Consider the following 288,358-nt stretch of genomic DNA (forward strand, 5'->3'; position numbering starts at 1 on the left):
TCATGGAATATATAAATATAAATTTCATCATCTAAGGATTAATAATATTATCTTAATCTGCAGTACAAAAAATATAAAAATAATAATAATAAAAAATGTGTTAAAATATTTTTCTGTTATGTGTTAATAAGAATATAGTTAATGTTTTGTCTCCACTTAATTATCACTTACATATACACATACATACATACATAAATATAAATACACATAATTTGAAATTTAAGCAATTCAAACAATTTTAACCGAGTTATTTCTCGTATTATGCAGCTTCATATATTCTAAGAGGAAGTGAAGGAATATTAAAGAATTATTAAAATAAATATTTGAAAATTTTATTAGAGGAAAATTTCGCTAAAGTAAAGATTCTTATATATTTTAAATGCTAGAAAGATAACAAGCATTTAGTATTGGAAACATGAAATTCCAACAGGCTGAAAAAATGTTAGCAATGTGAGGCGGCACACTTTAAAATTGAAGTAAAATGATCAAATGTTTTGTCTAATAATCTAAATTTTTTTTAAATTAAATTATCAATTTCAATCGGGCTGAAGAAGAAATTTAGATAACGTAAAAATTAAACAATTTTTCGTTCATAATTTCAGAATGAAAATTCAAGACTGCCGTGCAATCTTGGAATCTATAATTGTTTTGAATACAAATTGAGATAATTTTGAGGACGACATTTGTTCAAATTATAAAATTCTCTTATGTTTGTTTTTAAGCGACTTAAGTATTTGGAATAAACGCACACCCAGCTGTCTTTGTCGCGTAATAGAAATAGAATTTCAATTATGGCAATTGCAAGTTGTTCATTTTTTCAAATATAAATTTTCCATGTACTATTCCGACCAATATTCTTCTATAATATTTATTTTTAGATTTTTTTTAGATTAAAATTCTAAATTTACATAATATACTCGTATACAAACATAAATCTAATTTACATTTTCATTTTATCCCAAACCTATATTACTTTTATATTGTATATGCACTCAATTTACAAAATTATATAATAAATTACACCTAATTTACAAGGCATAATTTTTACAACAATTACAATATTACTTGAGATTAACTTGTGAAATATAAAATTTGGGGTAAATAAAATTTTAATGAAGTTGGTTTAAGTGGTTGAATTTAATGTGTTTTAACTTTTGTGGTTTATTGCTCTGTACAATTTTAAATGTATAGGTACAGATATTGTAAAGGCTTTATGTAGAGAATAGAATATTGTAAACATATTATCTATTTTGATTTAATTTTCCATATATTATAAGGATTTTAAATTTTATTTAAATTTCAATTACCTACATTATGTGTAGTGTATTTTATTTTTAATTATAACTTCATTTTCCATATAGAATTTAGATTTAATTTTGTGGTTGGTTTATATTTTTGGAAATTATTAATTTTGTAAGTTTCATTAGATATGAATTGATTTGAATAAGGACAAAAATAAACACAATACAGAGTAATTTTTAGAATTTTGATAGATTTGTCAGAAAGTCATTAAGTTTTTAAAAACACAGTTTCACTTGAAATTGTAATTTATTAAAATTTTTGAAGCTCAATTAAAACAATAAATACACTATGTCATAGTGAAATTCTAGACATCTCATAAGCAAAAATATTCACCCATCAGCTTCAAAAGAATTATCCGTTCTCACACATCTGCTCTTAAAGATTTCAGTTGCTGGCTATTAAATTTAGCAAACGTAGAAAACACGCAGATCTTAAAGACGCAAAGCCTTTAAAAAGTATGTGTTGTATTAAGAGAAAGACCTTGAACTTCGTTGAACAAATTCGTTTGAGAAATTTGCTAAAATACTAGAATAAATAAATTTAAAGAACGCTACCTTTTTTGCATGAAATTGCAGCAAATTTAAATCGTAAAAAATATTATGTATGTAAGAAACTTAAAAATAATTGTTTCTTTTGCTTTAAAACTCCTTTTTTTAAATTTATCCAAGGAGAGCCATTTAGAAAATGCATTTGTAAAATTTTCAGTTCATGAAATGGCGGCTAGCAAGAGTTCCTGTGTAATATATAAAAATTAATCAAGGAATTTAGTTTTCAAAGCTAAATGATTTTGAAAAATCATTTAATGTGGCTAAAATACAAGCAATTTTAAAATTCCTTTATTTTAAATATTCATCCTTTAATATAATTTTCATATTTTTCTAATATGGTTTTTTTTTTCTCGTCTTTTTAAAATTTATTGATTTTTTCTTTTCGTTTATATTTTTCCAGTTGAATAATTTTCGATATTATTTTTCAAGTTTATATTGATCGCTAAACAAAGCCAAAAAAAAAAGAAAACATAGAGGCGTTCAATAAGAAATCTTATCTTTAATCCTTAATATAAAAATCTCAATCAAAAACATTTCCTTTTTTCTTTCTCTAAAATTTCAATTCATATTTTTCTCTTTTTCGGTTTAGAAAAAGGACTCATGTTAAAGATCCTGTTTAAAAGCTATATACGCATCTTTTATAGAAAGCTATTAGGATTTTTATTTAAGCATTTATGTTAAAAATTTTCAACAATCAAAAAAATTACATAAAGTTAAGAAGAAAATGTTGAAATTATTCCTTAAGAAGTAAAAAAAAATCCTTTTTACTCCTTCAAATTTTTATTTCTTTTTATTTGTAAACTAAAAAAATCTTTAATAATACATTTTATTTTTTTTTTCTTTCTTAAAATAGAATTATCAAAATTATTGATTGAAAAAGGTTGAACTGAGATCCTTGGATTGAAACACCTCCTATTCTGTTTTTGTTCTTTTTTTTTATTATTAAATAAGGTTTTATTGAAATTTATACAACTAAGTGAAACCTAAATAAAAATCATTCGAAATCCTTTTTCGAAAAGGATTCATTAATAAAAACGACGTTATTCCATTTTATTTTTTTTTTGTATATTTTTGTATAAGGCTTGTATATTAAACTAATTTTATCCCGTTCTATTTCATTCGTCCTAAAAATTTCAATTTATGAATTGATATAAGAAAAACAGACATAAAATCAATATAGGGAAAAAAAAGAAATACAAGAAAACGTAAAATTTAATAATTGTAAGCGACTCTACTGACCTGTAGCCTTAATAAGTTTGAAAGGCTTAAAACATTCAATTAGCAGCAATTTGTCAATTAAAACAAAATGTATAAAACTAAAATATTGTTTAATACATAAATTTTTCTTGATTCTTATTAAAAATTTCAACTTATTTTGGTCATTTAATTCATTTGAACAATTGCTTAGTCCTGTCGTATTCAGGCACTTAAAAAAAATCTGATGTGATCAGCACCTAACTGACTGAAATGTATGCTGTGTATTCTATTAAATATTCTAGAAAATTATGAAAGGGCCATTTAAACACATTCTTCAAATTTTAAGGATGTTATTAAGTTTTAAGTTAACATACCTAGAAAAATGTGAATTTGGTTCTTAGTCGAGTTTCACTTCCGAGTTTCAAACATTAAATTTCAAGTAATAACAACTATTACTTCCGTACATATGGTACCAAATATAAAATCATATTTCAAGACCCCAACCCAGTTTCCGAACCTTGATATTCTCAAAAAACAAGCTCTTAATTGTTTTAACACCTTGTATAAATTAAATTTCATTCCAAATGACGCAAAATAAAAAACCGCCTCGGATAAAAGTCCAGTTCCTGAGCTCTAACATCTCTCAAAAGTTGTCCGTGATACAACCAAAATAAACTCATATAAACTTTTCACCAAAATCGGTTTAGCCGAATTTAAGATACACGCATGCATGCGCAAAACGACAGACCGACATCTTGCTAAAAATAGTTTATCTACTTTATCTTAATGGAAATTTCTTCATGCAACTGCAGAACAGATGGATGGCGTAATCAAAGGAACGAGTTAAAGGCAGAAAAATTATTCATTAAAAAAATTTTTCTCCTCGAACTGGACTCGAACCAGTGTGATCTACCGCTTTCTAGGCGGACGCTCTACCAACTGAGCTACAAAGACATGAAGAAATTGCCGACGAAATGTTCTCTACATTGCTTTATACTGTAATTTACATGATTTTATTATGTATTTGTTTTTTTTTATTTACATTGATTGCTACATACAATCCATTGAAACACATTCTTATTGATTCCGCAACTATGATGTTGTATTAGTAAAATTCATAATATAAATAGTTTATCTACGTTTTTCAACTATGAAGAAGTACGTTTCCACCAAAAACTTAATATGCGGAAATTTGATGTGATCACATAACCTCCCTTATTGTATACAATGCGTTCGGTAGTTATAGTAATTCTTATTCAATATAATTTCAATAAAATTTCCACATTTCAACTCATATATAGTATTTTTCATAGATTTCACATAAATTTTCAATTTCAAAAAACTGACATATTAATACTTAGGAAAATTCACGCATCAAGTTATACAAAATGCTCGTGTTTTTTGAAAATATTTAACGCATTAACTAACATGCTGATCATATACACAACATAAATATAAAATAAAATAATGTGTTAAATTGAAGTCTGATAACTTATGTTGTGCAAATTGAAAAAGGATGCTTTTATTATTTTATCCAAGGATAGTTATTTAGAAAATGCATTAACAAATATCAACATATAATTAACACATTCTTGTTATTATCATTAAAATGTTATGGTCAATTGCAGCTTTATTACATGCTTAACTTGCTTATTTATCCTGATATCACTTTTATATTTGTAGAAGTGCTAAATGTAATGTTTAAATTCCTGTAAGAACGCATATTGTATTGGACATTTGAAATGTGAAAGTGTAATGCGTACGACTCAATTATTTAATGCTAAATTTTTAGTAAATTATACTGGATATACAAAAATATAAGTATGTTATTATCTAAAAAATAGAGCATACATGTATATACTGCCTAGAACAATATCCAACAAACTTTGATTTGAGAAAAAGTACATTTTCCTTCCAAAATTAAAATAATTAAAAGCTATTTTTTTAGCAAAAGTATCGGTTTTGTCTGACATTAAAAAATTTTCCTTGTATCAATTAATTTTGCATACCACTAGGAGTAGATTTAAAAACCAAAAGGAAATATTAATATGGTGCTGCACTTGTGTGACTAAGTCAGTTAAAACTTTTTCTTATAAAATTCGATAGGAATTATAATTTCAATGTAACAAATTTCGAAAATTGGGATTTTTAGAATTTTAAGAGAAGAGAACTGAATAGCAAGAAAGAATTCGATACAGTATTTGTCAAAAATTTGAAGAATCAGGACCTGAGTGTGGACTAAAAGATGACCAAAGACAAGCTTTGGAAAACGTTTTTAAAACCATCACCAAACTTATCAACTAAATTCTTCCTCTCACAACTGTGAACTACGACTACACACACCACAAATTTAATATGAACAAACTTCCAGTATACATGGTGTCCGAGACTCAATGGAGTTACCGAAGCAAGATGATAGAATGACTTCTGACGAATAAAAAAAACCTAATGATGTTTTTTCTTTTTGGACTTTCCTTCTCAGGTTATGGGGCCTTAAAGTTGGAATATATGAAAACCGTCCAATTTTTACATTTTTATTGATAACACAGGAAGTATGACAGGCAAAGCCAACTTTGTATAATTATTTTAAAACTAAAAAATTTTAATATATATAATATTCAAGGGTATAAATCTTTATATTTCTAATTTCATGTGAATAAAAAATTGTACCCAATTCAAAATCAAAATATTATAAGTCAAAAATTTTTTTTTAATTCAATCAAAGTAACATTATGAATGTTCAAAGATTGAAATACATAATTAGAATTAAAATGAAATATTCAAAAATAACAAAATAATTAATATTATTTTTGTGGGAATTTTCAAGGAAAAGAATTCTAGAATAACCTAATAATTGTGCAGACCTATGAAAGTAGTTGAAAATTATAAGTGGATTCCGAATTCTTTCAATGAATTTGATTGTTAAATGAAATGTACACAAATTTCCAAAGCAATTTGTAATTATTTTAGGTCCATACAGAGGATTTTGGAGAACATCAATTCATAAGTGTTCAAAAACAAGTATATTATACTAAGAAGCAGAAAATAACTCAAACACATATCAAAAATTAGAACTATTTGAAAGCTTATACATCAAATACCGAAATCCACATTAGAATGTAATACCGAAGTTAACAAAACTAGTATAGTTTAGTACAGAACATAAAATGTTAGTATGCATGGCTTTTGGTGTCTTTGCATTATCTTCTTGAACAAGCACTCTTAGCAGATAAAACAAGAGCAAGCTGTATGTGATTCTCCTAAATCTAAATTCTATAATCGCAGGTATTTAAAATTGCTTTTTTTAACTCTGTTAATGATTTATTAATTTTAGAAATTATATGATCTAATATTGCTATCTAGCGTCATATTTACATATTAATACTTTAATATTATTCTAATTCTTGTGGAAATTTGAAAATTTCTACAAGATACCATTTGTGAGATAATAATTCAAAAAATCTCTTAAAAACCAAGATAATTTGTAATTTTTTTGATTTCTTACTGATGTTATACTTGTCCTGCTTCAATTTAAAAGGGCTAAAGCCAAATAAAAACTTCGCTAAAGGAAAGCTGGTTTCTAACTAAAAATTAATTGTGACTAAAATTTTTACTATTGAAAAGTGTAGGTATTTTATAAGTAGACCTCCTAATACTTAGATGTATAAAGTGAAACTATATTTAGCCACATTTAAAAAAAAAAAGTTTTTGGAAAAGATAAAGCTAAAAGATAACCAAAAATATCCTCTATGGCGTTTCTAACTATTCCTATTGGAACTACAATAAATTCCATTATATTTCTCGCATCTGTTCCTTCACAAATGCTATGAAAGGAATATTAAGAGCAAAGAATCAAAGAAAAAAAACAAAACTTCGGTGAAATTTCATTTTCTCTTCGTTTCCAATTCTGTGGTTTTCATAAAATTATTTTTGGAATTTCCTATATGTTGCTTGTCTTGTCGCATAAGATTGCAATTTTATAAAAATACTTGCATATTATCTCCACTTTATATAGAATCGCAAAATGCTTATTGCGTGGTTTTTGCAGAAAAGGAAAATTCATTTTAAAGGAATAAAAAAACAGAAAAAATAATTGAAGATGAAAATTGTGATTGGAATAAATGTGGTTAACATGGGATTTTTTTCATTAGTCAATTTTGATTGTCGTTTGTAGGACAATAAAACATTAATAAAATACGCAGAACATATGCATTTGCTGCTTAAAAATTTTCCAAAAAAATGTCTATGCTTTTATTTGTATAATTTATTGTTTTTGTTCCCAATTAAGATTATGATAACTAGATTTTGAATGCTAGCTATTCAATATTAAAATTTATATTAAAATTTTTTATAAAACTTGCATATGCGAAGGTGCCAGAGGTACCCGTCCTCGGTTTTTCCAATCGAGAAACGAATTTTTTTTTTTCTGATTAATCATTTTAAAAAGTTAGCGAATCAAAAAAAATTACCACCTCAGGTGAAATCCTTAAATTTACAGAAACTAGATTTTTTCTTCTTCGAAAAAATTTAACTTATCTTCCTAGTTACTTCAAGAAAATTTTTATGTTTTAAAATTGTTCAAGAAACGGCAAAATTCACTTGTTCAGTATTTTGCATACTAAACCGCGCAAACATTTAACAGATGTTGTCAAAAAAGAAATGCCAGCGATGAATTAAAATTTTAGGCTATTTTAACACCTAAATCCTGGGGGTAATTTCGCTTCATTCTGGGCAGTTCCATTTATATATGTACATTCGATATGCATATTGACATATCGCTGCGAAAAACCGCTGTTCCTCTCTCTTTTAAATTTTTCACTCTCCCTTCTTTTAGATTTTTCTATTTTGCTGACCTTGTCCTCAGGACATATTTCAGGTGACATACCTGCTCTTCACTTTTTGCTTTTTCTCTTGAGAATCCAATCGATTTCCCGAGCCAGACCCTCCTTTTCTGGGCAGTATTCCACTTTGTTTGTCACAGCTTTTTCAGAATTTATTTCTTTTATTGTATTTACATTGCTTGATTCCAATTTCAGCTTATTACTTTCCTCTCTAAGATATTGGATTATTTTTTTTAATTCTTTACAAACCGCTTATTCCTACATTTAAGTGACAGTTATCAGTTTTCTGATCTTTTATTTCATTAATTCCACCCATGTTCGTATTTTGCCGAACATCCGTGGTGGTGTCCGAATGACCCAAGGTGTTCTTTTAAAAGCTGAATTACCATCTGTTGTAAAAAATCCTTTTGTTTTGTTCATTGGATTTGCTTTTGTTTTATTTCGGAGTTGACTTCTCCTAGCCTCTGGCAATAAATACCTCGTGCAAGGCAGCACGCCCAATTTCTGCCGTTCCTCAGTGATCAGTCGAAGACCAGACAATCGTCCATTCTGGATCAGGCGCTTCTGGATTTGTACTGGATTTTAGTGGACTCTTACCACAAGCATTCTTACTGCGGGTATATCGCACCCTCATCCCGCCGGGATTCCACTTATTGCGACAACATTTTTTTAACATACTTATAGAATAATTTTATAACATTTTTAACTACCTTTCATATTAATTGTAATGCTTGTCATAAATAAATTCTTTATACATTTTAATACTTTAACGTCGTATGCCAATCAAAATGTCCAAACTATGCTTTGTTAAAGTAATATGTTTTAAATGTTTACACAAAGGAATAAAAACTGTTGAAAATCAACTGTTGTTGTTACGATGTCCTTTTTTAAATAATGGTAAAATATACAAACATCTTGCTTAATTTATCTTATCATTGATAATGTCCACTTGATATAATCACTTATATAGTCATTATTTGAATCCTTAAAATTAAAAATATTTTCTTTTTTTTTTTGTTTCCTTGTTTTTGGAATATCCTTTTGTTTTTTATTGTTGTTATCCTTTTTATTTTTTTATTTTTGTACTTGCTTTTTTTTTCTTTTGTTTTATTTGTTTATCGTGTTTATTTTTTACACTTTCTCAGCTGGTATTTTAAATAACTTAATTGAAAGAAATAAATCCTTATTTGTAAAGCACTCAAGCCACATAATTTGATTATTTGATACGACCTTACCGCTAATCAAAAAGGTAAACATTGGAATATATTTTTATGTTGTTTATATTAAGGGTATTCTTCGGAAGGATGAGACGAATAAAAAAAAAAATAACAAAAATAAAACCAAAACAGGACAAATACCAAAATATTTTTATTTTATTTTAAATATTTTGTTTGTCTAATGTACGTCCGTCTTTTTTATATGCGATTGTTTGCGAACTATGTATATTACCATAAACTGCAATTATTGTTTACCGTCCTCGCTAAGTATTTCCTCCCTAATGTCGCAACTCTTGATATCGATCGGAGAAACTCTCTCTGAAAGGAAATGTTTCTTATAGTTTCTCTATTTCTCGCCAGTAGCCAGCAGTTTTTACAAATTTTGAGATATTATTTAGGAATAATGAAATTTTCTTTTATCGTAATACTCAAAAAAACTTACTCGATTCTCAATATTATAAGTGCATTAAAAACTACAGTTATGTGAGAAACAAGACATTGCTGCCTAGTAAAACTTGAAAAAATTATTAGGTTGTTTTATTTTCAGCTTTTTTTCTACCTCTCAGTCTCACAACAATTTTGTATAAGTTCAGAGCTGTCTATATTTTTTTTTACAACAAAACAATACGATGCTTAACATTTCAAATGTTTTTTTTTTATAATACTGACACTTGTAATCTTATAAGACTCTTAATAAAATGTTTTCGTTATGGATTAAGCTTTAGAACAAAAAGGTAAAGGCATGTTAAGGCATATTAAAAATGGTTGGTTTACAGTTAAAAAAAAAGAAAGCGAAAAGTAATAAAAAATAATTAAAACACTTTTTTTTTCAAAATAAATTTAAATTAAATTCTCCTTCAGTTCAAAACAGCTCTCTATAAAACACAGAAAATAAAAGGATTTAATTTTGAATAAGAAAATAACATAGAAACGAAAAATTTTAATTATCATTCAGTTCGTGTATTTTTGAAAAGTTTTTGTTTTGCGGATGCTGTTGCGTATTTGTGGGTGTGTGGTAATCTAACATCTTTATAAAAATTAAATTGAAAATTAATTTTGAAATGATTGTGAATATTGTCAGGAGCTAAATTTAAAAAAAGATTTTTTTTTCATTGTTCCTTCTATCTAGAATCTATAAATTGAATAATTAAATATTTTTATTACTTGTCGGATTTGATTTAGGAATGTGTAAAGCTCAGAACTGTCTGAAAAGTATTTGTTTTAATTTTTGTTTGTGTGATAAAAAAAAGAGTTAAAAATTCTACATTGAATGGAATTTATATTAAAATAATGATATTTACAGTTTTATAAGAAATTGGTCAGATTTGCGAGGACCTTTATATGAAATTGGTCAGTCAGAGTTTCGAGAACCTTAAAACCTTCTTCAAAATTTCGAATTTCAGTTTTTTCCAAATGAAACCTTACTAATATCTAATCTATTAAATAACAAGTTACATAAAGCATTACCGTGTACACAAATAATGTATATTCAACATACATATATTTTTCTGAAGCAGTTCCGGGACCTGGTGGCTCACAGAGCTGATTTCCAATAACATCCCAGAACAAAAATTGTAAATCTCCCGAGATACTTTCAACAAAATAATGTTCATTCGGCTTCATTTATAATATTTTTTAATATTTCGTAGTTTTTGCATTCGGGTTCTGGAGTTATTACAACCATAAAAGTAAAAACTGACTGTTATTATAGTCATAAAGTATAAAGTGAGCTTAATGTTATTTTAATCTTATCTTAATCTTTATCTTTATCTTAATCTTATTCTCAACATAAGTGAGTGCTTAGTCATAAACCCAACCTTTGTGGCATATCGTAAAAACAAGATTCTGAAAAATTTCAAATAAAAAATTTAAACTCTTAAATTTTTTTTTGTTTCTTTGAAGATTTTACTTTAAGCACACTACTATCAATAACATGAAAATAAATTTTAATCTTTCCCAAAATTCCCACTTCTCTTTATAACTGTTTTGTTTTTTTAAACAGAAAAGATGCACTAACAAGTACTATCTTAAGCTTTATATAAAAAAACTAAATTTGAATAGTTGACAATGTCAATGCTAAAAAAATTGTTTTCTTCCATTATTCATGCATATACGCTACCTCTATATTACTCATTCCGACATGCATACATCAAAATAAAGATATTACAAAAATGTTGACTACGTTTGGTTTTTTATACCCGTACGAACGTATGTTCGAAGGGTATATTAAATTTGCCTTACCGTTTGTAACGCTAAGAAATAACGGTCTTAGATATAGACTCAAGTGTATGTTTTTGATCAGCGTCAAATTCTGAGTTGATTTAGCTTTGTCTGTCCGTCCGTCCGTCCGTCCGTCCCAACGATAACTCAAAAACTAATTGAGCTAAGTTCACCAAATTTTCACAAATGATTTATTGTAGTAAGTGCCAGAACCCTATTTAAATTGGACATTATCGCGGTACCGGTTCGGGTAGCTGCCATACAACTTCAAAATTTATTTGGCTATATCTCAGAAACTATAGCAGTTGTGGTATTAAAATTTCACACAAACGAATATATTAGTAGGGCCAATGTGTCTCACAAAAGCCGTTGAAATTACTTGGCTCCTTCTGGTACCTGCCATACAACTCCAAAAGTTATTTGGCTATATCTCAGAAACTATATAAGCTATGGTATTGAAATTTCACACAAACGAATATATTAGTAGGGCCAATATGTCCCATAAAAGTCGATGAAATTACTTGGCTCCTTCTGGTACCTGCCATACAACTTCAAAAGTTATTTGGCTATACTTCAGAAACTATAAAAGTTATGGTATTGAAATTTCATACAAACGAATATATTAGTAGGGCCAATGTGTATGATAAAATTCGTTAAAATTTCTTTGCTCGTTCTGGTAACTGCCGTACAACTTAAATAGTAGCTTGGCACTACCAGTATTTTGAAAAACCCACAGTACTGAAATTTTGCATAAATTAATATGGTAATACGGCAACTTAAAGTCATAGTCTGTCCCATAGTCAGTTATGGCATCTTTATTCGCACATAGGATAACAAATTCGTACGGGTATCACAGAGTTGACAAGGTCAACTCTATTTTTTTTCTCGTTTTATTTTAGTGTATAACTATGTATGCCAAATTTGAAGTTGCGAACAACAAATACTAGTAGAATATTCTTTTTTAAAGAAACCCAATAAAAATGAAGGCGATTAACACCTTGTATTTAGTATAATACGTTTACATGCGGAAATAATAATGACATTATTTTTATTTCATCCTAGCTTTTGAATAACATTATTTAACATAAGTTATTGAATTTGCTTATTAATCTTATATTCTATTAAATAACCAAGCGATTTTGTAGATTTTTATAGATTTTAAAGGAAAAGAAGTGGGGCAAGAGCATCTCTCCCAAGCCACCAAAATCATTTTCAACTTATTGTAACGTCACCACACTCCCGCCTATAATTTTATTAGAGCCTATTTATAAACTTGTTAATGTTTGGCCTTCATTTGGCTTTTACCATCCTTTATCTGAACTTTCAAAACAAAAAAAAAGGCCCATCATTTGTGGTCCTTCATTACAACTTGGTCATATTTCTTCGTAAGATTTTTACTTTTAAGTCGTTTAACACTACCTTTAACGATGGGTATACGTGTAAATATGAATACTATATGTACCTATGCAATATGTAAAAATCTTTTTACCATTATAAAAATTTTAAAGAAATAACAGAGCAGTCCTACAAACTCAAAATAAACTTAAAATTGCAATTTAAAATTCTTTTTTTATGGTACACCAGTTTAGATTTCATATGAATCTTTTAGGAATTTTTGAATGTCGTCATTTTAAGAAAATGTGGAAAAAAATTTTTGTTATTTTTCAGTTTTTTTTTTTGTTTTTGTTGTATTTTTTACAATTCATTGAAGAATATTTTGAAAATTTTCGTTTTCTTTCAGGTTAATTTGTTATACAGTATAAAGTACAAACAAAGAGAATATCAAAAGGAAAAATGTGTGTACATGGAATGTTGAGGCAGACGTATAAAATTTGATATCAAAAGGTTTTCTTGTTTTTTTTTTTTTTTTTTGGTAAAATATTAAGGTCGAATTTATTTTGAGGCTGTGGGTGTAGGTGTTTTCTTTATGCATTTCATATAATATAAATTTTAAATTTTAATATACAAGAAAAAAAAATTTAAAATTTCAAGGATCATCGGTTTTTTTGCTCGGCGTTATTGTTCTAAAGACTATAAACGACAATAATGTGTAATTTATTGGTCTACAAAATGTTTTCGTAAAACACACAATTGGAAATTGCATGTAGTTTGTATGTATGTAAAATAAAAATTTTAGAAAATTGTCACCAATATTGCAAAAAACAAAAATTTAATCAAAAATATAATTTACGAATTATTGAAATAAATCGAAATAAAATTCGAAATTTTTAAAGAATTTTATTTTCTGAAAAATTTTTGTCTTCATTTCGCAAAAAAATTCCAAATATTTGAAATAATGGCTGAAAAAGTATTAATCTTTCTCCATTTACTCGTATATTAAGTGGTTAATCATTCAATTAATAATGCCATTACCATCTTGTTCGATTCTCAAGCTTTCAAATTATCTACCCATCTAAATAAATCGGTTAAAAAGTTAATCATTGAAATTCCCTAACTGTATGCAAAGGAATGAATTTTTCAAATCTTTAAAATTTTACCCCATAAATCCTTTTAAATTGCACTTACAATTAATCGAAAATTTAAAATTTTTTGTCTGTTTCCAACCATTTTACTTTCTAAAATCTACTTTGGAGAATTTCTTTAACAATATCAAAATTTTGGTATTTCATGCTAAATATTTTAGTATGCACACAGAAAATTAAAAATCCAAGCTGATTCATGATATTTTTTTGATATCGCAAAGGTGAATTATTTTCGGTATACCTATGTGAATATGAGTTACGAGTATCCTTAAAGTTTTTGAATTTATAGAAAAACACGCAAAAACACTTTCAAATTTGCCTATTATCATTTTTACAGATCGAAAACATATCAACCATTTCCGCAAAGTTTTTAAACAAAGTTTCATGAATTGTAAAATTTTGGCTTTAACAAACGTTTTAAATGGTCCATTCAAAGGTTTCCATTTTAACCACATTTTTTCGCAAATTACGAGAATAATATTGCTACTTACACGTTACAATGCCGCGACCAGACTTGGATTCGGCAAATCTCATGATTGCGGAAGTCTGATTTTGTTAATTAAAGATCTTTCAAGCTTTAAGATTTATTTCACGTTCGAAGTTTCAAAAATAAAATTACGAAAACACTAAAAATTAAAAAAAACCGCTCATTCGAAAAATATTGTATGTGTGTACATGCACATAGAAAATTTACAATACCTTGAAGTCATAAAATTTTTATAAATTTTTTATAAGCTCTGCACACAACCAGTATTCGAATAGAAATTCGAATAGAAATTTATCCTACTTTTTGTGTAAATATTTTAAAGTTATTAAATGCAAAGAATATACGTGGCATTTTATTTCGATGTTCATTTTTGATAAAAAATACTAGATAGAAAATACTCAAACACTTGCAATGTACATAAAATAAATGTAGAATCCTTAAAAAGGAATGACAACAAAAATTTTGCATTACAAAAATTTAAATAAAAAAAAAAGAAATGTTTGAACTTGAAAATAAAATATTCAAAATATTTTTTTTTTATATTTCATAAAAAAATTTCTATATGTTTTCTTTTTTTTTTTTAGAAAATTTACACCTTGAATTTCATCACAAGAATATAAAATTTAGGAAAATATATCTACGAATTCATGATTATAAATACCTGAATATCAACATGAACTCACACAAATTGACAACACACATACAATTACAATATTGATATATACAGAAAATAAAAAATCAAGTAAATAAAAATTAACCCTTGGGCTTTGTTGTAAGCTTATGAACATATAAATACTACCCCGCAAGTATATCCTTATAATCCACTTATTGATTGTAGAAATAGAATTTTCAATAGAATATTCGATTTTAACGCGTACACGAACATTGCTAATTCAACTAATCATATATATATATTGTACAAAATAATAATGTTCAATATAGAAGCGAATGTGTACTGATGCAAATACTTGAAATAACTATTATACAGTCGCACATTTGAAGGATATTGTGCTTAGATTGAGGAAGCAAATTTGCATTTCATTTTTTTTTTTTTTGAGAAATATTGGAAAAAAATTTCTATTTACAATTTCCTGTTTTTCTATTTTATTATTCGTATATGGAAAAGCCATTTTGTCATGAAATAGAAAATAGAGAGATTTGTGTTTCATTTTCTATTTTTTATGTTTTCGGTATACCTATGTGAATATGAGCAACGAGTATTCTTAATATCATTCATTCATCAATTCGAGTAAGATTTAAAATTATTGATCAAATATTTTATATTCAAAATGGCTTTTTTTTTTAGTATAGAAGAATATGTGAAAAATATTGTAATAATATGTAAATATTTTTTTCTTTTTTAAAAATGTCACCTAGATCAAGGTGAATAAAATGCATTTTATTTTAAAGAATTTCTTCAAATTCTGAATATATGAGGAATTTTAATGTTCCGTTCTAGTAAACTTTATTTTATATTTAAATCTTAGTCTCATTAACAGTTCTATATACTATTATCTACTTAAAAAATTGTAAGATACCAAATGAAAAATCCTGGAATTAAAGAAAGGAAAATAATGAAAATTCATAGAAAAATTTTAGTAAAATTTTTAAGCCCAAACACTTAAAGAGTATAGCTAAAGGGTTACTAATTAACTTACCGGCATGTTAATAGCAACATATACTGATTACTTTTATATAATGTTGAAGGTGTCCTTCTTCTGTTAAATGTTAATGAAAATATTTGTATTTTCTTTGATATTATTTTTTTAATTTAGTCTTTCTCCTTACAAAAGATAATATCTCTGCATCTTTATTCTCTTTAAATTACATTATCGAGTTTTGTATAATATATAATTTTGCATAATGGTTCGAGTTTTAAAATTACATATTTCAGAGTTATCTGCGTATTCAAGTGATCTGAGGTACTTTATTTAATAAATTTAATTTATGGCACAATATGTCAAACAATATTTCTTTTGTAATATATTCTTGCATAGTTATAGGCGCACGAATTAGTTATATTATTATCTCCATCCTACATAATAGTATTTATAGTTATGATAATTTCCGCATTTATCAATTCTCTATTTAAACTAAAATTAAATTTTCTTGAGAGAATTGTAATACTTTTGTAGAACAGCAGAGCATATGATTGCCGTGTTATTCTTAAATGAAATTATTTTCAACTTTTTTCAATATTTGTTTTGTTTCAATTTAAACTTTTCTAATACTGCTATCACAATTATTGTTACGAATTCTATAATAATAAGAAATTCATTATTGTTTTATTTGTACAAGTTTTTCAATACAATTTTCTATATATTTATTTTTAAAAATTTTCCTTTATAGCAATTCTATTATCCTTGAAATGTACGGATTATATTGCATATTGTAGAACAAGTCATTTAGTTATTTTCATTGGAATTTGCTTTAAATTTAACAATTATCACTATTATAATACTTAACAATAATTCTTCCATTTAAACATTTTTTTTTTAAATATAGAATTGAGTTGAGGGAACAAATGCATTTACAGAGGAAAAATCTAAATATAAATTTTTCATTAAAAATTTCTAAATAGATTTAAATGTATGGTCGTAAACCCGAAATGACTGACTTATTTCTTTATTGTTCCTTTCGCCGTTTCCGCACTTTTATTATAAAATTATTTTTGTTGAAAAAAAAAATTGGGAAAACGCAATTATTTAATAAAAACCATTTTTAAATTACTCAAAACTCAAACTGTTTGAATTTAATATTAACAATTTAGAGGCTAAAATGCAATTAATTCTTTATTGCTGTAATTATGTCCTAATTAAAAGACAACAACACTATGACTGTCTGTCGTTTCTAACAAATTTTGTATGGAAAACTATAGTTAGAATACTTAAAAATTCGCTATAATAGAATGGAATATTAAAATTAATGTTAAGACATTTAAATGAAAAAAAATATCATAAAAAATATTTTGTAACCAAAAACATTTTAATTTATTAGGTCAATGAGCTTCGTGACGGAAATTGCATATAATAACGCTAATGTACAATATAAATGTGTAATTGTTATTATAGGTCCATTTATATTTTGAATTTTTCACGTATAAGAGAAAAGAAAAATGAAGTCTTAATGTGTTGTTCAAATTCAGTGATTTACAAGCTAATAAAGCTAATCTGTTCTCATATTAACCACATTTTTACTATACTACATAATAGTATGTTCAGTTTAATATGCCGGAAAACAAAATCTGATTCTTTTTATTTTGTATAATATTCTTTTACAAAATCACATAATCACATTATGTTCATAAACAACATTGTCTGTCCATACACAATGTTTCTCTTTTGCGAAAATGACAAAATAAAAGACTCATAAAATATAAAATACGAAAAAAAAATAAGAGAAAAATACCAACATTTTCCTTTACAACTTTTCTCCTTTCATTTTTTTTTTTGTTGTTTTTCTTATTCATAACAGCTGAAATTTATGCCAAAAACGAGTATAAAAAAAAAGGAGGAAAAAAAATATTAGAAACAAAACTAACAATAATGACATTTAAGAGAAAATCACACATTGAATAAATTCAAGGTCCTTTCTTATTCGCCTTTATTTTGTATTCCTTTTGAAACATGAACTGCGAAAATTTTTTTTCTTATAAAGAAAATATTGTAAACTTTTTATTTTAATTTTTTCTTTTTTCTTAAATTCTGAGAAACACTTTAATTTTATTTTAGTACAATTTAAAATTACTTTTTTATATATTTTTCTTGTATATCGAACAAAATAACAAAAGGACATCAAATAAATTCATATATGTATATATAATCGTAATTTTTTCTTCAACAGCTTATATACATATGTATATATATATTATAAATTTTTGTCTCATAATAACTAATAAATAATCAGATTTATCATATTTTGTTCGTCCTTCTCCAAAAGACCAACAAATATCAAAAAAGAAAAGTAAAAGAACAATGTAAAATAAAAAAGAATGAAATTCAATATTTGGAGTTAATATTTTGTGTCCTTTTGAATAATTTATTTATTGTTGACCTTCTTTAATTTTTTATCCCAATAATATTTTTGTTATAGGTTCTAAGATTTTTCTGAATAATTTATATACCCTACACTATGATTTATACCCTATATTCTATATTAATTAAAATTTCATATAAATTATTTAGGTATGCATAATTTTATTAATTTTTAATCGCTATTTAATCGTCAATTATGGAAATTCTTTTATAATTTTAAGATCACACTTTCCATTAGATCAGATGATCAAATATCCAAAATAAATATTGAATACTGGATTTAAGAGATTTGAGTATTTTCATTCATCATTTAATATTAAGAATAATTTCGCCAATCACATAATTTTGATTTTTATTAATAATTATTAATGTAGTTTGAATTTTTACCATCTACTGGGACTGGTGGGAATTCTTTTACTTTATTTTAGGGTTCGGTATAAAATTTCTTTCTATTATTTGTTGCAGATATATTTACATATAAACATATATACATACACTCGTGTAAGTGGAATTTTATAAAAAATTTCTACCACCAAATTTTTGTTTTCCAGTTCATTTTCCTTGAACTAGAACAGGCGTTTGGGCGCCATAATATGTAGGAGAGAAAAAAAAAATTTTTTCTTTTTTTTTTTGGGGTTTTTGTGTGCTTTGACACATATTGCACAATTTTCTTTTTTTTATTCTGTTTTCTCTTTTTTTTTTGTGATTTGCGATTTTCTTATTGTCTATTTGCTGTTGTTGACTTTATTTATAAGGAAACACATAAAAAAATCATATTTATTTTTGTACTTCATATAAATTTTTTTTTTTCTGCTGAAAATCATAAATAAGTACATATGCATGTATGTAAGTATGTATATAAATATTTATTCGAAAAAAAAAAGTTATACCAGCCGATATTTTTAGAGGATAAGAGAGACTTAATAGTCAAGGATAGTTGATATATAATTCAATTTATAATATATACATATATAATAATATAATTTGAAGGAATATATTGTAATATTAATATGAATTTGTAAGGGTATGTAAAAATACACATGTAGAGTTTCTATTCTTTCCTTATTTTATTTCTTGAGAATTTTTGAGAATTTTGTTTGAATTTCGATAAATATCGGAATATTTTATTTTGCTAAATAAAAAATTTTAGGGAAGGAAAAGTCAATGATATTTTGCGTTTGCCTAAGACCAAGTACAGTGTTGTTCATAAAATAAAAGTTCAGATCGTTTGTAAAAGAGTATTTATTTATAGATCGAAAATCTATATGAACCTATTAGTTTTTTGGGAATTAAAGTTCATATACAATTCAAAATTTTAATTAAAATTTTTTGATTATTTTTTAAGTTTACTTTTCAAATTACCAGTTTCTTATCCAGCCAATTTTTTTTCAAGCATGAAAGCAAATTTTATTTAATATATTATTAAAATATGATCTTGAAGAGCACAATTGAAGAGGTAAGTGGAGAAAGGGGCTGCGACATAGTTTTTTGTTAACAAATTGTAAAATTATTAATTTTTTTGTTACTTATGTCCTATGTGCACTGCCAATCCCGTCTTCTATTAAGTTTCTAGCTATAAGAGTAATTACAGTTGAAAATATATGAAATTTAATGATGTTCTATCTGAAAAGCTCGATTTTCGTCAAAATGTTAGTTAACCCCTTTGTCCATTTACTTCTTCGATTCTAACATATTAATTGAGTCAACGTTGATTTAATTCTCTCTATTATTCTAAAAATATTTAAAAAATTGAGAATCTCTTTATTTCTTTTCTATATAAATTCACCTTTTTACTTTATTTTCAAATTTCTTTTCGACGAGAAATAAAAGAGAATTATTATTGAAAAATTTTTATTCTGCGAGAAATTTAGAGACAAAAACTCTTATGTATATACAATATATAAATTATTCTTATATGTATATAAATCATATTATGTACCTCCTATCTATTTCTATATTTATTTATATTTAATTTTTGAATTGATAAAGAATTTACTGTATTTTTTTTTATACACAATATCGTATAAATGTCTATGTCATACCTATACAATGTATGTATTATGTATATACTTATATTATATCTTATTGGGGTACAGTTGAACCTGAATAACATGTGCGTTTAGATGAAATAAAAAATTTTTGTTTGTAAAGCTAACTGCTAGACTTAGTACATATATTTTAAATCACAAAAGCGCGTCATTTTGAAAATTTTCTGTTTATCCATAGAATCAGACGCATCAGACGGCACTGGTTGGTTAAGATAAGTAGAACAAATATTTCGAACCCTTCAAACTATTTCTTTTTTCAGGTTCAACTGTATTATGTAGATTATTGTTCATTTTTCTACAACAAAAAAAGGACAAAAACAAGAAACAAGAAAAATTTCAAGAATAATCGAGAATAAGAATGGAATCTCACTTGATTTAAATCGAAGAATATTTTTTTTTTATTATTATTTATCTCTGAAATTTATGAATTCGTAATAATACTGAGTTCATTATTATTATAATAAGTATATAGATATTTATAACAGTATAATGTATATATATATATATATATATATATATTTGAATTCCAAATATGTTTGGATGTCAGAAATGAATGTTAATTTTATTATATAAAAATTTTCTTTTTTCATTTTTGATTGGATTTTTAGTTTTTTCTTTTCGTTTTGTGATTATATTATGACAAATATATTGTTATAATAAAGTTTATAATTTAAGAGTGTGATTTCGTTTTTATTGTTGTGGTGGCTGAATTTGATTGATGATCTTTGATTTGATTAATTTCTGTTTTTAATTATTTATTATTCTGTCAGATTTTATGGTTTCTGCGCTCATTTTGGTTTTTGTTTTTTCTTTTGTTAACTCTTTTAAATTTAGCATTTAATTTTTACAATTAATTTAATATTTTACAATTTTCATAATTTATGAAAAATCTCAGTTAATATGTGCCAATTGTAATTGTGGTGTATTATTAAACAAGTAAATTCTTAATTTTTTTTTATTACCCCCAAAAATATGCAAAAATCGTAATAAAAACTATGATATTGCTGTGTTTCTGTTATTCTTCTATTTTGATTTATTTATTTTCTTAATAATTTAAATTTAAATTTTAGCATTTTCTTCATATATTATTCTTAGCTTTTTGCTACATTTTTGCTCAGAGCAATTCCTTTTATATCTCGTGAAAAACATATAATGCAAATAAGTAAATCTAACTAAGCAATTAACCTAATTCTGAGTAAATAACCGCTACAGAAAAAGCTATTAATTTTTTTTTCAAGCAAAGCCTCTTTAATATATCGTAAAATGAAATAGCCCTAAATTTCAGTTTTATGTAACTATACACAGCCTTCACTTCAAAATGTGTCGATTTTCGGAATTTCAAGGAAAAACCATGTAAAATTTTCCATTAAGTCTTTTCCAATTGAATTTTTAATAATTATTTTTTAAACCAATAGTATGTGAACACTTAATAATACTTATCATTTATGAGCCTCATAAGAGCCAAACATTATTTTACAAATACACATGTAATGTGAATTTATTTTTTCAGCCTTTAAAAAATTCTGTCAAAAATAACATTTTTATTTTAATTTTTTTTTTGTATAATTTCTATAAAAAAAATTTAATAAAGAAAAAGTGCATATCACTATGTCAAAGATTTAATATCAAATTGTATGATTTTGCACTTCTATTGAAATATTTATTATTCAAGAATACTTTAGAAGGATTGAAAATTAATTTTTCTCATCTTCAGTTTTCTTTCAATAATAGTAATATTCTTATATGTGTGCAGCATTGGATGTGCTACGCTTTTTAATGTTCAATTTTTAATGCATTGTACTTGAAATGTTATTAGAGATATTTTATTGTAGAATAAGATGTAAGATAGTAATTTTTTGATTTTAAAAGAAGGAATGAACTAAAATTTTAAAGTACTTTTCTTCATTGAATTATTTTTTTTTGATAATTTCATACAAAAAATGTAAAATATTTGGTTTCTGTTTCTTTAGTTGACATATTCTTGCCACTCGATTAATTAAATAGAAATTATAAATTTCAAAAATTCAATTCACATAAAGTTTAAAATTCTGTTGATTTTTCAAATTACTTTAATGCTGAAGGATCAAATGAATAGAAAAATATTAAATTGTTTAATAAATAAAATAATAGAACGGCGAGAAAGACTCCATACTTTAATACAAGATTTATCTGAAAAACCAATACGAAAACATGGAATTCTGAACATGAAATTAATATCATTTTTTTGAACTGCACTTCTTGTATCCTTTAAGAGAAAAACATCTATAATGAGAATAAAATGATCATGCTTTCGTGAGAAGACGATAGGAATTTTGTTGAGAAAGTGTATTGAAATATGAAAAATCCGACTGAAAGATTCATAAATCTAATTAATAAAATAAAAAATCTGAGTCCTTGGTGAGTAAATAATTTTAATTAACAGAGTGAATATATTAATGCTACCCAATTCATTTAATTTAAAGTTAAATAATTTTTAGTTATATGAAGATTTTTCTTTTGTTAATACAGGTATTTTTTTAATACATTTTAAAAATCATCGAAAGACGAAGATAGGCGGACCATAAATGCCATCAGACCTATCAATAATGAGGCATCTGGATGATCATAAACTCTTGAAACTAGTCAAACAAACTAACCATTAGTTTTCCTCTTTCATGTTTTTGTCTCCATATTGGTTATACGAAGATGATTACCTCAAGAATCATCTCTTAATTTTCTGTCATTTAATTGTAATGCTCTAATTTTTAATTGTTAACTCTTTCTCTTAAAAACTTTAAAATTCTCAAAATATAGTAAAAGAGCTGTTAAAAAATCCCTATTTTTATTTTTATTTTACAAGTAGAGTAAATATTGTGAGTTATAATCGTATAATAGACAATATTTTAAATCAAGTTTATAAGTCTTTAGATATCGAGATTTTGTTTTTTATTTTTCATTATTGTTTTTTTATAGAAACCGTATAAGAATTGTTATGAATTGAGATTTTGTCGATGACTGAGAAAGAAAAAGTAAAAAAAAAAAAGAAAGAAAAGGAAAAAATTCTTTTATTTGTTGCAGAGAAAGGAAGAAAATAAAAAAAGATGGCAAATGTAATTGAAATTTTCTTTATTGTGAATTGAACGTGAATTGAAAAGACATGTATAAATGTTTTTTACGAAAATAAATTATATTTAATTTTAAGTTTTTTGTTAGGTTGATTGGTTAGTTATTTTTTTTTCCTTTTCTTAAATAAAAAGCAGTTGAAGAATAAAGAAAAATTAAAAAAAAAATTAAGTTCGGTTGCGTAATTTTCTCGGCAATAGTTCAGTAAATAGTTTGTAACAATCAGGTTGTAAGTATTTAGTTATTTAATTTTGAAAAATAAGGTATCTGAGCCCATTTTCATATAAAAATGGACAAAGTAATTGCTGATAATTTATAATTTGTTCATATTTTCATTTTCCTTTTAGACCGAAATTTAATGCTTTTAAATCCTTAAAAATATGAACTTCATTTGTTCAAAATAAAATCTCCTTTAGCTATCTCTTATATCCATTTTACCTTATTCATAATATTTTCAAATTTATTGCTCGATATATATGCATATAAACTGTTCTACCAGACAGAGACGAATATCAATATAGTAGAGTTGCTAGTCAATTTAATGAATACCGAATATAATAAAATGTTAGTGGGTTTAACATTAGAAAGACTTAAATTTTGCATATGGCTATGTTGCCCAAAAGCAGTTAAAATAAATACATTGTGTAAGAATAACTAATGTATAAAAAAAATTTCTTCAAAATTCATTTTTAATATTTTTTATATTATTTATATTATTTAACTATAAATAATATAAAAAATATTAAAAATTTATTAGTTATTAATAAAAAGTTATTAGTAAATATTTATGGCGCAAATGATATAAAATAAACAACTTGTTAAAACAAAATATCACTGCATAAAGATACGAAAAACAATTCTTGAGACACTGCAAGCTATCTAGTTAGAGCACGTTCAAGTCGATAATTTATCATATACTTGCATGCCATTATGTAACGGTCATCGATTATTTCAATACTGAAATATTCAAAGCCGAAATGGTCATATAAGAAATTTATTCAGTTCAATAATAAGTTATTGGATTATATTAAATTTTACTGGAAGCCAAAATGACTACTTTTGGGTTATATAGGTATAACACATATATATATACCGAAAATGAGGAAAGGGTGAGATAACTGATCAATTATCATTGAATGCATTTTTTTGTTGCACAAAAAGTCATAAAATTTTATGAATTTATATCAATTATCCTTTGGTAATTTAGTGTTAAATAAAAAAATTCTCCCGATTCTTTCCACTAACTTTCAATATCGGGAAACTAACAACATACACGTGTATAGACCGTATACATTCAACATATATTCACTTGAAAGTGAACAAAAAACACGATATGTGAATGAGTTTTTCTCAATTTTTATTTTCTTTTGTTTGATAAAGTATTATTTTATAAAGTGGTTATATAAAATCCTTTTTCTTCCACTGAACAATTTAAAATAAGAAATGAAAATACATAAATATTTTATATGTATAATAAATGCAATGTAAAATGCTTTAAGGAAAAAAACTTTTAATTGTTTAGGTTCTCCTTTACAGTTTAATTGTGTGTTTTTTTTTTCTTGCTTTCTTTTGCCTTTAGATTAAAGTTTTTCAATTGGGGAACCCTTTAACGAAACCATTTATGTTTGTTTTATATTATATAGAAAATAATATGGTAGAAATTTTTTTTTTTAAATGCAGTTATAAAATAAATTTTTTTTATAAAATAAACACATTTTTAGTTGTGCACTACATAAAAAAAATTTTGATTGTGATAACAAAATTTATTTAAAAAGTAATAAAGAAAAAATTAACTTTGAGTACTTTTATATGAATGAGTATAGATTAAATTTACATTACAAGTAAATCGTTTGAATTTTGTATGATTTACAGTTTGGGTTTGGAAGCAATAAACGTATACAAGAAAAATTATTTATTAATTTTTTACAATAATATAGGGCCACTTATTGGTACAATCTTTTACAATAAATTCAGTTGTTAAGCATTAATATATATGTGTTCTTACCAGTAAGATTACACGCAACTTACTTATTTATTAGAAATTATTTGTATCACGTGTATTGATAAAGAGTTTTTGAGAATAAAGGACCTCTGATGAACTAAGTTTGTTGCCACTATTTTAAAATATAAAAAAAAATATTTTTCTCATACTGATTCATGAAATTTTACGACTAGCACTGTGTAAGAAAACGATTAACTAACTTTCTAACGTAATTAAATTTGAAAATTATTAAAGTGAATTGTATATTATGAAATATTTCGTTAATGGGTTCTTATGAGAGAAGGTTCTACAATAAGTTTAAGTTTTAAATCTAAAGTAAAATTTCAAAATTAGAGTTTTCACTGTAAACCTTGCAATTGATATTTCAAAATAAAAGTTTTTTAATTAGAAAAAAAAAATGGTTTTTATTCTTTCAGAGTTAAAGTTCGTGATCACATATAAAGATATACTGATATTGTGCCAGTATCAGTATTTCCTTTCTCATATGGGCAAGAGGATCACACTCAACCAGAAGATGTCTGAGATCCTCCCATTCTACTCACGGAATCTGCAAGTATCTCCACATTCTAGGCAGCTGTGTTTGCAGTGAATAATTGTGGTAAGAAACAAAATTAATTTCTATTAAAAAAAAAAAAGTTGTTAAAATTAAACTACAACTGATGTTTTTTCATATACAGATGCTTCATTACAGACGATCATAATATTTTCAATAACCTTAGACATTTGCATAAATATAACGATATAAAGTGAAAACTGAGCTATATTTATATTTATAAATAAAATATTGCTAACTTAGTTTGTTAATAAACATTTTGCAAAAGTTTTTTAATATAAAGAATTTTGTATGAGTATCACTTTTAAGTCTAATAAATTATTTTGAAAGGTAACACATACATATAACGTTTTCCTCTAAATCTCACAATTTTACCAGTAAAACGTGTTAAATGTATATTAAAAATATGTGAAAAATGTATACCCATAAAATTTTTTACTGGAAATTGAGCAAATAATCATCCCTGACATGATATGCCATCTTATGGGAAACACCATGTATATTGCATAGCCATTAATTTAGTGTTTTGCAGTATTAATCTTTCAAAATCTATATTTACAAGAGATTATTAAATAACGCAGTTTGCTGTATATAAAATTTCGAAATTTCTTGTCTCCAATATACGGCTCTTTAGACTTTCCGGTCTAGTTTATTAACAGTGAAGTTTATTTTTTTTTTTTTGGAAAATTTTAACTTTATGTACTTTACAAAGCCCTATGAAACTCAGTTATTTTAAAATAATTTATGTCCATTATCACTACCATTTTACCTCAAGAGTAAGGTACAAGGTATTCCGTCGATAAAGAAAATAGAGTTTTAGTAAAATACGATTTCAATTTAATTTTTGTTTTATTTTCAACTAACGAATTTATTATTAATTCTATTGGAATTTTTCTTTTATATGTTTGTTTGTTTTCTTTTTTTTTTCTTTCTTTTTTTTTATTAAATTAAATTTTTAGCCTTAATTTACAATATTTTTAATATAACAGTTTAAATTTCATTTTTTTTTGCATTTTTTTTTAATTTTTATATTATAATTTCTTTTTATAATAATAATCTTCAATAAATTACCGAAACTAAAATTTACATTTTATTTTTATAAATACGAGTTTTTTTTTTAAATATAATATGTTTGTATATATAATTGTAATAATAATTGAACGAACATACAATTTATATGACTAAATTGAAATTCTTTTTGTTTTTTTTTTATAATTCGAGATTTTTCCTTATTTTTTACATTTATAATATTTAATATAATATGTATGTGTGTCTGTATAGGTTTTCTTTTCATAATTATGAAAATTATAATAATTTATTAATTATACAATTAATTTTATTTTGTTTTGGAAATTATATAATAAATTTATGATATTAAATTTTAGAGCTATATAATTGTGTTTTTTTTGTTTTTTTTTTATTTAATTTTCATATTTAATATTAATTCTTACAAGTATATTAGAAATACTAGTATAGTATTAAGTATATAGTACAATTTTTTGATGGGATATTTTGAATTTTTAATTTTAATAATATAGATTAAATTATATATTATATATAATGTATATAGATATAATATATTTTGAATATTTGATTAAAAAACTAGATTATATAAATTTTTTAAAAATATTTTCTTTTAATTATTTATTCATTAATAGTATTATTTGTATATATATATATATTTAACTATAGATTTTTTTAAGAGTTTTTTTATTTTCAATTTTTTTTCCTCCCATTCTATAAATTCATAATTAATAATGCAGCTGTTTGTTTGTGTTTTTTTCTTAATTAAATTTAACATTTTTTTTTCATATACACATTTTGTTTTTACATTTACAATTACTTATATACTATACTATAATTTTAAAACAAAATAAAAATAAATATTTAATTACTTATCTATATAGCTTATGTTCTCTATTTTCAAAGAATATTATTAGATCTGTATAAAGAATAGTTTTATAAAATTTTCACTGATTTCATTTCTGTTACTAGAAAACATGAAATAATTTAGAAAATATATAAAAATATAGCTATGTATGTGTTTATAGAATAATATTTCGTTAAAAAATAGTTAATTTTCTGAATATTTATAATTGACAATTAAAATTTTTTAAATATTTTTAATTATTTTCGTTTAATATGCAGTTATTTGTAGTATAACGTAAGAGTTAAGAAGACACAATAATAATTTTAATTATTTAGTAAACACAATTTAATTACCTATGGGAATATCAGAGAATACTTTAAGAGAAAAGCGATTAATTTTTTTTCTCTTACCGAAGTAATTGAATTTCTTGAAAAATTCACCATCCTTCTTGTATGTAAATTCACGTTTTCTCTTAAAATTTAACAAATATGATATTTGAAATAAATTTCTCTTTGATACAAACAAATTATAATAAAATTCAAGTTAACACGAATTTATAAGTTATTTTAATGATAATAAATACATTGAAGTTTTTCAGTAACTTATTAATTGACTCAAGTCTAAAAATTTTATAGCTACTACTTAATTATTTAATACCTTATTTAACTATAAGAAACTGTTTACAAGTTCATAAAGAAAAACTTATAATTTTTTGCTTTGTTTATACTGTATAAATTAAGAGTTCGATTTTGTATCTCACCTTGTTAATTATATAGTGAAATGAAAGTATGTGATTATTATGATTTTATTTTTTTGAAAATTGCATGTAATAAATATAATTTTGCTTAATTTTAGAGCAATTATTCCTACAATGGAATTATTTGCTCATACAATTTAATTTTTAATTGACCATTCATTCAATTTGTGTTTAAGGGACTGCTTTTGTCACCAAACTCAAAGTGAATGGATGTTCAATGGAAAATTAAATTGCTTTGTCGGTATATTTACAAAAAAAATTAGAAAATACAATTAAAAAAATTTCTTTGGAAAAATGACATTACCTAATGTCATTGTCTATTTAAAAGTTACTGAAGAAGCTGGATACATAAATCAGGCTGTACTTATACAGTAGATTAATGAAGAACTATTTAATTTTAGTTAAAAATTATTTAATATTTAGTTTTAATTAATGAAATCATATCTTTTGTATATAAAGAAATATGACAGATTTAAAGAAACAGAATAGAAATAGATTTAAGAAATACAGTTAATTAATATAACATTTTATAAATTATAGCTAATTTTCTTATTATATTAAGTAATCCGAAATTAATAAATTTTTGAGGCAGTATCAAATGAATTATATCTATACATAAAAAAATTCTTTAACCAGGTAACTTCACTAAAATTTCGCGATTATTTGTGGAAATAGGGTTCTTTTTTGAAGCATTTTATTCGGAAAAACTAATTTGAATTACATGATTACATCATAGTATATAATTTATATACTATACGACATAATATGGACCTTAGGCAATGAAAATTTTTAATTGGAAATTTTTTCTTTCACTATTTAACTTTTAAATTGCCAAACCTAATAAAAATTTTAAGTCAGTAAGGTTTAAAGAATGTAATTCCTTAGGAACATATAGTTCATATACATAATTAAAAAAATTGTGTTATATTGTAAATGATTTAAAATACTCAAATATTTTAGAAAGTACATACGTATTTTTATAAATTTGGGAAGGGGCAAAGTACATATTTATTGTGAGAGTCTCAAATTTTCACCGCTTTAAATGGAATATATGACTTAAACAGAATAATAAAAATTTAATATGTAGAAGCTAAATTATTCAACTAATTATAAAAATAAGAATTTAAAGTAATTAATGTATAACACAAAAGTAAAAATACTGTGAAATTACTTAATTTTTTATTCTTCTATAGTTTCTTTAGTATTTTTATTTTATTATAACGTACCTATAATTACATTATTTATAAGAATTTATCTGAGTTATATAAGTAATTTTAATTCCTATAATTAAGTATATAAATAATTTTAATATTACATAATAAATGTATGTACATAAATGTTAACGTGCTTTTGGTGCAATCACTACTTGGTTTTCCTTATTTTTTTATTATTTTTATTACCATTAAACTTATACCATATGTAATTGATTTTTCCTTGTTTATTATATTATTGTTATTATTATTATATGCTATTAAATATTGTTATCATTATTATTACTATTATTGTTAATTATAATATTAAATGAGTAATTTTAAAAACAAAAAAAAAAATTTAATTGATTTGTGAATTAACATTGAGTATGTTTTTCAGGTAATTAATTTTTTTTTTTTTTTATAATTCTATATAATTTTTATTTTTTATTTAATTTTTATTATTAAATTATTTTTTTAATTTTTATTTTTATTTATATATAGATTAATTGTTTTATTTTAATTAAAATTTAATTATAGAATTGATTTTTGTTAAAATATTTTTTTTTTATTTGTTAATTTGTTAATTTGTAGTATTTGGTCCGCTATTATACCATCGTTATTTTAACTCCATACTTGTTTCTATATTTCTCAAATTAATTTAATTAATTAATAATATTAAATATTATTGAAGTTAAATAGTTTTTAAGTAAAAGTACAAATAAATGAAAATTTGAAATAATTTAGATAGGTTGAATGGGCAGTGATAAATAAATGGGCAGTAACAAAAAATAATTTAGAAAAATAATTTATTTTGCAATATCATGTACGAATTTGAATAATTTGAGTTTACAAAATATTTAATTAAAAATATATAACAATTTTAATGATATTTTTAGCACTACAATTAATAAGATTTTTGTTTTTGAATTTTTCAATCCAGTAAATTTTCTTCCAATTATTGAAGTTTTTGTTGTCTTATGCTTTTTTTCTTTTAATTCAGATAATTTTTGACCATTTTCCTCACAAATTTATTGTGGTACATTAAATTCAATACATTTTAACAAAATATAAATTAAAATTATGGAAAATCCGACATTACAATCAGAAACTAAAATTGTTGTTATTGTTTTTGTTTTCAAATGTATCGCAAACTTAAAAAAAGAAAATTCCTAAAGTCCTTTTAAATAACAAAAAATTTCTAATAGTTTAATATAAAAATAATTTTTTAAAATAATTTTTTACTAAATTCCTAGTATAAATGAAAATATCCTTAATGGACCCTAAAATATTTTTACTTTTAAGGTCCTAAAATAACTTTGTTTTTTTTTTTTTGATTTAATTATATCGAACCCATCATCTTAATTATTGAAAAGAGAGAAACAGAAAAAAATAAAACTTTTTTTTTTGTGGCTTTATTTAATGATCTTTGTTGTCTAATGATTTTTCATTGAGAAAATTCCCTAAATTAGAGAGTATTTAAGCTTCCCCTTCTGTTATGGTACAGGGAGAGAAATGGAATGAGTAAAATACTTTGATATTTTTGTAATAGGTGTGGTAAAATTTTTATTTGATGTGCTTTGATTTTATTTTCTTTTTATTAAATTTTAAATATGGTTTTATTTTTTGTTATGAATAATATTAATGAGCATCCATTTTTGTTTTTCGCTCTCATTTATATTTTTAACATAACTTTTAATTTAAAAATTATAAATTTTTTTATTTTAAATAAATTACTGCATTAAATTAAATGTTAACTCAATTAAAGTTTTTTTTTTTAAATATTATATTTGTAAATATGAAATTAATCTGAGAAATAAACTTCCAGTCCAATAGGTTTTTACTTACATACATTGTAATTTATATTTTCATCTTTTAATTAAATTATCTAATTGATTTTATTATAATAATGTAATTTAATTATAAATTTCCTGTTATTTTTTTTTTTTTGCAATTATTAACTATTATGCTAATTATTATAATTGGAACTTATAATTAATTTAGTGTTCTTTTGTTTTTGTTTTAGTTTTTTTACTTTAATCACGATTTTTTTATTTATTTATTTTTTTGTAATTTTATATTATTTTCATTTATTAATTATATATATGCATACATACATACATATATGTAATTACCTAATATACGTAATTTTTAATATTTCCCTACACTTATGTAATTTAAAATCTATTACACTTACAGTAATAAATAATATGTTTATGAGCACACTGTTATTTTTTAATTGAGAATTTTATTGTTTTGAAAAATTAAAGGAAGAAATTTTTACTTTGAAAATTTATAATAGAGAATCTGTTAAGCAGTTTAAATTTAACAGAACAAAATTTTGTAGGTATCATGCAGTTTCCATAGAAAAAAAAAATACTTGCAATTAAATTACATATAAGGAATAAGAAATAATAAAATTTAAGCAGCTAGAGAACATTGACAGACAGTTCAATATTTATCTAAAAAATCTAATATTCTTAAAAAGAATTCATTAAATTTTAATAAAACTGCAAGTATTTCTGCACAATTAAGAAATTTTTTCTTTCACATCAAGAAATAAGTGTAATAAAATTTTATAAATTAATTTTCGTTTTATATAAAATTTATAGTTATTGAAAAAATTTATTAAAATTGAGCTGATTATATTTAACCAATAACAATTTGATCTTGTTACATTGGGTAAAATTAAAATTTAAAAAATTAAATTAAATAATAAAATTATTAATTTTTTTTTTTTGATTTCAAATATAATTTCAAATATCCAATTAAAAAATTAAAATTTTAAATTTTTTTCTTTTCTCTAAAATTTATTGAATAAATTTTAATTAAATTTTAGTTTTAATTTAAATTTAAAAATTAAAATATTGCTTTAGCTTTCATTCCTTAAGAACCAAGAAAACAAAAAAATAATTTTTACAGTTTACGCATTTTTATTTTAAACTCACTTATGTTTTAAACTATTCTTCATGTATATATATATATATATATATTTATATATATAATATATATAATATATATATATAGATACATTATATAATTTTCATTTTATATATAATCTTTTATTTAAATTAATAATCTTTTTGTATTTTATAATTAAATTTATTGTTCTTTTTAATTGAAATTAGGTTTTCTTTTTTATAGCTAGTTGACATTTTGTTTGTTTGACAAAGAAATTGTAGGTACTTTCATTTTTTTTTTGTATTTTTTAGTGCGTTTGTTTTGGTTGTATATAAAATATTGAAAAAATAAAAAATTGTTAAATTCTTTTTTTTTTGTTTGATTTTAAGTTGTGCAGAATTTCTGTTTTGCATTTGCAATAATTGCAATTTTCTCTAATTTATATTTTAAATTTTTTAAGTTGAGACTTTTTAGAAATTGACCTTGAAAATATATAGCTATATATATATATAAATAATTATATATTAACTACAATTTAAATTAAATAATATTTACATATTTGTAATTATACACAGAGAAAAAATCAAAATAAATTTTGAGTTTGATTGGATTCTATTGAATTTATAATATTATTTTTTCATAAAATTAAAAAATTAAATGAAATTTTTGTATTATAAAAATTTACGAGAAATTGAAAAAATTTAATAAAGAATTTATGGTATTTTCACTGCTCCGGTTAGTATAAGGCCACCGCATTAAAATAAATTTTTGAACTACTTTAATCAGGTCAACTTTGACATAATTCGCATGTTTTTTCTCAATCTATTTTCTAATAAAATTAGTTTTTTGTTTTAGAAAAAACTATTGAAGATCTAGGTTCTTTTTTTATTTGATTAATATTTTTGTTATTTTTATTTTCGTGTTTTACAAGAGAATTGCTCCTTTTGTATGTTCTTCAAACTGAAAAGTTGAAAATATTTTTTTTATAGTTATTAATCTTTCAAAATAGTTATTTTTACAGATTTAGTAATTAAATTATATTGGTTACATAGCAAGTTATCATTTCTATGCTATGAAATTTTTCAAACTTGAAAAATTTTCGGTAGAATATAAACAAAATTTTAAGAATTCTTTAAAACTTTAGACGATTTTCGAAAGTATTTTCTTTTATTAAATTTTATTTTTGCAGATTTCACAGTTTTCATTTTTCAAAGATATTTTGTATAAATTCTAAATGTTAGCAGTGATTGTTTAAAATATTCAGGCTAAGATTTTGGTAAATTTAACTTATGAAAATTTTTTAATTTAAATTTTATTTTGAATTTTATTTTTTCGTAATTTTACTCAGCACTTCTTTAAATTGCAATAAAGGTGATCTGTATCGATTAATTTTTTATAAATTTTTGGAAATATATTTTCAATAAAATTTATTTTGTATGAAAACTTCTAAAAATTTTGAGGACTTAAAACATAAGGACGATAAAAATTTCTTCCTTCGTATAAACTCTAGACATTTTTTTAGAAACTATAAAAGAAAATTAGAGTTGCTCTCTCTATGAGTATGTGGTAGCCTTATATTTACAAGGACAGTGGTATATCTAATAATAATATTAGAGAAGGTTTTACATTGTTAGCACATAAAATTTGTATTATAATTAATAATTACTAAAAACATTTTGAATTTAATTTAAAAATAAAAGAAGAAAATTTAATTTTGAACATTATTGCAAATATGTGAATATTTTTTTTTAATTTATTTATTTTAATTTTTTAATTTTATATACAAAACATAATTGAGAATTTGTTATTTTCTTTTAAAATTCATTGACTTTTAGGATTTATTGACTTTTTTCTTTTTTTGAAAATTATATTTTAAATTTATTTTAGATTTACTTACACAATATTTGTCATAATTATTATTAAATTACATTTTCTTAAGTAATAATTATTTTTTTATTTATAATTTTTTATACATTAAATAATTGTTTAATTTTATTTTATTTTGATTTCATTTTAAAGATAATTTGGTCGCGATACACAACAAAATAAACCCATATTTTTATATAATGAATTACGCCTTCTTTTCGCTGGCCATAAGCCATTCTGATCGTCTATAAGTGCTGTATTACGTTCTGGAAAAAAAAGTAATATATTCTAAATTTATTATTCGTTAATAATTTGTAATGTTCGAAATTTGAAACAAATTTTGGAATATTGAGAAAAGAAAAAAACTGTGTATATTAATTCAAAATTGCTTATTCCTCCGACCGTATCACTCACTCTCCTAAAATTTTTAATATATTTCTGTAAACTAACATTTGTAGTATGAAGAATTTCAATTTCCTAAAGGTACAGTAACTAATACATCATTAGATTTTCCAATTGTTGAAGAAAACAGCTCTTTCGGAACTATTATGTGTTCGAAATTTTAAAAGCGTGTAGGCTTTGTATATGTTAAGGTAATTTTTGCCTTTAAGAATTTTTTTATAACACAATTTGAGTCTTTGTAAGCCTATAATTTTTTTATCCAAGCCCCACAGATAACGTTCCCTATTCCCTGTTATCTTGTAAATATATTTGTTTTTATTTTAGTTTTCCTAACATTATGCCTAGACTATAATATTAGGATTTTTTTGAAATTATTTTATTCTGCCCCAACAAGTATGCAAAAATGAAATAATAAAGAAAATAATTTAGACAAAAAAACCGTTTTCAGCAGAACTGCTAAATTTTAATTAAATTGTCAATTGAAAATGTGCTTCCTTGCAAATCATTCGTTTAATGTCAGTTTATTTTGAATAAAGTTTCTATTTGAATATTGGCTATTCTTTAGCAAAACAAAAAATTTAAATAATTTATATAATATTGTATATAGGAAAATTAATTTCCTATTCCATACCTAATAATTTTATTCATTAATCTAATAAATTATATAAAAACTTTTATTTTGTCAATCAAGTTTCATTCGACCGTTTAACACAATTAATCAATAACCAATATCCTTATAAAGAAAGGACAAAAGGCAAACTTGTTCAGATACTTTGAGAAGAAAAAAATCGTATAGAATAAATATACATAATTATCAATTTATCAGTTAATTAAGTAAAATACTTTTAATAAGAAGAGAAGAAAAACGAGAATAATCGAACCATAACTAACGTTTACTGAATTAAATATAAGGAAATATCAGCCAACAATATACAAAATATAAAATATGTACTGTAGAGTGTGGGCTATATTCTTATTATACTCTGTCTCTTGCTGAAAATTTATATTGTATACATCAGTAAGGTCTATTCAGTCGGTATATAGAACAGATTTGGAATATTAAAAAAATATGATTGAAAATGGGGCAGATAGGATCCTGAATAAATTAGTAGGAATTTATTGCACGAAATATAAAATAATTGAATTATTCTTTTGAAAAGAAATATTTTTTTTTATGAATTTCATATATGCTCGGAAATTTTAAAACGATTTGGCTCTTTGTACCTGATATATTTTTTTTTATTTTTCATAAATTAAAATAAACTGATTGGTTTGTAAGGCAGCACATTTCCATTTTAACAATTTAAATATTCAAAATTTTTCTCAATATTACAATATTGTGCATCTTTAGGATGATTTTATTCTATTTCTCAGCTTTATAGCAGCGGTGAAAAAAAAGTTAAATTTTGCTTATTTTATGAGGAAATAACTGCAGGAATTAATAAAAAATTTCAAGCTTCCAAACTCACCATTTAAGAAAAACAGTTTATGAAAAAATAGAGAAACAAAGAACAGAGAATGGAGAGATACGTAAAGCTGTTTTTCCAGAAAAATATAATTCATATGATGACGTGTTCGTGCATTAAATTTCATCTCAAAAGATATATGAAATTTTTATTTGGAAACAGAAGCACAAGCAAGTGAACGGACGGAGCTTATAAACAATTAAAATTTGTGAATTTGTTTTTAAATCAATTAATATCAGAATGAGATTTTTAAAAGTATATGTAATTCTTTTAATGACATGTTACTATTCAGTTCGTTACTATTACTAGTTCTATAATACTGTTACTGTTTTCAACTTACCTAGATATGTTTCATGTTTAGGCATAAAATCTTGCATATCACCCAAAATTTTTGCTATTTCTTGTGAATCTTTTGTTATACTACATAATTCTTCTTGATTAAAATCTGGTGTTATTTGCTTACACAATAATATTTGACTAATAACATTTCCTAAATTTGATGGACCTGCCCTGTTATCTGCAATTAAAATAAAATTAAATATTTTTATTTTAATATAAAATCTTAAAATTAAAATTTATAAGAATTAAAATTAATATTTTTATTACGAATTCAATTAAACTTACCATAATAACCTGACATATCCATTGGTATTACTTGAACTAAACGATAACTTTTGATTAATTCTCGTAAAAATAATTGTGATAAATAAAATAAAAGTACTAAATGTGGGTTATCTATTACCATACCATCTGATGAAGCACTAGAATAAAAAACAAAAAAATAAATATTATTTAATTTTTCAATCAAGGGAAGAATTTAAAAAAATTTTTATGTCAAAACAGACATTTTACATAATTTTTAATAGATTCCTTTTTCATTTCGGTTACTAAAAGTGAATTGCAACAAAGAAGCTTTGTAAGTCTCAAAAAAAAATTAAATTCATAATTGTTTTAAAACTAAACGCATAGAAGAAAGAAATTGTATTAAATAAAAAGTTTTGCTAATTCAAAGGAAAATTATTTTGTATAACAAACTGCGAAGAAAAGAAATTATTCTAGAAGTAATTTTAATAAATTGAAGGGTAATTGAAAGGATTCTGTGAAAACAAACTTTATTATTACTTTTTGAATGCAAAGGAAAATGTTGTCCATGTCATGCAAAACAATTTAACTCGCAAATATTTCAGTAGTTTTAATAAAAAGCAGAATATAGTCCTAGGAGCAGTACATTTTACTTGCATATCAAAGGTAAATATTTAGATAAATTAATATAGATCAACAGGTTTAACGTTTGAATGCTTTACTGAACTTTTGTAGAACACTTCGCATTTTATTTTTGACTTGCAACAGGCCACTCAATTACACAACTTGTTTACTAAAATATTGAAATAAAAACTACTGTACTTCCAAGAATTAAAATTTTCAATGCGAGACCTATAAATTTAATTACTACATCAAAATCATACACCTACATAATTAACACATACACTTATCTAATTCGGACGTTATTTGTAAATTAACAGCAAAAAAAGACAGAATATTTTTCAACAATTCATTTTGGTATAATTTTCAAAATAAAGATTGTCTTTGGAATATTAACTCGAATGTAGGTTTTACTATTTTATTACAATTAACTATCACTCGAAACTCAACCTTCAAAACATAATAGTCAACTTTATTTTAAGAATTTTTAGCAAAGTTAAAATGGCATAAGTCGATTAAGGCAAAACAAGCGTTAAGTCAAATAGCATTTGACGCAATAAGGCAAAACATCACAAGTAGATTTTACACAAAAACGAATTACATTGAAAAATGTAATTTAATTAATCTTAATCTTGACAGGAATCTATAATTGGATAATGAATTGATTCAATATCAACTACATTGTGAGAATTCCTCAAAATAAAATGAAGAAAATACTTTTAGAAAAATTTTTAACAAATTATTTTTTTTAGGACATCTGTCTAAATTCAAATAATAACTTTGCTTCATTTTCACCGACATTCAAAATATTGCCGTTCAAGTATAAAAGAATCTACTTTAATTGCCAGTTTTACTATTTTCGTTGATCCAGATATTCAACAAAAGTATAAATTGTAAGTTTCATCTACAAAATGGAAACTTATAAATTCTAAATATTTAAATAATTTTTAAGTCTTTCTACATTGTAGTGTTTCCCATCCTATTGTTGTGTAAATTACCGGTGTTCTTATTACAATAAAAAAATAGAAAAGTAAACATTTTATGACTGGAATACAAAATTCCCTCTTGAAAATTGAAATGAATTGAATGTAATGGCAATTTTTCAAGTTGACTTTTCTTTGAATATTTTCAAAATAACAAACAAACAAAATCTCAGTCTCATAAAAATTATTCAAATTTTTTCCCTTTTAAGGTAATCTAATATTATTTTTGTTGATACTCAGACCTAAAATTGATCATTGTTGTGTATTTTGTTAAAACCTCTTCTGAATCATAAATTATTTTTCATTATTCCTTAAAAGAAAAGTCAATTTTCTTTTTTTTTAAATTTACAGGTGTACTATGTATAAAATTTCCCTTTCGAAAATTTTCTGTGTTTTTATTTGAAGAATAAATTACTTTTCAAAAGTATAGTAAAAGATCTTTAAACAAGAGCACACTTAAATTTATACCTATAAAAATATTTTGCCCCTATAGTAAAGTACAACATTCACTTGTCATGAATATTACTCTAGAATCTAGATTTTGTAAGATATAGGTATTTAGAGACGTCTGTAATAATCTTGAGGCATGTTAAATCAAAAGTAAAAAAAAAAAAATGATTTTCTCTACCTCAAAAGAAAACCGGATACATTTTAAATTTTTTGTATATTAAAGGAAATGTAAGGGAGAAGAACAAAATAATTTTTTTTTCCTAAACAAGTCTAAATAATTTATTTAAAATTTAATTGTGCCTGTTTACTTTAGGATATAATTACGGTTTTTTATAATTATCGAATTCGTGATTTTAATACGAATTGTGCTTATCTCCTAATACAACTTCAAAATTATTATTGCAATAACACAATTAAAAATCAAAAATATTAGCATTAATTGAAGGGATTTTTTACGAAATTCTCATTACTTGAATTCTCGTTACACTAAACGAAGATTATACATAAAATTCGAAATTGATGGTTTGAATAGTTTCTTAAAAATAATCAAAAATATGGAATCTGTCGTTAAAAAAGTCCAGTTCCCGGGGCGTAGCATATCCTAAAAGTTGATCGAAACGTCTCATTCTCAAAGTAAACTTATATATGAAATTTAATTAAAATTGATTCAACCGAACATGAGATACTGATCTGCACAGACAAACTGACAAACAAACCGACAGACATACAGGCAAACAGACAGACAAATAGACATTTCTCTGAAATTGTATTATCAAATTGTAGTAACATTTTATAAAATCATGACTGATTTTAAATTTTACTATGAAATTGATTTGTAATTTTCGCCTGACGTTTCGCCTGAACCTTCACATAAAATAATATAATTTTTAATTAATATTATTTTAATAAAGTAATATTGCAATTAAACTCGGCTCAAAATACTTGAACGTAATCCATTTAAATTTGACTATTTGTGTTGTAGTCGGTGAGTCATGAGTTTTAAAAATTGAAACGATTCAGGTGATTAAAAAAGATTTTGATAAAATGTTATTCACATTGCTTACGTATACTTGATAAGTGTAAACAACGCCAATAAATTGCAAATTTTTGCTAAAATTGTTTTCCATGAAATTTTCGCATTCATTTTGAAATTCTTTAAAAGTTTTTCTAAAAAATCAAATTCGTAAAACAAATTGGAATTGAAAACGATATAAAAAAATTTTTATACTTGTGATCGAATCAAAAGAATAAAACAAATATTATCAAACAATTTTAATGTAGGTATTTATCTAGGGTCCTTAAAGAAGAATGCTTAGACGAAATAAAAAAAATTTGACACATGTACACTACAAAACAAGTGAACCTTTTACTCTACAAACCTAACCAAAACTAGAAATAGGTGCCTTTAATACAAACAAAAAAATTGTGTAGAAAAATTCACAATTTTTTTTTGCTTTTTGTTGCTTTTACGAGAGATTGATTTAAGGATTTTTCTATTTTGAGGTTATAAATCTAAACAAGGACATTTAATAACCAAAAGAACCTTTTGTCACTTTTACCTATTTTTTTTTTCTTTTTTGTTTTGGTTTTTCTTCTCCGTTCGTACTTTTTTTGTTTTCAGCACTTTTCCAAAAAATTTTTGAAAAAAAAAGTGCTTATTAGTTTCACTCTGTCCGTCCGTCTGTCCGTGTGACTGTTTACAAAACTTCTACACCCTTGAAGATAGAAACCTAAAATTTTAAATGTACATAAATCTTTAATAGCAATCAATTTTTGTAGAACATAATTTTTACCTATCTCCTCCCCTCTAAAAATTATACCCGTTCAAAACCCTAAAAATGCCATTTTTCAACTGTTTACTGTAGTTGAACCACATGCATTTTTCAAATTTTACAAACGCAGAAAAACAGTGAGATTCTTATTCTATCACGACATAATCATACTTAACCTTTAAAAAACAAAATGGCCGTTATAATTTACCGTTACATAAAATCCGTTTTTGATGTTGTTTTTCTTATAGACATCAGGTTGTGGGATCCTGAAATTTTACCAGCTTTTAGACACTAATAAATAATTCATTTCGTTAGAAGAAAATTTTTTTCCATCTCCACCCCCTCTCAAGTTATCGCCTCTTGAAATTTGTAAAATTTGAATTTTTGAGCATTATGTCAACCCCTCTTTATATTAATTTTTGCTTTATTTCAAAGACTGCATAAATGGTTCATCCTAAATATATGCAATCCTAGAAATAGTTTCGTTTATAAATGAAAATAATTTTAATAGTGTGGTGGATATACATAGACTGTATTTAAAACCAGAATTTTCACTTGTTGAAGGGAAAAGTGCTACAATACAAACCATTGGTTTGACCCAACTTTATTTTTTTTTTCTTCAATATTTTCTGATAAAAATGTTAAAAAATTTGTGAAACAACATCACGTAGGATTGTCATAATTTTGTACACTGAGAAAAATTTTTTTTATTTTCTGTTCTTCTATTTTTTGACATGAAATGTTGTTGAAATGAAACGTTTAGTAATGTAATTTATTATTGATGTAAATTAGGGTTTTTCGGGATTTCCAGTTAAAAGACAAGAATAGGAAAGAGAAATAACAATTATTTGCTGTTAAAATATTCAAAAGTATTTAATGTTATTTTATAATGTTGTGCCCAATCTGATTTAGATTAAGTTAGTTTAAATGGAGTAAAATGAAATTTGTATACATTTTTTTTTTATAAATTTCTGTAGAAACTAATTTAAGAAGTTGCAATTTAAATAGATTTAAAATTATTATAATTTTGTTAATATTGAATAATCAATAATAGTAATTTTGTAGAAGTGTTTACTTTATATACATAAACCAAACCATATGCAATTAAACATTTCGAAAAATAATGCTTACTAATATTAAAATATCATTGTTAAAATTGTTTCGAAAAGATTTTAATATCACAAAATTCCTATAAAAATTTCGTTTTTTAATTAAGTACTTCACCTGTAAACACTTTCCTCGATAACGTTTTCACATAAATCATGTTATCAAACATAAACCATACGAACATTTGCACATTGAGCTTTAATTAAATCAAACAAAATGTTTGATGTGAGTACAATTTGATATTAATATATGTATATAAAGAAATGAAGAAATTACACAAAAAATTGAGCAGATTAGTATTGCACTGGCACAAACGTGTGGCATAACAGTAATTGAAATTATGAATATTTCTTTGTTTCTCCTTCTTCTCACAAATTCAATTCACAATAACGATGAAACACATGTAAATTATATAAATGTTAACAGTTCAGAAAATTAATTTGAATTAACCAAAGGAATATTCTTTGAATCGAAGTTAATAAAAGTAAATCTTAGTATCAATTAAGATTTCTTAGATTTTGTTAAATAATCGGAAATTTTTTTACAATTACTCTCAAAAAGCATTGTTTAGTATTTTGCCGTTGCCAATCTTTTGTTCAAAATTATGTTGACTTCTTGTTAATTATGTAGATTTTTCTGTTATTTTACAAAAACAGAAAATTTATTTATTGCCTTTATAAATTTGCCTTACCGTTTGTAATGCTAAGAAATAACGGTCTTAGATATAGACTCAAGTGTATGTTTTTATTCAGCGTCAAATTCTGAGTTGATTTAGCTGTGTCTGTCCGTCCGTCCCAACGATAACTCAAAAACTAATTGAGATATGTTAACCAAATTTTCACAAATGATTTATTGAAGTAAGTGCCAGAACCCTATTTAAATTGTACATGATCGGGTTACTGGTGCGGGTGGCTGCCATACAACTTCAAAAGTAATTTGGCTATATCTTAGAAACTATAAAAATTTTGATATTAAATTTCACACAAACGAATATATTAGTAGGGCCGATAATAGGAAAACAAATTCGTAAGGGTATCACAGAGTTGACACGGTCAACTATATTTTTTTTCGTTTTTAAATAAAACTCGTACTAAGTGAGTATTATGTACCTCTAAAATATTACAAAATTATAATTATGTTATGTAATTTAATTTTCAAACCCAATTAAAATTTAAAAAATTTAATTTTCTTAATAATTTCTTTATTATAATACGACGTGTTTGTGTGTATGTATAGGAAAATTCAATAATAAAATGTTAATTTTCTTTTTTATTAAAAAATGAACATTAACTTTATACTTTTAATATTACAAAATGTTTTTCCTTTTCCATATTATTATCCTTTTACTTATAATATATAAAAATATAATGTTATTATATGTGTAAGCTTATGTATATATATATCGCTATATACACATACAAAGTTGACATCGATTTAATGAAAATTAAAAATCGAATGAAAGGATATTTGAAGTTAACAGACCATAAAACTCTACTTCTTCTATATATGTACATTTATTTTTATATATTAAGATCTCTGTTTAATGCACTTTACACATTTTACTATATAAATATTAAATACATATAGCTATACTATAAATTCATTATATAAATGAGCACTTTATAGAAAATTAAGTTGACCTCGACTACTATTCCTACTGCTTATATTATATTAATTGAATCGCTTATAAAAAGAATAGTGAAACCCATGTATAGAATATGAAGTATCTATATGAGATATTCAGGGAAAATAAATAAAATGAAGGTAAATATTCATGTATGCATACACATCTATATAATAAAACTAAATAATTATATAAGTATAAATTAACACAATTCTATATTTATACGTTACAATTCCATAGTATTTACGGGATATAAAAATGTATTTGGAGGAAAAATACTACATATAAGCATCTAGACATTTAGTTTGAACTATACAACATACTATGTAAAAAAAGAATGCTATTAAAAAGTCTCTTTTAAATGACATTAGTTAAGTTTTTATGTGTGCTCATAGTACATGCATAAATATAGTTGATACACACATCATAATTGTCAATGTTTTCATTTACAACATAAAAACAAGAAAAAACATTTTCTTTTATATAGGAATTTAAAAAATGTTTATACAAAAATAAGGTGTCTGACTCTATATAAAGGATCAAAATCATTATTTGATCGGAAATGAATTTGAAATTTTTGGTAAGCAAATTAATTGAGTATATAGATGATGAGGTGTTACTTAATTCTTTTTTCTTTTTATTTTACTATATTGAATTGATTAATATTGTTTGATTAGATAAGCTCCAAATGAATTTTTAAAAATGCCCTTACGATTAGCTGTACGAAATTCAACTATGACATGTGTAAAAAATAGGTCACGTTCAGCAATATGTCGCACAGGAAAGTAACAAACTTGGTGTGATTTTATAATAATGATTTTGGAAAAACCGATACATTCATTTTGCTTACTCATTTTGAAATCACTTTGTTCTGTATAACGCCATTGTAAATTTTCATATTTTTGAAAATAGTTTTTAAGCTGAAGTCACTGGTTCCTACAATTTTTGGCGCAAAGTTTCATTTTCCATTGAAATCGATAATTTATAAACTATTCTTTCCATACTTTAAAAAAAGGATTTAGTCTCGCCTTTACTCCGCAAGCTTTTTAAATGTCTGAACTTTAACTTGATAGTAAACTTTTGTATTTCAATAAATAGATTAAAATTTTTTAAATATTTCCTTCAATATAATGCTATGGTGGATTTGAACCTTTAGACTCAAAAGTTATGCAATCTAAATAATATCAAGTGAGTTCAGTGGCCTGTTGAACATATGTACGAAGCCGAAAAGTAATCATTAGAAATTTCCTTTTCAAAATGCTCCAGATAATTACAGCTCTTTATAAATTTTCATATATTCCAGACATTTTTAATTCTTTTTTCGGAAAATTGCATAAGCATATTCTTTTCCTTATATTTTATTTGTGATATTTTCTTATTATTTCTAAATTGTTTCATATCTACAAGCTTTTCAGCTATTTATTTTTATAATCATCCGAAATTTTCTTGGCCACCTTGTCTACTATATTTATAAACAAACATACAAGAGAATAATATAAACATCAAAGATCTTTAATATCCTTGATGTTATACATACTTGCATAGGTACACATAATATAATTCATTATATAACAAGCTACTTTGAGAGTTACTTTAAATAGTTGTTGTATAGAGTCAACCTTATTATACAATTTTCTATGCAAAAAAAAAAAACAGAATAATACAACAAAATAAAAAAAAAGACTAATATATTTGAAGAGGAACGTTCATGAGATTTTTACAGGTGGAAAAGGACAGGTACATACTCACATGTGTGTGTTACGATTTATATGACTAAATATAATATGTACGAGTATATACATACATGTGTAGCTATTCACTTGTGTATTTCTGCGAAGGTTCTTGTTTTTTTCTCTTTTAGTTTTATGTTTTAGAGGTTAAAAGTAAATTGAAAATTTTATTTATGCTCAAATTTTTAGAGTTCATTGCAAGAGTTTCGTTTCCATTGTAAAATTATACTGAACGTATGGGTGAAAGTTTTTTTGGATTAATTTAAATTATTAAAGTAGTTGGTAAAGTAGTTTTTTAAGCTTTAATATTACTTTTTAATAATTTTTCATATTTTAAAGATGATCAGATGAATGTAGTGAAAAAATGATAGTAAAAAAGCGGAAAAAGTGATATGAGCATCTCATGGTTTTAATAATTAATTTAAATTTGTTTCTAAAATTACTGTAATGTTAAACATAAGGTATTTAGTTTGAAAGTCAAATATTTTATAATTTGTGAAAGGTTGTATATTAAATATTTTAACTTCCTAATTCATTTGAAATTCTACACCCAATGAGAAATGTTCAATGCCACCACAGCTTAAAATTTAATAGAAAAAATTAAAACATATTACTATTTACGGAGCAAAAATACTGATATGGTGGAGCTTCAATATTGCTAGCGCAATTTACTGATACTAAGCAATTTACTGATACGAGAGACCAATATTGAATATTGTTTATTTATATTCTCCAATTTTACCATGCTGACTTTTGCTATATGTATTGCTATATTATTAGCGTTAATCGTGCGAGTGCTATACAATTTTTTCGTAACAGAATTGTACAAAATTTAAATTAGCATATTATTGCCAATTTCAATTACTGTCTCATGTACGCTGTACAGAATGAGAAATAGCATGTAATAATTTAACAAATTTATTTAATAATATTTTAATTTTGCAATTAGTATGCTAAGTTGATTCTCATAGCATCTAGTAATAAGAATACATTGTGTATAGTAGTTTTATGTTAATTCTTATAAATATACACAGAAAAAAATGAATTAGATTTTTCAACTAATCGTAATTAGCTGGTTTCAAATTAGGTGTTTTATATAAACAATTAGAAGTATTGACAACTTCTTTAGCTGTTTTAAAATTCACTATTAGCTGGCTCAACTATTTGGAATTAGTTGAATGCAATATTAAAAAGATTAGGTGATTTGTCTACTCATTTAGATGTATTATCTAAAATAAATAGTTGAAAAAGTTCAACTAATTTAATTAGATATTTCATCTAAACATTTAGTTATTTTAGAAAAGAAAACAAAAAAATAAGTTTACAGTGTTTATGTAAATTCCTAATCAATGACTACATTTTTAAATATTTTGACTACAACTTTAGTTGATTCAGCTATTTCATTTTATATCAAAAGATTGACTAAAACATTAGCTGAACTACCGAAAACATTAGTTGAGTTATGAAAAGATCAAAATGTTTTATTTAGAAAAAAAAAACCAAAGTACCGCTACTTTTCTTCTTCAATGACTACTTTTCTAGATATTTTAGCTATAACTTCAGTTAATTCGGCCACATTATTTTACTTAAAGAGGAATTAACTAAAACATTAGTTGAAATATCGGAAACATTAGCTGAATTTAGAAAAAAACACTTGTTTTATCAAGAAAAAAATTCAAAATACCGCTACTTTTTTTGTATTCTAATTTTTAAAGTATTTAGAAAGAAGCTAGTATATGGTGAATATTGGTATAGTAAACAAGTATAGTTTACATTTTCAAGATTTTAAACAGTCAAGAAATAAAAACAGTGAAAATCGTATTAAAAGTAATTCCAACAACTTTTTATGAAGAAAACACAGTAGGATATTCGAATGAAATTTTTAATTAATGGCTTATTCTATAAAACAAAATTTTGGAGCTTCTTTGGTAAGTTTTTATATAATCAAGTTATTTTGTTTAACTAACCAAAAATATTCAAATGTATTTTAGATTGGATTTGACTTCGAGAAAACATTTTCAGTGAAAAATTTGTTACTCTTTCGAAATGGGAATCTTTAAAACTTAAAATTATAAAAAGGAAGAATCAGAAAAACATTAAACTTTTATCAATTTTATAACAAGATACTCAAAGGTAATTTGAAAAATAAATTTTGACTAATTTTTAAAAGTTCTATAACAATTATTATTTTTGATTTATAGATTGTAAAAATTATACTACCACTATTCTATTAAATGCTATTTTGAAACCACAAATGGTAAAATTTTACATACGTGGCCGAACCAAAAAAGCAATGGAAAACTTCAATTTATTGTAGATGGACAGAAATCTTTTGTTTTTACATTAAAAATAATGTAAAATAACTAAAAAAATATTAAACAAAATAAAATTACTCGTAAATGAAGCAAAACTTAATTTTTAATTTATAGCATTCTTTTATTTTCAGGATTAAACCTAAATAAATTTAGAAAAGAGCCTAATTTGTTTAGATACTTTTTCTAATATAATAGGTAAAAACCCTATTATAATTAACTAAAAAATAGTTATATTTTCTATTCTCTAACTAAATAATTAGGTATATTATCTATTGTTGAGAACATTTTTTAACTATTTATTTAGGTGAAATTCCTATTTCTTTAGTTAAATTTCAAAAAGGTTTTAATATAAATCAACTAAATGATTAGGTGAACCGACTATTTGCTTAGTTGAAATCCACCTAAATTTTTAGGTATTTCAGCTAGTATTGTAGATAAATCAGCTAATTTATTTGGTTAATTTTCCTAATTATTAAAAAGTAAATTCAGCTAATTTAAATTAGGCAATGTAGCTAAATAGTTTAGGAGGCTGAAAATCAAGCATTTCATTAGGTGATTTATACTATTGTTTTAGCTAAATGTTCTACTCTTTTTTTTCTGTGTAAATCAGTATTTAGTATATTGAGGAATTAACTTATAAAATTTGCATTTTTCTTAAAAAATATAACAGAAAATTTATTATAAAATTAAATTAGTAATTCAATATCTAATTTCATCTAAATTGAAAAATTTTCAAAATTATTTTTACTGTATTAACACAAAACTAATAAAATTAATAGTCTAAAGTCTCGGTTCAATCTATTTCAAAGTTTCCAGAATTTTTTCCACAACTTCTGATTTATGTGAAAATTTTAATCATCATTCAAATCTGTAGCGATTTATAGAGGAAAGCGCTAAATTTTCTGCATAATTGCCATAATCTAAAAATATTGTCGGAATTTTTCCAAAGTCTTACTTTTGCCCTATTGTTCTATTCTTCCTTTTCTATGATTTCCAACAATTTGTTACAATTCATACAAAATTACATTTAATCTCCACTTTTTTTTGCCTAAACTTAAATGTTTTATTTGTTTTGTGTACCAACAATATAAGATATAAACAAACAAAAATAGTCCCGATTGAATCCTAAAGAAGAGATTGTAGTTATGTATATACGTTACATACGTGCCCAATATTATGTGTGTGGTTTAACCTTACTAATCCTTATAATATGAGTAGTTCTTTTTATACACATTGTACACATTTCAATATAATATTCTCTTAGAACAATATCCATTAAATTAAAATTCCGGATGTTTAACAAAAAAAGAACAGGTAAAATATATAAAATTAGAGTATATTATTTATGTATGCCCATACCGTATATGCATACTTAAATGGAAATAATATATATTTATAGATTTTGTACACATATACATCTCAGTATCCCATAGCATTTTTCCTAAATGAAATTATTTGGTTTCACTTTGAATACGCAATACGGATTACTCGTACATGAATAAATATATAATATGTATGTATATGTAACACCAATAGAAGGGAATGCAGAGAAATTAACCTACATTTCTGGTTTCATAAAATATGTTTATACTGAGATTGTTGCGGTTAAACAATGAACATTAAAAAATTACTTTAAAAAACGCTAAATTTGTTTTTAAGATTTTTTTATTAAAAAAAATCCACTTGGCTTTTGGCACATCTGTTCTAAAAATAATATGTATAAATAGAAAGTATTACATAGAGGAATAATTCAAGGCACAATATGTAAAAATTTTGTTAAGAACATGAATTTTAATTTTTTTCCCGTAAACTAACGCTTTTATTTACGATAAAAATAAAACATGTTCATTTTAATATGAAAAAATTATTATTAGTCTTAACATTCCAAAAAAAAAATAGATAACTGTGTATGTAAAAAGATTCTGAATGGGACATAGCATCATAGTGGTATTTTGTATATAACGGTTCTCACCAATTCGTTTAATTTAAAATCACGAACACGGAAATACACATTAAATATACACGAAATATTTTTGTACATGACGCTCATTTGGTGTTACAGTGACATAACTCGAAAAATATGATTTCTCAATTATTTATACAGAAATTGACAGAATATTCTCTAGCTTGAATATTGCCGCTTACTCGTACAGTATATTAGAAAATAATGCTATAAAGAGAAAAGCATATTTACTCAAAAACTTTAAAATTTCATTTTTCACAAGTGTACAAATTTTGTGTTATAGTAGTGTTGCAAGAAACAAGCTATGTAATATTTAACGAAAATTATGGTTTTGTTAAATTTAGTTGTAAACTAAAATAGAATAATTTCATAATAGTTACAGTGTTGAATAGTTATATGAATGTAATTCTGTGGTGAGAAAAAATTGAGATTTTTATATACAATACAGTCTTATTTAAAATACATGATCTTGGAATATTTTATTTCTCTTTAATATAGTTTGTATAAATTTAAAAATATTAGCGTGGTGCGATTTTATATTTACTATATATGAAAAAAGAGAAACATAGAAAATGTTACAAATTGGAAACCAGAGAATTATATGTATTACTCTCTTATTTAAATATACTCGTATTTCTATATATTGTTACGTATTATGCAACAATTACGAGTCAAGGGAAAGTAACTATATGTAACTATGTATACAGCATATATGCAAAAAATGTTTTTAATTTTTTCAATTGTCTAAAAACTTTTTTTTGATATCACCTTAAGGTATTTTTTTTGTTGAAATTCCAAAAACAAAATTTTCTTTACTATGAAAATGACCTTTCCGAGAAAAAAACCCAAAAAAATCAAAAAAAAAAAAAAGCAACAAAATCAAAAACCAAAATCGCTTTTGGGCAATTTTAAAAAATTATGGAAAATTTTAAATGTAGAAGAATAGTATAATAAAACTTTTAATTGTTAAATGAAAATAATATGTATGCCTTAATCTACATATAGTCTACATATTGTACATAGTATTTAGATGAGATTATTCACAGGGTGTTTTAAAAATATAATCGATGTGCTTGTGAGCAAACGTAGAACTATATTTTCACACTTATATTCAAAGAACCATGATTTTGTTTTGTTGAAAATTTATTGAATTAAGGATACCAACTTAGTTCAATTTTCCTAAAGAATATTGTACTGAAAATATAAAAATATTTTACAAGTGTACAAAAATTATTCAAAACCAACGATTTCTTAAATATTGTGTAAAAGATTTTATTAAAGCTAATCGCTTTGTTCTTCGATTTTCTAAACAAATAAACGCTATACCATCCAGCAAAATTTTTAATCACTAATTTGATATTGAGTTTTATAGGAATAGGCTATAACAAGCCTTTTGGACGCTCAAATATTCAACAATTTATAAATATTAAGAACAATAAGTAATTTGCAGCAGGTCAAATGTTTATTCGATGATATTTTTAACTTAAAGTGAATTAAATCCCTTTAAAATAAATCGAAGTGGAATCATTGGATGAATATGAAATTAATATTGCCACCTCAATCCTTAAATTATTTCTTATACAAAGAATAATCTTCTAATATTTAAATGAGTTCAATGTTCATATTACACAATTCTAATTTTATAATTTACTACAAAAAAATTCCAATATAAAATTTCAAGGACGTCGTTCCTTTTTCAAATTCCATTGACTAATTAATTCTATACTCCAAAGTATTTGAATGTTTTATTGTAATTATTCATAATGGCATCAAGTTTATTAATATCGTCACTTAAATAATTGTGTGTGTGATATGGGTACCATTAAAAATATAGTAAATAAAATTTTTGAATTTTTTTTTATATTCTAATTCATAATGCTTAATAAATACATTAACCCTGAATATTTTTCCAACTAAATAAATTCATTTGACCTTATTTTCAATTCGTTTTACTATATGTACTAGTTTTATACTCCCATCTTACAAATAAAACTTATTAATTAAATGAAATTTACACTAAAAGTGTTCTCCAAATCTATAACCTACTTTTCATATATTCAATAATAATTATGTAATTATTTCTATATTACCACAAAATTACTTAAAACTTATATTAATTTAAAATCAATTAAATTAATTAGACAGAAGAGTTTTTATGCTTTACCACCAACTTATACAAAAATAATAATCAGAAATTTGTCGTCGTTTTAATTTATTAATCAATAAGTTGATTTAATTATGCTTTCAATTTATTGAATTTGTTTTTCCTTTCAATTTAATATTTCATTAAATTTCTATATATTATATTTAAAATATGAGTTAACATTTTCTAGTCAGTAAGTTCTTTTTGATGACATTTTACGCATTCAAGTGTAAATTTAATTAAATAAGTTGTAAAATTTATGAATTATATAGAATTTAAGAAGAGGTTTTAAATGTCTTCAAAAATTTAATATTAATTAAGTAAATCTGGTGAGTAAAATTTTTAATCAATTCATAAAATATTTAATTTAAGCTTGAGTAAAATCAGAAAAACTACATTAAAGTAAGTATTCAATTCATTCAATTACATTCGAGAACTACTTTAAGAGCTACTAAGTTAACCACACTCTCTGTTTAAATGTGTAACTACATTCTCAACGAAAAACCACCACTCTACTAAGATTCAATGACATATTATTGTCATTTGCTCAGAATTGAGAGACTTAAATTTTATTATTTCATTTAGATTTTCTCACATAAATTTAGGGAGCAATTTTACGAAGTTAATATCGAATATATTAGAAAATTCAATTTACTATTGAAGCATACAAAATGAATAATTCAATTTTGTCGCAAAAATCATAACTATTGTTGAAAGAAACAAAAAGTTATTTTTAATTTTCCGCAATTATAAAATTTGGTTTCACTCTGCCTAATCAACCGTACATATTTTAAACATAACAAGATTCTCATTGTAATAATCCAAATTTATTTTTCACCATACTCCTATGAATGCCATATTATAATGTGACCATTTTCACTTACAAATTTATTTTGTATTATGCAAAGATTAATTTTGTCTGTGAACTGACGCAATTTTATAAATATAAATGTCTAAGATCTTAGGAGAGAATGTACACAATATAGTGAAAGTGTAATATCACTTGCAAACAAACATAACAAATTCTTGAACCAAGATTAAAGACAAATGTCTTTGTGTGGGTATACTTATGTGTATATATAATTTATTAACAGAATGAATATAGAGCAGCATATACATATATTTTTAAAAGGACATAACTTTAACCAATTCTTTAAAAGATAAAGATGGAAAAACGAAAAAACTTCAAGTATGGTCTTTTATATGAATAATTTTATTTAGCACTTTTCCAAAAAATTTTTTGGAAAAAGTGCTTATTAGTTTCACTCTGTCCGTCCGTCCGTCCGTCCGTCCGTCCGTCCGTCCGTCCGTCCGTCCGTCCGTGGACACTTTTTTTGTTTACAAAACTTCTACAGCCTTTAAGATAGAAAGCTGAAATTTCATACGTACATAGATCTTCACTAGAAAATTATTTCCGTAGAGCAAAATTTTTACCTATCTCCCCCCCTCTAGAAGTTATACCCCCCCTTCTATAAGTTTAGAAAAACAAAATGGCCGTTCAAATTTACCGTTATCTAAAGTCCTTTTTTCCAAATTTTTGATGTCATTTTTCTTCTAGACCCCAGCCTGTAGAAGCTTAAAATTTTAAGAGCTTTTAGACATTAACAAATAGTTCATTTCGTTAGAAGAAAATTTTTTTCCATCTCCACCCCCTCTCAAGTTATCACCTCTTGAAATTCGTAAAATTTGAATTTTTGACTCCTTATATTTCCGAAACCGCAAGCTTTTCCAAATTTTTATAAACGCAAAAAGTTAACGGTAAATTCCATGAAATTAAAAAATATAATTATTTTTCTTAACTCACACAATTAACCCTTAAAATCGAGCATTATGTTAACCCCATTTTATATTAATTTTTGCTTTATTTCAAACATTTCATATATGCGTCATCCTAAATATATGCAATTCTAGAAATAGTTTTGTATATGAATGAAAATAATTTGATAGGTATGAAATAGTTTGATAGGTATACATAGACTGTATATAAAAGCAGAATTTTCAGTTGTTGAAGGGAAAAGTGCTACAATACAAACCATTGGTTTGACCCAACTTTATTAAATTATTTACTTAAAACTTCATAGGGAAATTTTTTTTACATTTAGAACGTAAAAAATTGCGATAAAACCTACAAGTTGGTTCATTAACGAACTTTACTGGCTAAGGTACTCTCGCAGCAACAAAAATGGTTAGAATAAAAATTAATTTTTAAATTTGAAATACAATTCACTAGTGTTTACATTAACGTATGGTTTACATTAACGTATTTACATTATCGTATACTCAGCACGTTGGTTCTCTCAATTTTACTTCAGTGAATTATATTACGCCTTAATACTGACCACAGAAAATATGTGAGATAGTGTTTTATATGAAATTTTACAAAATTTTCAAAATCGACATTGACATGTGTTAAAATTATAAAATAAAGATAGTAACAGCAAAAAATTACAATTATAGTTTTTCTGCTCTTCATTTTCCGAAATTTCAAGCTAAAACAAATTTCTATAGAACAAAAATCTAACTAAATTTTATTATTTATTTTTATTATTCATCTAATATTCTAATTGGACATCGAATTGCAGAATTAGGATACTATGGTAATGCTCTTTTTTGCAAATTTTTTTTTTGTCTCATCCTGAAAGTATGCAATATTTTCATAATTGCATAATAAGTATTTTGGGGTAGCAAAATTTTTTGCTTTTTCAAAAGAAAAATGCTACTTTGCGTAAAATAGAAAAGGTAGCAAAGTCAGTATAGGTAGCAAAACTTCTTCCTATAGACAAGAATTTTATGTTAAAAATTATTTTGTTGTTTGTTTCCATTCCATAACTTCAAACAACCTCTAAATTCTATCAATACTTGATAGAATCAGATTCCGTCCATCAAAAGTCATTTTGCTTTTTCAAAATTTTAAAAGTAAAAAAAAGTTTAATTAATGCCTGAGAGAAAATTTAAAATTTAATACAAATTTGTAGTAAAAGTGAAAATTACAACTTGTAAGGAATTTGTAATAGTAAAAATCAGATAAAAGTAGAAAACCAGTCAAAGAATGAGTGAAGATTTGTCGAAAAAAGATTAATATATTGTTTCAGTATTCTAATTATACAATCTTTTATGTTTTTAAATCAATGCCTAACGTAGCTTACAACAGGATTGCTACATAACTTGAATCGAATACATCACTTATCGAACAACGTCACATAGCTTAAGTAATATACAAAGGGAGGTTTTTTAAATTATCCTACAATTTCAAATGAGGAAGTTTCATAATTCTCTTATAAAATATTTTTTAATTTATTAAAGCGTTACATTGTGGCGATATTGTATATCATAGCCATAATTTAAGCCACAAAAACCCGGAAATACATTATACTAAGTTCAAAACTAAAAATCAAATTTCCTTTCTCATTTTATTTATTCGTCTAATATGTATTTTAATCCCTTAAAACTATATCCCTTTAAATTATATAAAAAATTTCCCAAAATAACTTTCTTAACTACTTTACCATACTATATTTGTCGTAATATTTGATATTAACTCTGAAAAATTGAATTCATATTAAATTCGTCTTAAAAATTTTTATTTACTTTCAACATTTACAATATGCTTCTTTTTTTTATCTAACTAATAAACTAGCATACTATGCATTTCATACTAACTATTACTACAAAAAAATTTTAATATTCTTATTTATAGTTTGAAAATTTCGAATTTAAACTATAATCCCTTAAATATATAATCTTAAGAGGATTTAATTTCTGAATTGTATCTGCAGATTAAAGGGTAGTACACAAATGGAATACAAAAACGCACATATATACATGAGATACACCATATAATTGTATGTATGAACACAAAATGGATTATGGATGCAAAATTTCTTTATTATTTATTATTTTTATAAATTTCCAAAAAAAAATGTTTCATACTTAGAATGTTCTATACTTCTAGGCTATTCTGATAATTTTCTGTAAAAAATCTTTTAATAAATTTGAATTTATTTTGAAAGGCTACATTATATTGTTTGTCTTATAAGTGCCAAGCTTCTTCTTACTAAATATTTTAAATTTAAAAATTATCTACCATACTGTACGAATTATTTTGATTAGAATATTGTACAATTCTGAATCAGAATTGAGAGAATGGTGTTCATCATAAAAATACAAAAAAAAAAGATTATTCAAATTTACAGGCAAACAAAGAATCCTTTTTTGTAAAGAAAGACCAAAAACTTCCTTGTGTTTAGCACTAGATAAGAAATTCTTTGTTTGTCTACTTATTTTTTTTTTTGAATTAATTTTGTCCTTTATTTTTTCTTCTTTTAAAATTTCGTATTTTTTTTCTTACTTCCATTTGAATTTATTTTACCGCATATATTTTTGAAGGCAAGAATGGTAAATAAAAATAGTTTTAAAGTCCTTTTTTGTTTCGCAGAAAAGAAATCAATTCGATTTTTTAAAAGTCAATAAGATATTTTTTCTCCTTCCTCATTATCCTTTATTCTCTATAGAGAATAAATAAATAAATTCAAAATACGTGGCTGTTATTATTGAAGATTTGTGTGCCAAAGATAGTTTTTCTTCTTCTTTTTTCTTTTCTTTTTTGTTATATCCTGTGGTATTTTTCTTTTGACTAAAATTGAATGATTGTCTTGGTTTTTTTTAAAGGAAGTTAGAAGAAAAAAAGGAAATACTGTAATTCTAGTAAAAATTTGTTTTACTAGTGTAAATTTTTTTTTTGTAGGAAAAAAGGAAAATTTTTGCTTCAGATGTTAAAATTATAGGCTCTTATTGGTTGAAAGAAATCAAAACATATCAAACCAAAAAATTTAAAAGCTGATCTCATTGAATATTCATTCTGTCCTTAACTGTTTTATAATTTCAAACACAGGGTCAAATCATCTAGCTTACGGCTTTTAAACTTAATGAATATAAAAAATATGATTTTAAATTAAAATAACCATGGTGCTGCCGCAGATTAAATATAATAAACTTCAATGTACTAAGTTGAAATTCAAGACTCCACGCATTTGATTTCACATATAACAGAGAACTAAATTTGGATTTTACTCTTAAAATTAATATTCTAATGAATAGTACTTAGAGATTTATATTATTTATTGACAGTTTCAGAATTCGAAATTTTGTTGCAATTTTAATTGCTCTTTCATTCAAAACCAATTTCTACTCAATATTTCTGTTCTTAGCACAAAAAAAATATCTGATTGTAAAGGCTTGTTTCGAATACAATAATTTCAAAGATTGAATTTAACTTTAAAAAAACAGATTTGACTTTTTACACTCTTGATCACAATATAAAAACTAGATCACAATAAATTAGGAACGATATACCAACGGGTAGATTCTCGAAAATAAGTAAAATTTTTGTTCGGAATCAAAAATAGTGATAATGTTTTCGTTTTATATAAGTTTATGATAAGCAACCCTTATCTTTTTTGTAATGAAAATTATAAGCAAATAGACTTAGATATTAACTTTGCTCCCAAACGATTCTAATTTAACACTGTATTCCAAACAAAAATTTTACTTATTTCTGACTCTCTACCCATGGTTTATGGCTTCCAAGTTGTTATTGAGCCACCCCATAGATAGCCTAAGCTATAAGAAGAATTTTGAGTGTGAACAAAATAAGAATTTATATGTTAAACAAGATTTCGGTTTTTATTTGATATGAAAATATTGATTTGATCAAAATTTCGTTAAATCAAGTTGAAAATTAAATTTACTATTGGTAAAAAATAGTCAATAGGTTTCAAAGCTGGAAAATTTGGAATAGAAAATTAAATTTTTAAATTTGCAATATTTTTATAAGAATTTTGAAAAATATAGGATTAATAAAAGCATAGAGATTTTCTTTCGGCACAAGTATATAATCAAATTATTTATAATAATATTGGCAAAAAAATATTAAACAACAATTCAGAGAAAAAAAAAATTAATTTTTAATCCTTATTTCGAAATTCTACTAAAATTGAATTGAAAACTCTCTTCAAATACTCTAGAGAATTATGTAAACAAAATCTTTGATTTGTTATGCAAACAACTACATACACATTATACACACATTTTCAAACATAGCATTATGTATGTGCGTTTGTAATAATTTCAATATGTGATGTAAATATTAAGAATTATTTAAAAAGGATCCGATATAGAAAAAACATCAAGATCCTATGAATTTAATTTCTGTAATTTTATGAATTTTCAAATTTTAAATTTTAAATAGCTCTGTGGAAATTCGAGCATGCTATGAGTGGAATAATGAAAATTTGTAAACAGATTGTATATATGTACATATGTACATAACATACTCATATATAAATTTATATAATAAAGAATTTTAACAATTCAAACCAATATTGAAAAAACATTCCGTGGCTATAAAATAATGTTGTAAAATAGTATAAAAAAAAAGTTCGAAAAATAAAAATTTTTATCGTTATATTAATGTTGTAAAAGAAAAGGAAAAAAAGAAAAACATTAAAATTATCAAAGTTATTACCATAATTTGCACATACTGGTAATTTAAAAGCAATAAAAATTTTTTTTTTTCTTTTATTTCGAACCGAAATTCTATCAAAATTAAGAAAAATTGCGTACATTTTGAACAACTTCCTATAATATTTACAAAATTCAATAGGAAATAAAAAATGTGTATTCTACCAGTTTTATAGTGACTCATGTTATAAATTAACATATGGGTTTGGATATAAAAAAGAAAAAGAAAATGTTGAGAAATGTGAACACCGAAGAATTTAAAATTCCGTGGCAACAAGATTTACACGAGAGGTAAATTTTGCTGCCATGGTAAATCTTGTTGCTTTTGACATGGGGTTATGTTTTGAATGCCTGACTTGCAAATGAAAATGCACAAAAAAGAAATAGGAACTATTTCAAATATTTGTTTCCAGTTAGGTTTTCAATTATATTTCATTGTCCTTTCAAGGAATGAATTCTGAGTAAATTTATCGCATATTTTGTCTTGAATGTCAAAATGCTGTCACACGTTCAATATAGTTGTTCAGAGTTATATTGGTGTTAAATGATCAATGTAAAAATAAGTGATCGAATGTGGCATTTAAAAAAAAAATGATAATATTAAACAAAGATTTTAATCCAAGTGGTAATTTTACAGGATCAAAATTTTAAATATATTGATTGATCAATTCTAATTGATTAGAAATTGATTAATGTAAATTTAAAATATTTTATTGAATCAAATTGCATTGTTCAATTAAATGTATGAGAAAGTAATGGCACAGATCATTTACGAAATTTATTCGAAGTGGTCAAGTTGTGTTCAGTTTTGGCAATTTGATAGTTGGAACACGTAAATGGAACGCAAATGATATCAACATTTTGGGGCAACTTTCTTAGCCTTTAATTTTACTTTAAATTTAAAAAAAGAAAATGTTTAATTTTACAAAAATTCCTAGTATACCTATTTTCTTATTAATGTGATGTGAAAAAATTATTAGTGTTAAGCCATAAAGTAACTTATATGATTGGTTATTGAAGAAAAGAAAAAGTAATAACCTTAAAATTAATATACTTTGCAGACCAATGAAAGTCATAACATTAGCGTACATACTAAAAATATCAAGAAAACAAAATTTATATTCCATAAAATTCATGTACATTAATTTAATGCATATATGACATATATTTGTTAGTGTGTAGGTGTTTAATTACAATTCTCACAATATATTATATTATATTGATATTCCCTATATATTCAAGGACATAACAATTTTTTATAGAGTCGATATTTTCATATTTTTACTATATGAAAAAGGCAAAAATATAATAAGAGTGCCATTCATAAAAGTACTTTTAGTTCTTATGAAATAAAAATGTATTTATTAAACGATATAGGACACTCTTAATATATATATGCATATATTACAATCATGTAAGTTAGATAGTATCACACGGTTATAAAATGAGTTTGGTGTCTCATTTTTATTACAAATAATTTCACACTTTTATATTGCATAAGTTTAATAATATTTAAAAAGTAATTTTCAGAATTTTTATATACACACAAATATTTGATGATAAAATATTTATTTTATCAGACATTAAAATATGAATATATTATATAGATTAGAAATGTCTCGAGACATTTATTTTTAATTTAAAAATTCTATTAAATACCTTTGTATATATTATGTATTAAAAGGACATTTTGATATATTTTTAGATATGACCTTAAACAGTATATTCAAAATTCTTTTGAATTGATATCCGAAGAGTATATTATAGAAAATTCGATAACAATTAATTTTGAGGAATTTTATTTAAGAATTTCATTCAACACCTTTATTAAGAAATCATGTTTCCAATACTATATACTGCTTGTTGAATTTTTTTTGTATAAATTCAATAATTTATTTATGATAATATTTGATCCTGTTAAAGTAATAAAGACTCTAGTGATAATCAAAATTGCGTAGTAATGTTTGTCTATAAAAAGTTTAGGTAAATCTAATTTATTATATTTAATGATTATTGAATTCATTTTATGAAATTGGGTGATAATTTGAGCAATTTTGTTATTCAATTGAAAGCAAATTATTTGGATTTGAATTTGGTTTCCTAATTTTTTGTATATTTTATTTTTTATATTAGTAAATTAGTTTTTAAACGTTCAAAATATATTTAACAAAAACAAAGACTTTTAACAGGGCCCTAATTCACTAGCCACTTAAGAAATAAATCGAAAATCAAATATAGGAATTAATTTAAGAGCATTTTATAAATTTACTCTTCTTCGTTTTGCATCAATTAAGAGAAAAATTTTAATTATTCTAAATGAATACAAACAAAAATCATAAGTACGTACCTACCCTCTATAATTTATTTTACTGTTTATAATAGTAGAATAATGCAAAACAGCAATAATTCTATATATACCATTTTAAACCACACTATTATGACTACTCATCATAGACTATTAATTGCTTTGTAGTTTCTTTCTTAATGATTCAATTCTACTGAATACTTTTCATATTAAATAAGCTACTCATTTCTTTAATGAGAATTTTACTTACTTCTCTATACTCTCATTATATTGTGTAGTACAATAACAAAAAACAAATATCAAAATATCAAAATTTTCCCCTATTGTTTATTCAAAGATTCATTAATGCAAGAATTTCAACAAAAAAATAAAAAAAAAAAATAAAATTTTTTCCTTTATACTTAAACAGAAAGAGAAAAAGAATTATTAAAAAAGAAATGAGCAAAACAAAAATATCGTAATCAAAGTTAGTATACCGTAACTATTCTATTATTTTTGTTATGTTGATTATTATACGAGTTCTATGGAGAAAGAAACTTGAAAGGAAAAATTTTAATTGTAATTTTCTTTAAAAAAAAAAAAAAAAACTTTTCATTTTATGCACATTTCTTTATACATATATAAAAATTTTTATGTAAAATTATGCAAATATAGGAAAAATTACAAAAAGGAAAATACAAAATTTTTAAGAAATAAAATTTGAATAGAAGAAACTTTAAAACACTACTTATATCAAGATATTTTAGAAAAAAAAATCAAAAATCAAAAAAAAACTTTTTCATTTTAAAATTTTGAGTTTTCGAAAAGGTCATTGTAAAAATTTTTCTATTGAAAACAAAAGGAAACCTCTTTCTTTTTAGAAATTTTAAATTTTCCCAATTCAAAAAGTTTAAATTTACTTTTTTTGCTTTTGTATGTAAAATGTTTGCATTGAATTGTTATAGAAAAAAACTATTGATTTGCATATATGGCATTCTTTTAGTTCATAGTCATGAAGTGCAATTGAAGAAAAGTTGAAGTGAAATGGTAAATTAAATATAGAATTAATACAGAAAATTTTTTTATACTTTTTAAATAAAGATTGCAATTTTGATTGGCAATATTTTACTATCATGAGAAATTTATGTATATAAGTATTTTATGAGGTTTTCAAATTAAAATTTATTTAAATTTATTTTCTTTCATTTTAAATACCCAAGAACGTTTCATGCGTATGCGTTAGCAATAAGAATTTTAATGCATTGTTTTAAATGAAGCTAATAATTTAAGCTCTATTTTGAGTTACATTAATTTATTGAACGTACTCTTCCAAAATAATTTCTGTTCATAAGATTAGATGGCCTTTAAGGTAGTAACTTGAGCATAAAATAATGCAACTTCTACAGCCTTGTGAAATTACGGCTTTTCTCCTCCTTGCTCATATTAAGTGGAACGAAAATTCTTCTTTCTTTCTAAGATATATTGATACAATTTGGAAATGAGGCATAATATTTAAGCATAATATGTAGGTTGAAATTAAATTATAATATTATTTTTAATAAATGAAAATTCATGATTTAACTACGGTTCCTGAGAAAAAGTACTCAAGTCATTTTTAGTATCCTTTCAGTAAGCAGATTTTCTTTATAGTTTTTATACAGGGTGATTCAGTAACCAATGACCAAAATTAGTAAAAGTTTTGTTCAGAATTATGTAGTGTTCATGTCAAATCTCGACGGTTTTCGAGGTACAGCGATTTTAAAGAATTTTCACGAAATTTCTACTGATGCCCTAAATTGAGGTATATACTATGTCACTAAATACTGAATCATCCTATATTATGGATTATACACGGATAATTTCTTTTAGGATGTTGTTTTAAATATTACTTCAGTGTATTAAATAAAAGAAAACTGTCATGTCATAAATTATGATTTCAAGTCGAAATTAAGTCGGTTTGGTTTTTCTTTTGAACATTAAAAAAAAAGTCAAATAAGTTGCTTTTTCCCAAGCTCAACCATGTAAATTTTATGAAGCTTATATCCTTCACTTCAATTTACAATGACTTTTTCATAGAAACTGACTAAAGTGATAATTTAGATCGATAGAGAATTGAATATCAATGGCATTGTAAAATACAAAAAATTTTTTTTGTATTTTTCACTTAAGCACTTTATCCCTGAAGCCGTACTGTTTCTTAAGTCAACAATAAAACTTTAAAACGTAAAATTTTTTTAAAGTTTTATAATTTAATTGAAATATTCAATAAATTGTACATAATTGAAATTGTATCTAAGCAAATCATAAATATTAACAATGAAATTTTGGCATTATCAAAATTTTAAATTTGTAGCCCGACAACCGCTCAATTTTTTTTTAAATTAAATTATTTACGTTCTAAAACGCAACATTTTATTATTATTTTGCAGAAATCTTGCATTTTCCGAAACTAATATTTTTGATTTATGCTCTTTATTACGTCCACTATAAAATTTTATCTAAAAACAAATCTTTTTTATAAAATTTTTAAATCAAATATTTATTTACTTTGATTGAATGCTTAACAAATATTTTGTTTTTTTTTTGTTTTGAATGAATGATGAAAATATTGTGATCTATACGATTGAAATGTGTTTTATTTAAGTGAGTTATTTTTCATAGTTTTGTTTTGATTACAACTGAAATTTTTACAAAAAAGAAAATAGTCATACAAAATAATAATTAGAAATACAAATATTTAAAAACTGTTGGTACTTGGAATTGTTTTGGTAATTTTTTTTTGTAAAAAAATCCTTTTAAATGAAAATTTTCAAGAGAAAATTTGAAATATTCTCTACATATTCATACATAGGGTGTTCCAATCTCAATTATACTCCTAAAGCAGTAAAATACTTAGACAATGGGTTCAAGCCTGTAAAATAATAATATATTAGGAGGCATTTTTATTTTCCGCCCTTTTTCTTAAAACATTTCTAAAATATTGCCATAAAAACCATTTTTGCGGTCATGTAACACGATAGTAAGAGTGAAAAGAGAAAAATATCTTAAAAAATTTCATATACTTATTTAAATTAACAAGAATGTCCTCTATTTTTATATATTATTTTTCGAAACCACTCTAATACCTACTAATTCATTGTTAATCGTTGAGTCTAGGACATTCTGTACACTCAAATATATTAGGTATATCTCAAATTATTTTGTAAATTTAAATTTAAATAACAATGCAAAATTGTTAACATTTGACATTAGATAGTTAACATTTTTAACAAATTTATATTGTACCTATACATATTATATGTATGTATATATATATAAATAATATTCTATGTACATATAAAATTTTTGTGTACAAAATGCATTGAATTATTTTAAATTGAGAGAAAACTAAAATCAATTAAAATTTCCATACAAAATTAATTTGAAATTGTATTTTCAGTTTTGTTTTTAAAAAAAAAGCCAATTTTTTTTTTAATTCAATTCTAAATTGGTACAAAATAATTAAAAATTTTACAAGAATTAAATTTGAAAAAAAATAACAATTTTTGTATTGATTATTAATTGTTAATTACCAAAATAATGGATTTTGAATAACAATAAAACAAATGCGAGAATTTAAGGTTGGATATAAAGTGTTGCCCGATTGGAATTTATATTCGAATACATTATGTTTTCATAACAAACTAAGTCCTCGAGACAAAACATTGTTGGGAGCAAAAATTGGTCGAATTGTCGGAAGAAAAGGAAAACTAAACGTATGTATTACAATTTACATTTGTGTACATAACTAGGTACATATCCAATAATAAATTAAATTCTTTGCATTTCTCCAGAATCTTTTGTTCTCTCCATTTTGAATGAGCTATACAAAACCATAACTTGTTTTTAAAAATTTACTTAAAAATTATTAATTAACAATAATTTTTCGATAAAAATAATTTCGAAAATAATATTATGCATGTAGAAATATAACAATTTTAACATGACATTTGATATTGTTATCTTTTTACATTTGGAATACTTATTTTAGAGTTACCGTTTAATAGTTTTTTCATATAGATCAAAAATCTCCAAGTCAATAAAAAGTAAAAATATTGTCGTAAATATTACAAAATTTTTTAATGTTATAATAAATTTATACCGTAAGTCGGAAAAGAATAATTGAAATTATATTGGGTCGTAACTAGAATTGTCGTATTAGGATAAATCGTATCTCGACGAATATGTCCATGATTTAATTTCTTCTGTACTCAATTTGGCCAGACACTATTTTAAGTTCAAGTTTTAAGAGTCGGTTTTTTATAAAATATGTACAATTAATTCAAAGATATTGAATTTTATTATAAATAATATTTTAATAAAAAAATTCTATTCTCTGAAATTAAAATTAAACAATGAAAAATATATAAATAAAATAATTCAATTTAGAATTTTTAATTCAGTAAGAAAAGATGAAAGAAAATGAACAAAATAGACACAATAAGTATAAAAAGATCAAGAATCGAATGGACATGAATAGCATATTAATAGCCAAAGATTCATTCTTTCTTTTTATTCAATTTTTCTTTAACCTTTTATTATAAAAATGAATACGAATCCTTTTTCATAAAATTCTTTTTTTTTTTGATTTCAAATTGAAAACTGAATTAAATTTTTTTTCTCAAAAATAATTTTATTATTTTTTCTTTTCAGAATTTCAACTTTTCACATTTCTTCTTTATCATATGTGTTATTTTTGACTCCTGTTCCTGTTATTCCTGTTTTCTGTTTTGTTTTTAACCCCAAATTCATTTTAGTAAAAAATATTTTGATTAAAAGGTTAAAAAGTTTATAAAGGTATCAAAGATAATGTAAAAGAATATTTAAAGATTTTCAAGAATAATATTATAATTTTATTGACCTGTTAGAAAACAAAAGATATTTTAAATAATATTTGCATATTATTAACATAATGCAGGTATTTACATTTTGATTACAAGAGCTTAAAGAAAAATAATTTTACATAGCAGGTATGAGATGGAATAATCTGTTATGATCTGTTATGATCTATTATCTGAAACCATTTAAATATGACATTTAATAAAATTTGAAATAATATAAATTATTTTAAGGTCTAGAGACCTTATTTATATTCACCATTCCTTCAAAATTTTATTTTATAATAAGTTCTAAAATTAGTAAATTTGGTTCAATTGAATTTGGTCAATTTTTGTTCCAGTTTTTGTGGGGTAAATCATAGTTCATTATTGAAATAATTTCATTAACCAGTTACAAAAATAAATGACGAACAAACTAATTTATTTTTTCACCTATTTTCCATGATAGGAACAATAAAACTTAATTCGTTTACCCCGTAAAGTATGCAATTTTTTGTTTTATTGTGCAATAAAAACTTTTTAAGAGAAAAATCTATTTAGATAATTATTCGATTAATAAAAAAAAATAATTTTAATTTTTTTTTTAATAATTAGAATTTGTAATTTTTGTAATTGGTTTATAGTTAGAACATTTATTTAAAGTTAAAATTCGATTGGGATGAATGTTGATTTGTACAGCACAGATTTAATTTGGTCATTCACCTATAATAGTGTAAGAGACTTTTGTTCTGATATTTACTGTTGATTAAGACTCGGCGAGGACAAAATAAAATTTCAGTAGATCTAATAAAATGAAAATGATTATTTAAAGGAAAATTTTTAAAATTTCTTTTAAATGAAAAAGGATAATTCAAAAGTGAAATTAAAAATTGAATGCTTAATTTCCAAACGAGGTATTCGCTAGAATGTGGTAACCGAATTGTTCGAATTTTTCTATAACAAATTTAAAGCAATAATTTGTAAAATTTTTGAAATAATATTTATATGACAGCATTTTTTTTAATTTATAGGAGCAGCCCTATATTTTATTTTTTACCCCCAAATTTTATATTACACTATAAACGCTTATACATCATATGATTTGGGTAGCGGAAATATATTTCTGTTCTCGTAGAATGCTCATTCATAAATATTTCTCGTTTATAATAGTTTCTCTTCCCATATTACAAACTAAAACATACATTTATAAATAAACTAATACAAAAATATTAAATTATAAATAGGTTTGTGAGGAGAACCTTTTCTGCTACAACCACTAAACAATTTGATGAATGCTGAATTAATTTTAAATTAAATGTTATATAAGAATAAAACAACCCCAATCTAATTTTGTACTTAAATATATTTTATAATTTTGTTTTTTTTGCTTTCATTTTTCTTAATTTGTTTCCTTTCGTTGGCATCCTAAAATAGGTGTGCCTATTTACATTGTATATACTTAAAATATAAATTTCAGAAACAAATGATAATAAATTATCATATTTTTATTAATAAGAAAAAAAGGAAAAACGAGAGGCACTAAAATGTAACAAAAATCAAACATGAAAAACAATTTCTTCAACAATTTCTCATTTTAATACTTGAACTGATAATAGGCGCTGGCATATTTCAATATACATATATTTAGGGCGTACTTTATTATACGTTCGTATGTTTATAAAAAGCATATTATCTTGCCATGACATAGTCAATTTTGAACATTCTATGTTATGTTCTTTGATAGTTTTCAATTTTTTTTGCATTTATTTTTATTTTTTTTGGTATATGAATTTAATATTCCGTCTAATTTGAATATTTTTCCTATATAAGCGCACATATGTACCTAAATGAGTTTTTCAATATGAAATCTATTTTAAAATATTCAATGATCTTTAATAATAAACTCGACAGCAAATAGCTTTTATAGAACTGCAAACAATTGAGCGTTTATACTCTTTAAATCACCCCTTCAATAATATTGCAGAAAACTGTTGGTTAGATTAGGTCGACGCGACAACCGTAAGATAGACGTGGACTAGTAAACCCCGTTGTGAGAAGAATGTAAAATAGTAAAGCAATTGATTTAATTTTACTTTACTGCCATAAAGATTTAATCAGATTAAACAACTAAATGAATCAGTTTGAGACTTTATGTTGAAATTTTTGCATTAATCAATCAAAATCCTTTATTCACTTCCTCAAATCTTGCTTTTGATTGTCCCTCATCTAGTAATATATCAATACACTGTTAAAAATTTAGGTCTAATGTCCTGTAATATAGTATTCAAGATTATCTTATGTTATCTTGAACAAGATAAGAATGTTATCTTGTGAATTAAGCTTACAGATCAATGGGATAGCAACAATATACCTAATTAGATACTTTCCCAGAATATTAGCAATCTGACGATAATGACAATAACACAATTTCCTATGACTATCATTTGTTCGCAAGTGACAGTCATATGCAAATAAAACAGCTTTTGTCAACTGATATTTTAGTATTTTGTGATCGTCATCTCTTTTTTCTTAACTGTTTTTCCTTTTCTACATCAAAATCAATAATTTTTAACAAAAAATTTTTATAAATGCACTAACACATGAATAAATACAAAAAAAAATAAAAAAAACACAATAATTATTTGCGTTAGCAACAAAAATTCGAATTCATGACGTTAGTGTCAGAAAAAATTAGAATTCACTATCTTTGCAAATTGTGTTTGAAGATTGATACATGACTGCTGACACGGTTACATACGTAATATATGTAATTACATATTTTAATAGTAATTTGTTTAAGGCCCATGACTGGAGTGGAAATTTTACTAAAAATAATATGAAAATAATCAAAATAAAAAAGGACATGGATATAACGTTAAAATGCCTAAAAAATGCTCTTGATTATTAAATTGTATAAGATGCAGCAATGATTATAAATTCTTTAAAAATTTCTTTACCAATTTGCTATTGACTCGTCATAACCATTTTTTATGTCTTAATAAACGCCTTTGGTTTAGAAATTATTAATAAATAATTAATTTATTTCAATGAATTTCATTTAATGAGCAAAAGATTCATTCATTACACTCCTCATTTCAAAAAAAATATTTAATTAATTATTATTAATCACAAAAACCTTCACCAATTTTCATGAACACGGAACAATAACCGATAACAGTAATTTTCCACCTAAATTTTTAACAGTGTGAGCTTAAAAAAAAATTTTCTTTAATAAAATATTTTGATTTACTTTGCTTGTAAAAATGTTTTCAATTTTCGCATAATTTAAAAATTTATTTAAATCCAGAATTTCTGTTGAATCACTCCATACATCCTTTTATTTTATTTCTTTTAAATATAATTTTCATTTTCATTTTTGTTTTTCTTATAAAATGTTGCCTTAATACCTTCACAAGAAAGATTTATTTTTATTAAAATATTTTTAAGTAAAGGTTAATGTGATCAAATTTAATCTCATTATGCGACAAACCTTTTAGATGTTATACGAAACTAATGCTTATGTTAAAGTTAAAAAATAAAAAAAGCAACTAAAACAAAGAAAGAGAAACAAGAAGAAAAAGAGAAAAGATCAATGTTTTCTCTCGTTTTTTTTTCTGTTTGTCGTTCCTTTTTGTTTGATTTTTTATGTTCTTCTCTTTTCAAGGATTTCGATTAATATTCGTGGTTAGATTTTGACTCACCAATATTTTTAGAGAGGCTGTTATATAGCAAACAAAACAAGAACGTAAAAAAAAGAGAAAACAAAAATAATGTTAAGTGATTGTAGGAGCAGCAGTAAAGTAAGAAGAAAATGTTACAACCATATGCCAGGATAAATATTGAAATTTTCACAAGTTAAATTATTCATGAACAACACCGTATATACAAAGAATGAAACTGAAGTGTATGATAAAAAAGGAACAAAAACCAACATGGTATAAAGTAGTTTTGTTATAAAAGGACTTTAAGATTATTTAAACAATTATGTAAATATAGTTCAAGGGATGACAATTTTTTTGTTTTTATGTTCTTGTTTTTTTCCAATTTTTAAGTTCAGTAACAGAAATGAGTTTTTGAAAAATGAAAATTTAGAAGTAATTGTTCTATTTTATTTTGACAGTTTTCTAATAACTCGAGAAAATTAAATATATTACAAAAGTACCCATCAACAACCGAAATAATTTTCACAGAAGATTGCGCTGAAAATCGGATAGAATTTCTTATTGTTGTAATATTTAAAACCTATTAAGAAACTATATAGTAAAAGCTTAAAAAATCCGATTAAAAATTAAAGAATTCGATAATTACTAAGAAAATTTGAAACCTTATGAGGAAATGATCAAAAATATTGGATTTTTAATTCGGCCTCTAGCTTGGTTTCTGAGCCATGATATTACCGAAAAATTTACAAGTTTATTATTGTAATACTAAGATAATTTAAATACTAAGTTTCAAGGAATTTTTGATGACATCGGATTTATCGGAAATTATTATATACCGGAAAATTTATTATTATATCGGAAAAGTGGATTTATCAATCGTTCTTAAGGTACAATTCGGATTTTAGTGTAATAAATCATTAAAGCCATTAAACTCATTTATTTGAGAATTCAAATTTGATAATGATCAACTCATTTGATTTGAGAATTCAATTTGAATAAACCCAGATAAAATCTGCATCATATGTAATATAGAAATCGGTTATTACAAAAATGTTAAACAATAACAAATACTTGCAAAATTTGATCACTGGTATTTAATCATAACCACATTTAATGAGCGTTCTCGTTGACTAAGATTCTATTGCATGTTTCAGTTACTATATTTGAAGCCGAACAAGAGCATCTTTAATTTATTAATATTTCGTTATTAAATTTCTTAGTGTTATGAATGTAGTATTAAGTTTATAATTCCACTACATGCAAATATCCTAAGAAAATACTTTATACTGTTATAATAACTGTTATTTACCATTCTACAAAATCCTTATTTTTTATCTTCCTTAAAATTAATTCTAATAAATTGCTAAATTTATTAAGTATTCCCATATCTATGTTAATATATAAAGAAATTATTTTAAGAATAAAAGAAAACTACTCAATCTGTACATATACACATAACGAAGATATATGTAATAGTATAAATGTCTTTTATTTCAAAAGTGATTTATGATTTCACATTATGTTAATAGTGATTCTAATGGAATCAATTTATATTTTACAACATGCATAATACTTTTTCTTTATACTTAATAAAAATTAAAATTAAATTTTACATTGAGTTCTTATATTTGTATTGTATGAATGTGTGCATGTGTATGTAAAAATGTACCATATATATTTGATATTTTTAAAGAAGGTAGGTTGAAAAAAATTTCTTTTGAATGCATATAAATCTCAGAAATCGATAAAAATCTTATATTTTATGTACATAATATAGAGAAAAGAATTTAGCATATACCTCTTATCAAAAATTAATCAGGATAATAGAATTTAAGAAACAAGAAAGGATATAAGTAAGATACCATAAAATTAAGAATTGAATTTTTAAAGTATTGAACCCATATTAATAATTTAATATGTAAGAAAATATCGAAAATGGGTGATTTATATAGATTTTAAAAATTATTTACTGCCGAGATAAATTTAAACGACTTTTTTTTGTAGTTATTCATTAAATTTAAAATAAAATATTTTATTGCTGTATATTAAATTACAAATAATTGAAAATTTTTAATCAAAAATTTTAGAGAAAAAAGTATGAGAATAAAGTTCGTATAGCAAGAAAAATCATAATACTTAATGGTACTAATGATCTACATTTATAAATTGGTACTCATTAAATTAAAAAACAGTTGAAAAGACTAGACCATTCTCCAACTGTCAACAATTCTAACGATTGTTGACTAGACATCGAAACTTGCAAATGTAAGTAATTATTCAACATTATTTTTTTTGTTTGAATAACATGCACATGTTACCAAATTTATGGGCAGGTACCAATTAAATGAATTGTTAGACAATAAAAATACAATAACAACGTGTAAGCTTTTTCTTTGTTTTTTATAATATCTATAATTGGTGGAGTGTTCGCCTAGAAAACCATAGATTACTGATTCTAATTAAATTTGAAGAGAAATTTTTTTTAGATTTTTTTAACTTAATTCGTTCTTTTATGGCAACGTCATTCATTTGTTGTGCAGTTTTTCGGAAGCATAAAGAAATCTTTATTATACTTAAATTGCATTCAAGTTTTTTCATATTATGAGATTTTGAGTTCTTATACGTAGAAAATATGTGAAACAAAATGAAATTAGAAAATTTTAATCTTTAACTGTTATACACATATTATGATTGCTGTAAACTTAAAAAATATGGAGCTATATTCCGGATTAATACATTGCTTAAAAAATTATTGTTTTTCGACATTTGAAGAGGAATTTCTAATAAAAATTCAAACATTAACACTGTAGTAATTTTTCCACTACTAGAATAAGAATACTCTCATAAGCTCATTAATTAATTTTTACCAAAAATTCAACAATTTTTGTACTGCTCTCATATTTTTTCCCATATTCTTTTTCCTTAAAAATATTACATTCTTCTACAATTTTGTATTACAGTTAACTTTAAGAGAACACTAATTCACTTGCCCCCTGTCTTTAAAAATAAACAATAGAATTTTTCGTTATTTAATAAATCATAAAAGTTTTGCTTTTTCTTTAAAATCTTTACATTATTGTTTGTACCATAACACACATACAACCGTATATTATACACTTTGAACCTTTTTATTAATACTTTAAGGAGTTTATTTAAGAAATTTAAAGAGTTTCTTATTACTTGTTTTTTTTTTCATTTCACCTATACTTACAACCTGAAGGAAAAGAATAAAAATCTTAGATAAAAAATGAAGAAGAAAAAAAATTTCATTTAAAACTTATTGCATATTTTATAAGTGAACGTCTAAAAATAAGTTCCACAAGTAAAACAAAAAGGAAGAAAATAAAAGCTTCAACACACATTCAGACTTTCAAAAACATTGTGCACTCTGCCCTTTTTTTCTCTGTTCTAATTTTTTTTTTTGGTTTAAATGAAAAGGAAACTTTGATAATTCAATTCGATTGTACGGAATTTGCCTTTAAGGAAGATTCATAGAATAAAGATTTTTCTTATAGAAATTCGTGTTTTTGTTTTTTGTTTTAATGTTGTTTCCGTCAATATCTTGTAAAGTAAAACAAAGTAAGTACACAATATTATTTTATATAAAATATTACAGTAGTAATATTGGTGCATTAAGCATAACTATTGTATGCAGTATAATCGAATTTGTAAACAAAGAAAATCAATAGAAATAAAAAAAATTTAATATAAGAAAATAGAAAAAACCGCCCACTGCGCCATTTTGTAGAAACTATAAAAATATTACAACTTTTTTATTTTATACATGAACTATTTAAAGAAAAGAAAAAAACTTATTCTAATTGAAACCACATCAATATGCTGCTACGCTATGCTCCTCTTTAAGGTCACACAATTTTTTATCAAACACAAACTAGACCAGTCAAAGAAGAAGATTGTATAATTTAGAAGTAGTTGCAAATATTAATTCCAATTGATATGACTCGTAATAGTTTGCAATTTCGATTTTCGGGAAAATATTTTGGAATAATTAAAACTTACGGGATGACTTCCAATTCTCTTTTTTATTATTTAAGAGTAATAAAATTTTATGTATAAATGATAACATAGTTGACCACTTTAAACTGTTTTGAATTAGCCAATCCCAACAATAATTGAAATGCTTATTAGATTTATATTCTTAAACCTGCTTCAATCAAGCTGTTGTTCAATTTATATTTGGATAAGATTTTTTAAGTAATTTCACTTGAATACTTAATTGATTCAAAATTGGTAGTGTAGTTCGCAGCATACTGAATTTTAATTCCATTGTAAACAAGTTGTTTCAAGCCGTTTCTAATATATACAATCGTTACAATATTATGCAACAACCGCGTCACATACAATAAGAGTAGAGGCTATGTCATAGCACCAAATTTCAGATCCTTTATTAAACGATAATTTTACGTTTTAGATTATTTTTGTGCGAAAATAATAAGCACATTTTCTTAAAAATTCATATTCATATGCCAATTTCACCTAGTATTTCCAAGAAATCTGATTTTTCTCTAATATATATGATGGCGACCCGTTTTGTAGCATTTACCTTGCATTCTATTACTTCTAATAATATCATAGTTTCGATGTAACAAGCAAATTTAATTATTCTATCAATAATTACACATTTTGACTAAATTTCTTAATTCTATTTTTGACTTAATTCCTAAATTCACAGATTACACATTTCAACTAAATTTTTCGCATATAGCTTATATTATTTAGATTATCTAACTGTGTAAGGTTTATTTATATTTATATATATTCCTTTTTCCAAGGTCTATTTATTAATTTCATATAAATATTTTTAAAACACTCATTAAATTTACATAATATAAAATTTAAATATTAAAAAAACAAAAATATACGAAACATAAAATTTTTATAGCATCTCGGAAAATGTGAAAAATTATTGATTTTTGTTTCTGTTCTATAATAGTAAAATCGTAACCTTAGGTGAGTTGAAAAATATTTTATTTATAAAAGGGAAAAAAAAAATGTTTATAACCTCTGTAATATAAAATTATTATTACTACAGTTAATAATTAAATAAAGTTATTAAAATAAATTTTATTAGTTCTTTAACAAATAACCATTCATTTAATTAAAAATTAAAAATTGTACTCATACTTGAATTAAAAATAACTACAAGTTTTTAAAGAAAACCAGGCTGTATTCAGAAATTATTCAAGGAATTTTCGAAATATTAGTTAGAAATCTTTTTTCTTAAAATTTTCATACTGTACCCCTATAAGTATGCAATTTAATGCAAACAAATTTTAAAACAAATTTTAATGAACAACGACTACTGTAGAAAATATTCAAAAATTTGCAAATTTTGATTCTTAATTCAACATGCACGCATGTGTTCGTTTAAAAAATGTAGAAGTTCATTTTTTATTTGTGAAGTCTTAAATATATTCTTTCACTAAATCAATCTAGTATGTACATTTAATTGAAAAAATTTAACTCCTGAAATTTTTTGATTAACAAAACAATCTGAAAAACTATTTCCAAAACTAGGCTTTATTGTGGAATACATTGAAGAAAACCAAGCAATAAATTCAACAAGTTCATAAAAAACCTCTCAAATAATTCTGTATAGGCTCCTGTGCACAGGTATTACTAAAATTTAAAATTTTTCTCAATTTTCTCCGGATTAAATATAATATAGTAAAATTAAGCTAAGCTGTTTTGGTTCTCATTCCACTTATATACGAGTATTTTTATCATCTATAGGTCATAAAGTATCAAAAATTTTCAACATAATATCCTTATGTTCTCTTTTATGTTATGAAATTTTTTTTGTTTTCGTAAATTTAAATATGGAAATTAGTTTTTAAAATAGCCTAATTTTTTTTTGTGCTTGCTAAAATTTTCAAAGCTTTACGAATATTACGATTTAATTAAAATTTATAATATAAAATAATTTTTTATGTTGCAAAAACTTTTTTTTCATAACAGTTTATAGAACTCATTTTATATAAAAAAGTTTTAAATAAAATAAATATGTCGAATTATTTCAGGAGAAAAAAATTTAAATTATTTATAGTCGCACCAATCTTTTATTCTTGATATTTGAATATTTCATTGGGCTCGAGTAGGATATTGGATTACGGAGTCGGTATTTATAAGAGATTTTTTCAAATATAGATCCATGAATGCTATCTTTCAGAATTTTAAATTCTGATAGCATATATAAAGAACAATTCAAAATAAGAAATAAATTTGCGATTTATTTTACAGTATTATAAAAAGTAAACTAGAAACAAGGGTGTCCTTAGCATTTCATATAAAATTACAGAAGTCTAAGTTCTTGAAAGATATTTAACTGGGAAAAAATTAATAGATATTTAACAGGACTAAACTTTACAAAAACATTTACTTTGTTAATATTTTTGATAATAAAATTCTTAACATTTTTGTAATTAAAATTCAAAAATATGTTATAAATCCAAAAAGATTTTTCAATTATGTTTTTCCTTACGCTATTTATAGAAATATTGTGGCCAATAAAAAACCGACAGTTTAAGGAGAACTTCTAAAAAAGAGTCAGCAATAGCACATAGCATGGTTTTCATTCGTAATTTAATCTATTTCTAGAAATTTTTCATTTCCATTTTCGAAATTTCCAACAATAACATCAAAATTTTTTACTGAATTTTGCGCCTTAATATATGTAAAATTTTTTCAGTGAAAATTTAATTTATTTTATACTTTGTATTGAATATTTATGCCATTGATTAAAGTTCTTAAAATATGACAATTTTGTTTAAATTCTCAGAAAAAAAAAAACCGAAAAAAAAAATTATGAATAAACAAATTTAAAAATTTCATACCTTGCCACCTTTAAATCCACCTTAAAATATAAAATTTTTGATAAAATTTTAATATAATATTATAATTTTATTTGAATTTGGTGTATGTGTTGAACAACAAATACAGGATATTAAAATTATCAGTATGAAAATTTGAATTTTAATTAAGGTTTTCCACATTTTTCTTCTTATTGTTGTTTTTTAATCAATATATACATATACATACGTGTATATAAACAGATATATCGGATGTTTGTATGGAAGTAATATCATCTAACTACCTACCAACATATATTCATGTACATACTCTCATATAATGTAAAAAATTTTAACAGGAATATAATAATATCCTCGGATCCTCAGATATATGAATCGCGTTATAACCTGTATACATTATATAATATGCACGTGCTCATAATATATTTTTGTATTCATTCGGATATATTATATGGATGTAAAATGATACAAAAGGATGTAAAATATATAAGGCTATATTACAAGTTTATTTTAAGGTGTAATGATATTATAAATGATGATATAAAAATAAATATTTATTATGTAGCGGTGGCTTTCTCTTTATTATTATTATTATTTTTATGTATATATATATATATATATATATATATATATATATATATATGTATATATATCCGGAAACGGGTAATACATATATTTACACACATAATTGGTACTAATGTACACAAATGATAGCGGTTTTATAAATTACCTGGATTTTTAATATGATAATAATTCACCACACACGTATATATACATTGACATATTTAAAATTGAAACACTTAATTGAAATACTCAAAATATTGTAATATTAAAAGGGAAAATGTTATGAGATCTAAAATCCTGCGTGATTTCCCAAAAAAAATTGGGTGAGTGATATTTTCATTTGAATCGAATAAATTAGTTGTGTATTAAAATTTAGTTTCCACTTACATGATATTGCTTGTGTGCTAGTACGCAACAGTTCTATAACGATAATTTTACAATAATTTTTGAATAAGTGAAACAGTGATGGGAAGTAGTGTCATAATAATAAGGTTTGCATGTTTTTATAATTGCCAATAGTTTAGTAGTAAGCTACAAGCTACAACAGCTGTTAATTAAAAAGAGTAATATGTGTTCTATTTATACATTACTCTTGCTAATATTTAAAAGCAAAAATAGAGAGAGTCAGTAAAACAATTGGCGTATAGCATTTTTTAATACCAGAACTTTGAAAATTATTTTTATACCCGGTATCTTCGGCAATGGTATATTTACTTTGGTACGGAATTTGTAACTACTTGAGTTGTCACCAGTATGAACATGTACATATATTCTTGCCCAGCATAAAAGCCTGAGTTGGTTTAGACATTTCCGTCTGTCCGCTCTATCACACGACAACTCAAAAAAGCACCAAAGTGACATAAATTGCTGCCTTTCTGCGAAGAACGGACCTTATTGTAATTGGAGAAATTTTAAAAATGGGTTCGAGTAGCTGCCCTACAACCTTACAAACTAATATTAAATATTTGAAAAATTTGCGTGGAACTTGGCAGCCATGAGTCTAATTAAAGCCTATATGTACCCCTGAAGTTTTCGCGTAATGGCATGACAGATTCGGCTTGCTGCCTTACAACACCGAAAGCTAATTTTAAATATTCGAAAACATAGTAAAACTAGAACCATGAAACTTGGACATCGCTTGTCCAATTATACGTCAGACATATTCTTGAAGTTCCTGTGGAACGACTTGAAATATTGGATTACCCCTAAATTTTATGGTAGCTAATTCTAGATATTTAAAAATTAGTTTCTATTTAATTATAGGTGTTTAAGGTGCAGGATATAATTTACTCGGTTTAGACTTGTTGTTTTAATATGAACGTTTTTACTTTTTTTGTTACTAAAATATCAAAAAACAACTTATCTAAAGAGATTAACGTTTACCATCAATTCAGAAACATTTTTTACTCAGTCTTTAATTTTTTTTGTGAGTATATACATTTAATGTTACACAAACTCAAAATTAGTGCGCCAATACCGAATAGTTGTCGAATTTTTTAAAAACAATTACGTATAGCGTTAAAATTTTTTTCAGTAAAACCACACACATATGTTATAAAATCAAAATACCTCAAGCTATTATAAAAAATGTTAATGAACATGTTAAATATAAAAATATTTAACATAAAATTAGTTTCGACCTTTAGGCTATTGACTTAATAAAAATATCTATTTTCATTTCATTATTTATATTATAAATATATGTGCATACATACATAAACAAACTTTTCATGATTCACAGAAAAAAAAAAACATGGAATAAAACCATTCCATTATAACGATCCTATTGTGGTATTATAAAATGTGTGCCACATAATATTTTTATTTTTGTTAAAGCTTAAATTGTTTATAATATGCGGCTGATATCAAATATCACATTTGTATATATACATACATACATAAACTTATTATCCTTGTACACTTTCTAATACATTTTTATACGACATTTTATTTTTGTTATTGTTTTTCATAAGTATTTTTTTGGTTGTTTTTATTAAAAATGTCAAGAATATTTATATAAAGTTTATGATATCTTTTCATAAGAATATTTACAAAGATTAAAGATATTATGATTTTGTAAATGTTTAAACCAAACAAAATAATACAATCCGCATAGTGACATTAAAATATAATAAAAAATATGGAAGGGAAAATGACACGTGAATATTAAGATTTTGAAATTGAAATGAGAAAAAAACAAACAAAACAAAAAGCACATCCTTTACAATTTTTTTAAGAAAATTTTCATTATACAAACAAAATGTGAAAAATTTTCCGGAGGTATATTTGTTAGGATGTATATAAAAGTACTCAAAAAGGTACTTGTTATGAAAAGGGTACAGGTGCAAATTAATTTAATTATATTGGATTTTTTTTTTCCATTAAAATTTTCTTGGAATTGAATTAATTAGATTTATTTAAAAGTTCATTAAAGATTATTTGTTAAAATATTTACATGATTTATGAAAATTTATGGAAAATTTGATTTTCTTCATTATTAAAATTAAAAATAAAAGATTCATAATCAGGGCCCTACATTATACCAATCACTTTTACACGCTTGAAAATAAAAAGCTGAAACTTTATATGTACATAGATCTTTAAGAGAAACTTATTTCTGTAGAAGAAAATTTCTACCTATCTCCCCCCATCTAGAAGTTATACCCCCCCAAAAGCCATAAAAATACCATTTTTCAACTATTTATTACAGCGAAACCATAAACACTTTTCAAATTTTGTAAACGTAGAAAAATAGTAGCTTGCTTCTTGTACCGCGTCATACCATACTTGCAGTTTAAAAAAACAAAATGGCTGTTAAAATTTAACGTTACCTAAAACCCGTTTTTTCCAAATTTTTGATATCGTTTTTCTTCTAGACCGAAAGGCTTAGGAACCTGAAATTTTACTCGCTTTTGGACCCTAATAACAAGTTCATTTCGTTACAACAAAATTTTTTCCACATCCGTCTCCTCATAAGCCTTTCGAAATTTGTAAAATTCGAGCTTTTAGCACCTTATATTTCCGAAAGCGCAAGCTTGTCCGATTTTCTATAAATGTAGATAGCTAACCGTAAATTCCGTGCCATTAAAAAATATAATTAGTTTTCTTAACTCATACAATTAAACATTAAAATCCAGCATTATATTAATGCCTCTTTAAATTTTTTTTTTGGTTTATTTCAATATATTCAACATTGAATATCCTAAAGGTATGCAATTTTTTTATATATATTTGCATACGTGAACGAAAGTAATTTTAATAATATACTAAATAACTAGATTGTTCTTAAAAGCAGTATTTTCACTTGTTGAAGGGAAAAGTGCTAAAATACAAACCGTTGATTTGATTCTAGGTGTAACTAACAGAAACTATAAAAAAATTTTTGATTTGATGATAGGGAATAAATCAAAATTTGTTTATGGAATACGACTCATGTCTCTAATATTATGAAAATGAATATTTTTCGAAAAATTTTATTAGAATATGAAAAAAAAATCGGAATAATTAAAGATGATTTTGATAGAAATTGTATGTGATTGTATGATTTGCACTAAAACTGTTATATAAATTTTAACAAAATCGATTAAACCACCTTCTCTATATGAAAATATTCAAATTAAATATGGTGCCAGTAATGAGCACAATTGAATGTGGAAATTTAGTAAACAAATTTATAAACATTAATTAATTTTTGAATTATCATTTCGAGTACATGGACGACAAATCAAAAATTAAGAAAATTTATAAATGAACACTGAGCAAAACATATGGAAGGAATCCTTATTTTTAAGACCTCTCAACTTTAAAAACGGCTCAATAAATTCGTATAGTTATAAGGAAGACATTTTACAAAAATTTTTCTAAAATGGAATTCAAATATTTTCTTGAAGAATTTTAAGTTCTTGAAGAATTTTTCTCATTCCTAAGTTTCTTCTACTTTTAAAATTTTAAAATTTTATTCAGCGTATGAGCAAATATTTTATTTACTCAATTCAAAATTTAGAAAAAATATAGAAATAATAAATTACAAAAAAAAATCAATATTCTATTAATAATGCCTTAAACATGATTTCAATAATTTTTCTTTAAAAGTTTTTCTTTTGTTTTGTTTTTCGAAAACGTTAAAAATCAAAATTTATTAGTGTGATTTTTTTTGTATTGATGACAGAATTACATTTTTGTGTATATTGCGAATGGCAGTAACAAAAATCAAAAATAAAATTTTCTTCTTCTACAATATTCTTAGCCTATTAATCCGCATACATAGAATTACACTCATACACACCATGTATGTGTGGGTTCATAAAGATTTATGATACTCCTATTTTTTATCTTATTTATTTTTTAAGCTCTTATTGCCTTTTTATACTAATTCAGTTTTAATATAATAATATAAAAGAAGGAAAAGGTGATGTGAAAATATTTTTCTTCGTTTTTAAAATCGGATTTACTTCTGGTTTTTATTTTTTCATCACTTCCGTTTTTCTTTTCCCTTTATTTTTCTTTTTTATTTTATTTCTAATAATAAAACCATATTTTATGGGATTTTTTACAAGAAACGATATATGAGTGCACATAACTGTTATACATATATAAAATTTTATTTATAAGATTTTACTACAATGTAATACAGATGGTAGGTTTGGTTAGCAGTGGCGACGAAATGGTAATTCTGTAACCAAACAAAAATTTTGTTTTATTTAAAACCCACGCAGCATTTCAACGACAAAGTCATCGACCTGAACTTGAAGCACGCAAACATCAAATTTTCGATAAATTGTTCAAATAAACAGAATATAGAAGACCATGCCTGTAGTGTAGTAAATGAAATGTCGTCTTAAATTAATATTAGAATTATTCCTTATAAATTGCAAGCCAGTTACAATTCACGTGCAATATAAAATGGAAAATCAGGACTTAAATATGTTCAAGAGGATTTCAAAAAATTGTACGCATAATATTGTTTAGTTTTTGCACTTGTACTCGGCAGAGGTTCCTGCCTATTTTTGAGAATCGTAGGTTATTAAATTACATTTAATAATGCTTAATAAATACCATCTCTCTTAATAGAACTCTCACTTTGTTCATACAAGAACTTCTAATAAGAATTATTAAAATTAAATATTTTCAATTGCATAACTGCCCTCAAGTATTAATATTATAAAATTTCTTAAATTTTTTTATATATACAAGGACAAAATCTATAAAAATATTTTTCCATATTTTTTATTTACGTCTGTATCCGTAATATCGCGTAATTACATGAATATTTCTAATACTAATTGACACGATCCTGGAACGTGACGTATTAAAATGAACGTGTTTTGTATAGAGTCTCTGTTTAAAAAATTTTTTTACACGAAAAAAAGGAGAAAATAACAAAGAAAATGGAAATCTTTAAAATGAAAATAAAAATTTTCATTTTCCACCAAAGTGGGTTCATCTAAACAGATGTTCATTGAAAATAATTTTCTTACATTTTCCTCTTTTTCCCTAAATCCCTTTTATAGAGCCAATCCTAGAACAAAAATAAAAAAAGAATAAAAAAAAAAACATTATCCTTTTTCGCATTTAAATTTTTTCTTCTCCTTGTTTTTCTTCTATTGCGTCCTTGATTCTGTTACTTCGGTATCGTACAAATTTAAATATTATTATACTTTCAATATGGAATAAGATTTTTTATATTTTTTATTTTCAAAAAATTTTTTATATTAATTTTCACCTGATTCTCTTTTTTTTTCTCTCTCTTTCTCTTAACGCTCTTGCACACATTTCTTAACACCGTGGTAATGTTAAATAAATAATAATAAAAAAAAAAAGAGAAGAAAAAATGTAATAAATTCGAGAAAATATTTAATGAATGTGTGCTTCTAGAAAATTAAATAATAAAAGAGAATTAAAAAAATTTACTCTTTAATAGCTTGTAAAAATATAAAATAGCATTAAATGCATTCCACACATACCGTACACTCTTATCACATCATTTATTTTGAGGAAAGGAAATGGAAATTTACAATTACGATTATCAAATAAAAATTTTTTAATTTTCATGTCTTGAGAAGTACTGATTAGAGGATCCGTTTTTTTTATTGTACGAATTACAACAATTCTCAAGGTTTATTTTGTTATGAAAGATTCTGTTAAGAAAGACATACGTAATTTTGTTTTTAGAAACTCAATTAGTGATTAAGAGCTCCACTCAACTGCTTAATAAACGATAAATTCAATTCGAAGGAATCGAATTTTCATATTTGAATTTGGTGAACTTTCTGTAGATTTTTGCAAAACTTATTAACGTACTTCTACATTTTAAACTGTGTAATTTAAAATACTGTGATGAGCTGTAATGAATTTCAATTAACATTTCAATACTGCAAGGTTTTTACTAGAATTTTCTAGAACAATAGAAGTATTTACTAGAACAAATATATACTTGTTAATAAATTAGTGGAATTTTTGAAAAAATTTTAAAAATATTAAAAAGTACTTGAAAACAAATTTGTGCTTGATTGCACGAATCAAAATACTTACAAGAATAAATACAAGAATAAAATAATTACTCCAATTGCAAATCCAAATGTAAAGTAGTAATTTGTTTCCAGATCACATCCTAAATTATGTAATATCATGTGATACAGAAGTGCTGTACTAAAATCTCTACAATCTATTAAAAGTAAAATAACTTTACTTAGAAAATTTTGTTGTAATATATTATAACTAACTCCAGAAAGCTTAGCAGATAACTTCTCATGGTAATTTATTATGTTATCGCGCATAAGTTCAAATCTATAAATCGAAATTAAAATTATTAAATTGATAACTAGAATTGAATAAGTTTACTTGTTCAACTAAAATCATTCAAATAGTCTCCGGGAAATTTCAAAATTTTTCATACAAATTATTGAATTAGCTCATCCCAATAACTATATTCCATGAATTTTCAAATAATATTTCTTTTGATATGTAAAAGCCCATACATATATGTAAATCTTTCAGGCAATTTATTTTTCAAAAAGTTTGTTAATATAATGTCGTTAGCAAAGTTTAAATCTGTTGTTCATAAAGCTTAATCTGTTATTTATAGCCCCGGGCATAATTGAACGCGTAAAGTCAACGGTAACGCACATCATTTTCTAAATTTCCTTGTTATTCTTTTCATTTGATTTCGGTAATTGGATCCTATATTTCATATTTCCAAAGTAAAAGTTTCCACAAATTATTAATTTTTAATTTTCCCAACACAGCTTGAATTTTATTAAAGCTTGATGGGAAAACAATACCCTTCCCTATATTTCACATAAATCAGAAATAATATAAATTAAACGATCTTCATCACGATATCAATTCGAATCTCGATATTCTGCGAAAATTAATTCTCATTTTTTAATACAGATTGATATTTTTCCAATATAACATTTTTATCCATATTTATTCGCGTTTATTGTTTCACTCTTAAAATACATAAAACAAACAAACTGAAATTATTTTAGTTCATAATTTTTATTTTCCAATGGTATAATCAAGCCTCGACTACATAATATTTACATTGTATAAATGAAAGTTCATTCGTATATTCAGATAAATTAAAATGCCAAAAAAAACCACTCCGGGGAATACTTATTCATTTGAAATTAATAAGCACAAAAAAAATTTATTCTATTTTGTTATTTGACCAAATTGTTAAAATATTTTCAAACTTTAACATTTTGGGAAAACAGAAAAGCAACAAAAAACAATCACAATGCAATAATTGAATTTTTTTTTTTTCAAGTAATATTTTTGAATCTATTGTTTAAACTGGAATATCAGGACTAACGAATTTTTACATTACTATCCTTTTACATTACTAGTAACAATATCGTTAAAAAAGAATTTGATTTTCATCCTTTTTTGAATTTACTTGTTTGTTGGAAAATATTGAGCTGTTTTTAGTAATCCTGCAAGTTTGAATTGTACATTAAAAATTTTCACATTGCCCTGACATTTTGATAAATTTTGTTAATTAGATTAGATTGAAGGAGAAAGTTGCAACAAATATATTAGAGTGATTTCAGAAATGTTTTGTTGTTTTGAGTGAGTTTCCTATAAGATTAATGTAACAGTTTTATTTTATTACAGATTAATTCCTATAAGTTTTTTTACCTTTTGGCGTACCTTCACTTTTAAAGTGGAATTCAATGAGAACTGATTATAACTTTTTTACTGCTAATATAGATTTTAAATTCTAACATTTTCTCGTGAATAATACAACAGGCTACTTTAATATTTCTTAAAATCGCAAACACAGACATGCGAAATTGGACATTTCTCCTAAAATTAATCATTCATTAATTGAACAAGTTTCACCCTCCGTCTGTTTAAGACCAAATAAATAATAAATTTTTCAAAACTTAATAAATTTTTTATTTGTTTCTCAACCTTTTAAATTAAATTACTTAACAAATATTTTACTACTATAATTAATTAATTTCCTTGTATTGAAAGTGTTGCACATAATTGTACAATTTTAAATCCAAAACAAGTTAAAAAGAATACCCTATATTATATTCAATATCTTAATTTTATTTAATTACATTGAGGTTAGAAAGTACAAAAAATGAATAAATTCTCATTCTTTTCATTAAAAAATAAAAATGTCACTCTTATGTCTTGCTATCTCTTGACACCCGCCCACATACAAGCAATCATATTATATTAGAATCATATAATATTTTTTTCACAAATGCATATACATTTTGTATATAGTGTGGTTAAATGTGTACGTATAAAAAATATTATAATAACGATAACTGTACAAGTAAGATCCCTTCGGTTACTATGCAATACACACTTCCAGCAACGATTTATAATGAAAAAGGAAAAGTTGTTTTCATTCTCCTTTTCTCTTTGTTTTGTTGTATTTTGCATGTAGATTGAAATGGAAAAGAAGGATGAATGTAATTAATTAGACCACAACGTTTTAAAAGATAAAAATATTCATATACACATTCACACATATGGGAAAGTGTTAACGGAGTACCATAATTTTGTTTTTACACTCAATATACAATGAAAGCTTTAAATTCATTCTAATTTGACTAGATCGTTTATAATGCGGTAAAATTTATTACGTAAATGATGCATACTAGTTAATATGAAATTTAAAGAGGAAGCATCCGTTTTCAAGTTAATCATCATGAATTTATTATTTTGTTCCACTTAATTTTATAACAGAAGCAACTTAGGAAATATTCTGAACCGGTGACACGACACTTTTTTGAAAACTCAGAAAGCAATTTCACTTTTCACTTTTGAATAGTTTTGAAATTTCTTTTATAGATGAAAGAAAAAAGTTCGATGGAAGATTCGCACATACCCCATTGAAACACATTATTATTTGATGTTCGAAAAGAGTTATAATTCTGCTAATTTAATCACAAAATAAACGTTATTTGGAATCGAGAGTTAAGCCATATCATAATTAGGCAAAATAACCATTAAAATCACAAAATATCCATTATAATTGGATTTGAACGATCATAATGAGACTGTCCCAATATATCTAGATGATTCCTATGGTATACTTTAAATTTAGAAAAAAATCTGAATTTCGAACTTAATATTTTCTACAGTTGCAGCTACAGGATTCAATAATTTTCTAAACAAGTATTAGAAAAAACAGAATCGAATATATTTCAACGTCCCTTGTTCGAATGAACCCTTTATCTTAGACGGAAAATTCCATACATACAATTACAATATGACACATAAAATTTTCCCCAGCAAAAATTTTCCTTTATAAAATATGTATTCCACCTAAAATATTTAATACCATACTCTTTAGTTAGACAATAGATAGACATGGGTTAATAAAACCCATACACACATACAAACATCTATATGTTCTTATTTATTATACATAAAAATATTATTATACTTATGTATGTAAGTATATAAAATAAATGTTCTAATACATAAAAATGACTTTTATATTACCACAAACCAAAATCACCTTAACAGGTGAAATGACGTAAACCAACAAATAATTAATAAAATTGTTTCATATGGATTTTTTTTGTATATAACTATGCGGTTTTGAATATGGAATACATGAGAACTTCATATTAAGATTTTTACCATAATACAAATTGGATTTATTTGTAATAATTTAGGGAATTTATGAAAGATTTCAAGAATAAATTGCGAAAAAGAATGAAATGTGATAATCAAAATGAACAAGATCATAATTGCATATTGTTATATACGATTTGCTCTAATAATTAATTTTTCTCTCAGGTGCTTACATTACGAATTCCCAACCTAATAAATGCTTATCGTTAATTGAAATTTCGTGTTCATATTTTTCATATAAAGAAAAAACTTCAACGAAATTTCATTCATATTGTTTTGGAATAAGGGAATCCAAAAGTTCTGCAAAAATTTATGTGTATTTGTAATTCCAAGAGAAAAATTATTTATTCTTTGCTTATTAATTTATTTACATAAATTTTATACAAACGTACATTTATGTACCATGTCATGTTTTGTGTCAAAGTGACATCATTCTTTTGCTTAAACTTTTTCTTTTTAAAAATTTTCACACGGCACTTCTGCATTAAAAAATCTTGTGAAATTTCTTAAAAATTTTTATATTATGTGTGCTTTTTAAGATTATGTTAATATTGTCTCTGAACGTTATTATAATTGTACCTGAAATTAAAGGTAAAATGTGCAATTAATAATATGGACTATGATCCTGTTCAATAGTAATAAATTGATCTTCTTTTTTGGAGCATTGCAGGTTAATCGAGGTATACTGAGGTATCAATTCCCTATCCTTTTCTAATTATAAAGGCAATAACCTCTTGGAACTTTATAATAAATTCAACCATTCTCCTAAAGCTATTCTGCAAGACGTACAATATAACGAATGGAAGGTGGTAGCTACATCCATGTATAAATAGTACAAATAGTACAAATATGTAGAATGTCTGGCAACAAGAATTTTTAAAAACAAGGATTTTTGCGAAATTTGGTTCCAAATTTATTTTTGTTACATATTCTGGCAAAAATATTTGAAAATATTTTGGTTCCAGCTTTGGAAATTTTGTTGATTAGAAAATTATTAATACAGAGTTGTGAATCCTTTCGTAAATACCTTACTTAGATTTTTGCTTCTAAACCAAGTATACATTTAACAGCAAAACCCATTTACTTGATTAAAGATTTATTGCCGAAATTTCATCATTTATAAATATAACAAACACAAATTCTTCTATCTGTACTTTACGATTAAATGTTACAATAATAACAACTACTAAGTACCTAGTAAGAATTTGAACTCATTATCATATCTTATTGATCGCTAGATCTTACAAATCGCTTCTAATTAGCATAGTTCAATCCTAAGACACTTCATATATACCGTACGTATATGTTTTTAATTTAATTATAGAAATTCTTCTATTTAAAAATTCAATTAATACCGTCATCTCCCGTTTAACGAAAAAAAAAATTCTATCAGAAATTTTACCTAAAATGAAAAATTTAATTCTTTAAGAAACATAAAAGGGCAACATTATATATACGAACTATATAAATTCACTTAAATTTTTACGGAAAATGAATCGAAAGAAAATTAAAGAAGAAAATAAAACAAAAAGAAAGGCCAATAGGTCATGAAATTGAACATCATTTTCCAGTTCAATTCATTTTAAATCAAAGTACCTTGAAAAAAAAAGGTCGAAAATTCCTGTAATTTCCTATCTTTCGACATACATACTATGAATTAATAAGTCAAAAATAACTTTAATAATTTCAGTGGTAAATTCTTGAATTTTAGGAATTTTCGTTATTGTTTGAAATTCTTTTATAATATTTTATATTAAGTTTTCATTTAAGAAGTAGGAAAGAGGAAGTGCCTAGTAAAATTGTGCTTAAAATGAACTTAAAGAAAACTGAAATATCGATACGATTAATAGTGCCTAGTAAAATTGTGCTTAAAATGAACTTAAAGAAAACTGAAATATCGATACGATTAATAGATGATTAATAAAAATAGTAATTAAGTATAAGTTGTTAAATTTATTTTTATTTTCATGTGTTTTACATATCCTTTTATTAAATTTAATAATTTTATACAAACATAACCCAAAATAAACGAGAACTACACTAAAGAATTTAATTACAATCACAATCATTGATGCCTTACCGTGTATAATGCTAAGAAATAATTATATGAAATATAGACTTAAGTGTAGCGTATATTTTTGATCAGCGTCAATTCTAGTCGATTAATCATGTCTGATTGTCCGTCTGCTAACCTCACCAAATTTTCACAAATGATTTTTAATAGTAAATGCCAGAACACAATTTAAATTGGATGTGATGGAGACAGTGGTTAGGGTAGCTGTCCTGCAAATTTTTTATTTGTTAAAACTAGTTTCTTGTCCTATGGTTACCACCATGGCCATTTAATTTCGGAAGTCACTTGGTAGTATATTATGGAAACTACTAAAATTACAGTGCTAACATTTTGCATAAAAGAATAAAAAACCAGAAGAACGTATGCAACAGCAGTGTGGTAAGTAACACATAGCACATAAACTCATTCATAATACGATTAACTGTAACTATTCACATTTTTTATTTAAATCCTTGGAAAAAGTGTAAAAATTCTTTTTCAAAAATAACATTTAACGTTTGATTACAAACAAGTTTTAAGCACTACATTGCAAAGGTCTTATATTTGACCATTTCAGTCAGAATATCATATATTGGCAACTATTGTTTAGCCCGACCAGAAAAAAAAAACAATCGACAAGAAGCATAAATTACGTGATTTTCCCACCAACATAAAATCAAACAATCACCGTCATTAAATTTAAAAATAAGTTTGTCATATAGTTCACTCCTGTATATATCAACGCACTCAAACGATTATTTAATACAAAATTTGAAACCATAAAATGATAACACTCAAAATTGATTTTCAGTGTTCAGTGTAATCACATTACGCTCAGTGTTATCATTGGGAAAATACAATCCCATTATGTCAATACACGAAAAGCCAAATTTTTGAAGGTGCATCGGCACCTATATCCATTTTGTTGGTTTTCTATTTTAAAACAAATTGTGTATTACCAAACATCAAACTTGTCGAATTACGCAAAACTATTGCTTTAAAGAACGCCCGAATTATTTTAAATAAATTTCAAAAATCATCGCTCATAACCAAACCAAAACAAACTTAGACATTTTGACATTAAAACCTGCAGCAGGTACGCCCAAAATCAAACCTACAAAAACACAAAAAAATCATCCATTTTAAATAGAAATGAAAAATCTTCATTAATGATTAATAAAAAAGAAAATTTTAATTTTACTTTTAATTTAAAAACTCACATTAAGTTTGAAATTTTGATGAAATCATAAAAAAAGAAAAGGGAGGAAAAAAAACAAACTTTAATTGTTCTATAATTACCCTAATATACAAGAAAAGGTAAAAAAAAAACTATATAAAAAAGAAATAATTGTGGAAAATTTTCTTAATCCTTAATAGATTCCACTGTTTTGTTTTTTAACCAAAAAGTTATTTTCTCCTCAAAAACTATTTTAAAAATTATACAAAAAAAAAAAGAAGTACAATTATTTATAATATCTTAACTAAATTTTAAAAATTACAAAATATTCCATCCCTTTCTGACACAAATAAAAATTTCTTCTTCATTTTTAATTAGGAATTCAAAAATAATTGTTCTATCTTTAGAAAATAATAAGAAAATCATATAAAAAAAAAAAATAAAATTAAAACAAATCCTTGAATAAAGGTAAAATGTTAGTTAATTAAAAATGAAAATATTTTTATATTCCATTGAATAAAACTGGTTACTGTTATACAAACTATATATAATATTGTATACTTATACCACAATTATACAATAACAAATTACAAATTCATTCACATAAACAACAAAATCCTGCTTTGAGTATCCTTTTAAAATAAAGTAATTTTCCCATTTTTTTTTTATAATTTAATTTTTTTTCTTCTTCTTTTTTTGTATATCTTTTTTATATTTTTGTATGTTTAACAATGACATTCAGTAATTTAAGGATAACAGAAAAAAAAAACGAAAATGTAAACGCAAAAAAAAAATAAATAATAAAATAAAAAGTAATTAAAATGAAATAAAAAAAAAAACAACAAACTTTGGAAAATCCGATTAAAAAATATATTAAAAAAAAAAACAATAAAAAAAAACCTTTAATTAAAACATACAGACTGAAAAATTTTAACAAATTTTTCCTTTATTTTTATTATTCCAGTAAAAATATGGGAGAAGATTTACTTGATTTCGAAACCTGATGAAAAAATTCCATTCACCATTAAAATATAGATACAAAAATATTATTCAAAAAAAAAAAATAAAAAATTTCCCCTAGACCAAATATGTTCTCTTATAAACACAAATTAAATGATAAAAATTAAATTAAAAAATTATAAAAACCAAATCTTAACGTAATTATAATGAAGACTCCTGATAATTCACAATAAATAGCGTTAAATCAACCCTAAACTTTTAAAAGATTTCTATTATATTTTTCTATATAATGAGTAGAATTGGATTAGGGTATTGAATGGAGAATATTATATTTATACTTCATATATTCACAAATACATACACATGTAATCAATATAAAAATATTACTAATGCTTACCTTTTAACTTGTGGCAGGATTAATTGTGCTGTATGTTTACATGCTTCCACACATGATCTTCGTAATTTACGTATTTTCTCTCTTAATTCCGGACAGTCTTTCGATTGGCCAACATGTATTAGCATATCACGAAAAAGTGCAACTTGACTATTAATTTCAACAATAAGCTAAAAAACAAAAAAAAAATAAAATAAATTGTTATAAATATTAAAAAAAAAAATTTTATTCAATAACATTATTAAATTGAATTTTTTTTTATAATACCAAATGTTATGAGGAGTGATTTAGTAGGGAGTACAATATTATATATAATTGTTTATGGTATCAAAAATGGGTAAAATTTTTTTTTGGAAGTAGTTGTTAATAATATCAACGATTTCCGAGACACAAGTATTTTTAATGAATTTTAACAAAATTTGTACTTACCAAAGCTTTTTTAGTTATAACTTCTCTTCCGAAAAAGATCGAAGCTTCAAATGAACAGTTTCTGAAAGGGCTAGTAAAGAGTTTGCAAGCAACATTTTACTTGATTTTGTATTTTAACTACTTTCGGAATACCAAGCATTTAAATTTTACCAGTAAATTAAACTTTTCTCATATTTTAATATTTAAAGCTTGGGCAAATAGAAATTCGTTAAAATCCCGAAACAGTTAAAATTTGATTTTACCCATTTTTGATGTCATAAACAATTATATATAATATTATACTCTTTACTGAATCACCCTGTGAATATGAAGATGTAATATTATTTTACACTTTGCAACTTTATGTGTGAAAAGCTAGTATGTAAATTCAATTCCTAGAACTATAGTCATTCCAGAATATAAATCCAAAACACTTTTTTTTAGTTATACAAATTTAGACTTTTTGGTAAAAAAATTAGAGGTTGAACGTTAAAAAATATTAATAAATTAATTTAGTTTTATTTTTTCAACATTTTTTAACAATTTTTAGACTATTAACGTTATCAAACCCATATTGAAATATTTTTCTTAAAATCTTATATGAAACCTATGATTACATGGGGGCTTACATCTTCTTGCTTGTATTTTCTTTGCTAATAATATTTTGTAACTACATGGATTGCTAAATCATTAAAAGTTAAGAAAAGTCATTAATTTTAAGATTAAAATGTTCTTAAATATTGCAACGCAAAAGTTAAAAACCTCAACCATGCTCCTTATTTTTTTTAATCATATTCATTAAACATTAACGGTTAGCACATTTAGTAATAAAATTTGACATAAACTGTAATACAGATATTGAGGACGAATATTCTTTTCACTTATCCTACGAATTATAATATCTATGCTCATAAAAACTGCAAAAAGTACGTTTACCCCATACAATTCCAAATATTGAGATTTAGTTTCGGGCGCATTTTCGTACAGCTGGTATTCAGCGAATTGAGTAAATAAAGAACAGCACTGATTTCATTTTCCTTTTAACAAGTTAACTAAGCAATTAACTTACATGAGTAAAGTTTGAGAAAAATAAAAACTAACTTGAGTTTTCAAGTATTGTACATACTTACTTAATTTGAGCAAATCTTGAATTTCACAAAAAATAAAAAATTTATTTCCAGTCCCCTCCGTGTCTCAATTACAAAAACCTTTGTCATATTTCATAAAATTTCCTTCTTTTTCTTTTTTGATTTCATAATAATCTCATCAAAACTTTTGTTCTAAAATGTTAAAGCATTAGTCATATTTTTAAATACGTGAAGAATTCTTAAATACGCGCCTCTGTAATTTAATCAAAAAATTTCAAAATTTTTTATAATTTGAATATCAGGACTCTTTTTTGTAACAGAATCTTATTTACTGTCAACTTTTTTTTTTAATTTTCATATTTCAAGGACTACTCGCTCATACTTTTACATAAAAAACTTGTACATGCTTACTTATAATTCAATATTTAAGACGTGTTCTTTTATTTTGAAAAAAAAAAACAATTTTTGATTTTTAAGGAAATTCATAAAAAAATTTTTTTTTTTTTGTAAGTTAAAAACAAAACCAATTTAATATAATAAAGTTGACGTTTTTACTATAGCCGGATGCTTATGTTACTTATGTACTTTAATTTTAAAATTATTGCACCTACATAAAATATGGACATTAAATACCGTTTCGTACAAATAAGAAAGATTTTCAAATTTTACGTTTTAAGCATATTAATTAATAGAATTTATCAAGAATTGAACTTTAGAAAATGGGACCAAATATGTGGATAATTGCGTTGGAACTATAATAGATTGTCCTACGTTCTACTTGTTTGCGTGCACATGTGATTAATACAAAAACTATATTTATGAGCCTAAATGAAATAAACCACTATAATTATTACGTATAAGGATATTAAAAAATATCCTTAAATTTTATATTTTTACAATATTAAATGTTAAAGCAAAAAAAAAACGCACATGTGTATTAAATAAAGGGAATTGCGGTTTTTAAGGAAAAAAAAATTTTTTTTTCTTTTTTTCCGTGAAAAAAATTTTTCGTGGAAAAGAGAACGAAAACATACAAAAATGAAACTTTTCCTTTTATTAAAGAGTCAACAAAAATATTTTAAATTAAAATTTATGCCAAATTTATGCATAATTTATTCATATAAAAATAAAATAATTTTACGTTTTTCTTTCTTCGGTTTTTCCAATTTAAGGAGACCAACGCAAAGTCATGCACAAAATAATTTTTTCAATTGAAATTTTTATATTCATAAAATATATTTAAAAAGCTCGTCTTACATAATTTTTACTCTTACAACCTTTCATCAATGTCAATTTAAAATTGATTTTTCCTTATTTCAAATTCAAATTTTAAAGAATAAATTTTCTTAGCATAAAAAGTTTAAAATGTTTTTGTTATTGAAAATTTTTTGTTTGGCAAAATCAAAAGTTTATTAAATTTACTAAATTTCTTTCTATATCCTTAAATCTAGAGTGATACACGATCTATTGATTTTTACAATTTTTTCAAAACATATACTCGGAATTTAAGGCATAACAGACTCTACTTCTAAAAATATTTCCAAGCAAAAATTATAGAGCTCTCCGTGACCAGTATATTAATATTGCACTTCTGTAATACAAGGCCTTCTCATTCTTCTAAAGTGCGTTTATACGAGTATAAATTTGTTTTTGAAATTTTGTAAAATCTAACACGAAAGTATGAATGTAAGAATAGAATAATGTGCTTAGAACTGTAGTGTTCTTAAATTTCTTTGGAACTAGTTTTTTGAAAATAAAACCTTACAGGTACTGTTCTCAAGAAATTGGTGAAACTAAGGTGCCTGTTCAAAACCGACGAATTGCAAATATTTTGCAAAACAAAAATAGCAAATTGCGGGGCAATTTCCTATTGCATAATTGTAGGGGTGATGTACTTAAACATGAGAAACAAGTATAAATATGTGAAACAAACAAAAAACAAATAAGTGATTTATGATATAAATAAAAAAGTTTATTTTTCAAACTTAATTTTAATTTCTATGAATTGAATTTTAAATACGATGGTACAAATTAATTATTTTAAAATATTTTTTGTATGTCCGTAATTTTAAGAAGAACTTAAAATTTCTTAATTTTCTACTAACACATTCAAAAACTATTCAAATCCTTAAGAAAATCCCTCAAAACCAAAGCACAATTATATCCGGAAAATGTAACTATAATTTGATTAATGATTTTCATATGATAAATTGTTTTATGATCGGATAAATTATAATATCCTGGAACAATATACAAAATCCATAATAAATAAAAAATTTTCAACTTTAAGTCTTTAAAAATAGCAATATTCTTTTTATATTCGATATTTAAGATATTAAAATTATTATTATTTATAGTACAATTGATTTCCTAAATGTATAATAAATATTTTATTGAAAGGAAATCAAAAGGAAAAGACTTTAACAACAAGGAACGGAAAAAAAGCAGAAGAAAAACATTAAGATTTTCCTTTAGTTACGTAAAAAGGAAAAATGTAAAGGAAAAATCCTAAATATTAACGCACTATGGGCAATTTTTTTTTTTTTACCGACCTTTTCCTAAATATCCTTTCAAATTAATTTTTCTCTGTTTCCTTTTTAACAACTGATTTATAATATGTATACGTACATATATGCACATGTATGTAATGTAGGTATAATAAACGCATTATGTAACGAAACTCTTTAGGAAGCCTATGAAAATTGATCAGATATTTTTACATTATATACTCGAAAGATAAGGTACTTTAATAAAATTAAAAATATAAGATATGAGAGAAAGCAAATTATGAAGGTAAAAAGAGAATAAATAAAAAACGAAAGAAAAAAAAAAAGATATTTCAAAGTTTTAAAGGACTTCCTTAATTTTTTACAACTTTCTATTTATAACATAAATTTTTACAGAAAAAAAAAGGAAGAAAACATTTTAGGAAAACAAGAAATACTCTTCTTATATTACAAAAAATTATGATAAAAATTTTTATGAAAGATTTTCCGATATTTTTTTCATGTTTAAATAAAGCGAACTTCATGGATTCCATGCTCTACAAAGCTAATGAAATTTCATTCCATTTTCTGTTTCCATTTGGAAATTTAATTGTCTTGTAATTCAAAAACAAGAATTAAAAGGATGGAATATTTTTGGACTTTTACTTTGATTTATTAATTATCAAATAAAAACTTATTAGACTCGTATCAATGCTCATTTTATCTCATTTCAGGGCAAAACATCGAAATCATAAGCTCTGATAAATTACTTAAAAAGGGAGTATTCAGAGATTTCTTTTGTTGACATAAAAAAGAATCCAAGCACTGCAGTTGGAAACAGGTTTTCTTCTTAAAGCCCTTCATACTAACAAATCCTCAAATTAACCTTAAATAAACTATTCTTACCTACCCATAATGTTAGTTAAGGCGTCATTAATTCGAACGCAATATAAAAATTTTAATGGAACTGAGATACAAGAGTGAGAAACAAATAGCCGAAAACTACATGCGCATTTTTATTGAAATATTTGGTAAGATAGTTTGCAAAAACATTATGTTTTCTTTAAATCACTATACACACAGTATTCGCGAGTCGATGGAACTCTCGAAACAGGGTTATAGAACATATCTAGGACAACATTCTGTAACACTTTTCTCTTTTCTTCTCGAGTTATAAAGTGTCAAAGTGAGTTGTTCGGAAAACCATTCAATTTTTACATTTTCAATTATAAATGACCTTCGACTTTTACGAATATTTAAAATTTTTTATCTTACCGTATTTAAATTAGTAACTTTATCCAATTCCAGCATAGTAGATCCATGATGATTATGAAGATGATGTGTGGTCAGCATATTGTCCTTTATATATTTATAATTATAATTATAATCCTTTTTCCAAAATAAATTAATTTCATATATGACCACAATACGAATTTAATATAAAATAAATATTCTTATTTTTTCTTTATGCACTTACAAAATTTTTAAAAATTTTTTCGCGATTTAAAAGAAATTTTTTGTTTTTTTTACAAAAGTATAATTTAAATTTTAGAACGATTATAATTTTAATATTTACTATATTATATACAATATTAACTTAAATTTATTTTAAGGTACACTTATCGAATGGAAATTAGATGATGAAAAAAAAATTATCATAATTTCTCCATTTTTAATCTAGAAAATTCACTGTAAAGTTTCACACAAATTTTAAAATAAATTAAATAGAAAAAAAAATATGGAAATTTAAAAAAAAAAAATTCTGAGCTCTGTTTTTTTTTTTGGATTAAATTAGGAGAAATTTTTTTTATTTTTGCAATAATTATTCTATTATTTATTTAAATTAATTTTTAATTTTTAAACAACAATATTTAGATCGCGTTTTATTAATATTTTATTCATGAAATTTTCAATTTCATATTTTGTTCACATTGCAAAATTCTTAAAGTCTTTAATGCAAGACTTTCATATTAAATAACAGTATTCATTTATATGTGTGTGTATATAAGGCTTTCTATTGGTAACTCTTTTCCTAGTTTTAATTTTAACAATATCATTCCTCGCATACATCCTTTTTATTTAGAGTTTTAATACTTTTTTTGTTTTTTATTTATAGTCCTTTTTTTATTCAAAGTTACAATAATATGTGATGTTGATAGTAAACATAAAATATGACTAAAAGCAAAAAAAAAAAACGTAAAACGTAAGAAAAATGAATGCTTTCCTATTTCTGACATATTTTTCTTTTCATTTCTTTTAATTCATAAAAAAAAAAGCTAGACATTTTTCATTTCCAAGCATTTAAATATGTTTTAGATAAATTGCCTATAAATAAAACGCCTCTTTAACATTCCTTGTATGTCAAGTAATAATGTTGTTGAAAAATATGCTCTATATATAATAATATTGAATTTAGAAAATGAAGAAATCGACTGGTAGATTTTCACTCTTACTTTCTGTCCGGTATTTTAATTTTTCAACAATTTCTAATATAAAAATTAGAAATATAATTTTTTAATGGTTTTTAAAGTTTCTATATAATATAATTATATTTTACCAGCTTGCCAATTAATTTATTTAATTTAATAAATGTTTGAGTGATTCGGCTGTAATTCAAGTGATTTAAAAACTTACCCTATTATATACAGTGTATCAAATATTACAATTATCCCTGATATAGTTCAGTTCTGTTTCAAAATATCTAAAGGCAGCGTGCATCATTTATGAGAAAAATGAGACTCTTTTTAATCAAACCATACGACACATTTTTGAAATTATAAAAATTACAATTTTCTTTAAACTTTCCAATAAATTCTAACTTGTTCTCACTTCATATTTATCATATATAATATCTATCTTCTTTCTAAGTGACAAATAAGATGTAGGATGTTTTATAGATAAGTAATTGTTCTTTTAATATTATATTCTTATATATAGTTTATATACAAGAAAGAGAACAATGATTAATTTGTTGTTAAACAAGTTGACATCAAAATAATAGTTTGTATACATGTAAACGTATATACATTATACATACATAATAAGAGCAACAAATTTTTTTTCCTAATAATTTTAGAAAATTATTTTGAAAAATATTTTTATCGGTTTTAAATAAAATTGTATAAGATTTACTACATTGTACAAAATTGTATAAGATTTCTTTACAATTGTATAAGAAGAATTTTTTTAGCTTTTTATATGTGCAAGACGATAGTAACGCGTATTTGTTTTGCTTTAACATTTTAATGGAAATGTGCGACTAAACATAATTTTTTGTTTTAGAAGTTAATAAAGAAAATATTCTAGTACAACGAGACATCGAAGAAAGCTTAAAATATTTATGTCTTCGACTATGATTTGAACCAGCGATTTAGCACTTTATTTAAGTGACTCCAATGTAAAAAATGTCCTTGCGTGCTTTAATAATGATTATGTACAATACTGTTATTATGTAATGTACTGTAGAAAGCAATAATGCAGAAAATGAATCATCAATATATTTTACATATCCCTATAGCAATTAGGAAAGCGTCCCGCTACAAAATCTTATATTATTAAAATTATCACACAATCAACTCTTCAGTAATTTTCATTAATAATCTAAAACAAGACGAACCGCGAGAAAATTTTATAAAAAGACAAAAGTTAAATAGTTACCGAAAAAGGCTTATACACAGTGCTCGAAGTGAGGCGGGATGAAGTGGGATGCCATCCCAGTAGTTTTAAATAATTGGAAATCTATCCTACTACTTAATAGCAGAGAAAAATGCGTTCCGGAACATGTTTTTTAAAATTTAAGAAAGTTTTCTAATGAATTTTAAAAATTTTTTTAACAAAAAATTAAATATATGTAATTTTAAATAAGACCAATTTCAAATAGTAACGTATAATTTTTTTCTATTAATAAAATTTTCGTTACTATGTACATAGTAGTCTATGCATTTCTTTGGTAACAATTTGCACAGTTTTTGATTAAATTTTTAGTTGATTTAATTTTGAATATAAATATTCTCGTTAGTTTACTTCCAAAGTTTGGTAAATTTTGTTTAGTTATTTTTTTAAAAAATAATTAAAATAATACTTTTTTTTTTTATTTTTTATTTTTTACCATCCCACCACTTTGAGTATCCCACTTCGACCACTGCATACATATATAATTTGAAATTTTATTTAAGGACTTAATTTGAAAAATATTTAAAATAAGAAATTTTATCTAAAAACGAGAAAAAAAATAGAGTTGACCTTGTCAACTCTGTGATACCCGTACGAATTTGTTATCCTATGTGCGAATAACTAATGTGCCATAACTAACTATGGGGCAGACTATGACTTTATGTTGCCGTATTACCATATTAATTTATGCAAAATTTCAGTACTATGTGTTTTTCAAAATACTGGTTGTGCCAAACTACTATTGAAGTTGTATGGCAGCTACCGGTAAGAGCCAAGAAATTTTAGCGAATTTTATCAAGCACATCGGCCCTACTAATATATTCACTTGTGTGAAATCTCAATATCACAGCTTTTATAGTTTCTGAGATATAGCCAAATTACTTTTGAAGTTGTATGGCAGGTACCAGAAGGAGCCAAACAATTTCAACGACTTTTATGAGACACACTGGCCCTACTAATATATTCGTTTGTGTGAAATTTCAATACCATAGCTTTAATAGTTTCTGAAATATAGTCAAATAACTTTTGAAGTTGTATGGCAGCTACCCGAACTGGTACCCCGATCACGTCCAATTTAAATAGGGTTCTGGCACTTACTACAATAAATCATTTGTGAAAATTTGGTGAACTTATCTCAATTAGTTTGTGAGTTATCGTTCGGACGGACGGACGGACTGACAGACAAAGCTAAGTCAACTCAGAATTGACGCTGATCAAAAACATACACTTGAGTCTATATCTAACACCGTTATTTCTTAGCGTTACAAACGGTAAGGCAAATTTAGAATACCCTTCGAACATACGTTCGTACGGGTATATAAACAGGCATGAACAAAGCAACATTGAATTGTACTTAAACTGTATTAACAGCTATACATACATGTACATGTGCGATATTGTATCATATGTGACGTAACCTTCAATGCCATAATTTATTATTTTGAATTCGTTTTGTCAAGATCAGCTTCTATTGTTAGTAAGAAAGCATAACGTAAATATGTTTAAATGTGTACAAATGAATGTAGATATATGACATCGTGTCACAGCTGTAATATTAAGAACTCTGTTTGATTATCTGTGAAACATTTCTTTAAATCTGATTTTATTTGACACATTTGACTCGTCTTCACATACAAATTATAAATATGTAAATTTTAAAATTATGACAGAAAGTTCTTCAATATAGAGAAAAAATTGAATTTCTATAATATGTCATACACTTTAAATATTAAATAAAACCGCAATATTTCTCTCATTTTTTAGCAGTTTTCCAACTTTTAAAAACTTTTAAAAACTTTCAATCAGTTGAAATTTGATCTGAATATTGAATATGAAATTTGATTTTAAATATAGAAACATATTTCTCTAGAATTTTCAGCTTTCAGAAAGGGGAGCCTCTCCAAGAGTTATAGGCCTTCAAACTCAGTAAAAATACCATTTTATACTATTTTATTGTAATCACAAATATTATTGTAAATTCCGCAAACTCAAAAAAGTAACGTCTTACTTTCTCTATCGCGACACAACAAAATCAAGTGTTGCCACTAAAAAGATTTTACTATCATTTTGCACATAATAAAGATTTCAATTTTTAACGGTTTCAGAGGCTTATTATATATGGGAAACTGTAAAATGCTCGGGGTAAATATATTGTCTTCGAAAAATATAACTATTTATCTTAACTCGTCTAATTAGTCATCGAATTCGACCAATATGTTAATATCTTTCTTAATTTTTTTTTTCTGGCCCTAAAAGTATGCAATTTCATATGTATTTGAATATAGTAATGAAAATAATTAAAATAAAAGAAAATATTTTTTTTTTAATTTTCATTTGTTCGAGGAAAAGTACTACTTTGAAAATCATTCGTTTGATCTAAATTTAATCAAATTCACAGACTCATTGTAAGGTGTCAATTTTAATCAATGTTTTAAAATATTCACAAGATAATAATATCATAGACAAATAATATTATAGACTAGAATTTATATTACAGACTAATATAACAAATTTAATTGGAAATATGAGAATTCGAATTTCAAAAGTGAATAAAGAAAGTGACTAAAAATTTGCAATATAGAATGTTGTCTCCTGAAACAATAGTTTTGAAAATCTATATTTTAAATTTTTCTAATAATTATATAAAGATAGATACAAATGGCTTATATTCTTACTCAACCAAGAATCAAAGAAATTTATTTAATTTCCAAATTACATATTGTTAAATTCAATCGATTATTCCAAGGTACAACACATGAATTTCATCGAATTCAACTGATTCAACTAAATATTCAAAATCATATTTTCTACATTCATATTTAATTTTCATGAAACATTCGTAAATTTCAATTTTATTACTTAGATTCATGGTATAATTTAAATTTTAATACAACAACCGCTACAAAGTATAAAATAAGTACATAAATAAATTAGAAATATTAGAAAATAAACAAAATATTTTACAAAATTTCAATTGAATACAATATTTTTCAAAATAATTCCGTAATTATCATAAATATTATTTCAATGATCAATACAATAAATTTTCTAGCTACATATGTATGTACATACATATACTACATCATTAGACGACATGATGTTCTTATAAACACCTTATAGCTTCTTACAGCATTGGAGTTGTAAATTTGAAATAATGTAAAAATCATGTAAATAAAGTTGTATTTCAAAATATTACACATTTACATAGCTATACATGCTACAGTAATATAATGTATGAACATATGAAAGTAAATTATTATTTAGAAAATTTCATTTATTTGCCATAAAATATCAAATTATACTCGTATAATAAATTCTTAAACATAAATAAATGAGATTATTTTGTAAATGAAACATGAGTAAATATATATGAGTAATGTTACCATAAATTTGTTAAAATTTTCTGGAAAAGATTTATTTTTGCACATGTACTTTTAATTAATATGATATCATTTTTGAAATAGATAAGGATAAAAGATATTATTATTGTAATATATGTATGTATGTATGTATATGCATGCATGTATTTCAAATTATTTATTTATACATCAAATGCTTGTACAAGAATTCAAATTTTTAGAAAAATGCAATTGTGTCATAAAAATATAAAAAATATTAAAATTAAAATTAATTCAAAGTATGAGTATGTATATATGTATATATAGAGTGATTCTGAAAGTTATACAACAACATATACCCTTATGATTAGAAGATCGATAAAGGGTAAAACTTTTGTTCCGGACTGTTTGCCAAATCTCAAGGATTTCTGACTTCCACGGATTTTAACGAATTTTCATGAAATTTTTACTTATCCAATTTTTTTTGATTAGAACTTCCGTTCTGAAAAAGATGGGGACTTCAAACAAACAGTATAAGGAAGGCCTTGTAAAGGGCTTAAAATAAACATGATGCTTGATTCTGTATTTTATGTATTTTCGAAATACAAAGCATTCGAACTTTCGACAAAATAAAATTTTTCCCTTGATTTTTTTCTAGCTGGATAATTTCATAAGAAATTTTTTAAAAGCTTGAAATTTTTCTTTACAGAATTTTGGTCAGCTTTTTAAGCTTTAATTTAAGTCCTCAAACATTAAAAAATTTTTTATGTGACAGAAGAAGTAGCACAAAAACCATTTCTATGTCAAGATTTTAAAGACCCTTAAAGGCAAGGACTTTGATCGTTGTAATTATCAGCTATCATTAATTTTTGGGGACAAGAGTCACTCGAAAAAACAGTTAACATTTTGAAGGGCCGCTATTTTGATAAAAAACCTGAATTTTAATGTTTTTATTGAAATACTCGTACTCGTATAACAAATAATAACAAAATTGAAATGAAATTTTTTACAAATTTTTTAATTGAAAAACAAAAATTGAATTTAAAAAATTTGAAATTTTTTTGAAAAGAAAAACTATTTTATTTGTATTAGGAAAAACAAAAAAAAATCTAGTAATCAAAAAATTTTTTCCGAAACTTTTCTTGGTAAAGAAATTGATAGGTTTTTAATTTTTGCCAAATTTTATAAGAAATGGTACCTATATGGTTTGAAATTTTTAAATGCATTTTTCTCACATTGGGTGCAATTTAAAAATTTGAAAAAAATATTTTCGAAATCTAGACACCATTTGGCATCTGAAGTTATTAAAATAATCCAGGTGGAGCGAATTTTTAAAGACATGCCATATAAATTTTAACATTTATTTTAATTGAATAAAAAAAATTTTAATAGGAAAATTTAATTTTTTTGAACAAAATGGAGTTTGTGGTATTTACACTACAAAGATAATAAAAATAATTAATAAATAATTTAATGGGATTAATAAACTTTAAACATATTTCTACAAAAGCTTAAATTGGCGTGCGGTTGATGCAACCAAAGAGATCTTCTAACCAATGGTACATGTTGTTGTAGAACTTTTTGAATTACCCTGTATATATATTTTATTATTAATCCAACAATTTACATTAAAACCAAAATTTATATTTATAGAAAATTTTAATATTAAAACTTTTATAATTAAAATCAAACTACAATTATGAAATTACTATAGAATATTTAATAAAATTAACATGTTGATCCGAAGATCATATCCAAAACTACCTCCTAGACAAATAATTTCTTTTCTAAACAAAAGTATAGTTAATCATCAACCGAAAGCTATTACATCGATTCAATTGTTGTTAAAGTAGCTCATTTCACTTTAATGATTTAAAGTGGTCAGCTCGTTGGATACTAGAAATATTAAAGGAAAAATTTTCAAAATATTTGAAAATACAGTCTTAATTTTTTACGAGAAGTCCCTGTTTCTTTTATTTTCTTAGAAGTCCAATAGCGCTTGCAATAATGAGGAACATATGAACGAATATTTAGAAAATTTTAATTTAAAAAAATTCCAAATTGTTAAAGTTCGAAAAATTTTAGGCAATATTGCCATATAGAAAAAAATAAAGGCTTTTTTAACACTTTGCCAATTTGTTATAATTTTTTTTTTGTATAGAAGAAATAAATTCATTTTTCGCAGCGAAATTTCTTCTCTTGCAGCATTTTTACAAGCATTTCTCTTGCACATTTGGTACTTTGAAAGCGAGGCAAGAAACAAATGAACATATTGATTTAAATAAGAAAGTCTTTAGCTTTCAGGCCGAGCCACTAAAAATGTGTTTAATTATTTTTATGTAAAACAAATATTGAAAATTAATAATATGAAATTTACATTCATTGAATCCAAATATAACCTACAATATAATATCCAACAAAAATATTTTTAACTCATTGTGAATAATTGGAAAATTAATTAATTTTTTAATATCTAATTAAAAGAATTTTCTATGCAGGAAATAAATGTGGTATAATTTGGCTTGTGCAATATGTAATTGGTTGAAAATATAAAAATATTCTAACATTTTTGTTCAACCACAAACACGTAATCCTCCCTATTCATATATATTACATACAAATCTGATTAAATTTTTATATTTATATTATTATTAATAGAAATAGAAATAAATTGTTCTATTTCAATTTAGAAACATGAAATATTACAAAAAAATTACATCCTGTCTATTACCATGTCTACCTATACCTATCAAAAACTGAAATGGTCGTTTTATGAGAAAACATTTTTAATTTATGGATTCCAAATAAAATGTTTTTATGTATATTTTAACAAAATTTATTATAATTCCTTTTTGAATATTACACATTCGAATATATAAATAATAAAATGGTTTTTCTCATGGGAAAACTACAAATACGTATACATGTTATATACGTATACGATAATATGAGGTTATACACATTTTTTATACTTTGGTTTTTAACATTCGTAAATAAAGTTTTTTACATGCAGATTCCAAAATAATTTTGTACATCTTATTCATGTATACATATATGTATATAATTTTGTACAGAAAGGTTTATATAACATAATATATGTATATGAAAGATAGTTATATATTTCTAAGATTAACTAATGGGTAAATCGTCTGAAAGAAAATTATTTTGTGAAAATTCTGGAACAAAATGCTGTTGGAAAATCATCTTCATTTTAATATTTGCAAGTTGTATAGATAGTCACTTGTGTGATTTTTGAATATATACTCAATATAACTTGTACCTCGAAAACATAATTACTCAGAATGTATCGCAACCCCATAAAATTCTTCAAGGCTTCACACAAAATTTACATTTTCACTTTAACTCAATTCTGATTTAATTTCTGTATTTGTGTGCATAATTTGCAAGAATAACTTATGTAATTCGAACTGTTCTATAGTGATTTAATTTTACGATATACAGCATTAAATTTTATAAGAACAGCTTCTCTATTAGTCACACAAAAAAAAAGTATAAAAAACTAAAATCACCCTGTATTATTTCCTATGATGCGCACAGCTTCAATATTTTAGAACAACAAAAAAATTATTTTAGCAAAAAAAAAATGGCAAAAACGAATTCCTCTTAATTTTAAACAAAAATTTGATTTTTTATTAAACAATTCTTTTGTTTTATGAAACACAGAGGAAATTTCATTTTTTGAGTTTTTCAGAGTTTGTTTTTAAGAAGAAAAAACCATTTTAACTAAAAGTTTTGTTCAATGGGAATTTAACCCTACTGTGTAACTTTAATAACAAATTTTTTAGTTTTTATACTTAAATATTTAATTTTTAAAATTCATTCCAAAATAAAATTTATTTGTTGAGCTTAATATTGTTCTTATTGTTCTTATCATAGCGAAATATAGAAATCTAATACGAATGAAATTGTTCTACAGTTAAGGTAAAGAAAATCAATTTTTGAATATTCAATTACAAAAATTGAAAGAGTTCAGCCGAATTAAATTGATCTTTTGCACAAATAAATAAAAAGATTTTAAATGTATTTGAGCGTATACAATCGCAACTTGGCTTTTATTTTAACTCTTGCTCAACTCGTCAAACTCACAAATTTTTAAAATATGCAATATTTTTTTTTAATCTCAGTTTACTTATATTACTTGATTTTACATGCAAAGTTTACGTCCATACCTTAATTTAATTTTCAATACAATTAAACTTAAACGAGGTAAAAATTCTAAGAAGCCTAGATTCTACTTATACTTAGTGTTGCATACTTCTAGGTGTCACGTATATATTTCCTGATGCTATGTTAATAACAGCTTTTAAATTCCTTTTTTTCAATGAAGAGTACAAACGAATGAAATTTATACTTTCCAATTGAAAAAGAAAAGATCTGTGTTGCCAAATAAAGAGTAACATTTCAGTCAAGGAATTTTTAGAAAATTCAGAGAACCGGCCAAATTATTGTTATAATGAAATAATTTAAAAAATTTTTTTTTTACTTCAAAATTTTTTCCTTTTTAGCTCTTTTCAAAAAAAATTTTATTAATTCCCGTTCGTCCATCAGTCTGTCCATCTTCCTACTTACAAAACAAAGCTTCTACAGCTTTAAAGATAAATAGCCGAAATTTTATACATAAATTGGTTTTTGCAAGAAACTTATTTCCGTAGTAGTATTTTCGAACTTATTTTCGTCCCTTCTAAAAGTAATAACACCTCAAAATCCTAAAAATGCCACTTTTTTTAATTATTTACTGTAGCGAAACAATAATATAATCATTTTTGAAATTTTTCAATGAACAAAAGTTGGATTCTCCTACCGTAGCATGCCATACTTGAACTTTAAATAAACAAAATGGCCATTAAAATTTACTGTTATCTAAAACTCAAATTTTTTATGTTTTTTTCAAATTTTTGATGTCATTTTTCTTCTAGGTCGTAAAGGAGTTTGAAATTTTAGCAGCTTTTAGACACTAGTAAATAGTTCATTTCGTTAGAAGTAATTTTTTGTTTCCACTTACACCTCTTCTCAAGTTATCGTGTTTCGAAATTTGTAAAATATAAAGTGAATTTTTGTCACCTTATAAAAAATATAATTATTTTTTTTAACTCACGCAATTAACCCTTAAATTCGAGCATTATGTTAACGGCTCTTTCAATTTATTTTTTTGCCCTCTCCTAAATATATGCAATATTTGAAGTAATTTCTCTGTGAATGAAAGTAATTTTAATAATGCAGTTATAGTAAATAGCCAGATTGTTTTTAAAACCAGTACTTTTTCTCTTGCTGAAGAGAAAAGTGCTACATTATAAAATGCTAAAATCAATGTAGCTAAAAGTACTACATTGATTTGACCCAACTTTATTAAATTTTAAATGAATCTATGTTAAAAATCTATATAAGAATCATCCATATCTCAGTCTGACAATCTAATTTAACATAAATCTATTTACGACAATACTTCTTCATGAAAACCATCACAACGGCTCAATATATAAATATTAACTTTAATTTCAATAAAGGAATTATAAAGCATCAAAATTCAAATGGCTTCTATCAAGTTGATTGACAATATTATTAGCAAAATAATAAATAAAAAAAGTTACAATCTCCAATTTTTCCATGATAACCAAAATTGGTGCAATATTATACAACTAAATTGGAGTGCACTTTTATAATTGTATACCCAATTTTTTATTATTGCAAAAAATTTTTATTGCAAGTGATAAAACTATTTTATTAACAGACAGTTTTATTTCATTGCTCAAACCCTTATGTAATCTAGCTTCATAACATGCGTCCAATATGTTAAAAATAAAAGTATAGACCAATAATGTAGTCATGATTTTTTGTAAAAAATTCCGGGCATTTATTCAACTTTTCGAATTTTCGCATTGTTTAATTCAATCGAAATTTTTCAAACATTTTGTTTTTAAATAATTTCTTATCATAAATAAACTGAAAAGAAAAATATTGTAGTTCAAATTAAATAAAATGTTCAGATTTACAATCAAGATGGTCGGTCAGTAAGCGAAACAAAAAACACATTAAAAATGAAAAAAACTTTAAGCACTCTTGTCTTTTTATTCTCTACCATAATGCACAGCCACATATTCCCGTAATTTATCATATAATATGAAATTGTCTGTATTTAAATTATTTTGTATATATTTGCATTTAAATATTGCGATGCAATGTATACACTTAAATTCTATTTAAATGTAACATTTACAATTCTCTCTTTATACCCGTACGAACGTATGTTCGAAGTGTATACAAAATTTGTCTTACCGTTTGTAACGCTAAGAAATAATGCTCTGAGATATAGATTCAAGTGTAGGTTTTTGATCAGCGTCGAATTCTAAGTTGATTTAGATTTGTCTGTCCGTTCGTTCGCCCCAGCAATAACTCAAAAACTAATTGAGCTATGTTCACCAAATTTTCACAAATGATTTATTGTAGAAAGTTCCAGAACCCTATTTAAATTGTACACAATCGTGGTACCGGTTCGAGTAGCTACCCTACAACTTCAAAATTTTCTACATCTCAAAAACTGTATTGAAATTTCACACAAACGAATATATTAGTAGGGCCAATGTATCTGATAAAATTCCTCAAAATTTCTTGGCTCTTTCTGGCAGTAATACGGCAATTTAAAGCCATAGTCTGGGACAGACAGTTATGGCATATTTATTCGCACATAGGACAATTCGTACGGGTGTCAAAGAGTTAACAAGGTCAACTCTATGCTTTCTCGTTTTATATATTTTTTTTTTTATTTATATTTTAAAGATACAACGCTATAAAATGTAACACCACCATAATAAAAAGTTGTGGAATAATAAAAGAAATATAAAGATTTTTTAATGTTCAAAAGGACTTTTTGAAATGATAAAAATAAATACATTGCATAATAGTAAACGCCAGCTTCATAAACAAAAAGAAAAAATAATGAAACGCAACACTATATAGTAGATACTCGTAGCACAGAAAAGGAATAAAACTTCTATGGAAATTATACGACACATAAAACAAAACCGTATATGTTTTAAAGGATTTTAAAATATTCTGATCCGACTATAAAGGATATAAACTTTATGAAACTGCAAAAAAAAAGCAAAATTTTTTATAAAGTATTTTTCAAAGACTCAAAAAGATCCCCGTATGATATACGAGATTTAAGTTAAAATTAACAATATCTTTTAACAAATTTAAAAGCAAATATAACTAAAGGGCTTTGTTATAATTCGCGACCAAAAACGTTTGCATAATAAAACAATAAATTCAAAAAAAATATATATACAAATTTATATAATATAAATGTATATATATACAAAATCTAGATTAGATTTAATGACCATTAAAATTTATAGCTATATTGAAACTATAAAAAGGTCTTTGAACCAAAACAAAAAAAAAAGCAGAAGAGTTTTATTTCAAACAAAACTAAAAGGATCTACATCTTATTAAGATAAAGTGTTATATTTTGGAAAAAATTTGTTTAAAAACTGAGAAACTTTGTCTGTCATTAATAATATTTGTACATTTTTCCGCCTAGTAGTGTGTCTGCCTGCGTCTCATGACTTAGTCCAGTCGTTGAAAAATTATAAAAATATTTGATTAAAGCTCGTCGAATTTTGGTAATCTCCATTTATTAGGATTTCAGTCTATTAGAAAAAAATTCGTTCTGTGTCCTCTATGGGCTTATGTGCTTGATGTACCATAATTATTTTAGACAATTACATTCATAATATTAACCTTTTTACTTCTGTCCTTAACTAAGATAATTAACAATTAAATTCGATTGCTATATCAATAAAGCTTCTGCTTTTAATTGAATATCCAATTGCTCTTAAACGTATGCAACATTAAAAAATATAATAAGAAAATTATTTTAATAGAAAACATTTTCATTATTATAAGCCTATTATAATAAAAGTTCTGTGGATTGAAATCCATAAGATTAAATTTGCTAGTGTGTCAACCATAAATTCGATTCAGTGTTGTTTTTAAGAAAGTTTTGTTTTAAAGACTATTGTTTTTAGGCTCTCCCTTTGTCTTTCAAAAAAATTAATCTTAAAATTATTTGATTTCTGATTTGGACGCTTTATTTTGTTTTAGAATGTATTCTGGTGTTGCCTCCTGAACCATTTTTTTAAAAGTAACATAATAATTTTTAGCTTCATATTTTATATAATTTTAAATCAACACATAGCTATTTACTACACTATTGCATTTAAAAATTTGTTTTGTAGCCTTGGATATTTTTTTTTTGTCTTTCAAATACATATAATACTTATCATGTTAAAATGCATCAGAAATTTTACAAAATCTGGAAAAATTGTATTTAAAATAAAATTTGAAAAATATTTACAAAACAATGTTGTACCATTCTAAATATCCTTGAATCTAACATGTTATTATTTTTGTTAGTCCTTGAAAACTAATCTATTTTTCTTTTAAAATTTTATTCAACAGAAATTTTTTTTCTTTTCTTATAAATTTCCAAGTATTCCAAAAAAACTATGTACTACATATACGTAACTGAGAAATTCAATATCCAATTCCCGGATACTTTCCACCTTAATTCAAAATTATCTTCCGTATATACTGTATCTGCAAAAGGTGGACATTTCTTTATAAAAGAAATTTAAAATTTTAAAATGGTTTTTCAAATGACATTAAATGTCAAAATACTATTATACTTTACATGACACATTCTTATGACATTTATATTAAAATTTATGGCAATACTATACGAAAACAATGACTTGTAAATTCTTATACTTATCGCTGTGATTATGTAAATCGCTAAATACAATATTCTTAATGTTCTTGAAGAAAAAAAATTATTGAATTAAAATTTATGCGCTTTACAAAAAATAATTCTAATATAATGCATGACAATGTATAAATTTTCATTCAAATTGTTATTGCTACACCTTAAAGCTATATAATATTTGTACATATACACACATGCACTTAAATAATAATATTATCGAAATTATAATATTATTATATCTTTAGAAATTTGAATTAAAAGTTTTAGATGCACGTATATATATGTACGATTATATGTGTATGTGAAAGAAAAAAAAAGATCATAAAAAGCAATTTCCTTAATGTGTTTATTAATAATAAAATAGAAAAAACTGTCATTTTTATTTTAGTGTATTACTTGTGGCAGTAAAATTTTGACATATCATTTAGCTATAGATGGGCAGGGGAGAGGGTGGTATTATTTTTGCTTTTATAAAATCATTTTCAGGTTTACATTTTACCATCGATAAAATACAACAGTATAAGCATAATGTGTTACGTAAGTTTCTTTGTCCCAAAATTCATGTCTGCACTCACATACGAATACAAATATAACTTTGTATATTTGTATACATACATATAGATACTCATTTATTAAGTGTATAATATTGATTATATATTCTTATATGTTTTCTAATCTAGGAAAACTTAAAATAAACGCCCGAGCTGAGCTTTATATTACCAGTGAACATGTAAGTGGATACAAAAATAAAAAATCTTCAGACTGAAATCGAACTTTCAAATTTCGCGGGATGAAGTTCTGGATGACAACCCGAATTCAGATATCTTTAAATAATAATTTTTGATACAAGTCTTACTGATTGGAAAATTTTGATAGAAACTTTTTGGGCACTGACATTTATTTTAGCTTGCCAAATAATACATTTTCGATTCAGCTGCTCATAAATATTTCATATACAAGTATATAGTATTTTTCGTTAGATAAAAATTTTTGCCAAAATCAAACAATAAAATGAGAAAAGCACTATTAATTGAACACTAAATATAAATATGAAATTGAGAAAGATTATACCGAATATATTTAGAGATGACTCAAAAACATACATCAGTGGCTTCAAGCACAAACGACTTAAGTCTGTTTTAGTGATTTCGAGATAAATGCATTTTAAACTTTAAATTAAATTTTGAAAAAAGTTATGAAGTTTTTTGAACCAATTTTTTTTTTATTTAAAGATAATTAAAAAAGGAAGCGATTAACTCACAAACTGAAGTAAAACAACTAATAGTATTCTCATAATTATGAAAAAAGTGAGATAGGCGGTTACACAAAATTTATAAAAAGCACTTTGCAAAGCATAACTCGACTTAGGCGATTTGTGAAAAATTACTTTTGTATTTTCGTCAAACTTAAGTCGACTTAAGCTGTTGTTGCAAAACTGAAGATATGGTTTTAGGTGACTTAAGTTATACTAAAAAGGGAAGAAATATATGTATTATTTTTACGTTATTTGATTTTTCACTCTTTTTTCAAATCATTGTCATAAAAAACATAAATTGAGGTAAAAAATGAATAAACTTCAAGTAAAAATTATTTCTAAATGTTTAAAAATAATTTTTTCATTAAATTTAAGAAAAGTGACAGTATCTTTTATTCTCTCTCGGATTCTCCAGCTAAATATGGATGAGTATCTGCTAAATCTCCAGTCTTAATCTTTTTGTAAAATTTGTGAACCAAAGGATCAATAAATTGCATCAAGTACTCTAAGTTTTTCTTTTTTTGGACTAATTTTCTCTTCTTCTTCAATTTGGAGCATGTCTTGAAAATCTAACTAATTAACACCTCGTCTTAAAATATAAAAAATCTTTGTATAAACTGTTCTTGTAAAATATTTTTGGAAGTCAATTTTTTGAAATCTGTGGTGCGACTCTTTCCCCTTAAGAGAATTTCAAAAGGTAATTCAACTACAAAAAGGCTTCATTGTGCAACGGATCTGACAAAGTTGTTACATTATTGTAAAAATGAGCACATAAAGTAATCTCTAAAATGAGTTTATGAGTTTTGTGTTTGTTATTTTATTTATGCACTATGGTCCATATGACTTTCTTACTTGTTCATAATAATACTAAATGCGAATTAATTAAAATTTTTAAATCGAAAGCAAACTGAAATCGAGTGTGAGTCATTACAACTACTGTAATGAAAAGTCAAATTTGATAGTGAACTCGAACTCGTATAGAAAATAATAATTCGATACTTGTGACAATTAAATCTTGGAGACGTATTATTAATTACATATAGAGAATGGTTTGTGAGTCAGTTTTTCTCTAAGTTCTGCTGTAAAAAGTATATAGATCTCCGTAAAAAGTTGTGGCAAAGTAAATTGGTTCGGAATTTGCTCTCCTATCATAGAGTATATAAGTATTTGATTATTAAATAAACAAAGAATATTGTAAGTTTGCTCGACATTTTTATTTTAGCTGTCAGCATTTACTTTTCAATTAAGACTCCATACAAATTGACCACGAGTCAGTTTCGAGCGTTCATGTACTTGAGTGCATTGAGGAAGCCCGGTCGCGAAAGATGAAGCGAATTTTTCTAACCGTTCGGCAAAATGTAAAAGGATTTTTCTTAAAAGAATAAAAGTAGAAAGCCTTTCATATTTTTTTATCTCTACAGATATGTTCACATGCCCAATAGGACCCGAAAACTTGCTTTTGAATGTTGTCAATTTTAAAATCAGGATCGTTAATACAGTCACCACGACCAAAGTCATTTGCGGTTTTCAAAACTGTATTAACTTCGGTTTTCAAAGTAAGATCTGTTGATGCTTGTTTATTTACTATAGGACCAGTTTCGCTAATTTCTATGCTTTAAAACACTTTGAATCCGTTATGTTAATTTCAAATATATTGCAATACCTCTAACATCCGCCACAATCATTTCAGCTCTCCTAGCAAATTCCAAAATTTTTAACGTACATTTATTAAGCGTGAATAAAGTTTATATTGGATAATTTTTGCATTATTTAACAATTTCCAACATCAGCACATTTAAAAACAATAATAAATAACTGTCTTTGTAAAAAATACTTCCTTCGAAATAACAAAAATATAATAAATATTTGAAAATTGAAGAAATTTGAACTCACGGAAATGAGTAATAAAAAGTATAACAAAATATTGTTATTCCCAGATGTACCAGTTTTATTTATTGAAAAAAAACCCATGCAAATTATAATAATTTGAATTTCCTAACAAAATGTGTTTTACTAGTGTATAATAAAAGTGTTGCTTTGTAATACAATAATTAAAATAAAAACTCTTGTTAAACACAAAAATTTTATCTTCCTAATAACATGTGTTTTACAAGGGCGTAATAAGACAACACTTTGTTTAATAATACAATTATGTTAGACCACAAAGGCAAAACAATCTACCATCAGGTAGCTAGCCACGTGTCATTTTACCATGGGAACTCCGTCAATTGAAAAAAACATTTGTCGCAGGTAAATCACGAAATGACCTACAAGATTATTATTGTTAAATAAAAAAATTCAAATCTTAAACATGGGATATTTGGGTAATTAGAGCATTAATAATGCAGGTAACTTCTGCAGATGTTTTATATTTTGTGTTAAAAAATACAACAATTTTACTTGTCGCTGAATGTAAATCATGAATATAAAGTACCTACACTATATATCACATAAAATAATATGTTAAGCGTTATAAAATATTTTTTATTATAAAAAACTAAAAAATATTCTATACTGATTATGCATTATTTCGAACACTAAACGCTTAACTTTGATTTTTGGTTCTTATTTGCACGCGTTATAAAAACCTAACTCAACATAAGAAGCCTTTTGGAATATAATTGTATTTGCAATAATCGCCTAACTCGAGATGAGTTTAAACAACCAACAATTATTATTTTACACAAACCACTTATGTCGAGTTAGTATTTAAAAAAACTCAAAATTAATTTTGCAACAAACGCTTAACTCGAGATAAGCGGTTATAAAAATTCATACATGAAAAAAAAAATGTCACAAATTTTGATTTGCAACAATAGCCTATCTCGAAATAAGTGGTTTGTCAAAAACATAAAAAAGATGTTTTCTGATCTTAACTCGATTTAGGCGATTAGTGCAAGTGCACTTAGTTACCATTTCGAGTTAGGTCATGTGTGAATTCGACAATAACTCCGGCTACAACAGTCGTAGAACCAACAAATTTTGTGAGCATATGAAACTCAAAACGGAGAATTCGCTGATAAACAAATCTCATTTTTGTCTTAACTCGAGTTAGGCGGTTTGTGTTTGAGGCCACTGACATATAGGTTTTTGAAAATTTTTGGCGGTGGACTATTGCCGAAATATTATTAAAGAATGTCTAAGAAAGCAGGAAACTTGTGCATTTACTTACTGTTCCTGTGTTATTGCAACTTGTTTAAGTCCCTGAATAGAACATACTGAACATTTTTGTTACTTTTATTGAAATTTACAGTACGAAAACTCTACATTATGAAATAAAAGTCTACTTATTATAAAAACCCAAAAATTATTCATCAATTCGATTACATCAACGTAACTATTTAAAAGGCAAAGCAAGGGCTCACTGTAAAGTGTTGAATTTTTACTTTCATCTAAGTTTTTTATCTTCTTTTATGTCATACATAATTGTTTACTATTGTTTTTCCAACTGTACGTAAACTGTATGATTTAAGGTTTTCGAAATCTTTAAAATATAGAACTATGATCGCGAATATGAATTTCTGCTTTTATGATGGGCGAATTCGTCAAATGTCAAGCGAATTACTATTGAATAAAATTTTAGTCAACTCGGTTATAAGGTAATTTTTGTTTTCTTGAACTAGTAACATTTTGATGCTAGCAATATCTGACAAATTAAGGTATTCGTTGACAATGATTCGAAATCTTTATTATTACAATGATCCGAAATAAGAGAAGACCCATTATTTTATTTCTAGAAAGTTCAAATCTTTTTATCAAATTAACAAATTTGTGTTTATTTTTGCTTTAAATATCTACTTCTGTAGTACCAGACTTGCTTTCGCTTATTCTTGCTTTTCTATTTAAAAGAAACTATATTAATGTAGTGATGCTATAATGTCTTCATTTTCTTACTTTCCATCTTTCTATCAGCGCCAGCATTTAAATAAAGATTTTTAATTTTAATTTCAAATTTTCAATAATAAAATCTAATAAAAAATATCAAAACTCGTTGATAATAAGTTTGCAAAAAAACAAAAAACAACACAAACAAAAAATAGAGGAAAAATGAATTTTTTTTTCCAAATCTCAATATAAAACTTTTTAAAAGAAAAATATTTTTACAAAATCTTCAACTTAAAAATTTTTTTATATAGGAAAAACTTCAAATAAAATGGGAAATTTTCAATTTTTCGCAATATTGACAAAACATCAAAAACATCAGAAATGAACACACTTAACTATTGGAATTGTAGAACTTTTATAACGAATTCATTTTTTTAACTAATTTTGTATTCCTTCACATTGAAACTTGGAAGTGAATGGAAAATTAACAAGACTTTTGATCTATAGAGCATAAAAAAAAACACAAACATTTTTAACGAATCAATTTTTCTTTTTCCGAATTTTTAAACTTAAATAAAAAATTTGAATTAAAAAGGAATATAAATATTTTTTCTTTTCGCTGGTGTAGGTTTTTATTGAATTTTTTAATAATGCAGAACACTAATGTACATACATACGCACATTCTATTATCTAAAATATTTTGTAAATGTTATTTGGTTACAAAATAATTTCCTTTGCTAAATAAGCAATAAACGGGAATTTAAATATAAACTGAAATGCGGGTTTTCAATATAACATTGGTGAAGCATTTCCAAACAATTTGAGAAATCTTTACATTAAGTGTTATAAATTTGGAAATCAAAAAATCTACTACTACTATATAAATCAGCTCTCTACAAGCTTCAAAGCAAAATTGTAAAAATAGCTTTTATAAATTTTAACAAGTTTATACTTTGTGTCAAGAAATCGAAAATAATAAAATTTTCTGATCACTCAAAACTAGTCTTTACAACTAGGTGATATATCCCAAAACATTGAATAGTAATGCTCAATGCATTTAAAGTTTAAGATCAAAGCAACTTAAGATTGGTTTTAGGCACTCTATATTACTTTATAATGTAAGTATAGCTGTTACAAAAATTGGTTGTAAAAAGTACCTTAAATTTTAGTATGAGCTAAGCTCATTTAAAAAAATGTACGATAAAGGCATTCATATAAAATTTTTCAATAAAATGAAAAGTCTAAATGAGAAATTATTTTTGAAATATTAAGGCTAAATAAATTTTCCTTAAATTTAACACTAAAATTTTTACAAGTGGTTTTCAAAATCTAGTATCAATATATTATCGTTGCAGGTCCATGGATCTTCTTGCACATGTACTCTACCAGAAAATTAAAAATTAACTTATGTTCGCCAGATGAGGTTTTAATAAGTATTTAAGAAATTCATAATTGAAAATTTTGGAACATTTTGTTACATTATATGGGCATCGACGGCTTTTACCCTCTATCCAACATTAAATATAATTTAAAAAATGCTGCAGTTCTGTTTTAATTTATAAGATATTGTTATCGAATATACTATTTTCAAAATTTTAAAAGCAAACGTTCGGGCTCAAACTCAATTCGAATTGAGGAATTCAATTTCATCAATAAAAATTTTCACAAATTTCAATAAATTAATGGATTTCTTTAAAAACAAATTTAAATTTTTCATTTTAAAATTATATTACTCTCTATAAATTATTTTTTTAAATTTAATTTAATATTATTTGTTCTTCAATATTATTTAAAATTAAATTTGAATATAAAATTTCAACTTAATTTGAATGTAAACAGAAAATATGCTTTTAAAAGTTATTAAAAAATTATTAAAACTAATAACTATGAATTCTCCATTTGCAGGACAATGTTTCTCTTTTTAATATTTTACAAAAATTAATTTCTAAATTGATTTTTTCTTGGTAAATATAAGCAAATGAAATTTTTAGAAAAATTTATAAAAAAAATCATGCATTCATTTAGTAAATTTTGTTTTGGCCAGTTGAAATGAATTCAATTTTAATGATGACTTGAGTAAGTTGATTAAGATATAGACAGAAATTGTAAATGGATATTTGAGATATGTATAACTTTGCTCAATATGTCTCCGGAATACATTATTCGAAGCACAATATTCTAATATAGCAAAAATTTAAAATTGCAAATAAATGTAAAGGGAGTTAAAAATGACCTGCCTTATACTCTTTCAAAATTTTATTACGGAGTTTAATCAAAAGAAATTTTTTTAATCATTATTTTTACTCAAGGTGTGAAACAACACACAATCATAGTTTTTCCAGAATCAGTTTTATTTTATATAATGTACCGAACAGTTTTATAAAACAACATACTTGAGTGATCTTTGCTTTTATTTTTCAAAAAACATTAAGGTTTTTGTTTTACAATTAAATCGTGAAAAAAAAAAATTTACTACTCGTTTAACATTTCATTTGCATAATCGGTTTTTTTCAACGGATCAAATCCCTTGCATACTGTTATTAAAAAAATGCAAAATAATTTTTTTTTATACAATATTTTCTTTATAAAATATTTTACATATTATTTAATTGAAATTGAATAAAATTGCATGTTCATTTGATAATTAAAATTTCAATTTGTATTTGAATTCTCTGAGCAAAAGCGCCTGTTTAACAATTATTGAAAAAAAATTGCATATTTTTTTTTTTTTTTTTTTTTTTATTTATTTATTTATTTATTTATTTTAGTATCAATTCACAAATATACATATAAAATCTTAAGATTAATGCAATACAACTATTTATTTTATAACTATGTATGCAAATTGATGATAAACTATACAGTAGTGTAAATAAACACTAGTGATGTATAGTATTATGCACCGATACTACCACATATTACTTATTATTAATACAAATTTTGTGGGGTGGGATATATTTCTTGTTTTTTAAAATTACATTTACATTTATTTACTTAAAATAAATATTAATTGTTTTTTTTTATTTGAATTTAATTAATTTACTATTTTAAACTTTTCTAATTGTGCAAGTACAAAAAGGGTAAACCGAGCAACATATATAATCTAGTATTATTTTAGACACCTTATTTTTATAAAACTCTTTATAACTACAATTGAAATATTTTTTTGTTATGTAATCTTTGAAAATTTCGATACCTTCTTTATTATCAATTCTTGAAATATGCATATCAATAACGAACTTTGGTATTTGTAACATAGAGGGATTTATCTTATTATAAATGTCTGACCAAATTACCCATTTAAAGTCATTTATTTCATTTATAGTAAATTCTTCTTTATAGTTAAAAGAAACTGTATTATAGCTTCTATTCACGAAACACTGTGAAGGAACATCTACCGATTTTAGCATAGTTAATTGTAAATCATCTGCATTGATAAGTAGATTTAACAATTCGCAGCACGATTTTATACGGAAGAGAGAGGTACAAAAAACTAGTATTTTTTCGGGATCCATGTCAGGGCGTACATTTATTACAGATCTACCATGAATATATATTGACTTTATGTAATTCTTATCGTAAACCACAGTAACATCACCAGAACAATTTGGGGAATATTTGTTAAAATTCTCCAAGACATTCAATTCTAAAAGATAAAAAAAAAATATACGTTCAATTATTCATTTCAACTAAAAAAAAACTAAAAATTTTGCAAATGTCTTCCTTTTCCGCACTTATTATCGATTGCTTTAACAAACGAGTAAGAGCAGAAAAGAACATTTACGAGTTTTAAGAAATTTTGGAGCAAATCCTCACTTAGTACTTCTTTCCAATGAAAAGAGACCAGTGAGGCAAAATTTTGTTTTTTTTTTCATTAATGCAATGAAATTTCTAAATCTTTATAATCAAATGTCAATAACCAGTTTCTACACAATTTTGAAAATTTATTTAATGTGCTAGCCTCCTTAATTTCCTGCGGTAAATTATTGTAATATTTCGGAGCTAGAAAATCATAAGATTTTTGAAAGTGGGTTACTCTGCTTAAAGGAACACGAACTAAGTTTTGACTATTTATCCTTAGTCTATAAGAATTACAAAAGCGCGAAGGTAAGCGATTTTTACTTTTATAAAATTTAATTAAGCACTTAATTAAATTTTATAAAAGTAAACAAAAACAAAAAAACTGGAAAACAAAAAATTTGAAAACCAGATTAATGGAAAATTTAAACTTCTTTTGTTTATCCAATCTTCGGGGATTCAAATTCTTTATTCGGTAAGCTATTACCGAAGTCAGTCAGCGGCCTATTTTATATTAGATTTTCTTATTAAATTAATTCACTAATTCAATATGTAGGTGGACTTGTATATTTCAAAGGAGTCATAGATTTCATTACAAGACGTAAAGAAAGAAAACTAAAATTTTACAAACAAATTTCTCGCTAATAGGTCTCTACCACAAAAATGTCATCTACATAAAAAACTTCCACTATAAAAATTATGACCCGTTAAAGTCCTGATTCCTGAATATAACATTAACAATCTATTATGTCGAAAGTACAATCATTTTTTTAATAAAAATATTTTCAGTTGTTCAAGAGAAAAGTGTGGTTCTGTACGAACTATTGGTACAATCCAAATTTATTTATAATTCACACAAGCACAAAAATTTTAATTTCATTTGGTGGTCTCTGAATTACCGAATAATTTTTAAAATCTTTTTCATATACCTGAATTATAAAGGTGCAGAAAAAAAAACGTGATAACGCGAACACCAAAATATTAAAGCTTAAAATATTAATTATAAAATATCCTTGAAGAAAAAAAAAATCAACTTTTCTGACAAAATAAAAAATTATTTATAAATTTAATATTCAAAAAAAAAAATCTCGTTACATTTTAATCCACCCTTTAGCTATATACAAGGTGCATGTGACCTTTCTGCTTTTCCGAAATAAAATTACTTAATTTAAACACGATCTCTTTATACAATACTATGTTAATTTTGGTTCTCCAAAAGAAAAAGATTAACTACTTAAAATATAATTTAAAAAAAAAGAAACAAAAACTAATAACGAACTGCTTTTTTTTTTGTCCTTTTCTTGTTTTGTAATCCTCTTTATACCAAACGCCCCTTTCAATGTTAAAAATGAATCCAACATACATTATAATAATATATGATCTTTTGTTTATAAGTATCAAAGTGAAATGTATATACCGAAGCAAAAAAAAAAATAGCAAAATTGCTCCTTATACAACTAAAATTTTCATTTTATCTCCTTTCAAAGGACATACTTATTTCTTATACCCAAGCTAAATTTATTATTATCATGATTATCCGCTTAGTTTCAGTCCAGCGTTATTTAAAAATATTTGTATGTCATATAAATACATATACATGCACATACATTTGTATATATGTGCTCTTCAAAAATTATTATACTAGTACATACACTTGTACATATGTACATTTTTTAATCTAAACAAGCAAAAAGGGAAAATGCGAAAAATTAAATTGAAAATTTCAACGGCATTAAAAAAACAAAAAAAAACACCGGAAATATAAGGCTTTTTTCGGCTTTAATACTTGCAATAAAAGTCAGTGAACTTAATAAAACCAAAGTTTCGAATTCCAACTTTTTAAATGTTTATTTTCACATGCTTTGAAAAAGGTTGAATTGACGCTTATGAAAGTTTTTAGAATTGAATAAATAGCTACAAATGTCATTTGAATTGCTACGGGCTTGATTTCAAATTCTTTTAATTTTGACTCTGACTTCAACCACAACTACAGTTTTGTTTTTAATTTCAATGTCAAGGCCGATCACGTCTCTGCTATTATATATATATAAAACAAAGTATTTTTTTTAAGTCTTCAACTTAACTGGACCTCATATCTTCAAAATTTGTATCCCGCTGCTGTATGTGAGGTCTTGATTCCTTCTGCCCTTGAATTAAAATATCACTTTGGCTTCCGATCGAGACCTGGTTTTAAAACAACTTCTATTCAAATACCACCGAATTCTGCATTACAAACAGAATGAAGCAAAATTATCGTACCCACATACGCTCGTATTTGAGACTCTGATTACATACAATGAGTAACACAAAAATAGAATTTTTGATTGCTTTGTTCTGTTTTCTTCCAAATTATAAGGACATCTGGTGTCAAAATCATGATGTAAATAAGATTGTAATAAAAATGTTTGTTATGTCCTTCAAAAATAAAAGAACAGAAAAAAAAGCAAATAATTTTCATTCTATTTTTCCATCTAGTTTTTGATGTCCTCTTTACTGCGTCTGTCATTATGATTTTGTTATATTCTGCTTATGTACTTTGTTTTAAATTAGATTGTTTTAAAATATCTCAAATAATGTTTAAATTAAATAGATTTTCTCAATTAAAAAAATTACTTTGGGACTTTAAGGTACCAAAAAAAAAACAAAAACGAAAACTTTTTTTTCGCATTTCACATGATGCCAAGCATTTTAATTATTTTGTGTTCCGCTTTTTGAACCTCGCACAAAAATTCCTTAAAATATTTTAATCAAAAGTTCATTAACGCAGGAAGGAAATCTTAGACTTAGAAGTTTTTTTTTTAATTTGTAAATTTAATTAAAGAAACAGAAGGGAAGGTTAAATGGCATAATATTTGTAGCAAATCCAAATACTTTTGTTTTTCATATTAAATACATATTTGGAAATTTCTAAGAAATTTTATCATTTCACTCGCCTCAATTAAAAAATACATAAGCTTAGTCATAACAGAAGGTTACTTTCCATTCATATTCACAAATGACATTCATTTTTTAGCAATAATTCAAATTAAGTTGTCCTATATACTTTAAATATTTTTTAATACACTCCTTTCAATTTTCATTTTAACTAAAACCTAGAAAGGAACTTTTAATTTTAATAATTTATTATAGAATAATTTTACATAATAATTAACAATCAGTTAAGTAAAAAATTGTGAATTTTGTGTTTTATACGGAAAAACGAAATTCACAATAATTTAATTGTTGTACATACTTTACAATTTTAAATATTGTGAACAAAAATGTTTAATCATTATAATAATTCCAAATTTTGGGTGTATGGTAGCAAAGCTCTTAAAAAAATTTAAAAACTTGAAAATTCAAACCAATCTAGAAAAAGATGCTTAAATATTAAAAGTTAAATTATAGGAGAATTCTGAAATTCTAATAACGCAAATATTATTGCTCTTGTAGTATACTAATATCAACCACTGCCTATTCAAATAACACACAAAATTAAACTATTCTATAAGGCGTTTCGACCGATTGAAGTCGAAAATCGTTCAATTTCTTTGCAGTTTTTCGACACAAATAAATTTTATTTAAAAACTTCATTCGGAAACAAATTAAAATTCAAAAAATAATTGATTGAATAATAACAAAATACGGTAAATGCAGTTGTTCTATTTAATTTTACATTTTAAAGCTTAATGCATTACCTATGGGAAAAATGTTAAGAGCCAGCTAAAATTTTACCAATAGACGATCGCGCGGGCACAGTAAAGAAAATGTATTGTTTACCAGTTTTGTTAATGTCAAAAATTAACAACAGATGGCGTAAGTACTTTTTGAAAGTTAGTCAATATTTTTTATGTGATATCTTAAATGTACGGATACAAATATTCATGCTTAGCAAATTTGGACTATTCAGTTTCTCATCAAAGTTTGATAGTTCAAATCTCTATTATTTCACATACGAATTTTTTGTCGTTTTACCCTGAATCAAGCTATTAAATTCATTATTTCAATTTTATATTATATACCAAAATATCTTAATTTGTACTGAGTCTAAAACCTTTATGACTTCCACAGATTGAACTTTAATTCACTGCCATAAAACTTAAGCAACAAGTCATAATCTCATTTTACAGATCACCCTTTATTTTCGATTCTAATTTCGATTGCATGCCCATTAACTTATCCCTAATATTTTTGTTTTGTCAAAATGTTTTGGTGTCATAACAGCGGTCATTTATTTAAATTATGACTTATTTGCATATTATTAAAAAAAAAATAAATTTTTACTTTCATTTTCGTCTAAACGATAAAGTCCACAATCAAAGGACTTTTGTATACTTTAATGTTCTCGTGTGAAAATAGATAGAATAATTCTATAAAAAAAAATTTAATAAAAATATGAAAATTTATCCAAAAAAACAGTGTAAATTTCTTACAATTTATTAAATAGGATTAATTACCAGGGTTTTCTTTTCTAGGTTTTTTTGTTAATAATTAATTTTATTTTTTTTGTTTCTGAGTTTAAAAATGAAACGAACAAAATTTAATTATAAAAAGTCAAAGTTACATTTGTTTTAGAAAACACTTCTATGGAAAATATGGAATAAAATATTACAGTAATTAAGAGTTTTCGGGTTCCATTCGAAACCGAACATATTGAAATATGAAAAAATTTATGAAGTCATTATACAAGTTCATGTTTTGTTTTTGAATAATTCTAGAAATAAATTTTGCCATTCGTAATGAAACAGAGACTTTCTGGTATACTTAAAACGTGTGAGCGCATGAATTCAAATTAAAAATTTGTATGAATTGTGAACACTGCACAGCGCAACAAGCAAAACATATTTAAAATTACTAAGAAATCGGAAAAAACTTATATCTTATTAGCGTTGTAGATTGTAGATTGTCGATTTGTACAACGGGGCAACAATGCACCGCGACCACGTATAAGGATCTATTGTGCGCACCCATCCGAGTGCGGGGTTAGCGTTACTCAACTTCTCCACACGAAATATGAACGTCGTAGCTTTTATTAAGTTTTATATGCGCTTAAATTATAATGCGAGATTGTACGTCAACTTAAATAAAAACGTAAATAATTCTTGCACAATCTCATCCTGAATATTTCCCCAAAATATTTAACAAAAGTTTTAAATCATAATTTTGTTCGATTTAAACATTTTAATATTTTCACACTAAAACAATTAAAACTTCTCTAAATGATTGAATATAAAAAATATTATTGAACAATTCATTTACAAAAATTTCAATTAAAAACCACGGAATTTAATCCTACATAAAAGAAAATAAAAAAAAACCACAAATAAATCTCATATACTCGTAAAAGTAAAAAATTTTCATTTTCAATTCAATATAAATTTATCGTGAAAATTTTATAAATATTACTTTGTCAATTAGTTACTATGTTACGAAATCAATGAACGTACAAATAAATAGTAGCCTTTATAATACAAATTATTATTTCGAGCACGTGTGCTGAAATTAAGGACAATACTAACATCAGAGAATAAAGAACAAACATAAAAATAAGAAAATTTTGAATAAAATAAAATTGCAATTATAAGTACAACTTTGAATAGGGAATTATTATGTTTTTATTAATAAATATGTAGGAAATAATTTCTAAGGATATTCAAATAAGTCGATATGGTATATAAAATTTCATCTAAAATATCATATAATACAAATTCTAATCCATATAAATTCAATAACAATAGGTAGTAACAAAACGTGATTGAATATTATTTTCCACGAATTCTTCTTACAAAATTATTTGCTATTTATAAGAGTGCTTGTATACAATATGCACGTACATATATTTTTAATGAACTTGTACTAGAACAGATCTAATAACATAAATAAATACATTTTATATGAATTACATTATTATTGTATTGTAAAATGTAGAAAATACAAGGAATTATTTATAATAAAAACATACAATGCTCGTTTGATCCTGAAAATTTTTTATTTTCTTTTTAAAATTTCATAGAAAAAAAGAACACATTCATCCTAGAATTATTCCGTTCGTTCGATAGATGAAATATTTATTTTATACACATGTTCATATACAATACATACATGTATATTCTTATACACGCGCTAACCAATTCAATACATCTATTATATTCAATATTTTTGTTCCGTATTGATTTATTGAACATGTGAATATTATTTGTAATTTTTTTTTTAATAGGCAAAAATAACTCATTTGTTTTAAAAAAACAAAAATGTAAAATTTAAGATTTTTGTAAATTCTATTATTATTTCTCTTCTTTTTAACTTTAATGCAACTTTCCGTTGATACCGAATAACAAAAATACATAAGTATGCAAAAATTGCATATCAACAGGGGCCAAAAAAGTATTTGTACACTATTACAAGATTTAAATCAATTTTTTATACTTTAAATTCGAGAAATCAAAGTTTCCATAATTTAACATTAATATATGTTTGCTTATATTAATTGAGGGGCTCAGAAGTATAGAACCACTATACTTCTGAGCCCCTCCACTTTGCTTTTGAAAAATCAGAAAATTTTTACAAAATCAAAAAATTTTCACAAAAGCAAAAGTACTTTTGTGAAAAATAAATATAAAAAAAGTTATTTCGAAACTGGAAACTAATATCATTGATTTAAGAAGATGTACATAACCGATTGCAGAAACAAATAAAATACGCCACTCTGCTTTTGAGACCCTCAATTAATATTACAATATCTGACAAACATGAGAAAAATATTGATATGAAATTTCTGCACAAAATTCATAATTTTTAAGATCAAGCAATTAGAAGAATTTTAACTTAAGGTCAAGAATTTTAACTGCTAAAAAATTATAATTTTGAAGTATGGCACGGCTTGTCAGTTATCAAATAATTCAAACTACAATGTAGAGATCAAATCGGTGATCATTTCTTAATTTGTTGCTCAGTTGGTTAAGTGTTCGCTTAGAATATTTGTTTCGAGACCAGAAATGTTTTTTAAATTTTTTGCTTCGACTCCCTTTGACTGACCTTTTCTGCTTTTCAGCTGTTTTAGGAAATTTTACTTTTTTTAATAGTAATAAATTTAAATTAACATTACAATGAAAAAAAATTCTACAATCAGAGTTTTCGAATGATTAAACTCAATAGTTTAAATTTCTGATAGAATTTCGTGGAAAATCTTCATATACCATATAAAATCTTACAGAGTCTTCATGTAGCGGAAGCAGATTATTTTCATTTTTACCCTAATGTACGATGATATATTTGAAATTTCAGGAACTAACCTTTATTAAAAATTAATTTCAAAACTCTTTCCAATTAAAATTTTACTGTCATATTTTGTAACAAAGATGAAATTGATGCATCCAAATAAAGGTGGTTCTATGCTCTCTATGAGTTAAGAAAACAAACTGTCATATTTTAAGAATGAACATTTTTAGTTGTGAAAATAATACTGATTGATCATATTCATAAAATCGATTTAATTTACAAAGTGCACCACTAAAATTATTGTGAAAAATTCACCACATTATATAAAAATTATTTTTAAAATGTAATTTGATATTTTGTATCATTTAATATTTTTATTTATTATGGTGCACATAAAAAACTTAAAATAATCTCAATGGTTTTCTTTATTTACAATTCATTTCATTTTATAAAAATTACCTTCTAAATCATTTAAACACGCATATGGGAGTATGAATAAGAAAACTTAATGAATTAAAAGGAAATCCTTGTTGACTTCAATTTAAAATTTAAGATTCAATATAATATTAAAAATATTTTATATAAAAACAAATAAAATAATATTCTAACTTATTTACTGAACATGAGAATAACATTTTCCCAATGGCATATAGAAAAATAAATATTTTTTCTTTTTTGTTGCCTAAAACAATTCTTCAATTAATTCATATTTTTATTTCAATTTCCCCATATACAAAATTTTATGTATTTACTCACCATGTTACACACGTACAAATTTGTATGTATATAATTCAAAATCTAAAATTTAAGATTCATTTATGAAATTAATTATATATAAATATACATTCATACACACATACATAGATGTAGTTTTAATTTTAATCCTTGTACAAAATTCACAAGATAAAAACGTGACAAAATTTTCCTAAAACATTATTGTCACGTCCAATATCTACAAAATTAATAATTTTTGCTTATTTTTATTTCATTTTAACAAGAATTATTATTGTATGTATATACAAAATGTACGTGCAAGTAAAACTTATAACACATTTTAATTTGTTTGTGATTCGTAAGTATTTTATTTTATTTATTTGTGTATAATACAAAATTCGCATGTAATATGTAGGAGAATTTCGTATATTATATGAAAGTCAAAATGTATATATTATGTAATAAATATTACAATAATTGTATGTAGACCACCATACATAGAAATTATGCATAGAAATTTTATGAATTTAATAATTAAGTTGATTTATTTTTGGTTTCTGATTGAATTATTCGAAATTCAATAGTATAATCGAAAAAAAAATATTTATTTTGAAAATTTCAGATTTCCTATTCGGATATTATTGAAAATGTTTTTTAAAATTAAAATATGAATGAATTTGATTTATTGAAATTGACCAAAAATCTCTGAATTAATTTTAAAGTTTTATGAAATTTTAATTTTATAATCAATTTTGAATGTATAACAAGTGAACGTTTATATATTAAACCACTAAATTTTTACATAGTAATTGTAAAAATTGTTAGAAACATTATTATAGACAGAAATCATTCGTGTAGATTGGTTTATGTTTTACACTGATAATACAGATAGTGAACGAAAATTATATAAATCTTAATAATTGAATTCTCAGAGTAAGTCCATTACTTTATTCTTCAGGGAATTTGAAAATGTGTAATATACTCGTATGATATTTTATATAATTATACTGTCATGGTATTGTATGAAGTGCACCTAAAGAACAGCACGAAATTACACGAAATATGGCAACAACTGCGTACTTTACCAAATCAAACACAATAAACTAGTCTAGAAATTGTTTTAAGAAAATTTTTCTCAATTTGAAAGATTGCAGTTTTCATGTATCATATAATTCAATTTATATTCTCAAAAGTGACTCATTGATTAAATAATATGATATTTTTCAATATGTATAATAACGTATAGAAATATTTAAATCAGATCGTAATTTTTTTGACATATAACAGTTTTATTTTATAAATACGATAAAACAGGAAAATTATTTTACAAAGAAACAAAAATTTAAAGTTAAAATTTGTATATTTCTCTTCAAAATATATAATTCTTACATTTTTATTGACTTAATTATTTTAACGCACACACACCCAAATACTCACAAAAGATGCAAAATACCTGTTAAAAGTAATTTAAAATCAATTTCCCTTATATAATTCTCTTTCTCTCCATGTCAAATTTTATTCCTTATTATTAAAATATGCCCTTTGGAAAAATAAATATTCGTATTTTCTTTAAGGAAACACAATTATATACACTTACACATTTTATATACATATTACACTTGTATAATGTGATATACAATTTTACAACTATGAATACCTACTTGTATACATAAACAAAGTCTAACATGGTCATTTATTAAAAAAATAAAAGAAATTTATTATATTTGGATGAAGACCAAATTCTCTGTATACGACCTTTACTTTTGTGCAAAAAATAAAAAATAAGGAAAAATAAGAAGCAAAAGAAAATAATTACCGTCAGGAATTAAATTTCATAAACAATTAGAGGTTAAAATGTAAACAACAGAGGGCAGTAAATGTTTTCGATGACATCTCATTCTACTGGAAATGAAAATTGAAAGCAAAAATAAAATTTTGTAGACATTGTGCCTAATTGGATATGAATTTGAAAATTAATTTTGTTTTTAATGTCTTGGCGTTATAGAGAATTTGAAATTTAAAAATACACAGCTATTTATTCATTTTATTCCATAGACTTTTGAAATTTTTTTGTATTATAGACAATGTCTGGATATTTTAGATGATAGTTTGCCAAAAAAATATTTAAATTGACAAAGGGAAAAAAAAATCAAATTATGGAAAAATGCAGCCAATACAAAAAGAATATTTAATTTTTAAGCAAAAAATTCAAATGCCAAATATTTTACACAACTGAATAAGGGTAAAAAATATTTGGGAATTATTAATTAAGAATTTTATACAAGGTATAGAATTTATTTTAAATTTAAAAAAAAAATATTATATAGCTCTAAAATTTCGGAAACTTAAGAACATCCAATTTAAATAAAAGTGTATTTTAAACAAAAACAAACCGAAAACAGATGAACCCCACTATTTAATTATTTGTTTTTAGACTCACTTCTCCGTATACACATATATTTTATATATAATTAGTGAGCCTATTTTCCAATGTTTGAAAATTTATTGTTATTTTGGATTTATTCTTGCTTAAGACAAAACTCAAAAGAAACTTGATTGTTAACTACAAAATTTGTTAGTAATAAAGGGGCTAAATGTACCGGGAAAATAAAATCGTGTCCCGATATTTAATATGTAAGTCAGTTCCCTATTTTCTGTATACTCAGTTTTACGAAGTCTTGTATCACAGAGAAGATGACAGGGAGCAAAATAACGGTTTCGACATATTTTCTTTTAGCAAAGTTTGTTATTAAAGTGCCAGCAAAATAAACAAGTCCTTGGGGTAAGCAATACAAACATTTTCTTGCTTGTTTGTAAACAAAAACAAAAACCCTATTGAACACCTAATTAAGAAAATGTAGTAACTTCAATAATTTTTCCTTGTTTTCTTAAAAACCCTTTTTTGCCAATTCCTATATTTTTATAGAGCAATCGTCAGCTTTTCTATCTATAATGTAAAGCATATTTTATAAGCAATTTACTTCTAAAACCGGACAATTCTATCAATTGTTTTCAGAATAAAAATACTTCCAGGTGCTGAAATCAAAAAACATACAAGTGAATTTAGTCAAAATTATTTTTTCTTTCGCAAAATTTTTGTTAAATCAATTTATACAACTTATACCAACATAAGTATAACATTATTTGTTCAAAATTTTATGAATCTCAGCCATTATGAATGCAGGACTTTTAGTAATTAATCCGTTGTGATATTAAAATAATTTCTTTAAAAATTTAATTGCTTTTGGAAAATATTTTGAAATAATTTAAAAATTGTGGGTATTTGCAATATTAGAACACTACTTGCAAATTTATCAATAGAACCATTTCAAAAAGATATTTTTACGATTAAAAACTTCAAACTATTCTTTTAAATCAAATTATTTCAAATTTTCAAATTAAATTCAAAAAAGAATGCAAAATGCATAAATAAAATCTAATTTAATTGAAAATTTATCTTAAATAATTATTCAGAACTTAAAGAAGAAATTTCCTTTTTTAAAAATCCTTTTTCTTGAAATTTTTACAGTAAATTCATCCTATCCATACCACATCCCAGCCCATTTTATTTACTCCTGTTTTTTTTTCTTATTTATTTAAATTTGATTTTTAAATCATTTCACTTTTTAAAGTTTGTGTTTTTTTTTGCTCTTATAGTTCTCAGTATTTACCTATTTGAGTATTTTCAAATGTTATCACAACTTTTATAGAGAAAAAAAAATATTCTAGAAATTTCATTGCGTCTTCTTTTCTATTTTTATTCGTGATATTTTTTGTTTATTTGCGTTTTCGTATAGATGATTTTGTTGCATTGAATAAGAAATATATCAAAAAGTAAAGTTAAATTTCATTTTTATTATTATGACACATGTACGCAATTTAATAAAAAAACATATACATATTTTCCATTATATTTAAGTTTACCTTGAAGAAAACACCCAAAATAGATAAAGAACAATAAAATAAAGCAAACCTATATACCATAAATCATAATATACAAGTTATTTTAACCTGTAATAACACTAATAGAATCAAAATATACAAAGACCTTAACAATAATATTTTGATAATATCTTCGATTTCATGATAATTTTCAATATTACACAAATTAGTCGCATATAGTCAAATGCAAAAGTAGTATTTTGTTAAATTTATTACAGAAAATAGAAAACAATGAAATGAAATTTAAAAATAAATAATAATATTATTTTGTAAATTTTTCAATTTTATAAATTTTACTAAATTATTAAAAAGTAAATTTCATTATTATTTTATTAAATTTTATTATCACTAAAATATATCCTAATATTTATTTTTTCTAATGCATAAATGAAATGTATACACTCTGCCCAAATTAACCACTTAAATTATTTTAGATTTAAATTAAAAATTCGAGATATTTACAAATATTTTATAAATTATATTTATTATTTTTCAATGAAATTCCAATTAAATTACAGCATTAAAAAATCTCATTTTCAATTACATTATTAGCCGAAATTGCAATTAATCATAAGGAAAACATTAATCGGAAATTAAAATTTTATTCATCATAAAATAATTTCTATATATATAAATTTTTGAAATTTTAAATATTTTAGAAAAAAAGAAAGACTTACTTATTATTATAACAACAAGTTATAAAACAAAAACGAAAAAATACAAAATTATTTAAACACAATATTCTTGCAATTTAGCGATTATGTCCTTCAAATAAGGATTTTTTTTTTGTTGAAAAAAAAAAATATACAAAATATTAACAATGAAAACCATAAAATGTGTGATTTTATCACATTTAAAATATTATAACCTTTGAATATCGTAAATTATCAATTAAGTATTATAATTAAGGATATTAAGGATATAAAAATTTAATCGCTTTATTTAATTATAATTTAATATAAATTTTATTGTATTCTTTTATACATTCAGTTCACATTCAAAGTACAATAAATGTTCATTAAAAAAAAGGAAAAAGAAAAACAAAAACAAAATAAAAAATTAATTTATGTTTAAATAATAAAAAAAAAAAAATTTAAAGGATATTTTTACAGTAAAATTGAAAACAAAAATTAAAAATTGTTTTTTTTTTTTGCAATTGTTTTTTTAACAATGATCTGAGTTTATTTCTTTTGTTTATCCTTTTATGTTTATTTTGTACTTTTATATGTAAATTTTTCAACATAACAAAAAAAAATATTATTATTATTGATAAAATTAATCTTATTAATTAATTATCGTTATTCATTAATCATTCACTCTTTATATTGTGTACAAACATTATTATCCTTTTCATATTATTATTTATAGTTAATAACATCCTTTTTTCCTTTTTTGTTTTTTTTTTTTCCTTTGCTTATCCTTTTTTACATTATTTTTTTATATTATTGTTTTTTTTTTCCATTTAATTATAAATGAATTTTGTTTTTTTTGAAAACCGATCGCGACCGATATACAATGCTAACGGTTTCAAAGTTAAAGAACAACTAAATTATTTTCATAAATGCACAGGCAAAATATTGAAATAAAGAAAGCAAAGGATCAAAAGAAAAAATTCTACCATATCAACAAGAAAAAGAAATACAACAACACATTTATTTTTATTTAGAAATATAAGTACATAGCTAATACATACAAAAAATGTTGTTGAAAATATTCTTATTGCCTCGTACACTCAATAGAACTGAATGAAATTTAAAGAATGAAAAAATAAGAAAGGATATTAACAAATCCTTTTTCTTCATTTTATTCTTCAACCACAAATGTTAATATTTTGAAAATAAAAAAGTCCTTAGAAAATAGAAAATAAAAAAAAGGGAAATAAAAAATTTGAACTTTTTTGTTTTTTTATATGCAATTTTATCCGTGGTTCCAAGTAAACTTGTGATGATTCTTCATTGTGTAGAAATATTTTTGTACATATTGCATTATTTGAGTGTATGAAAAAATTTTTACTTATTTTCAAATTTCAAATGTCAAAAATTATTTTTTTTTTTCTAAATTTTCTGTTTCTATGTTTTTATTTTTAAAAAAGCTTAATTAAAGCTTTTTTTTATTTCAACATTATTTACAGATGTTTAAAGCTTTCAAAAAACTTATTAAAATGATGGGAGAGAATGTGAGTAAGAGAGAATGTAAGTGAGAGAGTAAAAATGTTTCTAAACAGCGTTCCCACTTAGACACAAAACTATTCATTTGGATACATTTTTGCTTTAAATTTAGCGTAGATGCAAAAATAGAACTTTTAGACAAGAACATACTAGAAACATATTGGTGTAAGCTAGATGTAAAAGAAAATTCATTGGCTGTACATATTTTTTACAATTCGTCCGTTTTCATGGTACTTGCAATTAAAATGCAATAGAAGTTGTTTGTTGTTTCTCAAAGTATATACTATAAATAATAAAACTCACATTGCAGAATAAAGCAAATTAATATTAACTATGAGTTAATTTGTACAAAATAAGACAACTTCGTATAATTCTATTTTACGAGATTGGAAATATTCTGGATACATTTTGTTTAGACCGAGTAAAAATACTGTTTCTAACCGAAAAATATAAATTGAAGAAAACGTGAATATAAATTTTTTATTTATAAACAATCTAGCACAATTAGGTGAAATTTCAATTTGTAGTACAATTGGAACAGTTTTCATATAAGTTTTTATTTATTCATTTAATGTTGAAAATCTTTTAGAAGTTTATATTAAAACTAAATGTAAAAACGTTTGTATATTAAACTAAATTAAGAAATTTTAATTATACGCTGTAATGCGAACAGGATAACAAAACTGAAATCGTAAAATGAAACGTAACCTGAACAAAAATGTTTTTACTCTGAATATTTTCCGCCCGCACTCACATTTTTTATTTTAATTATTTTCGAATAAAATATTTTTTTTTTCATTGGAATACCTTCAATGGTTCCTTTAAAAAAAACGTTTAAACTGTAAAGCGTTTAAATTTCTTATAAAATTTAGAAATGTAGAAATTCAATACTTAAGTGGTTACTGTTTGTAACCATAGAAATTATAAAAATTTTGTTAAGCAATTTTATTTTACTCTGGCAACGTTTTCTGGAAAAGCACTTAAATTTTCTCTTTTAAATTCAAAATTCTCTTTAATTTTTGAAATTTTGATTTCTCTTCGCATTTGTACGTATTCTTATACGTGTAGCTTTTTCTTTATGAATAAAGGGAAAAGTAATACAAAATTGAAAAAAAGAAGATACAGAAAATTATTTTGTTTACAAAACATGAAAGCTTTTATTTAAATGACCTTGTTTCCTTTGATGAAAACAAAAAACAAAACAAAAATTTTGGACCATTACCTATCCATACTGATAGTGGGAGTAAGCTAAACCATATTGCTTAATATTGACAATGACATACATTTGGGAAAATTTTCTTTCGTCTATGCTTTATCACTATTCTCTTTGTAACATTTTCTTCTTCTATACTATAAAAAGAATATTTTGATTTTATTTTGTTAAATTATAACAGAATTTTCTGTTAAACACAAAGGAATTTTCATTTGAATTTCACACTTTTTATTTGAAGAGAAATTTTTATTAAAATTTTTTTTATCACTGTTAATAATTACACGTGTTTTACATACTTTGAATTATGTAGCTTTGTATTTTTTTGGAAATATTTAAAAGGATACCTAAAGAAGTACAGAAGTTTTGAAATATTTTTACTAATTGAGTGATTTCTATGAAAAAAAATAAATTATAAAATGAAATATTTTTGATAAAATTTTTTTTGTTTTGTGTTTCTTTTTCACTTAATTATTTAATTGACTTATCAGTACTGTTAATAAAAACAAATTAAATTTGTTATGAGACTTGATTTTTTGGATTTTTATGATAAATATGGTTAACCATAAATAATAGAATAGAAATTTGTAAATGATTAAAGTAAAATTGCGAGTTCTTGATTTAACTGTAGAGAAATTTTATTGCAATATAAATTTCCTTAATACTATAAATATAACAATCAACAATTTACTGAAGAAGAATTCCAAATAATCACATAAATCAGTTTTCAAATTCAAAATTATTCTTTGACTCTAAATTTGTATCTTTTAGTACAGCCTATAAATGTCAACCCTCATACTACACTAAAAAAGATGACATCATTTATCATTTTACTTAATTACTGAACTAATATTTAAATAACAAATAAAAACAGTGTAAACACGGTGAGCTTTTCAACCTTCATTTGCATTTAATTAATTTTTCCTACATAATTTCTTTTCCGTGAAATTCTTTGAATTTTTTTTGTTTTTTTTTTTTTTTAATTCCTAATGTAACAAAAATTACTGTCATACTCATAAAAATTAAATCTCAATTAAGAACATAAACAAATTTATGTTAATTTCGGAAATGAATTTTGTGTTGTTCTAAGAATTTTCTTTAATTCTGAGTAAGCAAACAGCTCATTCTTCATTGATATTTTCACGAAAAATTTCACAATTTTTAAGACATATAATAATAAATATCCTTATAGATATTTTAATTATTTAATTCATTATTTTAAATTTAATAATACAAAATCGTAAAGAATCAAATAAACGATCAAAGTTTTTAAAAACTAATGTTAAATACACACTAAAGAATAAAAAAAAGTACAACGAATTCAATGGAATTACTTATGCAATAAATGGTTAAATGGAATAATAAAACGAAATCACCCATTATAGGTTTTAATTACACTTTAATTACATAGATTTTCGTTGTGTCACAAAGTTAAAGTTAATGCAATTTCCATTAAAATAAGAACGGAGCGTATGTAATTAAAGCACCAATTATAAATTTCTAAATTACGTACATTAAAATCATTTGATTCAAATTAATTCATTTAATTTTTAATTAAAAATTCATTAATACGAATTAATTATTAATTACCAGTGAGTAAGCATAAAATTACAAAAAATTAAGATTTATTCAATAAAATTTTAAATATTTTACATAAATTTATTGCACTAATACGATATTGTTAAGAATATTAGAGGCAAATATTCTTTATTAGTTCTTTCAACTAATTTATGAAAATTACAGTGAAACTTTGTTTATTTTGCAAATTATCATTAAATAATATTACTAATTAAATACTATAATACATAGATATAATTGCATAAAAATATATTTGAGTAAAATTAATTATCTTACCTTATGAGGATCAGTAATAGTAGAAAAATTCGAAACATATATTGACATACGATGACTTATGATTGATCGTCGACCCGCCATTACAATTGAACTGCTACGACGAATGATCGATTGTCGATCGAGTGCAACTGATAATCTTGCATTCATTTTTTTAATTTATTTATCCTAGTGAATAATTTCAATCTAAAATAAAAGAAAAAATTTATTGTTTCTATTTTTATATTTTCAAGACAATTATTCAAAATTGTTTATATACTTAAGGTTATCTAACAGTTATTAATAAACATTTAAAGAAAAGAGTGTGAGGTAAGTTATGAGCAAAACAATTAAGAATAAGATCTTACATTTTTATACCCGTACGAACGTATGTTCGTACCGTTTGTAACGCTAAGAAATAACGGCCTTAGATATACCCTCAAGTGTATGTTTTTGATCAGCGTCGAATTCTGAGTTGATTTAGCTTTGTCTGTCCGTCTGTCCGTCCGTCCGTCCCAACAATAACGTAACAACTAATTGAGCTACATACACCAAATTTTCACAAATGATTTATTGTAGTAAGTGCCAGAACCCTATTTAAATTGGACATGATCATTGTACCGGTTCGGGTAGCTGCCATACAACTTCAAAATTTATTTGGCTATATCTCAGAAACTATAAAAGCTATGGTATTGAAATTTCACATAAGTGAATATATTAGTAGAGCCGATGTGCTCCAAAAAATTCGTTAAAATTTCTTGGCTCTTTCTGGTAGATACCATACAACTTCAATAGTAGTTTGGCACACACAGTATTTTGAAAAGCAGTACTGAAATTTTTCATAAATTAATATGGTAATACGACAAATAAAAGTCATAGTCTGTCCCATAGTCAGCTCATATTTATTTGCACATGGGATAACAAATTTGTACGGGTATCACAGAGTTAACACGGTCAACTTTATTGCAGCAGAACAAAATTTTGAAATTTTATACAAAAATTTTATGACCAAATCTGATAAATACAAGTAAGGTTTTTAAGTAAAATTTTTTATTTCATAAAATGTTTCTAATTTTAATTAATTTCATGTTCGTCCATCATTCACCAGAATTTCAACAATTTCTGAACATTCATTTTAAAAAACCTTCAAAAAATAAGAACTTTAATGATTTCAAAATTAAGACCAAATCAGTGTGGTATGAGAAAATATGGTTCTTTCTCCATAAAAAATTTTTTGAAATTCCAATTCATATGCAATAAAATTATTACCTTCTTATTGAAAATACAACAACCACAAATTTAAAATATTGTTGTTTTCAAAGATATTTTAGCTTTTTTAATTTGACTCGTCTATATAATTTAAAATAAACAATAACTCATTTTTAAAATAAAAAAATCTTAAAATTCCATAAATTTTAAAATTTAGTTATTTAAACATTTTTGTTTTTTTTTTTGTTTCTCAACTCTGCAGCTATCAATCAAAATAATATTAAATTTTTTTTTACGATAAAAATAAGCACAAAATATTTGAATAATATTTTTTTTCTTTTTGAATAAACACCCCCGAAAATAATTCAAGTCTACTCGAAATACTTTGTAAAATTTAATTATTATTTGTTTATAAATAATTTGAAAATAAAACAATTCATTAATATGAATTTTTTTTATATCCTAAACTTTTATTAATTTAAAATAAATACTTTATATACATTGAAAAAATTTCTTATTAATTACACCTTTCTGTTAATGAAAAACAAAAAATTAGCAAAAGAAAACAACAATATGTACGCACAAAAAATATTCCAAAAACGAAACCACACTTTTCCCACCAAAATTCAAATTATTACTAATTACACCGCATGAAAAATGAAATAATTTACGATCCCAAAATAATAAAAAACAAAAACAAGAAAAAAAATATATAAAAAAATTTTCATTTTTCACTTTGTTTTTTCTTACAAGAAATGTCTTAAGAATACTTACATTTTAAATATTATTATGTATGAACTTAATGCACACAATATATATATATAAATAATTACATAAATACATACATACATACTTATATATTCAAGTACTTATTATATTTATTTACTTTTTCATTTTGATTATAAAGTGTGAAAATTTCATTTTGTATATAAAAATATTTTGTTATTTTTATTATGTTTTTCGCTTAATTCAAAAGTAAAGAATTTTATTTTTAGTTACAAAAAAAAAAAAAAACAGAAAAAAAAATTTGCTTTACTTGTTTACCCAAAAAAAAAAAGATTTCACACCAATTTTGAAAAACATTTCATATTGTTTTAATTTCAATATAACAAAATTCAATAAATTTAAATTTAATTTGTTCAATTGAAAAAGGGAAATATTCTAATAAAAATAAATGAAAAACAGCACAATTCCTGACAGCCAAATTCAATAAATAAAGAGCTTTGAAAATAAATGAATTGAATTTGGTTTTACTTTTTTTTTTCTTGTTTTTCTGGAGGTATGTATACAAATAGACATACTTAAATATTCATATTTAATGATTTAAATTAAGAAATTTAAAAAAAAAATTTGGAAGCTTTTAATGTTATTTTATAAATAAATATATACACGATTCTTATACTTACATAATTTATAAATATTTAAAATTAGTCGTCAATTAAAAATTGTTATAAAATTTTGACTGTGGTTCCATGAAATATTATCATTTGTTTTTAATATTAAATTAAATAGCTATTCTCAAGATAAAGTATACAAAAATTTTTTATTTAAAAAACTATAATGATTTCTGATAGAGTGACCATATGTTCTCTAAAAGACAATTTTGCTAGAAGATAATTTTTTTCTGCGTACATCCGTTCTAAAGTTATCGCCTCTTCAAATTTGTAAAATTAGACTTTTCGGCACCTTTTATTTCTGAATTATTTGGTTAGTATGATTATTCTAACTTTTGAAAGAAATCATGTACCAGCAACTGGAGGTTTACTACGGGCCAAATACACATTTTTGCGTATATAAAGAGTAATAATCAATCAATTTCCTTGAAATTTAATATTTAAATTCTTCGTACCAAAACAATGTATTTATGTCCGTATAAAACAATAAATTTTTTGGAAAGATAAAGGCTCAGAAACTGATCTGAGGGCCTATTTTACATTTTTTTACCATATCTATGGAACGAATTAATGGAATTCCTTGAAATTTTATATTTGAGTTTTGATTGTTATCGAAACTAACTGGTGAGCATTTCAGAGAATTCGAGTACCACAAAACGAAACCCCACTAAGAGCCAAATTTACATTTTTCTAGGTATGTTAACTATAAGCTTACTAATGTCCTAATAATTGGAAAGAAGTATTGAACAGGCATTTTTATAATATTCTGTAACACTTTCACTTAACTAGGCAATACACATCGCGGTCGGTTATATGCTGACCATATCAGATATTTTTTTTTAGGATATTACTGCTAAATATTCTTTAGGCTGAGAAAACTCAAATCAGTGTAAGTAAATTCTGAATTCAAAAAAAATTTTAATATGAAAAGAATTTTATTTTAAGTTATACAAAAAAATTTTTAACAATTCTTAAAAATATTTAAACATCTTCCATTTTCACTTTAAAATTTGACAATTTTACTTAAAAGGCATGTAGACTTTCATTTCATTTCTCTCTGGTCAAAAATAAATCAATTAAAGAATTTATTCGTACATAACTCTTAATTTAAAAGGAAGTAAATTGTAATGAACTTTTTTAGCTCAACATAAAATATTGTCAAATATTGCAGAAACTGCTCAAATTTACTTTGACAGCTCATTTATGACTGGCCTGAGTATTTGTAATAAAGCACTTTATTTTTACAATGAAAAATTTCCATTTTTCGTTTAAATTATGGAATTGCTTTTTGGTAACTAATACAAAAATATGCATGTAACCTATTGCATTTTCAGATTAAGAAAGAAATAATTGCTGCATATTTTTTACACGGATAATGAAATAGGAAAATGCATACAAATTAATTTTTTGTAATTCTTGTCTTCAAGTTTACTGCTTAGATGTATTCAACTGATTTCGTTTGAACTCTTGAGCTCGGCTAGTAGAACAATCTCTGATGAAATTAACACAAACCATATACTTCTATTAAAGATATTAGAAAGAAAAATGGAATTCTTTATGGGTAATTTTTAAAACGATCTTTGTTTGTACCGTAAGAAAAATTAAAACTAATCCGACCTGTCAAACTGACGCTAGCAAAGATACTTTAGAATTCCAAAAATATGGTCACCCTATTTTAATAATACATTCTTGTATTACATTAAAAAATTTTTGTACTTAGTACAATATTCCAGAAAAATCTAACTTTGCTAGAATCATATACTAAATTTTTCAATCAATCCTATTGCTTCTTGTTATGTAAATAATTTTATTTTAGTCTTGAAATTTCTCACAATTCTCCATATAGAATGAAAATATTAAAAAAAAAATCATTTAAATTTACAATTATTGTTATTCATTTTTATTTGTTACAAATCACATTTGTAAATTTTTGAAATAATATAACCATAATTTATGTTTTTCTTCCAAAATCACGATTGCACATACAACATACAACAAATTTAAAAATTTCTTTCCATGTAATTGCATTTTATAAATTTTTTAATTATTCTTTCAATTGATTGATTTCATGCTTTTTTCTTAAATTTTATGACCTATAAAAATAAAATTAATTTATAATGAAATTTACATGGCTGTTTAACAATATGGAATTCTTTTATAAAAATAAATAACATAGCAAATGTATATAAAAATTTTTGATAAAAATTAAAATTAAAATATCAATAAATTTTAGAATTGTTCGTACAACATGAAATTTCAATGAAAAATACGATTTTCCACACTAATAATATTAATATCGCGATTACTTGAAAATTGAGGTTGATATTAAGCATTTTTATTAATTTTCGGATATAATGAAAATCAGTTCCCATATATTATTACATTTTACCTTTGAATAATAAGATTTTGTGTGTGATATTATTCAATTAAATCTGTATGAAAAACAAAAATTTTTCAAAATCATAAATATTTCTAATAAACTTCTTTCTTATAAAATTTAATATGTGATTCTTGTACATACCTTAGCTATCCCTACCTATGACTTTCAAATTTTCATCATGATATTCACAACGTCCTATATTTTATGTATGCAAATGATGTCGCCAAAAAATAATATACTTTTTTTTATAATTTTCGATCACTGTTATATAAGCTTTCATTGTCATTCAAAGAGATTAGGAAATAATATTATTGAAGAGAACGAGAAAAATTAAGAACCACAAAAAAAAATCAACTAAAAGAAACCAATTGAGTTCTTCATGGACCTTTTTCAATAAAACACCATTGTGCTACCAAAAAAAAAAAAAAACAAATTTTCCCACAAAAAAAGTCAATGATTCATAAAATCAATTCAAAATTACCTGTTGTTACCTGTTGATGCGAAATTATTAATAAAAATTTTTTAAAACATTTTTACTTCCTTTATCAATTCAAAAACGGGACATACTCGTAATATTCAATATGCTACAAAATTAATCCTGATTTATGTGTGTATAAACGAATATTCTTCTGTCTTGTACAAAAATTATCTTGTAAAATAATTTTTCAAAGAACTTTCTCTTTCTTTTGCCAACAAATACCAATACCATTAATTACATTTGAGTGAATTTTTGTATAACCAAAAAGAAAAAAAAAATAATTTTACTTTTAAAAAACTTTTAATTAAATTTTATTTTGAATCACTAATGGTATATAATGTACACAAGGTTGTAATAAAAAAAAAAATTCTTTGCATCCTTATTTCATCTTTCTCTTCTTTTCATTCTTTCTTGATCAATGTAAAAAGTTAAAATATTTAAAAAGTTTTAATTTATTAACTTGATTAATTTCAATTTTAAAAAAAAAAGGTGTACAAAATAAGAGAAAAATAAAATTTCTCTTTATTAAAATTTCTCAAATTAATTACTAAAATTTTCGAACAATAAATTTAACAATAATTTTTAAATGATATCAAAATTTAAGGTATTCAATATTTTCAATTGAGTAATATTAATTACTAAAGAAGAAATGATTATGATCGTTCAGCCAAATTATTATGGTTATTCGGTGAAATGATCATGATAATTTTAAAACAATTATTTTACAACAACTTCTGACTATTATCGCAATGACAAAATTGTAATTTTACTATCAAGACAAGAAAATCAAGTTTTATATTGTCAAAATAAAAATAAACAAACAATAACTCAGCCATATCCTTCCATGCGTCCGCTTGATCACACGATAACCCAAAAACGAATAAATAAAATTCCACATAACTTTCAAAATTGGTTTCTTTTCTACCAGGATTTTGGCCTCCTATTGTAATTGGCCCAATTTGAGCAGCGGACTCAAATAGCTCTCACACAAGTCAAAAGAATTATTTTAAATATTTTTAAAAACTAAAAAAGATATTAATATAAAATTTTGTAAAATGGCATTTCTGAACTAGTTCGGCTAGCTGACATACAGCCATAAAACCTAATTTAAAATATTTCAAAAGGTTTATAAACAGTTATTAAAATCAGATTGTCAAGGTTCGGGATATAATTCAGTTGGTTAAATTTTTCTTACTCGATTTTTCTTTACTTTTTATAGTTTCCCGAACTACCGAATTCTCACTCCTCAAAATTAGAAAAATTAATGTCATTTTTTGGAAATTAATTTCATAAAAACTTCAACTAACAAGTATTAACTAAGGGTATAATATTGTTCAAAGAACTTTCCCTTTCTTTTGCCCAAAACTACCAAAACTATTAATTACATTTGATTTTTTTTTTTTAATTCATCCTGATAATATGCAACAATAAATATTTTTAAACATACTGAATTATTTTATACTTTATTAATCATTGACTTGATCCGAATTAATTTATTTCAAGCTTATAGGTACACTTAGAATATGTCACACAAACACCTGTTATTTTTATTTTTTATCTTATTAATATATTAAGCTTCTATCACGTGTACATTGTAATTATCACAATTTTTGATATTAAGACTTTTATAAAATTCTACAGAATTAAATTTTATTATACATAAATAATTTATTAGTATATAAGAAGAAAGAAAAACTAAACACACTCCAGAAAAATGAAATAAATCCATGATTAATTAATTCCTTGAAAAAAATATATAAAACTATAAACGCACAATTATACACATTATATGTGAATGAAGTATTTTACGACATTTTTATTTATTCCTAAGTATATGTAAACTTTGGAATTCAAATAAAATACATAATTTACATAATATGTATATATGTATATACGTACTCAATATAACTAAAACAAATATCTACCTAAACTTATAAGAATGGGTATATAAATAAAATGAACTGGAATATAATTATCATTAATTCTATATGGAAAAAAAAATTTAGATGTATGGTTATTGTCCTTTCTTGTCACTGTACACTGAAAAATCAAGGATATATGATTTTTTTTTTTCGTTTTGTATGTATATTTCTGCTCTCTTTCAACAAAACTTCAACAATATTGATGACTTTAAGTCTCCGGAATCCTTGTAAGAACTATAAAACAACAACAACAAAAAAATGAATGTTGACTAATTCAGATTTTTTTTTTTCTTCTCATATCTTATATCTTAGGATACTTTATGATTTTTGATGACATTATTATACATATAAGAAAAAAAGAAAAGACAAAATAAAATGAAGATCCTTTAATAGGTGAAATTTTATTTTTCTATGGTAAATATGATGGGGCTGCTCTATAGCTCTATGATCTCTTAATGTAGAGAAAAAAATTCTGTTTTTTTTTTTGTTAGCTTGATTTTGATTTTTTTTTTTTAATGACAAAGAGAGTCATCTAGGCATAATATATGTAAGTAAATTTCTACTCTTCTTCCTTTTAAGTGGTAGAAAGAATAAAATTAAGAGAAACCACAAGTAAATAATAAACTCATATTTGTTAATTTTCGTAGAGAACATTACCATGACATATATACATACACGAATATACTCGTGTATATAAACATAGTGTATAAGTGTATATATAGGACGTGTTTAAGAATTCTAAACAGTTGAAGGTCATTATTATAAATTTTGTTTATTTTCTGTTTTCATTGAAATTTTTTTTTATTAGCATAAGAAGGTTAAATCATTACTCATTTGTACTCGTACATACGTATATGAAGCGTCAAAAATGCTTACAGAAAATTTGATAATGAAAAACAACCAAATTATGTATGTTTTTAAGAATTTACATAGGAAAGGTGTCACATCGTCGCGAGATAATTGGTTTTTCTGACACTAGAATGGCTCGTTCCTTATTTATACGTTTAGAAAGCTTTATTTTACCAACTTTGACGATATATTCATTAAAAATATGAAAGGGATCTTCAAAAATCAAATGTTATATAGTTTTTGTATATGATGAACTATTAAGCTGTATGTAACTATTGTATATGGTGAAAGTCATTAAAAGGTCAAATAAAACACTGAAACATTGGCTTTTATATAACAAGCACCCAAAGCAGTGCTTTCGACATATATATAGTGCTACATAAATTTCGAAAACTGAATTTTTTGTTTAAGATTTTGAAAAATATAATATGAATATGGCGGTTATTTTGAGACACCTTCTAAATTTAAGAACCATGTTGTTTTTATTCTCATCGTACGGTTATGTATTCGAAAGATATTATAAATTTGTTCTACGTTTATAATGTTAAGAAATAAAAATCTGACATATATATATAGACAAAAGTATGCATATGTTGTCCTCATCCAATTCTTAGTCGATTTACCCATATCTACCCATCTGTCCATCCATTAGTGCGAAAATTAAATATAATGGCACTGCTCTTAGTTAAAGCAATTGCCATGCAACTTCAAAATTTATTTGACTATATCTTACAAATTATAGAAGCTCATATCGTTATATGCATATACATATGTAGTAGCTGCCAGAAATGTATAAAAAATCACATTATAGGAAAAGAAAAGGTGAAAAACATAAGAAAAACATTTATAAAATCATTCATTCGTATGGGTATCACATAGATGACACGATCAACCATATATTTTTTCCTTTTTTTCAAAAATTTTAATTAAGAAAATTGAAATAAAAGGTCAAAAATATAAAAATTTTATACAGTGATTTCACATTTCTAATACCTACGCAATCAATTTTAAACTACTGAATATGCTCAATGGTATTTGTATTAAAAAGTAAGAATAACAATTTCTTTAATAAAATCTTTAACATTTTCAAAATACAAACAATCATTAAGACACAAGGAAAAAAAATAATTGTTTTTGTTTCTTTTTTTTTTACGGAACCTTAATAATTAATAAATTAATACTTATAACAATAAAAACTGCGTGAGTGACCAACCATTGATTAGGGTATAAAAGATAATTTTTGGATATTATTGATTTTCAATGAAAATGAGCAAACTATTGAAAGTAACAAGTATTATACTTATAAATTAATAAAATATTCACTTATTCTATAGAAGATTTTCTTCTTACATAATATTTTAAGAATTATATAAGTGGAAATGTATAAGAACCTTCTATTATATTATAGTAGGTAGTATATATATACATTAAATAACTTTGAAAAGAACACATCACTTCCCTTAATATTCTACACTTGAACATTTAAAAATAAGTCTAATTATTTTTTTTATTTTAATAATCTGAATAGGAAGCTCTTCATCATCCTCTGATATTTGAATAAATAAAAAGAATTTATTTAAAGAAAAAGAAATTATCTTTTATCTTAAAAATAAAAGATGATCACAAAATACAATGTAATTGCTATGATTAATTATTCCGTCATTTTTTTTTATATTATGGTAATTTCAAAAGAAGTACTAAATGTCAGAATGAAATATAAGTACTAACGCTCATTATGCACAATGAATGAACTTTTGCTAAGTTGTTTGTACAATACTCGTATTAAATTTTGACAATAGGAACATTGTAATCTGCACCTTATACAATACATGCAAAGGTTAAAATATGTAAAATTGCTTAAATCATTTTTTGATTTTATGATTTTTTGGATTATTTAGGCTTAAATAACAGCTTAAACTTAATAGCCTACGATAATGTAGTGCGATTTTACAAAAATTTTTACAGAAATTCATTTTTGATCCCAGTTTTACTCTGTTTTCCGAATTCTTTCAACCCTGGTTGAAATTAAGCAACATTGGCCTCTATATAAAATTACTCCCTTGTTATTTTTAAAATTTTTGCAAAAAAATATTTTCCCAGCAATTGTATAAAAATTTTAAAATTTCCTTAAAGGTTTTAAATATTGAAAAAGAATAATTTTTCGAAATTTATCTTGCGTAATATTTTCTATACACATTCACATTTTAAATGGCCTAAAACGACACCTTTCTTTTGAAAATTATTCTGGTAGTTGTGGTAGTTTACGCTTTTCAATAATAGATCCTAAAATAATCTATTAAATATCGTTTATAATCAAAATTTTTTCTTTATTAGCAAAAAAAAGAAGAAAACAAGAAAGAGAAAAAACTTTGGTCCTTTAAATACTTTGTCATATTGAATTACTTCAAAATTGTTTCTTCTTTATAAAGAAAAGCAAGTCCTTTTATTAATATTTAATAATAATAAAAAAAAACGAATTTTTAAATACAAATACAATTATATTCCAACAAAAACGAATTTTTATTCCTTATTCTATATTATAAACCCACAAATTTCCGCTTAATTTAAGATATTTTTCATTTTAAGAAGAAAAAATATAAGAAACCCCAATCCTTTTCCTTTTTCTTCTGTTTTTTTTTTTTTTCAAAATTGAAAACCATTCAAAAGCATTTGATAATTTTTTTTTTCTCTGAATGAACAAAAACTCCTTTTATTTTTTTCTCCTTTTCAATATCTTTTTCTCTTTATTTTAATTTTTCTCTTCTTCATTTTTTTTTTGTTTTTCCCAGATGGCTGCACAGTTCACCAACACTTTGAAATCTTAGGTGGCTGTTCAGATTCTATGTTTATAGGTGATGATGACTTTTACAATATTCTAATATTTTGTGCTCATTTTATTTTTATGAATAAAAATAAAGGTGTTTTATTTATGAAAAGTAAAAAGAAAAAAAAAAAATTCAAAATCATTTTCATTTTATATTAAAATTGGATTTTTTTATTCTTCTCTTCTTTTTCATTGAAAAAGGATTGTAAGCATTCATAACATGTACTGTTTTTTTTTATTGTAGACAAAAAACTGTAAGTTTGTATATGTTTTTGTGTATATAGGCTACAAATTATTATGAATTTCATAAAATAGAAAGGGTGTAAATAAATAAGGAACGACAGTAGAACAAAATAAAAATGATAAAATCGAAAGGAAACGAAAGAAAAAAATAAATAAATAAAAAAAAAAACTACTGAATCCTTTCAAAAATAAAAATGTATAAAAAAAATACAAGGAAAGCCTTTAAATCATACAAAGAAATCAGTTTCTGTGCACATTCGTTTTGTTTCTTACCCAACAAGCATTAAATTAGAGAAGAAAATAATAATCACCTACTATGCGTAAAATTTTCTAATTCAAGGAAAAAATTCAAAACTTAATCAAAATTTTTGAAATTTCGAAAAATTTTGAATTGTTTTTGGGAAATCGAACATTTTACTAAAATTTTTATACAATTTCCTTATTTTTTGTCCTCTTCTCAGCTTTAAAATAATTGTGGGGAAGTATAACGCGTTAATATAATTGTTATACGTATAATAAATTATAAAAAGAAACATTTAAGTTTCGTGGAAACTACACCATTCACATAAATTTCCAACGGTTAATGAAATTTAAATAAAAACGTAGTACAATGCCTAAAATTTGTACAAAATATTTAGATTATTACAGGTAGTCCCAACAACTATGTTTTTATGTCATTTCAATAGATTTATGAGTGATGTTGTTTTTTTTATAAAAACAAAATTATGCAAATCCAAATGAAATACTTTACATAATTTACACCTTTAAGAATTGCTCGCAGCTAGGCCCAGTTCTGATTATTTCGACACCTTTAGCGGTTTTCAAAAATGTCGCCGCTCCTTTTCTTTTCAATCAATGAGCAATATGCAATACAAATTGCATATTGCGCATAATGAATCACTTTTTTCAATGGCGACCTTGTAATCTGGCGCTCATTGCAAATTGCTTACCTTGCATATATAGAAGTAACGATGCTCCTCGCACCTAAACTAGATATCTACATTTTATGAAGAAAAAAAAAACAAAAAATGTAGCTTAGCTCGACAATAATTCAAATATCTTTCTTTTTTCCTTTTTTTACAATAAAAAAAAAAAAAACGGAAACAAAATTTTCTTTTCTTATAAGAAACAAGGTTACCTTTATAGGCTGCCAAGCCAAGGACATTTTTTTCAACGCCCACATGAAATGTAAAAGCCATAAAAAATAATAAAAAATTTTACATTTTATTCAATTAAAAATACATTTTGGTTTTCGATATTTTGTGGAAAATTACCGTAAAGAAAATTATGTCAATGTATTTTGTTGGGTATAAAATTACACATACTAAATTTTACTTAATTTTAGTTTATTGCAAAGCATTTTTTAAGTTTATTTTACTTTTGTGTTATAAAATGTTTATAATTTAAAAGTTTCAGAATATTTACAAAATGAAATTAATGCCAGACATGTAGCACGCATATATAGAAATTAAAGTTTATTTGTTCAAAATTTTAATCTTTCTGATCATAAATTAAAATTATCCAGTTCTTCGTTTTCCCATTCCAAAATTACTAAAATTGCAACACAATTACTTAAATCACTTCTCACATTTGATATTACTGTTGATCAAAAAGATTAGATAATAATGCCAAAATTTTTGCTAAAAGTGTAGCGAAAAATCAAAAAAAACTTAAGGAATGCCAATTATCAATTTCTTCTAATAATTTATTTGAAATAGTATCCAAATTTAAGCCTAATTCAACAAATATCAAGTCAATTTTACATTTCTCTCTTTTATATGGCAACATAAAATCAAAGCACAATTATAAAAGCAAATTTTAATCAACTAAAATACATTGTAATGTTAAAAATAGGGAGTCTACTATACGTACGTATCACAATTTACATAGAAAAACACAATACTTAATAGCTGAAGGGGTACCTTATTGTTTTCAGGATCCGGTAAACGTTGGGAATCTCTAACCTAGCAAAAGATAACAAAATAATAATAGTTTTTAGTTCAATATAAGCACTTGAATGACCATGCATAAATTAAAAGGATTGATGTTCTAATTTAGGTAAACACATGAAATGGAGTCAAAAATTTTAAATATACTTTAAACCTTTTCACTTATTTACGCTCATAAACGCTTCTAATTTCATTTTTCTAAAATAGCAACAATTATGTTATACTATACATATATACATACAAATATTTTATGCATATAACACACGACAAAAATTTACAAAATTATATTTATTTAGTTTGTTTAGGATATTATAGGCTTGTTTGACTTGAAGTTTGACCCAAAAGAGTTTATAAAAATTTTTAAATGTAAAAAAAATATTTACTTAACCCACAAGAAAAAACAATGAAAAAGCAAAAACAAAAGGGCACAAAATGAATTTATTCTCATTATTATCCTGTCATCTAGTTCTATTATTATTATCCTTTTCATTAAAAATATCTTTTATATATAAATCATTTTACAGTAAAGACGCCTATAAACAATTATACAAATTCATATCTTATATATATATATATATATATACAGCCCCGGATTTATCATACATGCAAAGTATGCATTTGCAATGGGCGATAAAAAATAGGGGCGCCATTGAAAACTTAAAAAACCCCTAAATTTAAAAAAAAAAAATTTTCACCCAAAAAAAAGGATTCCAAGTTTTTTTTTATACATCAATTTATAGCGAAATTAACTTAATAAAATCTACCTACATGCAAACATAATATTTTGTTCCTACACATATTTTCTATTTGCACCATATAACAAAAAATGTTCATAGAATTAAAATTACTCATACATTTCTTTACTCTACACTGCTCTTTCATTCTTATTTTTTATGTACTGTATATGCCTATAAACACAGAATATTATTTCACACAGCTGTATACATTCAAACGTTCATATATATAAGTGAAATCGTCTCATATAATATACATACATATATAGAAGCAATGTACGCAAAAAATAAAAATATTCAAAAATACACATGTACACATAATTTATATTGTCTAATATGAATAAGATCAACACTCATGCGTACACATATAATTATCTCATAAAGCAAAATTTTTATTTTGCTGAGATTGCTCCCTATCAACACTCGCTCGTACACATATAATTATATCACAAAGCAATGTTTTTATTATGCTTAGTGGCTACACTCGTTCGTACACATTATATTTAAATTGTTTCATACATGCAAAATTTTATTTTTGCTTAGTTGGCGCTCACTCACCAAACAAACAAACACATTATTATAATGTATTACTTTTCTGTATACTATTGCATTAGTAAACAACAAGAACAAAACAAAAAAAACACAAATTAAGAATGAGAATAGAAAGAAATTAGAAAAAGAGAATGAGAGCAATATTCTTAAATGATGGAAAGCATAGCTTGATATTGAGATTGTGTATACCAATATTTTGTTTTTGTTTAACAACAAAAAATTTTGAATGAATTTTAAAATTACATGATCGTTATGAATTTCTACTAATATGTTCTGCTTTCGTTTTTGAAAAAACTGTTATCAATCACAGAATTAAATTTTAATTGATAAAATCTACTACTTATATTGAATTGAAAAAATGTTGTTTAATAATCAAGTGAATGTTAAGAATTTTTATGCTGAATTGATGTAGTGTAAGTCATCCAAAAAATAAGAGTAAAATGAAATGGCGCATAATTTGCTTCACACATTTATCTCCAAAATTAAAACAGTTAAGCAAAACGACATTCTGAAATTTCAAAACCACGAGCCTATAAATACCAGTAAATGCATTTATTTTAATAAAATCTAAAAAATATAATGAACAGTATAAAAGCTTATAGCTATGTACATGAAAAGCTAAGTTTTTAAGTCACAAATTTTAGAACGAAACTTTGATTTTCCTTAAATTTTTGAATGCAAGTCGAAACTTTTTTTATACGCTGCTTCATTTCTCAGGCGATTTGTGAAATAAAAAGCCAAATTTTACTAATAAAAATAAAAATAATTATAAAAATAAAAATAAAATTACGAATAAAAATAAAAATAATTTTTTACTTTTTTTCATATTCAAATAAGCTGTGAAAAAGTACATTTGATATAATTTTCATAGAACCTTTTACAATAAGTTTCACTTACGTCAAAAAGTAAATTTTTTGGTTGTTAAAATCAAAAAATCAAGTTTAAGTGATTGATATAAATCTGATCATAACTTCATAAAAAAACGTACACTTAAATAAATTACCTTGTTTTTGAATTTATAAAACAAAAAATTGAAAGTTTAGTTCCAGACTTTAATTCTATAATTCAGCACAATAAGGTTACAAGAAACTGCTTTATGATGCACAATGTGCAATGCCTATTAAATTTTGTTCGCAGTAATAAAATAGGTGAAAAGGTTGAAGGGGGGGGGGGGGGGGGCGCACTTTTTAGGAACCGCTTAGGGCGACGAATACATCAAAACCGCGCCTGTATATATATATATATATGTATGAATTATTTTATATAAAATATTAATTTGTAAAATAATCTTTTCAAAAATTGTGAAAAAAAATATGACTTCAATTCATTTGAGATTTTTTATATTTTTGATTATTTCCGAAGATTACTGAAAAATTTATGGTAGCTTCTTTTATAAACAAAATAAAGCAAGCAATTTATTTTTAATCATTGATAAAATTGAATACAGGCCAGGCCCAGCTCTTTTAGGTTAAATTATTTTAAAGCAAAATTTCAAAACTTGTACACTTGGCAAGCGGTTTAGGCTATTAGAAATTATACTTTGAAATTAGTTTATTATGACAAAATTGGTTGCATTTTATAGTTGCAAAATTTTAAGACTTTTTTTCACATATTCGGCCACATTCAGTGAATTTTTTTTAAGCTCCTACCCGAAAATTATGGGGAAAGTACGAGTTTTAGTGGGACAACTTTGCTGATATTCAATATCAATTTGTATGCAGTTGCGCATCTGTGCAAATTTTAAGTCTCGAACTTTTTGCATTCTAAAATCAGAGCTTCAAAAATAGACGGTCGAACAAACTGACGGGCGGATGGACTTATCTATAATTCTTAGAATTTAATTTTGATACTAAGAATTTAATTTTACCGGAGAATAAATTTTGTCGTGCCACAAATGTTTTCTTGTTGGCGTTATATGCGTTCTAATAAATTGTATGTGCCTCTAAACATCCTCTTTATCGATAAAGTCAAGTAGATCAAACAAACTAATTTATAAAATAACGTCATTCTATTTCATGATTGAAAGCAAAACTAATACTAACCAGTAACAACATAAAAGAAATCAAATACCCTATTTAATATTTAAAAAAAAATTGCATATATTTAGGGGTATTCTAAAGAATACCTCGTAGTTAAATTAAAATCCAAGAATAAATTTTTAGTTACTTTTCCACTTTCATAGAATTTATTATTATCAAAAATTTAATTGTCCAAAAATTGACATTTTATTTACTTTGAAATAGGATGGATAATAAGGAACAAAAAAGAGTTTGAAAATTTTGTAAAAAAATAAAATATTTATTCATATCGAAAAAGAAAATTAAAAATTAAAAATTCACCAAGATCTGCAGCCTGCAAGGAAAATGAAATTTTGAGAAGCTTAATAGATGTGTTATGACCATCTCAGTCATTTAAGAAGAGGTTCGAGAAAAGAAAAATGATTTTTCAGTCAAATGACCTATTACATTTAGCATTAACAAGTTTGAAAGACCTGAAAATGAAAAGGGAAAGGGAAAAAACCACCTCTATCGATGAATACTGAATTTTCTAATTTTATTCGAAATGTGCTTGAAATAAGAATGGAGAAATAAGAAAAGCTAATAAATAAAGCACACACTCATTTATATTAATATAAAAAAGGCAACTAAAACTTGCTATTACAAATTAGAAACAAATTTAAAGGAAATTTTAATAAACATGGACGGAAATTATAAAAGAGCCGTATTTAACCTATGCCAAACCCGTTGTCATCTTTGTTATTCTTTTAAATCCTTGTACATACTATGAAAATTTTATATGAAAATAAATTTTCTTCCAAAATAGTTTTCTCTTTTCTTCTTTTCATCTTTAATAAATTCAAAGATGAGTACTTTTAGTTTTTAATTTTTTATTTTTCTCTTCCCTTTTAATGTAACAAAATACTTTCACATACACACATACCATACATGTCCTACATAGATTCTTAAGATTTTGGTATTCCAGACATTCAAGTAACAAAAAAAAAAGAAAGAAAATGACATGGGTATCTAATGGATTTCTAATGGTTTCATAAACTTTAACCACTGATAACATTATTCTTAATTTTCAACGATAAAATTAATAACTACTCGTACATATATATATATATGTATATTGATTTACATTAATATATGCACACACACATTACAAAATAATATACATAATATATATATATATATATTGTTATACTCGTTTATATACATGTATATTTATTAGAGTGTAAATTAACGCAAAAACTTTATTTTTCTAGATATCCAGTACATATAGTTGAATCATCGAAGCACGTACACATAGGTACTGGAATTTTAAATGAATCAGGGATCTTTCGGGATTTATTTGAGAAATTCTATTTGAAAAAGTATTGAACATTTTGTATTTCGTTTATAATAGTAGAAATATCATTAGCTTTTGAATTGCAAATATTTTTTGATCATACACAACATGTTCTTATTAATATTATACAATTTGTGATTTTGAATTGCTTTGTCTAAGCATAGCTCCCCTAATATATAATTAATTGGATATTTATATTTCATGAGATATAATAAGACAGTTTATATCAAAGCCTCAGATTTTTTAATTATTCACAGTTTTCAATTGATTCGTTCAGTTGGTATTTACTTGAGTTCACCTATTTCATTTTAATATATTTCTTAAAATGACCCAAACATCACAATATTTAATTCTTTGCAAAGTGATCTGAAAATTAGCCACTTTAACTCTATTCATTCTTTCTGAATATATCAGAATCTTGCTTTGAATTTTCATAAAGAAATTTTTCATGATTTTCCTAGAAATATTTTATAATAAGCCAAAATTCATATATGTATACTATCACAATGAAAAGGCAAAAATTTTAACAAGCGTTCTTATATCGGCACATAGAATCTTGTACACAAATTGTAATAAATATGTTAATATATACGTATACATATAATATATTTATATGAATGTACATTTTTGAAATATATTTAATCAAAAAGATGGTGGTAAAATTTAGTGAAAAAGAAAATGAAAATTATCATAAGAAATTTTTTTTTTTTTTTAAACAAAAATAAACGAAAATAAAATGAAAAGGTTAACAAATGGTTAAGTGTAAAATCCACAAAGGAATGTAAAATTTTTCTACTACTATATAGGTAAATATTTAGACCTTTATATCATTACACATCGAAATTTACATATATATATCCTCATATCGTATAATATTACATTACATTTTGTTGAAGATCTTAATAAACTGAAATTTTGCGTACATCCTTCTATTAGTCAACATGATATTTTTATTTTCTTGCCCGAAACATCTTCATACATTACAAAATATAAAATTATTGGTTACAAGGTTAAAATCGTATATTCCCCCCAAAAAAAGAAAGAAAGGTAAAGATATATATATATACATGTATTTACATTGAATGTATGTGTGGATATGTATTTGTAATTTATAATTTATATGTATCATATGGATTATGTACATATTCTATTATAATTTTATATATGTATAAGAATTTAAAAAGACTGCATCATTATCTTTATAATAAATAAATGATATACAATATAAAATATTGCCAGATTAAAATAATAACAAGGATTAAAAAAATATCAGAAAATATGATTTATTTACCAAATATTTCTTAGTGTTAACCTGTTATATTTATTCATAAATAGCTTATTTACTAAAATAATTAAAGAAATTTCAAAAATTTTAAGGGAACTTTGGCATCCAGGTGCTCTTTTATCTATTAAGGCTTAGTGTTGAAAATTTGATTCTGCTCTTATGCTTAGTAAAATTAAAAGTTTAATTACAAATCTACAAAAATGTTGTAATTTGATTGAAAAGATTATGATTAATCCAAGAAATCAAGCTTCGTTTTGTTGTTTTTTCATTAATACATTAATTAATTTGCTTTACCATTTGTTAATATAAGTAAAAGAATATTTTCAATTTCTTTCTTCACTTTTTTTTAGAAATTATAGACCGAACAATCTTAAAAATTTCATTCGTAATTAACGTCTTCTTTTGAAATTAACAACAAATTTCGTTTTTCTATTAAAGAAATTTATCGAATTTATTAACCAAATGGAGAAATAACAGTAAATGACACCTTATCAAAAAAATACATAATCTAGTTACATAATATAATTTTATTGCATTGATAGAAATTTAAAAAATAATTTTTCCCTGAAAGTATGCAACAAAATGAAATACTCTGATACTGATTGTGTTACTTTCTTTTTTACTCACTTTTTATACACTTTCAAATCAGAATCCTCCATTTTAGTTAATGGATTATTCATTATTCCAATAAGATTCTTCATTTTTCAATTAGATTTTTGCATTTTTTCTCTCTATGGTTTTAAGTAAAAACCGAGATACGCAATCCGAATAATTTTTCTCACTCGGAAATTACATTATACAAATGCATGATAGTTACTCATTTTCTTCTCATATGCCGAGTACAATAACGAGGTAGACGATCAGACCCTAATAATAGAATGTGAGCAAAGAATGTAATTAAATAAGTGTTATTCATTTACACCATAAACCAATATCACAAATTCTTTAATAGGATACTTTTATAAAATATTCTCATATTAATCTACACAAAATAAAAACGATAAGTAATAGATGTTGAGTTCGAATTGATTTTTCCTATAGTAAGTATTTACTTTTCGTTCCTCTTTGGAAATTACAAGCCCACTGTATAAACAAATATATGTATTTCATAATATACTATACGATTATGTTATCTAAAAATATTTCACTATATGATTTCGAACATTAAAATAAATGGGTACTTAAACATTTAAAATAAATTATACTAGAAAATTTTAATTTTCTTTAATCCTATTAAAAAACAGCATGCCAAAAATTAAAATTATTTCAATAGAAATTCAATAGAATTAATAATACTTGAAAATATTCTTAATTTATCCATTTGACTGTAATTAATTATGAAAAAAAAATTTAAAAATAGCATTTGAATTGAAGAACATGAAATGAAACATTTTTCTTTAAAAATTTATTTGCTGAACTTCATTAATGAGTGGAAATTTTATGAAGCGTAGATATTTTTATTTTGAAAATTTTAAACCATATTCTAATTTTTATAAATCAATAATCAAGCCCCTAGAAAAAATCTTAAATTTCTTCAATATTATGGCAATTCCTTAAAAATTAAATTTTTTCTTATAATTCTCAATATTATTCTAAATTATGAAAATAGATCATAGCCGCAACGTAATTTTATTTTTTTTTTTGAAAAAAAAAACCCACGTACATAGAATTTCAATGATTTTTATACATTATTATACTATTGAGTATTGATGTATGTATATTCAATTATAGCATAAATGTTAGACGAAAATTCATTTCGGGATAATTTCTCTAAAATTAAAGATTCCTAAATCTTTTATATATTGAAGTCCAATACACTAATGAGTTATACGAATACAAAATTTTTATAATATATCAAGTATATTGTATTATAATCAAAAATCCTAGAAAAGACACATCACTCCCACAAATTTTATAAGAATATATAGAAAAAGGACGAATATAAATTCAAACACACACACACAAAATATATGGGTTTGTATTGATATTTTTGATTAAAATTCAAATCTTTTTGTTTGTCGAAAATCGTGCAGAAATATTCCCAATTTTTTGTTTTTTTTTTAAGAAAGGCATTTTATAGATTTTATTAGTTACGTTGTTTTTTATTTTTGTTTCAATCCTTCATAATAACTAATGTTTATAATATTATAACTGTATCATAAGGCATACATTTTTCCACATGATTTATTTCTTTGGTCTAAAAAAGATTTTTCATTCCTTCTTCCTTTATAAAAAAAAAAAAGCAAAAACAAAAACGGAAATTAAGGAAACGGGACATTTATAGGAGAAAATAAATTCTATTTTATAGGGATTTAAAATGTTTTCTTTAAATTTTCAAGTTTAGTTTTCGGGGTTTATAATGTTTAAAATTATTATGATGATGAAAATTTATCATTGGATTTTCTATGTTAAATAAAAACTTGATATGAATAAAATATGAAAAGATAAAACTACTTTTATAACATCTGTGTACCTAAAGATCCTTATAAAGCAATTAAAGTGATGTGCCTTCTATATATATACAAAAAAAAAAATATTTTTTCAACTAAATTATTGAAAAATATTGTAATTAGCAAAATAAAAGTTTTTCGAGAAAAGTTTTTTAAAAAGTTTTCTTCAGAAATTTTATCAAATTATAATTTTATAACTAAATAATAAGTGAATAAAATGTTAATTATGAAATAATGGCAGTAATATTATTATAGGATATAGGATCCTTCATATTTATTATTATAATATTAAAAATAAATACAGAGTGTTTTGTATAAAGCGGCGAATACGTTCAGGGATGACATTTTGATCAATTTACGCCAAAAAATTTTTTTCACCCAACTCCATTCCATATTATGCTGTGAATGCTATGTTTGTAAAATGTATTGATGTGAATGCTATGTTTGTCTGTAATATATAAAATTGGCATTTTACGAATGTTTTTAAAACGCATTTAACACGCTTTACTGGCAAAACAACGAATGGTAAAGGAAAATTTTGTATGGATAACCTTACGTTACATAGTTATAACTTATATCAGTAAGCGGATCGAAAAAAATAATAACACAAATTTTTGAGAAATTTCGAGTTTTCTAAAAAAAATTCAAAAAAAAAAAAACATAAATTGTGATTTTATCGAGCTCTTTCTCGAAAACTGTGGATCAAATCAAATTGATTATAATACCGAAATTAAAGTTCAATTAATCGTCTATGAAACAAGTCTCAGATGGTAACTCTATGCTGCATGGTTCTGAAGATGTAAGAACTTATGGGTTGGCACGAAAAATCTGGGATTTTTTTTTCACCCCTATCCATACGATTTTTTGCTAGAAAATAATCAAAGAATTATCCCTGAAATTATTTGCTTATCTTAAGCGAAACATCCTGTATAATAATAATAGTGGTGATGATTCATGAGATTATATATATATGTAAATTTCTACTTATAATATTTCAAGCAGATTTCAATATTTTTTTTGTATGCTTCTATTAAGTTAAGTAAATATGAAATTCATCAAAATTTTGAAAAATTTATTCTGTTTATAATCAATAACTAAAATTTTATTAATTTAAAGGAAAAGATAGCACATATTTTGCTCTTTATCTTAATTACTCTCAAAAATTGCCTTACTCGAAATCCGCTATTGTAATTTGGGTAAGAATAACTTTTTTTTTCAGAGTGTACGCATTACGCTAATATTATGTCCAACAAAAAGAATATTTAAATTTGTTTGATCGTATTCTTTGAACGTAAATTTTTTCCATTAAAATATATTTAATGTTAGGGGTATTACAAGTGTAATCAAAATTTTAAAAAAGAGATAGAAAAAATTTTTGTTCTAATAAAACAAACTTTTGACTTATTGTTATCTACAAAACTGTGAAAGCTTCGAATCTTTACCATGTTTCTAAAAAATTAATGAAATATGACGGGTAATTTCAAACATTTCCCTTCTATACCGTTTCATGTTTGAAGAAATAGGTGACTATTGTTTTCTACTCAGAATTAAAATAGTATTTTTGATGTCGGCACAATGAATTACCAAAAAAGAAGTCAAGAAATGTCTTTTAAGAAATTTACAAATTAAAAGTAAATTTAGAACAATTTTTATTGAAAATGTACTGAAAAATTAATGTTTAAATTAATAATTAAACTGGTTATAAACTGTTATAAACTTAAATACAATTAATAACAAAAAACAAATTAAATAATCTGATCTAGAATCTTAATTGAATGAAGAAATAAATTTGAGTAAGAAACATTTTAAGCTCTTAATTATTGTATAGATAAATATACAAAATTCCAGTTCACAGTTTTGACAAAAAAAAAAAAACTTTTCAATTATGTAACAAATTTTTTAAAAGGCATTTAATTATGGAAACTAATAAATTCTCGTTTCTTTTCTTGTTTCTTGTTCTTCCCCCTACATCTACATCTGCACAATAATATTTTTCTCTTGAATGTTGAATTAATTTTATTTTAATTTGTTTTTTTGTTAAGTGAAATAATTTTTTTTATATTGTATAAAAGACAAAAGAGAAAGGATATTTTTTTCAAATTTTGTCTATTTTTGCCGCAATTTTTCGGAAGAAAGAAAAAAAAACAAAATAAAAAATAAATTACGATAAAATGTCAATAAATTATCATTTTTTATATTCCATTAAATTTATTAAAAAGCCAATCATCTAAAATTCCTTAGAGCAACATAAATTTAAAAAAAAAACAAAAAGGAAAATATGAAAAATAAGAATAAAAATAAAAAGGAATAACACTTTATCATTGAAACACATTATGACTGACAACATTATTTTAGACTTTCTCTTCATATTTTCGTCAAAATGTCACAACTCATTCTTCAAAATCATTTTTTTTACTTTTTTGTTTTTTATTCTGTGTTATCTGTGCATAATATTATTTAGGAAGTAAATGAGATTTTTCTCAATTTTCAGCTCATTACTCTTTGCAAAACACAAAAATGAAAAAGAAATAATAAATACCGTTTTTTTTTTAAACCTGCTCTATTTATTTTGGAAATTGTCTGTTCATTTATTTTTGTTATTTTACATAAAAGAACATTGCATTTTTTAATCAGATAAAAAAATTCAAAAATTTAACTCTATTTCAAGATTATATTTTACAGATTGATGAACAGATATTCGCGATCGAAAAAAATTTTAAAAAATTCTTAGAGCTTTGAAATTCAAAAAGAGAATATTAAATTCAGCATGAAATGAGAAATTCAGCATTTCAGAGAATTTTAGTAAGTTTACAAAATATTATCCTTTATCCTTTTAAAATGAAAAATTTAATTAAGATCAATCTTGTCTACTGAAACTTCCAAAATTTATTTCAAATGTTGCATGTACAATATTAGATGTTGAAAACTCTCCTAATATGTTCAAGACACTTAACATGGCACGTATTAGAACGGAATGTTCATCTTCCTTTTTATAATACGCCAAAAATAGCACAAAATGATCAAAGTTTAAGGGCAGAAAATGAACTCATCATGACAAAAAATTTATTCTATGGAATTTTTTTTTTAAATTCAAAAAAAAAATATATTTACATTATATGGTTTAATGGTTTGCAATATGGAAATTTTTTTTTTTTGTTTTTGTGGAACAGATGGGATACAACATCATTAAAAAGTCTTAAAAGTTAACACATTTTTGATTTATAGAGTTTTAATAAAGACTATATATTATGTGATTTATATAATATTATATTATAAGATTTATATATACACAATAATGTACAATTCTTATGTATATTTTGTATAATGGAATAATAGAATAAAAAAAAGGTTACTTAGATATTGTCAAGTGAATAAATAAGTGAAAAAGTAATAAAGTAGCGCGTAAAGTATAAGTACGTATACACAAAATATAGTATGTACTCGTATATACTGTATATCAAAAAGCAATTGATAGAAAATTATCAACAATAACATTAATATTATAAATAGATAAGTTAGAAGTATACGAATACATGGTGTATTAAATTATTACATGGTATTTTATATCTTATATTTAAATTAAGTATATACATGAAGGTACATATTATTATTTGCATATTATAATATGTAAATATGTAATGATGTTCGTACATAAACGTGTGAAATTTCGTCATAATAAATATATAGTTAAGGCAAAAATAATTTAATGTTCTTTAAAAATGTGTCACATTTCACACAATTTCGATGAAATATATAATATAAAGAAATAACAAGTATCTTGTTACAGTTGATACGAGGGTTACTGTAAAAATTTCAAGAACATGGGATTCTCAAAATATTCTTATAATTAAAATGAATTTACATTTGCATTATTTTGAACGAGTTAATATGAAACACTTTCTATAATTTTCTGTTTTCTCACCAACTCAATAATTTTTAATTGTATGAAAATTACTGGATACATTTAATTTTTTTAATATCCAATTAATCAGGCTATAAATTGTTGAAATTTAATTCGACAAAATAACACCATGAATCAATTTCATTTTTAAATTTTCTCGCACAGAGAATCATTGGAATAATATAAGTTAGCGCATCATTATCCTCACTTATGTCATCAAATTAAGGTTCTGAAAATCCGGAATTACTGTTGTTAATAAATACTTAGATAAACATCACTTGAATCAAATTATTGCTACTTGGACCATAACATTATTATTAATTTAATTTGATGCAATTCAAATTTTTTAAGCCTTAAATGCAAACGTCATCAAGTAATGTTTTATTCCAAATCTAATACTGCATAATCTAGAAAAAAGTGTTAAATTTTGTAATAGCGACATCTGTTATTCATTAACATAGAAGAAGTACGAGATTTTTTAGAACTTTCAGAGTAACCATCGTACACGTGTAGTATTTTTTTTCTTTTTTTTTTATATGGAATGATAATTTTCAATTGATTTATTAGAATTCTTAACGATGTATAATAATGATTCACGAAATTTCAATAAATTATAAGTACATAATATTATAAATACTTATGTTGTATATTTTAAATTAGAATCGAGTTTCGTTACACTAAATTTTATATGTAAGTATAGCATATAAAAATGTGTGTATAAGTACATCATATTACACAAATATGTTAATATTAATATTAAAATTAATATTATAAAATGAATTTATATAATATTACTCGCTAATTAGGTACACAAGTATATACGCTTTATAAGTCTTACATCATATACGACATAATCACATATGTGCAGAAAATATTATATCACATAATATTTTCCACTATTATAAATAAAATTTATTTAATTAATAAAAAATTAGAGAATTCTTTTTCAATTCAATTTTTGGTTTAAAATCGTAATTTTTTTGTGGTGTGAAAATGAAATGAATGAAATTTTTAGAAATAATTAATTTTTTTTAGAAATTTTATTAAAAATATAAGAGGAGACAATTTACTTATGTGATATTTTTGGTAAATATTCTTTTCTCAATATAAGTCCTTTGACGGAATTTGAAAAACTGAATCTTTCGTAATATATATATAGAGCTGTAAGGTTTTCTTAATTCAAATATAAGTGTACGTTCACCTCGAACAATTCAAAATGTTGGCTTGCCAGTTTATTTAGTCTCCCACATTCACATAAACATTTGGCTTAAATCTGGTTGAAATATTAAAATTTTTATATCCCCTTTGTGAGTTTCGAGTAATTTTAATTTATATTCGAAATTTCTGTCGATCACGTTAACATTTAATTAGTTTAATATATCGAAATTCAGTGTTTCATATTCATTACTTATACTATAGCTATGAATCGTGTTAGATATTAATCTTTCTCGTATTCACTGTTAAAGAACTGTATTACAAAATACGAACATACATGACATTATTATCAGTTATAAAATGCGTTTATGAGTATGATTTCGCATTAATAAATAATTTTATGAATATTAAATATTGAAAATTATTTGTACAATGATTTTATAAAATTAATGTACAAATTTCCTTAAAATATTAAAAAAAAAAATTTTTTTTTCGAATATCTTCAAAAAGGTTGACATAAAATTATTCAAATCAAACATAACCCTATATAATAAAAACACTTTTAATAATATCCTTAAAAATAAATTACATTAAAAATTTATTTCGAATTTTATCATGAAATTACAAAAATAAAATTTTTTTTTTTTTTATTAAAAAGGAAACGAAAAATATGTATATTTATATGTTTGTGCATATATCTAAATACTAATTATAATAATGTAAAAATATTATAATAAATTACATACTTACAATGTTCACTTCCGTTTACTTGTTGATTATAAAAATTTTTGACAGATATCCTAATTATTTTTTTTTTTGGTTTTTCTTTTTTTGTTTTATATTTACATATATCCTTAACAATATAATTAGATTCATACATATATAAACTTTATATCCTTATTAAAAAAAAAATTTTTTTTTTCTTTTTATTAACACACAAATATTTTGCATAATTTATTTTAGAAATTCTATACCGAAAATTATTCAATATAATTATATATTTTATTCATACAAAATATATTATGTAAATTTACATTACATACATTACATATAAACATACATATGAATGAATATATGCACATACACGTATTTTACATTATATATTAAAATATTTATAATGTTGTAAAAACGCGCTCTATATGTTTTACATTAAAATGTTATTTAAGCGTATTTCACTAGAATGAATTAAAAATAAAAGAATATTAAAGGAAATAAAAAAAAAAGAAATTTTTTTGATTTAAATTTTATTTTTTTTTTATTTTTTTACAATCACACAATTGGTTTACCTTGTATATATTAGCTTATATATTTGTATATTACATTATTAAATTATTTATATGCCATATTATATACTTTGTTATATAAGAGGAATTTTTTTTTATGCTATTTCACTTAAAAACAAAAAAAAAACAGTTATATATAAAGAATAAAATAAAATGGAATCATCATTTTAAATTTACATTTATTCAAATATTAATCCGTAGTACATAGAATTTGCTTTATCATGACAAATACATATAAACTGATATACTCAATAATCCTGAACTAAAATATAGTAGATCCATTATAATTTTTTTTTTTTTTAATATAATGTATATAATATTATAATTCTATTGTTATATGATTTTCATTCAGAAAGGATTATTAAAATTATTTTATTTTTTATTTTTTTGGTTTTTGTTTATTTTATAGTTTTATTTTTATGTTATTTTTATTTATTAATATAACAAGTAGATTATCTGATAAATAATGTGATGAAATGTACATATATTATGTATAACAGTTATATGATTAACAGAATAATTTACAGTTCAAAAATTAATTAAATATTTTTGCAAAAAACAAAGCTACTCGTATTTATTTTTTCTTCAATTAAATATTTTTTTTTTATAATTCATGAATGATATTAAATTTTGTACATAAAGAATTATTTAAATTGTTAATTTTTTAGTAATTTAAATTAATTAAAATTATTAAATCAGTATTTGAATCGTTTTTGAATTTTTAAAATATTTTATTTAATATTTTAAATAAGCAATTAATTAATATTTTCATTCACAATTGATTTATATTTAATTACAGTTCATAAACAATTAGAAAACCTTATGAGCTATCAAACAAAATTTCATTCCAAAAACTAGAAAATTTTTGTCTGATTAATTTTATTTCATAGATTACGATCTTTTTTAAGCAATATAAATATATTTATTAATCAACTCAATTTAAAACACAAATTTTATTATAACAAATGTCCAAGTAATTTCCAATATTTTAAGTGAAATTTTTATTCGAAAAAAACAAATAGGCAAAAGTGAAACTGTAATTGAAACTTTAAAATGTCAACGAAATGTCAACGGATATTATAAATATTTATTTCGTACTTGATTTCGTTCAATTTTTACTCTTCAAATTTTAAGTCCACTCTTAGACCTCATTATAGCCACTCTCACCACTCTTAGAGTGATTATAATAATCACTCTAATCACAACTTAATATTTAATTCTAAATAAATGACTTGAGTATAAATAAGTTTACTATTTTTAAAAAATAATTTTTATTAAAATTTAAATTCTAATTTTCAATTGTTTTTTGTTTAACTTTCTATTAAAAATTTTTACTTCCTATATAAAAAATCATAGAAATTGTGATTTTTACACTTTGCAATTTAAAATCTTCTTTTTCAATTTTTTATTATTAATTTTTATATTATTAATATTTACTGTCTCAATACACAAAATAAAAAAAAAAATTTGTGCTACTTTACAGATGAGAACGCGATCAACGATTAAATGAACATTTCATAATTTATTTACAGTTATATATTTTCTTTTCATATTTTTCCGATATTTTCCAAAAAAAAAAAAAAATTAATTTTTGTTTCTTTTTGATTTTCCTTTATTTTTTATTTCTCTTTTTTCATTCTCGTTTCGTTTTTCCCGTCTCTATATATAAGTGTATTTGTATTTGTATATTTTGTTGTTTTCTTTCTTCTCTATATTTCTTTAACGTATATGTGTGATTTAGTAGACATCCGGCTTATAACTGAGAGACGAACTCTTCAAGATTGTCAATTTTTTTTAATGTTGTTATTTTTTTTTTCTTTTTTCCTTTTCTGTCATCTTTTCTTTTTCTACTTTTTTTTGTTGTTTTCTTTTTCTGCATAAACCAAGCAATATATAGGTTTTTTCTTCTATTACTCAATACAGGAAAAAAAATAAATATGATAATTTTATATATTGTATATGTATGTTTAAATGTATGTAAATACTTACGTATAAACACATTAATGTTCGGATGTCAGTTCTATCATGTTATAATAAAAACGTTTTATGATAATGGTAACGATATACCGTTAGAATGTTATGTAAAATTATGTATATAAAATATCGTAAAATAATCCAAGAGACAAAAAAAAAAAAAAAACAAAAAAAATTTTCATCGTACACATTCAAAAACTTACTTTTATGCCTATAGAAAGTAACATTGATGATGATAATGATAATGATAACTAAAGAGTAATGATAGAATAAAAAAGATGAAATAATATTGCAGAGTATACAACAACAAAATTACAAAATTTTTCGTTATAATAAGGATACTAGGACACAAGATCTATAAGAACGTTTACCCAAAATAGTAAAAAAGTTTACTGAACAATGTCATCTGTAGGAATAAATATAACAAAAAAAAATTATAACCAAATTATATAACATAAAAAAATTAAAATTAATTCCTTGAAAAAGTATTTTTTTCCCCTATTTTCTTAAAGGATATTTTTTTAAGGAACAAAGAAAAATCATAATATTTCAAAATAAAAATTAAATTTTCAACTCTATATAAAATGAAGTTATTTAATTTATTTCCATAAACATACATACACAATATATACGTTATTTGTTTCTACACATACGGCTATATGGTTGTCACTGCGAAAATCCGAAATCAAAAGTTAAAAATAAAATTTCATTAAATGTAAACAATATTGATTCGAACAACAACCAAAGAAAATAAATTGTTATTAATTATGCTGTAATATTAGCGATAACAACAACAGGTCTACTTACATGAAGTTTGATATTATAGTCTACTAGAAAATTACATTTCCAATTTTTTGTTTCATGGTTACATGATGGAATATTACGGAATCGAAAGCTGCAATTGAATTATAATATATGAAGAATATAAAATTTGTTATACTCAAGTTTAAATATAGATTATCTCAATAGAAATTTGAATAACATACGATTATGAGATCTTAGTTAGTTTCATACCACACTATAGCACAATTCTCCGATATCATTCGACTTTATTCATGTAATTCATGTATATGTTTATGCATACATAGACACATATATTTTCTTTAATTTTACGGTAGTGGACGGCCATTTAAATTATTTAAAATTAGGTATTAAGAAAAATTTTCAAATAAACTCACAAAACAAAGTGTTTTATAAATTTATATTGAAATTGCAAAAGAAAAAAAAAATATTTATATTTTAAAATATTTCCGAAAATTAAAAATAATAAGTTTGTGTTAAATAAAATAATTTTATTCTTAAGGAAGTATATGTGTGTATAAATAAACATTAATTTTAATATAAATTGGAAAAATCCACCTCCAAAATTTATAAAGATATTTGCACATCTCTTTCAAAATTTAATCTACATACATAAATCTTAAAGTGCTGATGCAAGTGAGAACGATTTCATTAATTTATATATTAATATATATTTTGTCTATTCATATATCTATTTTATTCAAAATTTCAAGGATATTAAAACAATTTTTTATTGCACACATCTAATAAAATTCATCAGGATTAGAAACATAATCATAATATGACCTACTACATTGAAGCGGATTTTAAAAGATTTTATTGGAAACGTTATAAGTGACCATAAATCGTGGACCTATGGTTTTTGAATGAGTATGATAAATTTCGTTTTTGAAATTTATTGCCCTCATTTCAAGGATTTTGTTTTTAAAATTTAAATTTACGTACAATGTGCAAAATTGTCGACGTTTGGTTCTGTGTATAACGTTATTTTTCAGATTTTTGAAAGTTAACAGCAAAAAAATATTTCGTAAATGCTTCATAAATATTAAAAATTATTATTCAATTTATTTCTTTTACAAGTAAACATTGTAGACTCATTTAATAATCTTTTTGAAAAAAGTTCTTTCTTTTTTTGGACAATATTAATTTTTTTAATATCAAAGCTCATTTTAGAAGCTTTGCGAAAACAGTTGTATAAAATGTACTTATTGTATTCTGATCGCCCAGCCCTTCGTCTATTGAAAATGCTACACTTCTCTTTAAATTTCAAAAAATTTTACAATTTTATTAACCCTCAGAGTCTTTAACAAAATTATTTTTGGTAAGTTATTGTATTAAAATCATAAGGATTGCTTACATCTCACATGTACACGAAAAAATTTGTTCTTCTATTACTATACGACATATTGATAAAAATATTACTTCAACAAAACTCGCTTAAATTTTTAATATCGTTAAGAATAGTTTGCTTAATAGTTTGTTAAGGTGCAAATTTATTGATTTAATATCTAGAATATAAAAATTTAACATGTGTGGCATCATAAAACGATTCAGTTTCATAATATTTTAGATATTAATCCGAATTATTAAATTTAATTCGACAATAAAACGTGTTTTGGCTACTCCATAATTAAAAATTGTATTTATGAAGGAACCTGACACAACTAAAGTTGACATAAAGTACGAAAATAATACAGTTATCGTAATATTTCGTGTCGTTGCGTTCATAATTTCACTAAACATAGATGATTTTAAAATATTAACAAAAGTTCACTTTTTTAAATTTCCATTTGTTTATTAAGTTTTGTTTTTAATTAAATATCAACAATCTAATATCTAAAGTCCATCTGCGTGAAATTTTTTTCATATATTTTTGCTATTTCTTTATCGTTTTCTCTTATATACATTCATACATACATTTATATACAAAATATATGTATGAATGTATGAAAAGTTGGGTCAAACCATGGCCAATGGTTTGTAATGTAGCACTTCTCACTTCATCTTTGTATACAACATTATTAAAATTACTTTCATTCATATACGAAACAATTCCAAGAATTGCATACATTCAGGATGAACGATTTATGCAGTCTTTGAAATAAAGCAAAAATAAATTTGAAGAGGTGTAAACATAATGCTCGATTTTAAGGGTTATTTGCGCGAGTTAAAAAAATAATTATGTTTCTTAATGGCATGCAATTTACCGTTAGCTTTCTGTATTTATAGAATTTTGAAAAAGCTCGGAGTTTCGGAAATCTAATGTGCCAAAAATTCAAATTTTACAAAATTTGGGAAGACATAATTTGAGAGGGGTAGGAGATGGAAAGCAATATTCTTCCAACGAAATGAACTATTTATTAGTGTCTTAAAAGTGTTAAAATTTCAGATTTCTACAATTTGAGGTATAGAAGATAAACGACATTAAAAGTTTAGAAAAACTGGTTTTTAGATAATGGTAAAGTTCGATAGATGGCGGACGGACGGGGAGAATAAAATTAATAAGAACTTTTTTCAAATATTTTTGGGAAAAGTTCTAAAAATAAAATAATAAAAACAACCAAAAATTTCTACCAAAAATTTTATTAACATCGACAACTGGTTGGTATTTTGAGGACAATTTTTCTGAAAAAATTTGCACGTATCGTCCTTTTTTTTTTTTCTTTTATACTTTTTTATATATTCAATCATTTCTTCTTTATATTTTTATATTTTTTTTAACAAACTTTTCTTAAAAAAGTGTCAGACAGTATTTATTAATGGGACACACATTTATCTTATTGTACATAGGTGTATAGGTATATAATGTACGAAAATTTTTGTTTAATATACATTCTATATACTTACATGTTTTATTTGTATATTTATTATATACATACATATATTGTGCCCTTTGAATGTTTTACATACATATATTACGTCGTATAAGAACGGAAATTGAAAGGAAACTTAGCATTTATTTTGTTTTTGTTATTTAAGTAGGGACAAAAAGAAAAACCTTTGTCAATAATAAACAGAAAAACTTTTTCTTATCTTTTGTATTTTCATTTTTTATTATTATTTTTTTTTTGTTTTTTATGAATTCATTTATGATATTATATTAAATTATGGATTTTTATCCTAATTCCTGCAAAATTTAACAAGAAAAAAACACATAAAATTATCAATGTTTGAGTAAGTCCTGGAATTTTAATATGCAAGAACATGATCTCAAATATACAGGATAATTTCAAAATTTCTTAGAAATATCAGATTACAATAATAATATTTCTATATATAGGCCATTTTTAATCTCATTATTAAAAAATGGTACGTACTGTTTTCAAAAATTTTTCAAAATAATTAATAGTAATGATATGCCAATAATTAATATTAATAAAATTTTAGTTAATATTAACTAGATTATTAATAATAAAGCTATCGCCGTTAGTTGGAAAATCACATAAATTTGACTTAAATGCGATATAAATTAAAATATCGTAAAATTGAAAGAACAAGTCGATTTGTGCCAAAAAAATGTCATTTGAGATTTGCAAAGGTTGGCACAGAAAATCACGGAAAATTCTACATAATTCCTCTATAATTGTGAAGTACCTATACATTTATAGTATAGAATATACATTCGTATTAGTATAACAGAAAATGACGAATTTACAAAAAAGACGATCACAAATAAAAAACAGTTAAAAAAAGTTATTCAAAAAACAGATTAAAAAAATTTAAGTAAAATCATTGCCGAAAGATAATTAAAATAGAAAATTTGAAATAATGATAGTAATTAATATTTAAAAATAAAAAAATAATTTTCAAAATTAAGGAATTGAATAAATTAGGTGCGTTATGTGGGAACACACAAAATTAATAACAATATTAATAATTAAACATGCTTAATAGAAAAATTCAATTTACTTCCCCGTAAATTATTCAGATATGCTTTAACGCTTTAAATCTGCTTATAACATCTACTAAAAGTGAAATTTTATCTTTACAATTAACAGAACAGAGCATCGTTCTACAAAATACTCTTGAGCCATTTTTCATATTCTCATTTTTTTTTCATTCATTTTGAGTTTCTATAGGTCTTATTAATTGATTTTTCAAAAAACCCGCGGCAAACTTAAATGCTAACTTTTTAGCAAATTCTTTAAAAGCTTTATGTTTTTCACGCTTATTAAGTAGCGCAATCTCATGATAAATTTAAGTAAGCATATCTTATATTTTTTTAGCACAATTCTGCGCATTTTGTACGCCTTCGAATCAAATTAAAAATTATTGGAAAATTCTTAATTTTACGTGCACCTGTACAATCAATACAAGACAATTTTCGAAATTTTAGTTTTTCGAAATTTCAACTTGTACCCTATAACTGTATTGGTACGAACAATAACATTAGCATTCAAATGAAAAAGTCAACTGAAAATGTTTTGTTTGTTTGCTGTACTTACGAGTATATACGTACGAGTACAAAAAAAAATAATATTTTTTTTTTTATATTTTGTTTTTGTTTAAATAAACTTTATAAGATTCTTCCATGTGACTTTTTAATGCCTCTATCCTTTTTATGCTAGAAAGAGTACTTATGATTTCTTTTATCTCTTGGCAGTCATCATTATTACGCTTTGAATTGTCTGAAAATAAGTTACCTACATTTTTATATGACTTACTTTCTCTTTCTTTTCGTTTTTGCTTTTTTTTCTTTTTACACACAATTTTATTTTATTTCACTAAAAAAATTCTGTTATTATTGTACAGGCTTTTATTCACTTACGTATCCTTAGAGTAAAATTTAAAAAAAAATATTTTTCTTTTTTTCTTGCATTTTCATTCATTTAAGAGTTTTATTCGTTTTCGATACGCTAGTAGAGCTGCGATTAAGAAGTGAAGAAGAATAGTGAAAGTGAAATAAAAAAAATGTCAAAAGATTTTTCCATTTTATGTTTTCATCTTGCTTTCGCCTTTTAATCTCATGAATTTCAATTAAATCATGAATTTCGTTTTTCATTTTGAATTTTATGTAGCAAATAATTATTATTTAAACATTTACAGCTAAATAATTGAATTGGGCGTAACAATATCTGACATTTCAAATACAACACATTTTTCTGCAGGTGTACAAATCGCTAACAACCCAAATAACACAAGATCTATTGAACCAATTCCTTTTCCTTGCGGTAAATGTTATACAAAGGATTCACTACTAGCCCCAATTTTCAAATATTATAGTTCTGCTTTCTGCTGAATCAATCCGGATGCAAACGAACAGTTTACTCTTCCCTTAAAAGAGAAGCATTGCTACAGAAAACTTAGACATCATCAAAAAACAAGATCTCATCCCATATAAGGCGGAACCATCCGCTTTCTTAATATTATATTTGTACTTTTTTATGCACGTACATGGAAAATGGAAATTTTACGACTTTATTTCTCCTTCCTACTTCACTATTTCAAACTTCGACCTTACTATAATGCATGTTCAAATTCGACCTAATGCCATGAAGAGGCCCATAGAGCTTTGATCACTGTTTTATTGTATGAGAAAACATTGATAGCGTATATTAACTTTGTTAATATTTTGCGTCATATTTCAAGTATACTTTAGAATTAACAGAAAGCAATCCCTTTTAGTAGCTTCTATTTACACTTAATTTGTCGGTTTTTTGAATATTTCTCTTCGTATGCGTGTTTTTAGAAAAAACCATACTCTTGCATACATACATACAATATTTCCTCAGAAGAATTAGAATTAATAAGAGAAAAATGAAATGTCAAAAAAGGAAAACAGAGAAGGAAAGTTACGTGTGAGAGCTACCCAACCTTTTTTTTCATTGTACATTTCTAATATTGTGTATTCTTTCTCGTGCACGCTTTTCTCTCTTTTTTGTTTGCATTTTGTATTTAATTTTAATATACATTTCTTGGTTCATTTGAAAAATGAAAATAAAATATGGAAAAATATTTATAGAATATTTTGTTTACCTAATGTTTATTTTTTTTTATTTTATTTTATTTGTTTTTCTATTTATTTATTCTAAAAAGAGTGATTACAATATGTACTTCACTTACTGAATATTTTCTTTAAGATAAACAGTGTTATTCAAAATATTTGCATTGATGTTAATGCCAGTATGAACGTATGTTCGAAGGTTATTACAAATTTTCCATTCCATTTATACCACCAAGAATATTTATTTTTGCTAAGCGTCGAATTCTAAGGTAATTTTGATATGTCTGTCTATTCGTTCGTTCTTGTAAACAATAATTCAAACAATAATATTGAGCTAAGTTAACCAATTTCTCATAGGTGCTTTATATTAATAAAATAATGGCGGAATCATTAAAATACTAATTCGAGTAGCTGCTGCCTTACAACTCAAAAAGTTATATAGAAACAGACCAAAAGCTATATTGAAGCCACAAAAGCTGAATTATGCGCTGATGAATATCAACTTGCAAAATTTTAAAAATATTTATGGTTTCTTTAAAATAAATGGTCAAAAATTTTATGTTTAGGTCTTTAAGGAGCTCTAACTTTTAGAGATAGTGGGAGAAAGGAAAAAATATTTTCTACAAGTAAAGAAATAAGTTTCTAATCTAAAAGCCTACTTGCTTATGAAATTTCAGTTTTCTATCTTAAATGGTGTAGAAGTTTTGTAAACAGGACGGACGGACGGAAAGAGTGAAGCTATTAAACACTTTTTATGAAGACTTCACAGAATATTTTAGTCTAATCAATATCCTAATAATATCCTAATAATAAGGAATTATTAAACCAATATCCAAATAATAAGGAAATTTTTTTTCTGTTATTGCTATGTTCAAATTAAACTACTGTTATTTTGATCAAAAAGTTTGATATTCACTATTTCGTTCTCACTTCGTGCGTACCTATACATAAAATATGTAATTATTGTAAGGATTTAATTTATGTATGAAAGGACAGCACTACTGTATTCATTTGCTAAACATTTTTTTTTTCTTAAAAATTTCTTTCACAAAATACACAAAAAACGTGAGAATTTTATTTTATTCAACATTTAAAACAAACTTTTACACAAATTCTAAAATATGTTCTAAAATACTTACGAGTACATTTTCTCTTTTTTTTTTTAAATTATCCTTAGAAAGACATTCTTAAACATTACACCTACGTACCAATATAAATGCCATATAATATTGTACTCTTTATATAATTTTACCTTCATTATTATACTGTATAATAATGGTTTTTTATAAAAACGCATGTAAGTTGAAGGTGTATCGTGAAAAAATGTAATAAATTATTAAATGGTGGATGATTATGACTTACAAGGCACATACTTACATTATTATTAATATACTCATATATTTTTTCTTATATGTACATAACATACATACATCAAAATGTGGCAGGAGAATATTATGGTAAAAGACAAATCAGTTGTGTTATGTACGAGTATAAAAGGCTCAAAATAGTTGGGTAAGAGAAAATTCCTTTGTACGCGCCTTTACTTCGTATATACATAGTTCATCGCTTATTTATTTTTATGATGAACTTGATGACAAATTTAATATTATAACCTTTATGGGTTTATACTCCAATATAATCTATGAACATGTGTATATGAGTGTATGTTTTAGGTGATAATACAGTATATATGTATTATATATATTATACTGCAACTTAAAATATTGATATTAAAGTTGTTTAAAACAGGGCCTTGTTTTTATTATGTACATGATAAAATTTTAAGGTTTAAAACATCTGGAACAGTCATTCGAATGCTATAATTGGTGTCAAACATTATTATACTGCTTTTATCTTTTTCTTTTTTGATTTTAAATGAGTGAAATACCTTTCGAAAAATTTAATATAAATGTACATACATATGAAAGAAGAAATATAAATTTCATAAATGAGTTTTTAAAAACGCAACGCAACGCGCATTACAAAATTATTCTTTTCATTTTTATATACCTTAAAAAAACTTAATGAACTTTGCCGTAATGAAATTTAAATGGTGTTGCATGTTCCAAAAATAATGTCATTTTTTTTTGTTGTCATTAAATATTTTAATTGTATCACAATATAATTTCATAATTACATTATTTAGTTGAAAATTATGTCCTCCTTAAAACAAAAATTTCAGAGAAAATGAAATTGTCATAACAACAATATTGAAAAATTTGAAAATATTCTAGTCAAAATTTTAACGTTAATAACATTTTTTAGGAATACGATTGGTAGCAGCTTAATTCTTAAATGAAATTTTCGTTATGTAATGAACATGCAACATACTTTATATACCTATAGGTACTGTCTTAATTTCAATTTAGAATAGTAAATTTCAATAAGCTATTTCAATATTTATTCCAAACTTTTATGATTTCTTCCACAATGAATGCCCTTCGTAATAACTATAATATTAATTGTTATTAAGATGCAAAAATTATAAAAAATTTTAAATCAAACAACTCTTACATTATTTTCCCATTGTCCTATATAATTTCGGCTCAAATCATATGCAATATCATTCCGTAAAATTGTAATATAAATTATTAAACTATTCTACAACTCCGTATTATGTACATATGTATGTACATAATTTAGAAGTAATTCGGTGGAATCTTGAAATCAAAGTAATTGAGATCTCATTTTTTATCTCAGACACAAATTTGAGTTATGTTGTTCACTTAGAAGTATTTAGAGGTATTTGAATTTTGTTGCTTCGATTTTTGTTTTTTATTATAATTTTAGTTATTGGCTATAAAGTTGGATGAAATCAATTGCTTTTAAAGCAACACTTTTCTCTTGGACAATTCAAAATATTGCTTTTAAAAACAATTATTTTAATTACTTTCAATTATACACCAAAATATATAAATTTATTGCATACTTTTAGGATGACAAAAAAAAAATTTAAAGAAACAGTAATATAGTGATTGAATTCGACGATTCGAAGTAAGCGACGTGTTTTCGGCTGGCATTGAATTTACACTTAGCTTTTTACTTTTACAGCACTATAGAAAAATCTCGAAAGGAAGTATTGGAACTACTGATAATTTGGGAGGGAGTGAAGATGGAAAAAAAATTTCTTCACACGTAGTAAACTTTTTATTGGTCTAGAACTTTCTAGAACTTCCTATTTAGATAAAAAACAATAAAAAAAATTTTTTGGAAATAATGGTAAATTTTGTTATTCTATGTTTTACTATGGTAAAAAAAGCTAGTATCAATATACTTTTTTACATTTGGGGAACTTAAAAAGTGTTTATGATTTCGATACAATAAATAGTCCGAAGTCCTAAAGTGGCCTTTTTGGGAAGGACTTTTTTAAAACATGTTATATAAGTAAAAATAATTTTACAAAATTTTAATTTTCTATATTAAATGGTGTAGAAATTCGGTAGTTTTTGCATTTTTTTTTGCTGAAGTGCTTGAAAAACTGCTTAAAATATTCCAATTTTAAAGAGAATTTTCCAAGAATTCGTCATAATACCATTTTCATTATAAGACGGAAAATAAATATGTACTTAATTTATAAATTCAAAGAAAACAGAAATCCTTTATTTTATTTCAATCTTTCTTGACTTATATAAAGTCTTGACATACATACAACTATATTCTTGTATATTGAATGTGGTAGATTCCATTACAAAATCATTTAGTATTAAAATATTTCAGGATTTTTTAACATAAATTAAAAGCATTACAAATTTTATTTTCGCGGTAATCTTTTAAGTAAACTAAACATAATTCATAAATATCCTTAAACTTTGAACGCTTTGACCTTTATTAAATAATAATAATAATAATAACCAGTCTGTTTTATTATACGATAATTGTGTATGTTTTTCGGAGGAAAAATGCTTAATTTGCAGGAAAAATGCTTAAGATATTAAGGAGGACTTCCTTAAATAAAATATTTTATTCAACTAATTATTCTTAATATAAGGAAGGTATCAGGAAAATATTCTTTTCGTTCTCCTCTCTCTCTTTCTCTTTCTCTCTCTGTCTGTCTCTGCAGAGAATCTCTTACAGTCTTTGCGTTAAATAAATTTCCTTTGATGGTATTATTACCAATTTAATTCAATAATTTTTCATTTAATATAAAAATTTAAATGTTTGATTTAAAAAAACTTGATTAATTATACTTGAGTTTTTTTTTTAAGGAAAAATTTAAAAGCATATTCTTTCATAATTTTCATAATTTTAATGTGTTTTTGAAAAAAAATCCTTATTTTTTTGCTAATGTAGCAAAAGAAAAATAAAATTTGTTTTTATTTTAACCTCAATTTTAATTTTATATTTTATGAAAGCTATTTAAGGACATTTCCTTCAATAATAAGTTTGTATAAATTTTATATAGCGCTCGAATTCTCAATAATCAGTTTTGTATATATAAGATGGAAATAAGAAGGTATGTATTGTAGGGACTTTCACTTCTAAGATTATACTGAAGGAGCTATCCACTGGAAAAAATATTTGGCCAAAGTTAATTAAAAAATTTATCTGTCATACTTAATGCATATACCTTCCACTTTTTAGTAACACAGGTTTTAAGCTTGAATAAGCTTACGTATCAATTGTGGAACTATCCTTTACTTTTGTAAGGAACAAAAATTTAATAAAAATTAAGTAAAAGATCGCAATATTACTTATTTGATTTTGAAAAAATATTTAGTTTTTGAAATACACAAAATTTCTCGTTATAGAAAAGATTTCAAGATATAGAAAGCCAATAGTTTTCAACTCAAACAGGTCAGTCTTAAAACCATTTCACGAATTATTTACAAATCGTTTAAGGAATATGATTTGCAATACACACATGATATACAACTAAATAAGATGGACAAAAAGAATATTTAAAACAGGAAGTTTTCAAAGTTTTCTCTTCGAATTATTTTTTTTAAGATCGCAATACCTTTTTCTAATTTTTTTACGAAAAAAAAATTATTAAAACAATAAAAAATCTTTTTTCAAAATAAAATCATAAAAAATTTCCCGAGGGTACTTAAATTTTCTGAGGAAGTTCAAAAAGACATTTTCTTTTTGCTTTTTATTTGTTTTTTTGAAAAAGAAAATTCAGTTAACAATCTTCCAAAAAAAAACATTTTTATCTTCCATCTCTCTAGGAAAGTGGTGGGCTTATCCATTACTCTTTGCATTAAAAAATTTAATTTCTGATTTCTTCTTCTTTATTTTAAGTTCTCGTAAATTTTATTTTGTTTTTATTTTTTTTGTACTTCATTTAGACATTTTATATACATAGATATTATATACACACAAACGTCTTTTAAATTCTGAATTTTATATCAATATAAGTAAAAATTTTGTATGTATTTATACACAGGGCTTTTGACATGCCGTAAGGAAACAAAGTGTAAAATATAAACTTTTTGTTACTTGAAATAATCGAAAATTAAGATATGTAATTTTTACAACTTTTGTAATTTTTACAATATAGGGCTTTTGTACTTCTCAGAGTATTGAAAGGCCAAAATTGAAGGAGCACTAAACTGCTTTCTAAAACCTACCTTATACATTTTAAATATGGGAGCATTAACATGAAAGTGTTTGATATGAAAACCATTCCATGCTTAAAACCTCATAATTTTTAACATTTTCTATATTTTTTCTAAATCGAAGCCCAGAAAATTTGAAACCTTTTCAAATATTCTCAAATTTTGCAATTGAACAATATGTTGAACCTAAAAGATCCAACTCCTGTTGTGATCTATTGGCTTTTTTAAATTCTTTTCGAAATAACGCGAATTTTACTAAGGTTTCTTTCAAACTGTTTCAGTAATAGAGCTAGAGCAAAGCCAGAAACTTCATTACAGTTTACTTAGTAATTTTCTTGTGTTTTGGACTTTAAAATACACAAATTTGGGCAAATATTGAAAAAATACTTCTACAAAAAAAGGGAAGAAGTTACAAGTGAACATAACCACCATAATTTGAACCATTTTCACTTGAAGTCGCAAATAGAATGTTCCTTTAAAAATTTACAAGAGAAATTTTAAACCAAACTACGGTCGGATAAAGTAGTTCTTTTTTTTTTGTTATTTATAAATTTTGAAACTTGTTTTACTACAAATTTTTATTAAATATAATATTTAATAAAAAATTTAATATTTTAGTTTTGAAAAGTTTTTTTTTTAAATCAAACATGATAAGCAAAATGAAATTATTCAAGGTCAACAATATTTCACATTTAAAAAACTCTTGAAAGAAAACACACAATTTAAAAATTACATTTAACAAGAGCTGATTTAACAAAATTTTCTTATTTAACCTAGTTCTCAACAAGCATTTTACACACAATTTTAATATTTTACAAGCTACAATTTTTTTTTTGTAATAATTGTTAAAAATAAAAGAAAATTCTCAGAATCTAAATGAAAAAAAAACCAAAACATAGACCACAAAAAATACAACAGGAAAAAAAATCCTGCAGGATATCATGTATATAAGAAAAATTTGATAAAATAAAAAAATAAGGTTGAGTCAAACCATTGGTTTGTACGAGTATTATAGCACTTTTTCCTTCAACAAGTGAAAATACTAGTTTTAAATACAGTCTATGTATATCTGCCGCACTATTAAAATTATTTTCATTCATATGCAAAAATTTTTTTCAGGATTGCATATATTTAGGATGAACGAATATTTACCGTTATATAAAACAGATTTTGGATAACGGTAAATTTGAACAGCCGTTTTGTTTTTTAAAAGTTTAACTATAGTATGCAGCGATAGGAGAAGCAAGCCCCTCCCCTTCTGCGTTTGCAAAATTTGAAAAATGCTTATGGTTTCACTGCAAAAAATAGTTAAAAAATGGCATTTTTAGGGTTTTTGGGGGGGGTATAACTTCTAGATGGTGGGAGATAAGCAAAAATTTTCTTCTACAGAAATAAGTTTCCAGTAAACATCTATTTTTGTAAACATATCCACGGACGAACGGACGGACAGAGTGAAACTAATAAGCATTTTTTTTTTTAAATTTCTTGGAAAAGTGCTAAAAACTCAAAAATAACTTTCTAGACCTTATTAGACATTATGGTGGTTTTAACAGACCATTCTATTCATATAAAAATTTAAAAAATTTTTAACTTTGATGTTTTCTTTAAGGGTTTTCATGTTATGAATATTTTTTTACCGTAAGATTTCTTATTCGTTATACAAACGTTTTCACCATCATAAGAAGATTTTTCCTGTATACTTATTATGTATATATGTACAATCGAAATATTTCATAAGTTAAAAACAAAATTTTTTTGGACAAATTTTTTATTTTTAACTTCGTATTTGTTTTTAATTTAGAATACAAAAAAATATCCTTGTATAAATTGAAATTCGAACAAAAATTTATATTTCACTTTTTTGAATAAATCATTTATATGTATGTATATATGTATATAGAGATGTTTTCCCATGATACAAAAAACATGAGACTTCAATTAAGTATTCTATCAGAGCATTTCATGTAATTTAAGAAAATTTAATGAACAATTGCTTCTCTCTCTTTATATACAAATATACTTATAAACTGAAAATAGATAACAGAGACATATAAAGATATCTTCATCTCTATATGTATACACAATGTTATAATTTTATAAAAATTTTACGGTGATATGCATATCATGTCCTAGATAAAATCTTTATATTATTTGATTACAAGTTAAATAAACAATAAAATATTTAATGATATAGAAAAGGAATGGAATTTTTTGAAAGTTTCAGTTCCGCATACATTATCATAATTTATATAAATGAAAATTTATTCCACAAAATATAGGCACAATTAAATTTAATCACATAAGTTAAATAATGAAAATTATAGGATGCCATTGAAATTTACAAAATTTAATAAAATAAAATAATCTTGTAAGTTAAAAAGGTTAAAGGTTTTCTTACATTTTCAATTTTCTTACGTAAAAACAATTAGACATATTACACCTTCCAATTCTTATAACAAACTTCCGATAGTATTATTCAACGGCCGGAATGTACACATATGCATATTATATATGTATTTACTAACAAATTAATTATAAGAAACGAATAGTTCAAAATATTGTTCCAATGTTCTCTGTGACTAAGCGAATAATAATAAAACAAGCTCAGTTTCTTAAAATGTTCAACTCTTAATACCGTCTTATAAAATAAAAGCAAAATTTTCCAAATTTTTTCCAGCTTCTTGTTTTGTACGGAATCTATTAGCGTCCAATATTCAAAATTAAAATAAAACTTTAATATTTCTTAAATTTATTCGCTTATTACAGTTTACAGATACACTAGATGTTAGAAATTCAATTCAATATTCCAGTCAATAATCAGAGTAATTTGGAATGATTTTAAATAAACAAAAAATTATTCATCAAAATTTTGTTCTACCAGACTCTTAATTTCTATTATCTTAAACTTTTAAATTACAAGCAAGAAAACCGAAAGAAAGCTCTTAGAAACTTATTGTTTAATTTTGTTTTACATTAATTTTTTAATATATCAACTTACCTTGAAATATAATCGAATCGAATAGTAAGTCACTAAAGAATGACTGCCAATTTTCATAATCACAAATTGTTCAAAATTACAATCAAACCGGAAAATTAAAACCATTTTGACATTCCGTACTTAAGTAGAACTACTCACAACTCTTCATTTTTTCTATTTGTATAACGTATGAATTTGTATACGTGTATTACAGTTGAAAATATTTTCATGCAGGCATGCATACTTTGTGACTCATGTACTAGAATACAAAAAGAAGTCATTTATTCTCAAAAAAATTTTTCCACGTGTAAAATAAAGGTTAAAACAAAAGCAAAAAATCAGCACAGCATAATATTATTTAGGTCACAATTTCATATTGTGACCTCTATTCTCCCAAAAATTCCTTCATATATCTTTATTGTGTATGTGTATGTGTGAACTTTAATTAAGCAGAGTACTTTTTTTTTATTAACATAATCAAAATGTGAGAATTACATACATTAAAAAAATTAATTTTTTTTAATGGGTCATCATTTTGATTTTTTTTATTTTGCACTAAAAGCTTTTAAATGAACTCATTTCAAAGAATTTTTAATGAGTAAAATGGCAATATTATAATTTAGTTATTAACATTCGTATATCAGATGAATAGTAAGGGAATGAATGTACATTTAAAGTTAAAAACTTGTATTGGTCAAAAAATATTATAAAATAAGTAATTTTCATCTGCACCAATGGCTTTTCTGTACTCTAGACAGTTTAATTAACTAAATCATTTTAAAAGTGAAAAGAATTTAAAAAATTTTAACATTATTTCTATAAAAGCATTTCTTAAGTAAAGGTATTGTAAGCAACAGTGAAGTAATTTTGAAAAAAAAACATTTATTATTAATGTAAATTACTTGTTAAATATTAAAGCTTCACAGATATATTGAAGAAATTTTCATCGAACAAGGTCGTTGCATTAATGTCGAGAAAATGCTGATGTCAATAACCTATCATTTATGATTAAAAATAAAAATTCGCATATACTGATCTTTTCATTAAAATTAGCGATATATGTAATACGTTCCAACATTTTACCATAATTAGATAATCGAATGAATTTTATTGATTAACACTCGCTTATATCTGATAAGTGATATCTTTAAGTTGATTTTGAGCTAAAATCAACATATTTTAGAAAACTGTTGCTAATTTTCTTGTATTTTAAAATTTGAAACAAATTAAACAAATCCAGAATATTGCATAAATCTCAAATTTTAAAAAGTTTGAAATTAAAACACCTTCTAGACTTTGTCATAAATGACAAAGGCTTTCTTTCAAAGACCAAGAGACAAAAAAATTCCTGGTAATAAACACAAAATTTAAAATTTCCAAATTTTTGATATAAAATTGATTTACAATTCATAAGCACACAGCGTCATTATAAAAAACGTAATCTATCCAAACTTTTAATCGTTTAAGAAGAAAACTAAAAATAACATGAACTTAACATAATATTTCTAATCTAAGGATTCTAATCAAAAATCAGATTTTTTAACAAAAAAAATTATATAAAATGAAAATCACATAATATGCTCCTATTTGTATAAAATAAATATTTCATTCAAATCAATCATAATTTTAATACTTATCAATTTTCCTGTATTTAAACATCATAATTTTAGAGTATACGCATATATGAAATTTTTCCACTTGATGACGATCCTCTCATATATTGGTAAAAATACTCATTATACATAATTTCCAAAATCATATACGGTCTATATATTATACTCCTTATATATAGGTACAAACAACATTCCTATTTTTTTTATAGTATATGTTTTTCTTATTCTATATCCTTGAATATAAAATGATTTAATTCAATTTTTCTTTTCTATATATATAGTATAAACGTGTTCATTGATTTTTAATAAGAATTCTCTTTTAGGGCAAAATTCTATTAAATTTTCCGGACAAAAATTTCCTTCTTGTAAATTTATTTTCAATTCAGAAAATCAATAGAAATATTCACTTCCATCTAACTAAATTCTTGCTTGTCTACCACGTATTTTTGAATTACAGATTATAAAAAACAAAAAACATAGAAAGAAAAAACAATTTAAATTCATACATAAATTCAGATTACAAATAAAGTAATATAGAAGATATAGAAGAAAAACAAATATTTAAAAAAAAAAAATAAAAAAATATTTAAGAAAAATATGAAATACAACAAAATCATTTCTTATAACAAAAATCTATACAATATATAATATTGAGCTCAATGAAAAGGACATTCCAAAGCATTTATAGAAAAGATAAAAAAAATAAATACATAATATCTATACTTGTTTATTGTTCAAGGATATTTTCATGTATGCATATTACACTATACAATATAATACTCTTGTCTAGTTAGAAAACAAAAAATAAGACAAAATACAAAAAAAAATACATTGTAGCATAATAGCCGCCTTAAGGATATATTGATACGTGTGCTTTTAAATATGATTTTTATGTATGAGTTACACGATCATTAAATAAATTTAAAAAAAAGAAATTTTCCATATTTTCTTCTTCCTTAAAAACATTTTCCATATTTGAATTTTATCTGCAAATTCGAATGAATTTATAAATGAATGTGAAAATTGAATTCAAAATGACAAAAGCAAAAAATTGTTATTTCTTGTTTTTTTTAGTTTTTCATCAACTATAATTTACAATATAAATGATCATTGTTATAAAAAAATCAATGGCTACAAGGACAAATTGTATAAGATAAGAATAGTAATTCGAAGTTCTATAAAAATTTTCAGTTCCCATATAGTGTTATCCCATATATAGTTTAGGTATAAAGTATACCTTATACTTACTTCTGGAAATATTATTGAACCTTACATTTACTAAAACAGATTCCTAAGTAAAATCTGAAAGAAAACTTTCATGTTCTCATTAAAACAAAATTCATATTTCAATCATAGTAGTCATTTTATTTAAAGACAAAAAATATACACGAAAAATATACGTTAATTTTCAATTGAAATTTGTTTACCTTACAGTGGTTTGGACCTTTCAATTGGAATGAAATAAATTTTTCCAAGAAGTTAATTAAAAATTTCTGAGAAAAATGATTTGGTACACCTTAGATTAATTAATGTAGTTCGGTAGAAGAATTTTCAAATATATTAAATTTATTCGAAACAATGTTTTTGAGTTAAGTAAGTTTCTCCTTAAAGCTATTACAAAATTTTTCACGGCATCTATATACCAAAAAATTAAAATTTCTAGAAATATGAAAATTTTTAAAAATTTCGACTTTAAACGAATCGGAATAAAACCTAAAGATGCTCAAACTATTGCGAGTTAACACGTTTTTCTTCTTATATGCTTTTAATTAGTTCTATTAAAATTTGTAAAACTTCAGAATTAAAAGCGAATTGTGCTTACACAATCAATCGTACATACATTCTTAACTCATTTTCCTTAGTTTATCTCTAAAACTATTCATTCATTTCCATTTAACACAATATGAAAACCTAAAATCCATTCAATAAAACTTGTTGCCATTATAAAAATTTCCGTTTTTATTTTTTCTTAGGAAGGAATATAAGGTAAAGGAACTTTAAATTGTTTTACTTTAATTTTTCATCTCCAAAAATATTTTTGTTTTCCGAATAAATTCTAGAAAAATCCTTAAAAAAATTTTAAATTTTCATTTTCCTTATCAAATACTTTTTATCTTTTTGCTTTTATTTTTCTCTCTATATATTCTATACAGGCTATATATCGATTTTTTATTCAATAATTTTAAAATATTAAAAACAAAATTTTCACAATTTTTTTTGCCACCCCTTAATGTAATTTTTTTTCAATTCGTGCGTAAAAATAAAATGAAAAAAAAAAAACAAATAAAAAACACACTAATAAAATTTTACGGTAATTTAGACATTTTTTACATTTCTTATCAAGCATTAAATTTTATTTGTTTAACATGAAAATTTAAAATAAGAAAAAATTCGAAAACAAATCTCATTATCACTATTAAAGGGAATTTTTTTATGATATAAAAACCAAAAATTTGTTATTCTCAAATCACATAATAAAATGAAATCACCTTTAAATAAAAACTCTGAACTTATTAAGTTGTTAGAATCTAATAGATGTATTCCAATTCGAAATTTGAATATCTATACATGCATAAATTATTGAAGGTGCTTTAATAAAAGGACAGTGCCATATGTTTTGCCCCCCCCCCCCCATAAAATTATTTCGAAAAACAAAAAATTTAATTGCATTACTAAGCTTTAATTGCTCATTGCAAAAGGGAATAACGCATTTCACAAATTTTAAGATTTCTTTAAATATTAGGTTATTTATTAAAATTATAGAAAAACTTGCCAGAAAATAATATGTCGAACCAAATCTAATCCGTTAATTACATTTATTTGTGTATGTAGATCATTTTGTGCAATGGTACAACAATTAGAGCAACTACTATATATTTATCTATATTAATTTAATTTATACAAAGTGTAATGAATACAATACAATTCCGAAAATCACTCTCAATTCATTATACCGAATAGGCTGGATCAGGACACTTTAAGTCTAATTTAAGTCTAACTTTAAAAACTTTTGTTACAATTTCATTGCGAAATTATAACAAAAAAAATCTGATGAGATCAGCATATAGCCGATCGCAAGGTGTCTAGTTAAACGAAAATGTTGGATAAGATTGCCTTTTAAATATTTCTTTCACATTTTAAGGACACTAGTAAGCTTTTAGTTAACATACCTAGGAAAATGTGAATTTAGCACTTAGCAGTGTTTCTCTTTATGCCATCCAATTTCTCTGAAAAGTTTATCAGTAACTTCCGATAACGAATTGAACTTAATTTCAACAAATTTCAACAAATTTCGTCAATTAGATCTTTAAATATGGCTGAAAATGTAAAATCGGCTCCAAATTACGTTTCCGAGTCCTGATATTCCGACAAAAATTTACAAGCTAATTGTTTACCCTGAATTCAAATATTAAATTTCAAGGAAATTGAATGATTATTTCTCTTTATATGGGCAAAAATATAAATTTGGCTAGTTGCTGGTCCCTGATTTCATTCAAAAGTTAGATGGTTTCTAGTACTGTCAGAAGAAGCTTATATTATATAAAATTTCAAGTTGTTGAATATTTTCTTAAAAATGATCAATAATTTAAACTTAAAAATTTAAAATTAAAATAAGTTTAATTACACTTCCTCAATATGAAAATGTTCTGTTTCCACAGAAAAGTCGATTTACGAAATTTGGTGTGATTACATAATCTCCCATATTGTATGCAATACGGTTGGATAACAATATACAATACAAAATTCTTCTTTTGAGTAAAAAAATCTTGAAAAATTTTAATACCACATTTAAAAAAACATGTCCAAGGTATTTTTTTCCTTACATTATCCTTATCTGTTTATTAAGAGAAACCAATTATTATTATCTAACCAATTTTAAGATTTATTTTAAATCTACCTCATTGGTAAGTATATTGTTTTAATTATAAGATGAAAATTATCTACAACTTGTAAACCTGTTGCAGCCTTTGAACTATTTTTCATGCAAAATTAAAACTACTTATAATCTAGTTTTTTGAACAAATTCATAACAAATTGATAATTAATTAAACTAAAGTGTTAAAAAATATTATCAAAAAAAATTTTATTCTTAAATTTTTAAAAAATTTTCTGTCAACTTTTTTCTCGCAATTAAGTACACTTTTATAAAACCCTAAAATCTGTATATAACAGATTGAATATTTTAATCTCCTCTCTGTAATCTTTCATTCATACACATTTAGTGTTATAGTTCAAATTCAAATAAAAATTATTATTATAAGATCATTTTGGAAAAAAAATATCATAATAAAAGTAAGTGGAATTTTTTATTAAAATTTTTTAAAATTTTCAATATAATATTTATAAAAATATTTTATATTAAAATATTCTTAAATTTCTTAGCATCCTTCTTAAAAACAAAATACAATATAATATTCTTAAAGCATTATACTGAATCTTATACATACGATGACGGATAATATATTGCAGGTGTTATTTAAAAGCATATCGAACATATGATAAATATTTTTTATATATACGCAATAAAAATAAAATTTGCGCTCAATAAAATATCAAAATCGATTTTTTACATTTCAACACAGAAATAAAGGATACCCAAATATTTTGTTTTAAGAAAAGGATTTTATTATTTTTCTTTTATGCAATTCTCAATAACGGAAAAAGAAAAACAATTATATGAGAAAAATAAAAGGGAATCTGTTATTTTTACGATTAACTTTCCAATGACAATTCAAGGTTAACATTTAAAGAGCAATTTAAAAAAATCATCATCATCATCATTGGAATGTATGTAATAAAAATTCGTTTGCCATATTATCAATCTTTTAAATATTATGTATAGAATTGAATGACATTGAATTGAAAATTACAATAAAAAATGCATCGCGTTTTCTTTTTTTACAATCACAAAATAAAAAATAAAAATTAATGAAAAAAAAAAAAATGGAAAGAAATGATAGTACACAAATATCAGTTCAGAAATTTCTTTGTTCATTCCAATTCAAATTCATTTTGATCATCTCAACCTAAAGTAGTTCAACAAATTGGTAAAAAGAACAAAAAATTATATTCTGTATATGTATATACAGGGTGTTTCGCATAAAATGGCTAATAATTTCAGGTATCAATATTCAGCAAAAAATTGCAAATGAGTAAGAGAGGGGAGGGGGAGCGAGTGCACATATGTATATTCGTTTTCGAGCTGCAAGGAAAATCTGATATCTTCTCTTTCAACAGGTTGTAGCTCGAAAACGAGTATATCTGTACGCCCCTTCCCCCTCCATTACAATTTTTTGCTAGAAATTGTTCACTAAAAGGAGGAGGGCCGGGTGCAAACATACGCGTTTTCGAGCTACAAGAAAAATTTGGTACCTTCTTTTTCAAAAGGTTGTATCCCAAAGACGAGTATTTTCTGCAACCCCTCCCCTTCCCACATACTTTTTTGAATTTTTGCAATGCTGAAAATTGATCAAAGAATCATCACTGATATTTTTGCCACCTTATGCGAAACACCCTGTATAGAAATTCTCTAAATAAATTTCGATTTATACATTAATCTTATATAACTCAATATAAGAATTTCAAAAACAAAAACTATTTTTCAATAATGCTTAAAAATAAATCAAACAAATCAACCAACAAATTGAAAGGTTAAATCAAATTCAATATAGAATTATTTTTGAAAAACTTATTTGTATTGTAAATTAATTCACATGGATCATGAAAATTTTAAATAGAGAACAAAAAATTATTATCAAAAGGCTTATTCAAGCAATAACACCAATAATTTCATAAAGTAAGTTATTATAAGCGTTTTATTCTTTTATAATGCAATTTTACAAAAAAAAAAGAACACATTACAAGTATCGGCACTTGAACACGAAATTATTACGAGTTTTTTCGAATAAATTCAAATTACGAGATTTTACAAAATTAATAATAATAATTGACAATCAATGTTCAATTTGTATAAACCTCTTGCAAAATTATTAATAATTTGCATAAATTTTCAAGATTTGAAATAAACAAAAAATGTTAAAGAGTATAAAAGTTATTTATACAAATAAAACGTTAAAACTTGGATGTCTACATATATGTAAATTACCCTCTCTTTAGTCAGTTAATTGGCAAAGCATAAGGTAATTCAATGACATTCTCTAACAGCATTGAACGCTCATTGTAATTTTGTTTTAAATTTTTTTTTTTTGTAATATTCAAAAAACTTTATATACCAAATTAAATGTCAAAGTTATTGGTATAATAACGATTTGCCTCAATTTTTCCTTTTTTTTTTAAATTTTTCCTGAATTACAATTTACATTAAGAAGTCTACTTGAATTTTAATGTACAAAAAAAAAACTTATTTATTATTTTACTAAAAAAAACACAATTTCAAGTTAAAATGTCAAAATAGTGAATTGTGAAAAGCAAATTTTTAATATACGTACATATATTTTAGGTTGTGTGTGTCATTTAATTACAAATTTTCAAATCGTATACATTTAGAAATTATAAACATATTTTGCATATAGTTTTAAGTTTTGAATTTTTATTACACGCACGAACGTATATTTGTAACGCTCAAAATATCAGTCTGAGATATATGTAGACGCAAGTATATGTTTTTGATCAACGTCGAATTCTAAGTTAATTTAGCTATATCCCTCTATCTGTCTGTTCGTCTGTTTATCTATTCGTCCCAGCAATAATTCTAAAACTAAATGAAATACTACCAAAACTCTATACGTAAATTGGAAGTGGTTAAGGTACTTGTTTGTGCCATGCAACTTATGCTTCTTATATTATAAAAACTATTGAAATTTGTGCTGAAATTTTACACAAACGAATTTAATAAAATTTAGTGAAAATCTTTGTTACTGGTTTAACATGCTGTATATCACGATTTTTCCAACAGTATGTCATATTATAAAATTTTATTAGGCTTTTAATTTTCTTAATGAACGATTGTCATACAAAATTTCGGTTTCATATATATATTTATATAGATATATATATGTAGAATTATAAAATATTTTTAAAGAGAGATAGATTATCTATCAGTATATTACAAGCATTAAAATCTAAAATACTAAGAGGTCTCAAATTCAAATTTGCTTTTTGAAAGTAAGCTTTTCTTAAAAAAGTAAAAGTCCGATTAACTATACGAGTTACAACATCGGAGAGAAGAAAAAATCTCTTCGAAGTAGAAATTTTGGTGAGATAGTTACGCTAGAAGTATGGTAGAATTGCGATAATTACGTTAGAAGTACTCTTTTTAAATTTCGGAGCATAGAATAATTAATAGGAAAATTTGATAAATTCACTTTAAATGTAACAAAGATTTCCAGTTATCTATGCGTATTTAGCGATATCATGTATATGACAATTTACCCAAAAGTACTGATTTTTATAAAAATTCGAAATTTTTAGTAAATTATAATTAGAATTCTAAATTTTCTCATCTTATTCTATTTACAATATAACCATAAAAATCATTAAAATATTTTCGGTATAAGCTTCTTGACCAACAGACAGAGAAAAGCTATTACAATTTACTTATTTTAATTTTTTCTCGAAATATACTAAATGAAATAAGGAAAAAGGATCTGATGAATCTTTTCACCGGTGTATAATAAAACATGAAAATTCACTAGAGTTTTACATATTCCTTGATGATATTTGATAACGAAAGAAAAAGGAAAATTGAAATTGAAATGCTATAACTTAAATTGAAAGCGTATACTCGCTTTCAAATATACGCTTTTCTTTTTCAATTGCTTTTATATACAACAAGATGATTTTTTAAATTGATATGGAAATTTAACAAATAAAAGAAATCGATACAATCAACATGTTATGTATTTGGTTAAATCTTCTTACATTTTGTTCTTTTTTGTTCATTGATTCCAAAAATGGATCTGAAATTTCAAAATATTGTAAGTACTGAGATTTATTGGAAGCATTTAATATTATGAAAACAACCAGAGAGAAAATCATACATAAAAAATATTTTACTTTTAATTTTGGATTTTCGATTAATTCAGGAAACATTCTAAAAATTTTGAATTATTTCTCAAATAAGGATATTTGGAAATTTGTTATATACAAAAATAGAAATATGAAACGCAATGTTTTTAAAAATTATTGGCTATTCACACAAAAATTATTTTAGGAAACTATGGAATAATACCAAATATATCAATATTAATATGGAATATAACTATTTATAAACTTTAATTTAAAAACTATATACAGAAATTAAAAATTCCTTAAGAGTATCAACTTATTTAAAATTTTTATTACCAATACAGCCTTGAACAGGAAATAGCTATTATCAAAAATTATTTGGGATTACATGCAATAATCCAAAATGGAAAACTTATTAAAAACTTGATATTTGAAATCGATTTTCCTTCTACAACTGCTAGTGGTTTGCTTTTTGGTACGGTAACAGAAAATTTAAATTAATTTAATTCGTTCTTATTATTCACTCAATATTTCTAATCGCGTTAAATTAAATTCAGGGAAATCCTCGACAAGTTTGTCTCACAACGGCGGAGTTGCAGTCCTCCGAGCCTCACAAGTTACTCGAATGCATGGACGCCATAAAATGTTACACTGGTTTTACAGATCTACGAGTTAAATCTTAGATTAAATTATTTAAAATAAAAAAAACTAATTTTTTTACAAATTTTTTATTTATTCCTTTAAGCAGTCTATTAAATCAAATCCATAAATTGATATCGCGAATAAGAAAATCCTTCAAGATACAATAAAAATATAAATTTTTATCAAAGGTAAAATTGAGAAAAATTCCAGGAAATTCTTTTTTCTGTTGCCTTATTGACTCATTTTTAATGCCTTTTTGGACCTAATTTACAACATTAAACAACTTATTCGATATTGAACAAATTTTAATTTTCAAACAAAAAAAAACATTTATATGTAGATTTTTTTTGGGGGTATGCAAAATTTTTAATTTCATTGCTAAGGTTCATATACGTTTTTAAAAATTGACCCACCTGCACTGCCGGGAATTTCAAATAGAGAATAGATAAGAGAATTTTTTCTTGGTATAAATTTAAAGTGGAGTAGCCTAAAACATGCTCTACTAATGAAATGACTATATTAATTATTAAATATAAGTTTTATATTTTTGTTATACCAAATTAACGTTTATTTCTAGCAATTACAATTTGCTAAGTTCAAGTCTAATACTTGTGATTTAATTATTAGAAAAACTATTTATAAATTTTATTTTTCAATTTAATTTTCATGTATTCGTGTATGAACAGTTTAAAGTGCAATAATATTATATTCAAAGGTTCTCTAAAATTTCACACTAATTTTTTAAATTTTTGTCATTTTAAATTTTCACATTAAATTTTGAATGATTTAATTGAGCTCCCTGAAATTATTACCTAATCAAATTTCAAGCTCAATTAAGTTTTTTTAATATCCTTAAGTAAACAAGGTCAATTTATTTAAGTTTTCTCTTAATAGACGATTTAATATCCAAAACAAAAAATATAACCGAAGAGGAAACCCAAAAAAAAATTGTTTCTCTATTCGAGTGGAATTGCTTTTTCGACGAATTTCCTTTTTCAACAAAAGTAATAATTACAAACAGAAATAAAAATAATTACAATTGGGCATTGGACAAGAACAGTATTGTCTAGAACAAAGACAAAGCGAAATTGCAAAACAAAAAAAAAAACAATTAATGAAAGTAAAATAAGTCAGAAATTATCGGGTCTTTATTAAAAAATTTTTTGTATCATTAGAAAATAATAGAGAGAAAACAAATGATGGAAAATTAATTAATACCAAAATTTCGATTGAACGAATTTATTCGGGGTTGATTGTTAAATCAGTTGTTTAAATTTTCCACTAATTTTAAAAGTAATTAAGTATATATATATATATCGGAAATACTGAGAAGATATTTAGAAGAAGGAAGTATTTTAAAAGAAAATCTAAAGGAAATTTTAAAATCTGATCCCTCTTAATTAGTTCCGTAAAGGTAGGTAAAATGTATGTAATATTCTTATTAACACGTGTATTTTCCACGTGAATAATTTGGGACACCGATATCCTTCAGGTTAGAGAAATTTTAAATCAATTTAAATAACAGTTTATTGTTTAATTTTAAATTCCAGTTACACATTCATTCAACTACAAATTTTAGTCTCAATGTTAATCTTATATTAATCGATTTTACATATTAAATGGTTTTAATTAGTTTTCTAATACAAAAGAAAATTTAGAACTATGTATTTACCTCTAGTATGTATTTAAGGATTTACATGTGGCATGTGATTTTAATATAAATTATAAAATTATATTTAAAATCGAAATTTTAAAAAGGATATTTTTAATTTTTGTAATAAATCATTCTAAACTCTTACTATAACTACTTAACTTAATATAATAGAATCAATATTATTTTAGAAATAAAAGGTAATATTATGTTTAAGGATTCACGGAATCCTAAATATTTGATTAATAATAATATTTTACAATAAAATACTGTTATAAATACAAATATATGTATAATGAGTCACAAAAGAGAAAGTCAATAAATTAATTCTAGTTGATTGGTTTTTCTTGTAATTAAGCTAATGAATATTTCACCTTTATATAAATAAATTTATTTATATAAAGAAATTAAGGAAGAATTTTTTCATATTGGAAAAGTTCATGTACTTTTTTACTCATTAAGGTATTCAAATAATGTATAAGTGTAAGTATTGTGTAATACGTGGAAAAGGAAAAAAGAAAAAATCGATTATGATTCACCAACAATGGTTTTATGATAATTACTTGTTGCTCATTGCATATTAATCGTAAAATTATAGTACACGCTTCATAATATCTTGTACATGCATAGTTGTATACATCGCAACATAAGCATTATACATTCAGCATAAATATTTGTTCTATGATATTAGAAAGTAAAGCAAATATTTTTAGTGAAAACTTTTTTATTACTTTTTACAAATACATTTTAGAAAAATTTTAATTACTTGTCAAATTCAAATTAAAAATTTATCGATTTAGTCGGATGAACTTTAACGGTTAATTAAATTCATCCGATTAAGAAAATTATTCAAGATAAGCCTTCTATAACTTCTGAAAATTAAAAGTGAAATGGGACAGTACCTCTTTTTATTAAGAGGGAGGACGAAATAATTACTTACCTGAAATTTATTTCTGTTTGGAAAATAAAACTATATTTCAGTACTCGTATATTTTTAATTACATACAAATAAATTTGAATACAAAAGTGGCTACATGTGATAAACCTTATTATGTAGCTTATCGAAAACAAAATTATGTACTAATAAAATTTGCATATATTACGGCGAAATTAAGAAATATTAAATTTGGATATTAATTACCGAAATACTGCAGCTATTATTATTAAAATGATAAGAATTTCCAATGTTTTAAATTCAGGAATTCGAAAATTTAGATTATATTATGAGAATTAGAAAATATTACAATATGTTTTAGGGACAAATTATGAATATTACAAAAATTACAAATATTATTACATGAGAAATGGTTACTCTGACTGAATAAACAGATTAAAATAATTTTTTTCACTAACCCAGTTCTGAAAATGTTATAGTTTGAGATAAATTTGAATTTAAAAATAAATACAAGGTGATGGCTCTTAAATTCAGCATCAGCAGATATATCCTTGCCTAAGGGGAAAAAAATTATAATATTTTTATAATTAGAATTTTGTTCATTAAATTTCATTAATTTAGTATTTAATAGAATTAAGATATTAAAATTAACATGCATTATAATATAATTGTATCATAACATTATGAAAACCTTACATTATGGAAATATCAGGATAAAAGCATATTCTTAACAATAATTCCTTAAGTAATTGAAGCCCGAAAAACTTTACTATATTTAAAGTATTTACTTTTACTTTAATTATTTTACATCAACTAAAGTATTCAAATTATTATGTAAATTTAAAATTTCATTATTCACTTATAAACTTTTATTTATTCAATGTAAATTAAGTTGCGTGCAAGACTTAGAATATTTTCCCTTTATGCTTATAAACTTATAAAATGAATTGTAATTAATACAATTTTAAAGCATTCTTATTATTTGAAAATTTTGCATTTCTATTTAATTTTAAAAACATAAAAAAAAATTATTTTTTATGCACGACAACAAAGTTTAAATTTAAAGGACTAACCAGTTATAGTAAGGCAATGTTGTTGCTTACGAAGTTCTTAATAGTTTTTCGTGATTATTAAAATTATTTTGATTATTTTTAGTACATGTACAATGTGTTGTTAAATTTAAACTTTTGGAATTCATACACACTCCATCACTCCATTAAAATTTTAAGTCATAATGGTTTTAATAAAAATGTTGGTGTTTTAATGAATATTTTTTGTTACGTGCATATAAAATTAACTATTACCAGCACTACATCACTATATAACTAATAATTCTTACTCTATGCGTGCTAAATAGTTATACAATATTTGAATAAATTAAGGATATATGAAGTAATTTCTTTTATTTTCCTCCATTTTCATCAATTTAATAATAGTGTGCAAAATATATGTATAGCAACATGAATGATCCATAAACGAATTGTAATCGTCTCATAATCAGTTACGTTTTAATTTTAATACTTAATCCTAAAATTTGAACTAAATTAAAATTATCAAAGTCAAATTATGTAATTTTCGGTTTGAAACAATTCTAAATTAAAAACATCCTTTTTTAAATAATTATTCCTACAAATTTAGGTTCAAAAGAAATTTAAATTTACTTTATTTCTTCATCCTTTCAAAACAAAATTAAAATTTGTATATTACTTTCTGATTTAGAGTAGAATTCGTTTAAAATATTTATTTTGGTAAAAATAAATAAAGTTTTGCCTTTCGCTAGTAATATAATAATAAAATCTGAAAAGAAAATCCTTGAAAAGGAAATCAAACCGTTAAAAAGACAAAAAATTCTGTGTAAGCAATATCATTAAAAAATTTTTCCTCACTAGAGCACAAAAATTTTGACAATGAACAAAGAAAAAAAAACGTAAAAATTATTTTTTATATGTTTGTTCAAATAAAAAGAAAGGAAAACAGAAAGTTGAATCCTTTCGAATGATTTTCAATTTTAGCAATAGAAAAGAATTCATATTTTTCGTTTGGTTTGAAAAAAAAGAACAAATATTTGTATTTAACCCTCAGCGTGCCCTTATCGTAGTCTACATTATAAAAATTTTAACTCTTTATAAAAGTTTCACACTCGAAAAAGATTAACGAAACTAGTTTTGGAAATTTGCTTTTAAATATCAAACTGTTGTGTAAAAAAAAATATACAGAAAAGATTTGTTGAAAGGTTGTTCTTTAAATCTTAGTGGGAAGGTGTGTTCTAAAGACGTAGTTGTAACCAGACATTTGCATTAATATTTCGCTCTTCATAAAATTTAAGAACAACTCTAAGATATCTACAAAATATAGATAAACGCATTTTAACACGTTATTTAATTTTATTTGAATGCTCTTATATTAAAAATAAAAATTTAAATTGTAGACTTTTAAGGGGTTAAATGAAAGTATGTAAAAATCATAAAATCAAAGTGTAAATTCTCAGTTATTTATCATTTTCTTCCAAATTTTACAAAAAAAAAAAAAATTTTTAAAATGAATGATTGACTTTAGCAACAAATTTTCTTAAAAGAAAAAAGAAGAAAAACGTTCTTTTAACTTTGTAAAAAAAAAAAATTTAAAATTGTTAAACAAGTAGGAATGACTTTTTTTGTACATTCATACGGCACTTTCTATACACATTCCTCACATTAAGACTTACAACATACATGAGTATAAAAATTTTACAACTTTCTTTTTATATTCTGGTTCATTAAGCAGAAAAAAAGTTAACTTCTTACTTTTTGCGATAATTTTAGAACATTTTTGTTATGAATTTTAAAATATGAAGAATTTCTCGAAAATTCGATGCCATATTTTTGCCACAATGTCATATTTTTTAAAAAATTGCATATATTCAGGCGATTTTTTTTTCTTGCATTAGACTTAAATCTCTTGACTTTTTTTGACCTACTGGCCAATATAATATACAATTCCAATCTATAAAGAAACTTCAAAACTTGTCTATAAACAAAAATACAAACAAATGCGGAAAAGCCTCAAATCTTATAGAGTTGCAGTCCACAAACGTAGAATAATATCGCATAAATTAATTTAATATTGAATAATTTAATTGACATGATATCACATAGCTAAATTGAATATATTTAATAATATTTAATATTAATAAATTTTCATAAATAAATGCAAAATGTTATTTACCCGTAACCATTCATACACTTTGTACACACCAAACTTATGTTTAAACCAAAATTAGCGTATAACTTGTAAGCAAAATTAAACTTTGTGCTTATGTAAATAAATTATTTGAAAATGACATATAAATACGTCCATTTTGGGTAATATCAACAATTTCTACAACAGCGGACTTATTGTTTATAATGCTCCACAAAAGCAAACTTAGTGTTTTACTGGTACCGAAATTTATTGTTACCGATATATAGTTAAAAACGATTAAGTCGGTCTAAACCCACTCAATTATAACCCGCACCTTGACAATCTGAGTACAAAAACTTGTTGTTGCAATATTTAAAATTAGCTTTAATGGTTTCACAAAAACTTGTCGGATATTCCTGACCTATAATTGAACTCATGACTGCCAAATCTCATAAAATTAACTTTATATAAAAATATACGAATGAATATATGAAATAAACGAATATATAAAATTATCTTTTGGAGTAGTATTACAGCTACTCGAACCCGTTGTACGAATCGGTCCAATCGAACCGGTACAACAGAAGTCGTCAGAAGAAGAAACAACTTGTAAAAATTTGATGCGGTATTTATTTTATTCTTCTTTAAGTTATCGTGGGACTGGTCAGACGAACGGAGGGACATGTCTAAATTAACACAGAATTTTACAACTAACAAAAATATTTGTACGTGTTTATACCGAAGATGACTCCTTCAAGTAGTTACAAACTCTGTATTAATTACAATAAATTAGGAAATTCGCTGTATATCTGTGTTTTTTTCTCTTAACAAGATAACGAAAAAGTTTATTAAAAATTTCTTTATCATTAGAAAAATGAAATTTCAAAATTTTTGTTTGAAATTTTTATGTTTATTCAAAATAAAATACAAAAATAAGCAAACTTATCGTTCCACCATAGGTGTTCATGCTATTCATTGTTTGTAAATGTATTCCAAGGTGTGGGTGTATGTATATTTTAACCAAAAGAAAATATTTTATTGTAAATTACTTCCTTAATTAAATTCAAAAATTTATCTTCACAGTACAATCTTATTTTTTCTAATTTTTTAATAATTCGAAATTCTTTTGGCAACAACAAATTGTTAAAGAGATTTTGAGAAAGAGAGGGAATGGCTCTTAGAAAATTAATAATCTTAGAGTATAAAGAAAGAAAGAGAATGGCTCTTAGAAAATTAATAATCTTAGAGAATAAAGGAAGAGAGATTTTCTTTTACAAATTGTAAAATTTTTACAAATTGCAAAAGACATTCAATCTCTACCCAATAAAATTTTAAAAGTTCTAAATTACTTTCAGAGTAAAAATACGCAAAATTAATTCTCTCTCTTCGTCTTAATTATGCTCTCATTTCAATAAACCAAAAAGTTAAAAAGAAAATTAAAAGCAATGATTCTCTTTTGTATAAAAAAATTGCAAAATACAGAGTTGCTTTCAAATTGATTTGAGAAATAGGCAAAACATGTCTCTTCTCTTACACTTCAATTTCACTAATTAAATGAGCACTTAACCAAAATTTAAAGAAATAGTTCTCTTTTATATTGCATAGTGAAAATAACTAATGAAATTCACATCTTTATAGATTCAATCAGATTGTGTTACTTTACTGGCTAAATCTTTACTGGCTAAAGTAGAATAAATTTGTTTTCTGACTAAAGTGATCAAATGTTTTCAATCGTTTTCCACTATCACCAGGAACTCACAGAATCCACAAATATATGAAAATAGCCTGCAGGAAAAATATTTTAGAAATATTTTTAAAAATCTTTGAAAACAGTGGAAACGCGTTTTCTGGTTAAACTACAAAAGATTTTACTACACATTAAATACTCACTCAATTTTCAATTGATTCTACAAGTAAAATCTGGTAATTTTAATTAATTCAGTTAAATATCTTTTTACTGTATGTGTTGCAAATAACAGAATTGTTACGCAATCATTTCTTAAATATATTCCTAAAAATTTAAAAATTCTAACAAAATACTTTTAATCTTTAAAAAAAAAATTAAATAAATTTTTGTGAACAAAAACATATGTGAACATTTATACAAGTACACGTAAGTGATATTTAAATAAAATGTTATATAATAAGAAAATAATTTAAAAATTCGTTGTGAATCAATGCGGATTCTTTTAAAGAAAAATTTAATTAAAAAAATTTTTCAAAAAAGTCTTTATAAAGTTTAATAAATAAAATTAATTCCCATTTATTCAAAGGAATCAATTAAATATTCATATATCAAATTTACTGTTCCTCTCAATATCATATAAATACAAACATATTGTTTATATACATACATATGATAAGAACAAGATTTTTATATAGGTGTTTCCGAATAATGTCAAAAGGTATTCAATATTAAATTTATATACAAACATTCTAACGCTTAATATTCATTTAAATATATATACATATATACTGGGTTTTTCATATAATTGACAAATACACGCAGTACTATCTACAATTCCATACACCTGGCGTACATACATAACATATTATATTGACATATCACAAATTATAATACAATTTCGCTGTAATAATTAAGCAACCATTTGCCATTGATTAATATAATATTTTGTATAGTGTTTCAAATTTATAGCAATTATTTGTATAATATTTACTGAACGAACTACATTCGAACTCAATTAGTAAAACTCTCCGAAAATTTTACATTATTTACATCAGGATTTTTCAAACGAAAATTTTGTTTATGATATAATCCTGTTGAGACAGTTAGGTTAGACAGCCTGTTTTCAAAATTAGTGTCGTATATGACATAAAAGGTCTTCTCTTAAAGTCTTAAAATTCCAGTAATAGTTGAAAGGCATATAATATGTTATGAATCTCTAACTTTAAAAAAATTATCACAATAAAATTTCTTTACCATATAGAATGCTATTTCAACTTTGAATTTATTGGCAGATGATACAATTTTATTATACTATTTTTACTACATATACTTTATAAATTGCTACTGAAACCCTCCCAATTGAACTGAAAAACAAATTTTGATTTTAACTATCAAGAATATTCAACTGAAAAAAATTAAACAGAAAATCTTTCGATTATGATATTATGGTCACCCCTTAATCCAAGAAGTATACTATAGTATAAAATAAAAAGAAATATTTTAAGAAAATTATTTAATTAATAAAAAAAGAAAAATGTAAGGAAAATTTGAATGATACCTTTTATTTTAATCAATCAACCTTCAATCATTTCCGGGCTCTTTTAATTAAAACAATCACGTACGTATATGTATTTAACGAAAAATTTATATTTGTGTTTGTATATGTATATCTAATACGTGAAAACATATTATATGACACTCTTAATATTTATAAATCACTGAATTCATATTGTAAAATATATTATTTTAATTAAAATTCAGGATTATTGTACGTTAAATTAGGCAATCAACCGACTTTATTAATTAAAGACTTTGTTAAAAATGTAATAGCTCCATTAATTAAGGGAAGGCAAATAAAATTGAAGGTATTTAGAATAACTTTGCAATTGTTGTCAGAATCATGTTTATGAATATTTTCAAATTTCCAGAAAATTCTTTTTAGTACATGAAGATTTTCTTCTTTGATTTCTTGATATTTCAAATATTTCTTCAATAGTGTATAAGGTATTCCAACAGAAATCAATAATATCCAATAACTTTTTCCTAGTAAATAAGCGAGTAATCTATTATATTTGCTCTTAGATCAATAGTAAAATTTTCTAAATTCTTTGTTATTCACCTTCTATTAAATTGGTATAATTCAAAATACTTTGAAATGGCAGACAGCCTATTTTATCCTTTAAATTTAAGTTAAAATATTTACAAAAGTTTATTAAAATATTAAAAACCTGAATACATTTTTTTGCTCATTTAAGGATATTTACGTATTAATTTGTTAACTAATTAAAATATAAAATGAATTGTGTTCATTTTAAATGAACACAATTTTTTCTAAATTAACCTACTACATTATATAAATAATTAGTGAATTAATAATTTTAATTTAAATAAATTAAAAAAAGAATAAAAAATTGTTCAAGGAAACGAGTCCTTTTATTTCTTTTTTGGAGTGATATTTAATATTATTCTTCATCAATGTCTTCGTATTACTATTATATTTGTTCACAAACCATTAATTTTAATTTAACTTTTTGCTCTTCCACCACCATCACAACCACAACAACCACCTCCTATTCTTATTCTCTCAATTTTGTCCATAGTTTATTCAAATGAATTCTTTCTTATTCCATTTCATTTTGTAATCCTTTTAACTTTTGCATAAAATTTTTTATCTTTGGTCAAACGATCAAACTCGCTAAATCATTAAAAGAAATTTAAGGACACATTAAGAAAAAAGAGAAACAAATTTCACTTACAAGTTGGAAAATTAAATGTGAAAAAATCTGATATGCCTTGTAAAAACCACAAATTCTCGTAAAATTTTACAATTTTATTTTATATCTCATTATTATTTCTGATGGTCATTTTAATTAGGAAAAGGTGAACAGTAATTTTACCTTCCATTATAATAATATTTATGTGTATATTATGTACAATGTATTATATACATATACATAAATGTATATGTTTACATTATAAAATATAAAGAGAGTATTGTGACATTTTTCTATTTTTGGTATTTCAGTTTGTATGACCCAATTAAAAAAAAATGTGACCCTCAAGGTAACAAATAAGACTCTTTAATGTTGTATGAGTAAAAGAGATAGATATATATATACATATATAAGTCTATATATTTATCAAACATTTTATGGAGAGAATATAGAAAATAAAAAAAAAAAATGATTTTATTTTTTCCTTTTTTTCAGATGAATAACTTCATTTCTTTTCTCATATTTACTTTGTCCCCCTGTCTCTTTAATAGGCTTTAAATTAGTTCAACCATTAAATGGATTCAAAATATTGTTCGCAATTTTTTACATAATATATATATATATATAATATACGCGAGTACATTAGAGTGAATTTTAGCACGCATCTTGTATATACAGGATGTTATTCTTTATTTTAAATTACTCCTAATTTAAAAAAAAAATAGGAAAAAATAAGTGAAAAAATGAAAAATGAAAAGGTAATAAAGAACGTGACCAATGACAGTAATTTTCACCTCTACCAACATTTTACATTATATATTAATGGTTATTTTTTCTCATTTATAACGTCTATTCAAATTCATTGTAAAATTAAAAAAATAAAAAATTTAAAAAACAAAAATTCAAAAGTCAAAAGATAATGAATGTCATGTTTAATTTGTTCCAAAATTCTATGAAAATTTCGCACCCTTTGTAACAATACTGCGGCATGGCATCTAAAATTTATGAGAAGAAATTTTTTACTTGAAAATTTGCATGAATTTCGACAACATAGGGAAATTTTTATAATATTTTGAAATCAGACTATTTTACATTTAATAAAAAGTTTTAATTTTACGACTGTTAATTTAGTAAAACGTTAGACAGAAACAGCGACAATATTACATTAGCGGCAATAATCTTTTAAGAAATCGCATTTGCGTTTATTTTTTTTTTTTCAAAAATTCATAAATTCCTTCATATGAAAATTTAAGTTGGCAAATTTTTTTATAAAATTTAAAATAAAGCACAAAAAATAATTTCTGGTATTTTCTGTTACAACGTTATTGTTCTGTAGGTGCAGCGGTATTTAGCAACTTTCAGGCTTTGATTTCAAAATAATTTATTCGTTTATAACGTAAGATTGAAAAATTTTGAAACACAGTTGCAGCCCAAAATAAAAATCTTTTTAATTGAAAACAAAATGTCATAATAAAATAAAATTTATTTAACACTAACCAAAATTTAAAAAACATGAAATTAGTTCTAAATTTGGTTATGCTTGCAAGCAATAACAGTTTAATTCCTGTAAATTAACAATTTTTGTAAAAAAAAATGTAATCAAATTTTAATGAAGAAGTGAAAATTGGAAATTTTGAATAGGGGGATATGAATAGGGGAATTTGAACTTACAAAAAAAATAAAAATATATTAAAAATTATTCACTTCCTTTCAGTTTTGTAATTTTATGCACTATAAATCTGGCACTTATTCTAAAAATATATGAGGAGCTCAAAAGCAGCTCAGAAGTCGCTTAACCCTAACTCCAAAAATTTTTGTTTTTTTGTTAAAAATCTATATAAAATTATGTAAAAATAATGAAATCTTAAAAAAATAAAAATAAAAGAAAACTAAAATTCTTACTTATTTCGTTTCGAAAAAATCATAGCATGAAAAAATTTATGAGTATTTTAAGAGAATAAAAAATTAAATCTCGATAAGAAATTTATGTCGGTTACACCGTTTTACTTCTGAGCCCCTCATTATACAAATAAAAGCAATCCTTTGTGTACACATTAATCTTTAACAAAACATAATATGACAATTTGCTTATCTAAGTATCCTATTGTAGTCGAGATACAAAAAACCAATTCATATCTCGTATATTTATAAAATATTTTTTCATATGTCTCTCTTTCTTTATATAGAATCGTTCATAACCTTCATCTTTGACTTCAGTATATATTATACTAGAATAGGATCTCATCCTAAATTAGAATATTTTTTTAACAGGATGTTCTTTAGGTCATATACTATATGTTCTAATGTACAATACACATTCATACATTATATATACACTTTGTACATACTGATTTTAAGTCTTTTATTCTTTCACATTAAATTGAAAATAACATTGAAATTCTTTATTTTTTCCTCCTTTTTTTTTGTTTTCTAATAAATTTTATGAAAATTTGAAAAGTATTGAAATTTATTTTTTATAACAGTGTAATAATCCATAAAAATTACAATTATAATGTTCAGGAATTTAAATGATTAAGAATAAAGTGAAATGGATTGAATAAAAAAGCACATTTCGATTTAAAAATTTAGAAAAAGGTGCGTAGGTTCAGAAGGTACAACAATATCTTTCTTTACTTAAAAAATGCCAACTATTTATTTTAAAATTTATACTAATTTAAAAACATTGTTTATTCCGCACAGATTTTATTGATTTTATTGATTGTAAGAATAAGGAGCTACATTAAAATCGTTAACAAAATAGAAAAATTTGAGATTTAAAACAAAAAAATATACAAATATTTTTGTTTTTTGAGAATTTCAAAAAAATTGTGAAAATAACTTTGAAATATAAGGCCCTTTAACAGAGAAAAATAATACAAAAGCAACTGAATATAAAAACACAATAAAAATATTACCCTTGAACAAGGTAGAGGCTACATACAGTAATAATAAAATATGAACAAGAAAAACCTATGATTTACATAATATACATATACCTTATTACCTTAAATACAATATTTTACATATTGCACACTTTTAGGTAACTGTAAAAAAAATCCGCGATATTAAAAAAGTCACGTATCATATTATGCAGCTATAAAATTTTTACATGATACACAAAACAAAAATAAGAGAAACAAAATTTCTATATGAAAATATTATCCTTTTCAAGGAAATAAAATACGAATAAATGCGGTCTTGTTAAGAAGTCAAGGCATAAAACAACATGTAGTAAATGTTAATAAAAAGAGGAAACTTTTTTTTCATTTCCTTCTTATCACTTATTTCTCTGTACCAAACACCTTTATTCAAAATATACAGGAAAATATAAAATATTTTTCCCAAATAAAGGATAAAACAAAAAACAATTCCTTAACAATTTAAAATCAGCTGATGAAAGCTTTTATTGTATATAAAGCTTTCAATAATATGCATGTAATCATTTCCTTTTATTATTTAAGAGCCTAAGACATGTTACAAACAACACAGAAAGAGAATTGTAAATAAACAGATTATATAGAAAGAGAGAAATAAGTGGATTAAGAGAATTTGCTGTTCTGGATTAAATTAATCAGAGGTAATGACCGTAACGTTTTTTATCCCACTTGACTCCTTAAACGAGTTAACATTAGTAAACAAAACAGTTAAGAGGCCCTAAATTTTAAATAAATAATAAAAAAAATATTGTTAATTTAATATTTTTTCAAAGATTTTTTCTCATTAATTTCTCACAAAACCGTAACAGCAATTCCAAAAAAAATTCTATTACATAAATTAAAGGACATAAGTCAAATTTGCTGAATCTTTTAAAATTTCGGTTAGCCGCCATATAATATTACCGAAAAAATACCGTAAATTAGAAAAATTACCAAAAATTCGTTTTTTAAACGGTTCTGAAATCTGAACTAAAAATGGCATGAAGTTCATTTTGTGCTCCTAAAATACCCTACTGCACCACATACCTAAAAGTTTTGTTGCATGTGCCCGTCACAGTCGAAATTATAGCGTAAATACTTTCCATAAAATCGGCATAAAACAAATTTTTGCTTGGAAAAGCCCCTACTTTCGAAGCCAGTTGCGATAGAAACCTATTACGGAACAATTTTTCCGCTTCCTAAAGAAAAATGTCAAAGAACCAATAAATCTGTGTACGCTCCTTATCGACACTACCAATTTCCAATAAACGTTTAACACTATAATTAAAAATATGTTTAGAAACATTTTTCCTTATACATTCATTTAATGTCATAAGAAACAAACTTTTTAATTTAAAAGCTCACAAAAAAAGTTAAATAAAATAATCATCATAAATTTTGACATCAAAAAATTTCATAACAAAAATTAAGCTTAAATAAAAATAATAAAAATATAAAGCCTTATGATTTTATACAAAGTTGATATACACAATATAATTGCAACAAAAACAAATAACATTCCTTGTATCTACAACATCTTACATACACGTATAAAGCAAATAATTCACAAACACATACATAAGAAATTTCTACAACGTTTTGTTATATACAAAATAAAATTGATATTGGTGAAAATTATTTAAGCCTTTAAAAAAAAAAAAAATTTATCAGTTGCTCGTGCACTTTACATTCTAATATATCGCCTGTAATTATAGTGATCGCTTTGTAAAATTTATAAATATGCAAACATACTTGCTGCTATCGAGAGGATGTTATGAAAAGAGATAATTAATTTTTACATGGGAGATAATTAATTTTTTGTTGAAATTTTGGTTTCCAAAATTTTGGGTCTATAAAAATGTTGACATAAAAGTTTTTTTTTAATTGGAAAATGGAAATCACATTAATGTAAAAGTTTTATTATACTGAAGACAAGCAAAAGATTATCATATTAATTTTTTAGATTTCCCAATAGATTTGTAACGAAAACATTGTAATCAAAACAGTAATGTATTTTAATTTACTTATGATTATTATTAATAATTAAAAAACATTCATTTTAAAGAAAATTAATTTTATAATTTGCTCACATCCTGTCTTAATATAATACATATATACATATATATATATATATATATATATATATAATTTTAATATTTCTTAACATAAATTTTAAGAATTTAATGGTTTTCTGAAAAATTATGAAAAATTTTTATGATATCATTAATAAAATTTTAATTTTCCAATGCAATTTTAATTTTAATTGAATTATGTTCCATTATGGTTACATGGAGACCTGATATATTAAATTTAATTTATGAGCACAAAATTTCGAAATTCTAAATTTATACTTAATTCAACTAAATAAACCCTCAAAATATTGGAAATATAATATATATATAACCAACAATAAAACTACAAGTTATAGTTAATTTATTCACAGTTAAACTGTATATACAACCTAGACGATACATCCTCCACAATTCCGCGTTTATAATCCCACCATCCTTATAATATTTAAATTAAAATTTTAAGATATTACTTTAAATATTAAAAAAATAAAATATTTTTTTGATTTACTCTTGTATTATAAAGTCAAATTTTTTTGGTCAAATATTTAATAATTTTGTCCTTGATATGTCCTTAAAATGTTAATAATTTAGAATTAACATAAATTTCAAAATTTTTTAATCTTTAGAAGTAAAATCTTTTTTTTAGCTGTTATAAAATATTAAAATTTTACCACATAACCACATTGGAAAATATATGGGAAACAATTATGTAAATCGAACCCCTAAAAATATGCAATTTTTTAATATATGATAAAGAAATTTTCTAAAAAAATATTATTACACAGCTTGCTAGCTATATTAATTTAAATGATTTGCATGATTACAATATTCAAAATTAAAATAAATGAACTGACTCTTCTACATTTTCTATTTCCGTTATCATTAAAATTTATTATATATATAGCTAACTAACTAAATGTGCTTATGTGTATTTAAATAAATTCTTTCTTAGAAATATTATATTTCAAGGATATGTCAAACAATATGAATCAAGTGTTTAATATAACATATGCGTAAAATATTATTTATATTTTATTACATTATTACATATACATATATGCATTTAATATCGATATTCGATTATCATATTCATAATAAAATTATATTTCGTGTTCATTTTCTGGTGAAATTTATTTGTAAAAATCAAAAAAAATTATTTAAATACCATTACCATTATTATGATGTACGAGAATAACATCAAGTTCAAACTATTGTCATTAACTTATAGAAAACTAAAATAAGTAAACTAAATGAAGGTTTTACATACAAGTGTATTTATTTTGAAATTCCATGTTTAAAGTCCTTAAAATTTTTTCGAATTAAACATAATTTTTTGTGATCAAATAAACCACCTTTCAATTCTGCATGTATAAATAAAAATTATTTAAATCGTCAATAAGAAATTTCATTGGAACTCAAACCTTATACACATACCCTTATTGTTTTCTTATATACCCACATACCAAATACTAAATTATCTTATTAAAAATCTACAATATCTTATTTCTTATGCTTTACATTAAATTCAAAATTTTTCATTCCCTGCAAATGATTAACTCATTTTTTAGATTTATTGAAAATCATTTTATCATAAATATTTTTTATGATTTATGTCAAACACCTTTTTAAATTTATAATAAAAAGTTCCTTCTGGTTATTTTTAAACACAATATCAAAAAATAAAAGAGAATATGCATTACAGAATTTTGACGCCTGAATTTGACATTTATTGTGTATTTATAAACAAAAAAAAAGAATGCTGTCTATTTTTTTCCTTTTTTCCCTCAAATTTTGTTTTATCACGGTGATTACATAAATATCATGATATCAGATGTTACTTTAATACGATATTAAAATATCGAAATAACTCGAAACGTTAAAAAATTTTCAGAATTATGAGAATTTATTTAAAGTTTTAAGGCTTGTTCGAAATTCTTAATTTTCAGTCAATTTCTAAATAAATTTATCGGCAGTTAGAAATTCTTATTTTTGGCAATTAAGAAGAGATGCACTTTGCGTTCATGCAGAAAGTGTATTAAATAAAAAGGAACAGAATTCAAACAAAGAATTCCAAAATCCGATGAAAATGCTTTTTTAAGTATTTGAAAGAAAGTAAAATAAGCGGTCTAATGTAAATCTAACAGTTGTCAAACCGGTAAGCGACGAAAACTAAAGTTGATTTTTTTTGTTAATAATTACGCTTCACTAAAATTACAGATGGACTCTATCTATATTTTATTACATAAAAATTTTCTATCGAGTATTAGACAGAGTTCTGTATATATTGTATAGTAACCTCATCAGTTGCGTAATATTTAGGATTTCAAAATCGGAACGTAATGGTCTGAAGCATGCATCTAAGTCGAAGAATATTCTTTTTTGTTGGCATAACCAGAAGAAATTAGAAAATACATAAGTCTTCTTAAAATTTAAAATTGGTTGAACTTAAACACATACTATTGCAAACATTGTGATTTTTAATAACAGATTTCATATTATTTTTAATAACATGTAAAGGTAACGTCATATACAATGCACATACAATAAAAAATTATAAAAAAAAAATTATCAAGTATTTTTAAAGTATTTTTAATTTACCAAGTTTTTTCCCGCTCTTTACATTTTATAACTCTCACATAACTTTTTCTCTTTCTCTTTGTTATTTTATATTGTAATTAAATTTTACGAAAATTTTTACACTTTCTAAAGCCTTTCCGGTCATTAAATACATGAATGGATGAAAATGAATTTTTTTCGTTTCTTAATTTCAAAAATTTTTCATTCAGCGTTCTGTAATACTTTACATATTTTTCAACTAATTCAACTCCAAACAAAATTTGAAATCAAATTTCATTTTATATAATAGCATAAAATTACAATTTCAAATACACATGCGACAAGATACTAGGTAAATTGAGCAAAATACAAATTAAATTGTCCAAAAGTAAACTAAATCTAGTGAGTGCTGCTATAAATTTTTTTATTTATTGAAAAATTCCTGCGAAATCAGCAGAAATTTGAAATGAAATAGGTGACCAAAGATTCAAAGATGATGTCCAGACTAGAACACCCAAAAGACTCAAGAAAAACTCTTTAAAAATAATAACGAATGATCGAAACAATAATCGAAAAAAAACCTTGGGAAACAAAAAGAAAATAAAACCTGGATAGCAGTACATGCTGAAATCAGGGAAATGAACTGGAAATGAGCACTTAACGCGTCCATGAAACATCTAATCTTGATCCATAATAATTCTAACAAAACACCAGGTACGGAGGTATACAGAAAATATCATACTATATATGTATAGCAATGAGAATACACATAACTAGGAAGAACCTAATTTCTAGCTTCCACAGAGAGGGAAAGTATTGAAATCAATCGTATCAATACCAAAAAATAAATAAACCTTTACCAAGAGGCGACGACTTTCCCAAAATAGGTTATACTTTGACAGGAAAATATTTAGCATTACCTGTACTCTTTAGGGAATAATTATTAAAGCATAGAAGAAAAGAGCTTCTATCTTTTTAATTATACAGAATTCCAAAGATATTTACGAGTAGGGCTTGAATTTGTATTTATTAAAAAGATAATAAATTAAAATCCTTTAAATATAAATTTTTCATGTTTTCATAATAATATAGTGTATAACAAGCCTATGTTTGCAATATTTTTCGTTTTTGTTCTTTTATTTCATAAATCAGAAGAATAAGAAACACAACATTGCCAAATTTACTAGGAAAAGGATGACCAAATTTACGATTTTTTTAATAAATTAATTTTAACATATTATCTATTCGATTTCGAGATGAAAACACTTTATTAAGATGATGTTTTGCACTATCGTTTTGAAATATATATTTCACTATATATATACAATTAAATTTCCCATCATTTCAAGAGATGACATTATTTTATTCTCATTCAATTATATTAATGTTATTCAGCATTTTGAAATATTTCAAAAATTTCAATTTTGAATTAAACTTTTATCAAATCATCTCCTATTAGATATATATATAATATATATGCATATTTATATGGTATATACATAATTTGAGTCCTTACGATTGCAATATTTCAACAAAACTTTGTTCCTGTTTTGTCATAATAATACAATTTATCATTCTTAATAGCAAAAGCAAAAATATAAAAATAAAATAATAAAAAAAATGTTATAAAGCTATTGACGGATACACATACATAATTGTTATTAACATATACAAACGCATATATATGTAAATATATTATTATACTTAAGTATAAATATGAAATTCTATAATATAATAAATAATTCCCGCTACTCTTAGCAAAATAATATGAACTGTATGTACATACATATATAAAATAAATTGTTGAAGATGAAGAAAAGATATTTATGTCTGCTATAGCATTTAATACGCAAGCAATTTATCTAAAACACTTTAATATGCTTAAAGCTGAAAGTGCCTGTCGGCATATAAATTAGAAAAATAAATAAAGGGAAAAAGAGAAGAAAAGTAACATTTCATTTCAATCTTCTTTTTGCCTTGTCTTCAAATATTGCATTATTACTTTTGTTTCATTATATTAACCATTTTTAAAGCAGTGTTTTTCAATTTTTTTATTACCTTAATCATGAAAATCATGTAAATTCTCTAAGGATAATTCAACAAATAATTGGGATAAAGTGTTACCATCTTTTAATAAATTATATTTGCTAGTATTTGACCTCTTTTTAATGTAAAAACTTTAATGTAAATATTTTCAGATTTGAATTGTTTTTCCAGTTTTTCTTAAATTTTCTAAATCTTAATTCGATTCTAGAATTCATAATTTTTCAAGGAAAAAAAATAAGTCAAAAATATGCTTGCGGCTTTTAGCACAATGTTTTTTATTAGACCGTAAATAGTATTAAAAATAACAGTGAAATTTTTAACTATAGTGAATTTTCCTATGCTACATTTCAAAATTATTTTAAAGGTGTTGCATACCAATTAATTAGTTAAACAACAAAGTATAATATTACAAATTAACAACTAACGTGTAATGTTTATCTTTATTATTAATTTTTTATGAGAAAAACTAGTGGAAATTCTTTCATATAACTGCTGAACAGTTGGATGATGTAATCAAAGGAACAAGCCAAGGTAGAGAAATTAAAAAAATTTTTCTTCCCTCGAATAGACTCGAACCAGTGACCTACAAATTTCTAGGCGAATGCTTTATCAAATGGTCCAGTTTAGTGAGAATAAAATATTAAGATATAAGTTTTAAATTATTTAAACTAATTTATGCTGAAGTTGCAGGAAAATTTATAGAAATTTGCATCTTATTCCTCTTTATTAATCAAATATTATTGAATTTTGTAATTTATTTTAAAAATTAATTCAAAAACTGTACAAAGCTTAGTCATATTTAAAGCAAGTCCCAGCTATTAAACGCAACATAACATCATTGGAACAACGTAATTTTGTCGTTTCCAAAATCTGCTTAAGAAAATTACATTTGATTCATTAGCTGGGACTTAAGAAAACCGATTTTGAAGCACTGTTTATCTATATGTTAAATACAATTACAATATTCTTAAAAGATGAAAGAATTATAATTGGTTGATGGTTAAATAGAACTTATTTCTATAATAAATAACAAGTCTTTTAAAAATATGAATTTAATATAGTTAAAATTTTTGAATAGCTATGATGACTGATAGGACACATATGTAAGTACTTTTGATATAATTTATGTACTCATTTTTATATACATATATATAAAATATAGATATATGTATAAATATTTTGATTTTCTATATTGGTTCTGTTTACGTCAGAATTTTATTAAATGAGAAAATTCTATATAACAAGAAAATTTTAGTTGACACATTTACATATGTTATGTATAATAAGTGCATTGTCCAAAATAAAAAAATATTTTTTTGACAAAATAATTCTTATCAAATGGGACTAAATTGGAAAATAAAACGTGTTAGGAATAATTGCTAACATATATAAGTGATTTTCAATTTATTTAACTTGTACATTCGTCAGGATTTTTCTTGAATCTTTATTGGAGAATAATTAAGATTTCATAAAATGATTGTACAAGATAACAAATACTTGTGTAATTAAATGTAATTAAAATATGAAGTAATTTATTTCAATATTGAAACAAAATGAAGTGTTTTTTAATAGAACGGAAAAAAAACGAGGTTATAGTTAATAAATGCAACTGATGACGATCGATATTAGCAGGATTTTTGTTCCCTTCTTGGCCGTTCTTAATCACTCATAATTTATTGCATCTCTAGTCATATTATGTGAGGTAATGAGTAATTCGATAGTAATTTTTTAACGCTAAAAACTTACAATTAACAGCAGACATTTCGAGGCACTTTCAAAGAATAAGTTAAATTGAAAATACTGTCTTCACTGACCCCATAAATTTTTCAGAGAAAAAAAGCAGGTTTTTCCAATAAATTATAATAAATAAGTACAGTAAATAAATTCCAAGTATATAGTCCATAGAAATTCATGTTCATTATCAAGAACTCTGCGGAAATTATAAACGAATATCTTAAAAGTCAATTATCAACAACTCTACAGAGAATATATCGTTGAGCATGAAAAAAATAGAAGAAACATAAAACACAAAAACGTCTTTGAACGCTTTTAATATTTAGAGAAGAGCACACACATGAAAGGAACACCGCCATTTGATAGCACAGCACATCTTCCTGCGAATATTTGAAGCGCTAGTGCATATTCGATTTCTCAGTTAGCAAATCGCCAACAGACACAGTGAAAGACACAGAAAATTTACAGCAAATATAGGATTTCACTATTCCAACCTACTCTGTATAACTCCTTTCCCTGGCTGTGCATAAGGAACTTAATAGGGGGAAGGGAATTTTTATTCACAAAAGAAATTTTATATTTAAACTGATTTAAAGGCAATCTAGTTCATTTGATTCTAATTTAAAAAAAAAAACACTATGAAAATATGATTTCAAAATTTTTATTTTTCAAATTTAATTAAATTAATTTTTCTCATATAAAAACTTTAATTCAATTCTTTACTTAAATAATCGCAAAACTTTAACATCCTGTCATATTTCTCTTTTAATAACACTGATGCTATAAATTAGTATGCTTGAATTATTTCTATATACGGGTATGTAGAAGATATGCAACATTTTATTTTATTGGATTAAATGAATTTATTAAAGGAAATTACTTTTATCCTTTTTATTTATGTAAAAAAAAAAATATCCTGTTTATCAATTCTGGAACAATTTAAAGAGATTCGAAAGGAAAAGAAAAAAATTTATGATTTGTAAATTTATTAAAAATTTCAATTTCTATAAAAAAAATTATAATTAAATAAAATATTTCCACATATTTTGTATTTGTAATTTAGAAAAAGCATGTTTGATGCAAATATGCAAATTATACAAGTACTAAAAAATAAAATTTTAAATTATAAATTTCCGGAACAAATACTTTTTTATTAAATTACTATTTACATACATATGTATATTAAGTACATGCACATAAACGGGATGATGTACAGGCAATTTTGATATTTGATTTCAAATACATAGGTGTGACTAGAAACTTAAGAGAATTGAGCATATCTGAGACATTCAATTTTGATCTCAACATTTGAACGACTTACGGAATACATTTGCTTTTAAAATGTAGTCTGCAAGTATTAAAAATTTTTTTCATATCATAAACATTAAAGTTTTGTAATAATTTGAATTCTGTTATAAGAACCAATTATATAACAGATTAATAATGAATTTGAATATTATGAGTACAACATAAATTCTTGGGTATATTACGAGTATCTTTAATGTCTTAATATTTATATTAAAGACCTGTTTTATATAGTGCCGCAAGATAATATGTATAATATAATATTTAAGTACCGCATAATAAATATATAAGAGTATATACTTTAGTGTAAAAGGTTTTTTTACACATTTCTTATTACATACACTTTGCGCTTTTATTACGAAATTGAAAAACTTTATAAAAAATTTTGGAATAATTTACTTATTCATATAATTTTGTAATATTCTCAAAAATATTATCTGTCTATCTATTTATCTGTTCAATATTATAATAGTTTTCCCTTAGAAATCGAAAAGCAACAAACTAAATACTGAAATCATATTAAATTACTTGATAAATGATTGTAGTTATATTTATAACGCCATCTCCATATAACAAACATCTCCACTTAATGAACAATTATGTTTGGCAGTAGCATTTTCAAAAACTTTTCATAGAAAAGAATCTCTATACGAGTATTACGATTCTCTATTTAACGGCATTCTCTGTATAACAAACAAATTCTATTTTCCATTTAAAGTAAATATCTTTTCCAGATAATGAACAAAAAAAAAACAAAAACCTCAAAAAATCTTTTGTAAATTCGACTAAAAAAGTTTGGCGACAATGCTCTCTTTTATGTTAATTGACATGTGCATAAATACTCTCTTTTATGTCAATTCGCATATTTTATCTGATCAATGCTAAAGCGTTTCAGAATCAGTAATAAGCTTTGGAATATGTACATATTAAAATTTTATAATATGTATGCACATAACGTGCATGTTTTCGAAATTCTCTATACTACAATTTTTTGTTCGTAATAAAGGGGATATCTGTATATTACGAATTGTGTTCGTAATATAGAGAATCTCTATTTATATTACGAAGAAAACTTTATGGATTATGAATGTTCATTATATGGAAACCCCACTGTATATACATAAATCTTAAATTTTTTGTATATAAATGTAAGCTATAGTATTTATTTTATATATGCACATAATACATATATGTATTATAATATTGGAATAAAATTATGTTCAAGTTCTCTATAGTAAACATTTAATTATTTTTCGTAAATTATGCGCATACAAATCCCATTAAATGCAGACATTCTTATATTTAATGTAAAATTATTAGAATAATTTTTTATTTATACATATTGTTGTACTATAGCTACATATAACATAGGTATACCATACTCAGCTTTTAATGTTACCGGCGAAATATGCTAATACAAATAATTTTCAAGTATTTTCTTGTGTTTATAATAAAATTTTCACCTTTTTTTTAATTAATATCACTTTCTCTTATCGATAATCAAGATTGTAAGAATCTGAAAATTAAAAATTATAGATTGAAATCTTAGAAACTTTATCAATTGTTCTAGTTTTTAAAATTTTCATTTATGATTCAAAATATTTCTCTAAAATTTTATGATTTAATCCTTTTTGGCGATTCCTATTATGAATATTCTCCTTGCTTTTTCACACTTTAATTTCAGAATTTTCAAATGAAAAACTAAATTCATAATTTCTTCTATAGTATAATTTCTATATATATATTTTTTTTTTATTTATTAATATAAATACTATTTCAAAAATCAAATATAAATTTATACATTTTAAATTTGTTTTGATTTGAAAAAATAAAATCTGAATTTGAGATTGAAAGAAAATGACTCTGATATAATATAATAATAATTTATCTAATAAAAATTGAAATAATTAAAATTAACCAAATTAGTATTAAAAAATTTTAAACGAAATCAAAAACAAAAAAATTAAATAAACAATAAATTAAATAATATGAAAATAATCAATTATAAGATATTTAATGTAAGTATACGCAAAAATCATTTCGTTATAGAAGTCTCATTTCTTATGAAAATTGGTAAGTTGTTAAACAGTTGACCTCAGATTGTAACTCGTTGATTTACTAACATAATTAAGACAATGACACAAATACTGCGACAATAAATTATATTTCATCTTAAACACAAACACCAATACATCGATGTTTAGACGCTGACGAACTGACATCCACTTAATTTCAATTAGCATACTTTGAATCCTTGTCCTTCTTTCTATTCTTAAAATAATACGCATTGCTTTATTTTGTAAAATATGTAGACGTTCTTTTTTACTTTCACCACAAAGAAACAATATAGAAGAACAGTAATCCAAATGAGACAAAATTGTTGAATTATATATGATTTTCGCACATTTTTGTGTTATCTGGTTCCTCAATCTTCCCAAATAACCAACCTTTTTTGCAATTTTCGACGCTATGTAATCAGCATGCTTGTCCAAATTCAATTTGTCGTCAATTATTACTCTTAAATACTTAATTGAGCTTACTCTTTCTATTATATTCTTACTCTTTCTATTATATATAATTTATACTCGTAATAACTTCTATAGACAGTATAAATATATTTAAGTGCATTACAGGTATACTTCAAACCTATTAACACATTTACGATTCTTTTAGGAAATAGAAAAATTTCACAAGGTAAAAAACTACAAAAATCTTTAGAGATTAGCTGTATATAAATTTCACATCGTTATAGAATGTTAATATGTATTTCAATACATCGCCCCTCGTACTCAAATTATTCAACATTTATTATTTCATGCTGCCGATAAATGCTATTTTTCTTAAGTTAAACTTTAAATAATTTAAAGGCGGATGTAAATTTATAAAAATTATAATAAAGAAACGCTACCGCAATTAAAAAAAGTTTACGCAAAGCTACTTACATTTGACATATTTCAACTTTTCAATGTGTTGAGGTGAATAATATTCTGACGAATCTCGTTTTACCAAATTAATTTTCAATCAAAAGAATATTTAAGTGTAGGTAACTCAATGGTTTAAATAATTTTTTAGCAATTAAAAATTTAAGAATTTAGAATTACTCTAAATAATAGAATTGCGTTCCCTGAATAATTTCCAATGGTCTATGAATTGAACATACAAATTGTTTGTTTATTTCAAACTCCATACACTGTCAAACTCATGATAATCGAAAAACATGATTAATGGTGCTGGATGAGATGGGTGGCAAGGGGGTGGGGGGCGATAGTCACGGTTGTTCTAAAGAGACTGATAATGAATCACTAATTGACAACGGCTAATAAAAATAATAATAACACTGACAGTGTTATTTAAACTTTTCACCATAAAATGGCGATTCACTTACCAAAGTAAGACCTTGTATTTCTAAAATAATAAAGTAATTTCAACTTTAATTTTGTATAAAATTTTAATTGGTCTATTCTATTTAATAAAAAAATCCTTTGTAAAAAAAAATTTCATCTTATTTATCGTGATAAACATATCTAATTCAACTAAGTGTGTACCCGTGACGTTTCTTAATTTTACTAATCCATTTTAACGATATTACTCTTACCTCCTGTACTTTTATATTTATAATAAAAAGCCTATTAATTTGGTTGTTCATTTCCGTACTAAACATAAAAACAAAATTTGTTTTTTTTTTGTTTGCCATCTTTTATAAAGTCATCATTCCAAAAATTTCAAGAACTTTTTTTTAAAGCCCATTAATAAAAGAGCGAAAAAGTCTGACTGATTTTTTTTTTTGTTTTTAATTTTTGCATATTATTATTTTTTTTTGTAATTTCGAAAAGTAATTTTTTGTTTCTTAGCACGTGTTCTTTTAAGAAAAAAAAAAAACTTTTGAATTTTTTTTTCTCTTTTACAAAAATTTTATGTTTTTCTAAAAGAAGCGAAAAAAAAATTAAATTACTTTTTGAAGTCATATGTGAAATAAAACAGGAAACTTTGAAAATTCTTTTAGAAGAATATTTATAGAGAATTAGAGAGAAAAGGGTACATATATAGAGAATATATAGGAATATGTTTAAGATTAAAGTAAAATCTTCTTAATTTTAATGTTATACATGACATTAAAACGTAATTAAATCATAAAATAGGTTATACTCTGACTTCAGTATTGAATTTTAATTAATGTTATATTCTATATTTGTTATATTGGTATGCAATGTATAACATGTCTGGTTCAAAATTTCATGCACATTGAAACACAATAGTGAAATTGTAAACAAATATTGAGTTCATATGTAATCTATTATAAAATTTTTGGAACAATTTTAAATAAATTAAAATTTTTTCAAAAGCAAAGTTTTGATTAAAAAGCTGTGCCTTTATACTACCAGTTATTTACCGGAAAATTTAAAAATGAAAAAGGAAAAATAGTTTTTACTTAAAAGTTAACCAAATAGACCAAATTTAATTGTTGCAATATTAAGCATTTGCAATAATATTCTGTACGTTCTCCCCTGTACTTTAAAAAGCTATTGTTCTTATTAAAAATTGTTCGTATTTTAAAAAATAATTAAGTGAACTTCATTGTAGTTTTCACGAATGTTTCATATTTTTTAAATGAAATTAAAAAAGATGCTATTATAATGCAATTTAAATGAGGGTAAAGTAGCCGGATTATTTGAAAAATATTTGAAGTAGATATTCAATATAAATCCAAATAATAATTTAAAATTAACTCACAGACATCACTAAATTGTACGAGTTAAAACGTTATACAGAATTGATACTTTTCTTATGCTCGTGTTCTTGTAATAGTGTGAAGAAACTAAGATGAAATCCGTTGCATATTACTTAAAAAACTTAAAACTTAATTAAATTTTAACAACATTTTTAAAATTCAATTATAACTACATTATTAACTTAAATCAATTTACGTATACCAGAGATGAAAACCTGATAAGCGTAACGCTGCTTGAATGTATTCAGGCTTATGTATGTATATATATAAGAGTATATAATCTTAATTCATTTATGCGAAATCCTCATAAACTATTCTTTTTTAAGTTTGGAAAAGGATAAAAATAAAAAAATTGAAATCAAGGAACCAGGTGAAAAAAAAGCAGGAAATCTGATTTTGAACAAATTTCCTTAAATTTTATTTTTTCTTCCTTTTTTCTTGTTTTCATTTTATTTATTATCAGATTAACTTAAAAATCTAATAAAAACTTAAAAGATTAAATAAATAAGATAAAAGAAAAGATGGATGATTAATTTTTAATTATAATGATTATGTAAAAAGGATCGAAGGAAATTTTCCGAGGAAGACAAGAAAAATTACAATAAATTTTTTTTTATTACAAAAATTACATTTTGCAACTGGTTTGACAATTCGTATATATATGTATATATATATATATAAATAAGGAATTTCTAGAGTTCAAAAAAATATCACTAAAACTTTATTAAGTGTCTCTAATTCCCTAATTCAATTAATTGACAAATTCACAAAAATTTAAAGAAAATTTTAAAAAATTGATTTTAGAGCTTGTTTTGGATTAAAAGAGAGAAAATAATAAGTGTAAGTCTGTTCAATAATTTAAAAAAATTATTTCACATTTAGTAAATTTAATAAAATTTAATAAAATTTTAAAAATACATACATATGGTAACACTTGTTTAAAAAATAATTTAAAATATTCAATAAGCCACTTTTATTATACTCTGTACGTTTGACTGAACCCTATTGAAATCAATTTCCTATTTATCAATTATTTATTCAATTCCTAGCACTCATTTAGTTTCGAAGTCTTTTTAAAATCAGTCGAATGTTCTCTATGTTGTCACATTATTTAAATTAATTTGACAAGTCTACGAAATCGTTACTATTTATTTAAGAAAATTATCCGAGTCCGAATAAAATATTCTAGAATGTCAAAGAATTTGATGTGAATTCCGCAATATGATGAAAACCGCGTTCAACCATTTTGTGCCTCCAAGCCCTCTTCCAATCTAATATGCTTTAGACTAACAGTTAAAAAATTTATCAGTTTTAATGATTCTCGGCTTAGTTAATAGTTCCATTAAACCAAGTAATTTAATGCATATCACATATGAAACAACTTAAAAATGTTTAAACATGTACAGGCCGCCGCCCTTGACCATGACCCACTATGATTTTAAACCACGTCACAGAGTTAGCAGTTAACACTTCTTCTTATAGACAATATAATTTCAAATGTATAAGGTAGGTATTTTCATTTCTCAAAGAAAATGGTTCTAACCTTTTTCATTCTACATTATTACTCATATCTTATAGTTCTAACCTTAGTCTACCTGAAAACAACCTAAAAATTATTTTATTTTCATTTTTGTTTTTACAAATAGCCAACCATTAAGTGGCAACTTTTTAACACTTAATATTATTACTAAAATGTCATTATAAAAACAAATAGAAACAAAAAAAAATGTAGAAATGATTGTGAATACAAAAACAAAAAATGTAATATAATAAAATGTGATTGTGAATAAAGTTGTTAAATTTTACCTTGCAATCTCGTCTGTATACCATAAACTTTAACATAAAAAATAAGTTGTAGTCTTGTTAAGGACTATCATTATTAATTTTTAAAGAAAAATACCTTTTTTTATAGTCGACATTCTATTTTTATATGCTACATATATGTACCTTTAACATTCCTCTACTGTCATAATAGTAACACATTGTATAAAGTTTTCTTTCATATAGTACACAAAAGGTTTATAATAAAATTAAATCAAATGGGATCACATTATCCTTTTCAGATAGAAGAAAGGAATGAGGTCTTTTCAGAAGAAAACTATTTCACATACATGTACAGGGTATCTTATGTTTAAGTGCACTCTGTTATATACGATAGGGAACACCTTTATAATTAAGTAAAACATTCCAAGTTTCAGGCACTTAAACTTAATCTCCACTGTTTCTTTCTCACCTTTTTTAGAAATTCGGATATAATTTAATTCCATTCCTGTGCCAGATACATATGTAAATGATTAAATATGATTTGGAAAGCTCGGGACAAGGCCTTTCAACAACAAGACAAGCTTGAAACAAGGGAATATTAGTATCTAAATACTTGATTTCTTATAAATGTCTAGGTAAGTTATACTATTTTTAAATTTCGGAATCACATGACTTTTCATTTTTAAGAAAAACATTACTTTTTTATTTGACGTGAGTTTGCAACTTTTTATCTGTTTTATCACAACCCTATTAATGGAAATTTAATTTTGTTTATCAATTATCTTCTAATCTATGTTACAGTTAATTAGCTCTTAATAATATGAATAATTTCTACATTAATTTACAATAAAATAGTATACTTAAAATCTGAAAGATTAAAAAAAACGGTCAAGATTGCGACTTATAAAGTCTCTGTAACTCGGAGCCTTTTGAGCATTGAAACATTATTTTCAAAAGTTTCACCTATCCATGAGAATCTACACACAATGGTATATATATGTTATAGCTAGTGCACTCAGATACAAGACACTCCGTATATTGATAATATAAGTTATATGAAAACAATCTTTTATATTATATACAAACATTCTGTATAAACTAAAAAAAATATGAACATTTAAAATTCTTTAGATATGAAATTGGTCAACAAAATATATATATATACATATATAGCTAAAAGGATTCAAAAACTATAAAATTATTTAAGCAAAAACAAGCCACGTAATCTAATATAAAATTATGATGAATAAACAAGACAAATTATGAAAATTTAAAAACATTTTAAATCTTAAAATTCTAGTCGATTGTGCATAGTAAAAAAAATGACAAAAAGAAATGTTAGGAATTCATTCTAAATATAAGTTTCTGAATTGAATTTCAAAATATAAGCTTCAAGACAATCGAGTCGTATTAATATATGTGACCTGCAATGGAATATTAAAAGATTATTTTGTAGTCACGATGTTGTGGTTAATGAAACGGCATATTTGTGGTAATTGAGATGCAGCTGAGCTGTCAAACCAGTATTGTTAACCAACCAACAAATCATACATTATGCAATTCAGGTTTATCTTCACTAATACAAAAAATAGTTGGGCTTTTTTAAAATTGTACACGATACTCCTGATTTATCGCATCAACAACGGGTCTAAATACCCCTTTTATGTAAGGCGTATGACATTAGTTGTGTACATTTAATTCCAATTTATAGCTTCAATAATTTAATTTGCACTATTGTGTGCAACAGAATTTCTATAAACAGAACAACATTCGGTTTACAAAATTCTCCCAATTAATTGAACCCTATAAATTGAACGTAAACAACATTATGGTCATGATAATAACAAAAATCATAATAAAGAAAAAATTTATAATGTAGTCAACTGAAAATAAGACAAACAAAACGATTACGAATTTTTTTTTTATTATACAAAATGTACGGATGATCTTTCGAAAATAAAATTTAATTTATAGTTGACCTTCAATTTATTCAAATTGTAGACGTACGGTACCTTTTGAAATCTGTAGAGAATTAAAATGAAATATAAAAAATTTTTCTTAAAGGATTTCAAATTTCTCTTCGAAAGACAGTAAAATATTCTCTTCAGTATATACAAATTAACTTGTCTTTAGAAAATTTCACTATTTTAACCGAGCAAATTGCATACAATATAGGGGAGGTTGTTTTTGTTTTATTTTTATGAATTTGATAGAAAATGAATGTGAATTTTTATCATAAAAACCAATTGCTGATAAATCATTTATTTTCAGTTTATTTGCAAAAATAATATAGATGATTAGATTAACAGTAAAATTTGAAAAAGAATCTGAAAACATTTAGAGAAAGACAAACAAAATTTTTGCTATAACAATTTTCGAAAATTATCAACTAGCTTCTGAAAGTTTTTCAATATTTCCAATATTTCAATATTATTAAAAAATTCAGTTTTCATTTAAATCTATGGTTCATAGAATAGCACATTTCTTCAAAATAATTTAATGATGGAGCTCGTATTCACATACATGTGAATTATGAAAACTATCTATTAAAACAATTTTTTTATTTGAATAAATTTAGGAGGAAATTTATTTGATTATTTTTTCTAAAATACTTAGAAAAAACGGAAATTACATTTTACTGTTAACATTATATTAACATACTAATATAAAACTATTTATACATTCTGCGTTTATTAAAATTATTATTGAAAATTTAATAGAGCTAACAGCGTTGAATTGACGTTTTGCAAAATCTGATGGCGTAAGCTCACTAAACTAAAAAATTGATCTGTAAAATTTGCGATTAAACTAAGATGCACCAAACCCGAATTCGGATAACGCTTAATTTGGGAATTCAATTTCCAATAATGATAATTCAATTAGTTTAAAAAGTAATTTCTAATCTTTCTGCTTTGTGGGAAAGAAAAGTGCGAAAAAATTTAATTCTACAAAAATTATGCCTTAACCAAAATGAATTTTACTCAATTTAATTTTTCTATTTTGAACAACATAGAAGATTTCGCAGACAGACAGACAGAGTAAAGCCCTGAGTGGTATTTCTTCCAGGTTTTTTTTTGAAAATGCACACAAAAGCAAATGTATGAATTAATTTTTGTACAAAGTAGTGAACAAAAGCAGAAAAATAACTTTCAATACATAAGAACAATGGAAAACTTATTTTACGTGAAGGTCAAACAGGACTTTCTTTTTTTCTTGCTTATATTTAATTTAAAATTCATCTCTTATAAAGGAAAAATATTTTATTCTTTTTATGCTCTGTATTCGCCATTATTTGCCATTATTTGCCATTGTGGTGCTACATTTTTATTTTTGAAATAGTTGATATTTAATTAAGAAAAAATGCTCAATTGAATAGTTGATGTTTTTATATCTTATGGTGAAATTGAATAATTAATTTATGTTCGCCGCTATACCATGTAAAATTTCGTGCAAAATACAGTTGAAATTTGATTTATTGGAATGTTTAACTTATAATTTTTACACAAATTTTATAAAATTGGCATTTTTTTTTTAATTTTATTTATATTTTTCAAAAATTTTAGCTAGCCACGATCAATCATCTTAGATTAGACCTCAATAGTTAAATAGTTTATCAATTATATACGTGAGCCAGATCACTAGAAATAGTTACCAAATTTGGAAAATGTAAATTGTACACATTTTATTACTCAAACTGAAATCACACACATCTTGTAGCTTTTGATTTTAATTCAAATTAATAATAAATTTATTGATAACCCACTGATTCAAATCGTTTATTATGGTGAATAAAAAAATTAAACTTTTCAAAAAAATTTACTCTATTCATACTAAAAATTTTAATTTTTTTAAAATGTTTAAGATTGATATTAAAAAATTTTCAAATAAATTGATTTTAATCCCTGAATTTAGCTAAAGCAGTGAAATCATATAGCTTATAAATGACTTATATACTCCTAAGCATGAATGAGTTAACAATTCGAAAAAATTATTTGCAAATTTATTAGAATTCCTTTGTATATCATAATTCTTTCCTTTCTTCAATCAACTGCAAGATAACGTATATGAGATTAGAGATTCAAAATTAATAAAGATATAGAATTTAGTCTTATATATTAAATTATTTTAAGAAAATTAGTGGGAGAAGTTTAAGTAGAATTTTTTATCTTCAAATTATACAGAGAAATATTTTCACGAAAACATATTTTTAAAATAATTTTTATTCTCACTTTTGCACCTTATAGATATCCTAATATGATTCTACACATGACATTTATATAATATTACCAACTAAATACCAAAATCTTTACACCATTGTTACAAAATCAATGAGAAAGGAAGTAATTTTAGAAAACGAAAACAAATGAATTTTAAAAAAGGATATTTTTCATTTAATAGTTTCACTCTTTAAAATTGTTTATTTAATGAAGAGCTCAATTATTTAAAAAAAACAAAAATTCAAATAACTTTGTTGTATTCCTTACTACTGAAACTAGTATAATAATTTTTAATTAAATTACTAAAATATTAATAATTATTTTTCTTATTACTTTCCACTTTTTCATCAAATTGCTTAACTACCAAACGTGCTATTTAATATTTTTATATAATTTGTTTTTACTAAAATTGGTATTTTATATTTTGCATTGGTATTTCATTTTAGCTAGCTAACTATGCTGCTATGCTGAAAAAACAAAACAATTTTTGTGTTGGTAATAAAAAATTTTATGCATGCAAAAATTCGAAAATTTGCATACTTTTAGGAAACTATATTTATCTTAAATTACAATTGAAAATTTCAAATCGTTTGAAATAGAGAGAAAAATTCTTTTTTAAAATTATTGTAAATTATAAAGTTGTAACAATTAAATGAAACTTTTATTGAAACTGGTTACCTCTATTCAATTTCTTAACAAAATTACACTAAAAAAGCTATAAGAGTTAATTGACCCAAATATGAAATTACAATATGGAAAAAGAAATGAATGTTTTAGTAAATGTCTTTCGCGTCCGCATTTCTTAAGAAAATTTCAAAAAAAAATTAATTTAGTAAATTTTAGGATACTCCAGGCTTCAGCTACATGGGCCTTACGGAACTATTTTATGTTTTCTTTATCATTTTAAAGAAAATACTGACCATTCGATTCTTGTATTTTAATATATAAATTATTTTTGTTAACTAACACACTTTGTAGAACAATCAAACTCCTAGATTCTATAAAGTTGAATCTCTAACAAGAATTTACATTTTCAATCTCCTTATAAAACAGAATTAAAAGCAACGAAAAAAAAATATTTTTACAATCTTAAAAAAAAATATTTTCAATGCAGAAAGCTTCTCGAAAGAACTCTGTAAGAGGCCATTCGTTTTACTTCTGCTCATGTCATGTTAAATGTAGCGATTTCTTTCTTTATAGTCCTTTGCCATGTATTTTTGGGTCGTCCAACGCTTTTTCCTTTGTGGGTTTCACTTTCCTTGCAATACCGGCCTTGTAGTTGTTTCAGATGGTCATCACAATGTGTGACCTATCCAGCCTTACTTTTTCTTTCTTATTACTCTTGCGATAGACCCTTAGTGTGTTAAAGCCTAGAGCTCTGCGGTAATTAAAACAAAATCATTGAAATTTTTGAATATTATTCAGAAAATAAAAAACAATTCGGTCGGTATAAAATTGACCATACATCGCAAGTTGTCCTTTTTAAAAATATTAAAGTATAAAATAATTAAAATTACCACTTCATTATATAATATACAAAATAATTAGAAAAATATTAATTTAATATAGAAAAGTATGTGTGAAATATTCTAGATAATAATTATTTTTTTAGTAGGTCCAAAATTATTTTAATCTTTTTATCACAATAAAAATAAAGGACTAAAAGTATATCAACAGTATAAATTTTTTTTTTATTTTAAGATCACAGATAAATGTTAATGAGAGTCCATTTAATTTAATCATTATAACACACCTTAAGGGTACATGTAAAGGACCTAAAAATGAAATTGATAATATTTAAAATTTTGGAATATACTATGGCTGTGTTTGTTTGTGTTTTTATCAGAATGTAAAAGTTTTAGCACAATTATTATGAAAAAATAGAAAAAAGAAAACAATTTGTTGCATTCGATTTTTTGGGTATTAGACTTGCAAAAATAAATAATTTAATAAAAAAAATAATTTTCAAATAAACAGTAAATATTAATAAACTGAAATATTTAATATAAATAAAAACTACGGTAGGCTAGTCACCTACCTAGTTAACTCTCTATGACTATAGAAACTAGGGCATGATAGATATCATGCACTAGCCCTATACTCCTCCTAGGAGTGAAGAAGGAAAAAAAAAAAACAAAAAAAAAAAGACTTGCAAAATATGAAATAATTGGAAAATTGAATGAATTGGAAAACAAATTCAGAAAATTTAGAGCTTCTACCTCCCAAGCTAATCGAGAGAGAGATTGGCCTCTTGTTGAACAATTTTTTTTTTCGTATACAAACGAAGATCTATACCGAATATGTATACCACTTTATTTAGCAACCCGTATTATGGATAAATTTCAATCAGTACACAAAAATAATATACGCTCTTGCATAGAACAGTTAACAATAAAAAGCAAACTACTGAAAAATTAAAATTGAATAATTACAACTATAAAAAATAGTTTATAAAAAACAATTTAACAGATAAATAATTGACAAATTCCATAATATCAGTAAATAATTTTAAATTTGTTAGTTTGATGAGTCTTAATCCCCAAATCTTATTTCTTAATACCAATTCATACTGAAGTATTGTGATAACATTATTTAATTATTCAACTAATTATTTGAGGCCAAATGCAAAAGCTCACGTACGTACTTTATGTGATTATGTGAGACCAAATTTTTTTTATCAACTCTAGTCACAATTTTATCTTACATTCCATTCAAAATTTCAAAAATTTTTAATATAAACTTAAGTCAATATCAAATAAGTAAAGAAATTACTAAAAAATGTTTAAAATAAATGACGGTCCGTTCTACGTTCAATAATATTTTATTGCACAAATTTTAAATCACAATATACAAGCGGTACTTTTTAATAAACTTTCCATGATTTTATCTACTCCGTGTATCGAAATCATCTTCTATAACATCAATTTCCAAAAATAATTTAACCCCATTTGAAATATTTTACTAATCTATATACGAGTAGCTTACTTTTATCTTATCTATATTAAAATTTATAAGAATTTTTGATAATTATTCAATTTTAATATTGTTAAGAATTTATTATCACCTCACATATACGTACATATAGAACTTCTTATCAAATTTAAAATTTATAACTAAAGGGTTATGGCGAAATATGCTTAAAAAAATTTCATAGTTTGCATTTTATTTCGAATCTTTTAGTCAATATTTTACTTCCTATATATAAATGTTTAATTTTAGATTGTTATTACTTTCAATTTTAATTATAACAAGTAAATTAAATTAAAATTAAATTCAAAACAAAAGTTTATTAAAATAAACATTTTCGTTGAATATTTCCAGTATTAATTAATATTAAAAACGCTTTAACAAGAAATGATTTACCAGGAGAGAAACATAAGAATGACGAATATTCCTTAGTACCACAAGCTGATGGATCATTCCGGTTTATGTCACATCGTCAAGCTGAAAAAGAATTTCTAAATTTAATTGTACCACAAGGAATTTTAAATGTTGTATTCTTTTTGTTTACAAGCAAAAATCAAGAAATTGGAGAAATAATTCAAATTAATAACACTTATAATTTGAAAGTTTCAAATTTTAATCCAAATTATCCTACAAGGTATGCAATATTTTTTTAAAAGTTTATTAATAAAATTAAATTTTATGCATTTAATTTGTTCTTTTAAAAATTTCATATTTTAGAATTATTATTCATGGTTGGAGAAATCGTCATAATTCAGCTGTAAATCGTTTTATTCGTGAAGCATATTTAAAAGTTGGAAAATATAATATTATTGTTGTTGATTGGAGTTCAGCTGCTGATACATATAATTATATTTCAGCTCGTTATAGTGTTGAATATGTTGGAAATTATGTTGCTGAATTTATTGATTTTTTACAAAGAGAAAATCATTTATTTTTATATACTTTAATTGTTATTGGACATAGTTTAGGTGCACATGTTGCTGGATATGCTGGACAAACAATTAAAACTGGTAAAATACCTATTATATATGGTCTTGATCCAGCATATCCATTATTTTCATTAGATAATATTGATGAAAGATTATCTGATGATGATGCTGAATATGTTGAAACAATTCAAACAAATGCTGGTATACTTGGTTTTAAAATACCAATTGGTATTACAACATTTTATCCAAATTGGGGTCTATATCAAGATGGATGCGGTTATGATTGGAATGGTCAATGTTCACATCAAAGAGCATATAAATATTTTGCAGAATCAATTTTAAAAAATAATTTCATTGCAATTGGTTGTGAAACTTATGATGAATTTTTAAAAAAGAATTGTTCAAAACCAACAAAACTAACAAAAATGGCCTCTTTAGAGAATTATTCAAAGACTAAAGGAATTTTTTATTTAGGAACCAATGAACATTTTCCTTATGGCCGAGGGAATAATTAAGAAATTATATTTGTGTATACACATACATATATAAATATATTGTATATTCGTATTTGTATTTTGGAATGAAAAATCAAAAATAAAAATTAATGAAATGAAAAAATTAAAAAAAAAATGTTAATTTAATTTTTTACATTCTAAGCTAAATTTAAAACTGAAATTTTTTCAAAAATTTGGAATTAACATAGGTACTTTATCATTTAAGGATCTAACGCAATAATTTTCATTTAATATGCAAACTTGAAATGGAAATTTAAACCAAATTACTATACATAATCTAATTTAACTCTTAAAATACTATGTAACAAATCATAAAACAATAAAATCACTTTATACTTTTAGTATACCTACGTGCACCTATTGTACAAACAACTGTTGGGATAGGAAATTTTATATCAATATTTCCTGGTCATATTCTCATTATTGTTATAGCTTAGGGAAATGTTGTTATTTTTGTTTCAATCTTGTGTTGTGAAAGGAACTGTTTTGTGAGAAACGCAAACGCTATCATGAAATTTAGAAAATAAAATTGCTACCATCAAAAATGTAAATAATTTCATCAAACAATTTCTTTTATATTTTAATAAATATTTTATTTAATTGTAATAATAGCTATCAAATTACACATTAAAATTTCATTAAACAAAATTATACAAAAATTTCTTACATTAATAAAAATCTTAAAATATAATATTTTCTTCTAAATTATTTAAAATTATTTTACATTAATCTTATCCATCTTTCCAAAAGAAAAACTTTTTATCATTAAAAATTTTATAATAAAATTTATAAAAATTATTTAAAAAATTTCCTGTTACTTAATTAGTAAATTATCTTCTAAATGGTTTACTTGAACTAGTTGGTAAATAAAATATTCCTTTAGCATTTCTAAATGCATTTAAATATGAACCCATTTTAATATCTTTACTAATTATATTATTACAATTTTGATTAACTAAATCATCAAATGTATTACATTGACGTGGTATAAAATAATCATTTTCAATAGCATCAGCAAATAATTCAAATGAACGTTCATGTGAACATTTTCTACCTAAATCTAAACCGCAACCAGGCTGTTGACTACCATAATTTGGATAAAATGATGATATTCCAATTGGATCCATAAAACCAAGAAAACCACCATTTGTATGAATTGTTTCTACATAAAATGCATCATCATTTGATAAACGTTTATTTTTTTCAATATATTGAAATAATGGTAATGCTGGATCTAAACCAAAAATAATTGGTATTCTACCATTTTTAACATTTTTTCCAATAAAACCACAAACATGTGCACCTAAACTATGTCCAATTAAATGTATATCATTAAATGATAATTTTGCATAATTATTAAGAAAATCTATTAATTCGGCAACTTGTTTTCCAACATTTTCAACTTTAAAACGTGCTGCTACATAATTTAAATTTATTGCAGCTGAACTCCAATCAATAACAATAATATTATGTTTTCCATGTTTTAAGTAAGCATCACGTATAAGTATATTCATTGTTGAGTTAACACTACTCATCCACCCATGAATAATAAATCTAGAAGAAAAAATCAAATAAGACAAAAAAATAATTAATTTTTTTTTTTAAGACCTTTCGTTTTTTTTTTAGTTTTTAAAGATATAAAATAAACTTAAAGTTAATAAAGTCCTTGATAATTTGCATAATGCAGTAATAAGATTCTTTATCTTTAATATAATCCTTATCTGAATTATTGATCTGAATCTGAATTATTGATCTGAGTCGAAATGAAACATAAATAAAATTACTACATTAAATAAAATAACAAATTTTGAATGAAATTACAACATTTCAAAAGTATAAGATCCAAGTGGTAGATTCTAAGTGATACACTAATTTTATTTCTACCTGTAATAAAAATATTAGCAATTTTTTAACTCTCCAAACATTATTTTACAAATAATAAATGTAGTAACTTAAAAATTTTCAATCTACATATAACAAAATTAATACGCCTAAAAGTAGTCAATTACAACTTATAAAATATTATAATATTAATGTTAAAGTACATACATAACTACGGTAATACTACACAATTCAGTTTAGTTTGAGTTCTAATTGCAGCAATTCGCTGTAGCAATACAGTATTACCACAATTTCAAAATTATAAAAAAAATATACACAATTTTATAAATTCGGCCATTACGGAAGATAATTATATAATATTGAAATTTATATAACAACACATACATACATATATAAATTTTGAATATTATTTTTACAAAAACTTCAAATTCAATTTACCTTGTGGGATGATTTGGATTAAAATTAGAATTTCTAAATTGATCTTTATCTCCCATATAAATTAATTCACCATCAGATGGATTATTACTTGTAAAAAGATAAAATTTAACTAAAACATCTGCACTTCTTGGCAGTATCATATGATCATATTCATTTTTTGCTTCATCATAAGTCATCCATTTAAAATTTTCATTTACTTGTGGTATCGGGAATAGTAGTTTTTCTCCTGAACTTTTATTAATTATATTATTTAAAGAAATATCCTTTGTTGATCCTATAATAATAATTTGAAAAATTTATTAATTTATCAGTAAATTCAAAATTAAATAAATATTTAATAAAAAGAGTATAAAAATTACCTAAAGTATTTTGTAAAACAAAACTAATAAAATATAATATAAAAATTAAAAATTTCATTTTTAATTAATCTTTTTCCTCAAACGAAAATTAAAATAAAATACTCTATTGAACTATTGTTTAATAATGAAAATTAAATTCAATTTACACGAAATTTATATCAATGGTATTGATCAAAAAACTGAAATTCTTCTTTATATACTTTAAAAACGATAAGGATTTGTATCTTTATATTATAGATTTCTTAAAAATTTAATAATCATATACAAAAACATAAATATTTTTTGGATTTATAATCTATGTATTGCACCATTATATCTATATGAAAACAATAATTGTGAGTACAAAATAATTATGATACACGTTTTAAATGTGTCTACTACAAGGCTATTGAAATTTGATTGAATACTTCACACTTATGTATATGTAGGTTTATAGGTACCAATTATTCATAATTAATTAATAAAGATCAGTTATTTATAATACATATAATAATCAAAGTATATTTTATTTATATTATCAGTAATTAATAAAATTTAATAACATTTAATCAGTTTTTAAAAAATTTTTAAAAAAGATTTTCGATTTTTATCAAAATATGCGTTCATTATGTGTGATTAAAAAAACTTTCAGACAGTTTTATGAACATGAATGGAATTTGAACTGTTCTTTTTTAAAAATTAATACATACAAAATTTTTTAAAATAATTAAGTAAATTAAGATTTTAGAATAATAATTAAAAAAAAAAGCAAAACAAAAACGTTTCGAGTTACAAAAATTGATTTACAAGTGGCATTTAATTACTGGGGGATTTATTTTTAATTTGAATTCAAGAGGTATTTTTATTACTTTTAGGGTTTTTCCATAAAGGATATGATGAGAATATTTACTCGTAGTTTTCTAAAATTTTATTGAACATTTTTAAATATCAAAGATTAAGATGATCATTTTTCATTCTTACAGACTCATAACATAACTTTGACCCTAAAGAACCCTTAATAAATCAAGTGATTATCAAGAGAATTGTTTCTTTTCTTGAAACATAAGTTTTGAAATTTATCATCAAACGACGAACTGATTTTTTTAAAATAAGCCAAAGACATGTCATGCATAAACTACATAATTTTCAATAAAAAAAAAAGACACTATAGTATGGTAAAACAACGTTTCAACACTTCTTTTCTCAAATTCATATCGAAATTTTTAAAAATAATATAGTAAAGTTTAATCAATTTTTTCTTAATTTCATTAATATCATCCGTCATCATCATAAAATCACATTATTTACCTATTGACACCCTCTTTTCGACCATTACCTACTGATCACATCAAAATCAAATTCGTTTTCCTCAAAATAATATAGACAATCGTTAAAAATGCTCATGGTTTTTCCCACAAGCTAAGTAGAACACCATAAATATATTTATGTTTATTACATTCGCGCTCTTGAGGATTATTGTTTAATTCAATAAACGACAACATTATCAAGAATTTTGAATTTTTAAAAATTCCATTATTGTATTTTTCATTAATTAATAAAATAAGTGCCAATAACAGCTTTTATAGAATTTGTGTTAACACATGAATTATTTTAATGCCTTTCCCGGAATCGTTAAACTATTGCATAGTAATTAAAAACATTTATGATTTTTGCACATTCTAGTGTTGATTTATAATATTTGTATTATTTCAATAAGGACTAAAACCACAGTTGTTTTGATATCGTAACTCGAGCTGTCTTATATCTAAATCTTTAGAATATGTATGCAACTTCAAATTTCAGAAACTACTTATTGACTATAATTAACTTTTATTTTTTAGTAGTAATCCTGTTCTAAATCACGAATATTCTCGATTCCTGAAAGATAAGATTAATAATTTAAAAGTATATTCGAGTACATACAGGAATTAAATATGTGTACTACTAGAGTTCAGATTATCGACCAATAATTGCTAATTTCAGCAGTAAATTTTCTTTTGAATTTTGCAGAAAAAATTTTGACTTTTCTTGAAAAATTTTTTTTAATGTTATTTAAAAAACTTTAATTTACGAGTGCGACAAAAAATTTTTAAATTACTCTTTAAGAGATTTAAATTTTTAGAGAAATTTTAAAACTATTAAAAATTAATGTTTAGTATACTTTTAATAATCAAATGATTATTCCACACTTTTTTTTAATTGTTTCTATTGATTTGATAAAATTAAAATGAAAATTAGCCAAATTTTTTTAAAAAATATTTATTTTGAAGTTATAAAATTTAAATTTTTATTTTGTTTTTCGCATAATCGCAAAATTTTATAAAAGTATGCAAAACATAGAATTGTATAAATTTTTTCTTATTTAATTACACATTTAATTATCTTGTTAGGTGAACATGTTGATAATATGTTACGGATTATGTGCCCTCAATCAGTTTCATGTGAGTTTCCATTAAACCCTACAAGTAAAGAAAATTTAATTATTTTTTAATTAGAAAAACAAAATTTAACCATATGATAAAGAAATAACAAAAAACAAAAGTTAATAACAAGTTTTAAGTTAATTATTTTTTTTTTTGTTTTGATTTTTTCGAAGAATCAATTCTTTGATATGAAGTTATAACTCTTTTTTTTTTTTTATTAAAATAAAGAACTTCATTTATAAGAAAAATCAATTCTAATGTTTACTACCAACTGTAAGAATTTCATTAAAATGATGACTACCTTGCGACTACTAAATAATTTATATTTAACGAACATTTAAAACATCGTCTTCAATTAATTTATGATGAACTGCACTTAATCCCTGAAAGATGAGAGGATGTTTATGTATCCATTTTTAATTTTTGTTTTATTTTGAGATATTAAAAAGAAACCCCCTACCATTTTTTATTGTATTTACAGTAATATAATCATTTGTTTATTAAGATTTAAGTCATGAAAATTTACAAAATGATAATGGTTTTATTGATAGGTTGTTAGTAAATATTAATAATATTATTAGATATAATAAATTTATTTTAGTATTGACCAGAATTCCATTAAAAATAATACTCATCCCATTATTTCGTGCATATTACGTATACAATACTACGCCAATACAAATTGTAATCATAACAAAAATTTATAAAAATAAAATTTAATTTAGTAAAGCTTCCGAAACAGAAAATTTAGAAATTAGCATATAATAAAATGTATAAAAATACCTTAAAATATTTTACAGTTTTCACACGCAATTCCAAGGTAGCATCTTCATCGCATAACATTAAAGTGTTAGGATGTTGTTGAAATGCACTAACGGTCCACATATGATTGACACCTTCTTCAATACCTTTATACAGTGCAAATGCTTTGTGTGCTCCCGTTATTAAGATCATAACTTCATTTGAATCCATAACAGTACCAACACCAACAGTTAAGGCTTGTGTAGGAACTTTGTTCATATCATTATCAAAAAATCTAGCATTTGCCTCTAATGTATCTTGAGCCAAAGCTTTTACTCTAGTTCTTGAAACCAATGATGAACCCGGCTCATTAAAAGCGATATGACCATCTGGACCAATACCACCAATAAATAATTCAATACCACCAGCTTCAGATATTTTACGTTCAAATTCGTTGCATTCTTTTACTAAATCTTCTGCATTTCCATCCAAAATATGAACATTTTCGGGAGCAATATCAACATGCTTAAATAAATTATTCCACATAAAATAATGATAACTTTCTGGATGATCTCTCGGTAATCCTACATATTCATCCATATTAAATGTTTTAACATATTTAAAAGATACTTTTCCTGCTTTGTAAAATTCAATCAATTTTTTATACATTCCCAAAGGTGTACTACCAGTTGGAAGACCCAAAACGAAATAACTAAAAATTAATAAAACTAATTTAAAATTCCTTCTATTGATTTAAATTTATATAAAATTTATAAATACCGATCTGGTCCTGGTTTGAAAGCATTTATTCGTTTCATAACGTATCTCGCAGCCCAATCTCCAACTGCTGCAGTACTGTCCAAAATAATAAGACGCATATTTACTTTCTTTTTTAACGAAAAATATTCCAAAATTTCACAATGAGAACCTAAAGATATAAAATAAAATAAATAGTTCAGTTTAAATAAAGGTTAATATTAAAGAAATTTCAATTTAACATTTTTTGATTAAATTTTTGACCTTCTTGACTTTGTTATCATAGTTTTAGCAAGTAGACCATTTGAATATTAATGATATCTAGATATGAGAGTACGTAACCTACGTAAATGTTATAAATTTTTGATATTTTAAGCTTTTTATCAATTTGCATTATCAATGTAGATGTATGTATGTAAGTAATAAAATACAAAAAATAATGAAAATATTGACTAAAACCATATGCATATAGATATGTACAAAAAACATGTTTATTTAATATATTGTTAACAAAATACTCCCATAAATAATAGTACCTTACGTTGAGTTCGTGTTCCAAACGTATCTTTCGTGCTAATGAAACTACTTAAAATGGAAGGTGATTATTATCTTTCGGTTGGTATTATTAAATCTTAAAAAATTTCTCAATTCAAGTTTTTTTTTAAGTCACTAATAGTTTAAATATCAACGATATTCTCTGTGTCACAAATCAGAACTGATAAAGTAAAAGCTGTTTGTTATATAAAACTAAATATACAATTGAATATCTCACATATATGTATAATAACTGATATGTTGGTTAGAATGTACATATAAATCTTGCTACGAAAAAGATTGCCATGAATGTCTCGTGTATTGCATCTAAAAAATCTCAAAGTTATGTTTCTACAAATACACATGCAATATTGCCCTACATCACATACATATATGTACATACTTTATCACCAAATTTTTGTGTAAAAAGAACAAGTTTTGACCCTTGGCTTACAGAAAATTTGGAAATAAGTCAAGATTATTGACCTCTGTAGAAAATATATGTATGTATGTATGTACATCTACCTGCGTACCGGCTTATCTTGCTTACCACAAATAAAAGCACATAAAATAATAAAATTATAAACTTTCTATTGATAATAAGAACTAAAATTATTCTTGTTATATAAAAATTTTGTATTTGTTCTCGCAACTAAAAAGTAAAACATACATACATACATATATTGTGACATCATATTCACACTTCTTCGCTCCCCAACTTAATTTGATATCGAATTACCATGTTCAATAAGTATTAAACATGGTTAACAGTTTATTTGAGATTGAAGCAGTTTCAAATTGATCGAAAGTATATCAATCCCTCTAAATGCGTTAAAAATTACTTACCAAAGCAAGTTGTTTTATAAAAAAAACTTGTATTTTTAGCAAACATGTACCATAGACTTTTTTTAAGTTTTTTGTATGTAGATTTAGTAAAATATTTACCTATTCCTTTTTGTCACAAAGGTACGTACTTTCTTATTCAAAAAAAGTTTTTTTGTTTATATTTGGCCTTTTCAATTTACATGCAAATTTTTAATTTAAATATTACTGAAAATTTAATTTAAACATTATTTCTTGTGAAACGAACATGAAAATAAACTTAAACCAAAATTTCCAAAGTGATAACAAATGTCAAAAAGCGAGACTCGTGACACTTCCATAGCTAGACTTACCATTTTTTATCGTATTGTTTATGTTGTGGAGTAGAGCACGTCCGATGTATGGCTATGCATTTTCTTTTATAAATCTGTGTAGTTGCGAAATGTATTAGAAAAAATACTTTAAAATATTCTAAAATTAAAATTTATAATAATATTAATTTAATGTAATAGTACTGTCGTTACCAGTCAAAAAAATAGAGTTTTTATTTGCTTATGTTGAAATTATGCGCTTATTGCTTCATTGTTCTGAAGATTTTCATTGTTTAAATATTGTTGCTTAATATACAAAGTAGGAAATTATTGCTAAACATATTATTAAAAATCAAAAATAACTTGAACTAAGAAGATTATACCCTATACTCTATAGCAGAGGTTAGGAACCTGCCGCCTCGAGGCTGCGTGTGGCCTCTAAGGTTTTTTGTGCGACCCCGCCCCGCCGCATATTTGCTTGCCCTTTAAATATTCAATTGCTTTCAAGTAAACAACAAATACAAATATCTCACTAAATAGTCTACTTTGAATTAAATTTATAGAACAATGAATTTGAAGTTGTTTTTTTATTATTTATATTTCATTATTTACTCTTCATTCAATTGATTTTTTTTATTAATATAACTTTAATAATTTTTATATGTATTTCTGTATGTATGCATAAAAAAATATTGACTTCAAAATGAAAAAAAAAATGTAATTTGAACAGCAATAACTGTAAAAAATCTATATTTACTGGTATTAAAATTATTGCATTTATGGCTTCTTTTATGCGTATTGCAAAGCCTTTGGATAAAGGAATATTTTCTCTGTATTCAGGATATAAGTGAAGCGGGTGTTCTGCATATCGATTCTTAAATATGCCGGTGTTTCTCAACCCTTCCAAAATTTTGTAGGTACAATAGTACATGTGCAATGTGCATTTATGCACAAAATTGAAATTATATACATATTATGTAGAAATACTTAAAAATATAAAATTAAAAACATTTGTAAAATTTTAGTGACGTAAAACACATATTCCAAATTTCTACACAAAAGTATATACTTAGGTTTATAATAGAAGAGATAATATATATTGGTTTAATTAAATATAGCGAATTTATTTTTCCACCACTGTAAGATCAGCAAGTTTGTTTACATTAGCCGGGTGTGAAAGTTCAAAAACATTATCAGAAGTATTTTAAATATATTCAGTTAGAATACATATTCCTTTTTGAATATTACGATTTATTGCAATTTGAACTAAAGAAGAAATAACTTAAAGAACAATGAAACTTTTTATATTAATTTTAATAAACATATATTTTTCAATAACTTCCGCTTCTTTTATCAATGTTTATCCTAAATTCAAATCTTACAATGATGGTGGAGATCCTGGTGAGCCTTGTAAGTATTTTTTATATTAATAAATTTAAAAAGTAATTAGAATACTATGCACGTACACAGAAGAAATTTTACAATGAATCTATTCAAATTATTAAATATTAATTTAAATTTAAATCAATTCAAAATTTCAGTATACTTGACGCCGTATATAGAAAAAGGTAAATTGGATGTGGCGAGAAATCTTTCTCAAGTAAACATAGAAGGTTTCCCTTCAATACAAAGTTTTTCTGGGTATTTGAATGTTAACAAGAGCTGTAATGCGAATATGTTCTTTTGGTACTTTGTCTCCGAATCTTCTCCTGAAAGGTAATAGGAAATAATGTTTTAATTTTAATGTAATATTTAAGAACTGCTTTTGTTTAGCTCACCTGTTGTAGTATGGCTTCAAGGTGGTCCAGGTGCTTCATCTTTATTTGGCTTATTTGCAGAAAATGTATGTAATGCATTGTGTACTATATAATTGATTTCATAAATATGGGCATGTATTAATAAAATATGTAGGCATATTTTACAATACTTTAATGCCTACATGATTGTTACAAACATAAAAAAATTATTATTATTAGTTCTATGTTGTATATATTTAATTATACAAAAAATTTTTAAGGGTCCTTTTCAAGTAGATAAAGATGGAAAATTAGGCAAACGGAAATATACGTGGAGCAAAAATCATCATTTAATTTATATTGATAACCCAGTTGGAACTGGTAACTGCAATTGCAAACTTTTTATCTATATTTACATAAATGTTTATATTTTAATTTGAATTTTTCCGTAGGATTCAGTTTTACTGACTCTGCAGAATGTTATGCAAAAAATGAAAAAGATGTTGGGCGGGATCTGTATGAAGTTATGCAACAATTTTTCACCCTGTTTCCAGAATTGCAAAAACTAGATTTTTGGGTTACCGGTGAATCGTACGGTGGAAAATATGTACCAGCCTTAGCTTATAAAATACACAGAGAAAATCAAAATTCAAAACAGAATCCCCCAAGAATTCACATAAATATGAAAGGTGTAGCTATTGGAAATGGATTATCAGATCCACTACATCAATTAAAGTACAGTGATTATTTATATCAAATTGGTTTAATAGATATAAATGGGAGGGATCTTTTCCGTAAAAAAGAAAAGGAAGGAACAGATTGCATTAAAAAACATGATATGGATTGTGCATTTGAGGTTTTCGATTCATTAATTGATATGGATCAAACACCTACATCATTATTTCAAAATTTGACTGGCTTCCAAAACTATTATGATTACTTAAATGCCCATGGTGAAACTCCAGACTCAGGAATGGAAAAATTACTTCAGTCGTCAACGCTTAGAGCAGCTGTTCATGTCGGAAATAATACATTTAATGGCTTAGATGGAGAAAATAAAGTAGAAGTGTACCTTAAACGAGATATTATGGATACTGTTGCGCCATGGGTTGCGGAGCTGCTCAAAACATATCGTGTTTGCATTTATAATGGTCAGCTCGATATAATCGTTGCATATCCTCTTACATTAAATTACTTGCAAAAATTGAAATTTGAAGGAGCAGAAATTTATAGAACAGCACCTAGATATGTTTGGAAAATAGATGGTGATATCGCAGGGTACGCGAAAGAAGCAGCAAACTTGGTGGAAGTTTTAGTCAGAAATGCTGGACATATGGTTCCTGCAAATCAGCCCAAATGGGCATTTGATTTAATTACTCGACTAACAAACAACAAGGGTTTTGGAAATGAAATTTAAATTTATTTTCCCATATTATGCACATAATATATGCGGCAAAATCATTTTATATTTGAAATATTCTTATTCTTAAATAACATTGCAAATAAATTTTCAACATTAAATATTTAATTTTAATGAATTTAATTAACTCATTGAGTTTTCTGATATGACTTGTAATCCCTTAAAAAAATTTTTCTTAACTTTTTTAAAATTAATAAACCAAAAATGCAAAAAACACATATATAGATTGTAATGATAGTATTTTCTTGAGGTAGATAACAAATTGATATTGCATATTCAACTGGCGAAAAGGTTGCCTGAAAAAAGTAAAAATCAAAATTTTCACTTCAATCAAAAATATTTACCAAAAGAAAACTCGGCTGATTCTTGTTTCTCCAACTGTATGAAGCCACTGTGAACTCTTCAATTCCTAATGAATTTATAAGTCGACAAGAATGGTGAGAATGACCCCCAAATGCTAATCTTGGATTCAAAGCTGATCCTAAAAATATTCGATGTGAACTATTTCAAAATAAAATTTAAAATTAAATTTTAATAACTACAACCAAGTTTTTAGTACCTAAAAGTTGTGTTGATTCTTTCGATAAAACTTCCCAATTTTCCCTATACTGTTCCAATTTTTCTGAATCGTGTTCTAAGCAGACTTCATCTGAAACCCGAAACGTGGGAAAGTGCTAAAAATATATTTATATTATAATTTTAAATAAACGTTCTTAGATGCCTAAATAAGATCTCACTTGCATCAGTATAGGTCTACTGTATTTTATATTTCTTCGAAATGTGTTTCTGGCGCAACTTTGAGGTTCCTTATAGCATCCTAAGGTTCCTAAAATGAAAATGAGACAAAATACAATTTTTACATTTCAATGTCAAAAGGTATTTCAAGAACGATAATTTACTAGTGACTTTCTCAAGTTCCTCTTTGGCACTTTCACAAAAGTAACATCTGTCATTTTGCATTGCCATTGAATTTATCGTAACAAAATGTACATCCTTAATACTAATTAAAGAAACTCCTGTATTATTAAAGGTTTGTTCAAAACGATCAGTAAAGAAGGGATGCATTCTAATAATGTTTGGATTGAAGTTTTAAAATTAAAAATGTCCATTAAATAAGAAGTTGTAAAATTAAACATTAAATTCACACAATAATTATTAAAGAAACCTGTAGTGAAATCCAACATCATGATTTCCAGGAACCGCAATTATTCGGGTACCTCTAGGAACATAAAATAATCTATGAAATCGATCAACATATTCATAAAAATCATCATGCTTTACATAATCTCCTTCATCGAACAAATCGCCTAAAAAAACAAAGTTTTTATTGTAAAATTTCTGAATTACAGCGATTATCTACCTAAAATAAAAACTATTTCGGGTTGGAATAGCGTAATACTTGTTTGAAAGGATCTGTGCATTTGCCTGTTGGAGAAACGGTACTTACAAAATGCCAAAAATTTATACAAATATCTAAAATTACCATTCTCTACGTAACTTATCAAACCAATGGCCCCTATGCGGGCCCAATAAATGAGTGTCAGCAATTATCATTGCCGTGATTTTTTTACTCCTATCCGTTTCTTTAATCTTATCATTATATTGGCACTTCAAAAACATGAACACTTTATTTGCAAAAACAGAAAAATGTATATACATATAAAACATTACTTACCTGACTAATTACTAAATAGTAAATAAAAAATTCACAAAAAAATAGAGAAGTGCAAATTATTATTATAAGACTTTTCAATAGGTATTTCATTTAAAACTTTATTTATTTTTTTTGTTTCACAAATAAATAGAACCAAATGTGACATTTCCATCATATTTTGTGTACCTACTACTACGGCTGATAGATAGTTTTGTTATCTCGAGGGTCTACACAAATTAAACTAAGTTCACATAGGCTCACTTTTATGAGAATAAACGTCAAAATTCCCTTGATGAATTTCTTTAATTTGAAATTTTTTCACTTGAGATGACTCTGATAAGAACGTCGCGACATACCAATACGTAGAAAATTCAAAATTAGTTAAATATCAAGTAAGTTACATAACAAATCTTAACAATTTTTAAGATATTTGACATAATTTCTTTTAGTGCTTAGGCATCATGTTTTTTGCTTCAGCAAATGCTCATCTCTTCATCCTTTGACATAGTTAGATTTTTGTTGTGAAATTACTGTTTGAATGTAAATTATTTGCGAGCACGTATAAGTAACTAAAGTAACATAAAGTTTATGTGTCAAATAAAAGTTCCATTCCAAACGTACATTTCCAAATTAAGCAAAATATACTATTATGTGTTCTAATATGAATTGGTGTGAGGTTATAGAAAATTTAATAGTTTAGTTGCTTAAGTTGCTTGAACAACACCAAACATTTCGAATCCACTGACACCATAGTCCCACGTGGATGATTCTTATCTATCCATACATTTAATGATTTCCACAAAAACAAGCTTCTCGCAGTTTAGTTCAAGGACTTATTATTTTATTTTTGGTCAATTGAATATTCTCAAATAATTTTATTGATTATTCGATGTTATATAAAGCGAATTTTTCATTGTCATAAATAAGAAAATCTCTATTCAGTAATGTTCCGTAACGTATATTTTGTTGAAAATCAAACAGTCATGTAAACTCCATTTGATTTGTTACATCAATAAATTGAAATTGTCAAATGTCAAAAATAAATATTGTACCAAGGCGATTTCCAGACGTAAAAAAATTCTGCGCTTATTATTTTTTTGTCTTTACTATAAAACCAAGTAAAAAAAATCTTGAATAATTATTCATCTTTTTTGTTTAAATAAAAAAATTGTTTTTGCATTTAATTTGGTGAGTATACCTTATTATATAAAATTTTAAAATTCGAAATATGTAATAAATTATTTGCAAAACGTCATGTGAAAAATTTCGTCATATCAAGCTTAATTTTCGAATTAAAACATTTTCTAAATATAAGGATGAATTAATAAATTTTTTAATTATGAAAATTTGAATTTTTCGAATTATATAATATTTTCAGTTCTAAATTTTTGAATTTTTATAGTTCAAATGAATTTTTAGGTAAGATATGAGCGCTACTTGGTCTAAATCTAGAAAAAATATTGAAAATAAAGAAATTGAAAAAATGGCAGATGATGCATCAAAATTTTTAGGTGGGATTTTAGGGGATATCAGGTATATACAAAATATTAAAAAAAAATTGTAAAATTAAAATTCTACATATTATTTTAATTGTAGTAACAAATCAGCATATACTCAAATTGGAATTGGTGCCGCTTCAGGATGGTATACCTACATAATTATATAAATAAATAAAAATCCTTATATGACATAACACTAATTTTAGGCTTACAGGTTTTACTACAATGAAAGTAGGAAAATTAGCTGCATTTGCAATTGGTGGCACAATAATACTTGTCGAAATCGCACATCATGAAGGTTTTATATCCATTGATTGGGCTAAAGTTAATAAGAAACTTGATAAAGTTAGTGATAAAGTAGAAACCGCTGTAACCGGACAATCTCCATCATGGATAGATAAGGTAAAAATTGAAAAAAAAAATGTTGGATTGATTTGCATAAAAAGTATTAAAAAATTAGTTTTTAATTTTACAAAAAAAAAATTTCATAACTTCAATGCAAATCTCAACATTTTTTATAATAATTATTTTATCTTTTAAAAACATTGTGAGTGATTTAAAATATACATACATATATATACAATATGCATGGACTTTACAAAAAATTATGCTCTTTTTTGCTTCACCACCTATATATATTTTTTTTTATTAATTGACTTCAAAACTATTTTGAAATCACTCTCAATGTTGTAACTTTGATCATTGCCTTTTATTTTAAAAACGTTAAAAATTATTTATAGATCTATACAGTGGCAAGGGACAATAAAGTATTCAGTGTAGCATTTTTAGGTGGTGTATTTCTTGGAATTTCTTGTTCATAGAACGACTTTTAAAACGGATAAAAAACGAAGTATTCAATTTGAAATAAACTAAAAGCACAGTTTAGAAATCAAGTTTCAATATTTATTTAAATAATTTTAATTTTCGAATAAAATAGCATTGAATATATGCATTAAAATAGATCAAAAACTATGTTGTTTATGTTATTTCATGATCATGCATTTGTTTAAAATTAAAATCAGAAATATTCCTCAATATATATTATATTTTCATATTTTGAAACTATATTTAAAAGGTTTATGGGCAAATATCTAACCAACTTTGAATTTTAATAACATAATTGAAAAAATGAATGATTTTTATTACTTCTTTATTTATTTTTGTATTTCTTAAACGTTTTTTGTAGGCTGAACGTTTCGTTGACAAGAAATTGGAACGTGCTGAGCGTAAAACCAGAAAATGGTATAGCAAATTAATTGGCGATGAAAATGGTCCAAGAGTAAACGATTTACATTTATTCATAACTGCTTTTATTGGTGGTGCAGCTATTGGGGTTGCCTGCGCTTAACAATGAAAATAATGTCAAATGATTGATAGAAGTAAAATCCCAAAATTAATTCAATAACACCTATCGATTTCCTCCGAACTATAAAATTGAAATCGTCAATGGGTTGTTTGTTGAAAATAATTGCTTATTACTCGTAATTTTAGCTTGCAAATAAAAGCAAAATGAAATCTTACGTATAAAATTTACACTTTTTTTGATTTATTCACATTTTTTATACATGGTTTCATTTAAGCTAAAATATTGTGAGCTAAATTCTACCGAAAAGTGTATTTTTATTTTTGAAACCTCATAATTACTTAAAGCAATGAAATTGTTCTTTTAAACAAATATTATTGCATTCTTATTTTATGTTCAAAATTTGTTATATCTCATAATTTAGTTTCTCATCTTTAATTATTTTCATAAAATAGTATTTAAAAACTTATTTTTTTTTATACATTTACATACATATATTTTAACTCGATAAATGTTTAGAATTAAAGATTGTATAAATTATTCAAATCTTATTAAAACATTAGTCATCTGTAATAAAGCAGATACCATTAGTTTACAGAATTATTGTAGTTTAAATTTATTTTTAATATTTTTATTTTTCTAATTAAAATTGAAATCCATTCGTTCATAATTACAGATTTATTTACAAAAACAAAAAATTTAAGATTTTAAGATTTAATCAAATAACCACAAATTATAAAAAGACAATATTATGCAACTTTATAAAATTAAATTGGATGTTATCTTGCGCATTACAAGAACACATTATTTTGGTAATTGAGAACAGTCTGCCACTAAAAAGTGAATAAAAATAAAGCAAAATTTAAATAGTTTAATTTGAAAAAAGCTTACTTTTGATTTGCCAATATCCTTTCGAGCTGTAATCGTGAGTAACCACAAAATTATTAACTTTAAAGCCTATGTCGCGATTAAATTTTAAAAATGGTTCACTGTATTCATTTGGGCCTAATTCATGTCTTAATGTAAGCTCTCCGTTACTTGATTGAAGCCAAAAACTGACGAATTCCCAATCGTTAAAAATAATATCTTTATTTCTGGATTCCGTTAAGAAACAATGACCTGTAGCTGTTTGTTTTTTCATATTAGCCATTTTGTTCATTAATGTAATGATTATAAAGTTTTCAGGTTTTTTAACATCTTCAGCAAGTAAAAATGATATGTCATCGTTTAAATCATAATCTGTTAAACGTTTTACTGAAAAACGGAAACAATTTTCCTGTTCTGTTTGATTATAAAAAAATGATTTCATTTCATTTTTTTTCAAATCAAATTCATCTGTAAAAGAATAATAAGAATTCAACGTAAGTAGAATATAATCTAATTTTAAAATAAGTTTTTTATTTACCAATTATTTCTCCACAACAAGGTATACAAAATACTTTGTTAATATTAATTATTAACAATATAGAAAAAATTATTAATTTAGTCATTTTTAAGCGTCTCTCACAAGGAACAAGCGTACGATTACTAAAAATTTTTGAATTGTACCTTTATTAATAAATTTATTTTTATACTGATTAACAATAATATTGACAGCTATTAAATTTTCAAGTAGTTGGTACAAATTTTTTTTATCAAACTTGGATGGCTCTTCAACAGATAATTATGTTTTTTTGCATATTTATAAAAAGATTAAAGTTTGATATGATAATAAAAAATTTAAATTTTAATTTTAAAGCTTGACATAAGAGATTAATGTTTGTCCTGAAATTACTTTTTACCTCACGTTTTTCCATTATCAGCTTGTCAAAGTTAAGAGCAAATTTCAATAAACATGAATTGAATTTTTTGGTCTTAATAAAATTTTATTACATACATATATCGTTATAGCACGCAGTTTAATTTCAAGCTCTATTTTATCTACTCCCGGTCGATGGCGTGCTTACTTCAGCATAGCACTTTAATATAAATGTAATATTGTAAAATTAAATAGACGAAATGTATTATAGTGTATGAGTTATCGAATTCTATTTACTTCATATCTTCAGAAAATTTATCTCGTTCCCCTAAACATAATTTGAAAATGCAAAAAGAGAAATGTATATCTTCAGCTATACCAGTGCTAATATATCTTTATTTTCTAATATCAAGGCTCTTATTTCGTGATTTTTTATATGTAAATTTTTTTTACTAGGGATACATCGTATATAAAAGTACATACTATATTTAGATAAATTTAAAGCACCCGGAGCTTAACTATTAAAAAGTTAATTTAATATGCTATAGCTTATATTTTTTTTGAAAGAGATAAATCCCTTCGTCTCAAATTTTTATGCAGAAATCAAATATGTAGAGAAATTCGAATCTGAATCAATGAACGGCATCATCTTAAATATTTTTAGCTGGAATAATGGAGAAAACTAGTTTTTTAAAGATAAATTAAAAATAAATTTGTTGTTCAATTTTGAATTTATTTTATTAAATTTTCTAATAAGAATTCTTTTCTAAAACAAAAAGAAAAGATGTTACTCTTTTTCTTTTATCTCATCATTACAATATCAATTTATTATTCATTTTTTCAATGTTAGCTTCAATTATTTTAAAATAATTAAAGACTTTTTTTTTCTTTTTTTTGCCAATTTACATTTATAAATTTTATCTACATAATATTAAAATAAATTAATTAAAAAAAAAAAGGCGAGATTATGCCAAAAAAAAAAAAATCTTTTTATTTATTTTTGGAATTATTGATTATAATTAAAATAAACAAAATGTTGAAAAATATTACTCTTCAAATTTCTTAATAAATATTAAATACACAAAAATTATTTTTGATAAGATTAGTAAATTTTAATACCCCCAAATGAAAAATTTTTAGTGATCGCGTTTATATTTCTATATTCCGAATGAAGTAAGTATGTATGTTTACAAGTATGCATTTGCTTTTAAAATATAAATTTCATGAAAGAAATTTAACGTCTTTTTCTACTAGATCACTTAATTAAAACAAATTATTAAAAATAGCAATGTACAGCAATAACTATTCATTAATGAATATAATTATAATGCATAAAATGTTGTCATTTTTATAAGAAAATTAATTAAAGTCAAAAATTTTGAATTTAATACGATACAAATAAAAATATATTAACAAATGGACCAAATAAACTATAAACAAATTTCATTTTATGTTTACATATTTTAGTTTAAAATAAGGTTTATATCTTCATTTTCAACTGAATTCGATTAAAATTCATTTTAATATTAAAGTTATCAATTAATCAAAACAAACAAATTTAAAAGAAAAATTACAAAAATTTTTGAACTTAATCTTTGTATTTATTAAAATTGTATTTACTTAATTTCTGTGATAAAGCGACAAAGTTTATTTATCAAATTTTAGTTTTCTTTTTTTGTTCTTATGAAACTTTCTTAATATATGTATATACATATATAATAAAATTAAACATTTCTTATGTTAATTTAATAATATTATACAAAAACATAAAATATTCTATATGTTTGATAACTTACGTACATTTATACTTTTCTTTACATTAAAATTTTAATTATTTTACTATTTGAAATATATGAGAAAATGAATTGTGATCCTATTGGAAGGAAAAATGTATTTTGACACAAAATATCGAAATGTAATAGACATGTGTAAATATTCAAAAGAGTTTACAAAAGTTTGTTGCATCAGAAGAAAATTTTATTTAAAAATATCCAGTAAATATATTTTGTAACAATGGATATATTAATATAAAAATGAACAAAAACATTTGTGAAGTAAAAATAAAACAAAAGCATTATGTTTTCAGAAACTTGTAAAACCAGAAACTTTAATTTAAAAGATTTTAATGTTAGGTTCAAAAGAAAATTTTATACAAGAGTTTCAAAAAATTATTGAAAAAAAAAACTCTATATTTTACAAGAACACTATAGATGTTTGTTTTTAATTGAAATTTAAAACAACAAAAAAAGATTACAAACAATTTTTGTTTTGTACCTTTCAGTTCCATGAAATAAATATCTAGTTAATAAATATTTTTCTGCATATTTTCTTAATTATTAATATATATTTAATACACATATATGTATCGTAAATATTTAAGATATATAATATAGCTAAAATTTTTTTAAGATTTCCTCATTTGAATATTTCTGGTAAAGCGTATGATCTATAATAGTATTACTAATTAAAGAGAATTCTTTATAATATAAAATTTTGAAAGTAATTCTCGTTATTACAAAAATAATGTTTTTTTATCTTTAGTAATACAATTTTATACATTTTTAGTTTTAAATTGCTTTTAATAGTTAGTGATTACAATAATATTTTGTTTTACTTTTTTTTTTGTTTACTTTTTAAAAAAGATATTGTTGTGTATTTGTCGGCGAATTACATCTAAATTCTTCCAATTGCTAAAAGTTTATATGTTTAGACGCTGTTGCACTTAATTCATCCATGCTTTTTCTTGCACTATCAGCCATATCATCAAATGATTTTTTTGTATGTGTTATCAATTCATCAGTACTTTTAACTGCAGAAGTAGCAATACCTTTAACCTATTTTATATTTAAAAATAATAATTAGTTATGCGTTAAATGCATTAATTTTCTACAAAATTATTATAAAATGTTTAAAATACTATTGATATAAAAATTTTACCTCTGAATTAATTTTACTAATAACCCATTCTAAACCTTGTCTACCCTTATTAGCATTACAACTAATTGATGATGTTAATAAATCTTCCATATAATGACTGAGCGGTACACCATGTACACTTACTGTTGCTTCCTGTTTTAATAAAGTCTTTGTTGAATCTGTTGGATGTGGTGAATAATATAACACTTCATCAACAGATATGTGCCGGCAAAATGTTAGATTTATTGTTTTCAATGTCATTTGTTTGCATATTGGATCAACAGTGGATTTTTCACTAGCGTAACATACTTTTGCTGTTCCAATGAGCTGTAATTGAAAATTATATTTGAATTATATTATTATTTTATGCACATATTATAATGGTCATTATTGATTGATAGCGAAAAATATATATGTACATATATGTTTGTAATAAATTTTTAATTGAACAATATCCTATTGTTCAATTAAAATATCAATACCATATACATATATGATATGTACATTATAAAAAGGAATATTTCTCACCATTTTTAAGTATAATGAAAAATTGATTTTACAAAAATAATGAATAAAATTGTTGTAAGTGTTTAAGGCAAACATTATTTTGACATTTTGTTAATTCTAAATTTAAAATCAATTATTTGCCAAATTAATATAGACACGAGAATCACAATATAAAATTAAAAATTTAAATAGCCAACCATATGACGGCGTCAATATTAGACTACAAAAAAGAGAAAATTCGAAATTGTGGTACTTGTATATTTTTATATTGACATGAGCAAGATATTACAATATAACTCACGTTTTAGACTTTCAAATAATGAATGTTTACTGTTTTTATTTAGCAAAAGTATGTCGCAATATTTTTGCAGTAACAGATTTTACAGGTATTTTGGGAAAATATTTAAATGGCAGCAGAATAAGGGAAAATAAAATGTAAAACAGGTGTAACAATAAACAATATCTATTAGCAAAATATATCCCATATTTTTATTTTCAGAAATTTTAACATGTTTTTTAATAAGCAATTAATATTCGCCGGAATTTTCAGGAAACTATGTAGTATAGTTTTTTTAATAGTTTACTATTTCATTAATATTGTTGTATAAATATCAACAGTATGTGCGCATGATTTTTTTGTGTAAAAATTATTACTCAAAATTTTTATTACTGATCTGTATATCAAACATTTTACGTCGCAGAATTAATATTGAAACATATGAATTAAAAAAGCTTTCAATTAAAAAAAATTTGCATAAGTATAAATTGTAAACAAAAATATACTGTAAAATTTCGCTAAAACAAAAAAAACTAAAAATAAATATAATAAAAGCTCTTTGGGATTTATTGTAAGGAACACAATCAATTCAACAGCAACCTGTCGGTTAAAATTTGATCGTAATATCACAATTTTTATGTTTTTTGTCATTGCGTAACATTATTTATTATGATAACGGTATTTTTACATTTTAATTTTTTAATTGAATCAATTATTTAAAAACTTGATGTCTTTGAGAACCTTAATTAATTTAACTTAAAAAAAATACGCTGCAAAAAGCGTATAAATCAGAAAATAGGGCACAGGTTTAATAGATTTTTTAAAACAAGACAAGATTCTTTAAAGAAAGAATTTGAAAGTACATTCATATTTCCTTTAAAGATATTAGCGTTAAATTTTAAAAAAATTTTCCAAAAAAACAAATCGAACATAACATTACGAAAATAAATGAAGACAATTTTGCAACGAACTTGATTTCTTTTTATGAACCCTAAACAAAATTCAATAATATTTACGATAAAATTTCCTTCATTTTGGAAAACTTTCCACCTACAAATTTCTTAATATCAATCACTTCCTTTTCTGACTTTCATTTAAAATCTTTAAAACAAAACAATTTAATCGAATACGTAAGAACATTTTCTTAGGTAAAAAAATTTAAAAAGAACAAAAAAAATTTTTCATGACGTTGTTGGAAATTTTTTAAAATAGATTAAACTAAAATAGAATGAAATTCCGAAATGTGTATAAAATTGCATAACATAATAATTCTGAGGTAAATTTTTTTTTAATTTAATAATTATTAAATAAATAAAAAAACGTTTAAGTTGTAGTATATTAAAAAGAAGCCTGAGCTCGCATCAATATGGTAAAAATTTATGTTTACAATAGCAAAAATAAGAAAAATTTAAACAGTGAAATCAAATTATGTAGCAAGAATTATAAGAGTAATGCACTTACAAAATTTGTAAGCGATAAAAGCAATCAATTTCAAAAAATAAAAATCAGTTTAAAAACAATTTTTGAGAATACTATTTTAGGCCTATTTTCGTTATAGAAATTCATTGCGGATCAACGTATATAGAAACACAAATTGAAATTATAAGGATCAAGTTATGTTTCATTATTTACCACATTCATCACCTATTTGTTTATACATCTCACAATATAATATACAGAACGAGGTTTGAAAGATAATTAAAAATTTAGATTTTAATTTAAAGCAAATTGACGAAATTGCTCTGAATGACTTTCTTTTAAAATTTTCCAATTTGCCAATTCGCTCTCGACAAAGCAAAAACAAAATTTATTGTAAACTTTAAAACGTGTCAGAAAAAAGACTATTTTTACTCAAAGTTATTCCAAATTTTCTACTAAATTTAATATTATGTCATGAAAAATAATAGTAGACAGAACAAAGTACTTTACGTAATGGTAAAAAACAGAATCATTTCTTTTTTATTTATTTATTGTTATGTTATAACAAAATATTGAAAATAATATTTTAACAAAATAAGGGAATTAAAAAAAAAATTTAATGGAAAAATGTAATTTATTCACATACTATTTTATGCCTACGTTAATAACATATGTAAAGATGACGTCATACCTACGAATAAAAATTAAAACATCACAAAGAATCAATATGCAGTCACAATTTCGATTTCTTTTCTTACTAGAATTCGAGATTTTAATTCTATCTTAATTAATAAATGCAAAAAGCCTTCTTTTTAAATTTGTATTCATATATGTACATATAAATTTTGTTTTTAAATTCGGATATATTTGAATTTCCACATTTTTTAATTTGAAATTTACGTCAATGACAATATTTTAATTTGCTTTGTTGATTAATAATGTATTGACTGTGTATTTATTCTATATCTACATAAACATTATAATATAAATAGAACAAATAAATAAACCAAAAGATTTTGCAATAATTTACTGAGGTTAATTAAACAATTTAATGTTGATCTTATCAAAAATATAATCAAATAAGCAGAACACTTTAGCTGTGACGTTTTTCAAAGTATAAAACAAAATATAAAATAATATAATGATAATCAATAAGCGCAATCAATTAATTTTTGTCACTGAAAGTTAAATAACTTCTACGTTACCATTTTTTCTATTATATGAAAACAAATCTATGAGTAATTCTATTCCGATGAATATTAAAATCACTATCCTAATTACATTTTGACGAAACTAATTTGAATTACATAAATGAGAGCCTCTATAAATATTGCTATATTTGATGTTTAGGATGATAAAATTAAAAAAAAAAAAGACCTTAATTAAAGACTTACCGCCTGCGCCCATTTTGGAAAATACCATTTTGAACTAACAAGACGGTGTGTATGTAAAACTCCATCAATGACTTTTCTTTCCACTACATCTGTTCCAACCACAGCTGGGGTCATTGGATTTGGATATTTACGCCATGCGGCTTGTGTTACAGTTTCCCACGGATGACTAAAAAAAAATTAAAACATTAATTACAAAGGTTCTATTAAACTACTCATATAGTTTTTTTTAATTAATAATATTCGAATCATAACTTCATATAACTATAATAACTATAATTCGTATAATTCATATAATGATCAATGTACATATGTATTGGAGAAGGTAGTACATATGATATTTATTACATATTTTAAATATTTAGAGGCAGTAATTTTACAATTCGAACATACTATCTAGTATACCTATATTATATTTTAGCCAGATCTAGTTGGGCTAACCAAAATTTTATTCTACGTAAATAATTTTAGATATACATGTCTACTTGTGTATACATGTGTCCCCTTAATAAATTTAGGTATAAATGTGTCTACTTCTAACCCAACAAGGTAGGTACCAAAATTAATTGTGCAGATATCCTACCTATTTTTCATAATCGGTTAATGGTTGCCTACCCAATATCAATTAAAGTTATGAAAATTTACTTTAAATAATTAACCTGGGAATAAACAGATGTTTCGTACCTATGAGCTTTTAATTTTTTTGAATTGCTACTTATAATACTTTATCATTCAAGAATATGTATTTGTTTTGTTTCCATTCTATTTCTTTTTAATTACAAAGTCCAAGTAGACGTTTTTTTTGATTTTATTTGTACGTTTTTCTTATATTTATGACGACATGATATTATGAAACTGCGAAGTATTTTAAAATTTAATTTCATTGTTTGCCTTCGCATTGAAAAATTCCACGAAGGATATTTTTAAATTTAATCAAAAGAGAAAATAAAGAATTTGGATGATAAATAAAAAATTTTCTTCCATTCTTATTCATTAACAAGTCTTTTTTGTTAATTTTGATTTTTTAATAAAATAAAAAAAATAAATAATTTTAAAACGATGTATTCAAGGTTTAAAAACTTATTAAACTTCTTGTTTTGGCACAAAATTAGCTTGCCTCATTAGCATAAAAAGCTAGTTCAATATGCATGTGTTGCTTTTTTTTATTTTATGGAATTTCCAATATCTGTACTCATTTAATTTTTTTTTGTTTCTTTTCTTATTTTTGTCTTTGACTTATTTATTTAACAGGAAATTGTGAAATATTTAAGAAAAGCTTAAATCTTTAATTAAGCTTGACAACAAAAAACAATTTGCTTATCAATTTTATATTAAGTAGAATAAAAATAAACAAAGCACTAATAAGTTGTTTCGGAAAAATTTTCTCAAACTTTTCATATTATTTGTTACGTCACAATTTAAAATTTTCAGGTTAGCAACTTGATGATACATTTTTCTCAATTATTTTACGTCTAATGAATTTGTCCTTGAAAATTTGTGAAAAGTTTTCCTTTCTTATTTTCTCAGTTTTCAAAACCTAATAATTAAATTTTCTCAAAACATAATTACAAATTCCTAATTAACCATTTTTTTTTCCAATTTGATAGTTTAAATTCATTGTATTTCACTTAATGCAAGAGATGCGTTTTTTTTATTGGCTAAAACTTTTTTCTTAAAATTTTGTATTTCTTTTATTTATACGCTTACTTAAAAGTGTGTTCCGACGTCCAAATTTTCATTTTTATATATTTTTTCTTAAATGTACTTTAGAACGTTAATATTTTTTAACACTGAAACTGAACGAGTAAATCCACTAAACAAATTTTTCTATAGAAAATGAAAGGTACATAAGTTGTGCGTACTTATCACCTTCCTCGTTCGCGTCTGAAAGAAATATTTTTTTCGACTTTTCTTCATATCAAAAATACATTAAAATTTTAAAATGTCGCTGTCAAAATTTTTTGATAGTAAGGTATTTTTTTAGCATTGCCAGTCTACGTAAATATTTTTTTATGTTTAATTTATAGAATTTTGAAATTATGTAGATTATTAAGAAAGTTCTATATATGCCGTTGATATTCAATTGTAGGAAACAAAAAATAATTGTTTTTCCGATTCACTATTGAATCAATAATAATTGATTGAAGTAATTAATTTAAATACATAATATTCTTACTGCATATGTGAACATATGTTAGTGAAATTCATTTTTCTTGTCAGCAGTTATTAAAAAATATTTGTAATACTCACAAGCATAACGGTATTTGACATAAAATTTTTAAAAATTGCTGTAATATTGTGAACTACTTAAAATTTTTAAGAGAAAGAGCTTTTGACACTTCATGCGAAAATGTGAATTCTACGGACGTGTATTCACTATTCAATTTTAATAGTGATGAAATGTCATTCTGAGCTTGTCAAATCAAAATAACTTTGAATGGCATTTGTTTTGTGCGCGTGAAATTTCGTGAATATACTTTTGTTTTTAATTTATAAACAAATTATAGATTGAACAAATTAAAATTCATAATCACAGTAAATATATTGAAATTATTATTAACATAAAAAACAATGGAAGAAGATAACGATGATTTACATTTGACAACACAAGAACTTGTTCTGCTTTCGGATTTGGACAGGTAAGCAATTGAAGAATATCAGAATCAAAAGGGAATTTCTAATTTGGGGGGTAAAAGCAGTTCGAAATTTTATATATTTTGATATTTCATTAAAAACATTTAGAATTTAAGTTACTAATCACAACTAAAAGCAAATGGTTTATTTTATTTTAGTACTTATTACGGATTTTTACCAATTTTACCAAATGAAAATGCAAAAATTCGTTTTTTATTGATGAAAGCAGTAAAAAACCTAGAAGGACTTCTAATTAAAGCCAGAAAGCAAAAATTAGCACAACAAACAAAACAATCTCAAATTATTAAAAATAATGAAAATTTATCATCAAATGATTTGAATCTAAATTTAGATAGTAAAGTGAAAGAAGAAACAATGGATATTGATATAGAACCACAAGAAAAAGTAGAAAAGTCGAATAAAGGAGATCCAAATACAATGGCTGATGGGACTCCTATTAAATTAGAAGTTGAAGATATTGAAATGGAGGATCTGTCATTAAATGAAATTGAAAGAGTAAGACATTTACAAAGGGATAAAGAAAAAGCTAAAGAAGAAGTTTTTGTCGATCCAAAAACGTATTGCACATTGGGACATTTTAATTTACTGTTAGAAGAAAATGCTAAAGGTAACAAATAATTTCATTTTATTGAACGTATCCCGATAAAGTTTTTAATATCATTTTCTTATTTTAGCACTTTCTGCATATAGAATTTATTTAAAATTAAGAGATGAAACTTATTGGAGAGATAAATCTTTTTTATATGGAATAGGACTTATTTATTTTAATTTAAACTACTATCAATTGTAAGTACAATTTATTTTTTTTGCATTTTTTGATTTAAGTGGAAGGGGTTAATGTTATTAAAAATATCCAACATGAAAGTATGGTGTTTGGGTATTGTTGTACGTAAACTGAAAGTGCGTATTCGATGTCTTTATCTACTCTTGTGTGTATTGCTGTGCCACGAATCTGCTTGGATATTGTTGTTAAATTAATGTACGGAAAGTTTAATGTAAATCCAAAAATTTTGTAGTTCGTAATTTCTTTTGTTAATTTTTCAATACAATATTCCGAAGTATTTTCTAAAATTGTATCTTGTTCCAAGGTCAATAAAATGTCATTCATAATCTCAGTATAAGCTCTATTCCAAATAGTTTTTCTAGTAGAACGCCATGAACTGATTTTTTTCATAATTTTTCTTTCTATATTTTTACGCAATTCGAAAATGTTGTACGAGTTACTATATTTGTAATTCAAGCTATGAAAACCACCAATTGGAGCTGGATTACTTTTTGTGAACAGCGGAAGCCAAAGTGAATTGTCATTTGTGTTAAAGTCAGTCATCGAAACCCGTTCTGCTTTTTGTAAATTGCAGTAAATATTTTCCTGACCAACTAAATAGTAAACCTTATTGAGAGGGCATTGAACATCTTTGCTATTATATCGTTTTCCGGTGCTTGAATCAGTTAAAATGAAATTTGAATTTTCTTGCGTCAATATATAAGCAGTTTCGCCATTTGGGCAGCTTATTCCTAACGCTAACCAGCATCTTATTCCTATTGTCATATAGTAGCATGCCAAAAGGACGCCCAAATCTTTTGGAGATGCCCATGTAGTATCTAAAATAGTTTGATTACTTAACCATACCCCTTCTAAACCCATACAATCCGTTTCATTTTTTAGAATTGGAATTAAGGATACATAATGGCGTATCAAGTTCTCTATATTTTCAAATTGAGTATCAACAGGTAAAGGCACACATTCTAATAGTCTTGTCATACATATCCGTTTTCCAGACTCAGTGCAAATCAAAGGATTTAAAAATCTTAAAGGAACTAAGTCTTTGATTTGTATGCACCATTCTTCAATTTGCATTTTAATTTCTCTTAGTTCTGAACATTCCAAAGGGGTTTTGTCAACTACTTGTACATCGAATTTAGGTTCTACATTAATGTACAACCAAATGTAAACTGAATCTCGAATTTCCAATAAGTCAACATTTAGAATTTCATCACCATCCTGATTTATATCAATTACAGGCTTAGAATATCCAATTAGTAACTTAGGTATATTTACTTCAAAACTTCCTTCAATGTTTTGTCTGTCAAAGATTGTTTTTATTGGAATTCGGTATTCTCCTAACCAGTTCGTATGAACTATTTGGTAAACTTCCATAGGTCTTATATTTTCTTCATGGATTAAATCTTGCATATATTCATCAAATATTTGAATTACAAGGTCCTCTTTTAAACTCTCCTTATTTTCATTTATTTGAAGTATAAGTTGTTCGTTCCAAGTAGGATTTGAACCTTCAGCAGTCATTGTTCGAACCATTTTATCTTTATAGCTTATGGAAACATATGGTTTAACATTTTCATATTTAAGTGATTGTTTTTCTGTCTCTGAAGATAAACTTACACTTCTTCTTACGGATTCTGGATCAGTATCTCTTATTGGAATACCTGTTGCGCGTACTATATTAAGTACAATATTAAAATTTTCTAAACGAGAACTGAGTGGTGATATCTAAAATATAAGAATTCATTAAAAAGTACAATTTTTTAAGTAATATTGCTAAATTTACCGATTGGATAGTTTTAGTTGGATTTAATGGTCTACTTGGTCCAAAAATACTCCTAATTGAATTTATAATGGAGCGCCATGTCGGGGGTTCGTCACCAATCAATAAATTAGAATTGCCTTCATCAATTTTTAACTGTGCGCAATGATTGAGTACAGTTTCATATAATTTTTGTATATATTTTCTTCCTTTGTATTTTCGTAAATCGATTGCATCCATCCAATTACCTTCGTCCAACACTTTAACTTCGTTATCGATTTCTTCAATCTCATTTTCATATAATGGTATTAATTTAAAATTTTTATATTTCATATCTTTATAATATCGTGCTTTTAACATATTAAAGCGTGGATTATCATCGATTTCAGCTCTTGAACAAAACGCCAATAAATCTTCATTGAAATGAAAATTTTCATTGTCTTCAATAGCACTCGATTCTTTAACTTCTTGGTCTTCAATGTATTTTTCGGATATGTTATTGTACAGAGATACACATTCCGGATCTAAAGGATTAATCAAATTATTTTCATACCATGATTTAAGAACTTCTTTGGAAATCTTCAATTTTGAATTAGTTCTCACAACAGACTTTTCAGTATTCACATCGATCGGATTCAAGTGATTTTCACAATATATTGTAACTTTTAAAGTGCCTGAAATTTTCTCAGTTTTACTGATTGAGGAAAATTCTACAGTTTCTTGTTGTCCCACACTATAGTCTACCGTTAATTGCAATGGAATGTAACATTTGCAAAGTTTTTCCGGTGATGATAGTTTGTTCTTTTCAAAAATCTATGACAAAAAAAGTCTAAGAGGTAAACATGGAAAGTAGAAAACATATTAATTATTCTCACCTCAATTTTTATAGTTTTTGGTATATTTTTTTCCAAATAAACACCAAAAGATTGATTGATTTCAATTAAAAAATCAGAATTTAAGTGAAAATGTTTCGTTACTCCAACGAATTCTTTTTCAAATATTATTTGCAAAAAATAATCTTTAAATTTATCTAAATTTTTGCAACGATCTTCTAATTTTGTTTTAAATAATTTTATTTTAGGTTCACCAATTCGCCTTGTGCATGCTTTTAAATTATTTTCAACTTCAATGCTTAATTCATTTGCATCAGGTTTCCTTAATACTGGAAATTTTCGAATATCGTCTGTTCCTTTTTTTGATTTTCTTAATCTTTTTTCTTTGTAATATTTTTCAAATTTTTCTCTTAATATTTCATTCAATTCAGTTTGATATCTTTCATTCCATTTTTGTTCATCTTCTTCAGGATCGATTTCTTCAATTTGAATTATCAATTTAAAATCTGTATAGTTATATCCTTGCATTTTTCTACAATTTTTCAATAATTTCCATTGGTTTAATGTGTTTTGGATCAAAGTTTTAAAATTCATTTCTTCTTTATGTAATTTCTTTCTTAAAAATTTTATTTGTTGCGAATAAGTTTCTAACTTTTCCACATTTTCTTCTTGAATTTCATTCTCTAAAAAATATTGAAATGTTTCTCTTAAGTTTTTCAATTCTAATTTTAATTTTTTTATTGTGTTTTGTTGACTTAATTCTTGGTATCCTGCAAATGTATTTTCTAGTTCTATTGCCAATCGATGCTCATCTGAATGCAAAGAATGTTCCGTAAATTTTAATTCATTAATAGTTAGTGTTAAAAGTTTATTTGTAGATAAAAATTCTCTTTGAATATCTGTAACAGGAACAGCATAATAAAATGGTATAAAATTTTTTTCAACATCTTCAGTTTTGTATAGTTTTTGATTATTAGAAAATTTTTGTTGATTTTCAATATATTTTGTAGACGATATCAAATTAAATTTTCCTTCTTCATTAAATCTGTTAACCATTCGAATTAAATTTTGGTCTTTCTCAATAGTAACAGTCTCGTGATGTACACCATCTTCGCCAAAACTTTCAACTTGGTCAAGAATTTTTATATTTGTTGTTTTAACATCTGCTCGAGGATAATATACTAGATCGTCCGTAAATACTATTTTCTCTTTTGAAATTTTTCGTACAGGACTTAGATCATCAATTTGAATAAATGAAGATACCGGATGTACTACCGCTCTTGATTGTACATCCGTTTCTATTTCCAGCTTTTCTTTAGGATCATCTGAATCTATTGATAACCGTTTTCCACTTTCTCGGATATTCTCTAAGGAATGAGTAGTTAATTCTTCATTTTTTTCATTTTTTGCCGTAAAAAACTCAATTTCTGCTGCTGAATTTATATCACTTTCTTCAAGTGAAACTATTTGAGATTTTTGTAAAAGATTCGAAATTTCTGATTCCGTTTCTAAATATTCCTTGGTTACTTTTGGTTTACGTTTTTTGTTATGTCTTCTTTGTCGTCGTTTCTTAGAATTCATTATTGAATTTTTTTAATTGAAATCACTTTTAATTTCAAACTGAAAAGAAAAAACTATTTTCAATATGCAATTGAACTGAATTTTAATTTTCATATTGATTTTTTCATAATATTGTTTGTACTTCTTGCTAAAGTTTCCATAGCAAAATTTTTTTTTTTGTTTACCTCGGATAATTCGTAAACAATAACAGAACAGCTGATTTTATATTATAATGTGCTAAGTAATAATATTTACGTTTACTACTTAAAAAATTTCATTAGAATATGAGAGGGGTGGCATCAAACAGGTTTTATAAAATTAAAAAAAAGATGTTTCGCGAATACAAACGCAATTTTATGTATTTTTGAATTAAAAAATTAATACAAAAGTGTTAAAATGAAATTCAGCAAATTTAACTTGAAGAAAATCGCTTAATTTACCTCAATTCTTTAGATTTTATTTTAATACAAAAAATCTTTTATCAATATGAATCTGCAAAAAAATAAAAGAATTCTCAGTTCTATTTAAAAAGTATTTAATGAATGTGTTGGTTAATTATTTTCGAATTTGAATCAAAATTTATAATCAATAATTTGGATTTGTAACACCTTTATTATTTTGCATTTGAAGTAATAATAAAAATATGTAGTATTATTAATTGTTATAAAAAAGAAAAACTTCTTACGTTAGTTTTTTCTCTTTTATTTTGTAAATGTCCAAGCCTATAATTATTTTAACGTTCGGGCATGAACAAAATTCTGATGTTTATTCCATCAGAAATTCTGTTTTTCTGTACTTTTTCAATGTAATTCTAGAGAACAAAATGCTACAATTTATATAAACGGTAAATCTAATCTTAATACATTCATAAATAATTTTAATCTAAATGTTATTTTTTCTATGTAACTCACACATACAATAATATTCCAATATAAACATACTTATTCAACATAAAATATTAAAATTAAAAATTAGCAAGTAAAATTAATAAAAAATATTCTACGTGAGAAACATCCCATCTACTCTATTGATTTTTTTTCCCCTTTTAATAAAAATTGCTGCAGCATTACACCATATCTATGGTTATCATATAAGTATATCTACATATTTGTTTCCGAAAATTAAAATTCACCATAGTGCATATCCACTTATAAACGGTACTTTTGTATGCGAGAAACAATTAAAGTAAATTAAAAAGAGAATTATTTAGAATAGAAAAATTTTTTTTATTTTGTTTTTTTTTTTTTTCAAGGGGAATTTAAGCGTTTTATTTAATATTCGAACAAAAAAAAAAGATATATATATATATTAAAAGTTGTTTTTTTTCTTACCTAAATATCTTAAATTTTATTTACTGTTTTTTCACCACACTTCCGAAATTTAATTGAAGGGATAATTTTTTGTATTTCTTTTCAATTCTCTTCTCTGTTTGGAATATATTTATATAAATATAATTTTTTTGTGTAGATTAATATACTCAGAGAATAAAATTTTTGAAGATACTTTGAAAAGAGCAAAAATGATTTTCTTTTTTTAGTATTAAATTTAGTTATCATCGAGAGTTGGCCGCAGTTAGATAAACGTGCGGGAGGAAATTTTTTTTTTTTGAATTACAAAAAAAGAAAATTTTAATAACAGTATACTGCCTTTAAATTTAAATAAATTTTATTAATTCATTCGTAAATTATACATACTCACATTATAATATAATTGTATTAAATTTATTACAAAAAAAAAGAATATTTTTAATAAAAAACGCGAAATATAAAATAAAAAGACAAAAATTATTAATTAAAGAAATACCTACATACTTAAATATAAAAATTTTTTATATATATAAGACAAAAACTTTTACATTTATACCTATACAAAAAAAATTTAATAATACCTATATAATATAAAAATTTATGCTTATGTATACATAAGACAAAGTAAAAGTTTTTATTACATACACACTTCCAAACAAACAATTATCGATAATTCATAAAAAATAAAGGAAAAGAGAAGCAACAACAGAAAAATTAAATAATATAATTTAATAAATACAAAAAAAAATTAATTAAACTGATAATTAAATTGAAAAAAAAATTATACAACAAATAAAATAGTGAAAAATAAAATTCAGTGAATTTAATAAAAAATATTTTTTTCTTTTTTTTACATAATACAAAATTTTTAAAGTATACTTACATAAATGAAAAAAAAATATGTATGTAAATCCAAGTTAGAAATAAAATATAAATCAAAAAAGAAAAAGTAGAAATCATAAATATAACAACAATATTGTAGATAAAAAAAAAAACAGAAAAGTAAAAACGAAAGAAAAAATAATTTTTTTTACCTTAACTCTCCTCTGTCTCTCCCTTTTCCATATTCTAAAAAATTCATTTTAACGAAGAAGTTCTAAAAGAACAAAAATTATGTTCTAATCTACTAAGCCAGGAAAGAGTAAACTAAAAATAAAAGAACAAAAAACATAAATATTAAAGTATGTATAGCGTATAACAAAATACATTTAATTTTTTTTATTTAGCACACACTAACACACACATAGTTTTTATTATCAACGCAATGTATAAACAATTATGTATATGGAAATGTTTATTGATGTTTAAAAGAAAAATGAATTATTAAAAAAAAAAAAAACCACCACAAACACAAATGCATTTTATGAAAATTGAAAATATAATATACCTACCTATCTATGTATATCTATAGGTATACAAATTTATTTAACATAATACACCGAGAGTTTGATTGTATAAAAAAGCATAACGCTATCATTATTTAATTCCATACGTATAATTTACCTGCCTTCGTTTTAGGTATACATACATATATACATACTAATTACATATGATACTCATATGCATTAAAGAAAACAAAACAGCGAAAAAAGAATAATCGAAAAAAGTACAGATATGAAAATTATATTTAATAATGTACACACATATGTACGTAAAATAAAAATAATACAAAAATCTTGGGTAATATTGTATATACAAAAAGAATAATATAAGAATATCAATATTACATTATCAAATTTTCTAATTTACATGAGGAGAGAGAAAAAAGAAAACGCTTTTTGTTTTCATAAAAAAAATCATCTCACAAAAGAAAAAAAAAAATTCTCTAATTTTGTTCATCTGTTAAATATAATGTTATGTTATATTAATGTTATCCTCTCTTTTACTGTTAGTTTCATTATTTTACTCTCTCATTCTCCTTCTCTCTCTCACTCTCCTTGTTGCGCTGATTCAATTTTTATGCTTTATTGATTTTTTTTCTCTTGTATATTTTTTTTTGGATATTTTACATGCGTGCATTTTTATTTACAAATACATTTAAAGATATCAACATAAAAATCTGTATCTTTTAAATTAATAAAAAAATATAATTTATTCTTCTTCAGAAGAAAATGAAAACAAAGCGTATACAACATAAAATTTACTACATAAATATATGCATTTGTATAAATATACGAATTTTTTAAATACATACATATATATAATATTATGTGTACATAATTTAAAAATATACATAATATGCACATTTCTACATATTGCTATATAATATTCATAAAATAAAATATATTTAGATAATATATTAAAAAAATATATTAGACGCATGTACATGCATAGGTAAATTAAAAATAAAATTAATTTCGTTCAATTTATTAAGAGTATGTTTATGTGTGTGCTAAAATTGTAATTTTTCATTTATTCTTAATTATTATAATTTATTTATAACACTAAATTTTGAATTTTTCTTTCTAAAAGGCATTCACAAAAAAAAAAAATAATTTGTATTAATTAAAAATAAAGAAAAAGAATAAATAGGGAATGACAAAACGAAAAGTAAACGAAGAAATTTGAAAACTTAAATTTTTTTTTAATTGAAAAATTATATGTAAATTCATATAAGTAATGATTTAAAAATAAAATAAAATAAAAATTTATATCCTGATTTGCTTATCGTATAAAGAACAAATACAAAAAAAAAATCAAATAAATTCCAATATAAATTTTAATATGCAAAATAAATAAGTGCATGAAAATTATTGTAAATAAAAAGTGAATGAAAATTAAAAATTAATAAATAAATTAACAAAAACAAATAAAAAATTTTATAAATTTATATAACAATTATTACATATTTACATATAATATACAATTGTATAATATAATTATCGTATTTGTGTAATCTAAGTAATAATATTAAATATTTAAGTACCATTAACTGATAACCTCAAACATATTTTGTATTAACAATACGAGAACAAAATTTATTACACATTTTTATAAAAAAATAACTGAAATTCTAATTTTAAACAAAATTAAATAATTAAATTAAAACTTTAATACTGCCTTTAAATGTGTTCGAAAAACAAAAAACAAAAATTATTTATAAAAAATTATTGTAATAAAATCAAAACGGATTTTTGATTATCTTCTTTAGTATTATAAAAAAAAAAACAATAAAACAAAAATTATAAAACAAAATTTCGAAATTTTAAAATATTGTGGAAAAATTTTGAAAAATACAACCAAATTCAATATTAATATAATTATTACTTACAGCATTAATACAACATTAATTCAGTATAAAAATTTAATACAAGCATATTGTTTTAAAAAAAAAGTATTTTTTTTTCTTAACATTTACTTATTAATGCAATTAATTCATTTTAAAACGTAAAAAAAACGCACCAACAGCAACAAAATAAAAAAATCTAATTTTTGAAATTTAAAAATTATAAAATTTAAATAAACAAAAAAAAAGTGTTCATTTTTCATTTTTACTTTCTTATACAAAAAGTAAATTTTTTTTTCCATATAAAAAAATATAAAATAAAAAAACAAAAACAAATTCAAACACATATTTAAAATAAAAAAAAAAATTAAATTAATTTATCAAAATTTTAATTAAAATAAATAATAATATAGAATAAGAAATAATTAATATTACAATTAATTAATACAAAAAAAAATTTATACATTTTATTATAAATTAATTTAATAAATTTAATCAAATACAAATTATTAAAAATTATATACATAGATTTACGTAATTAATTAACTAAGTAAATATGTATAACACAATATATATTTTTTAAGAAAAATAATTATTGTAATAATAATTTTCACTTAAATTAATTATAAAATATAATATAATTATTAAATTAAATTTAAGAGTGTGAGTGAAATTTTAACAAAAACAACAAAAAATAAAATATATACATACATATAACAAACTTATATTTAAAAAAAATAAATAATTATATACATATATAAGTATATATTTTTTAAAATACATTATAAATACTTATTAATATTAAAAAATAATTTCAAATATAATTCATAATTATCACATAAAATTATTAATAAAAAAAACAACAGGATTTATATATATATATATATATCCTAATTACCTCTCTCCAATTATAACAATTATACTATTATAATTAAATAAGTATAAAATAAAAAAAAATTTAAGACATATTTAAATTCATAAATATATATATATATATAAGTAAAAATACATATATACGTAAAAACAAATTATTTAAAAAAAAAACAAACACTTATTTATATTTAATGATATTCAATTATTTTAAATTAATTAAAGACATAAATATTTTATAATTATTAAAATTAAAAAAGAAAGGAAAAAATTTTAAGAAGATATTTTGTGGGGTTTTTTTTTCACATTTGACTTGCGTAAAATTTAATTAAAGTAAGTTTTTTTTTTATTATTATTGCAATTTATTAAATTAATATTAAATTTAAGGAATTTTTTTTTATTAAATTTCGAAATATCCAACAATGATGTGGTGATGTACGTTTATTTAGTGCGAAAGATAAAAGTAAAGATGATTAAAAGAGCTGTTAGTTTATTTTTAGAAAACCCATATAGAGAAAGTCAGAGGAGAATCGAAATAATGGTTTATATTTGCATGTTGATTTTCCTACATGTTATATGTATTTTTGAAAACCATTTTTATTGCTTTCAAATTTAGAAATGCTGTTGGATAATATTGCTAAATTTAATCAATGCTCTGTGTTAAGTTCCAATCGTTTACCGTTTTACAATAAGAGTTGACATGGCAAGCTAGCTGTCAAAAAGACAGTTGCAGACAAACGTAATGAAATCAAATTGCAATTGCAATGAATGGGATAAAATGGGATCTCCTTTTTAATATGATACTTGTGGAGGAAATTTGTTTTTGACATTTGTCAAGATATCAAGTCTTTTTCGATAAGAAATTAGAATACTAAACTAATTGAATGAAAAACTTAAAAAAAATTGCTGTTATATATTTTAAGTTAATTTTCATTTTAGCCCGAAATTTTTTTATTATTTGATAACAATCAAGTGTATATTATTATTTTGATTATTGTATTGATATTTCTTTCAATATTCTGTCGCTCAAATATCTGAATCTGTGTAGCATAGGTACTAAATTTTGAAAATTAATTTTCGAACGAACGAAAAATTACCCACTTTTATATTATGTTACTCTCATGTATATGACATGAGAGTACTCACTCGTACAACACTGTTTTAAACTTCTTTTAATTTTACACATTGCCTAATTTTATTTCTTAACAAGCAAAAGAAATAACTCGTAATAAAAAAAAGGTTATAATTTTTCACTTTTTTTGTGTATTCCAGAAAGGGTTCATTTCACATTTTTCATTTTAATAGTAGATCAAAATGAATATTAACGGATTTATTACTTTCAAAGAAATTTATAAAAATTTAAAATATTCAAAAATAAACGAGATCAAATAAATAAAAAAGGAAGACGAAATTCCGAAAAAAAAATATAAAATTGCTTATTTAATAATAAAAAAAAAATGTCCGTTTACGAATTAAGTATTGTTTTCCTCATATCCTTAAAAGTGTGCATGCACCCTTCTATCAATTTTAATTCGAAAGCAACAGCCAACAGCTGTTTTCTTTTTACTCTTATTTTTTTGTTATTATTATTCTTTACTTACTTTAAACTTACATACACATTTTACAGTTGAATATTGTTTTTTTTTGTTATTTTTTGATTTTTGATTATACTTTTGTTTAAATTTTATATTTTAGTGAAGTACGTCGAGTTTAAACAAAAAATTACTAAATTTAAGCGGTAATCGCACAAACTCTCTTTAATAAAAATATTGTGAAAATAAAAATAAAGAAAATCGCGGCAAAAAGTTCAATGACACATGGTGTGTGTGTGTCAACATAATCAATATTAACTTTAAATGTAAATTTTATTTTTTCATACTTTTTTTTAACTGCACATAGTACATAAGTAAGCCAAATATGTACATATGTATTTTGCATATATAAAATATACTGAAAATACATATATATAAAAAATTTAAGAGGGTACAAATCTTATTGTTCATTGTTAACGTGACGTAACGCGTGTATGAAAAAAGAAAATTAAAAAAAATAATTAAAAATTAATTTTTTTTTTCTAATTTCTTTAATAAATAGAAAAATAAACAAAATATAATGGCAATAACAAAATAAAAATGTTAAATATGTAAGAGAAATTTTTGATACAGAAATTTTTAAAAATAAGTTAAGTAAAGTGTGTAAAGCTCTATAAACTAGGTAATTGATTATGTGATTACTCATTATATAAGGAGCATATGAATGTCTTAATGTTTGATTGATGCTTTGGCAACTAATTCTGATAGCAATTAAAAGTGAAATTAAGCACTCTATAAAACATATTGTTTGGGCTCTGTAACGTAGACGCACTGTTCGTATCATAAAAAAAAACGCAAATGTATATAGAGGATTTAATTGTGGATTCAAATATGGTTTAAAGACGGTTTTATCAGAAATTAAACTTTTTTTTCGATTTATTTAGAATTTGAAGAAAGTTCGATATACTTGTTAAATAATAAATTCCTGTTGAACAAAACACATGAATAATGCTTGGTAATTAGGCTCTGTCTTAGTTGATATTCTTTCAATTATTTGTTAGCCTTTGCTCTTCTCTTTAAATAATCACAACACGCTTAAAATAATCAACAAATTCAAAAAATTACAAGCTTCTTGTTGTCGCGATTAAACAATAATATTATGACGGCAGCAAAATATAAGAAATAACAGTCTTGTAGGGTACTAACAAGAGTACTAAAACCTATTTGAAATTTCATTTAAAATTCTACATGCACATTGAATTATACAATTTTATCTAATCGTCATTATTAGATTCTTTTATATTATAAATATATTTTTATTATTTTTATTATATTTATAATTATTAGAAATATTATAACATTCTAATCCAGAAGATTATAAATCATAGCTTAATACTACTTTAACAAGCTTTTTTTATATTAACCACATAAGGATTCAGAACAATGAATTCGTATAATCCTTAAAATATTTGAAATTATAAATATCGTAAGTATGTGTATGTATGTATCGTATGTTTAAATAATATGATATACTAAAATTTTCTAAATTGGTAACTATCAGAAATACAATTATGGTACATATGTAGGTTGATCTTATAATTCATTCGTACTTGGACTAAATTTTAAATCTTAAATATAAAAAAAAAATTTCCTAAGTAAAAGATATAAAATTCAAAAAGTCATAGATTAATACATGTGTGTATATATATCAATACTAATAGTTATGTACTCGTATATGTGTATAGAAATATATTGATTATAACCATAAAATTTTTCTAAAAAAAAATCTCTTATCTATTAAAAATTAAACAAAGTACTTATAATTAAATTTTCGATATCACTTAGGATTGAATGTTATAGTGTTAGTATCTAACACTATCTATTTGTTATATTTGAAATAAGTATGTCGTTTATGACCAGTTCAACAACATCGACCAGGTGTGCAAAATTTTAAAAGTTAAAACAACAAAAAAATGAAAAATAAAAAATCTTAGATTGTGGACATTCACTTTTTTTTCATAATTTTTTTTTTTTGGACATGTTCTTAGGCGCTTAAAAAGATTAAAATGTAGAATATGAAATTTTTTAAAGTTACTAATATACTCGTAGATGCGAGTATTTGTTAAATTTTTTTAGAATTTTAATTATGTAAAATAAAGTACAGTGTGCCTCATAACTTCATTAAAGTACAGAGTTGTTTAAGAGGAAAAAATTTATGTAGCGTGCTAGTACTATAGACTTATTATTAAAGTGACTGAAATGAAATTTACTGATAAATTTTCTAATCATTTTTGAAAGTGAAGTTTTTAGTTATTAATGATATTATTCAAAGTATCTTCTTTCTTTAAATGGCAGCAAATGAATTAAAATTGACATTATTGTATGAATACTTTCAATTATAAAATTCAACTTAAATTTTTAAAATTTTTATTATTGTCTATAAAATGCCACAGATAGTTGAAATGTAAAATTTTTGAAATTTGACTATTGATTTTGGTCGCTTTTTTTTCTATGAAATACGGCTTACAGTCATTTTTTCAGCAATAATTCGACTCTGATTTGTCGAGATCGATTACGCAATACTGTTTATAAATATTTAAATACAAAGTTTGCAAAGTCAGAATTAAAAATATTTGAAAACCACGCTATGGCTCGTTGACGCTAACTCCAACTCCGTTGTATTGTTTCTAAATAAATAAAATTATAATCAATATTCAGTTTAAAACCGCAAAAATTCTTTTCAGTTGTTAAGCAAACAAAAATATTATATTTGTTTTGTAAATACGCTTACAAGAAATTAAATTCATTAAACTGACTGAAACGAAAGAAAAAAATTAAAACAACAAAACTTGAAGCTTTAATATTGTGGCTTAAAAAAATCACTAAGTAATGAATCATTTTTATTTAAATTTTTTTTTTTAATTTATTCGAATAATAAACTAGTTAGTCATATACGTATGTAATATGTATAATACGCTTGTTTATAAATATTTTTTATATGGATAGCTTTAAAGTTAAAATTACATAGGGAGCAGAGGAAAATTAAAAAATAAAAAAAAAACCCAGTCAGTCAAGAATGAAACTTAACTATGTGTTACGCATGTACAAACTAGTAAAGCTAATCACCTTTGAGAATTTTTCAACAAGAGCTGAAAGATTTGACCTACATTTTCAACTCGTTCTTAAAAAAGCTTGTTTTGATTTTTTTTTAAACTCTTTGAATTTTTTTCTTACAGTTTTTCTTTTGTCTTTTTGTTTTCTTATTTATATAGGCAATTGTTTAAATTTTATTTGAAATTTTTGTTAAAATATGCCAAGTAAAAATGAAAAAAATTGTTTATGAGTAAGAATGCAGCCAACCAATAAGAATAACAGTACTTAATCAGCTAGTCAAAATAGTTAATATAAATTTGAAGGCATTTTTATCCCAAATACATACGTTTTACGGGTGTTTTTACAAATCTAGTATAGGAACATAAATACATATGTATGTAATTTCAATTGTAAATTTTTTCTAAGTATTTTTACGGCGTTAATATACATAAATTTGATTTTTGCTAAAATTCGCCATCACTATCAGAACTGAGGACTCAAATATTTTTAATAATTTGAGATTTTATCGATTTAAATACTTACACCAAAATTTAAATTGGTGACAGCTTAACAATATAGTAAATTATATAGTTTTTAAATATTTACTCTTAACGCTAAGAGTTTACTACTAATTTATATAATACAGCTTTAGTCAATACTTCGAAATTATTTTTTTTTACCTTTATACCTTTAAATTATTCAATTAGCATTCAAGGATTGTCAAAATTAAAATTAGCAACATACCACAAGGTCATCGTCCCCCTGCAGACCTCGCACAAAGGTGGCGAAAGTGTTGACCAATCCCAGAAAGGTGCTGTGTAGAACATGAAGTAGTCCTATAAAAAGAAAAAGAAGAATTAACTCTGTATCCCTTTTAATCGAAAAAACCTTAATCGAATAATTTTGTTATTGTAATATGCAGATTTCTAATGGCTAATATTGTTTTTAGTACATTTGTACCGAAATTGTACTGTAAAATTTTATTTCGTATTTATTATTTTTTATGAAAGTGAAATATCTACATATTTACATTATTAACTTCTAATATGCACGCACATACATACCTACATGTATGTATATTTTTAATACCTGTATACTTATTACATATGTTTGTATTTATGTTATATAGGTAAGATTGGGTATCAAATTTTGCCTCTGTAATAATTTTACTAAAATTAAAATGTTCAAAAATTTTACGTGCACCAATTTATTTTTCAATTTTATGATTATGCACTTATGATTATGCACTTATCTATATGTATCGTTGTACATACAGTAACTCACAGGGAAAGGAAAAAAAATGTGGGTTTAAGAAATTACATATCATCTGCAGATATCTGAAACTTGAAGTTTTTTTTTTTATAATGGATACGACTATATATTTTAAATATTTAAAAGGAAGATCATTCAAAAAGAGGAAAAAAAAGTATTTGGTATAATTTTCGTCTGTAACTTTTTTGGAACTATACAAAAAACTAATTTTAGTTTAGCGATATATATGGTCAAAATTTGTAGAATATATTTCCAACTGATGGTTGAAGTTATAAATTTGGAACAAAATTAATCTTCCAACTGTTAGAATGGCGGAAAGTCGCTCAGTTTTGCATAACCAAACTTACAATTGAAAACAAGATTTCATAATTTCCAATTAGAATAGTTTGCATCACATTCACTGTGAATCACTGTATATGCGAAATGTGAACTGTACATGTATGTTTTTACGTACATATATACATGTGTGTATATGCATATCTATGTATATGCAATAAACATTGAATGTTGAACTGCTTTAATATATTATAGAAGCAAAACAAAAGCAATTAATCATAACAAAATAATTATGTATTTTAATATTTTAATATTATAAAGTATTATAGAGCTGCTGCAATATATGTAGATACTTACGTTATGTACATACACATATGTATTAATAAAAAATACCAAGAAAATAAAAATTTCAAGATAAACTTTATTTGGAGAAAATACTTATTTTTTTTCGGAAAAGAAAATTAAATACCAATCAAGCAATCCACTAACAAAGAAAATCAAACCAACTAACCGACCGACCGACTGACAAATTAAAATTAAAAACAAAAAAAAATGTTGCCTACTTAGTTGGAAAAGTGTGTCAGTAGTAATCAACAAGTTTTTTTTTTTCTCATTATTTTACATTTTATTTTCACATTGTTTTTTCTTTCTTGTGCTTTTTTACTTTTAGTAGCGGAAATAAGCATGTACATATGTACATATGTATATAATAGCAGTTAAGTATATAGTATGTGCTTAGTGTGTATACAATTGTAGTAAACTGATTGTTAATTTTTTTTAACTAATTTTAAAAATTGTGGTTTTCATTTCAAAGTTAACAATAATAATGGCAATATGTGCTTTTTTTCCTCTTGGCAGTGAAATAAAAATGAAATTTTATACATACATACATACATAACATGTACATTCGTAAAAACATATGTACATAATAAAAGTATTAATGTTGAAGAAATTTTAAGTAAAATAAATTTACATAAACGTGTGTATTTTGAACTATAATTACATTTTAATGTACATTATGTATGTAGATAAGAAATAAACACATGTAGTCACACACATTACTGTTTCATACGTAAGTATATATACTCTTCTGTTCATAAAAACTGTAATTTAGGTTGATAAATTTTTGTTTTATTGCTATTTAATCAAGCAGATGAAATAAATTTATTACCAATATCAAATTCTGTCTATGAAATGCTTTCAGTATTAGTAGATTGCAGAATATTTTTTAGAAGGAAAAAAAAACACGTGTTTCCTAGCTAAAGAGTTAATTAGTACAAGAATTAATATTACAAATTCATAGCGATTCAGTTAAAACTACCATAATTTTAAAATATTAATAAATAATGTTTTGCAGTATTGTTCTCTCTCTTTCTCTCTTGTAAAAACTGAGAGCTCCGCTAGGTATAGAATTTTGATTAAAATAAAAATTAATTATAAACTTCTAAAACAATAAAACAAATATAAAAATTCCATTCAAATTATCTACATCTTTATATCAGTCAAGGGGTCCTACATTGAAACGACGGCTGGGGGATGCCTCTGAACACATTCAAGCTTTTGCTACGCAATGCGGTAATGGAGTCAACACCAGGTGGGAAAATAGAACGACATATCGGGGGCCGAAAAAACTTTGGACAAAACCTTTATGTCTCTCTCTCGACATAACATTACAGTAACGATCTCTGTGAGAGCTGGCACGACGAGGTGGAGGAGGAGACGGTGGCTCATTTTCTGTGTTCAGGCTCACCTTTGGCACAGAGAAGGCGTAGGTTCCTTAAGTCGCATTTCCTTTTACGAGTAACGGACCTGGTAAATGAAAATGCCAGAGATCTAAATCGTTAGGCTGGAGATATGGAGATCTAGTGGTATCACGCTCAGTCCTCCATAACTACAATGTAGTTTTTTATTTTGTATTAGTCTTTAAGATTTAATTTTTGTTATCAATTGATTGACGTCTTTTCCCTTAAATCTCCCATCTTCTTTCATTTCTCTGCCTTAAAACTAATTAAATTTGATATTTAATAAATTTATTTTCAAATAATTTTTGTTTCTGAATTCTTATAGTATAAAATATTTATACGTCTCGATATTTTAATTTAAACACATGCATTTATACACACATGTTATTCGAATTTTTAAATATCTTATCTACATTTATATCAGCAAGAATTTTGTAACTTAATATTTATGTACATATATACATATACACACATTTAAATATATGCTTACATATTTACACAATGCAATTCAAAATGTATTTTAATTACTCAATTTACTTTAATTAAACTAATTCAATTCAATTACTCTAATGAATTTTGATTTTTACTATATGAACATATTATATATATGTTCATAAATGTACAATGTACATATGTATATAAATTTCTGAAAACCTAAAGAGTTCATTATACTTCAATTAATATAGTAATTCAATGTACAAGTACAATGTTATACAATTAATAAATATGTATATAAATATATACATAAATATCAATCTGTGTACATGTGTAATTTATATGTTATTTTCTTTGAATGTACGTCATTACTTTCGACTAAAATAAAAGCTCCTATACAATAATATAAAAGTTGCAAAAATTTTCGAACTAAATCGTTAATAGTGATTAATGTCAAAATAATTAATGGATTTTACAATATACACACTTACAAACTTAATTATAGTGAATATAATAAAATTCAAATTAAAAAAATAATTTTGGAAATTGAATGATTTTAAAGTTAAACATAAGATTATTTTTAAAATTTTCAGCAACATTCGTTCATTTCTTATTAAATTCACTTAAATTAGAGCTTAACAATCTGCATCAAAGATAATTTAGTTAAATTTATTTTATTTTTTTGAGTTCCAAGAATTTTTCGTTCGAAAAGAAGAAAAAGAAAGAGTTCGCTAGTGCTTGACATGAGCATGGTCATAGAAGGTGGGTCATCGATTGTCCGGTCTCTTCAGTTACAGCAGCCTCTAAAAAGATACTATGGGAGGCGTTCCATCCTCTATGCATGTTCGCCAATCAACTTTGAAACTGTATTGCTACAAAAAAAAATTGTGATAAACAATATAGTTGACCGAGTAAAATGATTTTTTCACTAGTTATCAACAAGTTTCCTCAATTTTACCGAAAATTTCGTAAATAAAAGTTAACAATTCAATGAAACAATTGATGAGCGAAAATTCTAATAACATGATACACTTATGGTGCAAATTATTTCATTTTATCAGTTTTCAACTTATTTTATTATAGTATACATACATATATGTATATACGGGTATAATAAGTATGGTCATAAAATTTTCTTCTCAAAACAACATACAAAGTTTGTTTTTTTAACATTGGAGTCGAAATAGTATATCAATAGGCAAGTTAAATTTATGAGTATAACTTACATTATATAACAGTATAAGTATGTATGTATTTTATTAGTTAAACACCTGCTTGAATCTTCCCAACATAAAATATTAAACAAACATTTCTTAATACTTACTCATAGTAAATTTTACTATCAATATTTATGCAAAATTTCCTAATCCGTTAAAAAAAAAATTTCCTTAAATATAAACTCTAAATTTATTTTGAATACAACACACATAAAATTTCCTATGAAATTAAGTTGAAAAGTTAAAAACTAAGCAAATAAAATTGAAACGCTTTTTTTTGTATCAAATTTTAACACCCGTGGGATAAAAATTATGCAAACATAAGTAACTATTATGTCAGAAGCATACATGTATGTAAGTACACATATACATAAGTATATATATGTTAAAAAAAAATTAGGTTACCTAGATCATATCTGATCCACTCTCTCCCCTTTTTAAAAACATAAATTATTCAAGTTTCACATGTACATGAACTTAAAGATTGTCATGCATAATTATAAATACATTCATACATAACTATAGATAAAATATATTTAATTTTTTTTGGAAAGAGTACAAATAGTTTCGAATTAAATTCCATCATAATTTGAAAGTGGAAATAAATATGATAAAAAACGAGAAAAAAAATAGAGTTGACCTTGTCAACTCTGTGATACCCGTACGAATTTGTTATCATATGTGCGAGTAACGAATGTGCCATAACTAACTATGGGGCAGACTATGACTTTAAGTTGCCGTATTACCATATTAATTTATGCAAAATTTCACTGCTGTGTTTTCAAAATACTGTGTGTGGCAAACTGCTATTGAAGTTGTATGGCAGCTACCAGAAAGAGCCAAGCAATTTTAACAAATTTTATCAAGCACATCGGCCTTACTAATATACTCACTTGAGTGAAATCTCAATATCACAGCTTTTATAGTTTCTGAGATATAGCCAAATAACTTTTGAAGTTGTATGGCAGGTACCAGAAGGAGCCAAGTAATTTCGACGACTTTTACCAGATACATCGGCCCTACTAATAAATTCGTTTGTGTGAAATTTCAATACCATAGCTTTAATAGTTTCTGAAATATAGTCAAATAACTTTTGAAGTTGTATGGCAGGTACCAGAAGGAGCCAAGTAATTTCGACGACTTTTACCAGATACATCGGCCCTACTAATATATTCACTTGTGTGAAATCTCAATATCACAGCTTTTATAGTTTCTGAGATATAGCCAAATAACTTTTGAAGTTGTATGACAGGTGCCAGAAGGAGCCAAGTAATTTCAACGACTTTTCTGGGGCATATTGGCCCTACTAATATATTCGTTTGTGTGAAATTTCAATACCACAGCTTTTATAGTTTCTGAGATATAGCCAAATAAATTTTGAAGTTGTATGGGAGCTACCCGAACCGGTACCCCGATCATGTCCAATTTAAATAGGGTTCTGGCACTTACTACAATAAATCATTTGTGAAAATTTGGTGAACTTAGCTCAATTAGTTTTTGAGTTATCGTTCGGACGGACGGACGGACGGACGGACGGACGGACGGACGGACGGACGGACGGACGGACGGACAGACAAAGCTAAATCAACTCAGAATTTGACGCTGATCAAAAACATACACTTGAGTCTATATCTAAGACCGTTATTTCTTAGCGTTACAAACGGTAAGGCAAATTTAGTATACCCTTCGAACATACGTTCGTACGGGTATAAAAATAATAATAATTCGCGCCCATCGTCATTAATTTTACTATTATTTTGTACTTGCGTAGAGCACATGTACATACCTACGTATATGTATATATGCATGTATATATTTGTTGTAAATATAAAAATGAATTAAAATGAAAATGAAAAGTAAACAAACACCCAAACCAAAAAAAAAGCAATTATTTTGGCTCTGTGGTTTCTTTTTGTTAAAATTTTTATCTTTAACAAAAGTTCAAAGATATACGAAAAAAGCTATCTTGATTTGTTTTTATTTTTTTTGTTTTTTCACTCTCTGTGGTTGTGTATTTACGATACGGTGGAGATTTCTATTAAAATTCTAATTTATATAATTAAATAAAGGTTACCAATACTTTAGAAATCAAAAATCAAATAATAAAATTTTGAAATAGGTATTCACTGGTTTTAGTAATAGATAAAGAAAAAATAAATCAAAAGTTCAACTATTCGAATTCGAGATTTTACAAGTAAAGTGAAATTATTTCAGGAATTTTGATATTAAACCATAATTCTCGTTTACAATTTCCGTATGATGCTTTAGAAAATAATATATGAAATTGATTTGATTGAAATTTTTTATTTGATTTTTCGTAGTGCAAAAACTGATCTAAAGAAAGCGAATACCTACTTACTTAAAACAGTTTTTTATGCATTTTCAAATAAATCTGCATCCGGCTATGTTTTGTCATCCATTTCAAATGTTTTTTTCAACTTATTATAATAAATGTTGTTGAAATTTAAAATTTTTCAAATAAATTGCAGTTTTTCTAATTTCAAAGTTTTCCCAATCGCAGTTTTATTCAGAAATTAGAAAATAATTGTCTATATACAAAAAATCATATGGAAATCAAAATTATCTACGGTTCAATGACCTGCAAATTAAAAATGTTTATATTAATCTAACCCTACCCCCCTGTTTTTTTCAAAAATATAATAAGATGGTAACTTTGTATTGATTTTAATTTTTTTTTTGTTAAAATTTATGAAAATTCGATCTGACACTGTCACGTTTTACTTATTCTTTACGTTTTTTTTTGTATTTCATTTGTTTTTATTATAGTTGTTTGGGTTTAAATGTGTATATATGTATATATGTATATAGGTATATACCCATTTTTTTTATATTTTTATTTGGAAATGCGCAATCTCATCATATTACAATATGCATTAAAAGATTAAGGGATTTTTACAGTTATACGATGATGTTATACGGTATATCAAAATATATAAAATACACTTTGGTGTTAAGAATAACTTTCCGGTTGATAATTTCCCACACACCATTAATAAAACTGAAAAAAAAAAAATATAAAAAAGAAAACAAAAACAGAATTTTTTTATGTTAGAAGTTCCTCTAGCGTTTTGTTTTGTAATTTAGCTTTTTTTACAGTATTGACTTAGATTTTGTGAATATATGGGCGTTTTATTACATCTGCACATGCATACATAATGTATTTTCTTATAATTTATGTATCATAACTATGTATACATGTGTGGATGTATGTATAAATAAAAGAATTAGGCAATATTTTAATTTATTAAACTTAAATCTGATTGCGACCGTATTAAAATTAAATTATTTACCATTAACGCGCATATATATATATACTTATATATACATAATATTTACAATATATATTTGCTAACATACAACCTACATACATATGCATGTATGTACATATGTAGATATTTTAATGTAAGAATGAAATTGTGAAACATTTGAATGTTCTAATGAATTAATTAATTATTTTTCATACAAGACCTTTAAATTACGCATTTACTTCTTTTAATGTCTTCATTTTCAAAAAAAAATTAAGTAAATTGTAATAAAGAATTTGGAAACAATTGCTAAGGTATTCAAAATAAATGGGTCTCAAATAGTAGTTACAATTTTTAGGGTCTAATTTTTTTTGAAATAGTTTTTCATATCATTTTCATTGAAAACTCGACATATGAAATTTTGTTCCAGTACACTGACTCCTTTATTGTAGATAAACATATGTATGTATGTATATGACATGAGTACATGTTCTCATTCAATTAATAAATATTCTCATTCGCTTAAGCGACATTATTTTCTTTGCTCATCTAAATTTTGTATACATTTTCTAATTTTAAAAATTCCTTCGGAGATAAATGAAATTAATACATACTAAGCTCAAAATTACAATAAATTATTTCATTCGAAAATTTTATTTAAAAATTATACAAATGAGATTAGTCATGATTCTGCAGTACAAAACGTGATTTAAACTTTTAATGACATAAAAAGAATTTAACTGTAATTTTTTGTACTACAATTTTAGTAAAATTCACAATATTACTTCCCACTAGCATACCTAAATGTAAAGTACATAAAAAACTTCTAATATTATAAAATTATATAATTATTTCCTATACATATTTAATACAAATTGAGTGAAATGACCGGCCCTAATTACTATTTAAAAAATTTATAATCTATTTTTATATTTGCATTATTTTTAAAACCGTACGTTATACATTTATTGCAAGTACAAATCCATTGTGTATTATTCTAGTCTCAATTATTCACCATATAATTCACAATATGAATTGAGCGAGTACATATTTAAATAATTTCCTGTTTGTTATTCTTGCATTTAATTAATATACCTCAACAAATATATGTGTATATGTGTAGCTTTAGGTAAATCATTAGTATAAATGACATAATAAAATAACTAATTTAAATAACTGAATTATTTTTGTTGAGAAAAAGATTATCTAAATTGGTGACGTTATCCATTTAGTTATTTTTGCTTCTGCTATGATAGTTTTTTTTTCAAAGAATCTTGAAAATTGAGATGATGCATTGGAACAAATGAATATTAAATAATGAAATATAGTGATAGCAAAAGCTTTATTGATATACAAAGGCGTCATGAATTATTAATGTTGTATAATTTTTTTATTTGCAAAAAATTGGGATTTTATTGAAATTTCTTGACTTATTTTTTGGAATTTTTATTTGCCTCTATTAATTTGCTTACGTATAGGAATTTAATGGTTAAAGCAAAAATTTCGATTAATTAAATTTTAGTTTGGGAAAATTTCTAGGGGCTAACCGAAAATTATTTTTTCGTCATTTTGTAATGGTTTTCCTCTTCTTTTTATACCCTGCACTTCGTGAAGGATATATTAACTTTGGTATGGAGTTTGTAACTATTTGAAGGAGTCATCTGCAGTATGGACATATATATATTCTTGCTCAGCGTAAAATTTTGTGTGGATTTAGACATGTCCGTCCGCCCGTCCGTCCGATTGCACGATAACTCAAAAACGAATAATGCAATCGACACCAAACTTTCATACGTTGTTTCTTTTGTGCCAAAGACGAACTCTATTGTAATTGGACTAATTCGGACAACAGGTTCGGGTAGCTGCCATACAACTCAAAGAATTTATTTTAAATATTTCAAAAACTAATAAACTTCTTGGGGAATTGCGTGAAATATTGAGTATTACGAGTACAATGACATTCAATATAAAAGTTTACAATCAAAAATGTAACAATATTGATAAAATATTGATTGTAATACAAAACCTTCTAATGTGTCATATTTAAACATTTTTTCCATTAACAATGATAAAGAGATTTTACACATTTTTCAGTTTGAATCGCCAAAATATACGCATGTATTATGTAAACGTTCACTATATATAAATAGCTATTTCTGAGAAACTAAAATACTCCAGATTTCACATGACAAGACGATTTTTAGTTGGGAAATCTAAGTCTACGCGACAACTAGTTCTTCCTTCTTTTAGTATATATTTATAGTTGCAACTAGTTTTTCCGCCTTAATGCAATAATATTAGTTTATAGGTTTTGGAGTTATCATTAAAATTCATTATCTATAATTATTATATTAATTTCATTACTAATTAAAATTTCTTACTTACTACTCGGTTAATTTAAGTTTTTATGTCGTTAATTTTAATACTTTGTCACTTTTACATTTTACATACTTTTGTAATTAAAAATAATTACAATTTTAAATGTATATAAATTAACCGTGCTTTTAACATTTTTTTATGTAAATTATATATTATGTAAATATACACGTACAATTTAAATGTATAAAAATAAGTTGATATTTGATTTAAGATTAAATTCTATTTTTGAAATATTGTCTAATAATCAATTTTTTTTTTTTTTATTTTACATACACATTATGTATATACATACATTTGTATGTAAAATAAATTCATGTGCAAGTACAAATTAAATATAAAAAAAAAAACTACATTATAATTACACAATGAAAGGTGAAGGCCGAAAAAAACCATATCGTAAAAAAAAAACGGTATTTTGAGATTAGATTAAATAGTTTAAATTTTATTTTAGAATTTTCATACTTATAAGTAAGTATAGTGTTTACACTGTTATTATCATAATAGTGAATGTGACATATAAAACAACAGTTGACGTTAATTTCTGTCAAGAGGTGTTTATGCTCTTACAGTTCAATTTCTTTGAGAGTTTAAGAACGAAAAACAAAAGTTATGGTTTGTGGAACTTAGCACGTTTAGCGATATAAAATTTGACATAGTTTAGCAATGTATGAAATTTTGCAAATATCCTGGCTTGAAAGTAAAAAAAAACGAATGTTCAACTTCTTAAGAGCGAAAATAAAGAATTAAAAAAAAATTTCATTATTGTGAATTTGAATATTCATTAAATTATTGTGAATTTGATAAAAGCACTTTCATAATTTATTTTCCCTTAGTTAAATAAGTTGAGATAAAGAGAGTAATTTTGTGGTTATTTAATTTTACAAATACGCTAATAGTAATTTAAATAAACTTCTTCTATGAAATTCTTTAGAATTTCATTATCAAAACTAGTTGTGTAAACTTAAGTTACGAGCACTTAAAGTAAATAACACTTGATATTAGTATCTACTGAAATTATAGAAATTCTTAGCAAAATATTTCGAATAATATTTTCAATACTGCACAATAAAACTGTTTTAGTTTATAAAAACAACCTTGATAAATTATATTTCGCTATAAATTTATTTATAGATAAAGTTATTGAAAGTAAAGTCAGAACTATTTTAGAATTAGATAAGCTGAAATCAATTCTTTTCTATATTTAAAATTAATTTTAAAAAATGCCAACGTAGGTTTCTTATTTATTTAAAGCAGAAAAAAAAAAGCTTCTACAACTCAACATTTAAAAAATTTGAAAAAAAAAAAAATGTGGTAGCTATGAAATATTGTTAATTGTCATTAACCCGTTCGCAGTCAGGCGCTAATTCTACTGTAAAATAAAATTTTGGAAAATTTCATAAAAAATAATATTGGAAAATAAAAACAAGTAATTTTCCGTCAAGAGATATTTTTCAATTTAAGGGAATTACACCACCTTATAGCTAAAAAAAATTAACCAATTCCAAAAAATAACTGCAAAAGTTTACTATTAGCATAACCAGAAATATAACATTAAAATTTAATTATGCATTCCAAATTTGGGTACAATGGCCTAAAAAGATTTAATTTCAAGATTTTAGTGAGTATTACAAGCATCACTTTCCTATATTCCCTCTATTTTAATTACTCTGTTTCCAAAATAAGAATTCAGTTAATTATTCTATGATTTGTCTACCTATATATATAGGTTCATATAATATATATGTATATCTATACACATGTGTATGTACACATGTATGTATACCAAGTTGCTGTTTAATTAACTTCATCAAATTGTACTTATTCTTTAAATATTCATTTTTTATTAAATAAATTTAAGGAAATCAAAGTTCATTTGTAATGAAAAAGTATGTTTGTAAAATACATATAAGTAAATAATTGCATAATTACATATGCATACTCATGTAATCATACGCAAACATACTTATATATTTTTTTATTCTTTTGACTTTTTCAAAAGTTCATACAACTACAACTGCATATCAAATAATAATATAAATTAAATTAAAAAGTAACTGGTAAAGTGAAAAAGAAATTCCTTAACAAAAAACCAAAACTGGTTCTTCAAAGATGGTAGTTAAAACAAGTCTAAAAAAAAAAACGAAAAAAAAATGAATTTTAATATTTTTTTTTCTTTACATGCAATTCAATTTTAAAATCAGCTGATATTAAAAGTAACATAAATGCAATTACATATGGTTGGTAGTTAGGTAGGGTTTGGAGACATGCACACATGCTTTAAGTATAACGTATGTATGTATGTATATATCTTTTTTTGATTTTGAAAACAAAGAATTTCTTTGTTTGTCGGTTTCGGTAATCGGTTTTTTGGTTTGTGTTCTCTTTATTTTTGTTATTGTTTTTTCAGTGCGATATTTTTATTACTCATGCATGCATGCAATACACTCTTTCACACATTACAATTTTAACATTAATTGCGAATGTTCGTATTGCACTTTACATTTATTATTCATTACAGTTAATCATATTATAACTTTATCGCTTTATGATTTATGCTTGATTACTTTTCTTTCACCTTTAAATAAAATTATTTAAACATTAAATTGTTGTATAATAATTATAAATTGATTTCTCTTTTTATTAATGATATTGTTATTCTTTATATTTTATTTAAAAATTAAAAATAAAATTTATAATATTTGTTAATTATTAGAAAACCAAAAAATAAATAATAAATTTAATTTTTTTTTTATTTGAATTTCTTTTTAATTAAGCAATAATATGAAAAACAATTCGTGAATTTTTTTATTAACAAAATTTTAATTTTGCAAGTGTTGTAATTTCAGTCTATAGCATGTATTTCATTCATATATGTATGTATGTATTTCTTTAATTTAGAAAAATGTGAATGTCAACGCAATTTTAATTTAAATTTTTTTAGTATTTTATTGTCCGTCTGTCTGTGAAATTTTAAGCCTATTTCCACTTTACTCAAAGTTATTGTTCCCAAAAATCATAAAATTATAATTTTTAATAAATTACTGTTTCGAAATCATTATATCTCCTTTCCCTCTCAAATTTCCAGTTTTTAATAATATTTCTTAGTTTTTTGCTTGCGTTTTACATGGGTGTGCACTATTAGATACTTTTAACTTATACATACATACTAAAAAATTCTAAAATTTAATCTGTGCCAGATAAATGTCATAAATGCATATAAATACTGTTTGACATCAAACTTTATTTTACAACAAATAATTTGCTCTATTCTAGTTAAATTTACTGTTAGATTTTTTTAAGAAAGTAAAATGACGATAATTAATTTTTTGTGAAAATTTTTGCGGCAAAATTATTAAATTTTACCTCTGAAAATCTGAGCTCTGTCAGATACTTTCAGTCTGATATGTGATCAGATTTTTCTTGAAATTCATCTGAGATTTTCTCGAATTTAAGTATTTGTAGCCTGATATGGAAATAATTTCAGTAGATAAGAAAAGCTTTATGTAAACAAGAATTTTTGTTATTTTAAAAACTTTTTCTAAAAAGTATTTAGTAAGGTAATCATTTCTGAACTGAAAAATTCGCAGTACCTTATACGAGTATACTTTTTATCGAAAATTATTTAATTTTATTATAATTAGATAATTGAGTATGAATTAATTAATTTGCATATTTATAAGGATAGGTTTCATTAATTCAACTTTCGTTTACTTTAAAAATTATTAAAAATTCAAATCAAAATTTTAAAACAAACTATTTTACTATGTGTTTACATTGTATAACCAATTAAAATTATATTTTTTATCAACAATCTGAATATTTATAAATTTATTCAGGTCTTTCATTTCTATGTTGCACATTTAAATTTTTATAATATTATTTTGTAAATATTTCAAAATAATTTTCGACCGTGTTGACAAAATTAATGATTCTAACGATAGGAATGGCAATGCTCCCATGAGAAAATAAACAAAAAAAAAAAACAAAAGAATAGAAAAAAGAATTGTATGTGTCGGTTTGCCTGAATTTCTTCAACATTTTCCCGTCTGACTTGGCTACACGGTTTTTGTTTTCTTATGTATATTGCCAGGATTTTTTCTCTTTTTATTCAGTTTTTTTTTTTTGTTCTTTTAGTAGTATTTTCTTTCATGTTATTATAATTACATTTTTTTTCTCTTTACTGTGGTTCTTCATATATTCTTATGTTGCATTACATAAGAGAATCGATGAAGTTTATAGTGTACATGATGAAGTTTTGTGGTGTTTCACCTTTGTTATTTTTATTGTGTTGTCGTTATTGCTGTTATTTTAGTAATTTTTTTTCTTCAATTTTTCTTAAACGTTGTACGTAGTTCAATAAACTTTCGTTATAGCAGAACACTTTACTTAGTCACTTTATTTTTATTTTATACTTATTTATTATTACATTGCACTTGTACGATCGCACAAAATATTTGAAAAAGAAACAGGGAAAAAAAGAAGACGTTCCTGTGTCGAAATTTATGTTATTCTTGTGTTTTTTTTTCTTAATTTATTTTTATATAGGTAATAGAAAATATAATTGTATGGATGTATCTACATAACAAGTAAATCTACATATATGTATTAATGTTTAAAAATAAATCTGACTCTAACGAGAAACTGAGAAAAGTACAGGTACAATTTTTCTTATTTAAAAAACAAAAAGTAAATACACACTTACATTTGATTTTTTTTCTCAGAAATAGTAAAATCTCGTTAATAAAAAAAAATTTTATTTTTTCGAATTTTAAAATCAAAGCAAGAACAAAATTTTGTGACTGCATTGCGTTATTTTCTCGATTAATTCTAATACTTTATTGAAATTTTGTTTAAATTTTTGCATTTTCCAATTCAAAATATCGTATTCAACATGTTTTTTTTTTTAAAGTTTGAGCTTCAGTATCTTTAGTTGAACCTCACAGTATAGGTAAAAATTTTGATGTTTAAAAAAGAAATATTGTTTTAATTTCGTTGATTAAGAACTTATTGTAGATTGCGTAGTTAAAATGTTCCCAATAAAAAATTAGTTTTCACATTAAAGTTTGAATTGCATATATATAGGGGTTCAATAAATTTTATATATATACATAGTATTTAAAATGCAGTCAAACTTTTACAGATTAATTGGATTTGGCATTAAAATATGGCATTAAAATTACCATTATAATTGATGAATGAAGAGGAATGAAATCAAAAACCACAAAAGTTTTATTAAAATAAAACATTGAATCTATTTTCTTAATACAGGTTACAAATTTTCTGAAATTGTCAATATAACAGCTTAGTAAAATTTTTATTATTTTACTATTACCACGTAACATTTTTATAATGACATCATAGTGTCATTGTACAAATATTACATGTATAATAATTATTTTTTATGAAAATGAGATTTAATAATAATGCGCAAGAGAAATGAAAGCTTACTAAAAAATGTTAATAAACTTTAATTTTTAATTTTTTTTTTATTACTTTTCTTGTAATATCACCGATCATTACATATTTCTTTTTATAACACCCGGGATAGTATATTTATGTATATGCAGTATAACAAAAGAATTTTATGTTATACTTATGGGGACGTGAACAAATGAACAAATTCTTTTATTAACAAGCCATGGCTTGTAATAATGATGATAGTTAAATATTAATGCTTATAATGATTTTTATAATATTCTAAAATTCTAATAATGATGATAATGATGAAATTGATGCACACAGGTTCTCGTTCTTATTCTAAATGATAAGTACATAGACTGTATATACTTATATATATATACATATGTATACATATTCAATTTCTATTAGTTTATTTGTAAAATACAAAAAAATTTATTTACAAATTTTATTTTCTTTTTAAAGCTCATTGAAAT

At 24.0% G+C, this 288,358-nt stretch overlaps 11 protein-coding genes across 18 annotated transcripts; 4 read left to right on the forward strand and 7 right to left on the reverse strand.

Moving 5' to 3' along the window:
* Positions 1-34,533: 34,533 nt before the first annotated feature.
* LOC129615311 (uncharacterized) lies at positions 34,534-164,425 on the reverse strand. Of its 3 annotated transcripts, XM_055530449.1 has the most exons (7): positions 164,329-164,399; positions 150,124-150,165; positions 136,927-137,109; positions 91,189-91,355; positions 37,111-37,247; positions 36,827-37,003; positions 34,534-34,884 (listed from the first exon to the last, which is right to left on the reverse strand). In XM_055530449.1, exons 3-7 carry the CDS (start codon positions 137,071-137,073, stop codon positions 34,766-34,768), a joined length of 747 nt encoding a protein of 248 aa, XP_055386424.1. In that variant the 5' UTR covers positions 137,074-137,109; positions 150,124-150,165; positions 164,329-164,399; the 3' UTR covers positions 34,534-34,765. The 3 variants fall into 3 exon arrangements, with proteins under 3 accessions (XP_055386424.1, XP_055386423.1, XP_055386425.1); XM_055530448.1 differs by lacking the exon at positions 150,124-150,165 and having other exon boundaries at positions 164,329-164,425; XM_055530450.1 differs by lacking the exons at positions 136,927-137,109; positions 150,124-150,165; positions 164,329-164,399 and adding an exon at positions 96,443-96,704 and having other exon boundaries at positions 34,536-34,884.
* A 42,635-nt stretch (positions 164,426-207,060) lies between these two features.
* On the forward strand, positions 207,061-230,193 carry LOC129615184 (phospholipase A1-like). Its single transcript, XM_055530282.1, has 3 exons — positions 207,061-207,364; positions 229,104-229,383; positions 229,467-230,193. The coding sequence occupies exons 2-3, from the start codon at positions 229,211-229,213 to the stop codon at positions 230,191-230,193; spliced, it is 900 nt and encodes a 299-aa protein (XP_055386257.1). The 5' UTR covers positions 207,061-207,364; positions 229,104-229,210.
* Positions 230,194-231,023: 830 nt separating this feature from the next.
* LOC129615185 (endothelial lipase-like) lies at positions 231,024-235,246 on the reverse strand. Its single transcript, XM_055530283.1, has 3 exons — positions 235,182-235,246; positions 232,474-232,747; positions 231,024-231,747 (listed from the first exon to the last, which is right to left on the reverse strand). Exons 2-3 carry the CDS (start codon positions 232,647-232,649, stop codon positions 231,024-231,026), a joined length of 900 nt encoding a protein of 299 aa, XP_055386258.1. The 5' UTR covers positions 232,650-232,747; positions 235,182-235,246.
* LOC129615476 (glucosamine-6-phosphate isomerase) lies at positions 235,083-238,378 on the reverse strand. 3 transcript variants are annotated; one of them, XM_055530720.1, is made up of 5 exons: positions 238,240-238,378; positions 236,756-236,903; positions 236,018-236,687; positions 235,536-235,617; positions 235,083-235,270 (listed from the first exon to the last, which is right to left on the reverse strand). In XM_055530720.1, the coding sequence occupies exons 2-4, from the start codon at positions 236,851-236,853 to the stop codon at positions 235,561-235,563; spliced, it is 825 nt and encodes a 274-aa protein (XP_055386695.1). In that variant the 5' UTR covers positions 236,854-236,903; positions 238,240-238,378; the 3' UTR covers positions 235,083-235,270; positions 235,536-235,560. The 3 variants fall into 3 exon arrangements, with proteins under 3 accessions (XP_055386695.1, XP_055386694.1, XP_055386696.1); XM_055530719.1 differs by having other exon boundaries at positions 238,211-238,369; XM_055530721.1 differs by lacking the exon at positions 235,536-235,617 and having other exon boundaries at positions 238,211-238,366.
* A 986-nt stretch (positions 238,379-239,364) lies between these two features.
* On the forward strand, positions 239,365-241,685 carry LOC129615005 (venom serine carboxypeptidase). Its single transcript, XM_055530039.1, has 5 exons — positions 239,365-239,808; positions 239,940-240,114; positions 240,172-240,241; positions 240,416-240,515; positions 240,587-241,685. The coding sequence occupies exons 1-5, from the start codon at positions 239,691-239,693 to the stop codon at positions 241,549-241,551; spliced, it is 1,428 nt and encodes a 475-aa protein (XP_055386014.1). The 5' UTR covers positions 239,365-239,690; the 3' UTR covers positions 241,552-241,685.
* On the reverse strand, positions 239,971-243,401 carry LOC129615006 (metallophosphoesterase 1 homolog). 2 transcript variants are annotated; one of them, XM_055530041.1, is made up of 10 exons: positions 243,230-243,401; positions 243,038-243,162; positions 242,915-242,979; positions 242,720-242,861; positions 242,454-242,620; positions 242,292-242,380; positions 242,114-242,228; positions 241,899-242,035; positions 240,177-240,333; positions 239,971-240,107 (listed from the first exon to the last, which is right to left on the reverse strand). In XM_055530041.1, exons 1-9 carry the CDS (start codon positions 243,317-243,319, stop codon positions 240,193-240,195), a joined length of 1,071 nt encoding a protein of 356 aa, XP_055386016.1. In that variant the 5' UTR covers positions 243,320-243,401; the 3' UTR covers positions 239,971-240,107; positions 240,177-240,192. The 2 variants fall into 2 exon arrangements, with proteins under 2 accessions (XP_055386016.1, XP_055386015.1); XM_055530040.1 differs by lacking the exons at positions 239,971-240,107; positions 240,177-240,333 and adding an exon at positions 241,537-241,850.
* Positions 243,402-244,257: 856 nt separating this feature from the next.
* LOC129615329 (FUN14 domain-containing protein 1B) lies at positions 244,258-246,885 on the forward strand. Of its 3 annotated transcripts, none has more exons than XM_055530471.1 (5): positions 244,258-244,396; positions 244,611-244,741; positions 244,805-244,852; positions 244,914-245,109; positions 245,894-246,885. In XM_055530471.1, the coding sequence occupies exons 2-5, from the start codon at positions 244,635-244,637 to the stop codon at positions 246,053-246,055; spliced, it is 513 nt and encodes a 170-aa protein (XP_055386446.1). In that variant the 5' UTR covers positions 244,258-244,396; positions 244,611-244,634; the 3' UTR covers positions 246,056-246,885. The 3 variants fall into 3 exon arrangements, with proteins under 3 accessions (XP_055386446.1, XP_055386445.1, XP_055386447.1); XM_055530470.1 differs by having other exon boundaries at positions 244,628-244,741; XM_055530472.1 differs by lacking the exon at positions 245,894-246,885 and adding an exon at positions 245,448-245,691 and having other exon boundaries at positions 244,628-244,741.
* Positions 246,705-247,531, reverse strand: LOC129615327 (uncharacterized). The gene is made up of 3 exons (XM_055530469.1): positions 247,416-247,531; positions 246,902-247,345; positions 246,705-246,843 (listed from the first exon to the last, which is right to left on the reverse strand). Exons 1-3 carry the CDS (start codon positions 247,498-247,500, stop codon positions 246,815-246,817), a joined length of 558 nt encoding a protein of 185 aa, XP_055386444.1. The 5' UTR covers positions 247,501-247,531; the 3' UTR covers positions 246,705-246,814.
* A 929-nt stretch (positions 247,532-248,460) lies between these two features.
* On the reverse strand, positions 248,461-256,159 carry LOC129615051 (protein slowmo). The gene is made up of 4 exons (XM_055530102.1): positions 255,966-256,159; positions 254,262-254,427; positions 250,686-250,991; positions 248,461-250,582 (listed from the first exon to the last, which is right to left on the reverse strand). Exons 1-4 carry the CDS (start codon positions 255,995-255,997, stop codon positions 250,439-250,441), a joined length of 648 nt encoding a protein of 215 aa, XP_055386077.1. The 5' UTR covers positions 255,998-256,159; the 3' UTR covers positions 248,461-250,438.
* A 537-nt stretch (positions 256,160-256,696) lies between these two features.
* LOC129615397 (uncharacterized) lies at positions 256,697-257,703 on the forward strand. Its single transcript, XM_055530585.1, has 3 exons — positions 256,697-256,897; positions 257,051-257,520; positions 257,588-257,703. The coding sequence occupies exons 1-3, from the start codon at positions 256,830-256,832 to the stop codon at positions 257,701-257,703; spliced, it is 654 nt and encodes a 217-aa protein (XP_055386560.1). The 5' UTR covers positions 256,697-256,829.
* A 30-nt stretch (positions 257,704-257,733) lies between these two features.
* LOC129615186 (coiled-coil and C2 domain-containing protein 2A) lies at positions 257,734-261,870 on the reverse strand. Its single transcript, XM_055530285.1, has 5 exons — positions 261,302-261,870; positions 260,502-260,665; positions 260,332-260,444; positions 259,481-260,269; positions 257,734-259,422 (listed from the first exon to the last, which is right to left on the reverse strand). The coding sequence occupies exons 1-5, from the start codon at positions 261,868-261,870 to the stop codon at positions 257,734-257,736; spliced, it is 3,324 nt and encodes a 1,107-aa protein (XP_055386260.1).
* Positions 261,871-288,358: the final 26,488 nt, after the last annotated feature.

Source organism: Condylostylus longicornis, unplaced genomic scaffold (assembly GCF_029603195.1).
Source record: "Condylostylus longicornis isolate FDR11 unplaced genomic scaffold, ASM2960319v2 ptg000135l, whole genome shotgun sequence".
Classification (NCBI taxonomy): domain Eukaryota; kingdom Metazoa; phylum Arthropoda; class Insecta; order Diptera; family Dolichopodidae; genus Condylostylus; species Condylostylus longicornis.

What these genes read in the sequence shown, in the direction of transcription:
- LOC129615311 (XM_055530448.1), bottom strand. Translation starts at nt 137,073, where the DNA reads ATGAATGCAAGATTATCAGTTGCACTCGATCGACAATCGATCATTCGT. An exon ending in ATCCTGCCACAAGTTAAAAG is followed by an intron (nt 37,248 to 91,188) that starts GTAAGCATTAGT and finishes TTTTTATTCTAG; the next exon opens with TGCTTCATCAGATGGTATGG. An exon ending in GGATATGTCAGGTTATTATG is followed by an intron (nt 37,004 to 37,110) that starts GTAAGTTTAATT and finishes TTTTAATTGCAG; the next exon opens with ATAACAGGGCAGGTCCATCA.
- LOC129615184 (XM_055530282.1), top strand. Translation starts at nt 229,211, where the DNA reads ATGTCACATCGTCAAGCTGAAAAAGAATTTCTAAATTTAATTGTACCA. An exon ending in AATCCAAATTATCCTACAAG is followed by an intron (nt 229,384 to 229,466) that starts GTATGCAATATT and finishes TTCATATTTTAG; the next exon opens with AATTATTATTCATGGTTGGA.
- LOC129615185 (XM_055530283.1), bottom strand. Translation starts at nt 232,649, where the DNA reads ATGACTTATGATGAAGCAAAAAATGAATATGATCATATGATACTGCCA. An exon ending in AATCCAAATCATCCCACAAG is followed by an intron (nt 231,748 to 232,473) that starts GTAAATTGAATT and finishes TTTTTCTTCTAG; the next exon opens with ATTTATTATTCATGGGTGGA.
- LOC129615476 (XM_055530720.1), bottom strand. Translation starts at nt 236,853, where the DNA reads ATGCGTCTTATTATTTTGGACAGTACTGCAGCAGTTGGAGATTGGGCT. An exon ending in TTCAAACCAGGACCAGATCG is followed by an intron (nt 236,688 to 236,755) that starts GTATTTATAAAT and finishes ATTAATTTTTAG; the next exon opens with TTATTTCGTTTTGGGTCTTC. An exon ending in AAACTGTAAAATATTTTAAG is followed by an intron (nt 235,618 to 236,017) that starts GTATTTTTATAC and finishes CTCATCTTTCAG; the next exon opens with GGATTAAGTGCAGTTCATCA.
- LOC129615005 (XM_055530039.1), top strand. Translation starts at nt 239,691, where the DNA reads ATGAAACTTTTTATATTAATTTTAATAAACATATATTTTTCAATAACT. An exon ending in TTGGCTTATTTGCAGAAAAT is followed by an intron (nt 240,242 to 240,415) that starts GTATGTAATGCA and finishes AAAATTTTTAAG; the next exon opens with GGTCCTTTTCAAGTAGATAA. An exon ending in TGATAACCCAGTTGGAACTG is followed by an intron (nt 240,516 to 240,586) that starts GTAACTGCAATT and finishes ATTTTTCCGTAG; the next exon opens with GATTCAGTTTTACTGACTCT.
- LOC129615006 (XM_055530040.1), bottom strand. Translation starts at nt 243,319, where the DNA reads ATGAAATACCTATTGAAAAGTCTTATAATAATAATTTGCACTTCTCTA. An exon ending in CGAAATAGTTTTTATTTTAG is followed by an intron (nt 242,862 to 242,914) that starts GTAGATAATCGC and finishes TTGTTTTTTTAG; the next exon opens with GCGATTTGTTCGATGAAGGA. An exon ending in ATCAGCCGAGTTTTCTTTTG is followed by an intron (nt 241,851 to 241,898) that starts GTAAATATTTTT and finishes TACTTTTTTCAG; the next exon opens with GCAACCTTTTCGCCAGTTGA.
- LOC129615329 (XM_055530471.1), top strand. Translation starts at nt 244,635, where the DNA reads ATGAGCGCTACTTGGTCTAAATCTAGAAAAAATATTGAAAATAAAGAA. An exon ending in ATTGGTGCCGCTTCAGGATG is followed by an intron (nt 244,853 to 244,913) that starts GTATACCTACAT and finishes CACTAATTTTAG; the next exon opens with GCTTACAGGTTTTACTACAA. An exon ending in CTCCATCATGGATAGATAAG is followed by an intron (nt 245,110 to 245,893) that starts GTAAAAATTGAA and finishes CGTTTTTTGTAG; the next exon opens with GCTGAACGTTTCGTTGACAA.
- LOC129615327 (XM_055530469.1), bottom strand. Translation starts at nt 247,500, where the DNA reads ATGACTAAATTAATAATTTTTTCTATATTGTTAATAATTAATATTAAC. An exon ending in TTGTTGTGGAGAAATAATTG is followed by an intron (nt 247,346 to 247,415) that starts GTAAATAAAAAA and finishes ATTCTTTTACAG; the next exon opens with ATGAATTTGATTTGAAAAAA. An exon ending in AGGATATTGGCAAATCAAAA is followed by an intron (nt 246,844 to 246,901) that starts GTAAGCTTTTTT and finishes TTCACTTTTTAG; the next exon opens with TGGCAGACTGTTCTCAATTA.
- LOC129615051 (XM_055530102.1), bottom strand. Translation starts at nt 255,997, where the DNA reads ATGAAAATTTGGACGTCGGAACACACTTTTAA. An exon ending in TTCCAAAATGGGCGCAGGCG is followed by an intron (nt 250,992 to 254,261) that starts GTAAGTCTTTAA and finishes TTTCAATTACAG; the next exon opens with CTCATTGGAACAGCAAAAGT. An exon ending in TTAGTAAAATTAATTCAGAG is followed by an intron (nt 250,583 to 250,685) that starts GTAAAATTTTTA and finishes AATATAAAATAG; the next exon opens with GTTAAAGGTATTGCTACTTC.
- LOC129615397 (XM_055530585.1), top strand. Translation starts at nt 256,830, where the DNA reads ATGGAAGAAGATAACGATGATTTACATTTGACAACACAAGAACTTGTT. An exon ending in CTGCTTTCGGATTTGGACAG is followed by an intron (nt 256,898 to 257,050) that starts GTAAGCAATTGA and finishes ATTTTATTTTAG; the next exon opens with TACTTATTACGGATTTTTAC. An exon ending in GTTAGAAGAAAATGCTAAAG is followed by an intron (nt 257,521 to 257,587) that starts GTAACAAATAAT and finishes TTCTTATTTTAG; the next exon opens with CACTTTCTGCATATAGAATT.
- LOC129615186 (XM_055530285.1), bottom strand. Translation starts at nt 261,870, where the DNA reads ATGAATTCTAAGAAACGACGACAAAGAAGACATAACAAAAAACGTAAA. An exon ending in GGAAAATTTAATTTGATATC is followed by an intron (nt 260,666 to 261,301) that starts GTCTACAAAATA and finishes CAAAGAAAAAAG; the next exon opens with ATTAAGAAAATCAAAAAAAG. An exon ending in TAAAACAAAATTAGAAGATC is followed by an intron (nt 260,445 to 260,501) that starts GTTGCAAAAATT and finishes TATTTGAAAAAG; the next exon opens with AATTCGTTGGAGTAACGAAA.